This window comes from Lactuca serriola, chromosome 9 (genome assembly GCF_051521515.1).
Source record: "Lactuca serriola cultivar US96UC23 chromosome 9, Lser_US96UC23_V15, whole genome shotgun sequence".
NCBI lineage: Eukaryota > Viridiplantae > Streptophyta > Magnoliopsida > Asterales > Asteraceae > Lactuca > Lactuca serriola.
The window spans coordinates 120,764,341-121,052,698 of NC_136416.1; the positions used below are offsets into that span (position 1 = coordinate 120,764,341).

The 288,358-nt window shown below is 38.8% G+C and overlaps 1 protein-coding gene across 1 annotated transcript; it reads left to right on the plus strand.

The window, feature by feature from the left end:
* Positions 1–139,238: 139,238 nt before the first annotated feature.
* On the plus strand, positions 139,239–140,620 carry LOC145076066 (uncharacterized). The gene is made up of 2 exons (XM_079022075.1): positions 139,239–139,525; positions 139,768–140,620. Exons 1-2 carry the CDS (start codon positions 139,239–139,241, stop codon positions 140,618–140,620), a joined length of 1,140 nt encoding a protein of 379 aa, XP_078878201.1.
* The last annotated feature ends 147,738 nt before the right edge of the window (positions 140,621–288,358 follow it).

The following is a 288,358-nucleotide window of genomic DNA, read 5'->3' on the forward strand; positions in this document are numbered from 1 at the left end:
AAGTCATCACTCCCACCGAGGGTAAGGACCCAGTCCTTAGTCCTCCGTAGGTACTTAAGGATATTCTTTACCGCAGTCCAGCGTGACTTGCCAGGGTTCCCCTGATATCTGCTAACCATGCTCAAAGAAAAGGCTACATCAGGTCGAGTACACATCATAGCATACATGATCGATCCTACAACTGAAGCATAAGGTATTTGACTCATTTATGCTATCTCAGCCTCAGTACTAGGGCTTTGTGTCTTACTCAATCTGGCATTGCTCTGGATGGGTAACTCACCTTTCTTGGAGTTATGCATGTTGAACCTTTTCAACACTTTGTCCACATAGGTGCTTTAACTAAGTCCAGTTAGTCTTTTACTCGTGTTTCTCAAAATCCTTATCCCTAGGATATAGGCAGCTTCTCCAAGGTCCTTCATAATGAAACACTTCCTAAGCCAGGACTTTACTTCCTGCAGGGTTGGGATATCATTTCCTATGAATAGTATGTCATCCACATACAGTACCAAAAAGCTGACTATACTCCCACTAGCCTTGATATAGACACAAGATTCATCTTCACTCTTTGAAAAGCCAAATTCTTTGACTTTCTCATCAAAGCAAAGATTCCATCTTCGAGGTGCCTGTTTCAATCCATAAATGGATTTCTCGAGCTTACACACTCTACTGGGGTACTCTGTACTAACAAAACCCTCTGGCTGAATCATGTAAACATCTTCAGTCAACTTTCCATTAAGGAAAGCGGTTTTGAAATCCATTTCCCATATTTCATAGTCAAGAAATGCAGCAATGGCTAACAAAACCCTAATAGATTTAATCTTGGCCACTAGTGAAAAGGTCTCATCATAATCAACAACTGGAGTTTGAGAATAACCCTTAGCAACCAGTCTTGCCTTATTAGTGTGTACATTACCATCCATGTCGGTCTTTTTCTTGAAGATCCATTTGCACCAAACTATCTTACGATCAGGTACATTGTCAACCAAGTTCCAAACTTGATTGTCATACATGGACTGTATCTCGCTGTCCATAGCCTCTTTCCATTTAGCAGCCTCAGGGCCTGCCATGGGTTCTGTGTAGTTGTTAGGCTCATCCAGATTTACCAGTGTGTTATCACTGATAAGTGTCTCACCTTCTGTAGTAGTATGAAAACCATAACAATGCTGAGGTTCCTTCACCACTTGAATCTTGAATTTCCTCAATGTTAATTTGCCTCCTACTATCTCCTTGGCTCATGAATTCTCTCTCTCGAAAGAATCCTCTTCTTGCTACAAAGACCACATTATCACTGGGTTTGTAGAATATGTAACCAAAGGATTTTTGTGGGTAGCCGGTGAAAATACACCTTTCGCTTCGGGGTTCGAGCTTATCGTGAGTCTTGCGTCCCACGAAAGCCTCGCAACCCCAAATCTTGATGTGGTCTAGATTGGGAACTTTTCCAGTCCACACCTCATGAGGTGTTTTGGTAACCTTATTTGTAGGGACTAGATTAAGGATATGGGCGGCAGTCTCTAAGGCATACCCCCAAAATGCGATTCGTAGTGAAGCTCGACTTATCATGGAACAAACCATGTCCAACAAGGTCCGATTGCGCCTCTCAGCTACACCATTCAACTGTTATGTCCTAGGAGGTGTCAATTGTGAGACAATCCCACATTCCTTAAGATAGTCAAGGAACTTAGTACTAAGATACTCACCACCACGATCTGATCGAAGCATCTTAATGTTCCTGCCCAACTGATTTTCCACTTCTTGTTTAAACTCTTTGAATTTCTCAAAGGTTTCTGACTTATGCTTGATTAAGTAGACATATCCATATCTATTGAACTCATCAGTAAAAGTCACATAGAACCGATTAGCATCTCTTGTGGCGGTTCTGAAGGGTCCACACACATCCATATGTATAAGGTCCAACAAACCTTCACCCATTGCACAAGTTCCAGTAGAAGGTGACTTTGTCATTTTACCAAGCAAACAAGATTCACAACTATCATCCGACTTTAGGTCAAATGACCCCAAGATTCCATCCTTTTGGATTTGGCATATGCGTTTCTTTCTTACATGTCCAAAACGATAATGCCATAAAGATGCTTTGTCTAAGCTAGTGGAAGAGTCAATACACAATACATTATTTCCTAGATTATCTACAACAGATACAGTTTCATACACGCCATCACAAGATAATGCTTTAAAAAAAAGAACATTATTAAAGAAAGCGTCAATACTACCATTATTATTATCAAAATAAAAGGTAAAACCTTGCCTATACAATGCATGAAAGGAAATAATATTTCTTGCCATTTCTGGCGAATAATAACATTTATTCAAATCTAATGTAATCCCACTATTTAGCACTAAGGAATACATTCCTATCTTGGTGACAGGTGAAGCTTTCCTGTTTCCCATGATCAAGTTTATCTTGTCCTGCTCCACATTCTCACTTCTTTTTAGTCCCTGCAAATCACAACATATGTGAATACCACCTCCTGTATCAAGGACTCAAGACTTAGAATGAGGTGGGTTATTAGACAATATAGTGTATATACCTGCATGGTTGGGTTTTACTTTCCCATCCTTCAAATCTTGTTGGTACTTTGGGTAGTTTCGCTTCCAGTGCGACTTTTCATGGAAATAGAAGCAATTAGCCTCATTAAGGTTAGCAGAAGGAGTGACAAAACCTTTCTTGGTTTTGCTTGAAGAAGAGCCTTTAAGGGTCTTACCCTTGGTACCCTTAGAAAGGTTCTTTCTCTTCTTCCCATTGCCATGCTCGATTGCCAAGACATTGGTCGCAGTTGGAGTCGGAGTAGGAGTAGTAACAACCGACTTACCCTTTAGACCACTTTCGGCGGTCATTAAGAGTCCTTGAAGTTTGCTGAGGGTGACTTCTTCCTTGTTCATATGATATGTCATGCGGAATTGATCATAACACGATGGTAAGGAGTGCAAAATGATGTATATTGCTAACTCCTCAGGGAAGCTCACATTCAGCTTCAATAAACAGTCCACATACCTTTGCATTTTCTACATGTGGCCCGTGATGGGTTCACCATCCTTCATTCAAGTTGTTATCATGGAGGACATTATTTCATATCGCTCTTGACGAGCACTTTGATGGTAGCGGTCCATCAAGTCCTGGAGCATCTCAAAAGGATAATAGTCCTTATAGGACTTTTGGAGCTTGGCTGTCATGGTGGCCATCATGATGCATGCCACTTTTGTAGCATCTCTTTCATGAACCTCATATTCAGCAAGCTCTTCTGGAGTAGTAGTTGGCTCGGGTACCTTCAGTTCCTTGCCGAGAACATATTCTTTGTTCTCATACCGAGTGACCATCCTGATGTTTCTGATCCAATCTGTAAAGTTGGACCCATCAAAGATGACTCTCCCACAAAGATTCATGAGAGAGAACGAGGTAGTAGGGTTTGAGCCAGAAGCATTGTTATTGGAAGACATCTTAAAAGTAGAAGGAACAGATTAGATTAGATATAGAGATAGTCCTTAATAAAACATCCAAATGTAATATTAAGACTAGCACCCAACACAATATTTTATAACTTAGAAGAGGGATTCCGTAATCTAAGCTATAAGATATTTGAAGGTAGGTGTTTGACAACCCAAAATTTTCTTTTGTTTTAACTCCGCAAATCAAGCACTTCAAAAATTAGCCAAATTTATCCCAAAACATTTATGGCCGGATTTAAGCCCGTTTGAATATTTTTATTATAGTTTTTCATCAAACGAGCAATTAAATGGAAGTGTCCGTTAGGTCTGTTGTGTAACGAGTAAACAATAAACACCTTGGCTAGGTGTTTACGGCCAAACAAGGGTGTTTGGGCCATAAAATCCCTTTGGCATGGACTCATGCATATAGCATGAGTTTACACTCCATTCCCTCATTTTCCAACTTCCCACCTCAAGAACACTCAAGATTTTCTCTCAAGTATCATAATTTCATTCTTCCAAATCTGCCAAAAATGTAAGTGTTCATTCCTAGAATCGTTCATATAACACTTAATCTCGTGTTTTTACAACATTTCATCCATAAATTCTTGGTTTTTAACTAGATCTTCAAGTGTTCTTCAAAACACCAAGAACACACACTAGTGCTCTTGGGCTCCAATCACTCATTCGAGCATCCTATGTGTAAGTACACTCCCCCTAGCAAGTTATTCACTTAGAATACATGTTAAGCCCTTGAAGAACATCAAGATCCCCATGAAAACATGAGTTTACGGTTTGGGGAGGCCTCCCAAAACCGTAAACACCTTCTAAGGGTGTTTAAGTGCCCTTAAGACCATCCAATACTTGTATAAGTGACTAGAACCTTGCATGCATGAGATAGAACCACCAAAACTTGAAAGGAATGGACAAACATGGGTTTACGGCTATAAACCCATGTGTTTACGACCGTAAACTCCCAAGGGAGTGGTCCAAGGACCGTAAACTCCAAAAAGTGTCCATTTTGAGCCGTAATCACTTCCTTAGCCTTTGATTCGAGTCTAGCATAATTCCTTGAGTGATATAAGACCTTTGAACACCCAATGACACCACTTCCATGAGTTTACGGTCGTAAACTCATGGGGGAAGTGGTCTTGAAACCGTAAACACCCCTAAGGGCCACCATTTGAAGAGTAAACTCCAATGTGAGTCCATACTCTCCTTATATGCAACCCTTGGTACTCCTAGCAATTGTAGCAAAGTGTTTTCATGTATTAGGACATCCTTACTTGCTATTAAATGACTAATTAGATACTTAAATGTATCATTCCATGTTAAATAGGATTTGCGTATGTGTGCAAGTCCTCACTTGACACTTAGCATCCTATACCGTCCGTTCATCCGAATCACCCACGTCAGGTGAGTTCATACCCCTGAATTAACCTTTTAGATTATTTTAAATGCTTTTATGGGGGGATACAAGTTTAACTATAGAGTTATTATATCAATCACATGTGATTATTAACTGTATAGCAAATGGATTTTTACATGTCAAACTACTTCATCCAGCAAAAGGTTTTCCAATCTCGTTTTCAAATCTTGTTTAAAGTATGAATTTCTCTTTTAGATTATCAAAAGTATTTCAAAGGTTTTCCAAAGGTTCTCAAAGATTTTTTTATAAATTGACATCAAGTATTAAATTCTTATTTGTAAAGATATTCCAAAGGTTTTAACAAAGTTTTCTTCTATGTTGTATTATCGTTAAATGCATGCCTATATTTGTATAGTTATATAAATAATGTTTAAAGGACTTAGAACGGCTAGCTCGCCTTATTTCCTTTTCCACGTTGGGATGTGGTCTGGTGGGTATTAGTTATCCGTCCGAAGGTCGTTTAAATATTAGTTATATATCATGTATACATGTATAGACATAAAGGTTTCCATCAACCAGTTCATTTCCTTTGAGTAGCAAAGGCATCCGTCTATTCATCATTCATATACCTGAAACATTAGTAACTATTATAGGAATAGTTAGGAGATTCTATTTACTCTTTCTAGTATGAATAATTCCACAATAGTCGGTCCATTCGTGAGTCTATACTATTACTATAGTACTTTAAATAGAATGTGACGTTCTATTTCCCGATACGCCGCTTCCAAGCGCCATCGCCATGTAACCAGAGTCTCTTGGAGGGAGAGCGGGCATCATGTGTATAGATCTATGTAGGAAAAACACTCCCACACCTTGACTGCTAGCTACAGTCCGAGCCTGTAAGGCCCAATGGGTGACAGATGTCACTATACATCGCATGACCTGGAGGGTCATCAAGGATTCGATCATCAATCAACATGGTTACATACGAGTTCACATTCACCCTTTTATCCACCCTTTTATTTAGACTGATCCAGGCATATCATTCATTCAATACCCTCCTGGATTCTATGTTTTCCCCTATTTTAGACTTTGCTAGCTGGATCGTTCATTTGATACTATCTGGAGTCTGTGTCTCTTTGTTTTAGACCTTGCTAGCTGTATCATTCATTTCATACTGTCTGGGGTCTATGTGTCATTGTTTTTGACCTTGCTAGTTGTATCGTTCATTTGATACTGTTTGGGGTCTATGTTTCCTTGTTTTAGACTTTGCTAGCTATATCGTTCATTTGATACAGTCTGGAGTCTGTGCTTCCATGTTTTAGACTGAGTCAAGCGTATTGTTCATTCGATACCCTCCTGGAGTCTATGTTTTACTTATTTTTAGACTTTGCAAGGCGTCCTGCCTGAAGTCTATGATTTATTTACCTTTCAGTTTTTCGAGGCGTTCCGCCTGGAGTCTAGGTTTTATTTCCTTTTAGCCATCAGTGTTTCTGCTGAGGAAAGATATGATTTTCCCTTATTATTTTTACTTGAGGCTTTTCTCACAAGTCCTTTAAAGTAAAAACTATATTTTGATAATGATAGTACTTTTGGGGAAATTACTCCTAAAATATAAAACAATTGGGTCTTGGTAGAAGACTCCTTTTATTTAGAAAATATAGGATTTTCTGGAAAGAACCTTAATACTCTGTAGATTCTAAACCACCATCTTTCATGAGGTTATTTTGAATAAAAATGTGTATTTATCTTAATGTCATTAAATTCTTATGAACTCACCAGCATTGTAAAAATATTGATACTCACTTTCAAAATAACTTGTAATCTCAGGTATTTCGCCGTTCTCGGTTTTGGGGTGTGACAGATTGGTATCAGAGCATTGTTTATAGTGAGCTTAGTATATCTAATCATAAACGATATACAACTTATAAGTACATTGGGATAAAACACTCTGACCAAGAATTATACTTTAAAATATAACCATATTTACAAATGTATAAGAACATCCAGAATCTAAATACCCGAACAAAGTATCACAGGAGGAACAAGAATAAAAGTCTTCAGATGTTGAGAATTTCCATCAAACCTGGGCAGTTATGTAATCGTAAGCTGGAATAAATGTAACCTGATTAACTACATTTATTCGAGATGCGATTAACGTGTTCTTGGGAGTGATGGTGGTGCTGCAATGTATCTGAAACTTACCGAATAGGAATTCTAGAGCCAAACATAAAGTTTAAAATACTATAGGAGTATTTTATGATACTAAAAGATTTACAATAAACCTAGAAGCATATTCAGAAGTTAAGAATCAAACATGTAATTAAAATACCGTAGGGGTATTTTAGGAACCATAAATAACCTTGTGTGAAAAACTAAAAGAGATCCCTATTGATAGACCTATGAGTACAGAGTGTATACTTCCAAGGTTATATATAGTAAGGATCCCATAGGCTAAGAATGTGTGGTTTCGCTCTACTTCCTTTTCCTCGTTGGGATGTGGATATAGAGTAGTATCACATATTCGAAGGCATATCGGATCTAAGTTATATATGATTTGTGTACGCTATGTAATTGTAGCAGGACTCAATATGGATCACCCAGTGAAACGTTTAATAATCTCTTAGGATTCTTTAGACATTTCAATTCTCGCACGAACCCTTTAGAGAACCTTATCCACTTCATTGTTCGGCAGAAGAGTTGATTCCAACCCGGAAGGAGTTCATTGAGAAGGTTTCAGATTCAGAAATAAATGAACCGGGACGAGACTATTGAAACCACCAAGTGCCTATACCTTTTAGGAACATCGGTGGGAAATTTGCCTGAACTTCCGAGATCCCAGTCATCCATCCTGAAGTGATGACACTCAGAGTCAGAATCGGAAGTAAGAAGGAGTAGAAATTCAATATGTCTACAAGAGAAGAGAATCTTAGGTAAGTACCAGAAGAAAACCAACGCCGATTCCAGTCGAGGATAAGAGGTGGACAGAGGGAGCCAATACATGAAACCTGAGAAGTGTCCTCTTTCTCGTTATCGTCACCCTAATACATCCATAAAATAATACAATTTAGTGAGTTAGTGATTACACTACTCACACTATGTGTTAGGTAAGTCGTCCTTCCCGTCGCAAGTAATACGAATATATCGGATCTCGAAATCTCGTTTGAGAGTGTTTCGCCATAAGTCTTCCTGAGCGCTTTTCTTCTGTAATCTTCTTTCCGAACTGTCCTCAAATCTTCCCAAAGCCGGAGAGCGGATCTCTATAGTATAAAGATAACTTAGTAGGAACGACTCCAATCTTATGGCTTTCCGATACTCTTACTCCTACCTTGTTACCTGGACTGCATCATAGGGATGTAGGTCGACACTCAGATAACCATAACTCAAGGCGCGGGAAAATTTTGTGCCTATCATAGTAAAGGTAGATACGTCCAGGGTTAACCATCGTCTCTCATCAGCTTGTGTTCCTTTTTCGTGTAGGAAGAACCATGCCTCCGAAGAAACGTAACCAAACCGCTGGTAAGACACCGATTCTCCTAATCGATGAAGCTACTTTTCAAGCTGCAGTCTCAGCAGTTGTAGCAGCTGTCATGGCTCACCTGAATGCTAACAACACCAATGTTAGCAGGAGCCCTATCGAGATTTCCGATCCTAGCAATGGACAGCAGCAACCAACACCTGCGTACCCAGCCACCCAAAAACCCTAACCAACTCCATTGAAGAGAAAGTTCAAGAACGAGGAGGGAAGTACCTCGGTTCAAGGACCTTCCGAAGGAAAACAAGCTGAGGCAGTCAATACCCCTGTCAAGCCTTCCGTCCCGACTTCAGGAAGACCATACCTAGGAAACCTCCCCCGTTGCAGCAAGTGCATCTACCATAACCATGGTATCTGCCGAGAACTCTTTTGTGTTATGTGAAACATGAAGGGGCATATCGCTCGCATCTGTAGAACCCCGGTTGAGTTCACTACATCAACCACCAATGTGGGGACCAGTCCAGTGTGCCACCTATGTGGTGAAATTTGACACTTCAAGAGGGACTGCCCAACTGAAAGAAATGACAAGGGCGCGGGAGGAGTCTTACCCTAATGCCTAGGGAGAAGCATTAAGGAACCCGGTAGAAATATTGGTACGTCTCTCTCTATCCAGAGTAGTTAACCGAAAACATTAAATGATAAATTCTAATGGTAATTACTCTCTCGTTAAGGCGAAAGTCGTAGAATTGTTGTAAAATATCAAAAATCCATCAGTTAAAGCTATAATGGCTCGATATATACGTTAACGCCATGTATAATTAAGATTGATAGACCTCGAGTGAGTGATGCTGCCTTATTTCCTGTTCCTCGTTGGGTTATGGATTTAGGGCAGAGTTGCTCAGTCAACAGTCCTTTCAACCTTAATTATACATGACTAGTGTATACTAAGCAATTATAGAGAAGCCTCTTGAAAAATCGATTCATGAAAAGTACATTATTCTGAAACATCAGGACCCCCTATAGTTCTGCGTCGATTCTATCGGTCAAAGTATCCACGACAGTGATACCATGGATGAAACCCGAGACACTAACAACTTGTGTGCCCAGTACAACACATGGTCCTATCAATTTTCATTCACATCATGTCGATGTTTGTTAGATTCGACACTTCCGTCAATCATGGTCCGACTTTTTGCAACCATGTGAAAATTCCTAGTGTTGTGTAAAGAGAACTTTCACCATAGCCAATTTGTCAAATAAAGGTTCTTCCGAACCTAATAAGAAACCTAATGCGATCCGTGGGTCGTCTCTCTTATCTAAAACCTTCCGAAGTACCCAGGAGAAGGGTGTCGCGCGCTGTTAACGAACCCCTCCTTAGACAGATAGAACCAGAAGCGAAAGGAACCGCAGATTATCCGGAAGACAATCACCGCCCGAGGTCTACTCAGTGGATCCCCCAGAAAGACCAGTAGCACCACGCAACCAGGTTCGTGAATCAAGAGAAAGAACTCATGGGATTAACATCTGTTAATGGGTATATGCATTAGAGTGGTATATAATTCAGATCAATAAGATTTAAGATGTGTGCTTCCTCCTTACTCCCTGTTCCTCGTGGGGTTGTGGGTTTGGGGTGGGGTTGCTCAACCGAACATCCCGTTGATCTCAATTATAAATGGCTTGCATACACCAAGTATTAGTGATTAAGCCAAGTATGAGCTCTACTACGAACCTTATAGTAAAACCCTTCATCCTATCCCATAGAATAGGAACTGGAGTCATGAGAACCACTGCGGGTTGAGCTGCTAAAACGACCACAAATCCGAAATTTGTTGTCATCCTGGTTAAGCCAACATAGTAGCTAAGACCCTCAGTTGGAAAAGTAACTCAAGTTGTAAGAGTCAAGAACATTGACTGCGACCATCCATTCACGCTTGATCCCATGAATTAAGTATCTCAAAGGAGATCCCAGGAACCTGGAAGTGATGACAGGTTAAACTCTGAGAAGAGTGGACGAGGAAATTAGAAGTTCCGAGTGACGGAACCCTATGCTCTCTAGATTTGATCTAGATCGAGAAAACTCAGAAACACCGGAAGAGTAGTTACAAAAGATACTCTCACTACTCAGGCACTTCGTCCATCCCGTTACACACGAGTAGTGCCTAGGACACACCACCTTCCTCATGCGAGAAAGAAGTCATCGTCGCCCTGTAGACGATAGACTGCATTCTCCGAAGTGAACACTAGAATGCCAAGAACCATAGGATAAACTTCACAACCGATAATACTTGAATAAATTAAAATGGTATGTTGCGTTAAGCCTTATAACCCAGATCCCGAAGAGATCATAGACTCGACACCAGTCTAGGTATTAGTCGATGGGTTATACAAGAACACGCACTTTCTGCAAAAACTAGAATGAGCCTACACCTTGGAGAATAGGGCATGTCTTAGAGATTCGTTGGGCTACTCGGTGTTCCAAAGAATACTAACCCTAAAGAGATAGTAGAACCACCTCCTGAAATAGCCCAACACTTCAGAAAATCTCAACGGGCTAAGTTAGCTCTGATCAGAGACTGCTATCCATGAAACAACGAAGCGGGTAAGAGAATGATTCTTTCCAGTTAGGAATCATACTATGAAAGCATCAATTAGACGATGATGAAAATTTAAAACATTCTAAACATCCTCTGGTAAAACCCTATCTCACTGACTTTGGGAGTTTCAGATAGAAACACCTCGAGAGTAAGAAGTGCAGGTCCATTTTGCACTAAATCGATGTAGATGTCCCGTAACCAGTAGATGCCAGTGTGTAGCCAATACATCCGATGATCCAGAAAGCCTACGAAGGCCAATCAGTAGGGAATATGAATTTGAAGTTAACATGAGTCTTCTAAGAACTAACTCGGGAACTACACCCTCAGTAAGAGAGAACTTTCGGAACTTCAGAATGGCGATCACGCCAAGTGATGATATAACCATAGAAGTACATTATGTTCTAAGTACTGAAACATCCTATCTTCCCAAGAGCTTAGGACCATCCGAGATTCTTTATAAGAATTGGTCCAACCCTCGTCAGACCTTGGCTACTTTTGGAATTCCATAAATTCCACTGTAGTCTATTCGCGTCTCCAGCATGGACAAGATGTTTGTCCGACGTGACTTGTATGATCCCACTCGTCGTGCTAGAAATCATTGGGAACCCTAACTTCGTAGAAGAACCGGTAGAAATCATGGACCAAGAGGCCAAACGAACGAAACAAATCCACATCCTGTTAGTGAAGGTTCGCTGGAATGCCAAGCGAAGCCCAGAGTTCACTTGGGAGTGCGAGGACCAACCTAATAGGAAGTACCCTCATCTCCTTACTCGATTGTTCATGCCTACTTCCTTGCCTAAACCCTAATTTCGGGACGAAATTCCCTCTAACGGGGGATGATGTGACAACTCAAAATTTTCTTTTGTTTTTAACTCCGCAAATCAAGCACTTCAAAAATTAGCCAAATTTATCCCAAAACATTTTTGGCCGGATTTAAGCCCGTTTGAATATTTTAATTATAATTTTTCGTCAAACGAGCAATTAAATGGAAGTGTCCGTTAGGTGTGTTGTGTAACGAATAAACAATAAACACCTTGGCTAGGTGTTTACGGCCAAACAAGGGTGTTTGGGCCGTAAACTCCCTTTGGCATGGACTCATGCATATAGCATGAGTTTACACTCCATTCCCTCATTTTCCAACTTCCCACCTCAAGAACACTCAAGATTTTCTCTCAAGTATCATAATTTCATTCTTCCAAATCTGCCAAAAATGTAAGTGTTCATTCCTAGAATCATTCATATAACACTTAATCTCGTGTTTTTACAACATTTCATCCATAAATTTTTGGTTTTTAACTAGATCTTCAAGTGTTCTTCAAAACACCAAGAACACACACTAGTGTTCTTGGGCTCCAATCACTCATTTGAGCATCCTATGTGTAAGTACACTCCCCCTAGCAAGTTATTCACTTATAATACATGTTAAACCCTTGAAGAACATCAAGATCCCCATGAAAACATGAGTTTACGATTTGGGGAGGCCTCCCAAAACCGTAAACACCTTCTAAGGGTGTTTAAGTGCCCTTAAGACCATCCAATGCTTGTATAAGTGACTAGAACCTTGCATGCATGAGATAGAACCACCAAAACTTGAAAGGAATGGACAAACATGGGTTTACGGCTGTAAACCCATGTGTTTACGACCGTAAACTCCTAAGGGAGTGGTCCAAGGACCGTAAACTCCAAAAAGTGTCCATTTTGAGCCGTAATCACTTCCTTAGCCCTTGATTCGAGTCTAGCATAATTCCTTGAGTGATATAAGACCTTTGAACACCCAATGAAATCACTTCCATGAGTTTACGGACATAAACTCATGGGGGATGTGGTCTTGAAACCGTAAACACCCTAAGGGCCACCATTTGAAGAGTAAACTCCAATGTGTGTTCATACTCTCCTTATATGCAACCCTTGGTACTCCTAGCACTTGTAGCAAAGTGTTTTCATGTGTTAGGACATCCTTACTTGCTTGATTAGTTATTAAATGACTAATTAGATACTTAAATGTATCATTACATGTTAAATAGGATTCGCATGTGTGTCCAAGTCCTCACTTGATACTTAGCATCCTATACCGTCCGTTCATCTGAATCACCCACGTCAGGTGAGTTCATACCCCTGAATTAACCTTTTAAATGATTTTAAATACTTTTATGGGGGGATTACAAGTTTAACTATAAAGTTATTATATCAATCACCTGTGATTATTAACTGTATAGCAAATGGATTTTTACATGTTAAACTGCTTCATCCAGCAAAAGGTTTTCCAATCTCGTTTTCAAATCTTGTTTAAAGTATGAATTTCTCTTTTAGATTATCAAAAGTATTTCAAATGTTTTCAAAGCTTGTTTTATAAATTCACATTAAGTCGTAAATTCCTATTTGTAAAGATTTTCCAAAGGTTTTACCAAAATTTTCTTCTATGTTGTTATATCGTTAACTGCATGCCTATATTTGTATAGTTATATAAATAATGTTTAAAGGACTTAGAACGGCTAGCTCACCTTATTTCCTTTTCCTCGTTGGGATGTGGTCTGGTGGGTATCGGTTATCCGTCCGAAGGTCGTTTAAATATTAGTCATATATCATGTATACATGTATAGACATAAAGGTTTCCATCAACCAGTTCATTTCCTTTGAGTAGCAAAGGCATCCTTCAATTCATCATTCATATACCTGAAACATTAGTAACTATTATAGGAATACTTAGGAGATTCTATTTACTCTTTCTAGTATGAATAATTCCACTAGAGTCAGTTCATTCGTGAGTCTATACTATTACTATACTACTTTAAATAGAATGTGACGTTCTATTTCCCGATACGCCGCATCCAAGCGCCATCGCTGTGTAACCAGAGTCTCCTGGAGGGAGAGCGGGCATCACGTGTATAGATCTATGCACGACAGACACTCTGACACCTTAACTGCTAGCTACAGTCTGAGCCGGTAAGGCCCAATGGGTGACAGATGTCACTATACATCGCATGACCAGGAGGGTCATCAAGGATTCGATCATCAATCAACATGGTTACATACGAGTTCACATTCACCCTTTTATTTAGACTGAGCCAGGTGTATCATTCATTCGATACCCTCCTGGAGTCTATGTTTCCCCTGTTTTAGACTTTGCTAGCTGTATCGTTCATTTGATACTGTCTGGAGTCCGTGTCTCTTTGTTTTAGACCTTGCTAGCTGTATCGTTCATTTGATACTATCTGGGGTCTATGTGTCCTTGTTTTAGACCTTGCTAGTTGTATCATTCATTTGATACTGTCTGGGGTCTATGTTTCCTTGTTTTAGACTTTTCCTAGTTGTACCGTTCATTTGATACTGTCTGGAGTCTATGCTTCCTTGTCTTAGACTGAGCCAGACATATTGTTCATTTGATACCCTCCTAGAGTCTATGTTTTACTTATTTTTAGACTTTGCAAGGCGTCCCGCCTGAAGTCTGTGATTTATTTACCTTTAAGCTTTGCGAGGCGTTCCGCTTGGAGTCTAGGTTTTATTTACTTTTAGCCAGCAGTGTTTCTGCTAAGGAAAGATATGATTTTCCCTTATTATTTTTACTTGAGGCTTTTCTCACAAGTCCTTTAAAGTAAAAACTATATTTTGATAATGATAGTACTTTTGGGGAAATTACTCCTTAAATATAACACAACCGGGTGTTGGTAGAAGACTCCTTTTATTTAGAAAATGTAGGATTTTCTGGAAAGAACTCTAATACTCTGTACATTCTAAACCACCATCTTTCATGAGTGTAAGGTCAAACCTTGAAATATGATAATGTTTAAAACAGACCTCAGCATCAGCGCGTATCTCAGTATCAGCATCAGCGTTTCAGTAGCTCAGTTTGTAATAGTTTAATTTATTCAGTGCATTGTAACAGATCTTATATTTATCTTGTTTCCATAGTTAGCCTAATTAGTTAGCTGGCGTATCCCTAATTTGTAGGGATTGTCTAGAATAGCAGTATATAATCATTTGTATAGGTTTGTGAATTATTACGCCTTTCACAAACCCTAATCGCTGCTTTGTGCACACGATAATCTCTTTGTGAGATTATCTTTCTTAGTGAAAGTTTTTCTTCGTGAATTCCTCTTGTTCTTATTTACTGTCATTGTTTGATATATTGATTGATCTAAAGGCCTCTTCAATGAGGTTATTTTGAATAAAAATGTGTATTTATATTAATGTCATTAAATTCTTATAAACTCACCAGCATTGTAAAAATGTTGATACTCGCTTTCAAAATAACTTGTATTCTCAGGTCATTGATAGACAGGTACATCCCGGGAGCTTTTGTGAAGTCAGCCTAGTACCAAGCTGCATCTATATTATTCTCTGTATTTACTTTGATGTTGCTATGAAATGTAACCTATATAAAATTATTACTATTAATGCAATGGTTGTTGTACTTTGATTACTATACTGCATATGTTGTGATACTTGACATGACGTCCTGCACCCCAGAACGTATTCCGCCGTTCTAGGTTTTGGGGTGTGACAGATTGGTATCAGAACATTGTTTATAGTGAGCTCAGTATATCTAATCATAAAAGATATACAACCTATAAGTACATTGGGATAAAACACTCTGACCAAGAATTATACTTTAAAATATAACCATATTTACAAAAGTATAAGAACATCCATAATCTAAACACCCGAACAAAGTATCACAAGAGGAACAAGAATAAAAGTCTTCGGATGTTGAGCATTTCCGTGAAACCTGGACAATTATGTAATCGTAAGCTAGAATAAATGTAACCTGATCAACTACATTTATTCGAGATGCGACTAACGTGTGCTTGGGAGTGATGGTGGTGCTGCAATGTATCTGAAACTTACCAAATAGGAATTCTAGAGCCAAACATAAAGTTTAAAATACTATAGGAGTATTTTATGATACTAAAAGATTTACAATAAACCTAGAAGCATATTCAGAAGTTAAGAATCTAACATGTAATTAAAATACCATAGGGGTATTTTAGGAACCATAAATAACCTTGCGTGAAAAAATAAAAGAGATCCCTATTGATAGACCTATGAGTACAGAGTGTATACTTCCAAGGTTATATATAGTAAGGATCCCATAGGCTAAGAATGTGTGGTTTTGCTCTACTTCCTTTTCCTCGTTGGGATGTGGATATAGAGTACTATCACATATTCGAAAGCATATCGGATCTAAGTTATATATGATTTGTATACGCTATGTAATTGTAGCAGGACTCAATATGGATCACCCAGTGAAACGTTTAATAATCTCTTAGGATTCTTTAGACATTTCCATTCTCGCACGAACCCTTTAGAGAACCTTATCCACTTCAGTGTTCGGTAGAAGAGTTGATTCCGACCCGGAAGGAGTTCATTGAGAAGGTTTCAGATTCGGGAATAAATGAACCGAGACGAGACTATTGAAACCACCAGGTGCCTATACCTTTTCGGAACATCGGTGGGAAATTCGCCTGAACTTCCGAGATCCCAGTCATCCATCCTGAAGTGATGACACTCAGAGTCAGAATCGGAAGTAAGACAGAGTAGAAATTCAATATGTCTACAAGAGAAGAGAACCTTAGGTAAGTACCCGAAGAAAACCAACGTCGATTCCAGTCGAGGATAAGAGGTGGACAGAGGGAGCCAATACATGGAACCCGAGAAGTGTCCTCTTTCTCGTTATCGTCACGCTAATACATCCATAAAATAATACAATTTAGTGAGTTAGTGATTACACTACTCACACTATGTGTTAGGTAAGTCATCCTTCATGTCGCAAGTAATACGAATAGATCGGATCTCGAAATCTCGATTGACAGTGTTTAGCCATAACTCTTCATGAGCCCTTTTCTTCTATAATCTTCATTCCGAACTGTCCTCAAATATTCCCAAAGCCAGAGAGCGGATCTCTCCAATATAAAGATAACTTAGTAGGAATGACTCCCATCTTATAGCTTTCCGATACTCTTACTCCTACCTTGTTACCTGGACTGCATCATTGGGATGTAGGTCGACACTCAGATAACCATAACTCAAGGCGCAGGAAAATTTTGTGCCTATCATAGTAAAGGTAGATACGTCCAGGGTTAACCATCGTCTCTCATTAGCTTGTGTTCCTTTTTCGTGTAGGAAGAACCATGCCTCCGAAGAAACGTAACCAACCCACTGGTAAGACACCGACTCTCCTGTTCGATGAAGCTACGTTTCAAGTTGCAGTCTCAGCAGCTGTAGAAGCTGTCGTGGCTCACCTGAATCCTAACAACGCCAATGTTAGAAGGATCCCTATCGAGATTTCTGATCCTAGCAATGGATAGCAGCAACCAACACCTGCATACCCAGTGAAACATCCCAAAAATACCACACGGAAATTTCATTTTTAAATATAACAAAAATCATAAAACTGAGTATCACATAATAAAACCATGCATTGTGTATCCCAAAACCATAATAAAATATAGTGAGAAAAACTGTGTCACAACTGTATCAAAACATATCTAAGAAACTGAATCAACTCCCAGGACAAAAACTGAAGTTGTGGTGTGTGCGATGCCATCATCCCGAGCTCTTCCCTTTACTTGCGGAAGTACCTGAAACCAAAAACTGAAACCGTAAGCACGAAGCTTAGTGAGCTCCCCCAAACTACCACGTACCACACAATAACAAATAAAGCACATACTGGGCCTTGCCCACTGCATCGGACCGAAGTCCGGAACTGACTGCATCGGACCGAAGTCCGGAACTAACTGCATCGGACCGAAGTCCGGAACTAGCTGCATCGGACCGAAGTCCAGGAAACTGACTGGGACCTTGTCCCCTGCATCGGACCGGAGTCCGGAACTAACTTCATCGGACCGAAGTCCGAAACTGACCAGGACCTTGTCCCCTGCATCGGACCAGAGTCCGGAACTAACTGCATCGGACCGAAGTCCGGAACTGACTGGGACCTTGTCCCCTGCATCAGACTAGAGTCCGGAACTAACTGTATCGGACCGAAGTCCGGAACTGTCTGAACATAGCATAACATAAACACGTATTTGCTAACATAACACATATACTGCATCGGACTAAAGTCCAGAACACATAACACAAAACATGCTTGAATCACAAAGACATCAAGCACTCTAACTACTGCATCGGACTGAAGTCCGGAACTACTGCTAACTAAACGGGCCGGCATTGTGGCCGTAGACCCGTTCCTACTGGAAGGAAACTCACCTCGTGAACTGGCTGCTGAGTGTATGGCTCTGGAAGCTATCTGCTGCGGCTCCGGTAAAATGACTCTTTTACCCCTGGTCAAAGTCAACTCTCCCGGTCAAAGTCAACCTACAGTTGACCTGACTCGCCGAGTTGGGCCGCCAACTCGCCGAGTCTCTATTCTCACTTCTCAACCCTACTCGTGGCTACTCGTCGAGTATGGCATCAACTCGACGAGTTCCTTTTCGATTCTAAAACTCAGGCTATCTGCATCCGACTCACCGAGTCGTATGAACAACTCGACGAGTTGTTCTAGAGCTAAGAAGATTGCCTTGGACTCGCCGAGTTGTATGAACAACTCGTCGAGTCCCTCCATTACTGAGTCTGACCTCCAACTCACTGAGTCCACTCTACTACTCACTGTTCCCCACTCGGCATCACTCAAAAGGGGAAAAATCGGGGACTCGCGACTCGACTCGCCGAGTCGTTCTTCCGGCTTGCCGAGTCGCATGCATGCAGCTACTCTAAACTCGATTCTGCTTGAATCCAGCGTATAAAACTTATAGATCTGGGCTCCCTTAGCTCGATTAACATGTAAAGATTCTATCTTTACATGCCCATAAGCATCCATGAAGATTAGAAGGCTCAAAAAGCATAATAAAGGCTAGATCTAGGGTTCTCATGCAAAGCAACTACAAAAAGGCAATAGATTAGGGTTCTACAACTCCTAAATGAACATATCTAAGGATATCTCGACCCATCAAGGCATCCATACAACTATAAAGCTTGAAAAATACATTAAACTAGCCTTAAAGGTGTTCCAATGGAGGTTTTAAGCACAAAACAGAAGGATTCGTAGAAATACCTCAATGAACTCTGATTTTGACCTTGGATCTTTGCTCTACACCTCTTCTCTTTGGTCCTTTCATCTTTTTCTTCTTCAAGCCTTCACGAATTCACACAAAAACACTTTAATCAATCAAAGGATGGTTTAGGGTTTCCCACAGCTCTCTGAGGGTGAAGGAGGCGAGTTTGGGGCACATAACATTGCTTAAATAGTGAGCAAACCCGGGGATTTAGGGTTTCTTCCTGGCAGGGAGACTCGCCGAGTCCTGAATATGGACTCGCCGAGTCGCCGACTTACACGTGCTCGAAATCCCGTCCCTACTCGACGAGTCGGGCTATAGACTTGCCGAGTCCCTCTTGAAAACTTCTAAATAAATACCATGGAAGCAACATACAAAAGACGGGTCGTTACACCCAGCCACCCAAAAACCCCAACGAACTCCACTGAAGAGAAAGTTCAAGAACCAGGAGGGAAGTACCCCGGCTCAAGGACCTTCCGAAGGACAACAAGTTGAGGCAGTCAATACCCCTATCAACCCTTCCGTCCTGACTTCAGGAAGACCATATCTAGGAAACCTCCCCCGTTGCAGCAAGTGCAGCTACCATCACAATGGTATCTGCCGAGAACTCTTTTGTGTTAGGTGCAACATGAAGGGGCATATCGCTCGCGTCTGTAGAAACCCGGTTGAGTTCATTACATCAACCACCAATGTGGGGACCAGTCCAGTGTGCCACCTATGTGGTGAAATTGGACACTTCAAGAGGGACTGCCCAACTGAAAGAAATGAAAAGGGCGTAGGAGGAGTCTTACCCTAATGCCTAGGGAGAAGCATCAAGGAACGCGGTAGAATTTTTGGTACGTCTATCTCTCTCTATCCAGAGTAGTTAACCGAAAACATTAAATGATAAATTCTAATGGTAATTACTCTCTCGTTAAGGTGAAAGTCGCATCACTGTTGTAAAATATCAAAAATCCATCAGGTAAAGCATCAAGGACCCAACACAATATTTTATAACTTAGAAGAGGGATGCCTTAATCCAAGCTATAAAATATTTGAAGGTAGGTGAATGACGATTCACCAATTTCCACCAAGATAAACGAAATGTATTATTAGGTTTTATTTTGTTTTGAAACTCCTAGATTCTTTTGAGATTCATTGAACTTTTCAATGACATGTTTCAATCTCGAGTGTGCCCTTCAACTTTTGTGCCTCGGATGCCAAGAATCACAAAACAAGGTGTGAAGTAACCATGCAAATTACTTGGTACCCTTAATGTATTACCCCTCAATCGATGTGCCGGTTAACCACACACGCTCCATCGATACTATGATAAATGTTAAGTCACCCTTTACCTACCTTGTTAATTTCAAGTTAGTGTGTCGGCTAACCACAAACGCTCCACTAACGACTTAAACAAAGTGTAAAGTGTAATTTCATGTATTAGCACCTTATTCACATTTTCCTAAAATAACTAAGATTGGGAATTCAATAAAGTTTAGTTACTTTAGTATTATCATTATACTTTTAGTGAGAATTTATAAGTCCTTGTCCTACCCGTTGGGCTAACCACCCTCCACCGATCAAGGAAGCGGTGGGTGAGAGTGGACACCCATTAAGTTGTCATTTTATAGGCAACAACCTTATACCCCCTTATAGACCGGCTTCATGAATGACGCGTACTAGCGGTAAGACGACTTGATCTTATACATATATATATTATTAACTTATAATATTATAAAGTATAAGGGTTGAATTTTAACTTTTAAAATTCTAAGGGTTGGAACTAAAGTTTTAATCATGACTTTACTTGTTCCAAAACCTGAGGGCGAGTTTTGTAAACTTTCAAAACTTTTCATTTCTTATAACTTATGAATTTAATTGAGTATTTAAAATGAAGACTCTTCATTTTTCTAACTCTTGTGTTCTTTTAATGGATTTTATTAAAGCGTGACCTTTGGTTTTCCTTAACTTGAGGACAAGTTATGGACTCCATTAAAACACATAGCGATCAACAATTAAACTACTAAGTAGGTTACAAATAATTCCTATGATCATCTAATCATCATAAGTTCATGAACATGAATATGAACATTCCAAGAATCATAAATTACTCATAAAACTTGTAATTTGTGATAATAACCATTGTAAATGGATTAGCATAAACATTACACCATCTAAAACAAGTTTTATAACACCAAAACAGTTTAGGGTAATGTTTCTAGTCCATTTCCAGCAGCAAAACTCGAAAAATTGGACACTGCAGCCTCTACTCGTCGAGTGCATGAATAGACTCGACGAGTAGCATGCATTATTCATGGACTCGTCGAGTCCCCCCATGGACTCGGCGAGTTCATACAACAGTGAACAAAAAAATTCGATTTTTGAGCTATTTGCATAGTGTATCAAGTAAACAAAAACCAGTATCTGATACCACTGATGGGTTTTGAGCATTCTAACACTCCTATGGTGTATATGCAACCCTAAAAACCTTGGATCTATGTTTGACTAAGATACACGCAAATAATTATTTTTCCAAGGTTCTTATCCTATCTAGCATGGCATGGGGAACTTGAATCAAATAAAGCTAGTAGAATTACTTACCTTATAGTTGTAGTTGATTGCTTGGAGTTTTAGAGCCTAGCACCAATAGTGTGGATGACTCAAATGGAAATCACAAATCACCAAAAACTTTGGAACTTTGAGAGAATAGTAACACCCTTCTTGAAATCGGCCCTCTTAGTATATTCACTACAACTAGTGTGATTTCAAGAATCAAAGCCTCCTTTATATAGTGTGGTGGATTAGGGTTACATCCATGTAAACCCTAATACCCATGTCTTTTCATTTCCATGAGATCCATGGGTTAAAGCTCCATGGATTATCCATGGACTTTCCAAGAAAGCCTAGCTCATTCCAAATAAGCATTAGCCCACACTATATAAATACAAGAGCCCATATTTAATGAGTAATACTTTTGATCTCTAAATTAATTCTAGATTAATTATAGATCAATACTAATTAAATAACATGATTTTATATTAATATATTAGAACTTACAATATATTAATAAATCATAACTTATACCATTCTCAAAAGATTATCCATAAATTGTTCGGGTGAAGTGCAACCTAAATGGACCAAGACGGGTCGGGTCAAGTACATACCAAATATAGTTATGGACTTAGACACTATATCCAACAATATTCAATTTAACATTGACATTATTGAAAACCTGAATAACACTTTCATATATAAGTGTGAAAAGAAAATCTTTAAACATAAACAACCATCTTTAAAAACCAAAATATCACCTTTCTCATTATCAAATGAAAAACAAAATCCTTGTTTAAATAAAAATTAAATGAAATAATGTTTCTAGTCATCTCAAATGAGTAACAACAATAAAGTAAATCTATAATAAATCCATTACTAAGAATCAAATCAAAATCTCCAATCATTGAGACAGGTGACTTGCGTCTATTCCCCATAATTAGATTTAACTCCCCATGCTTAATATTGTTTCTTTCCTTTAGACCATGCAATACAGTGCATATGTGAGTACCATATTATGTATCAAGAAACCAAAAATTTGAAGTAATAGTATTATGGAGTTTGATCATATAAGTACCTAAAGTAGACCCAATCGCTTTGACATTACCATCCTTGAAATCTTTCTAGTATGTAGGATAACATCATTTCCAATGCTCCTTAACGCCATAGTAATAGAAGTTTGCTTCTTTTAGATCAATGACTGGTGGAATGGAGGATTCACCCTTTCCTTTATCCCCTTGAAAAAGTCCAGTTGGAGCCTTTCGTTTCAAATTAGGATTAGAACGTTTCCTCATCTTTCCACTACCATTTTGAATAGGAGTCGATTCGTACACAACAATTTTTCTATATACACAACAATTTGTGCTTTAAAATGTAATATTTTACAACTTTATAAAGCATAAATTATTGTATATGGAGAAAAACTGTTGTGTACGAATCACTTCCCTTTTAAACGAAAAGAATTGAGACTGAGAATTAATCGGAGTTGTCCTCGGTTCAACATATGCAATTTGGAGTAGGTTGTAGAGTTCCATTGATGTCTTATCCACACAGTTCAAATGATAAGTCATTATTAAGTTACCATATGAACTAGGGAGAGAACCAAGAGCATGATCCAGAACAAGGTTCTTGTAAAAAACAACATCGAGATTCTCAAGTTGGTCTATGTAGGTCTTCATTTGCTGAACATGAGCGCTCACAAAACCTCCTTCCTTCATCTTGAATCATATTAGGGATCTCACAACCCCAAACCATTCTTTCCTTGCCCATTGTTGAAACATTTCAACAAATTGCAAGTTCATCTTATATGCCCAAGTGTTCTCGAAAATCAGTTAGAGATCCGAGCACATAGAGGGGGTCATGATGCAAGAAATGTTGTTTGAGTCTTTAACGTGTTTGTGGCGAGCAACCTTTTCTTCATCAGTGGAGAACTCATCAATATCGACAACAGGATTATGAAGAATGTACGCAGAATCATTGTACCCTAGGGTTATCCGAAGGTTAAACATCTAATTGAGGTAGTTTTCCCCACCAGTGAGTTTTTTTTCCTTTGGAGAACAAAGAATATGGAAGTTTGAATTTGCAGGTGCGGGAGGAGGTGGAAGATGATTTCCATCAAGACCATACATCTAAATTAAGAAAGTTAGTTTCGTTTGTTGAGTCAATCCTTAAACAATTACTCAATTTATTTACAGGCTTGGATCCATATTTTAGATATGTTTTATGAAGAGGGATACTATGATAATATAGTCAATTTTTTTTGGTAGATAAACTATTTATCACTTTCAATCTCTATAAAATTCCTAGATATTTTGAGATACATTAAAACTATATAATGATATGTTAATCTCGCATTTGCACATCTTTTATTTATACCTAGGATATTCAGGTCTCTCAAATAAGATAGTCAACCAAAGATGCAAATACGCATGACACCTTGATTATTTTATGGTTCTCTAATAGATGTGTCAGTTAACCATACACGCTCCACCAACTAACCACAACCAGAAGTGCGACATCATCTTCTTCTTATATCTTAAGTTTATGTGTCGGTTAAATATACACACTCCATAAATAGACAATAAGGAATAATGTGCATTTTTGATGTGTTAGATACTATTCACATTTCCTAATATACCTAAGACTGGAGGTTTGTTTTACTACTTTATGTGTCATACTTTTAATGAGACATTGTCCTATCAAACTCTTTCATCCAATAACAATAAAAAACACAAAGAAGTGGTGAATGAAAAGGACACTCATTAAATAATCATTTTATTGGTCGTTTCCTTGTGTCTCTCTTATAAAATGGGTTCATTAATGAGACATACTATTGATTCGACTACCAATTTATTTTATCTTTTAGTTTTACCTATATTATATATAAATTATTATAATTATATGTAAGATGTATTTTAAACAATTTTAAAATACACGATTTAAGCATATTATCTTTAATTAAATTTTAATTAATTAATATTAAATCAAATATTCATAATTTCAAATTTCTTAGGAACATTTAATCTCCTAGTTTAACTATTTAGGTTTAAAAGATTAAAATAATATTTAAATACAAAGATAAATCATGCAATTCAAAATTATAGGCCAAAATCCGAAAAATGCACAAATCTGGTCGGGGGCATGGCACGTCCTACCTAGGGCAAGCCACATCCTGCGACAAAGAGGGTTTTCCAGGTTTTTTCAAAATTTTCAAGTAGCGATCATAACTAAAACCTAATGGCTATGATACCGCTGATAGGTTTTCCATTTATCTGTAGACTAATATTTGGCAATTGAAGTAATTAAAATAATTGTGAGTGTACATGTAACCTAGGATCTAGGTTTTACTAATTATAGTAACCTACTTTGAAACTACTAAATAATTCTACAAAGAGAGATAGGATTACCATCCTTTAAGCAAAATCGAATTTTCTTATTCAATCCTTATAGATCTCGAAAATCTCTAAAGGATCAGACCCAAACGAATAAACACCATAAAAATAAGAGAGTAGAGAAGATGTTTGGAAAACTCAAAATCTCATAGTGCAATGAATCTAGAATTAAAATTAATGAAGTCTAGGTGTATATATTTATAGTTGAGCAAACTTGTAGAGAAAACATATTTGAATTAATTAAGTAATTAGATTTAATTCCAATTCAAATTCATGCATTATCAATAGCTATGGACGAAAACCAATTTATCCCTTTCAAACTCATCTAAACCATCTATGGATTTAGAACACTCCACTTACTCAACTATTGGACAATTAACTCTAATTAATTCTATTTTTTTCAAACTAGTTTCTAGTTCTTTTTTCAAGCTAATATAAATTAATAAAGTGTCTATCTTACTCTCTTAAGTATTTTTCTAGCTATTTTAACTCTTGAAGACAACCATAAAAGGACATTGTTACTATTCTCAAAGTTATATCAATTAGTTGTGACATTGGACATCCATTTTTAACAAATACTTCAATATATGAGTTATTTAGAGATTATGACATAAATGTAAATGTTTAAGGAAGAAGGGATTCATTAGCTCATATTTATAATTTTTCCATTTTACTTGTTGTTTCAGTTGAGCTGCACTAACATGATTATTATGCTAACTATATATATGTATGTGAACATGATGCTATCTAGAAGAAGCCCTTTTGGAAACCTACACATGGAAAGTATAATGTAGTCTATGAGAAGCCTTTCGAGGAACATGTATAAGAAACATAATCTATCCTAGGAAAATCCCCACGGGGACCTTGGACAAGGAGCAAAATGTAGTTGGTACCAACTATATGTGTTAAGAATTTTTATACTATGTGATTTTTGAATGCACGTGCTTCGATAAGGTATATTACTAAATATAATAGGTAATAAATATGTATGCTCACTAATTGTTTTTGCTTACAGTTGTTTATTAATCTTTTTTACGATCCTCTAAGGTAGAAAAATGGAAGAACTTGGTGTGATTGCAGTCAACATTCGTCTTCTCAAGGATTTTTAGTTAAATTTTATTTATGACATTTAGTTATGTAATCATGGATACGAATTTTGCACATTAGTTCATGAAACTTTTTTAAATATCTGATTTTTTTATGAAATTTTAATGGGATGGTGTAAGGAATATTTTCTTTTACAAATGATTTTTATTTTGATTAAGTTTGAAAGCTATGATTTTGACTATATTCATTTCAAATGAGATGCTTTTATTACTGGTTTTTCCATATTGATTCTTTTAAAATAAAATTTTCAATTAAGACGTTACATCATTTGTGATTAAAATGTAAGTTTATCGGAAATGTTTTATATGAGTAGTTTGGGGATCTTTGACTTCACAAAAGTATAATTTTATTTCTACCATATAATGTCAAGTCGGACCCATTCATTAAACTCGACTTTCTTTTTTCTTCTAATTGTCACTAAATCACAGATGATCTGCAACATTTCCCTCTAACACGTAGAGCTTTGTGTGGGGCTACGTCATATGGTTGCTAGCACCATTGTCGAGATACCACACCTCCTATTCATCTCGACATTGTACCGATGCTAAAAGGATTACACAAATCTTCTTTTTTAGTAACATTTTTCTAGGTACATATGTTTGTGAGATTACCATCATCATAATACACTATTCTTTATTGGCTTGAGTGAGGTTTACATCCTCACTACGATTCTTCTCCATACATTCTATTGCATAATAACCAAACTTTTCAGACTCCAAACATTTAGCACATTGTGTAATTCCTCATTTGCATAGGGTGTTGTTGTTAACAAAGAGAGTGCTTCTAAGATCGTTCGGAGAAACTATTTCCTTTCGTAATCTTTATATTTTACATTGTCTTTTTTGGGTCATTCTAGTTGGCATTGGATTCACGGCCACCTCCACGGTCATGATAACAACCTCTACCTCGTCCATGGCCTTGACCTCAATGGGTTTATGTTTTCTTTAAGGTGTTTGACGATTTTCCAGTGTTGTTTTTCGTAGAACGTAATGCCCACTCAGAATATAAAAGCAACAAAGAAGGTTCATATCATTGTTTTCCATCTCCTCAGAAAAATTTTGACGACCCATAACCTCCTCCACCATGTTGTTATTTAAGTCTCTAAATTCTTCGAATAAATGTTACAGTTTTGAATAAATTATATTTGGACAGATCAAAGAATGTTCTTCACTATCGCAATCTCCTCAACTTTGTTTCACCTAGAAATAAAATACAAGTAGATATGATATTTAATTTCATTAAAAGGTCATCCATGGACTCACCGCCTTTTATTCAGATAGCCTCGAAATCACTTCTCAAGGCTTGTACTTTAGCCACATTTACCCGATCGACTCTTATGCGCATCGTCTTTATCGTTTCACTGCTTCTTTAGTTGTGCCCTTCTTAACTAACATTAGTATATGTTGATGTGGTGTTGATTATGATGGCATGTGCAGAATTAGAAAGATCTAGTGATTCATCATACAAATTCAAGAACACAAGGAGTAAATAAATCTTTGTAAGCTCATATTAGATCTAGAAAGGATATACAAATGGGTTTGTACAAGTTTCTCTCTCTAGTCTAACACTCCAAATGATTCCTTTACATAATGGGAGTCACTCACTTCCTATTTATAGGAAAGACTCAACCCATTTACACATACAAAGAGGAAAGCCTAAAACATTACATCCAAGCGTGACTTTGCACCCTAACATTCTCCCCCTCAAAGTTAGGATTGGATGTCCGACTTTAATCTCCAACGAGCTAGCGCGATCAAGACCAAACTCCCCCTCGAAGTAACACCGGTCTTCAAATCCGCAAATGAATATTCGACAAACCCGAGAAGCTTCGAATACCCATCATTCTCCCCATTTTTATAATCAAAAAATGATTATAAAACCCACTAAGGATGAGAAGCGCCCGAGGAATAGTCTTCACGATACTCCCCCTTGATGTGTACCAAAAATGAATCACCAAAAATCTTGCATGGAAAAACAATCACGAAAAAGCCACAAAAAAAATTCAATTTATGAAAAACTTTGACTTTTTGGGTGAAAGTTGCAAGATTTTTCAAAATCCGGGTAGAAATTGTCACTTTCTGAAACTTGCAGGGACCCGTTGCGTCCAAAACAGCCAAATATGCAAAACTCTCCCCCTTTTTCAAATCTGGGTAGAAAGCGTCAATTTGCACAAACTGCAGGGACCAGAAATGCACAATCTTCAATTTTCAGCAAAACATAGTCCTTTTTCGAATTTGGGTGAAAACAGCCAAAAATTCGAAGTTTCAGGGACTATCTTCGTAAATTCTGCCCTTGTGCACCAAACATACGAAGACCATGCCCAAAAAATGCGAAGTACCAAAACATTTTCAAGTTGGGCGAAAAGTGTCAAACATACGAAACATCCTTTAATTTTCGAAGTGTCACATATTCGAAGGTTCAGGGGCCGTTTTCGAAACTTTGTCATTTGCACATTTTCCGAAGCACGAAGATTTTATCATATGCAAAACTAAGGAAACACCAGGGACCATTTTCGAAACTTCATGTTTTCCTTATAAAATCATCAGCACCCTTCGTTAAATGCAAAGCAACCCTTCGTAAATTTTCGAAACTTCAGGGGCTGTTTTCGAAACTTTGTCATTTGCTCAATTCTTTCGAAGCACGAAGCATACGAAGACTCATTAATGAACAGTAAAAGTCTTCGTATAAATTTCCAAAATACCCCTTCGAAAATTCAGAATATACCCTTCCAATTCACAAACATACGAAGAGTCTCACTTTCTCTCTCCTCTTCGTAAATTCACACCCTTCGAAAAATACACCCAAAAATATAACCCTTTGCTTTTAGACCCTTCGTTCTTGCCTTTTTTTTATTGGTTTTCGTTCCAATTCCAGGAACCCTTCGTTTTTCCCAATTGTACCCAAAACACACGAATGCAAAGCATACGAAGACTCTGAATGTACAGTAACCTGTTAATCGTCCCTCTGAATCAGACTGTCGACAATTGAATCCCGATGCAAACAACATCAAAATCAAATTATCCAATTGTTCGATTTTTCGTCATCTGTTCCCAATCAATCATCGACAATACCAATATCAATAATTGATCCATTGATCATCGATCCAGACCTTCGAAGCTACATCATCAACTGTGACTCACCAACCCTTCGAAAATCGACTTCAAAATCGATCGTATGCCCCAATTCCAAAATCGTTGTCTAGACAAATCGATTCAATCCCAGTTCTTCAACATTTCGACTTTCCAGATCATTTGTTCACAATCAAAGTTTCATTTTTAATTCTATTTCACCTTTCGTTCACAATGACCTTTATACCCCTTCGATTCCTTCATCCAGATCTCGTGAAAAGAGAAAAAAAATCATATAAAGATCCAAAAATCTAGTCTTCGAGCCTTCTTTCTTCATTCCAAATATGTCGATCGAATGATCGATTGGCTCTAACCCATTCGAAATCTTGATCAACACAACCTTCGATCATCAAAATCAAATTAAGACTGTATGACCTTCGAAATCAGAATATGCGAACCCCGGAATCAGTCGATTACACCAACCATTTGCTTCGTTATTAACTTGAGCAACAAATCAACTCCAAATCTACCTTCCCTGTAGACGCGAACAAATACACATACACCATGAAAATCGAACCCCAAAATCTATTTCATTTATCAATCGACTTCTCAAAATCTTCAATCGTATTTATCTTGTTCATCAATCGACACCAAAACACCAACTCGATACCATTCAAAATTGACATTGTTCCCAAATCTTCACTTTTCAGTCAAGATCAACTCGACATCAGTGACTTTTGACTATCCAAGATCAACAATCGAAGGCTGTTTAACGTCACAGCCCTATACACACGAACAAGAACACATCAAATCTTCGAAATTAAATCCCAAATTAAGTATGATGTCGACATCGATAGCACATATTCATCTTGCAACAAACGATTTCAACCTTCAATTCAGCGATTCATAAATTGAAGATCGAGTTTGACTTTTCTTAGGTTTGACTTTTCATAATCAAAGATCAACAAACACTAAATTATGGATTCCAACACCAAATTGTGGATCAAAATACGTTCAAACATCTGTTCTAAACATGTTTTTCACAGAAATTTGAGATTTCTTTGAACAATTTCATGAACCTCAAATACTCAATTGTCGGCTTCACGGTTTGAACAAAATCGATTTCATACTCATATCTTGATCATTATCGATTTTGAAACATAGGAAACAAAATCGATTCACAAGATTAGGATAACACACAAGATTAATCAACTTGTAAGGATGACAAGAATAAACCGATACAAGAACATGGATACTGCGTATGTTGAACAGGTGCATCATATCAAGGCTTACGGAAGAATTAACTCAAGCAGATATATCAATTTGATTTTGGAGAATCTTTGGGCTTGTTTTATTAAGATATTGATCCATGGACTCAAATTTTGGATCGAATAAAATTGTGTAGAGACTTACAATGGGCTTCGAAAATTGTGAATGATGAATAGTGCTTGTTTGGGCTGGGTTTCAAAACATAATACCATTTCCAAAAAAAAATTATTTCAGATTTAAAAAGAAATTGTAAGAGTAGAAATTTGATTTTGTGTTTGATCAAAAAAAATAATTGGATCACACAATGTGATAAAACGGATTAGATCCAATGAAACAAATCGATCAAAATGAAAAACGCAAACTACGAATCGAAATCATGGACGTTTTGGAATCCATTTGAGAATTTGAGATACCTTTTTGACGAATCGAGTTCCGTTTTCAACAAACGAATCAAATTTGGAAGATCTTGGTTCTTTTGTCGGAATGAGAAAATCTCCAAATCGAACATTGTACCACCCACCATGCGAGATGTACAACTCGTTCTTCGTGTTCTTCAACGATCCAAGAACATCTTCAAAAGAACCACCAACACATTTGGCTTCACAAATTTGCTTCACGGATTTGCTTCACAAATTTGCTTCACGGAACCCAAATTTGCTTCACGGATTTTGGCTTCACAACATATGACGATTTTCGTGAGTAAACCCGCTTGTTTTTCCGATTCATCTTCTTTTTTTTTTCTTTCTCATCTTTTTGCATCTTGAAGACTTGACTTCATGAACAAACCCACTTTCAACAACATGAACATTTTGAGTTTGAATCAAATCTTTTGGAGTTTGATACTTGTGATTTTCTTGGATCACCGGCTTCCGATAAGGAATCATTCCTTCAAACGAATCACAAGAACACAAAATATCATCGGTTTGAACTCCAATTGAGCAAAAAACTTTTTCATCATGAGAATCAACTTGAACTCCTTTTTCTTGAACATCAAGAACATCACATTGAACTCCATTATCAAGAACTTCAAGAAATTTAAGAGCATGAAGATCATTTGGGTCTTCAATAAGAGAAACATATTTCTTATTGAACAAATCTCTTTCTTCTCCTTCCTTTTGATTTCTACTACGAACTAATATGGACAAGGCAATTTTATTCAACCATGCAATCTTACAAAGTGGTTGAAATACTAAGCTTCCATGATCATCCTTCAAACCTCCATAAGAAACCATATTCCCCCATGAAATCAATTTGCTTAACACCAACCCATAAAATTGATCTTCATTGACTTTGTATTTCACATCTTTAACGATCACAATCCAAGAATCATATGGCAAACCCACCATGATCACAAAAACTTGAAGAATTCTAGAGAGAGAAAGTGATTTTGAATGGGTTTTCTAGAAAGAGAAAGTGATACAAACAAGTATTCTAGAGAGAGAAAGTCGAATTATGGATCAAATCAAGGTAAAATTCGACTTCTAGAACACAAAAACACTCTCCAAACACGAAGATCAATGAACAATAAGAATCACCAAATCAAAATTGCCATCAAGGATCAATTCTTGATGAAAATCAAGAACACCCGCTCTGATACCAATTGATGTGGTGTTGATTATGATGGCATGTGCGGAATTAGAGAGATCTAGTGATTCATCATACAAATTCAAGAACACAAGGAGTAAATAAATCTTTATAAGCTCATATTAGATCTAGTGATTCATCATACAAATTCAAGAACACAAGGAGTAAATAAATCTTTATAAGCTCATATTAGATCTAGAAAGGATATACAAATGAGTTTGTACAAGTTTCTCTCTCTAGTCTAACACTTCAAATGATTCATTTACATAATGGGAGTCACTCACTTCCTATTTATAGGAAAGACTCAACCCATTTACACATACAAAGAGGAAAGCCTAAAACATTACATCTAAGCATGACTTTGCACCCTAACATATGTCCTCCATAATCACTTAATAAGTAGCTAGCTACAAGAGATATCTAATCTTTTCGTACTTCCACTTTTTAGCTTTGAATTACATCTCACTCTTTGTGCTTGCAAATTCAGTTACGTCTTTATATCCCACTACAAGTAATTTAACGTCGTAATAAATGGAAAATGTAATGTAACACTACCGTTCTCAGATTTTGGATCACTATCACCTTCAATAATTACCACTCTTTATGTACGAATTACCAAGCTCAAAAACCCCTTTCTATAGAGAAATAAATTGGATAAGTAATACTAATGTTTACTCCTCACTAAATGAAAGAAATTATTACAATTGAGATTTATTTCAATGCTTCGAAAACATTTCTATTTATAGCCTAACTTCGTTATTATTAAAATCCTAAAGTCACTATCCCTAAGCATACAATCATTATTATATACATACAAATCTAGAAAATGTCGGGAAACATAATATGACCAATATGTTTTTATTCAAAAGTAATCTATGAAAAATAAAGAGAGAATGATATGAATGTTTTCAAGAAAACATGAAAAGTATATATGGACACTGTCTAGTAAAATAAAGAGGTAATTATATGAATATTTTTTTCTTTAAAAATAAGCTATGGTTCCCTAAGCTATTATGCTTCATAAAGTGAGAAAACTATATATCATATAGAGAAAGCTATCTCCCCCACGTTTATATATTTGACAAACAAATCCTAATATTGTTTAATCAATGGAGATATATACGTTGATATATATAGACCAATATAACCGTAAAACTCGTATTAACCTATCCACACGCGCAGAGACAACACCATGGCCATCTATTTATCTCCGTCTTTATTCCTCCAACGATCCCTTGTTTTATGATATTATGATAACCTCAAAGAAAGATCTCTAACATAATCTTTTAGAATATCCCTAACATTCCGTTCATACATAACTTTGTCTCGTTTATATCACCAATAAGGATTGGATGAGGAAAGAAAGAACAGATCAATCTAGAAGAAGGTTGAGAGAGGTGGTGTACAATTCATTTTAACCATCAAACAATGGATCATTGTGGGCTGGACATTACCGTGATCTCCGCAAGTGCGTTGAAAAATGTTAACTTTTTCATGAAGATGGGTGTGTATGTCGTGGTTTCGATAGTCGCAGGTAATTCGGTAACTAAACAACAAACCCATGTATCTAAAGGTGGCAAAAACCCTATATGGAGCCATCGCATCCAGTTTTTTGTCGAGGAATCCGCTACTAGCACCATCATATTCAGCCTTATGAGCAGACGTGTATTAGGTGATAGAATTATTGGTGAGGTCTCGATCCCTGTGCGTGAACTCCGTGAATGCTTTTCTGGATCTGAAACCAAAGAACATGTGGTTGAATACCAGGTACGCTCCATTAGAGGAAAAGCCAGAGGTACCCTAACATTTTCTCATAAATTTAATGAAAGAAACTCCCAAACAAACAAAATTAATAATAACAACGCGACTAGTAAAGATTCGGTGAACACAAGTTATCCTCCATGTAACGCATACGTCCTGGCGCCGCAGCAAGGTCCACCGTCTTACTCACAGGTACAATACCCTCCTACTCAAGGATACAACTCCTACCATGGACATCATCATTATGGTGGTAGCTTGTATCCGCAACCCTATTCAAACCAACAAGGGTTACGTATATAATAATTCACACCCACCAGATAACTCCTTTTAAACCAACGGATAGGAAGGGCAAGTTTGGTTTTGGATTGGTATTTGGCAGGCGTGTTGATTGGAGGACTACTGGTTGAAAATATGGTGTCGGATGCAGTGGAGTAAGGGGATAATATTGGTTCGGCTTTTGATGCTTTAGAATTTGATCATATTTTCGTTTACGTTCATGCTCGTATAAGCATAACTATTGCGCGCAGATAATCCTCTTTAGAATTTTCCGTTATTTGTATCGATCTGTAATAATTTGGAATATATATATCCTCGCATCTATCTGTAACAATTTGTATATATAACCAGCTTCAGCTAGTCTCTTTTTGTTTACTTAAAGCCTTGCCATTACAAAAAAAAAAAAAAAAAAAAAAAAAAAACATTTATAAAAATTGTGTACAAAGATACAAATAACCTAAGACTCGTTGCTAATATTCGGGTTTACCAAATATTAATGACAACCACAAGTTTTGATTGTAGTGTCAGAAAGCAGGTATCCACGAAAGAGGGTTGTTTGATAATCAAGGAATTCTGAATAGCTCGAGCATTGTGCAAGTTTATTTTTAGTATTGATATTTTCTAGCTAAATGATAAATTATGTATTTGCTCGTCATTGATAATTGCCAACTACAACTACAAGTACATGGTAAAACCTATAATTAAGGGAAGAATATACACAGTATTATCTACATAATAATACAGTATTTTTATCTAAATAATACAATATATTTATAGATAATACGCTGCAGTTTGATGGGGAGGAGGATGTATACACAAGATGTTTTTGAATTTCAAAAAAGGTCGGTGAGGGAAACACTTGCTAAAGATGTATGCTTGCTAGTATGCCTAGGGTATGCGGAGACAAGGGCGGATGCAAGAATGTTTAGTAGCAGTGACATACCTTTTTTCTAATCAAATATAATAACATAGACCTAGAAAATGAGTTAAGTCAGGTTTGTGTCTGTTTGAGAAGTTAATTGGGTTGTGAGTGATCGACCTAAACATGTATATTTAATAAACAAGTTAAAAAAACACGACATACTCACAACACAGATAATCTCATGTCAACCCGACGCAACACGCGATACACATGAAGAGACCAAATTAATGAAACCCTTTAAACTAAAATGAATTTAAACTAAAATGAATTTAAACTAAAAAAAAGTTTTACTAAGATTTAGACTTTGTGCATTGCCTAAGGTTTCAGGTATTATTTGTTAGATAAAAAATTGACAAAATTTAAAGATTTATGCTACCACAGAGTAACTTATATAGGCCTTTTGTATTCATTAAGGTTATTTTGGATTATTATTTTTTAGATCGCATTATAAACCGAAGAGAATGACTGATTGGAATTGGAGTCTTGTCTTTCGGATTTCGGATGATCATTCAACATTTGATTCAATGGAGATTGATCTCTTAAAAAAAGACTAAATTTGACCCTAATGCATGTAAGGACTAATTTCAAGCAAAAAAACTACTAATTTCACCAAAATCAACTAATAAATTCAGAAAAAAATAATAATAATAAATTCAACAAAAAAACAACTAATTTCATATATCGTAAGCCTAATAAAAGATTAAACTTACTTGTTTCATCCTAGGGTTTGGAAAGATCTCTCAAAATCAGATTCAAGAAAGCGTAAATGATCAAAAACATTTTTGCTTGGCTACTTGTAGTTTGGAAGAGTCAAAAATTGGAGATATGAGTTCGATTTTTTCCATCCCTTTGAGCGATACATGTTCTTCTTCTGTTTCTTTTTCTACACTGCCTTTTGTTCTTTTCTCTTCCTGTTGTGCGTTTCCTCTAATAGAAAAAAGATTGGGCTTACTTCCTTTTTCTTATTCCACATAAAACAATTTGTTTTAAATAAAGATTAGGCTTATTTTAACTTGTATTATTTATAGACCATAACTTATGGTTTTGTTGCGCTAATTTTTTAAATTCCATTGACCTCATCTTTTACATGTTTAGGCTAATTTTTTACAAGTTGGTTCATCATATTTGTTAGATGTTGGACCTAATACTAGTTGCATAACTATTTAGTAGTTACACAATAATACAAAAAATACCCTTGGGTGATAAAATTGAGTAGTGGCTCCAGACCCTTGAGACCCATTGTAACATCCCAAAATTCAAAGCCAAAAATTTCATATTTAAAATAAGTTATAACATAAAACCATCGGTATAAAAACATTCATAAGATATCTCATGTCACAACCACTGTCTCAATAATCCAAAACATGTCCCCATAAAAACCATTTTGTCAAAAGTAAAATAAATCAGAGTACATTCCCAGGAAACTCCATGCAGAAAACGTGTGTGTGTGTGTGTGTGTGTGATGCGCTACTACACCGTCGGCTCTTTCCCCTTAGACAAAGAGGTACCTGAAACCAAAACTGAAAATGTAAGAACGAAGTTTAGTGAGTTCCCCCATCATACCCATAGCACATAATCATCGGTATCTTTCAACCGGTATCCGGGAGCTACCCTCCCCTTCAGTATCTTTCAACCGGTAGCCGGGAACTACCCTCCCCTTCGGTATCTTTCAACCGGTATCTGGGAGCTACTCTCCCATTCGGTATCTTTTGACCGGTACCCGGGGACTAACCACCCCTTCGGTATCTTTCAACCGGTATCTAGGGACTATTTCACCCATATCCCTATCACATAATACATGTCATAAACATATTGGTTTCATGATAACATACATAAGCATACTGAGTCAGCTAATGACATATCATATTCATACTACTATACATGCGTGGGTTTTGTTCACCCCTTCGGTAGCTTTCAACCGGTAATCGTTTTCAGTATCTTTCAACCGGTAACCAGGGCTAGCGCGCCCTACTACCACTAGCACGTACTCAGCACAGAAATAGAAACCAGACAATTATCACAAAGATAACCATCTCAACCATAATCACCTACTGGTGGGCCAACATTGGTGCCGTAGACCCACCCCTACTGGAAGGTAACTCACCTTGTAAGGTTGACTGCTGAAAAGCTGATAGACAGATGTCTGGCTGCTGCTCCAGTGATCCTCCGACTATAATTCCCATAAAACACTTAGTCAGACACTAATAACCTTTCTCAAGGGAAAATGACTACTTTACCCCTGACCGAGTCAAATTCAAAGTCAACCTCCAGTTGACTTGACTCGCCGAGTTGGGCCTCCAACTCGTCGAGTCCCTACCCTTCATTTGTCCTTCTTCACGCTTCTACTCGTCGAGTTTAGCAATGACTCAACGAGTTCCCCTTCTAAAACAACTTCGAATGAACCTTCATCCTACTCACCGACTTCTATGAACAACTCGTCGAGTTCACCCTTATCTTACAACCAAATCTTTTCCTTGACTCGCCGAGTTGCAAGAACAACTCGTCGAGTTCATCTTCAAAGTTGGGAGATTGCCTTGGACTCGCCGAGTCTACTCATGTACTCGTTGAGTCCCATGAAGTTCAGGTCTATGGCCAAGTCCAATGCGTTGGGTCACTCCCCCGGACTGTTCTAAGACCATACTAACACTCACTGGGTTACTTTGAACCCCTAACAGAAAAGGAAGTCAAGCCTCGGACTTGCCGAGTCCCAAGAACAACTCGCCGAGTCCAGGTTGTTCAAGTCTCATTTCTCGATTTATGATGTACAACACTTGTCCAAATGATAGATATAGGCCCCTTAGATCGATCTAGCACGTAAAGTTACGAAATTTACGTATGCGCATGGGATTAAGAGCTAAAAAGACCCTAAAAGAAGCTCTTAAAATGCATGGGGCTTTCTAAGGCCCTAAAGTCAGCAACTTTATGTCTTGTAGTCCCCTAAGGACCTTGGATCTGGAGTCTCAGCCTCAACCATGCTTGCATTCATAGTTGGTTACCAAAAATGGCCCCTTAAAACCCTAATTTACTCCAAAAAGGGATCTAGAACATGAATGAGCAAGGTATAAACGTTTTATCTCCAAAAAACTAAAGATGATGCACAACTTTGACTCCCCTGGCCAACTTCTTGATTCCTCAAGCTTCTCCTTCCTTCTTGCCACCACAAACCGGCAAGAATCACCAAAAAGGCCTTGGATCTTCACCAAGAACGATTTGGGTTTGATATGAGGGAGTTCTGAGAGCATAAGGGATGAGGGAGGCTGAATAAGACGTTTAAATAGGGTACAAACCCTTGGATTAGTAAATATCATTTGAGACCATGGCTTTTGTGACGTTGCTGAAAATAGTTTTTGTATCGATGTTGATATCTAAAATGAAAATCATTTTGAAAATAATTTCGGATTTGAGAAAAACTCTTTTGTGCATTGTTCCAAAAATGATTTTTTGAAAAGTTCCTTTGATCGTCTCTTGGGACATGATTTTGTGAAAAATTCTTTTGATCATCTCTTGGAACATAATGTTGTGAAAAAATCTTTTGAGCACTTCGTTGAACAAAATTTGAACCATTAGGTTTTTTTGTCTTTTTTGAATTTTGAACAACATTTTTATTTCGTGAAAAGCCATTTTGATTTTTGTTCACACCATCCTTATTTACAACTTTGGGAACTGTTTTCGAAAGATCTTTTGAAATATGAGTTTTGATGTTTGAGAAAACTTCTTTTCAGGAATTTGTGAAGATTTTTACTCTAATTTCTTTGCCTTTTGACTATCTTTTAGTTTTTTCTAATAATCTTCGTTATGTGCTTTCCTTATAGAAATTTCATCTTTCAAATAAGATGTCTTAACTTCTTTGTCATGATTTTCAATCTTTTCCTTTTGATTTTTGGAATGATTATAAATTGACTTATCACAACTCATCTTAGTTTTACCTTCAATTTTTCCTTTGACTTCAGGCTTTGTGGTTTTCGTAATCGAAATTTCATTTGTGTTCTTTTTATTTTCTTTGGAAAATTATTTTTGACACTTTTGACATTGAAAAACTTTGGACCTTTGATTCAAACCATTTTCATTAACATTTTGGCTAGAATAAAGTCCTTCATCAGTCACTTTTGAATTATCTTTTATTTACAATTAAGTTAATTCATGATTGACTTTATCCCCATTCCCTTTATTTTTGAAAACTTTTTGGAAGTCCTTTACGACTTATATGTTGGACAACGCATCTCCTCGTCATCGGAGCCACATGACCAAATTTGGTATGTCCCTTCATTTTCATCACCACCTTTCTCCATTATTGAAAGATTCTTATACTTTGTGCGAAGTTCTTGGATTTTCATCGTGTAGTAGGCCTCATCCTTTACTTTCTCCTTCTTCTCCTCCTTATTTCTCAACATTCAGTCATTTGCAAGATTATTGTATATGTTACAGTAATTATAGTTGTAACTGAATCACCCTTTAACTTTTTCTCAATCTTTCTTTCTTTTTCCTTCTTTGCGACTTTCTCACCACCTTTTTTACTAGAAAAAGTGTCCGTTATTGGCTTCTTTTCTGAATTGTTCTTGAAATTCCCACTTCCTGATGGTTTGGACGATTATGTGGTTTATTGTGACGCCTCTATATTGGGATTAGGAGTTGTTCTTCTATAGATGGGTCATGTGATTGCTTAAGCTTCGAGGCAACTGAAGCCTCATGAGGTGAACTGCCATACACATGATTTGGAGCTATGGGCCATGGTTTTTTCCCTCAATATTTGGAGACACTATATGTATGGTGTTTAATGTACTATTTACACTGACCACAAGAGTTTCATGTACTAGATGGACTAGCCGAATCTGAATATGCGGCAGCGGAGATGGATGGATGCGGTAAAGGATTATGCTTGTGAGATCTTGTACCCCTATGGGAAGGCCAATATGGTGCCCGATGCTTTGATCTGCAAGGCCATGTGTTCTTCTATCAGGAATATCTGCTTGAGGATTGTTGTCACTTCGCCTTTGTTGGATTTGATCATGGAGGATTAGGTGGAGGGGTTGAAAAAGGAGAATTGGAAGGCCGAGCAGATCAGAGGATAGATTCCCTAATTTTTTAGAGACAGCGGTGGGCTATTAACCTAGTGTTGTAGAGTTTAGGTTCTGAAAACCAGTGGGGTGAGGCAAATAGTTCTGGAGGACGTGCATAAGTCAAAAAAAATTATCCATCCGGTGGCCCACGGAGATGTATAGGGATCTGAGGTTGAGCTATTGGTGGCGATGTATAAAATGGAAATAGATTGGTTTGTTGAGTGGTGCCTGACTTACATGAAATTCAAGGCCATTCACCAGAGACCCCACGGAAGATGCAACCCTTACACATTCACATGTGGAATTAGGCAGAGATTACCATGAATTTCATCACAAAGCTACCAAGCACGACACTTGGAGTTGATTCTATCTGGGTCATTGTTGATACATTAACCAAGGGCATGCATTTCATACAGATTTTCCGAAGCATTTCTGCTGAGAAGTTAGCTGACATCTACGTTCGGGAGGTGGTAGTTCGACACGGGGTACCAGTTTTAATGGTTTCGGACCGAGATGTTCATTTCACCTCCAGGTTTTGGAGGAAGTTACATGAGGAATTGGGTACTCAATAGCATTATAGTACATCATACCACCCCAGACTGATGGCCAAAGTAAGCGGATGATTTAAGCACTCGAGGATATGCTCCAAGCATGGTTACTAGATTTTGGAGGGAGCTGGGATACTTACCTTCCACTGGCCGAGTTCTCCTACAACAACAATTATCATGCAAGTCTGCTTCTTATTTCCTTGTGTAATCATATCTTCAGTAGCTCCTATGTTACCAACAGCTTGAACCAATTTAGCACGATATGGTCCAGTTTCGATAGTTATCTAAAGATCCTCATTGACATCATCGAGATTATCATCCTTACAATCAACCCATTAATCATTGTAATCAGGGATCAATATCAGAACCTTGGTAGCAGATGCAAGTAAGTTCGTGAAATTCATCATGGTGTTAACGTTTAGATTTGCCATTAGATTGAGTTGAATTTGACATAACTGAGGATAAAGATAAAAAAATGAAATCAGGATCTAAACGATTGACAAAATAAACAGGGAATTGATCAATCATAGTGATTAATCAAACAATGATGCCTCTACTTTATGCAAATATTAAATTGGAACAATGAACACAACAATATGGATAAGCGAACGAAATTAATTAATACATATATGTTGATTTATGCTCTGATACCAATTGAAAAGCTTTTTTGATTTGTGTTTTGATCAATCGATATTAAATTAGAGTAAAGAACACGACGATCTAAATAAGATCTGGTTTCAACTCACTATAGTCTGGAATGAGTGCAGAGAAAGTTAGATTAAAAATGTGCTCCAGAAATTATGTGACGACCCAAAAATTTCTAGATTACATTCTTCAATTCTTATCAAAGTTAAACTCATTTTCTTGCTATTTTCTAGCACTATTTAGAGACAAATTGTGACAACCCGAAATTTCCATTCGGTCAAACCCTAAAAGTCAACCACTTCGTATCATAAATTAATGTCATTATTTCTTATTTTTAGGAAGTATAAAGTTTGTTTGATTATTTTAATATTATTTTTAAACGAACGGATGAATGAAAGTGTCGTCTCGGGTATTGAATTTCAAAAACCGCAAACACCTCGCGTCTTAGAAGTTCCCGAACGAACTATTTGGTTTGGGTCGAAAAATCACCCAAAAATCCGTAAACTCATGCATATGCATGAGTTTACTCCCCAAGTCTAAGCCATTTGTGTTTACTCCCCTAATATCAAAAGAGTAAACTCCAAAAAGGCTTTCAAGTATCATCCTAGATTTGATTCCAAATCTTCAAACTTGTAAGTGTTCTAACCATTTCAAGTTAGTAAAACACTTAATCTAGTGTTTGTGCATCTAATCATCCACTCATTTATGCATTTTGTCTAGATTTCCAAAACACCAAGAATATCAAGAACACCAAGAACACACACTAAGTGTTCTTGTCCTTTTAGCTCAAATCAAGCCTCCTAATAGTAAGTACTTCCATCCTTGAGTGTTATTAAGCTAGTATTACATTTAAACATCAAGAAATTATGCCAAGAACACAAGGTTAGAGGTGTTCACAGTCCAAGAATGCTCTTGGGCCGTAAACACCATAAAAGGCACCAAAGTGTGCCTAAGTCCCTAATCTAAGTCCTAGTTTGATGTATAAGCCATTCTTTACATGTTTAAACCTTCCCTTATTGTGTTTAAGCCATGAAAAACATCAAAGACCAACATTTATGGGTTTTTACGGTTTGGGGATCTCCCAAAACCGTAAACACCCTAAAGTGTGTTTAAGTGGGTCATTTTCCTTCCTTAGGCCTAAAAACTAGCTTATACATTTACCTAGTTGTGTTAAGGACTTGAAAACATGGCAATACCCTTTTCCATAAGGGTTTACGGTATTAAACCCAAAGGGAAATGTCCATGAGGCCGTAAACTCCTCCAAGGAGTGTTTTTGTTGCCCTAGTCCCTTCCAAAGGCCAAACCACCTAGTAGAAATGCTTCAAAAGGCTTGTTAATCCACAAAACAACACATAGTCAATAAGAAAAGAGTTTACGACCGTAAACTCTAGAGTTTGCTGCCGTAAACTCCCTAGGATATGACCATCAAAACCGTAAACTACAAGGGAGTTTACCCTTGAACTCCAAACACCCTAGCTTTGCCCTACCAACACTCGGATGCAATCCTTGTGATCCTTAACACTTGAAACAAAGTGTTTTCATGTTCTAGAGTGTCGTAACTTAATTTATTAGTTATAAATTGGCTAATTAGTTATATATATATATATATATATATATATATATATATATATATATATATATATATGTTCATTATATGATAACTAGGCTCGTGCGTGTGTACAAGTCTTCATTTGTCACCTAGCACCGTACCAGACACTTCAATCCAATCCACTCACCACAAGTGAGTTCATACCCCTTTAACTAACCTTTGAAATACCTTTAAATGTTTTAAATGCTTTAATGGGGGGGGGGATCAAAGTTGAATACTTATAGTTATTACATCAATCACATGTGATTAATAACTACAAAACCAATGATTTTATTACTGTTCAAACTGTTTATCAAACTGTTTTACTTCAAACTGCTTTACAAACTCTTTTACTTATCAATTACTTTTACTCAAACTCTTTTATACTTATTATAAATGTTGGGTTTTGAGCATTCTAACACTCCTAAGTGTACATGCAACCCTAAATACCTTGGATCTATGTTTTCTCTATTATACATGCAAATAAGAACTTTCCAAGGTATTATCCTAATCTGGCATACAAAACAATGAGAGTAACAAGATAGAATACATACCTCTTTGATGTAGAAAGCCTTCATGAAGCTTGAGTGCCTAGTGCCCCAAGTGTGACACCTCAAATGGTTCACACAACACCAAATACACTTGGAATAACTTGAGAGAAATCTACACTTCATGAAATCGGCTAGCCCTCTCTAGAATGATACTAGTCGCCGATTTTGTCAACAATAAGATCTTTATATAGTGTTACAATTAGGGTAAACCCTAATTGTCATGACTTTCCATTTCCTTGGATCCATGGGTTCAAATACACCATGGAGCATCCATGGACCATCCTATGGGTTTTAGCCCAACTTGATTACCCATGGAGCATTAGCCCACTATACAAGTATGGATGATTTACACAATCGACCCATATATTTAATTAGTCTTCTTTTGATCACTTAATTAATCCTAGATTAATTCTTGATCAATACTAATTAAATAATCTTATTATTCTTATTATTAATATACTAGAACTTATAATATATTAATAACCATATGTGTCTTATTTCTCTCATTATAGTCTATCCAAGTGCATGATGCCATGCAACCCAAATGGACCATGCCGGGTCGGGTCAAGTCTTACCAATTATAGTTATGGACTTAGACATTAATCCAACAGTCTCCCACTTGGATAAGTCTAAAACTATTATTGCGTATGACTTCAAGAACCGTCCGACAATCGTAGCTCTCAAAAGCTTCTGTCGAACTCTGACCTTGTAGATGAACTCTGACCTTTGTTAGTGACTTGTCCATTAGATAAGGGATCATATATTCCTCCATTCTAGATATCATATGGACTGAGACATGGATTATAATCATTCTCTCTGTCCATTTTTTGTTTCCCGATTTCCGATTTATGACGACTGACTAATTGAACAAATCAAATGAGTCCTGGCCTGGCCGAGCATTTCCATTTGTCATCATCAAATCATCGAGGGGCCCACATATATCGCTTTTATCCCGAAGGTAAAAGGAATGGATAAACTTTGACTCATATGGCTTGTTCTACTACTTGTTGAATCATACACAAACGCACGTTTTATAGCACCGAGTTACCAAATGCGTTTTCGTGCAATCAATGTACAACCAACTCATAGTAACAACTCATATCTCTAGGTTTGAAGAATATAAGATATTATCGTCTCATGATCACTCGTGATAAAATTCATGAAGTGATTCCAATGAGCGCGGGTTGAATCCAATACTCAGAACTTATGAGCACTCATGAGTGTTGTAGCCCTTAGTGCAACACCTTAGACCTCTACAAGCCAACCCATGACAGTCTTAATGCATATCTACTTCCAACATATGACCGACTGTGGATGGTTTGAATAACTTAGTCATTCCGGAAGAATAACCTAGTTTATTCTGGAAGTCAAAACATGCAAAATGAAACACAATAATAATTGAATCCAATATGGTATCAAAACCTATGAACATAAATAAAACACCTTTTATTTATCACCATATGATTACACATTATTCATTGTATACTGTTTCAGCTATCAACTTTATTCTTGACTTTAAAACAATAGTTGTCCCATGCTCCAAGCATGTACACTATGTTTTCTAAACACTAGTCATGCCACACACCAAGTATGCATACTATGTTTGTCTATGATCTTTACTTTGTGAACTAGATCCATTGAATATAACTTCAATGATTCTCTTTTCACACTCCCAAATCCTTACCGCAAATACAAGAATTCCAAATTCATGTCATTTACTGAAATCTGTTAGATTCTAAACTTATATGCATTGATCCTCTTGTAATGATTATGCACAAAGTCAGAAAGACTTGACAACAATCATTATAGAGTATTCCAAAGGAGATCAGCTCCTTGGAAACATCCTTCTTGCATTAAGTTTCCTAATCTTAAATAGATTGTAAAATTCTAACTTTGAAACATTTCCAGATTTCATTTTGACTATCACTTCTGAACAAGAGTTGTCTCCTTACAGATTATGTAAATACGGTCCTTCCAGAATTATCACTATACTTCCAACTGTCCTTGAGCAACCAATCTTTGGTAAACCTTAGATTGTCCTCGACAATTGTTTAATCCTTTTAGTCATATCCAGTTCTAAACCTTTTCCCTTCTTAATGCCCTATGCATTTGGAAAATTTTAGAAAGGATGAATATAGCACATGTAATCGATCCTATATCTGAAGCATATGGGAATCGATTCATGATGTCTCACATAAAGACTAAACCAGTCTTTTGCTATAACATTTCCATTTCAATTTGCTAAGTTCTCATAATTCAGATTATGAAAAGGGATGTCGTAATCATAATCGAATTTTAGGACGCAAATAATGGACTCATATACAAAATTTCCTTATGTTGAGCCATTCCAACATGAAATTCATATATATCCTTGACTAAATGATTAAAACCTCACGATCTAAGCTTATAGATTTGAGATGAAGTATAATTTTCTCTCCCTTAATTATAGCAAAACAACTCTTTCCCAATTGAAACTTTTGTTTTCTATAATTAACATCGCTAACTTGCAATACTTATCATAATTATCATGCTCCCACTAACATGATGATTATTAGCATAAGACTTATGCTCCCACTAGCTTTGAAATGTACTCAGAAATCAGTTGGACTTCTAGAAATCAATACTTCATTGACTTTCTTACCAAAGTTCAGATTTCTGATACTAGATTGTTTTGATAAGACTTTATCAAAATCATACACCTTCCCATAGATAGCACACTTGTGTGTCCAAACAATTATGAAGAGGGATGCCGTAATCATAATGGTTAGACCTTTTTGCCACTTCTCACAAGTCCAAGTTAGTGTGCCGGTAAACCACACACGCTCCACTAACGACTTTAAGAATGCAAATATCACAATTGCTATCTAGCTAAAATCTACTTAGTGAAAGTGTTTCCTCACCATCATTTTCATGAATCGGAGAGAAACCTTATGACCCTTAGATTTAATGGTGTATGTGTTCTTAGCCATGTGAGTTGTCAAAACCATAGACACAAGACAAGGATAATGACAAATTACACTCATATGGATTGAACTCAATCTTAATTTCTTGGCACCTGGCAGCTCAAGGGCCTGCCATTGCTTCCAAGTTGTTGTGCAACTAATTGAGAACTCTAACAACTCATATACAAAGACAACTTTAACTGGAATGGGCACATAATATGTCAACACGATAGGTTATACACCTCAAGTCGTGTGCTAGTGAAGAACTTTAGGTTTTATTCTTGATTAGTTCTTGAGACTTTCAAGACCTTTAAGACTCCTACTGTCCTCTTGACATATAAGACTTTCTTGTCAGATATTCAAGAAATAGTGTGGATTCTAATCAAGACAAACACTTCACACAATTAGCCTAAGTTGGTCTTTGTTTTATCCAAAACATCACAACTTACCAATTTCAAATGTACAAGAGTAGAAAACTTTTACTCTTACATTTGACAAGTGTTTTAAACCTTCTATGAGACATGTCACTAAAGTTACAATCTTGGAGTATGACTATAAGACTTGTATTGGAACGAAGTATGACTCATCTTCTTGATTTAACCACTTCAACAATTCAAGTTCCTCTTCTTAGTCATAAGAATGCACTAAGATTTCCTTAGCGAACTGATTGTGCTATGGTTTCTTAATCATTAAGATGATCACAAAAACTGATACTAAAGTACTCTCCCATCTTTTCAGATTTGAGAAACTTTTATCCTTCTGCCTAAGTTGATTCTTCTTATTCGCTCTGCCATACATTGGAACCTTTTCTAATGTCTCAGAGTTACACTTAAGCTTGTAAGTATAATCATGTTTACTGAGCTTTAGTAAACTATGACGAGTTTTGTGGTAGACTTAATCAGTGCACAAGAATGCGTACTCGATCTCTTAGTCCTTTACTTGACTCACACATACATGTGACCAAGTAATTAGTCTTAATTTTTCCAATACTTGAAAGTTCTCATTCATCATGCTATACAACTTGCATGATTCCAAGTTCCGGTCCAATTGAAACTTGGGTGATGATAATCTTTCCTTATTTGGTAATTTAGACATTACCACAAATGAAAGAATCAATTTCATATTTCCACTCTTGTTATTAATGGAATCATATAAGCAACAATTTTTCCTCAAATGCCATTGTAAGGATATTTTAAAATAAATAAAATCAAAAATTTTCTTTTATTTTAAAACTTTGTGGAAAAACTTATCCTTACAATCCATATGAAAACTTGTTGTTATCTATTCTTAAGCAATATCTCATAACTCCTAAGAAGTAGCTCAAGAATCCGATCTTCAAGCTACGCGATAGAAATCCATCTACGCGATCAGATTCAGCATATTCTTTCTTTAAGTTTCTTTACTTTTTCTTTGATTCTTAAAACATCAACATGTGACCCAGTCACATCATGTATCAAGAATCTCAAATTAGAAACTTAGCAGAGTTAGATAGTGGACTTTACCTGAAGTAGAGTCAAATTTATTGACTTCAACATCCTTAGGTAAATTTGTCAGATTCGTAACCAATGTCCCTTCCTGTGGCAATATAAACATATGGACCCTTTGATAATGGTACACGGGACTATCACAGACTTAGCTTTTCTCTTTACCATTTGGTCAACCGGGTTGACTATGGCCGATCCCTTTCCATTGGGAAGAGAATGCTTTTCTGGATTTCCTGTGTCACTATTGTCAATGTCCATCAAATTTTAAGGAAGTTGATCTTAAAAAATATATAAGATCATTAAGGGTCTTGTCATAGTCTATTTCATAGGTGTCCCAAAGGAACTCACTATGTGACTTAGAAAGTGATTGAACCACCAACTTTCTCAAGACTTTGACACCCAACTCTCCCGGCTTGTCAATATGTGACTACATCTCCAAGATGTAACCACACCTAGACCTTGCCTTACCAATAGGGCTTGAGTGACCTTGAACTTGTGGGTTAGGGAGAATAATTGGAGGAGGTGAAAGAAGTATGATTTCCATGGGACATCATCTTCATTTAGGAAAGCTTGTTTCAAGAGATTTGGGAAGATCATAAATGTCTAAACCAAACATGTTTTGGGAGATATTCAAGATAGTTGATCTAAAGTCCTTAAGATAACACCCAATATGAAATATTAAGGCTAGGACCCAACAAACTATTTTATAACTTCGAAGAGGTATGCCGTAATCCAAGCTATAAAATATTTGAAGGTAGGTGAATGACGATTCACCAATTTCCACCAAGATAAACGAAATGTATTATTAGGTTTTAATTGGTTTTTGAAACTCCTAGATCTTTGAGATTCATTGAACTGTTCAATGGCATGTTTCAATCTTGAGTGTGCCCTTCAGGTTTTGTGACTGGGATGCCGAGGATCACAAAACAAGGTGTGAAGTAACCATGCAAATTACTTGGTACCCTTAAGTGTTTACCCCTCAAGCGATGTGTCGGTTAACCACACACGCTCCATCGATACTATGATAAACATTAAGTTACCCTTTACCTACCTTGTTAAATACGAGTTAGTGTGCCGGTTAACCACACACACTCCACTAACCGGCTTAAACAAAGTGCAAAGTGTAATTTCATGGATTAGCACCTTATTCACATTTTCCTAAGTAACTAAGATTGGGTATTATTAAGAGTTTAGTTACTTGGTATTAATCATTAATACTTTTATTAAAGGGAGAATTATAGTCCTGTCAAACCCGTTCGGCTAACGACCCTCCACCAGTCAAGCAAGCGGTGGGTGAGAGTGGACACCCATTAAGTTGCCATTTTATAGGCAACAACCTTATACCCACCTTATAGACCGGCTTCGTGAATGAGGCGTACTAGCAGTAAGACTGACTTTACTCTTATACATATATATATATATATATATATATATATATATATATATATATTAACTTATAATATTATAAAGTATAAGGGTTGAATTTTAAATTTTAAAATTCTAAGGGCTAACTTGGAATTAAAGTATTCATAAGAGAAAACTTTACAAATTCCAAAACTTGAGGGCAAGTTTTGAAACTATTCAAAACTAATTAATTCCATAAATTATGTGTTTAAAGTAGTTTTAATCCAAAAACTCTTCAAGTTCCATAACTTGAGGACAAGTTATGGAAGACTTTAAACTAATAAAAGAATTAACTTTTTCTTTATTTTATAACTTATGGAATTAATTAAGGTTACACTTTTTGTTAAATTATTATTTAATGAAGAGACTCTTGGTCCTCCATAACTTGAGGACAAGTTATGAAGTCATAAACCCATTTAATTAGAACTAGACTCTTCATTTTTGTAACCTTTGCCAACTATTATGAGTTTTATGAAACTTAAATGTGACTTTTCATATAACTTGAGGACAAGTTACAAAAACACATTTTAGAATCAACTCTTAGATTAATTTGGATTGAAAACAACTATTTCATTCAACTTTCTATTAATCTAAGCAACTCATAAGAACAAGATAATTCAAATCAAACTTTTTCATGTAATCAGTCTAAACCTTAAACTAATACAAAACATGAATCTATTGACAATTAGCTTTGAAATTGGATTAGCATGAACATTACCACATCAAAAACAAGTTTATAAGTTCAAAAACATCTTACGGTAATGTTCCTAGTCCAATCCAGCCAAAAAAGTCGAATTTATGCTGTCTGGGGGTCCAACTCGTCGAGTGCATGAACCAACTCGGCGAGTTGGATCGATTTGATCACTTTTTAGGCATGGACTCGCCGAGTCTCCTGATGGACTCGCCGAGTCTGATGATCAGACAACAACAATTTCGATTTTTTAAGCAGTTTTGCAAGTATAACAAGAAAACAAGCCTAGTCTCTAATACCACTGTTGGGTGATGAGCATTCTAACACTCCTAAGTGTACATGCAACCCTAAATACCTTGGATCTATGTTTTCTCTATTATACATGCAAATAAGAACTTTCCAAGGTATTATCCTAATCTAGCATACAAAACAATGAGAGCAACAAGATAGAATACATACCTCTTTGATGTAGAAAGTCTTCATGAAGCTTGAGTGCCTAGTGCCCCAATTGTGACACCTCAAATGGTTCACACAACACCAAATACACTTGGAATAACTTGAGAGAAATCTACACTTCATGAAATCGGCTAGCCCTCTCTAGAATGATACTAGTCGCCGATTTTGTCAACAATAAGATCTTTATATAGTGTTACAATTAGGGTAAACCCTAATTGTCATGACTTTCCATTTCCTTGGATCCATGGGTTCAAATACACCATGGAGCATCCATGGACCATCCTATGGGTTTTATCCCAACTTGATTATCCATGGAGCATTAGCCCACTATACAAGTATGGATGATTTACACAATCGACCCATATATTTAATTAGTCTTCTTTTGATCACTTAATTAATCCTAGATTAATTCTTGATCAATACTAATTAAATAATCTTATTATTCTTATTATTAATATACTAGAACTTATAATATATTAATAACCATAAGTGTCTTATTTCTCTCATTATAGTCTATCCAAGTGCATGATGCCATGCAACCCAAATGGACCATGCCGGGTCGGGTCAAGTCTTACCAATTATAGTTATGGACTTAGACATTAATCCAAGAATAAATTGCATGCCTGTATATGTATAGTTATATAAGCAATGTTTAAAAGGCTTAGGAAGGCCGCCCGCCCTATTTTCTTTTCGCGCTTGAGATGTGGTTTGGTGGGATATTGGGTAGCCGTCTGAAGGTCGTTTCAATATTAATTATATATCATGTGTACATATATAGTCATAAAAGTTCTTCCATATTCATGCGTACTAGTTACATCATTAGTAAATTACCATCGGGGTAGCACAGGTTAATACTTATACTACTGCTAGATCAATGACTCAGTTCATTCATGAGTCAGTACTTATTACTATGAGTACATATACATTACATTACTATGAGAACATATACAACTATACTAGAAGAATAACATATAAAACTATACTAGAAGAAGAACATATACAATTATACTAGAAAGAGAACATATACAACAATACTAGAACGAGTAACAATACATTACATATACATGATTACCTTAATATTTGTGATCCACTGTATCGGACCATGCCTTCAATGTCATGGCTCGAGTTATAGCCAGAGTCTCTTGGAGGGAGAGCGTGAGTTTGACTATCCTACACCTTGCTGCTAGCTACAGCCGGACCTGCAGGTCTGCGGGTGCCAAATGTCATACCTTTTTACGACCTACATTTGTCGTTGTTACCTAGTCGATAGTATGGTACAATTAATCACATGATACCTTAATATAAATCCGGTTTAAGGTAGTTAGTACAACAGTAGTTCCTATAATACAACACTATAGTACTACAATAATTTACCCCTAACATACTATTAATGATCATTTCACTTAAACATTAATGTACAAACTATATTTTGTTAATGATAGTTACACTTGGGAAAATTACACACTTTTACGATAAACGAACATACAAAACAGTTACGCCTTGGTAGAAGGCTACTTTTAATAGAAAATATAGGTTTTTCTGAGAGAATCAAACGTTTTGATACAAAACACCGACACTAAAATACTTATGAACTCACCAGCTTAATGCTGATAAACTCTTTCAAAATAACTTGTATTCTTAAGTCGTCAGTAGACAGGTACCAAGGCCAACTTTTGAGAAGATGGAGCGCATCCAAGACTCATCTTATTATTTTGATCTACTTTTTGGTGTCTATAATTGTACGGAACACACTTGTATTAAAATTATATATTTAATGCAATGGATGATGTTGCTTGCTTATATACTGTTATACACTGTTGTGATACTTTACATGACGTCCTCCGCCCCAGAACGTTTCCGCCGTTCTTGGTTTTGGGGTGTGACAGATTAGTATCAGAGCATTGTTTATAGTGAATTGAGTATATCAACCCATAAAAGATATACTAACTATAAACCCATTTGGGATTAAAACACTCTGACCAAGAGTCTATACTTTAAATATTAAAATATTTAATTATGTATACTAGTCTGCATTCATACTAAAATCAGTGTTACAATGACAAGAACAAAAGTATTACGATTGTTAAATATCACAAGTGAGCTCGGGGATGTATGGTCAGTCCTGGGAATGGCATAGCCTGATCAACTATGTTGGTTCAAGGAATTATTAGCATATGCCCTAGAATGGTTGTGATATGTTAACAAGTCTAAAAACTTACCAACAATACCATAAGGAGAACAGTAGAACCTTAATATAAAATACTATAGGGGTATTTTGTGCTACTACAAGCTATTTATACACTAGAATCTTATACATCTCCTCGCGCGTAGATTTAAATGGCTGGATTCCATCATGGCGACCCGTACTTCCTAAATGAAGGCAATGCTGGGTGGATCGAAGAAGAGCCCGAAGATGAGCATCCAATCCCTTTGGATGATCACCTCGCAAAAGGCTTTTCTGATGGATCTGACTCTGAGCCTGAAGTCAACAACCTACCGCCAGTAGGTCAAGCCCCAAACAACAACCCCCGACCAGCTTTCCCAGGCCCTACACCCTTGTGGGCAACCAACTTGAATCGTTGGAGCGATGAACAGGGTCAACCCTTACCTTACTTTGGGGACCGAATATTTTACAACCTCAGCGAAGGTGGATCTGCGGATCGAGCTCTGCCCGTCATTATCCGCAAGATAGCTCGTAATAGTGAACAAGGTCGAGCAGCCATTGACTGAGTCATGGAGATTGATGCCAACTCTGGTGTCAACATAGTCCGCATCCGCCGTCTGGAAGAAGAAATGGAACGGACCAGGAGAACCAATGAAACACTGCAGCAACAGCTGGCTGCCTCCCAAGCCGAAGTCATGGAACTTCAAGCCCGTCAGAGGGCTCATGAGCGACACCTTCAAGAGGTGGTCCGTCAAGTGGCAGACCTCAGGGTTCGCCCGAGGAATTCCCATCGCCATTAGAAGATGTATAGTATATCTTTGTCTTTTGGTTAAGGAATAGCCTTTAGTATCTATGCTCTAAGTAGCACTTGTATGTAAAATATTCCTAACTTTCAGTACTCTAACTAGGAATCTAGGAAATGTCAAACTTTCCGTATGGTATGATGTAAGACCTACTGTTAGGTCGATTTTCCCTGAACTTATTACATCAGTAATACCAGTATTATTGACAACTACCTAATTTGTGGGAAAAATCTGTACACTTGTGTTTTTCCTACTAATCTTCCTTGTTTCGATCTTAAACACTCATTCAACTGTTGCGCTATGGTTAGTTAGTCCATGTGTCACTCTCACCCCACTTACAATTGATTCTTACCATTGTGTTTATCTTTATAAACTTATAGCTGAAAGATGCCTCCTCGCAAATCTCCCAGGAATAACCCTGCACCTCAACCACCTCCTCCTCTTCCGGTCATTGATACTGCAGCCCTGAATGTTGTCGTAGCTACAGCAGTGGCAACTGTCATGGCTCAGTATCACTCTACTGATGCCAGCAGAGGTGGAACCCCTGTTGACTCTATTCCTGCTGAAATCCTTGTGCGCTCGAGAGAGTGCTCCTACAAGGATTTCACCAACTGCAAGCCGAAGTCCTTTCAGGGAACCGGCGGAGTCATTGCCCTCTCGCAATGGTTCGAGAAGACTGAATCAGTCTTCGAAATTTGTTCGTGCCCTGCTGCGAGCAAAGTCAAATATGTTGCATGCATCTTTGAAGGAAAAGCCCTGACGTGGTGGAACGGCCACGTTAAAGCACTAACTATCGTAGTGGAGAATGACATGGGTTGGGAAACCATGAAGGACCTCATGATTGAGGAATACTGCCCCAGGGGCGAAATCCAGAAATTGGAGCAGGAGCTGTGGAGCCTAACCATGAAGGGCTCCGACGTAGGCTTGTATACCGCCAGATTCAGCGAACTAGTGGCCCTCTGCCCCAATATGGTTCCCACTAAAGGGAAAAAGATCGAGAGGTATATATCGGGGCTAGTGCCTCCGTATCAGGGGAATGTCCTATCATCAAACCATGCTACCTTCGACAGTGCGAAGCGACAGGCACAACGACTCATAGACCATGGAGTCAAAACCCCTACAGCAACAACAACCCTAACCATCTCGGAACCCTCCAAACCCGCTGACACTAAGCGGAAGTTCTGGGAGGAGAAGAAGAAACAGCGAGCTGCCAAAAAGCAGCAAATTGTGGCAGTGCATGCCGCAATAGCCCCTGCTGCTGCTACTGCTCCGGTGGGGCAATATGTTGGAAGTTTTCCTAAGTGCAACAAATGCAACTACCACCACAACGACCACTGCAGTGAAATGCAGTTCTCTAAACGCAATAGGAAAGGACACACAGTCCGTTTATGTAAATCTTTGGTGTGAGCCAGACCTGCTATGGATGTGGCGAGGTGGGCCACTATAAGAGGGACTGCCCCAAAGCAAAGAATGCTGGCGGAGCAGGGAGAGTACTAGCGATAGGACATGGGGAAGCAGTTGCTGATCCGACAGTGGTGACTGGTACGTTCCTCCTCGATAACTCCTATGCATGCATTTTGTTCGATAGTGGAGCGGAGCGAAGCTTCGTGAACCATAAATTTTCTCACATGCTTAAACAACAACCACACACACTTAAAGAACAATTCACAGTAGAAATGGCTAATGGAAAAACAGAGAGCACAAATAGCATATACTTAGGATGTACCCTAACTCTAGATAACCATTCATTTCCAATCGACCTTATGCCGGTCTCGATTAAAAGCTTCGACGTTATCTTCGGCATGGATTGGTTGAGTATTCATCGCGCCGACATCTTGTGCTTCGAGAAAGCAGTCCGTCTAAACCTCCCGACTAACAAAAATCTTGTCGTCTACGGCGACAAACCCGATACGAGTCTTCGTATTATATCAAGTATTCAAGCACAGAAGTATCTACGTAAAGAATGCCACGCATTCCTTGCTCACGTCGTCGATACGTGCCTCAAAATGAAAGAACTAAAGAACATTCCATTAGTGAGTGACTTTCCCGACATCTTCCCAGAAGAGCTACCAGGATTACCTCCGCAACGACAGGTTGAGTTCATAATCGACTTAGTCCCAGGAGCTACCCCAGTAGCCAAGTCGCCCTACTGATTAGCACTAGCAGAGATGCAGAAACTATCTGGTCAACTTAACGAACTGCTCAGCAAGGGCTTTATAAGACCAAGTTTCTCGCCTTGGGGAGCACCGGTCTTATTCGTTAAGAAGAAAGACGGATCATTCCGTATGTGTATCGACTACAGAGAACTCAAAAAACTGACGTTCAAGAATCGTTACCCTCTGCCTCGCATAGACAATCTATTTGACCAACTGCAAGGGGCGAACTACTTTTCAAAAATTGATCTAAGATCCGGATATCACCAGTTACGAGTTCTAGAGGAGGATGTTCCGAAGACAGCTTTCCGAACTCGTTACAGACTCTACGAGTTCGTGGTGATGTCGTTCGGATTGACCAATGCACCCGCGGTTTTCATGGATCTGATGAATAAAGTATGTCGACCTTACTTGGATCAGTTTGTCATTGTCTTCATCGATGACATCCTAATCTACTCCCGAAGTAAAGAAGAGCATGGCGATCAGCTGCGAAAAGTTCTAGGAACTTTACGAACGGAGAAGCTCTATGTGAAGTTCTCTAAATGTGAATTTTGGATCCGAAGAGTCGAATTCATAGGACACGTGGTAAGCGTAGAGGGAATCCACATGGACCCATCCAAAATTAAGGCCACTGAGAACTGGTCAGCACCGAAGACGCCTAAAGAAATTCGTCAATTTCTAGGTCTCGCTGGTTACTACCGCAGGTTCATACAAAACTTCTCCCGAATTGCGAAACCTCTTACAACACTGACCCAGAAAGGCGTGGCCTTTGACTGGGAAGAGAAACATGAGAGAGTGTTCCAAACGCTCAAGCGAGCTTTGTGCACCGCACTTATACTATCCCTCCCCGAAGGAATAGAAGACTTCGTAGTCTATTGCGATGCATCGAATCAAGGGCTCGGGTGTGTTCTGATGCAGCGAGGTAAGGTCATCACCTACGCCTCGAGACAGTTGAAGACACACGAAGTTAACTACATGACCCACGATCTTGAGCTAGGAGTAGTTGTGCTTGCTCTGAAGATCTGGAGACATTACTTGTACGGAACGAAAAGTACTATCTTTACCGACCACAAGAGTTTACAACACATATTCGATCAGAAGGAGCTCAACATGAGAACACGACGGTGGGTCGAGCTACTCAGTGACTACGAATGCGAAATTCGTTATCATCCGAGTAAAGCCAATGTAGTAGCAGGCGCCCTAAGCCGGAAGGAATATTTTGGTCGAAGAGTCAAGTCGTTGACAATGACTATCCATTCACACTTATCTAAGCAAATTCAGGCGGCCCAGCTTGAAGCCATGAAACCTGAAAACGTGACGAGTGAATCCCTTAGAGGAATGGATAAAAATTTAGAAGCCAAGGATAGCGGAGACTTATATTTCATGAACCGGATCTGGACACCGAAGCACGGTGGTTTCCGAGACGTGGTCATGACCGAGGCCCACAACACTCGATATTCCGTCCACCTGGGTTCAAAAAAGATGTATCTGGATCTTAAAAAGCTATACTGGTGGCCTAATATGAAAGCAGAGATTGCTACCTTCGTAAGTAAATGCCTTACTTGCGCAAAGGTTAAGGTCGAGTACCAGAAGCCCTCCGGTTTACTGCAACAACCAGAGATTCCAGAATGGAAGTGGGAGTGGATCACTATGGATTTCATAACCAAGTTGCCCAAGACAACGAGTGGACTTGATACCATATGGATCACCGTCGATAGATTGACCAAGTCTGCGCACTTCCTGCCTATCAAAGAAACTGACAAGATGGAGAAGCTTACGAGAACATACATTATGGAAATCGTACGAATGCATGGTGTTCCTATATCCATTATCTCCGATAGAGATAGTAGGTTCACCTCAAGATTCTGGAAATCGCTACAACATTCCCTGGGAACAAGGCTGGACATGAGCACAGCCTACCATCCACAGACCGACGAACAAAGTGAGAGGACCATCCAAACACTGGAAGATATGTTGAGAGCCTGTGTGATTGACTTTGGAAAGGCATGGGATACTCATTTACCCCTTGTCGAATTTTTCTACAATAACAGTTATCAGACGAGCATCAAGGCTGCTCCATTTGAAGCCCTCTAAGGCCGAAAGTGCAGATCCCCTCTGTGCTGGGCTGAAGTGGGTGATACCCAATTAGCTAGGGGGCAAGTCTCTAACAGTACTCTCACAGGCCCGGAAATCATTCAGGAAACGACAGAGAAGATCGTTCAGATCCGTGAATGATTGAAAGCCTCTAGAGACCGACAGAAAAGCTACGCTGACAAACGAAGGAAACCTTTGGAATTCCAGGTGGGAGACCAAGTCCTTCTTAAAGTCTCACCCTGGAAAGGCTTGATACGCTTCGGTAAGCGTGGGAAACTTAATCTGAGATATATAGGGCCCTTCGAGATTCTCGCAAGAATCGGCCCTGTAGCTTACAAACTCAATCTACCCGACGAACTTCGTAACGTACATTCTACATTCCACGTATCTAACTTGAAAAAGTGTCTGTCCGACGAGACTCTTGTAATCCCACTCGACGAGATCGAGATCAACAAGAGCCTCAATTTCGTGGAAGAACCGGTAGAGATCATGGACCGAGAAGTCAAGCAGACGAGCAAAGCCGTATCCCGATTGTGAAGGTTCGTTGGAACGCCAAGCGAGGACCTAAATCCACTTGGGAGCGTGAGGATCAGATGAAACTGAAATATCCTCATGTTTTTGCTTAGTTATATATAACTACTTTATTTGTTTAGACTTTAATTTCGGGACGAAATTCCCTTTAACAAGGGGATGATGTGACAACCTGAAATTTCCATTCGGTCAAACCCTAAAAGTCAACCACTTCGTATCATAAATTAATGTCATTATTTCTTATTTTTAGGAAATATAAATTTCGTTTGATTATTTTAATATTATTTTTAAACGAACGGATGAATAAAAGTGTCGTCTCGGGTATTGAATTTCAAAAACTGGAAACACCTCGCGTCTTAGAAGTTCCCGACCGAACTATTTGGTTTGGGTCGAAAAATCACCCAAAAATCCGTAAACTCATGCATATGCATGAGTTTACTCCCCAAGTCTAAGCCATTTGTGTTTACTCCCCTAATATCAAAAGAGTAAACTCCAAAAAGGCTTTCAAGTATCATCCTAGATTTGATTCCAAATCTTCAAACTTGTAAGTGTTCTAACCATTTCAAGTTAGTAAAACACTTAATCTAGTGTTTGTGCATCTAATCATCAACTCATTTATGCATTTTGTCTAGATTTCCAAAACACCAAGAACACACACTAAGTGTTCTTGGCCTTTTAGCTCAAATCAAGCCTCCTAATAGTAAGTACTTCCATCTTTGAGTGTTATTAATATAGTATTACATTTAAACATCAAGAAATTATGCCAAGAACACAAGGTTAGAGGTGTTCACGGTCCAAGAATGTTCTTGGGCCGTAAACACCATAAAAGGTACCAAAGTGTGCCTAAGTCCCTAATCTATGTCCTAGTTTGATGTATAAGCCATCCTTGACATGTTTAAACCTTCCCTTATTGTGTTTAAGCCTTTAAAAACATCAAAGACCAACATTTATAGGTGTTTACAGTTTGGGGATATCCCAAAACCGTAAACACCCTAAAGTGTGTTTAAGTGGGTCATTTTCCTTCCTTAGGCCTAAAAACTAGCTTATACGTTTACCTAGTTGTGTTAAGGACTTGAAAACATGGCAATACCCTTTTCTATAAGGGTTTACGGTAGTAAACCCAAAGGGCAAACCACCTAGTAGAAATGCTTCAAAAGGCTTCTTAATCCACAAAACAACACTTGTTCAATAGGAGAAGAGTTTACGACCATAAACTCTAGAGTTTACTGCAGTAAACTCCCTAGGATATGACCATCAAAACCGTAAACTCCAAGGGAGTTTACCCTTGAACTCCAAACACCCTAGCTTTGCCCTACCAACACTCGGATGCAATCCTTGTGACCCTTAACACTTGAAACAAAGTGTTTTCATGTTCTAGAGTGTCCCAACTTAATTTATTAGTTATAAATTGGCTAATTAGTTATATATATATATATATATATATATATATATATATATATATGTTCATTATATGATAACTAGGCTCGTGCGTGTGTACAAGTCTTCATTTGTCACCTAGCACCGTACCCAACACTTCAATCCAATCCACTCACAACAAGTGAGTTTATACCCCTTTAACTAACCTTTGAAATACTTTTAAATGTTTTAAATGCTTTAATGGGGGGATACAAGTTGAATACTTATAGTTATTACATTAATCACATGTGATTAATAACTACAAAACTAATGATTTTATTACTGTTCAAACTGTTTATCAAACTATTTTACTTCAAACTGCTTTACAAACTCTTTTACTTATCAATTACTTATACTTAAACTCTTTTATACTTATTATAAATTGCATGCCTGTATACGTATAGTTATATAAGAAATGTTTAAAAGGCTTGGGAAGGCCACCCGCCCTATTTCCTTTTCGCGCTTGAGATGTGGTCTGGTGGGATATCGGGTAGCCGTCTGAAGGTCGTTTCAATATTAATTATATATAATGTGTACATATATAGTCATAAAAGTTCTTCCATATTCATGCGTACTAGTTACATCATTAGTAAGTTACCATCGGGGTAGCACAGGTTAATACTTATACTACTGCTATAAGAACATATACATTACATTACTATAAGAACATATACAACTATACTAGAAGAAGAACATATACAACTATACTAGAAGAAGAACATATAAAGCTATACTAGAAAGAGAACATATACAACAATACTAGAACGAGTAACAACACATTCCATATACATGAATACATTAATATTTGTGATCCACTGTATCGGAGCATGCCTTCAATGTTATGGCCCGAATTGTAGCCAGATTCTCTTGGAGGGAGTGCGTGAGTTTGCGTATAGATCTATACTGGATTGTCTATCCTACACCTTGCTGCTAGCTACAGCCGGACCTGCAGGTCTGCGGGTGCCAAACGTCATACCTTTTTACGACCGACATTTGTCGTTGTTACCTAGTCGATAGTATGGTACAATTAATCACATGATACCATAATATAAATCCGGTTTAAGGTAGTTAGTACAGAAGTAGTTCCTATAATACAACACTACAGTACTACAAGAATTTACCCTTTACATACTTTTAGTGATCATTTCACTTAAACATTAATGTACAAACTATATTTTGTTAATGATAGTTACACTTGGGAAAATTACACACTTTTACGATAAACGAACATACAAAACAGTTACGCCTTGGTGAAGGCTACTTTTAATAGAAAATATAGGTTTTTCTGAGAGATTCAAACGTTTTGATACAAACACCGACACTAAAATACTTATGAATTCACCAGCTTAATGCCGATAAACTCTTTCAAAATAACTTGTACTCTCAGATCGTCAGTAGACAGGTACGGAGGCCAACTTTTGAGAAGATGGAGCGCATCCAAGACTCATCTTATTATTTTGATTTACTTTTTGGTGTCTATAATAGTATGGAACACACTTGTATTAAAATTATATATTTAATGCAATGGATGATATTGTTTGCTTATTTACTGTTATACTGTGTTGTGATACTTTACATGACGTCCTCCGCCCCAGAACGTTTCTGCCATTCTTGGTTTTGGGGTGTGACACAAATAGAGTGTTTAAAGCCTAGTATAAGCAAGGTACGAGTCGTGGGATAAGTATTATGGGTGTATCGCCTTACTTTTGAGCCATTCACACCAACACAAGGTGTGTGCGGCCGCACACAGGAGTGTGCGGCCACACACCCATCTCAACCGCACACATCCCTCTATATATTCAAGACTTAGTCATTTTTGAACACATTCTACACTTCTTCAAAGCTAGGACCCGAAATCTTCTCAAGTATCATCCAAATCTCCTTGAGGATCTTCAGAAATGGTAGCATCTTTAGCCAAGAACACCAAGAACACTATGTGTGTACGGCCTCACACACACACTGGCCGCACACACTGGCCGCACACGTCTCCTGGCCGTACACCCTGGCCGCACATACACTTATAGTGTGTGTATTGACCGTACACTCCCTTGTGTAGCCAAATACCCCTTTTATACAATCACGTATGGTTGTAACACTTCAAAATAAGTGTTTACTAGTCCCTAAGGTGGTCCCAATTCAATAATTAGTTGCTTTAAACACTAATTGTATTCATATATGTGTCATATATGTTAAATAGGATCCGTGTGTGTGTTCAAGTCTTCCCTTGACCCTTAGCATCCTATACAATCCGTTCATCCAAACAATTCACTACAAGTGATTTCATACCCCTTAATCAATTCTTTAAATGTTTTTAAATGCTTTTAGGCGGGGGGAATACAAGTTGAATACTTATAGTTATTATATCAATCACATGTGATTAATAATTACCAAACCAGTAGTTTGCTTACTGTTCAAGCTGTTTACCAAACTGTTTTACAAACTCTTTTACTTGTCAACTACTTTTACTTAAACTCTTTTATACTTCGTATCAAATGCATTCCTATGTATGTATAGTTATATAAGCAATGTTTAAAGGGCTTAGGAAGGCCAGCTCTCTTTATCTCCTTTTCCTCGTTGGGATGTGGCTTTAGGGCATCGGTTACCCGTCCAAAGGTCGTCTAAATATTAGTTATATAATATGTATACATATACAGACATAAAAGTTCTTTCAACCAGTTCCATACCTTTGGGTAGAAAGGGTTTCACAAACATGATCATACATTACTAGTAAGCTACCACAGGGGTAGTTTAGGAAGATACTAAAACTATTACTGGAACAATGAAACATACAATGAGTCAGTTCATTCATGAGTCAATACTTGGTAGATAGAGAGAGAGCACACTATACAACTAGTACACACAATACATTACTATACATGCTAGGTAGAGGGAGAACACACAATACAACTAGCACACGCAGAACATTACATTACATACAAGCTAGACAGAGAAATAACACACAATACAGCTAGCACATTTATTACATATACATTTATGCAGTTATGTGAGCCGTTAAACGGGGCATGGCACTACTTGTCATGACCGTTTTTGTATCCAGAATCTCCTTAATTGGGGAGCGTATGAGTTTGCGTATAGATCTATACTGGATTGACTATCCTACACCTTGCTGCTCGCTACAGTGGAACTTGCAAGTCTACGGGTGCCAAATGTCATTTCTTACGGCCTCTTACATCATCATTTTACTAGAGTCGGTAGCAGGATACAGGTCGATCACATGTTAATTTAAACGCCTTTTGTGCTAAGGTAGTTAGTACAGCTGTAGTCACTTATTACAAATACTACAGTACTATGATATTTTCCCATTACATTCACTTCGTGAATATTCACATGATGCACGGTAATGTAAAAACTATATTTTTGGTTAATGATAGTCAGAATTGGGAAAACACACACTCTTACATGAGACACACACACAGATACTAGATGCCTTGGTAGAAGGCTACAGTTAGTAGGAAACATAGGGTTTTTTAGGAGAGTACAAAACATCTTACAAAACATCTTCTAAAACATCTTACAAACATTTTACAAATGCTTTCATACAAACACAGACACTAATATACTTATGATCTCACCAACTTTAAGCTGATACTCGCTTTCAAAATAACTTGTATTCTCAGGGCACCAGACAGGTACATGTGCCATGTTTTAAGAAGATGGAGTTCGTTCAAGACTCATCTTTTATTTTGATATGTATATTTTGGTGTCTATACAACATGATAGAACACAACTGTATGAAATTATATTATTAATTCAATGGATGATGTTGTTGCTTGTTTACTACTATTTATTGTTGTGATATTGCACATGACATCCTCTGCCCCAGAACGTTTCCGTCGTTAATGGTTTTGGGGTGTGACAAATTAAGACTCTCTACAGTACTTACCCTTTTTATAGGGTATTCAAAAAATCAAAAAATAATAGGGCTTAACATTACAATCATATTCAATAAGATTCCTAGTAAATACATTATATGAAGAGTACATGAGACCGCTCGTTATTTACAGACTATTCAATAACCACATAACTACCTATTCAACATATCATAACTAATCCTGGCTCAACATGTCATACGGTTTCCATAGATATATAGAACGCCATAATCTAACATCATATGAGGAAGTTATGCTTCTTCAAAGTTGCGCGATTAAACCGACATGGCTATATGCATCGTAAAATAACAATTGGAGATAGATTACTTATTAACCTTAGTGATCTGAATGAAAGTCGTAGTAATCGTAAAACCGAGAGTGTGCATATAGAGTACTCTCAAATCTTACTTTATGAGAGGATTTTATGAATTTTCAAAGTTTCAGCATAGCATTATACGGCTCAGAAACTGAAATTGAAATCCGTCGATTGCTAGGGAAAACAATCTAAATGAGAGATGAAGATCTCATCAATACCTATACATCGATATAAAGACAGTTGAGAATGGATAACGTATGAAAAGTTATGATTTTTATGCGTAATTTAGCAGTCTAAACCCATTAAAAATATAACTTTAAAGCTAAAGTGAGAATTAGTCGATGCAGTCTAAATGAAAGTTGTAAATCTTATCTATTGTTATACGTGGATATAAAGAACGTCAAAAATGGAGCTCATATGAAGAAGTTACGAATTTTTGAGGTTTCCCGGCTGTACCTCATGAAATAGAGGCATCGTGCGCATGTTCTAGAAGCTACCACACAGGACCAATTAAAAGTTGCCACTTGTCACGCTCTGAGAAGAAGGAGTGTCGAACAAGCTTGGGCGCGGCGTACACTTGGTTGATTGTGGTGCTTGCATGTCTTATAAATACTTGTAGCTGCTCATTTGAGTTCTCACACTCTCCAATTCATCTCTCTTAAGTTTCTCTCCTTACAAACTGCATTTTCTTAATATTAGCGGAATTTTTGTTAGTTTTGAGGTCCCTAACAGCCCAACATCTAGTAGCTATCAGGTTGGAATTCTGCCAGCGCAATATTTGGACTTTTGTCAGGAAAATCTCTATAAGTTAAGCTACTTATGGGAGAGGTGTCTAGAATAGTTATGTTATGTTGGTTATTGGAGTTTATAAAGGCTATATACTAAAATGATCATGCCTCCCAACTGTCTTGCCTGGCTAATTCTTAGTTGATAGAACTCTCGTTATTCATTGGGATTATGAACGATATAGCTTTCATTAACAATTTTTCATAAAAAATGGTAAGCTATAGTATTCTACATTAATACTCATTAGATGTGTTACCCGTTACGCTGGAGGGATCGTTAGAAAGTTTTTAAACTTCTTAGAGACTATCCAGATGAGTTATCCTACTATACCATGTACTACATATATATATATATATATATATATATATATATATATATATATATATATATATATATATATATATATCCATATATATTAAGACATGGAACGTGTAGAGTAGAGCTAGCAATATAATGTTTTTGTACTTAAGTCTAAACTGGTAGAATAGAAAGTATAAAGATGGTTGTATTAGTAGAATCTAGAGTGCAGTCTCTATATGCATAATTGTTGTCATATTAGACTTAGGCAGTTTTTGATGATGGAACGGTTAAAGATGTCAGGAACCTATAGACCCACGTCCATTTAGTTAGGGAATGATCATGGAACGACTAAAGTGGTCGGTAACCTACATACCCATGTATTCCAAGATACACATCTCATTTGCAAATCGTGAGTTATTGTTTGTATTCAAGTATATGTATTGTGGTATACGGTATTTTGAGGAACTCACTAAGCCTAACACTTACCAAGTTGTTGTAAATGTTTTTTTCAGGTACTTCATGAGTAGGGAAATGTTCGACTGTACACACGCGTGTTTGAAACATGTTTTTGCACAATGTAATTATAACTACAATATATTTTAATAAGTAAAAATGTGAAACTTTTTCGATTAAAAATTAGGGACGTTACACAAAGAGGGGATTATGGTGATATTAGATGATCGCTTGGGGGCCTTTCACTCCGAGATCTCAGCGGGCCAGTTAGGGCAGAAACTCTGTCTTTTTCGGAGTTCAAGGTATGTGGAGCCCCAGAGTTATTCTAGAAGAAGGACCCGATTCCTATCCGACAATAGATCGTTGACATGGAGAATGCTAAGTGAACGAGTTTCTGTCGTAAAGGGATCGAAGGTAGGATTTGCATCTTGATTTCTGAGGGATGGAGCCTGTAGTTTATGGGAGGATGTAGGACACTCTGTTGGAGATAAGATCATGGGAACCGTGACCTAAGATGACTTTCTGAAGAGGTACATAATGGAGTCCACATCTGCTATTGAGGTGCAACAGTAGGTGAGGGAGTTTCAGGACATTCACCAGACAATAGAGACTATGGTAGAGATCACCGCCAAGTTCCGGGAAAGAGCATTGTTGTTTCCATAGTATGTCGTGGATGATAAGATGGGAAGAAGAAGTATCATGACTTGCTCATGGATGATATATGGGATTTTGTGAGTATGTCGAGCTGCAAGACTTTGGATGACTCGATAGGTAGAGCTCGAGAGCGGGAGATTGAGTTGCAACTTCAGACAAAGCGCAATCCAGAGCAGATGTAGATAGAAGTGGGCCACGCGAAGATTCACAAGGCTTGTGATTCGTGATCAAGAGAGCTTCAAGGTCAGGGTCGTTTTGTCAAGAGTCGGAGGACTCACGAGGGGAGATGATGTGAGACGGGAGGGGTTGCTTCAATTGTGGCCAGATTGGTCATTTAAGTAGGGATTGCACTTAGGGAGCACTCATATGATTCCATTGCAAATTGAAGGGAAACAAGAAGGTCGATTTATCAAGATTTTGTGGAGGAGCGGTGGAGACGCCTTCACTAGCCACCTTGAGGATTACTCATGGTCGCCAGGTTAATGTTGAGGCTCCTGTGGTGCCAAGAAACGCATTCTAGTTGATATCTGAGGACGCTCGAGTTGCACCATATGTGGTTAACTGTATGTATCTTTACCATGACTTTTACTACTTTCCTTGTTTATGCTTATGTTTTATCTGATTGTGTATATCGACGGTTTTAGTCAATGGTATGATTGCTTGTGTTTTGTTCGATTCGTGTGCTACCCAATCGTTTGTGTCTCTTGTGCTTAACAAGAAGTTTAGCGATGTCCCAGGGGACTTGGATGATCCGATGGAGGTGGAGATTGTTGAGGATCACTCAGTGAGTCCTTCGAGAATTCACCTGGGATCTATTTTGAATATGTTTATCGAGAGAGATTTGATTGAGTTGGTTCTGATTCCTCCTTAAGGGTTGAAGGTTATTATTGGTATGGACCAGTTGGGCCCCAACAAGTCCATAATTTTTTGTGAGCACCAGTTGGTGAGAGCTCGAACCTGAAGTACGGGAGAACTAGTTTTTCATGGCAAGGGTGCTAAGTGTGGACCGACAGTTTGTTCATCTACAATAGCTAGGTAGTATATTGAGCAAGGGGTGCTCTAGATTCCTAGCGTATGTGGTGGATACATGGGTGGAGGGTAAGAATACTGTGGATGACATGCCCATCATTTAGTTTTGTCGGGAGTGCCTCCTGAAAGGCAAGTTGAGTTTTTGATTGAACTGATTCTGGGTGCGGCGCAGAAAGCTAGGGCACCCTAACACTTAGTGCCTCCTGAGATGTATGACTTGTTTATGTTGCTACAGAAGCTATTAGAAAAGGATTCATTAGACCAAGTAGTTCACCTTGGGGAGCACCAATTTTATTCGTGAAAACAAAGGATGGTGTACACGGGACGTGTATTGACTATCGAGAGTTGAATAAGCTAATGGTGAAGTGTCATTATCTACTTTCGAGTATATATGATATGTTTGATCAGCTTTAAGGTATATCATGGTTCTCCAAGATTGAATTTATATTGTGTTATCATCGGATGAGGTTCAAAGATGAGGATGTGAAGAAGACGGCCTTCAGGACTCGTTATGATCATTATGAGTTTATGGTGATGTCATTTGGTTTCACTAATGCATAGACAGTATTCATGGATCTCATAAACTAGGTGTGCAGGCCAAAGTTGGGTCGGTTACTGATAGTATTCATTGCTAATATATTGTTCTATTATTTGACCAAGGAACAATATAGGGAGCATTTGAGTACCTTTTAAAGACCTTGGGGAGGGATAGGCTTGATGCCATGTTCTCCAAATGAATGTTCTAGTTGCTCGAGGTGCAGTTTTGTGGCATGTCGTTAACCAGAAGGGTATATTAGTCGATCTGGCCAAGATCGAGGTAGTGATGCAGTTGGAGATTCCAAGTGTATGGATGATTTTGTTTCTTTTTGCGATGTTTTGATTTTGGGATTAGAAGAAGTGCTTATGTAGATGGGTCATGTGATTGCATACGCTTCAAGGCAGTTAAAGAATCATTAGGCAAATTACCCTCCGCATGATTTGGAGCTAGGAGTTGTGGTTTTTTTTCTTCAGTATTTGGAGACATTATTTGTATGGGGTTAGGTAAACTATTTATATTGATCAAAAAAGTCTGAGGTATCTGATAGACCATCGGAACATGAACATGATGCAACGCAGATGATTGGATGTGGCGAAAGATTAAGACTTTGAGATTTTGTACCATCCTCGGAAGACCAATGTTATGGTTGATGCCTTGAGTCACAAGGTAGTGAGTTTACCATCATGGATCTGTTTTTGGGGATGGTTATCATTTCACCACTATAGGATTTGATCATGAATGCTCAAAGTAGAGGGGTTGAAAAGGAATAATTGGAAGGAAGAGAGGACCAGGGGTCAGATTCCGCTATTTATCAGGGATAGTCGTGGATTGTTAACCAACTTCGAAAGAGTGTGGGTCTCGGTTTCTAGTAGGGTTAGGTAGACGTAAATTTAGCAAGCTCCTAATTCAAAAAATTTGATCATCCAGGGGTTACGAAGATGTATATAGACTTAAGATTGAGCTACTGGTGGCCCTACATGAAGAGAGAGATAGCATGATTTACATACAGGTGCTTGACTTGTAAAAAAGTCAAGGTTGAACACTGGAGGCCCTATATTAAGATGCAGTCGTCACCCACTCCCATGTGGTAGTGGGAAAAGATCACCATGGATTTTACTGTGAAGTTGTCGAGGACCGCGCATCGGGTTGATTCTATAGGGGTCATTGTTGATAGATTGACCAAGAGTGCCATTTTATCTATATTAGTAAGAGCATTTCCAGTAAGAAATTGGTTGATGTGTACATCAAGGAGGTATTCATTTGGCATGGGGTTCTAGGTTTAGTGGTTTCTGATCGGGATGTTCGTTTCACTTCTAGATTTCGGAGAAAGTTCCACAAGGAGCTGAGTACTCAAAGACATTTCAATACTGTATACCACCCTTAGACTGATGGATAGAGCGAGTGGACTATTCATATGCTCGGGGATATGCTCAGTAAACGTGTGTTAAATTTGGAAGGAGTTGGGGTACTTATCTTCCTTTGGGCGAGTTCTCTTAGAACAACAGTTATCATGCAGGTATCAATCGACCTCCCTTCGAGAAGATTTATAGGAGTAAATGTCGGACCCCGTTTTGTTGGGGCATGGTCATGAATTGAGTTATGCGGAGTAGTGAGGTAGTACTTAAGAACATTGAGTTGATACAGCAGGTGCGTCATAGACTATAGACCACATAGAGTCTTTAGTAGAGTTATGTTGATCGGCGATGTAAGTACCTCGAATTTCAGGTCGGAGATTTGGTACTTTTGAAAGTGTCACATTGGAAAGGTGTTATCAGGTTTTAGAAGCGGGGAAAGTTCATGTGCATTGCTCCTTTAAGGATTGCCGAGTTGGGAAAGGTTGTGAATCGATTGGAGAGCCGCAGGGCGGAGAGCACACCACTGCGAGATGTATGTTTGAGGTTGACCGAGATAGCTCCGGTATTGGATGCCATTCATGGGGCACAGGCCGAGGCTGTGCAACCGGGGATGCAGAAGAGGGAACGGGTCGTTAGTTTGGTTTCAGAGTTCGTTATGGATGGTCGAGGGCTTATGACTTTTCAGGGTCGGATCTGGGTACCGTTTGTGGGCGGTATGCGTGCTACTTTGATTGAGGAGGCTCATCGGTCGAAATTTTCGATCCATCCGGGGGCCACGAAGATGTATTTGGATTTGAGGAAAGAGTATTGGTGGCCCTGTATGAAGAGGGACGTCGCCTGGTTTGTTGAGAGGTGCTTGACCTGCCGCAGGGTTAAGGCCGAGCATCAGAGACCGCATGGCAAGTTGCAGCCATTGGAGGTTCCCGAATGGAAGTGGGAGCAGATCACTATGGATTTCATCACCAAATTGCCGAGGACTGCCAGAGGAGTTGATGCAATTTGGGTGATTGTGGACAGGTTGACGAAGAGCGCTCACTTCCTTGCCATCAGTGAGAGTTCTTCAGCGGAGAAGTTGGCGGAGATATATGTGAGAGAAGTGGTATCTCGGCATGGGGTGCCGATCTCGATTGTTTCGGACCGTGATGTGCGTTTCTCTTCCAGATTCTGGAAGACTTCATGAGGAGTTGGGTACTAGATTGCATTTTAGTACCGCATATCATCCCTAGACAGACGGCCAGAGTGATCAGACGATTCAGACGCTTGAGGACATGCTTCGAGCATGTGTGTTAGATTTCGGGGGTAGCTGGGATGCGTATTTACCCTTGGCAGAGTTTTCCCACAACAACAGCCATCATTCGAGCATTGGTATGCCACCCTTTGAGCTGTTGTATGGTAGGAGGTGTCGGGCCTCCATTTGTTGGGGAGAGGTTGGGCAGAGAGTGATGGGCAGTACAGAGATCGTGCTTCAGACGACAGAGCAGATTCAGCAGGTCAGACAGAGGTTATTGACCGCCCAGAGCCAACAGAAGAGTTATGCAGACCGACGCCGGTCCGAGCTTGAGTTTCAGGTCGGCGACTTCGTTCTCCTGAAGGTCTCTCCTTGGAAAGGAGTGATTCGATTCAGGAAGAGGGGCAAGTTGGGACCCCGGTATATTGGGCCATTTCGTGTGATTGCGAGGGTAGGCCGGGTAGCCTATTGTTTGGAGTTGCCAGCAGAGTTGGGGCAGATCCGCGACACTTTTCATGTGTCGCAACCTCCTCTGCTGCTGCGAGGCCGCAAGGTGGTGATGCGTTGCTGTTCCGCGAGTTCAGCAACACGAAACCACCAGAGTTTGATGGGACTCAGGATCCGGTGGCAGCTATGAGGTGGATATCTGATATTGAGGGGTGTTTCTTCACTTGCTCGTCTCCTGAGCATTTGAAGGTTCGGTTCGCGCTGAACCAGCTTCGCTTGGGAGCGAAGGACTGGTGGAAGTTTGTGACGGCGAAGTATACGCCTGCTGAGCTTGCGGCAGTGACCTAGGAGAGGTTCACTGTCATGTTCCGAGATGAGTACGTTCCCCAGGTGGAGAGGGAACGTTTGGCACAGGAGTTTCTGACCCTCAAGCAGGGTACTGAGTCAGTTACAGCGATCACGAGGATGTTCCATGAGAGGGCGATGTTCTGCCCTGAGCACGTGTCCACTAAGCAGGCACGTATGAGCCGCTACTTGAGCATTTTGAGGCGGGATATTCGGGAGTTCCCTGCGAACTCCTCGTACCGGACATTTGCTGAGCTTCAGGCAAATGCCCGGAAGAGGGAGATTGAGCTTGAGACTCAGGCCAGGGAGGAGGCGGAGTCTCAGGGGAGGGATCGGCGACCGACACAGTCTCAGCCGGCAGCCAAGCGGGCCAAGCCCGCTGATCCCAAACCAGGGAGCCAGAAGGGCCGCACTTGCGAGAAGTGCGGCAAGGGTGATGATGGAGTCTGCCGAGCGGGATCTTGCTACAAATGTGGCAAGGAGGGGCATATGGCCAAGGACTGCCCCAAGGGGTTTGCAGTGTGTTTTCACTGCAACCAGACCGGACACCGGAAGGCCGAGTGTCCGCAGTTGCGCGGAGCATCTCAGGGATCTGCTCCTGCCGCCATCAGAGCTACAGAGAGTCGGCCTGTGAAGGTCGAAGCGCCGAGAGCTCGAGGGAGAGCTTTCCAGCTGACTGCGGAGGAGGTTCGCGCTGCGCCCGATGTTGTGGCTGGTATGTTTCCTTTCATGTAATTATTTTGATGTTGAGATATTATGCTTATATTATGTTATGCGTAGGTACTTTTCTTGTGAACTCTGTACCTACTTTAGTGTTATTTGACTCGGGTGCGAGTCGGTCTTTTGTATCTTTGGCCTTTAGTCAGCATATCAGTGTTAGCCGTGAGGCATTGAGTCGGCCTCTGAGAGTTTCCATAGCTGACGATAGAGTGATTTGTGCCACGGGGGTTCTCCAGGGAGGTGTATTAGAGATTTTCGGGGTTGAGTTTCCGATTGATCTGATTCCTATTGCGATGGGTGATGTCTGTGTCATTGTGGGCATGGACTGGTTGAGCCGATTCGGCGCGGTTACCGACTGTGAGCATCAGCTGGTGACCATACGAAACCCTAGTGGGGGAGTTCTTTCAGTGTACGGCGAGGGTACACGTTCAGGATCAGCTTTTTGTTTGGCCGCTAGGGCGAGGCAGTGTCTACAGCAGGGCTGTAAGGATTTTGTGGCGTATGTGATGGATACGTGGGTGGCTTCCGAGAAACCGAGTTTAGTTGAGGAGGTTCCGGTGGTGCGTGAGTTTCCAGATGTTTTTCCCGAGGAGTTACCGGGTGTGCCTCCTGTGAGGCAAGTGGAGTTCAGTATTGATTTGATTTCAGGGGCCACGCCTATCGCTAAGGTGCCTTATCGTCTTGCACCTCCAGAGATGCAAGAGTTATCCTCGCAGCTTCAGGAGCTGCTGGGGAAGGGGTTTATTCGGCCGAGCAGCTCATCGTGGGGAGCGCCTATCCTGTTCGTCAAGAAGAAGGATGGTTCACACCGGATGTGCATTGACTACCGGGAGTTGAACAAGCTGACGGTCAAGAACCGTTACCCGTTACCGAGGATCGACGATTTATTCGATCAGTTGCAGGGAGCATCTTGGTTCTCCAAGATAGATTTGAGGTCGGGATATCATCAGGTGAGAGTGCGGGATGAGGACGTCCAGAAGACAGCATTCAGGACGCGATATGGGCATTACGAGTTTGTGGTGATGCCTTTTGGGCTCACCAGTGCCCCGGCTGTGTTCATGGATCTCATGAACAGGGTATGCAGGCCGATGTTGGATCGGTCGGTGATTGTATTTACCGATGACATTCTGGTATATTCAAGATCTAGAGAGCAGCATGAAGAACATTTGAGGGAGGTCCTTGGGGTTTTGAGATCGGAGAAGCTTTATGCAAAGTTCTCCAAGTGTGATTTCTGGTTGCGGGAGGTCCAATTCCTTGGACATCTTGTTAACCAGGAAGGGATTCTGGTCGATCCGGCCAAGGTTGAGGCAGTGATGAGTTGGGAGGTGCCGAAGTCACCATCTGAGATCAGGAGTTTCCTTGGGTTGGCAGGGTATTATCGGAGATTTATCAAGGATTTCTCCAAGATCGCAGTGCCACTCACCAGATTGACCCGGAAGGGTGTTGCGTTCTCATGGGGTCCCAAGCAGCAGACCTCCTTTGAGACACTTCGCCAAAGGTTGTGCGAAACCCCGGTATTAGCTCTCCCGGAAGGGATGGAGGATTTTGTGGTATATTGTGATGCATCGATTTTGGGGCTGGGTGCGGTGTTGATGCAGAGGGGTCATGTGATAGCATATGCATCGAGGCAGTTGAAGCCTCATGAGACGAGATATCCCACGCATGATCTAGAATTGGGGGCAGTAGTGTTCGCTCTCAAGATTTGGCGTCACTACTTGTATGGGGTTCGGTGTACGATATACACGAACCATAAGAGTTTGAAGTACTTGATGGATCAGCCCAACCTAAATATGCGACAGAGGAGGTGGTTGGATGTGGTCACGGATTATGATTGTGAGATCCTATACCACCCAGGCAAGGCTAATGTGGTAGCCGATGCGTTGAGCCGCAGGGCGGAGAGCACACCACTGCGAGATGTATGTTTGAGGTTGACCGTGATAGCTCCGGTATTGGATGCCATTCGTGGGGCACAGGCCGAGGCTGTGCAACCGGGGATGCAGAAGAGGGAACGGGTCGTTAGTTTGGTTTCAGAGTTCGTTACGGATGGTCGAGGGCTTATGACTTTTCAGGGTCGGATTTGGGTACCGTTTGTGGGCGGTATGCGTCCTACTTTGATGGAGGAGGCTCATCGGTCGAAATTTTCGATCCATCCGGGGGCCACGAAGATGTATTTGGATTTGAGGAAAGAGTATTGGTGGCCCTGTATGAAGAGGGACGTCGCCTGGTTTGTTGAGAGGTGCTTGACCTGCCGCAGGGTTAAGGCCGAGCATCAGAGACCGCATGGCAAGTTGCAGCCATTGGAGGTTCCCGAATGGAAGTGGGAGCAGATCACTATGGATTTCATCACCAAATTGCCGAGGACTGCCAGAGGAGTTGATGCAATTTGGGTGATTGTGGACAGGTTGACGAAGAGCGCTCACTTCCTTGCCATCAGTGAGAGTTCTTCAGCGGAGAAGTTGGCGGAGATATATGTGAGAGAAGTGGTATCTCGGCATGGGGTGCCGATCTCGATCGTTTTGGACCGTGATGTGCGTTTCTCTTCCAGATTCTAGAAGAAATTTCATGAGGAGTTGGGTACTAGATTGCATTTTAGTACCGCATATCATCCCTAGACAGACGGCCAGAGTGAGCGGACGATTCAGACGCTTGAGGACATGCTTCGAGCATGTGTGTTGGATTTCGGGGGTAGCAGGGATGCGTATTTACCCTTGGCAGAGTTTTCCTACAACAACAACCATCATTCGAGCATTGGTATGCCACCCTTTGAGCTGTTGTATGGTAGGAGGTGTCGGACCCCTATTTGTTGGGGAGAGGTTGGGCAGAGAGTGATGGGCAGTACAGAGATCGTGCTTCAGACGACAGAGCAGATTCAGCAGGTCAGACAGAGGTTATTGACCGCCCAGAGCCGACATAAGAGTTATGCAGACCGACGCCGGTCCGAGCTTGAGTTTCAGGTCGGTGACTTCGTTCTCCTGAAGGTCTCTCCTTGGAAAGGAGTGATTCGATTCAGGAAGAGGGGCAAGTTGGGACCCCGGTATATTGGGCCATTTCGTGTGATTGCGAGGGTAGGCCGGGTAGCCTATTGTTTGGAGTTGCCAGCAGAGTTGGGGCAGATCCACGACACTTTTCATGTGTCGCAATTGAGGAAGTGTATAGCCGATGAGTCGGAAGTGGTTCCATTAGAGGATATTCAGGTGGATGCGAGCCTGAATTATGCCGAGAGGCCAGTGGCCATCAGAGATCGGAAGATCAAGGTTCTGAGGAACAAGGAGGTACCTCTGGTGTTGGTTCAGTGGCAACACCGGAAGGGATCAGAGATGACCTGGGAGCCGGAGCGCGAGATGCGTGAGCAGCATTCGGAGCTATTTTCAGAGCGAGACTTCGAGGGCGAAGTCTAGTTCTAGTGGGGGAGAATTGTAACAGCCCGGATTTCCAGGTATCTTTATTGTTTATGATTTTGATGTTTTGAGAGGGGACTCAGCGAGTTGGAGCTCAGACTCGCCGAGTAGGGACGCGATTCTGGACGCGGGATTCGCCTGGACTCGGCGAGTCCAGGATATGGACTCGGCGAGTCCGCGCTGTTTAATGAAACCCTAATTTCTCGGGTTTGGGACCTATTTAAAGGGCCTTATGGCTGTCATTTGTACCCAGCAGTCCATAGAGAGAAAACCTAGAGTGCTTTAGCGATTTGAGAGAGAGTGGAAGCATTTCTTAACCTTTGTGTGTTGTTTAGCAAAGAAGAGGGAGGTTCTAGCCATGAGGTAGCAAAGCAGGTTGCTATTCTGTGGATTTGAAGCTTAGATCATCGATCTAAAGGTATGATTTCGGCTCATCTTCTGTTTTGTGAAGTATATTTGGATTTAGGGTTTCTTGTGGCCTTTGTTGGGTTGATTTGATGGACAAATAGTCCCTTGCTAGTGATGAGGCTTTGGATCTGGATCCATAGAGGTCCAGAGAGCCTCATTCATCAAGCTTTATGAAGAACAACGGAGGTTATGACCTTGAGTTGTGATATTTGGTTATAATTCTTCATATATGGACATATAGAGGTTGTATGTACACCAAGTTTGGGGCTTTACGTGGTGAATCAGTCTAGGAAGGCCAGATCTATGAATTGATGGAACAGATCTGACCTTACAAGCGAGTTTGAGTGATTACATGGCATGGACTCGCCGAGTCCGATGAGCAGACTCGGCGAGTAGCTTGGAAATTGCCTTGGATCGGTCAGTGAGTGGTCCAGTCGAGTCATGGGTTGACTTAGTGAGTCAGGGCGAGTTAGGGAAGGGTGGTCAAGAGGACTGAGTCGAGCTGGGACTCGCCGAGTTGTTCTTGAGACTCGGCGAGTTGAGTCGGGGTGGCCCCGCGATTCTTCCAGGTGAAACTCGTCGAGTCAGGGGGAGTACTCGACATGTAAGAAGGGAATCCTAGAGAGTTAGTGAAAACGTCTAGACTCGCCGAGTTGCCCTCGTGCACTCGCCGAGTCCGGTCAAAGTTGACCGTTGACCGTTGACTGTTGACCAGAGTTGACCTGTGTTGACTTCTTAGGGAGAGTCAACCTTAGAGATAAAAAAATGTTAATTAGAGACATATGATGTTATAGGAGGATTATAGCTCGGAGGATCGGACACGAGGGATTTCAGGATTTGTGAGTCATCGAGATACGCGAGGTGAGTCTTCTCACTATACTTTACCTTGAGTAGGTAACCAGAGTTATGTGACAGAGTATTGTATGCTATATGTTGTACTGCATTATTTCTATGTGAATATGTTGTGCATGTTTACAGAGTTGGAACCGGAAGGTTCCTAGAGTTAGAACCTGAGGGTTCACAGAGTTTGGGTGCACGGACCCATAGAGTTATAGCCTCGAGTGGCTAATATGTGTTTTATGTGTGGTATTTTGGAGAACTCACTAAGCTTTGTGCTTACAGTGTTAGTGTTGTTGTTGTTGGATAAGGTGTCTAAGTCCATAACTATTTCTTGTTCTTATGATGTTTAGATGATCATAGGAATTGTTTGTAACCTATGTGGTAGTTTAATTCTTGATCATAATGTATTTTAATGGAGTCCATAACTTGTCCTCAAGTTATGGAAAAACCAAAAGTCTCTTGGATTAAAAACCATTAAAATAACACAAGAGTTAAGAAAAATGAAAGGTCCTCATTTTATTACTCTATTGAACTCATAAGTTACAAGAAATGAAAAGTTTTGAAAGTTTACAAAACTTGCCCTCAAGTTTTGGAACAAGTAAAGTTAAGTTAAAACTTTAGTTCCAACCCTTAGAATTTTAAAAGTTAAAATTCAACCCTTATACTTATATTATTATGATTTACTCATTATATATATATATATATATATATATATATATATATATATATGTATAAGAACAAAGTCGTCTTACCGCTAGTACGCCTCATTCACGAAGCCGGTCTATAAGGTGGGTATAAGGTTGTTGCCTATAAAATGGTGACTTAATGGGTGTCCACTCTCACCCACCGCTTGCTTGACCGGTGGAGGGTCGTTAGCCGAACGGGTAAGACAAGGACTTATAAATTCTCATTCTAAGTATGATGAATATTATAAAGTAACTTAATGTTTTATTAAATTCCCAATCTTAGTTACTCTAGGAAAAATGTGAATAAGGTGCTATTCCATGAAATTACACTTTACACTTTGATTAAGTCGTTGGTGGAGCGTGTGTGGTTAACAGGCACACTAACTTGGACTTAACAAGGTAGGTAAAGGGTGACTTAGGGTTTATTATAGTATCAATGGAGCGTGTGTGGTTTACCGGCACATCGATTGAGTGATAAACTTTAAGGGTACCAAGTGATTTGCATGGTTACTTCACACCTCGTTTTGTGATCCTCGGTATCCCAGTCACAAAACTTGGAGGGCACACTCGAGATTGAAACATGCCTTTGAAAAGTTCATTGAATCTCAAAGAATCTAGGAATTTCTAAGAACCATTCAAAAACCTAATACTTAAATATTGCGGTTTTCATGGTGGAAATTGGTGAATCGTCATTCACCTACGTTTCAAATATGATATAGCTTAGATTACGGCATACCTCTTCTAAGTTATATTATATTGTGATTGGATCCTAGCCTTAATATTACATTTGGGTGTTTTATTAAGGACTCTCTTATATCTAAACTAATCTTGTCCTTTTTTTTCCTTCAGATGTCTTTCAATAATGCTTCTGGCTCTAATCCTAATGGCTCCTTTACCCTTATGAACTTGTGTGGGAAAGTCACCTTTGATGGATCCAACTTCAATGAGTGGATCAGAAACATCAGAATGATTACCCGCTACGAGGACAAAGAATATGTCCTTGACAAGGAGCTTAAAGAGATTGATGAGACCACTGCAACTCCTCAGGAGATCGCTGACTTTCGGGCACATGAAAGGGATGCTACGAAAGTGGCTTGCATCATGATGGCCACGATGACAGCGGAACTCCAAAAGTCTTATGAGGATTTCTACCCTTATGAAATGCACCAAGATTTGATGGAAAGATACCATCAAAGTGCAAGACAAGAAAGGTATGAAATCATCTGCTCCATGATAACAACCATGATGAAGGACGGGGAACCCGTCACGAGCCACATGCAGAAAATGCAAAGGTATGTGGATCGTTTGCTGAAGCTTAATGTGAACTTCCTGGAGGATCTTGCAATAGATATCATTTTGCACTCCTTACCATCGTGCTATGATCAATTCCGCATGACATATCACATGAACAAGGAAGAAGTCACCCTCAGCAAACTTTAGGGACTTCTCAAGACCGCAGAAACAGGTCTTAAGGGGAAGTCAGTTGCTATCACTCCTACTCCAAACTCAACTCCGGTTTTGGCAATTGGGAAAAGTCGAGGGAGGAAAAGAAAGAGATCTTCGAAGGGTACCAAGGCTCGGACCCTTGATGGCTCTTCTTTAAGTGGAACCAAGAAAGGTTTCATTACTCCTTCTTCTGACCCAAAAGAGGCTGAATGCTTCTATTGCCATGAAAAGGCTCATTGGAAGCGGAACTGCCCAAAGTACCAGCAGGATGTGAAGGATGGGAAAGTTAAACCCAACCATGCAGGTATTTACACTATCATTTCTAATAACTCACCCCATTCTAATTCTTGGGTCCTTGATACCGGTTGTGGTATTCATATTTGTTGTGACTTGCAGGGACTAAGAAGAAGTGAGGATGTGGAGCAAGGAAGAATAAACTTGATCATGGGGAATAGGAAAGCTTTACCTGTCACCAAGATTGGAGTTTATACTTTATCGCTAAGTAGTGGGTTTAGTTTAGATTTGAATAAATGTTGTTACTCGCCAGGAATGGCAAGAAATATTATTTCCTTTCATGCATTGTATAAACAAGGTTTCACCTTTTCGTTTGATAATGAAGTTGGTTCGATTAATGCTTTCTTTAATAATGTTCTTTATTTTAAAGCATTACCTTGTAATGGTGTGTATGAAGCTGTGTCTGTTGTAGATAATTTAGGAAATAATGTTTTGTGTATTGATTCTACTAATAATAATAACTTGGATAAAGCATCATTATGGCATTGTCGTCTTGGACATATAAGCAAGAAGCGCATAGGCCAACTCCAAAAGGATGGAGTCTTGGAGTCGTTTGACCTAAAGTCAGATGATAGTTGCGAATCATGCTTACTTGGAAAAATGACAAAGTCACCCTTCACAGGCTCGTGTGAAAGGGGTGAAGGTTTGTTGGACCTTATACACATGGATGTGTGTGGACCATTCAAACATGCCACAAGGGATGCTAATCGTTATTATTTGACTTTTACTGATGATTATAGTAGATATGGATATGTCTACTTAATCAAGCATAAGTCAGAGACTTTCGAAAGGTTTAAGGAATTTAAATAGGAAGTCGAGAATCAATTGGGCAGGAACATTAAGATGCTTCGATCCGATCGAGGAGGTGAGTATCTTAGTTCAGAGTTCCTCGACTATCTTAGGGAATGTGGGATTGTCTCACAATTGACACCTCCCAGGACACCACAGTTAAATGGTGTGGCCGAGAGGCATAATCGAACCTTGTTAGATATGGTTCGTTCCATGATGAGTCGAGCTACGCTACCAATCTCATTCTGGGGGTATGCCTTAGAGACTGCCGCCCATATTCTTAATCTAGTCCCTACAAAGAAAGTTGCCAAAACTCCTCACGAGATGTGGACTGGTAAAGTACCTAAACTAGACCACATCAAGATTTGGGGTTGTGAGGCTTTCGTGAGACGTGAGACTCATGATAAGCTCGAACCTCGAAGCGAGAGGTGTATTTTCATCGGCTACCCACAACAATCCTTTGGTTACCTCTTTTACAGACCCAGTGACAATGTGGTCTTTGTAGCAAGAAGAGGAGTCTTTCGAGAAAGAGAGTTTATAAGCCAAGGAGACAGTGGGAGGCAAATTGATCTTGAAGAAATTCAAGAATCAAGCGGTGAAGGAACTTCAAACTCTAGCCCTCAACTTGAGGAGGAAACTCCTGTTGAGCCAATTGACAAATCTGTACCTCTGAGGCGTTCCACGAGAGTTAGGAGTGCACCTGAGCATTACTATGGATTCCATATTACTGCAGAAGGTGAGAAACCTATTAGTGATGGGATACTAGTAAGTCAAGATGACCCTAACAGCTACGAGGAAGCCATGGCAGGCCCCGAGTCTGCTAAATGGAAAAAGGCTATGGATAGCGAGATACAATCCATGTATGACAATCAAGTTTGGAACTTGGTTGAAAATGTACCAGGTCGTAAGACGGTAGGGTGCAAATGGGTCTTCAAGAAGAAGACCGACATGGATGGTAAAGTACACACTTATAAGGCTAGACTGGTTGCAAAGGGCTTCTCTCAAATTCCTGGAGTGGATTATGATGAGACCTTTTCTCCGGTAGGCAAGATTAAGTCTATTCTGGTTTTGTTAGCCATAGCTGCATTTCATGACTATGAGATATGGCATATGGATGTCAAAATCGCTTTCCTTAATGGAAAATTGGCTGAAGATGTTTACATGAGTCAGCCAGAAGGTTTTGTCAGCAGCAAGTACCCTAATAGAGTGTGTAAGCTTGAGAAATCCATCTATGGATTAAAGCAAGCACCTCGCAGATGGAATCTTTGCTTTGATGAGAAGGTCAAGGAATTTGGCTTTACTAGGAGTGAAGATGAATCTTGTGTGTATGTCAAGGCTAGTGGGAGTATAGTTAGCTTTTTTGTATTGTATGTGGATGACATACTACTCATAGGAAACGACATTCCAACCCTGCAGGAAGTAAAGTCCTGGCTTGGGAAGTGTTTCGCTATGAAGGACCTTAGTGAAGCTGCCTATATTTTAGGGATAAGGATCTTGAGAGACCGGAGTAAAAGACTAATTGGACTTAGTCAGAGTACCTACTTGGATAAGGTGCTGAAGAGATTCCGCATGCAGGATTCCAAGAAAGGAGAGTTACCCATCCAGAGTAACACCAGATTGAGTAAGACACAAAGCCCTAGCACTGAGGCTGAGATAGCAGAAATGAGTCGAACACCTTATGCTTCGGCTGTAGGATCGATCATGTATGCTATGACGTGTACTCGACCCGATGTAGCCTTTGCCCTGAGTATGGTTAGCAGGTATCAGGCGAACCCTGGCAAGGCACACTGGACTGCAGTAAAGAATATCCTCAAGTACCTACGGAGGACTAAGGACTTGGTCCTTACCCTCGGTGGGAGTGATGACTTGAGAGTAGTAGGGTATAGTGATGCTAGCTTCCAGACTGATAGGGATAATTTCCGCTCTCAGTCGGGCTGGGTCTTTACCCTAAACGGAGGAGCAATTTCTTGGAAGAGTTCCAAGCAAGAGACAGTGGCAGATTCTACTTGTGAATCAGAGTATATTGCAGCTAGCGAGGCAGCAAAGGAGGCGATGTGGCTGAAGAACTTCATTGGAGACCTTGGAGTTGTACCAGCTATTAAAGAGCCAATGGAAATTTTCTGTGATAGTGAAAGTGCTGTTGCCTTAGCCAAGGAACCAAGGGATCACGGGAGATCCAGACACATCAACAGAAAATACCATTTCATCAGACATCGGATCGAAGAAGGACTCCTCGTGGCAAAGAGGGTATCATCAGATGAGAATCCGGCAGATCCCCTCACCAAGGGACTGACTCGGGTTAAGCATCTTCAGCATGCTCGGAGCATAGGGCTGAAGGATGATATTAGATTTAGTAGTTAGATAACCTCGAAATTTGTAAAGTGTAATTGACATTTGATGATAAATAAAAATTGTTTTATTTATGAGTAAGGTGTTGCTATCTCTTGTCGATCGTTTACTATATTTCTTTTGCATGTTTTGACTTCCAGAATAATTTTTGTTTGGTATAACATATTATTCAAACCTCCACAGTCAGTCATATGTCGGAAGTAGGTATGAATCAAGACTGTCATGTTTGGTTGTAGAGGTCTTGGACAAGGCTACAACAATCATGAGTGCTCATAAGTTATGAGCATTGGACACAACCCACGCTCACTGGAATCACTTCATGGAATTCTATCTCGAGTGATCGTGAGACGGTAATATCGTATAAGTCTTCAAACCTAGAGATATGATTTGTTACTTACAAGTTGGTTATGCATTGATTGTACGAAAAAACGCATTGGTAACTCGATGTTATAAATCATGCTCTTGTGTGTAATTCAATGAGTGGTAGAACAAACATATGAGTCGAAGTTTATCTGTTCCTTTTTGGATTAGAAGCTGATATCTGGGCCCCTCGATGATTTTGTTTTGACCCATGTACCGGGCCCGGTCAGAACTAAGTTGATGTGTTCAATTAAGTTCTATGTCAAACAAATCAGAAATCGGGAAACAAATGCTGGACAATAAGCAAGACAGTGTTCCATGTATTTGTCCGGCTGATATCTAGAACAGAGGATTATATGATCACTTATCTTAAATGGCGTAGCATCATCTTCTCAGTTCCGAGAAACCTTGAAAAGAGCTACGATTGCCGATCGGTTTCTGAAGTCATACTTGTAGTAATAGTTATTAGACTTATCCAAGTGGGAGACTGTTGGATAAGGTGTCTAAGTCCATAACTATTTCTGGTATGTACTTGACCCGACCCGGCATGGTCCATTTGGGTTGCATGGCACCATGCAATTGGTTAGACTAAATGAGAGAAATAACATTTGGAGATTATTAATATATTATAAGTTCTAATATATTAATAATAATATTTGATTAGTTTGATCAATAATTAATTTAGAATTAATTAAGTGGTCAAAAGAGAACTAATTAAATATATGGGTTGATTATGTAAATCATCCATATCTTGTATAGTGGGCTAAGAGGCTCCATGGATTATCAAGTTGGGTTCTACCCATAGGATGCTCCATGGATGCTCCATGGGAGTTACAAACCCATGGGTCATGGAAATGAAGAGTCATTACACATTAGGGTTTACATGGTGTAACCCTAGATGTGTCAACACTATATAAGAATCATATTCTCCACCAAAATCGGCTACACTAAGAAACTAGAGGGCTTGGCCGATTTTAAGAAGTGTGTATTCTCTCATAAGTTTTTCCAAGAGCATTTGGTGTTGTGTGAAGCATTTGAGGCATCACACTTGGGGTGCTAGGCTCACAAGGTTTCAAGGAATATAAGCAACAACAAGGTAAGTTATTCTATCTTTCATTCTAGTTAAAATTGTTCCCCATGTATGCTAGATAGGAATATAACCTTGGAAATCCAACTTTGCATGATAATTAGACAAACATAGATCCAAGGTTATTAGGGTTGCATGTACACTTAGGAAGTGTTAGAATGCTCAAAACCCATCAGTTGTTTCAGGTACTAGCGATGACCGTGGGAAGGCGCCGGCTTGATTTGTACACACGCATGGGATTTTGTTATACTTGTGATCTTGGGATTTTGTATAATGTAAATTGGGATTTAAACTTGATGATTTTATGAAAAGTTAATGGGAAATGTTTTTATAAATTGTGAAAAATTATTTTGTAATTTACGGTGTTACAATTATGTAGAGAGACCGATTTCCATTCTCGACAAAAAGATGAAGACCTTCTGCAGCAAGGTAATGTGTATGGTGAAGGTGCAATGGCAACACCGGGAGGATTCTGAGTGGACCTGGAAACCCAAGAGTAGAGGTGGCAAAAATTGACACGACACGAAACCCGACACGAACCCGACACGAAATAAACGGGTTTGGGTAAGATATATCAACCCATTTAAATAAACGAGTTGACACGACACGACACGAAAATTAAATGGGCAAGGTTAGGGTTGAGAATTTCAACTCGAATATGACTCAAAAATGACTCGTTTATTTATATGAAAGTATTTTGAATTCTTTAAATAAACTAGAGAGATACAAAATCAAAACCATATGTAAAAGAAAGCCTTCAAATTAAATTGTTTTGTAATGTTGAAATTGTTGGGTTTTGAGCATTCTAACACTTCCTAAGTGTACATGCAACCCTAATAAACCTTGGATCTATGTTTGTCTAAGATACATGCAAATAATTATTTTTCCAAGGTTCATATCCTAACTAGCATGGCATGGGGAACATGAATCAAATAAAGCTAGTAGAATTACTTACCTTGTAATTGTAGTTGATTGCTTGGAGTTTTAGAGCCTAGCACCAATAATGTGGATGCCTCAAATGAAAGTCACAAATCACCACAAACTTGGAACTTTGAGAGAATAGTCACACTTCTCTTGAAATCGGCCCTCACCTCAACATAAGTCAACTAGTGTTCACTAGATACAACTAGACACAACTAGTGTGATTTCAAGAGCCAAAGCCTCCTTTATATAGTGTGGTTGATTAGGGTTACATCCATGTAAACCCTAATACCCATGTCTCTTCATTTCCATGAGATCCATGGGTTAAAGCTCCATGGAGTATCCATGGACTTCTCCATCCAAGCCTAGCCCATTCCAAACAAGCATAAGCCCACACTATATAAATATAGAAGCCCATATTTAATTAGTAATATCTTTGATCACTAAATTAATCCTAGATTAATTATAGATCACTACTAATTAAATAATATGATCTTATATTAATATATTAGAACTTATAATATATTAATAAATCATAACTTGTACTATTCTCAAATATTATCCATAAATTGTTCGGGTGAAGTGCAACCCAAATGGACCATGCCGGGTCGGGTCAAGTACATACCAAATATAGTTATGGACTTAGACACTACATCCAACAGTCTCCCACTTGGATAAGTCTAGCAACTATATTTGCAAGTATAACTTCAGGAACCGATCAGCACTCGTAGCTCTTTAAACTCTGTAGAACTTGAACGCGCCATTTAGATAAGTGATCATATAATCCTCTGTTCTAGATATCAGCCGGACAAACACATGGAACATTGTCTTACTTATTGTCCAGCATTTGTTTCCCGATTTCCGATTTGTTTGACAAAGAACTTAATTGAACACATCAACTTAGTTCTGACCGGGCCCGGTACATAGGTCAAAACAAAATCATCGAGGGGCCCAGATATCAGCTTCTAATCCAAGAAGGAACAGATAAACTTCGACTCATATGTTTGTTCTACCACTCATTGAATTACACACAAAGGCACGTTTTATAACATCGAGTTACCAATGCGTTTACGTACAATCAATGCATAACCAACTCGTAAGTAACAAATCATATCTCTAGGTTTGAAGACTTATATGATATTACCGTCTCACGATCACTCGAGATAAAATTCCATGAAGTGATTCCAGTGAGCGTGGGTTGAGTCCAATGCTCAGAACTTATGGGCACTCATGATTGTTGTAGCCTTGTCCAACACCTTAGACCTCTACAACCCATCGTGACAGTCTTGATTCATACCTACTTCCGACATATGACCGACTGTGGAGGTTTGAATAATATGTTATACCAAACAAAAATTATTCTGGAAGTCAAAACATGCAAAAGAAATATAGTAAAAGATCGACAAGAGATAGTAACACTTTACTCATAAATAAAACACCTTTTATTCATCATCAAATGTCAATTACACTTTACAAATTTCTGGGTTATCTAACTACTAAAACTTATATCATCATTCAGCCCTATGCTCCGAGCATGCTGGAGATGCTTAACCCTACTCAGTCCCTTCGTGAGGTGATCTGCCGGGTTCTCATCCGATGATACCCTCTTCGCCACGAGGAGTCCTTCTTCAATTCGATGTCTGATAAAATGGTATTTTCTGTCGATGTGCCTGGATCTCCCGTGATCCCTTGGTGCCTTGGCTAAGGCAACCGCACTATTGCTGTCACAGAAAATCTCCATTGGCTCTTTTATAGCTGGTACAACTCCAAGGTCTCCGATGAAGTTCTTTAGCCATATCGCCTCCTTTGCTGCCTCGCTTGCCGCTATATACTCTGATTCACAAGTGGAATCAGCCACTGTCTCCTGCTTGGAACTCTTCCAAGAGATTGCTCCTCCGTTTAAGGTAAAGACCCAGCCTGACTGAGAGCGGAAATTATCCCTATCAGTCTGGAAGCTAGCATCACTATACCCTACAACTCTCAAGTCATCACTCCCACCGAAGGTAAGGACCCAGTCCTTAGTCCTTCGCAGGTACTTGAGGATATTCTTTACCGTTGTCTAGTGTTCCTAGCCAGGGTTTGCCTGATACCTGCTAACCATGCTCAAAGCAAAGGCTACATCAGGTCGAGTGCACGTCATAACATACATGATCGATCCTACAGCTGAAGCATAAGGAAATCGACTCATTTCTGCTATCTCAGCCTCAGTACTAGGGCTTTGTGTCTTACTCAATCTGGCGTTACACTGAATGGGTAATTCACCTTTCTTAGAGTTATGCATGTTGAATCTTTTCAACACTTTGTCCAAGTAGGTACTTTGGCTAAGTCCAATTAGCCTTTTACTCCTGTTTCTCAAAATCTTTATCCCTAGGATATAGGCAGCTTCACCAAGGTCCTTCATAGCGAAACACTTCCCAAGCCAGGACTTTACTTCCTGCAGGGTTGGAATGTCATTTCCTATGAGTAGTATGTCATCCACATACAGTACCAAAAAACTGACTATGCTCCCACTAGCCTTGATATAGAAACAAGATTCATCTTCACTCCTTGAAAAGCCAAATTCCTTGACTTTCTCATCAAAGCAAAGATTCCACCTGCGAGGTGCCTGTTTCAATCCATAAATGGATTTCTCGAGCTTACACACTCTATTAGGGTACTCTTTGCTGACAAAACCCTCTGGCTGACTCATGTAAACATCTTCAGCCAACTTTCCATTAAGGAAAGCGGTTTTGACAATCATTTGCCATATTTCATAATCATGAAATGCAGCTATGGCCAATAGAACCCGAATAGACTTAATCTTGGCTACTGGAGAAAAGGTCTCATCATAGTCCACTCCAGGAATTTGAGAGAAGCCCTTTGCAACCAGTCTAGCCTTATAAGTGTGTACTTTACCATCCATGTCGGTCTTCTTCTTGAAGACCCATTTGCACCCTACAGTCTTACGACCAGGTACATTCTCAACCAAGTTCCAAACTTGATTGTCATACATGGATTGTATCTCGCTATCCATGGCCTCTTTCCATTTAGCAGCCTCAGGGCCTACCATGGCTTCCGTGTAGCTGTTAGGTTCATCCAGACCTACTAGTGTCTCATCATTAATAAGTGTCTCACCTTCCGCAGTAATATGGAAACCATAGTAATGCTCAGGTGCATTCCTAACTCTCGTGGAACGCCTCAGAGGTACAGGCTCATCAACTGGCTCAACAGGAGTTTCCTCCTCAAGTTGAGGGCTAGTGTTTGAAGTTCCTTCACCGCTTGACTCTTGAATTTCTTCAAGATCAATTTGCCTCCCACTGTCTCCTTGGCTTATAAATTCTCTCTCTCGAAAGACTCCTCTTCTTGCTGTGGGTAGCCGATGAAAATACACCTCTCGCTTCGAGGTTCGAGCTTATCATGAGTCTCATGTCTCACGAAAGCCTCACAACCCCAAATCTTGATGTGGTCTAGTTTAGGTACTTTACCAGTCCACATCTCGTGAGGAGTTTTGGCAACTTTCTTTGTAGGGACTAGATTAAGAATATGGGCGGCAGTCTCTAAGGCATACCCCCAGAATGAGATTGGTAGCGTAGCTCGACTCATCATGGAATGAACCATATCCAACAAGGTTCGATTACGCCTCTCAGCTACACCATTCAACTGTGGTGTCCTGGGATGTGTCAATTGTGAGATAATCCCACATTCCCTAAGATAGTCGAGGAACTCTGAACTAAGATACTCACCTCCTCGATCGGATCGTAGCATCTTAATGTTCCTGCCCAATTGATTCTCGACTTCCTGTTTAAATTCCTTAAACTTCTTGAAAGTCTCTGACTTATGCTTGATTAAGTAGACATATCCATATCTACTGTAATCATCAGTGAAAGTCAAATAATAACGATTAGCATCCCTTGTGGCATGTTTGAATGGTCCACACACATCCGTGTGTATAAGGTCCAACAAACCTTCACCCCTCTCACACGAGCCTGTGAAGGGTGACTTTGTCATTTTTCCAAATAAGCATGATTCGCAACTATCATCTGACTTTAGGTCAAACGACTCCAAGACTCCATCCTTTTGGAGTTGGCCTATGCGTTTCTTGCTTATATGTCCAAGACGACAATGCCATAATGATGCTTTATCCAAGTTATTATTATCAGTAGAATCAATACACAAAACATTATTTCCCAAGTTATCTACAACAGATACAGCTTCATACACACCATCACAAGGTAATGCTTTAAAATAAAAGACATTATTATAGAAAACATCTATAGAACCAACTTCATTATTAAATGAAAAGGTAAACCCTTGTTTGTACAAAGCATGAAAGGAAATAATATTTCTTGCCATTCCTGGCGAATAACAACACTTACTCAAATCTAAATTAAACCCACTACTTAGCGATAAAGTATAAACTCCAATCTTGGTAACAGGTAAAGCTTTCCTATTCCCCATGATCAAGTTTATTCTTCCTTGCTCCACATTCTCACTTCTTCTTAGTCCCTGCAAGTCACAACAAATATGAATACCACAACCAGTATCAAGGACCCAAGACTTAGAATGGGGTGAGTTATTAGAAATGATAGTGTAAATACCTGCATGGTTGGGTTTAACTTTCCCATCCTTCACATCCTGCTGGTACTTTGGGCAGTTCCGCTTCCAATGAGATTTTTCATGACAATAGAAGCATTCAGCCTCTTTTGGGTCAAAAGAAGGAGTGACGAAACCTTTCTTGGTTCCACTTGAAGAAGAGCCATCAAGGGTCCGAGCCTTGGTACCCTTCGAGGACCTCTTTCTCTTCCTCCATCGATTTTTCCCAATTGCCAAAATCGGAGTTGAGTTTGGAGTAGGAGTGATAGCAACCGACTTCCCCTTAAGACCTGATTCTGCGGTCTTGAGAAGTCCCTGAAGTTTGCTGAGTGTGACCTCTTCCTTATTCATGTGATATGTCATGCGGAATTGATCATAGCACGATGGTAAGGAGTGCAAAATGATATCTATTGCAAGATCCTCAGGGAAGTTCACATTAAGCTTCAGCAAACGATCCACATACCTTTGCATTTTCTGCATGTGGTTCGTGACGGATTCCCCGTCCTTCATCATGGTTGTTATCATGGAGCAGATGATTTCATACCTCTCTTGTCTTGCACTTTGATGGTATCTTTCCATCAAATCTTGGTGCATTTCATAAGGGTAGAAATCCTCATAAGACTTTTGGAGTTCCGCTGTCATCGTGGCCATCATGATGCAAGCCACTTTCGTAGCATCCCTTTCATGTGCCCGAAATTCAGCGATCTCCTGAGGAGTTGCAGTGGTCTCATCAATCTCCTTAAGCTCCTTGTCAAGGACATATTCTTTGTCCTCGTAGCGGATAATCATCCTGATGTTTTTGATCCACTCATTGAAGTTGGATCCATCAAAGGTGACTTTCCCACACAAGTTCATAAGGGTAAAGGAGCCATTAGGATTAGAGCCAGAAGCATTGTTGGAAGACATCTGAAGAGTAGAGAACAAGATTAGTTTAGATATAAGAGAGTCCTTAATAAAACACCCAAATGTAATATTAAGGCTAGGATCCAATCACAATATAATATAACTTAGAAGAGGTATGCCGTAATCTAAGCTATACCATATTTGAAAGGTAGGTGAATGACGATTCACCAATTTCCACCATGAAAACCGCAATATTTAAGTATTAGGTTTTTGATTAGAAATTCCTAGATTCTTTGAGATTCAATGAACTTTTTCAAAGGCATGTTTCAATCTCGAGTGTGCCCTCCAGGTTTTGTGACTGGGATGCCAAGGATCACAAAACGAGGTGTGAAGTAACCATGCAAATCACTTGGTACCCTTTAAAGTTTATCACTCAATCGATGTGCCGGTAAACCACACACGCTCCATCGATACTATAATAAACCTGTAAGTTACCCTTTACCTACCTTGTTAAGTCCAAGTTAGTGTGCCGGTTAACCACACACGCTCCACCAACGACTCAAACAAAGTGTAAAGTGTAATTTCATGGATTAGCACCTTATTCACATTTTTCCTAAAGTAACTAAGATTGGGAATTTAATAAAACATTTAGTTAATTTATAATATTCATCATACTTTGAATGAGAATTTATAAGTCCTTGTCTTACCCGTTCGGCTAACGACCCTCCACCAGTCAAGCAAGCGGTGGGTGAGAATAGACACCCATTAAGTCACCATTTTATAGGCAACAACCTTATACCCACCTTATAGACCGGCTTCGTGAATGAGGCGTACTAGCGGTAAGACGACTTTGTTCTTATACATATATATAACTATTAAATCATCATAATATAAGTATAAGGGTTGAATTTTAACTTTTAAAATTCTAGGGGTTGGAACTAAAGTTTAACTTAACTTTACTTGTTCCAAAACTTGAGGGCAAGTTTTGTAAACTTTCAAAACTTTTCATTTCTTGTAACTTATGAGTTTAATAGAGTAATAAAATGAGGACTTTTCATTTTTCTAACTCTTGTGTTCTTTTAATGGTTTTTTTAATCCAAGAGACTTTTGGTTTTCCATAACTTGAGGACAAGTTATGGACTCCATCAAAACACATTATGATCAAGAATTAAACTACCACATAGGATACAAATAATTCCTATGATCATCTAAACTTCATAAGAACAAGAACATGAATATGAACACTTTCAAGAATCAAAATCACATTAAACTTTGTAATTTTGATAACTAGTTGTTGTAAATGAATTAGCAAAAACATTACACCAGCTAAAACAAGTTTTCAAGTACCAAAACAGTTTAGGGTAATGTTTCCAATCCATTTCCAGCAACTAATGTCGAAAATTTGCACTCTGTCGACCCTACTCGCCGAGTTTCATGAACCTACTCGTCGAGTAGGTTGAAGATACACATGAACTCGCCGAGTCCCCCCCATGGACTCGCCGAGTCCATTCGTCAGACAGCAAGTTTTCGACTTTTTTTTTCAACTTTTAATTACAAGTATCAAACAAACAGACCTAGGCTCTGATACCACTGTTGGGTTTTGAGCATTCTAACACTTCCTAAGTGTACATGCAACCCTAATAAACCTTGGATCTATGTTTGTCTAAGATACATGCACATAATTATTTTTCCAAGGTTCATATCCTAACTAGCATGGCATGGGGAACATGAATCAAATAAAGCTAGTAGAAATACTTACCTTGTAATTGTAGTTGATTGCTTGGAGTTTTAGAGCCTAGCAAAAATAATGTGGATGCCTCAAATGAAAGTCACAAATCACCACAAACTTGGAACTTTGAGAGAATAGTCACACTTCTCTTGAAATCGGCCCTCACCTCAACATAAGTCAACTAGTGTTCACTAGATACAACTAGACACAACTAGTGTGATTTCAAGAGCCAAAGCCTCCTTTATATAGTGTGGTTGATTAGGGTTACATCCATGTAAACCCTAATACCCATGTCTCTTCATTTCCATGAGATCCATGGGTTAAAGCTCCATGGAGTATCCATGGAATTCTCCATCCAAGCCTAGCCCATTCCAAACAAGCATAAGCCCACACTATATAAATATAGAAGCCCATATTTAATTAGTAATATCTTTGATCACTAAATTAATCCTAGATTAATTATAGATCACTACTAATTAAATAATATGATCTTATATTAATATATTAGAACTTATAATATATTAATAAATCATAACTTGTACTATTCTCAAATATTATCCATAAATTGTTCGGGTGAAGTGCAACCCAAATGGACCATGCCGGGTCGGGTCAAGTACATACCAAATATAGGTATGGACTTAGACACTATATCCAATAGAAATGACTTAGCCATCTAGATCAATACTTCATTTCAATTTTTCATTCTCTCCCAAACTACCCAGTCTCTTTCACCACTCTCGCATCCTCATGACCTTTGTCATCCACCTCCCCAATTCCCACTCTTTTAATTTTGTCATATGAACTTGCTATGACTTCAACTATTCTACCTCCAAAGTATCAGCTTTTCCTTTCTGCCTGCCTAACTCCTACTCTTTCAACATGCTCACATGACACGACATATTTCGAGCTATAGCCCTAACCCGAAACCCGACACGAACTCGACACGAAAATAAAAGGGTTGACACGAAACGACACGTTAATTAAATGGGTCGGGTTAGAGTCAAGCACTTTCAACCCGTTTAGTGTTTCGACACGACACGAACCCGACACGACACGATACGATTGCCACCTCTACCCAAGAGGAGATAAGGGAGCATTATCCTAAGTTGTTTGTAGCAACATATTTCAAGGATAAAGTTTGATTCAAGTGGGGCAAATATGTAACATCTGATTCCTTGAGGTATGAAATCTGAAGTAAATTAAGATTTTTAGTTAGGTCACAACATGAAGGAAGCACTGTCACGTCGTGACATGGCCATGATAAACTTGAAAGATCATTTATGTGTCAGGACGTGACACTATGTTGGTCACGACATGGCACCAGATCAGGGGCGAAACTAGATTTTGGGACTTACACCCTATTTAAGGATGTGAAGGGCTAGTGTATGCTTCAAACTAAAACTCCATCACCTCCTAAACCCTCTGAAGAAACTCTTATCCATATCCTCCATTATTAGCTCATTTTGGTGCTTTGGATTGTTTTCAAAGGAACAAGAAGGCCTTCGAAGTGATGTGTGTAGTAGTGATTTAATCGACTAATGAAACGAGATCAGAATTGAAATGAATTAAGAACACCGAGAGTAAATATAATCTTGTTTCAGCTCATATAATGCGTTCACGATACAAAGAGTTTTTAGACAAAAGAGTAGCAAAAGTTCTAACTATTGTATCCATCTCTATTTATAGGAGAATAGAAAGCACAAAGAAATACAAAGGACTAAACATTACAGTTTCGAAATCACAATGCCTTTGTAATAAGATTACATCCAATCTCCCCCATTGTAAGCAGTGTCGAAATCAGGTTATCAAAACTTGAGGAGCCATATGCGATGTTCTTTTTATCTCTGCATAGTAGTTCATTACTTTCTTTAATTCTGCTTTATCCCCGTCATTATTCTTCTTACAACTATTCATACGCACAATTAAGTTTGTATATTGAGCAATTATATATCTTTCAACATCACATGATTGGAATAAGAACTTTGTTTTGTTTTCCCTTCTTGCTTTTTCCAACGAAAACGATCCCCAATGGCTTCAGGCATATCTCCCCATCAACATACATCTTTAAATCATCTTGACTCTTTAACACTGACTGAGGAAACATGATTTCTTTTCCCATTGACAATGCTAATTCAACATCAGTCAATGTTAGACAATCATAGTAATTGTCTATGAAAAGCTTGATATGACCTAACCCCAAATGTAGCACTTCTTTACTTGTTCCTTGAAGTTTCGAAGCATCCATGTCTTTGAGAATGTTCACAACTTGAATAAGTTCATTCAAATTCATCAAAGGAAAATCATCGATTGAGAACTCGAAAACAACATTATACGCCCGCACAACACGGTATCAAAAATTTTGCAGCATATTCTCAAACAACACATCCTGAGTTATGCTCAACACTCGAAAAATCTTCACGGGTGACTAAACTTCTTCTTGTTCCTTTCCCAACAAAGCATGGAACCTTGGCTTCATGTGAATAAAATCATCTTTATCCTTAAATTGATCAACAATTTTATACTGAGCTGTAAGAGACATCATCTCATTGATTGGAAAATCAAGCTGATTCATGTCAGAATTCTCGACGACATAACTCTTTCTTGGCTTCTTATCGAACTCATACATTTCATTGTAAGCTACTCTTTCTTTGATATTCTCATAACAGTGTAGTTTTCTTGGATCACCTTTGTTCAAAGTAGGAGGATCATTTTGACGAAGCCTCAAGATACTTTGTAAAACATCCCAAAAATATAAGCCAAAAATTTCGTTTGAAAACATTACTAAAACCATAATATCCAAATATCATATAAGAAAACCATAAGTTGTGTGTCTCAAAATGTCATAAAATATGTCTCATATCAAAACTTATGTCAAGATCATGTCAAAAAGATCAGAGTCTAACTCCTAAGCTAAAACTATGGTGTGTTCCATGCCATCATCCCTAGCCCTTCCCCTTGCTTGCTGAAGTACCTGAAACCAAAACTGAAACTGTAAGCATGAAGCTGAGTGAGCTTCCCCAAACTACCACATACCATGCAATAACATATAAAGCACATACTGGGCCTTGCCCACTGCATCGGACCGAAGTACGAAACTGACTAGGGCCTTGCACACTACATCGGACCGAAGTCTGGAACTAACTAGGGCATTGCCCACTGCATCAGACCAAAGTCTGGAACTAACTAGGGCCTTGCCCACTACATTGGACCGAAGTCCGGAACTAACTAGGGCCTCGCTCTCTGCATCGAACCGGAGTCCGGAACTGACTAAACATAGCATAACATAATCATAACATATAACAATAACACATATACTACACACTGCATCGGACCGCAACCCAGAACACATAACACATAAACATGCCTGAATCACAAAGACATCAAGAATACTGAACTACTACTATCTAAACGGGTCGGCATTGTGGCCGTAGACCCGTTCTTACTGGAAGGAAACTCACCTCGTACTGCTGAAACTGTTGATAACCCTCTGGCTGCTATCCAACAACTCTCCGAACCCTTACTCCTCTAGCTCCCCGAGCTACCAATACCAAATAATAGCAACACTTAGCCTAACTTTCCTCAAGAAGTCAACTAAGTCAACTCTGGTCAAAGTCCTTCTCAAGGTCAAAGTCCTGGTCAAAGTCAACCTTCTGGTTGACTCGACTCGTCGAGTTGTTCTGCCAACTCACCGAGTCCATGCTCCTCAAATCCCAAAACAACACCGACTCCACTTGACGACTCTAGCGAGAACTCAACGAGTTCTCCTTTATCTAACACTTCGGGACTATCTTTAACCGACTCGCTGAGTTCATCCTTGAACTTGTCGAGTTCATTATCATCGCATGAATATCTAGGCCATGACTCGCCGAGTTGTATGAAGAACTCGGCGAGTTCATCTTCATAACTAAGAAGATCGCCTTGGAATCGTCGAGTTCCTCTTCGAACTCATCGAGTACTATGATCTTCATGACCAACACGGACCTAGTCTGGCTGAATCCTTTACTAAATCTACTCACTGATCCGAATCATAAACATAAGGGTTTGGGTTTGCGACCCGACTTGCCGAGTCCATGAACTGACTCACCGAGTCCACCTTGTGACATCTCTACTCTGTCGATTACAGTACATTCTAGTACCTTCAACCCATAGATCTGGACTTCTAATGCTAGCATTGCACATAAAAGTTTCTAACTTTACGTGCATGCAAGGTGTTATGAGGCTAGAACACTTAATCCAAGCTTCAAAGAAGGCCTAGGTCATGAAACAAAGCCATTGTTGGGTAGAGTTGCACCCCTCAGAGTTTCTAAAGCTCAGAAATGCTTAGATCTTAAGTCCCTTTCGTCCTCAATGGCTCAATGTTCGGATTGGCCTTGGAAATGGTCCAAATGTGAAAAAATCTATGCTAGAAAGGGGATCTAAATGATTATTAGTCAAGGTATAAGCTTTTTACCTCTAAGTGGTCTGAAATGCTACCCCACCTCTGGATATATAGCTTCTTCTTGCTCCCCCAAGGCCCTTATTCCTTCTCTAAGCTTCAATTCACTCTCAAGGCAAGAACTAGCTCAACAATGGAGTTGGGTGGATAGGGTTTTGAGTTATGGACAATATGGGCCGCAAATGAGGCCTAAAAAGTGAATAAGATGCTTAAATAGGATACCAAGTCCCCAAATTAGGGGTTCCTAACCCAGACCTGACTCGCCGAGTCAACTTGCTAACTCGTCGAGTCGGTCACTTAATCTTGCACACAGATCCCGCTCCAACTCGTCGAGTTCTTCCCTAGACTCGACGAGTTGACCCCTTTTGACTTAGGCTTTTCTTTTCTTTCTTGGTCTTTCTGATTTTGGGTGTTAGAAGTCTCCCCCACTTAAATTAGACTTCGTCCTCAATGTCCGTTATGGCCAACTGTCCTGAAATCTGCTTTCAACCTTCCTGCCTGATGAATCTAACTCCTGCTGACCACTTCCATTGACCTTCCGCCCAGTCATTCAGACTAACACTAGTCCTTGCAAATAACAATCCTCAAGTGCAATCTGATCCTGTTTATCCTGAGAACACAAATTACTCAACTGACAATCCTTCCGGTACTCCCTGAGTACTTATGCTGGACATCGTAGGGGTTCACCTCCTTTTTCCTTGCGTGTTTACTGGCCTTTCCAAGGCAACATTCCACAACTAACCACCTCCTCTACCACTGTAAAGGACATATCCTTTAGGGTATCCATTATTCCAGCCACTCCCAGTGCTGGTCACTACTGCCGATACTCACTAAATACTTCTTGCTATTATAACTTAGTGTTGAGCACCCAACCCAGCGAATGGATCAGGTAGTCCTTCGAGTAAAAGATTCATCCCTATAATGGTTAGACTCATACAAGAGCTACTCAACAGGGCCAAACCCTTCCCTATGAGATTATTTAACCCGGTTGTGAGAGGCGTAGCACTCCTAGGTCAACTAGCTGTCTCACACCAAACTCCTCTTATCATTACTCCCTCTGACTGAGAACCCTGCTATCTTTTTATCCTCCTTCCGAATAAACTGAGACCACCCTAGTCCCAACTAATCTGCCGGTAACTAGGTTACCGGACTCCCACCGGTTACTACACCCAACACAAATCTCTTAGTCGCTCCCAACGACTTCCGAGGATACTTCGGCTCTCTGAACTGCTCCATCTACTCTGCCACTCTGGCGCTACAAGTCCTGGGATCCTTGATCCCCCATATTAACCCTAAGGTCCCTACCAGGTCCTACCTACGTTGCTATAATCCCACGGGTCTCACCCAAACCATACTATTGAGCAATCTTGCTCCTAGGTCTCACCCATACTGCTACTAACATACGGGCCTCACCCATGGGTCTGACCCAACTGCATCCTGGAGTGGTCTCTCCTAAGGTCTCACCTCTCTAGGGCTATGCAGGCCAACTCCATACTAAACCTCAATGACTTGACTTTTGATGATCCCTACCTTGCTAACTAGGAGATACGGGCCTCCGCCCACACTCCGCTAACTAAACTACTAATGAATGTTACGGCTTACCCGCAGTCTTACATCACTCCCCTCACTAACGTGTTGCTGGGGAAAGTTGCGCCTATCCCGCAGTCCTACTACACTCTCCATGATGTCTCTACCATTGACTACTATTCTGAGGGCATCCTGACTCACCCTAGTCCTGCTAGCGATCCTCCAACCTGATTTCCAAAACCAACCCTCACTCATCCAATGTAACAACGACCTTGTAGTCTTACATCCTTGCTATACTCGCGTCCTGTCGAGAAAATCTTCAGCTTGGTTTCCCCAAACCAATCGTCTAATAATCCCAAATGCATGAACCCGACGTTGGGAAGTTTTCCAAAATTTCCAACTCCTGAACCCACTCACCCCTCGGACTATTTTCGCTTCCTTCTCGGAGGTCCCTAATCCTTCTAAGTCTAGCATGCTACCGACCCTGAATACTTGAAGCGTTCTCCCCCACTTTGATCCTGCTAATACCTTACGGCTCAGTGCTTGAAAAGGATTCTCAATTCTTCCTATCATCCACTGATTGATCTACTGAACACCCCAAGCTTACCACAGCTAGGGATCTAACCGATCTATCCCCAAACGACACCTTCCAGAAAATAGCGAGACACTACCGAGTCTTGCGCGTACATGCTACAGTTACTGCATCCGAAGTAGCCTGTTCTAAAGGGGACGTCCTCAACTATCAATCTAAAATCCAAGGTATGTAGATGGCATATAACTCAATCACAAGGAGGACACAAAATTCTAAAATATCATTATCCTTACAGATGCAGAACCATAACAATATAATCATGAGTAAAAGTTAACTAGGAAATAAAAGATACACACTTGCAACGTCCGGTGCTGCTCACGTCTCCACGGTAGACAACTGAAAAGCCCTGCCTCCTACCGTAGGCGCCTCTGCTCGGCCCTGATGGCCGTCGGTGATCCTCAAAGTCGTAGGGGAAGGTGTTATCATCCGTCCTGCCAGAACCATACTCGAACAGTGGGCCTTCTTGTGGCCCCGCTGACTGCAACGAAAACATATCAGATCTGATCCCTGAGTGGTGGCAGCAGTACAATCTCTGGTAAAATTGTCACACCCCGCTAAAGCGGAAACGCAAGATATGACAGCGATAAAGGTTTCATTGCAAAAGATAAAGATACATCACCATAGCAATATTTGAAAGTTTACAACCCATAGCTTAAACAAAACAAAATACAAGTTTTCCAAAATGACATTGTTCAAAATATAACTTCATAAAATAACTTCCACACGATGCAGTGTGCTCTATGATGATGAATCTTTATATCCAGTTACTAATTATTTCCTGAAAAAGCATGTAAAACGAGCGTCAACTATGAAAATAGTTGGTGGGTTCACAAGTTTATAAAATCAAGATTTGGTATAAGACTTTTCATAAATACAAGTACATTGCTTTAATAAAAAATCAAGTTCATTGCTATAATGAGAAACAAAGTTGATTGCTATAATTGATAAACGAGTTTATTGGCATAATAAATAACAAGTTTGTATGTGTATGAGCAAACAATGAGTTCTCAACCAAACCTATGACTGAAGCCCTATCAAGATCTATGCTTATCATTCCATAGATTATATCGTATCATGCACTCCAGCAATCAGGCGAGTGATGAGTTGTCAATTCCTAATAGCGCTATCCATAATGACCATTGGCTCAAAGAGTTAATGGTTAGAGATAAGGGAAGGGCCTTAATACGATAAGTTCTCATGTTCTGTGTTGCATAGACATACATAGAGAGATATAGCAATAAAATAGCAATCATGTTTGATACAAATCAATTTAAATACAACATTCAAATAATAGTTTTTCGGGACACGCTTTTCCACCCCAAAACATAAAAACTACAAATAAGGGAGTGCGTGAATACTCACAATGTTTCAAGTAGGTACAAGTGGTGCCTCGGAATACACCAATGCCTTACTACCGGGATCCTACGACATCAAACACACATTAGTGAGTTTCCATGTTGAAATCTAAAGCTAATATACTAAACTCTACATATAGAGAAATGCCAAATTTATGTTCTAATATTGGTTTTATATTAATTGGTTACAATTTTTATGAAATGATGAAATTCTATAAGTCATGTGATTAAGACAATTTTGGATATTAATTTTCATGATTTAATTTGAGGGCATTTCAACACATTTAAAGGTGTTTTAAACTCCTAAAAATGTAAAATATTATCAAACAGTTTCCAAAATTTTTCAAATCTTGTATTTTCATTCTAAATACAGTAGAGGTCTTCCAGAAAATTTCCCTTGAATTTTGATATGGTTAACTATTTTTCCAAAATTTTTAAGCCTTCATAGCAATATAAATTCATGAAATACAGCATCCAAAGGATAAAAATTCTCAAACTCTTTAAATTACTGAAAGTAGACATACGTAAGCTGGGAAAAATATAAAAATGGATTTCTAAACTGTTTAACACAATTTTATGATTTTTGAGCATTTATTCTAATAAAAACTAAAATAAATAGAAAACAGTTTCCAAAATTACCCAAAATTTTTGTAACACTGTTACTAGACATATAGAAGCTGTAAAAAATATAAAAGATATTTTTCAATTGCACTTTCTATTTTTATTTGTTTTATCCTTTTAAATAATCATTAATTGGAGAATAAATAAAAAAAAGTTAAAGTAAATTACCAAAAAAAAATTTAACTTTGTTTACAGAGTAAATAATCTGGGAAAAATACCAAAGGTGGTTTTCATATTGTGTAATCCGTGTTTGTGTATTTAAGTGTATTTAATTTTAGAAAATAGGAGAAAAATAGTATACAGAATAGAAAAATCATCAAAAATTTTAGGTAGCCTCCTAATGTAATACAAGGTGTTCTGGTAAATTTTCTTGAATTTTGGATGATCCGAACTACTTCTTCTATTTTTAGGCCATTATAAATACAAAAATTGGGGAAAATAGAAATGCATTATGAAAAATTCTGAAATTACGTTTCTGAGTGTTGCACCTTTGGTAAGTGATGCAAAAATTGTTTGATACCATTTTCACACTATCTAAAGTGGTTTTATGATTTATTGGAACCAAACAAAAAGAAAATCAAAAATCATAATAAACAGCAACATAAATCGATGAAACTTAATGAGGTGTCATTATTTACTTTCGGGGTCATCCATGAACTCATCTAGGATTTATAGACCTAAGAATGTATTTTATGTGATTTATTCCCTTGTTTTCTTGTAACAATTTTAATAAATCAAGGAAATGATAAAAAACTCTTGGGATTTTCCAGATATTCATATCATCTTACTGGAAATCTGGAAATCCGGGGAAGTTTTATTTCGAAATGAAAAGAATTTTTAGATTTTTTTTATAAATAAAATCATTTACATGCACTATTAACAATGTACTTTGATCATGAAGTTCTTTACCTTAGTGTTCATCACATGCATCACTGTTTGAAGACCATGCATGGACATATGTTGGTCGTAGTGATGTTTTCAAAGGAAATACTTGAAAGCATAAGGTATATGAACCTTTAAAACTTGTAAAAATCCGTATTTTAGTGTTTGACATAGGTTTTGGTCCTTGCATTTCACCATTAAACAACATGCATGTTGTTCTTGGGTAAAACCCTACCACCATCATCATCAAACTCGACATTCATGGATATGTTCATGAATGTTCATAAAGAATGGTGTAGAAGAATGAGAAGTGCAAGAAAACTCTTTAAAACAAGAAAGAAAAGTGAGGGAAGATGAAGGATTTTCGTGAATACCTTGAAGAACAACCTTAGAAGATGAAGATTTGAGTGCTCAGAGGTATTCTTGGCTGGAGAATTTCGTGGGTTTGGAGAGAGAAAGAGAGACTTTGATTGTTGTAAAGAGTGGAGTGTGAGAGAGAATGAAGGGGGAAGATGAATTGTAAGAAAGGAATTAATGATTGAAAGTTTTAGGGAAAAGAGAGCATGGGAGAGAGGGTGTAACATCCCGAATTCCCAGGTATTATTTATTATGGTATTTTTGGTGATTTGTGAGGAGACTCGGCGAGTTGGAGCCCAAACTCGCCGAGTATGATCGCGGTTATGGGTGCGGGTTCGCGTCTGGACTCGGCGAGTCCAAAAGTGGACTCGGTGAGTCCACGCTGTTTAATGAAACCCTAATTCCCCAGGTTTGGAGCCTATTTAAGGGAACTTATAGCCTCCCATTGCGGCTACCAGTCCCTTGAGAGAACCCTAAGAGAGCTAAATCGCTTTGAGAGAGAAGAAGTCACTTTTGGATCTTTGTATCCTTTGTTTAGCAAGAAGAGGGTGACAAGAGCAAGGAGGAGGTGAGATTCAAGCAGATCCAGAGTCCAGAGGCTTCCTTTTGAGGTAATAGTTCAAACCTCCTTCAGTTTTAGGGTTGATATTTAGAGTTAGGGTTTTCTAACCCCTTTGGAGAGTGATTATGTGAAGCAAATGGTCCCTCTTCGAGTTTGTGCCTTGGATTTGGACTCAAAGAGGTCCAGAGACCTTAACCCTTGGAGCTTTGGGGGTTAGTATGGAGTTATTGGACTTGGGTTGTCATTTTTGGGACCAAATCTCCTTTTGTTGCCTTGTGGTTATACAAGCATCAAGTTTCGAACTTTACGTGACATTCATGCTTGGGAAGGCCAGATCTATGGTTTGGGGAAACAGATCTGACCTCAGGAGGTCAATAGAGTTTGTACATGGCATGAACTCGCCGAGTTGTTCTTGAGACTCGGCGAGTAGGGTTTGGGTTTCACGTAAACTGTTCAGCAAGTAGACTCGCCGGGTTGGGGGATGACCCAGTGAGTCAGGGAGAGTCAAAGGGGGGCTGAGTCAAGCCGGAACTCGCCGATTTGTTCTTGAGACTCGGCGAGTTGAGTCGTGGTGGCCCCGCGATTCATGCCAGGTGGAACTCGTCGAGTTAGGGAAGTACTCGACGTGTCAAGAGAGGATCCGAGGGAGTCAGTAAACACGTATAGACTCGCCGAGTCGCTCTAGTGCACTCGTCGAGTCTGGTCAAAGTTGACTGTTGACCATTGACCAGAGTTGACCAGTGTTGACTTGATAGGGTTAGTCAACCATAGTTGTGAAAGTGTTAATTAGAGATATATTGTGTTATAGGAGGACTATAGCTTGGGAGATCGAGCGCTAGTGATTTTAGGGATTTGCGAGTTATCGAGATATGTGAGGTGAGTCTTCTCACAATACTTTACCTTTAGTAGGTAATCAGAGTTATGTGACAGAGTATTTGTATGTTATGTGTTGTACTGCATTATTTCTATGTGATTTATGTTATGCATGCTTATAGAGTTGGAACCGGAAGGTTCACAGAGTTAGAACCAAAGGGTTCACAGAGTAGGGTCCACAGACCCACAGAGTTATAGCCTCGAGTGGCTAATATGTGCTATGTGTGATATTTTGGGGAACTCACTAAGCTTTGTGCTTACAGTGTTTGGTCTTATTTGTTTCAGGTACTAGTGATGACCGTGGGAAGGCGTCGGCTTGATCAGTACACACATGGGACTTTTATGTTATGAGATATTGGGATTTTTATATGTCATGGATTGAGTTTCAAACATTGATGTTTTTATGAATATTAAATGAATTATGTTTTAACAAAATGCGAAAAATTGTTTTGAAATTTACGGTGTTATAGAGGGTGGCAGAGTTTATGAGTGTAAGAGAGGCCCTCTCTATCCTAATTCAAACTAAATAAATTTTCCTTGAATTTTTATAAAAATGCATCTTTATGTAATTCTTGATTTATTTAAAAATCTTTGTTTTTAACTAATAAATTATGATTAATGTTTGATAATTTAAATTTTTATGTCTTTGATTATATCCCATAATTTGATTATTAAAATTTGATATTAGGAAGTTCATAGCAAATCTTATAGAGTTTTTAGGTTTTAAAGTCTATAAATTTGGATTTTTGGGCTCTTTAGAGTGTTTTGAACATTGTTTGATATTCACCATCATATTGGAATGAAATTAGAATACTTTAATATATTTTTAGGGTTTTATACCCTTTTTCAATTGTAACAAAGTTTCAAGTTTTATTCTAATTTGGGTATTGGCATTTCCTACAGTAGTTAAACAACTTACTACAATCGTAAGTGTAACGACCAAGAATTTCAACCAATTTAAAATTTTCGTAAACAATCCGATTCCATTAAAGTTATTACAAAAACGTTTTCAATACAATTTATTTTAAGTATTCCCAGAATCTCATCACAATATAAACACGAGGAGCGGTACGATCACGCATTCTCCTTGCCACGGTCTCCTGAAGAACCTAAAAAACATTAAACCACAACTGTAAGCCCGAAAGCTTAGTGAGATATCCCCAAAATACCAACCACATATACCATACATGCATAACATGCCATAACATATCCGATCACAGAACAGCCATGCACTTCGGGTCTACTGTGGGACTGGTCCGCCGCATCGGCCAACAGTCCACCTGGTCCACCCTCTGAGTCTAGCCATATACCTCGACTCTACAGTGTGATTGGTCCGCTCGCACCGGGCCTTCAATCCACCTGGTCCACTCTCCGAATCTAACCACATACATCGAGTCTGCAGTGTGATTGGTCCGCCCGCACCGGGCCTTCAATCCACCTGGTCCACTCTCTGAGTCTACAATATGACTGGTCTGCCCGCACCGGGCCTTCAGTCGGCCTTGTCCACTCTCCGAGCCTCGGCACGTCTGGTCCGCCCTCTTGGGGCCTACAGCCTATCCGGACCGCTCGCTGGGCCTTCGGAACAACCGGTCTACCCTGGGTATCTTGGCCTACAGCACAAAGCAGGACCCGCCTCAACCCAACTCCAGTCCAAACAACCATGTGCACATAAACATACAATCATATAGCAATTTACAGTCAACAAGCCGATCAAACAAATCACATAACATATCATCATCCTAACCAAGATACCGACCTAACCGGTCACTAGCATAGCATCACCCTACATTTCGGGATACCTATCTCAACCAAGTCTCTAACATATACCATCCTAGCTACCAGGATGCAAGCATATCAAAGCAATAACATAACAAAAAATACCTGGATCTCAATCCGATAAGGGCCGGCCTTGGTGCCTTTGACCCTATTGATAAAGTGAGGATAACTCACCTCGAAACTACCGACTGAACAGATAACCCAAGCTGCTCCGATTACTGATATGACCTCCACCACTGGACAACCACCAAGGGACTAAACTCAAGACAATATCCAACAATTACCAAAATGCCCCTGGAAACCACTAGTCAACCCTTAGTCAAAGTCAACCCCTGAATGACTCCACTCGCCGAGTCAACCCGATGACTCGCCGAGTCCCCATGCTCAGAAATTCCCCAAACCGTGACTCAACTTGCCGAGTCACCCCGAGACTCGCTGAGTTCAATAACTATGAGTCCACTCACACACAACTCACCGAGTCATCCCTTTGACTCACCGATTCACGGCTCAACCAGAAAAGAATGGGACTCTTCGACAAGACTCGCCGAGTCCAAGAACAGACTCGTCGAGTCTAAGGCTATCTTCAACCTACTCGCCGAGTTGTTCTTCCAACTCGTCGAGTTCCAGGTCATGTTTATCCAACTCGCCGAGTTGTTCTTCCAACTTGTTGAGTTCCAACCTATCTTCAAGCAACTCGCCGAGTCCACCCATGTGACTCGCCGAGTACCACCGGGTCTAAATCCATACAGAGGCTTTCCAAGCCATGCAGATGATCCAAACCATAGATCTACCCTTCCTAAGGCCATCCATCACGTAATGTGTCAAACTTTACATGAATCCAAGGAGATCTAGGCACTTAACACTCTAGGGCTAGGGTTTGGGACAAGATAGCTCCTTCAATCACTCATAAATAGGGACTTTATGACATATAGGACCATCACAAGCTCAGATCTGAAGTAGCATCCTCATATCCAAGCTTCTATCTCACTTTAGATGCTATACCAACCACCACACATGAACCCATGAATAAAATAGCTTAAGGAAATGGTTCCTTACCCTTGGAATGAGCCCAACCAACTGTAGATTGTTGTTTCCCCCAAGCTTCCTGATACAAGACTTCAATCTTCAAGCTTAAAGCACCATATACCCTTCTCCAAGCTCTAATTCACTCAACAATGGTGTTTTCTCACGAAATCAGGGCTTCTGGAACTCAAGGGGTGATAAGGAGGCTGGGGAGGAGACATAATGTTCTTTATATAGGGCTCAACCTCTGGATTTAGGGTTTTCTCCACTCAGCACCAACTCGCCGAGTCCACCCATGCTACTCGCCGAGTTGGTCATTTAACACGCGACTAGAGTCGTGACCCTACTCGCCGAGTCCACTCGTGGACTCGCCGAGTCCACTCGTGGACTCGCCGAGTCGCTCCTTCCCATTTTACTCTTTTAGCCCTTCAACTTTACTCTTGCTATTCCGAGATGTTACAGTATGAGTCAAGTATATTAGTCCTAGATTTTAGTTGGATCCTAGTTTATGCAAGATTTTGACCTAATTTATACTACTAGGCCATGGCATGTTGTGCATGTATGGTTTTTATAAAAAGATGAATGAGTCCGAGATTGACCTGAATTGACAGTTGTCACAGTATCCCCCACTCAAAAAGAATTTCGTCCCGAAATTCATTCTATGTCATCGTTTGTCATCGCGTAGGAAAAGTTGTGGATACTTTTCCTTCATGAAGTCCTCACGCTCCCAGGTGTACTCCGGCCCGCGTTTTGAGTTCCATCGGACTTTCACAATCGGAATCTTACTCCGCTTAAGTTGTTTCACCTCCCTGTCAAGGATTTCTATCGGTTCCTCAACAATGTTTAGCTTATCATTGATCTTAATTTCCTCCAGAGGTACAATTAATGCTTCGTCGGCTAAACATTTCTTAAGATTGGAGACGTGGAATGTGTCGTGAATGGTGCTTAACTCTTGGGGTAATCGGAGTTTATATGCCACCAGACCAATCCTTTCAATGATCTCAAAGGGTCCCACATATCTTTGGGCTTAGTTTTCCTTTCTTACCAAAATGTACAAGCCCTTTCCAAGGCGACACCTTTATCCGCATAACTTTTCTGACGATCTCTGGCAACTTTAAGCCTATCTTTGATGATAGAAATCTTGTCAGTTGTTTCCTGGATAAGGTCGAGTCTAGTCAATAGTCTCTCTCCGATTTTTGTCCAGCATAAGGGCGAATGACACTTGCGTCCGTACAATGCTTCATATGGAGCACATTGGATACTCGTGTGGTGACTGTTAATGTAGGAAAACTCAATTAGAGGAAAATGAGTATCCTAATTTCCTTTGAACTCGATGACACAAGCCCGTAGCATGTCTTCCAATGTTTTTATTGTTCTCTCTGTCTACCCATCTGTCTGAGGGTGGTAAGCTGTGCTCAAATCTATCTTGGTTCCTAGTGCCTTCTGTAACATCCACCAAAATCGTGATGTAAAACAACTATCTCTATCAGAAATGATAGATAGGGGTACACCATGCAAAGAAACAATTTTGTCGATGTAGATTTGGGCCAATTTTTCCATCTAGAAGTCTTCCCGAATGGGGAGAAACTGAGCAGATTTCGTCAGTCAATCCACTATGACCGAAATTGAGTCGTGACCTTTAGAAGTTCTAAGAAGTTTGGAAACGAAATCCATGGACATCTACTCCCATTTCCATTGGGGAATTTCAGGTTGTTTTAATAAGCCGGATGGTTTTTGATGTTCAGCTTTGACTATTGAGCAAGTTAAACACTTCCCAACATATAAGGTAATATCCCTTTTCATTCCAGGTCACCAATAGTACTCTTTAAGATCCTTGTATATCTTATCCGCTCCAGGGTGGATTGAGTTTTTAGATCGATGAGACTCCTCTAGTACTATGTCTCTCAGATTGTTAACCCTTGGAATCCAGACCCTATCCTTAAAATAACGAACTCCATCAGGTTTGGTTTCAAATCTCACTTCTAAACCATGTAAGGTTTCACCTGGAAGATTTTCCTTGAATAAAGCTTTCTCCTAGGCATCAATGATTTGAGATTTCAAGTTTGTCTGAATTACCATTCCCAAAGCTCTCACATGGGAAGGTTTCACTCTTTCTTCTCTACTAAGAGCGTCGGCTACTACGTTAGCCTTCCCTGGTTAAAGTCGTATCTCACAGTCATAATCACTAAACATCTCTACCCATCTCCTTTGCCGCATGTTAAACATTTTTTGATCTAGGATATGTTGTAGGCTTTTGTGATCGGTATAAATGATGCACTTGGTTCTGTACAAATAATGCCTCCAAATCATAAGATCATGGGTTGTATAATTCTTCTCATGCGGTTTGATTTGTCGGGAAGCATACGCAATGACCTTATCTTTTTGCATTAACACACATCCTAATCCTTGATGAGACGCATCACAATACACTACAAAGTTCTCTGATCCCTTTGGTAAGGCCAGAATTGGTGCATTGCACAGCTTGTTTTTCAGGATTTGAGATGCTTCTTCGTGTTTCCCTTCCCAGAGAAATTTTCTATCCTTTTGGGTCAAAGATGTTAATGGTTGAGAAATCCTAGAGAAATTCTCAATGAAGCGTCTGTAGTACCCAGCTAATCCTAGGAACTGTCGTATTTATGTCGGGGTTTTGGGGGCTTCCTATTTCCTGATTGCCTCGATCTTAGCTGGATCTACATGAATTCCTCTTTCGCCGATCACATGACCAAGGAATACGTCCCTTTATCCAAAATTCACACTTAGTGAACTTGGCATACAATTTCTGCTCCTTCAACAGCTCCAACACTAGCTTCAGATGTCTCTCATGATCTTCTTTGGTTTGCGATTAAACAAGTATGTCATCGATAAATACAATTACAAACTTGTCTAGGTATGGTCTACAGACCCTATTCATCAAATCCATAAAAACAATGGGTGCGTTCGTTAGTCCAAAAGGCATGACTAAGAACTCATAATGGCCATAACGAGTTCTAAATGTTGTTTTGTGAATGTCTCCTTCGTGAACTCTTAGTTGATGATATCCTGATCGGAGGTCGATCTTTGAAAAGTATGAGGGGCCCTGCAACTGATCGAACAAGTCATTTATTCGAGGGAGAGGATGTCGATTCTTGATTGTCAACTTGTTCAGTTCTCTGTAATCAATACACATTCGGAATGACCCGTCTTTCTTTTTGACGAATAACACTGGGGCTCCCCAAGGTGAAGTACTTGGTCATATAAACCCTTTTCCTAGAAGTTCTTGAAGTTGTCCGGATAGTTCTTGCATCTTGGATGACGCGAGGCGATATGGTGCTTTTGCTACCGGTGCTGCTCCGGGAATTAAGTCGATCCGAAATTCGACCTGCCTGTGAGGGGGTAGACCGGGTAATTCCTCCGGAAACACTTCGGGATAGTTTTGAACCACCGGGATCTCCTTGAGTTGCATAGCTTCAGCTTCTCTTTCAAGCACGTGGGCCATGAATGCAATACAATCCTTCTTCAGGTACTTGTGAATCTTCATGCTTGATACAATGTTTAAACTTCTTCTTGGCTTCTCACCGTGTATGATAAGGGTTTCTTCATTAGGGAGAGGTACCCTAATGACTTTCTCGTAACAACCAATGTCAGCTCTATTTTTGGATAACCAATCCATTCCTACTGTTACATCAAAACTACCTAGCTCTATAGGAATTAGGTCAATGCTAAAGAGTTTATCAGCTAAATTCTAAGTACAGCCAGGAATTATTTCATTAGCCCTAATTTCATACCCATCAGCAAGTTCAATAGTATAAGTATTCCTCATCTTTATTGATTTCAAGTCAATTAACGGTCTAAATGCTAAAGAAACAAAACTCCTATCTGCTCCCGCATCGAATATTACTGAAGAAAAATGATTTTTCAGGAGAAACGTACCTGTTATCACTTCAGGGTTCTGATGAGCTTCTTCTACACCAATCACAAAGGCTACACCTCTTGGCTGCCCACCTTGATTTCCTTGGAAATTTTGCCTAGCTTGGCCTTGTCCATTGTTACCAGGTCCCTTGTTCAGTTTGGGACAAGCACTACGGGGATGATCAGTACTCCCACACTCGTAACATGCCCTTTTTACATCCTTATTCAACTTACAATACTTTGGGTAATGGCCTGTCTGTTTACAGTTTTTGTCACACCCCAAAACCAAGAACGGTGGAAAAGTTCCGGGGTGGAGGACGTGATGCGAAGTATCATAACCGTGTAAAGTGGTAAACAAGCAACAACATCATCCATTTGCATTAAAAGTAAATTTTTAATACATGTGTGTTCTTTCATAATGTACAACAATAAAATGAATAATCAAAATAAGACGAGTCTTGTCTGTGCTCCGTCTTCTCAAAACCTGTCCATCGTACCTGTCTAACCGGTGACCTGAGAATACAAGTTATTTTGAAAGCGAGTATCAGCCTAAAGCTAGTGAATTCATAAGTATTTAAGTGTCATTGACGTGTTTTGGAAAGCTGTTATGAATGCCATGTAAATCTTTAAATGAAACAGTTGATACAAGTATGAAAAACCCTAGAAAATCCCATGTTTCCTACTAGTATGAAATGTAGTCTTCTACCAAGACCCGAATGTTTTGTTATGACAATGTAGTCTTCTACCAAGACCCGAATGTTTTGTTATGACAATGTAGTCTTTACCAAGACCCGAATGTTTTGTTATGACAATGTAGTCTTCTACCAAGACCAGAATGTTTTGTTATGACAATGTAGTCTTCTACCGAGACCCGAATGTTTTGCTATGATAATGATAGTTTTTCCTTTTTTTTTACTATTACAAACAGTACTTAGTCTAACTCATCGTTTATGTGAATGTATCAAAAAATAAAGTAAATAGGAAAAGAATATAATAGTCTTCTACCAAGACTCGAATGTTTTGCTATGATATTGATAGTTTTTCCTTCTTTTTGACTATTACAAACAGTACTTAGTCTAACTCGTCGTTTATGTGAATGTGTCACAAAATAAAGTAATAGGAATAATATAATCATGTAAGTGTTATCCTTTGGTACTAGGACTAACACGACATCGCGATTAGCGAAATGTATAACCTTTGAACATCCGTAGATTGTTCAATTATCCTCTATAGCTACAGTAGGGGGAAGGAAGGGTTAGTCTCGTAATTGATTTCCTAATATAAGTATTAACCGTAGGCATCCGTAGATGTTCATCAACCTCTGTAGCGAACAGTAGGCCCGAGGAATGGTTAGTCCCGTAATCGTATTCTAATGTAAAAATCAACTGTAGGCATCCGTAGATGTTCATCATGATGGGTTTTGAGCATTCTAACACTTCTTAAGTGTACATGCAACCCTAATAACCTTGGATCTATGTTTGTCTAATTATCATGCAAAGTTGAATTCCAAGGTTATATTCCTATCTAGCATACATGGGGAACAATTTCTAACTTGAATGAAAGATAGAATAACTTACATTGTTGTTGCTTATGTTCCTTGAAACCTTGTGAGCCTAGCACCCCAAGTGTGATGCCTCAAATGCTTCACACAACACCAAATGCTCTTGGAAATACTTTTTGAGAGAATACACACTTCTTGAAATCGGCCTAGCCCTCTAGTTTCTTATGTGTAGCCGATTTTGGTGGAGAATGGGATCCTTATATGGTGTTGACACATCTAGGGTTACACCATGTAAACCCTAATGTGTCATGACTCTTCATTTCCATGAACCATGGGTTTGTAACTCCCATGGAGCATCCATGGAGCATCCTATGGGTAGAACCCAACTTGATAATCCACGGGGCCTCTTAGCCCACTATACAAGATACGAATGATTTACATAATCAACCCATATATTTAATTAGTTATCTTTTGAACACTTAATTAATTCCAAATTAATTCTTTGATCAAACTAATCAAATAATATTATTAATATATTAGAACTTATAATATATTAATAATCTCCAAGTGTTATTCCTCTCATTTAGTCTATCCAATTTCATGGTTCCATGCAACCCCAAATGGACCATGCCGGGTCGGGTCAAGTACTGACCAGAAATAGTTATGGACTTAGACACCTTATCCAACAGTCTCCCACTTGGATAAGTCTAATAACTATAACTCCAGTACTTCAGGAACCGACCGACAATCGTAGCTCTTTCAAGGTCTCTCGGAACTGAGAAGATGTTGATACGCCTTTTAAGATAAGGGATCATATAATCCTCTGTTCTGGATATTAGCCGGACAAATACATGGAACAATGTCTTACTTCTTGTCCAGCAGTTTGTTTCCCGATTTCCGATTTGTTTGACAAAGAACTTAATTGAACACATCAACTTAGTTCTGACCGGGCCCGGTACATAGGTCAAAACAAAATCATCGAGGGGACCAGATATCAGCTTCTAATCCAAGAAGGAACAGATAAACTTCGACTCATATGTTTGTTCTACCACTCATTGAATTATACACAAAAGCACGTTTTATAACATCGAGTTACCAATGCGTTTTCGTACAATCAATGCATAACCAACTTGTAAGTAACAAATCATATCTCTAGGTTTGAAGACTTATATGATATTACCGTCTCACGACCACTCGAGATAGAATTCCATAAAGTGATTCCAATGAGCGTGGGTTGAGTCCAATGCTCAGAACTTATGAGCACTCATGATTGTTGTAGCCTTGTCCAACACCTTAGACCTCTACAACTAATCATGACAGTCTTGATTCATACCTACTTCCGACATATGACCGACTGTGGAGGTTTGAATAATATGTTATACCAAAAAAAATTATTCTGGAAGTCAAAACATGCAAAAGAAATATAGTAAACGATCGACAAGAGATAGCAACACTTTACTCATAAATAAAACACCTTTTATTCATCATTTAATGTCAATTACAGTTTATAAATTTCGAGGTTATCTAACTAATAAATCTAATATCATCCTTCAGCCCTATGCTCCGAGCATGCTGGAGATGCTTAACCCGAGTCAGTCCCTTCGTGAGGGGATCTGCTGTGTTCTCATCCGATGATACCCTCTTTGCCACGAGGAGTCCTTCTTCTATTCGATGTCTGATAAAATGGTATTTTCTGTCGATGTGTCTGGATCTCCCGTGATCCCTTGGTTCCTTGGCTAAGGCAACAACACTTTCACTATCACAGAAAATTTCCATTGGCTCTTTAATAGCTGGTACAACTCCAAGGTCTCCAATGAAGTTCTTCAGCCATATCGCCTCCTTTGCCGCCTCGCTAGCTGCAATATACTCTGATTCACAAGTTCAATTAGCCACTGTCTCTTGCTTGGAACTCTTCCAAGATATTGCTCCTCCATTTAGGGTAAAGACCCAGCCCGACTGAGAGCGGAAATTATCCCTATCAGTTTGAAAGCTAGCATCACTATACCCTACAACTCTCAAGTTATCACTCCCACCGAGGGTAAGGACCCAGTCCTTAGTCCTCCGTAGGTACTTGAGGATATTCTTTACCGCAGTCCAGTGTGCCTTGCCAGGGTTCGCCTGATACCTGCTAACCATGCTCAGGGCAAAGGCTACATCAGGTCGAGTACACGTCATAGCATACATGATCGATCCTACTGCCAAAGCATAAGGTATTCGACTCATTTCTGATATCTCAGCCTCAGTGCTAGGGCTTTGTGTCTTACTCAATCTGGCGTTACTCTGAATGGGTAACTCTCCTTTCTTGGAGTCCTGCATGTTGAATCTCTTCAGCACCTTATCCAAGTAGGTACTCTGACTAAGTGCAATTAGTCTTTTACTCCGATCTCTCAAGATCCTTATCCCTGGAATATAGGCTGCTTCTCCTAGGTCCTTCATAGAGAAACACTTCCCAAGCCAGGACTTAACTTCATGCAGAGTTGGGATGTCATTTCCTATGAGTAGTATGTCATCCACATACAACACCAAAAAGCTAACTATACTCCCACTAGACTTGACATACACGCAAGACTCATCTTCACTCCTAGAAAAGCCAAATTCCTTGACCTTTTCATCAAAGCAAAGATTCTATCTGCGAGGTGCTTGTTTCAAACCATAAATGGATTTCTCAAGCTTACACACTCTATTAGGGTACTCGTTGCTGACAAAACCCTCTGGCTGACTCATGTAAACATCTTCAGCCAACTTTCCATTAAGGAAAGCGGTTTTGACATCCATTTGCCATATTTCATAGTCATGAAATGCAGCTATGGCCAACAGGACCTGAATAGACTTAATCTTGGCTACTGGAGAAAAGGTCTCATCATAGTTCACTCCAGGAATTTGAGAGAAGCCCTTTGCAACCAGTCTAGCCTTATAAGTGTGTACTTTACCATCCATGTCGGTCTTCTTCTTGAAGACCCATTTGCACCCCACTGTCTTACGACCTGGTACATTCTCAACCAAGTTCCAAACTTGATTGTCATACATCGACTGTATTTCGTTGTCCATTGCCTCTTTCCATTTGGCTGACTCAGGGCCTGCCATGGCTTCCGCGTAACTGTTAGGTTCATCCAGACCTATCAGTGTCTCATCACTGATAAGTGTATCTCCTTCTGCAGTAATATGGAATCCATAGTAATGCTCAGGAGCATTCCTAACCCTTGTGGAACGCCTCTGAGGTACAGACTTGTCAATTGGCTCAACAGGAGTTTCCTCCTCAAGTTGAGTGCTAGGGTTTGAAGTTCCTTCACCGCTTGACTCTTGAATTTCCTCAAGATCAACTTGCCTCCCACTATTTCCTTGGCTTATGAACTCTCTCTCTCTCTCTCTCTCTCTCTCTCTCTCTCTAAAGAAAGCCCTCCTAGCTACAAAGACCACATTTTCACTAGGTCTGTAGAAGAGGTAACCAAAGGATTGCTGTGGGTAGCCGATGAAAATACACCTCTCGCTTCGGGGTTCGAGCTTATCATGAGTCTCGCGTCTCACGAAAGCCTCACAACCCCAAATCTTGATGTGGTCTAGTTTGGGTAATTTACCAGTCCACATCTCGTGAGGAGTTTTGGCAACTTTCTTTGTAGGGACTAGATTAAGGATATGGGCGGCAGTCTCTAAGGCATACCCCCAGAATGAGATTGGTAGCGAAGCTCGACTCATCATGGAACGAACCATATCGAACAAGGTTTTATTACGCCTCTCAGCCACACCATTCAAATGTGGTGTCCTGGGAGGTGTCAATTGTGAGACTATCACACATTCCCTTAGATAGTCAAGGAACTCTGAAGTAAGATACTCACCACCACGATCGGATCGAAGCATCTTAATGTTCCTGCCCAATTGATTCTCGACTTCCTGTTTAAATTCCTTAAACCTTTCGAAAGTCTCTGACTTATGCTTGATCAAGTAGACATATCCATATCTATTGTAATCATCAATAAAAGTCAAATAATAACGATTAGCATCCCTTGTGGCATGTTTGAATGGTCCACACACATCTGTGTGTACAAGGTCCAACAAACCTTCACCCCTCTCACACGAGCCTGTGAAGGGTGACTTTGTCATTTTTCCAAGTAAGCATGATTCGCAACTGTCATCTGACTTTAGGTCAAATGACTCCAAGACTCCATCCTTTTGGAGTTGGCCTATGCGTTTCTTGCTTATATGACCAAGACGACAATGCCATAATGACGCTTTATCCAAGTTATTATTATTTACAGAATCAATACACAATACATTATTTCCTAAGTTATCAACCACATATACTGTTTCATACACGCCATCACAAGGTAATGCTTTAAAATAAAGAACATTATTAAAGAAAGCATTAATCAAACTAACTTCATTATCAAACGAAAAGGTGAAACCTTGTTTATACAATGCATGAAAGGAAATAATATTTCTTGCCATTTCTGGCGAATAACAACACTTATTCAAATCTAAACTAAACCCACTACTTAGCGATAAAGTATAAACTCCAATCTTGGTGACAGGTAAAGCTTTCCTATTCCCCATGATTAAGTTTATTCTTCCTTGCTCCACATTCTCACTTCTTCTTAGTCCCTGCAAGTCACAACAAATATGAATACCACAATCGGTATCAAGGACCCAAGATTTAGAATGGGGTGAGTTATTAGAAATGATAGTGTAAATACCTGCATGGTTGGGTTTAACTTTCCCATCCTTCACATCTTGCTGGTATTTTGGGCAGTTCTGCTTCCAATGTGATTTTTTCATGGCAATAGAAGCATTCAGCCTCTTTTGGGTCAGAAGAAGGAGTGACGAAACCTTTATTGGTTCCACTTGAAGAAGAGCCATCAAGGGTCCGAGCCTTGGTACCCTTAGAAGAGCTCTTTCTCTTCTTCCCTCGACTTTTCCCGATTGCCAAAACCGGAGTAGAATTTGGAGTAGGAGTGTTAACAACCGACTTCCCCTTAAGACCTGTTTCTGCGGTCTTGAGAAGTCCCTGAAGTTTGCTGAGTGTGACCTCTTCCTTATTCATGTGATATGTCATACAGAATTGATCATAGCACGATGGTAAGGAGTGCAAAATGATATCTATTGCAAGCTCCTCAGGGAAGTTCACATTAAGCTTCAACAATCGATCCACATACCTTTGCATTTTCTGCATGTGGCTCGTGACGGATTCCCCGTCCTTCATCATGGTTGTTATCATGGAGCAGATGATTTCATATCTCTCTTGTCGTGCACTTTGATGGTATCTTTCGATCAGATCTTGGTGCATTTCATAAGGGTAGAAATCCTCGTAAGACTTTTGGAGTTCCGCTGTCATCGTGGCCATCATGATGCATGCCACTTTCGTAGCATCCCTTTCATGTGCCTGAAAGTCAGCGATCTCCTGAGGAGTTGCAGTGGTCTCATCAATCTCCTTAAGCTCCTTGTCAAGGACATATTATTTGTCGTCGTAGCGGGTAATCATCCTGATGTTTCTGATCCACTCACTGAAGTTGGATCCATCAAAGGTGACTTTCCCACACAGGTTCATAAGGGTAAAGGAGCCCTTAGGGTTAGAGACAGAAGCAGCATTGTTTGAAGACATCTGAAGGAAAAGGACAAGATTAGTTTAGATATTTACAGAGTCCTTAATAAAACACCCAAATGTAATATTAAGGCTAGGATCCAATCATAATATATTATAACTTAGAAGAGGTATGTCGTAATCCAAGCTATAACATATTTGAAAGGTAGGTGAATGACGATTCACCAATTTCCACCGTGAAAACCGAAATATTAAATATTAGGTTTTTGATTGGTTCTTAGAAATTCCTAGATTCTTTGAGATTCAATGAACTTTTCAAAGGCATGTTTCAATCTCGAGTGTGCCCTCCAAGTTTTGTGACTGGGATACCGAGGATCACAAAACGAGGTATGAAGTAACCATGCAAATCACTTGGTACCCTTAAATTTTATCACTCAATCGATGTGCTGGTAAACCACACACGCTCCACCGATACTATAATAAACCTTAAGTCACCCTATACCTACCTTGTTAAGTCCAAGTTAGTGTGCCGGTTAACCACACACGCTCCACCAACGACTTAAACAAAGTGTAAAGTGTAATTTCATGGATTAGCACCTTATTCACATTTTTCCTAAAGTAACTAGGATTGGGAATTTAATAAAACATTTAGTTACTTTATAATATTCATCATACTTTTAATGAGAATTTATAAGTCCTTGTCTTACCCGTTCGGCTAACGACCCTCCACCGGTCAAGCAAGCGGTGGGTGAGAGTGGACACCCATTAAGTTGCCATTTTATAGGCAACAACCTTATACCCACCTTATAGACCGGCTTTGTGAATGAGGCGTACTAGCGGTAATACGACTTTGTTCTTATACATATATATATACATATATATATATATATATATATATATATATATATTAAATCATAATAATATAAGTATAAGGGTTGAATTTTAACTTTTAAAATTCTAAGGGTTGGAACTAAAGTTTTTTTTAACATGACTTTACTTGTTCCAAAACTTGAGGGCAAGTTTTGTAAGCTTTCAAAACTTTTCATTTCTTTTAACTTATGAGTTTATTAGAGTAATAAAATGAAGACTCTTCATTTTTCTAACTCTTGTGTTCTTTTAATGGTTTTTAACTCAAGTGACTTTTGGTTTTCCATAACTTGAGGACAAGTTATGGACTCCATTAAAACACATTATGATCAAGAATTAAACTACCACATAGGTTACAAATAATTCCTATGATCATCTAAACATGATAAGATCAAGAACATGAACATGAACACTTTCATAAATCAAAAGTACACTTAAAACTTTGTAATTTTGATAACTAGTTGTTGTAAATGGAATAGCAAAGACATTACACCATCTAAAACAAGTTTTCAAGTACCAAAACAGTTTAGGGTAATGTTTCTAGTCCATTTCCAGCAACTAAAGTCGAAAATCTGCACTCTGTGGCTCCTACTCGCCGAGTGCATGAACCTACTCGGCGAGTAGGTTTAAGATACTAGTGAACTCGGCGAGTCTCCCCATGGACTCGGCGAGCTCATCAGGCAGACAGCAAGTTTTTCGACTTTTTTCAACTTTTAAGCATAAATAACAAACAAACAAGCGCATGCTCTGATACCACTAATGGGTTTTGAGCATTCTAACACTTCCTAAGTGTACATGCAACCCTAATAACCTTGGATCTATGTTTGTCTAATTATCATGCAAAGTTGAATTCCAAGGTTATATTCCTATCTAGCATACATGGGGAACAATTTCTAACTTGAATGAAAGATAGAATAACTTACCTTGTTGTTGCTTATGGTCCTTGAAACCTTGTGAGCCTAGCACCCCAAGTGTGATGCCTCAAATGCTTCACACAACACCAAATGCTCTTGGAAAGACTTTTTGAGAGAATACACACTTCTTGAAATCAGCCTAGCCCTCTAGTTTCTTATGTGTAGCCGATTTTGGTGGAGAATGGGATCCTTATATAGTGTTGACACATCTAGGGTTACACCATGTAAACCCTAATGTGTCATGACTCTTCATTTCCATGACCCATGGGTTTGTAACTCCCATGGAGCATCCATGGAGCATCCTATGGGTAGAACCCAACTTGATAATCCATGGGGCCTCTTAGCCCACTATACAAGATATGAGTGATTTACATAAACAACCCATATATTTAATTAGTTATCTTTTGATCACTTAATTAATTCTAAATTAATTCTTTGATCAAACTAATCAAATAATATTATTAATATATTAGAACTTATAATATATTAATAATCTCCAAGTGTTATTCCTCTCATTTAGTCTATCCAATTGCATGGTGCCATGCAACCCAAATGGACCATGCCGGGTCGGGTCAAGTACTGACAAGATATAGTTATGGACTTAGACACCTTATCCAACACATCAACCACTGGTGCTAATCAGCTGGGCTTCGGAATGGTTAGTCCCATCTAGATATCCCGTTGAACTAGGATAGGCAGGACAATTTACACAGAAGGTACTAATAAATCAACATAATGAATCGAGGTACAAGTATCCGTGTAAATGTATACAGGAAAATGTATCTATGTAAAGGTACCCATGTAATGTATTCATGTAAGGTACTCATGTAATGTATTCATGTAAGGTACTCATGTAATGTATTCATGTAGGGTACTCATGTAATGTATTCATGTAAGGTACTCATGTAATGTATTCATGTAAGGTACTCATGTAATGTATAGTGTAGACTCATGAATGAACTGAATCTGATGTAATTCCTTTTAATAGGAATAATGTTATGTATCTCCTAAATATCCCTATAATAGTTAACTGGAAGGTAATTGATTGTCCAAACAGGTTTACACACCCTTGCGACACAAGAGTGTCGGAAACTGAATGAAGGATGAAAACTATAACATCGATACATATAAAAGAACATAAGTATAAAGATATAGTTTTGTTCAAGAAGGTAAAAATGGTTTTGTAAGATATCTAAGAGTTTTGAACAATAATTAACAATGACTTGATGTCATTTTAATAAACATTTCAAACGTAATACTTTTGCTATCAAGGTATTTTTAAGATATAAACCATTTCATGCATCACATTTTGTAGTATGTGAAATCTGCTGAATGAAAACACAGTTATAAATACATATGATTGATTTAATAACATGTTGTTTTCTACCTGTATCCCCCCCCCATTTAAAGCATTTAAAATCATTTAAAACATTGATTAAGGGGTATGAACTCACCTATTGTGGGTGACACGGATGAACTGAAGAGGTAGGATTGCTAGGTGTCAAGTGAAGTCTTGAAAACACTCTATGATCCTAGTTAATATATAATATCACATATATGTAACAAATTAGTCTATAAACAACTAATAAATAAGACAAGACACCCTAGGACATGCTAAACACCTTTATCAAGTGTTATTAGCCTCTAGGATTGCATCTAAGTATTTGTAGGGGAAGCCATTGTATGTAGGTCTCAAGGAAAACTCCACCATGAAGTTCACGGCCCTAATGACACTACCAAAGGATTTTACTGTCGTAAACTCATGAGTTTACAGCCGTAAGCTCACACTTATGTGTCCATTTTGTGTTTAATGCTCTACAAGACCCTAAGAAACATTTCTACTTAATGGATTGGTCTATGCAAGAGTTTAGGGCATTATATAACTCCTTTTAGGAGTTTACGGCCCTGGGACCAAATCCCCTGGAGATTACGGCCGTAATCTCCCTTGGATGGGTGTTTTTGGTGTTTTCAAGTTCCTAATTCAACTAGGAACTAAACTAGGCTAGTGTACAAGGCTTTAGAAGAGTTTATAGCACCATTTGGCACTATTGTTTGGAGTTCACGGCCCTGGAACTTCTTGGGCTGTGAACACCTTACTCTTGGTGTTCTAATGGTGTTTGCTAGTCCTAAACACATTAGGGTAAAGTGCTATGCTAGTCTCTTGGCTTAAGGAAGACATTTGGGGCATTTTGACACCTTAAAATGGAGTTCACGGCCCAAGAACATCCTTGGCCGTGAACTCACTTTCAACCCTTGATTCTTAATGTTTTGGATGTCTAAACAAGCTATGGGTAGTCTCAAGGTTCACTTTCAACCCTTATAAAAGAGTTTACTCTCCAAGTGTTCTTGGGTGGTAAACTCTCAAATCTTGGGGTTTTGATCCGATTTTGATGTTATTAAGCACAATCTAAGCTATATAATACAACTAGATGGAAGTACTCATGATTTGGGATGAAAACCCGAAGATCCGTGAGAGAGAATTTGGCTTTTCTCTAGTTGGAAATGTAACTAATGAATGAATATGGTTCAGATTTCTATATATAGTCCAGGGATTTTTGGCAGAAAATATTTTATTCTCGGAATGAACTCTAATATCATAGAGTTTTGGAATAATAGTGTTGCAAAAACCCTAGTGCATCCACTCTCCTGATATCTCCTTAAGTGTAAATCCTGAAATACTCCAACTTATACCCAAAAGTCTGGAATTTCACTATAACTGTTCTAACTTCTATTGAATTGATATGGTTTGTTCAGAATGGAAATTTTTGGTTGTCACAGTTTTGGCACACTGGGCAAGCTCCCTTGTGATGGAAGTTACACTTATTGCACTTCGGATGGGTCCTAAGTACTGCTTTCGCTCCTGCACCTCCATGACTTTCTGTTCCTGAGTTTTCACTGGTTCTTGCTCCTGGGCTCTTACCATAAAGTTTCTTGAGACTTTCTACTTCCTCCCCGACTTGCATCCATACTTCTTCTCTCCCTGATCTGCTGGCTTCCTCTTGCTACTAGAGTTTTCCTTTGTCGATGCTCCCGTCCTTATCATATCTTTGGTTAGTTGATTTGCTAGACTTACTGCACTTTGAATGGTAGTTGGGTTTGCTGAAGTAACCATTCCCCGAATCTCTGGTGCCAGACCCTAGATGTAACGATCTATCCGTTTCTCCTCAGGAGTAACCATGTGAGGTACCAATTTTGCTAGTTTATGAAATCGGACTGTGTACTTCTCTATTTGTGTTCCAACCATAGAATGGTTCCAGAACTCAGATTCAAGCTTCTGAATTTCATCCTTGGGACAATACTGCACTATCAGTAGCTTCTTCAGGTCTTCCCAAGTTAGCTGATATGCCGATGCACGGCCTCGGGTTTATACTAGAGTATTCCACCAGGTCAATGCCCTATCCTGGAGCAGACAAGTTGCATACTCCACTTTGTTGCGTTCGATACATTTGCTAATGTGAAGGACCGACTCTATACTGTCAATCCATTTCAGCAACCCGACCGCACCTTCCTTTCCATGGAATTCCTTAGGTTTATAGGCCATAAAGGACTTGTAGTTTCATTCTCTTTCATTGCTTCCCTGATTTGTTCCTCTAGTTCCTTGGTTAGCATTAAGACCCATAGTTACTTGAGTAACAATGTTTGGGATTGCTGTCGTGAGTTGTTGTGCTACAACTTGAGCAACATCGGGTGTTTCGTTCTGTGGGCGCCCGCGATTATGACTTCCTGACATGATTCTAAGACACAAGAGAAGAAATATGTATAAATACATAAAATAATGTATAATATTTAGTTCACTACTATTTTGAAAACCATAAGTGTTGTCAAATTAATGGGTTGCATTAATACTATGCATACAGATTTGAGAAAGGAAGGACAAAGAAAAATCTTTTTATTCAACCATTGACTAAATAAATTCTAGGGTTTGACTTCTCTTACCATTTGAAATAATCTTAAAACCAAAACAATACATCAATCCCAAAATAAAGTTTTAATGTTTCTCCCAAAAGACACTCAACATGGGTTTTCATTTCATGACAAAATAAAATAAAATACTGAAATCAGAACCAAATACTAATCGCTATCCAAACAAGAAACATCAACACCACAATCAGTAACAGCCCTCCAAACACATAATAGGCGGCCATCGCACTACCTGCCACTCGTGTAGCAGAACTAGCAGTATCAGTAGCCTCCATTGAATGTTGGAACAGGATGTCCATCCCTGTCAACACTTCATCCAAAACCTCCTGATGCCCAACCATCATAGCGAGACTGTGACGTAGGTTCGCTGCCATCCGCTACATTCTTCAGGACTCCTCCGGGGTCATACCTGGCTGCCTGACAGGTATCCCTATAACTTGTTGTGGTGGGGGTGCTCTTGGTCCTGCCAAGTTGGGTCCTACCCTACTGGGTCCTGTTGTGCCAAGTCCTGCTGTACTGGTTGCTATCCTTCCCGGGATAGGAACACTCTTGCTTGCCGTCCTCCGAATACGAAGCCCATAAAGTGGTGGTTGTGGTAACACCGATGCGGGCGATGCCTCGCATTGCCGACTCGGTGCGTTGTCGCTGCTGATCTCCGTCGAATCTCCCGCTTCTTCCGTGTCTTCCGAGGGGTCTTCGTCCATCGAGGTGGGGGGATCACGTCGAGGTATAACGGTGACATAGCCGGACTCATTAGCCGAGGGGATAGCGCAAGAGGATGACGATGTCGACATAGTGGACTGAGAGATAGTTTCAATGAGATATGAAATAAATAACAATGAATGCCTATAATATTCAATGCTTACACACACCAAAATTTACTCCTTTTTCTTTTGAATTTTTGAAATAAAGTTTTCTCAAAAATTTGGTTGAACATATTCCCATTATAATTAGTTCAAGCTTTGTATAAATCTTTCCTTAATTAAACATAGGTGATCAGGCTATGTTTAATTGAGGTCCAACTATACAACTCCTGACCTAATTATATTAGTAATATGTTTGATGTAAAAAGAATATTTGTAAGTTTTTGTTATAGGTTGTGTTTTCTTAAAAGAAAACTGATGTTCTCTATAACTTTAGCTCTAATACCATTTCTGTCACACCCCGCTAAAGCGGAAACGCAAGATATGACAGCGATAAAGGTATCATTGCAAAAGATAAAGATACATCACCATAGCAATATTTAAAAGTTTACAACCCATAGCTTAAACAAAATAAAGTACAAGTTTTCCAAAATGACATTGTTCAAAATATAACTTCATAAAATAACTTCCACACGATGCAGCATGCTCTATGATGATGAATCTTTATATCCACTTACTAATTATTTCCTGAAAAAGCATGTAAAACGAGCGTCAACTATGAAAATAGTTGGTGAGTTCGCAAGTTTATAAAATCAAGATTTGGTATAAGACTTTTCATAAATACAAGTACATTGCTTTAATGAGAAGCCAAGTTCATTGCTATAATGAGAAACAAAGTTGATTGCTATAATTGATAAACGAGTTTATCGCCATAATAAATAACAAGTTTGTATGTGTATGAGCAAACAATGAGTTCTCAACCAAACCTATGACTGAAATCCTATCAAGATCTATGCTTACTGTTCCATAGATTATATGGTATCATGCACTCCAGCAATCGAGCGAGTGAGGAGTTGTCAATTCCTAATAGCACTATCCATAATGACCATTGGCTCAAAGAGTTAATGGTTAGAGATAAGGGAAGGGCCTTAATACGATAAGTTCTCATGTTCCGTGTTGCATAGACATACATAGAGAGATATAGCAATAAAATAGCAATCATGTTTGATACAAAATCAATTTAAATACAACATTCAAATAATAGTTTTTCGGGACATGCTTTTCCACCCCAAAACATAAAAACTAAAAATAGTGGAGTGCGTGAATACTCACAATGTTTCAAGTAGGTACAAGTGGTGCCTCGGAATACACCAACGCCTTACTACCGGGATCCAACGTCATCAAACACACACTAGTGAGTTTCCATGTCGAAATCTAATGCTAATATACTAAACTCTACATATAGAGAAATGCCGAATTTATGTTCTAATATTGGTTTTATATTAATTGCTTACAATTTTTCTGAAATGATGAAATTTTCTATAAGTCATGTGATTAAGAGAATTTTGGATATTAATTTTCCAGATTTAGTAATATAAATTGAGGGCATTTCAACACATTTAAAGGTGTTTTAAACTCCTAAAAATGTAAAATATTATCAAACAGTTTCCAAAAATTTTCAAACCTTGTATTTTCATTCTAAATAAAGTAGAGGTCTTCCAAAAAATTTCCCTTGAATTTTGGATATGGTTAACTATTTTTCCAAAAATTTTAAGCCTTCATAACAATATAAATTCATGAAAAATAGCATCCGAAGGATAAAACTTCTCAAACTCTTTATATTACTGAAATTACACATACTTAAGCTGGGAAAAATATAAAAATGGATTTCTAAACTGTTTAACCCAATTTTATGATTTTTGAGTATTTATTCTAATAAAAACTGAAAATAAATAGAAAACAGTTTCCAAAATTACCCAAAATTTATGTAACACTGTTATTAGACATATAGAAGCTGTTAAAAATATAAAAGATATTTTTCATTTGGTCTTTCTATTTTTCTTTTTTTTTTATCCTTTTAAATAATCATTAATTGGAGAATAAATAATAAACAGTTAAAGTAAATTACCAAAAAAAAATTGAACTTTCATTTAAAGTGTAAATAATCTGGAAAAAATACCAAAGGTGGTTTTCATATTGTGTAATCCGTTTTTGTGTATTTAAGTGTATTTAATTTTAGAAAATAGGAGAAAAATAGTATACACAATAGAAAAATCATCAAAATTTTTATGTAGCCTCCTAATGTACTAAAAGGTGTTCTGGTAAATGTTCATGAATTTTGGATGATCAGAACTATTTTTTCTATTTTTAGGCCATTGTAAATACAAAAATCGGGGAAAAATAGAAATGCACTATGAAAAATTCTGAAATTACGTTTCTGAGTGTTGCACCTCTGGTAAGAGATGTGAAAATTGTTTGATACCATTTTCACACTATCTAAAGTGGTTTTGTGATTTCTTGGAACCAAACAAAAAGAAAATCAAAAATCATAATAAACAGCAACATAAATCAATGAAACTTAATGACGTGTCATCATTTATGTTCGGGGTCATCCATGAATTTATCTAGGATTTATAGACCTAAGAAAGTATTTTATGTGATTTATTCCCTTGTTTTCTTGTAACAATTTTAATAAATCAAGGAAATGATAAAAAAAAAAACTCTTGGGATTTTCCAGATATTCATATCAACTTACTGGGAATCTAGGGAAGTTTTTATTTCGACCTGAAAAGAATTTTTAGATTTTTTTATAAATAAAATCATTTACATGCCCTATTAACAATGTACTTTGATCATCAAGCTCTTTACCTTGGTGTTCATCACATGCATCACCGTTTGAAGACCATGCATGGACATATGTTGGTCATAGTGATGTTTTCAAAGGAAATACTTGGAAGCATAAGGTATATGAACCTTTAAAACTTGTAAAAATCCGTATTTTAGTGTTTGATATAGGTTTTGGTCCTTGGATTTCACCATTAAACAACATGCATGTTGTTCTTGGTTAAAACCCTACCACCATCATCATCAAACTCGACATTCATGGATATGTTCATGAATGTTCATAAAGAATGGTGTAGAAGAATGAGAAGTGCAAGAAAACTCTTTAAAACAAGAAAGAAAAGTGAGGGAAGATGAAGGATTTTCGGGAATACCTTGAAGAACATCCTTAGAAGATGAAGATTTGAGTGTTGAGAGGTGTTCTTGGCTGGAGAATTTCTTGGGTTTGGAGAGAGAAAGAGAGAGTTTGAGTGTTGTAAAGAGTGGAGTGTGAGAGAGAGTGAATGGGGAAGATGATGTGTAAGAAAGGAATTAATGATTGAAAGTTTTAGGGAAAAGAGAGCATGCGAGAGAGGGTGGCGGATTTTATGTGTGTAAGAGAGGCCCTCTCTCTCCTAATTCAAACTAAATAATTTTTCCTTCAATTTTTATAAAACCCAAATTTTTATAAAAATGCATCTTTATGTAATTCTTGATTTATTTAAAAATCTTTGTTTTTAACTAATAAATTATGATTAATGTTTGATAATTTAAATTTTTATGTCTTTGATTATATCCCATAATTTGGTTATTAAAATTTGATATTAGGAAGTTCATAGCAAATCTTATAGAGTTTTTAGGTTTTAAAGTTTATAAATTTGGATTTTTGGGCTCTTTAGAGTTTTTGGAACATTGTTTGATATTCACCATCATATTGGAATGAAATTAGAATATTTTAATTTATTGTTAGGGTTTTATACCCTATTTCAATTGTAACAAAGTTTGAAGTTTTATTATAATTCGGGTATTGGCATTTCGTACAGTAGTTAAACAACTTTCTACAATCGTAACAGTCAAGTATATTAGTCTTAGATTTTAGTTGGATCCTAGTTTATGCAAGATTTTGACCTAATTTATACTACTAGGCCATGGCATATTGTGCATGTATGGTTTTTATAAAAAGATGCATGAGTCTGAGAATGACCTGAATTGAAAGTTGTCACAAAAATGACCAGTTCGGCCGCGCTTGAAGCAGCCAGAATCCCCACCACTACCACTCACTCCTACACGCACCCTCGTGCGTCCTGCCACACTTCCTGCATCATTTGTGGCTCTGATAATCCGTCGATCTCGAATCTGACCCTTTGGGCCTTTTCCCGAACTTGTGGCTAATTGAATCTCATCCGACTTCCTCTTCCTGATCTGCTCTAGATCAATCTCCCTCTCTCTGGCCCGAGAAATCATGTCCTCCAGCGTCTTGCAGCTAGACCTGCTCACAAACTCCCTGATGTCACTCCTCAGCATCTCGTGATATCGGGCCTTCTTCATCTCCTCATCCACGATATACTGTGGAACAAGAAGAGCCCTCTCTCTGAACTTGGCGGTGATCTCTGCTATAGTCTCAGTTGTCTGCTGAAGATCCTGGAACTCCCGTGCCAACTGCTGCACCTTAATAACTGGTGCCAACTCAGCCCCGAACCTGGCTGAGAAATCACTCCATGTCATCACGTCCAACATGGCATCATCACCAATGACATGTCCAACCTCCTCCCACCAATCTCGTGCTCTGTCCTTTAGAAGACAGGAGGCAAGTCGGACCTTGTCCCCCTCGGGACACCAGCTCATACGAAAATCGTTGGCAACTTCGGCCAACCATCTGCTGCTAGCAATGGGGTCCCTAGCCCCATGATAATCTAAAGCTCCACATGCTCTGAACTCCTGTAATATCAAGGTACGCGCTCCCATCAAAGCCATTATCTCTGCGCGAAAGGCTCCCAGCCTCTCGTCCAAAATCTCTAGTATACCCTCGTTGACCGTGCCAAAGATCACAGGACTCTGGTCCAAGATATTGTGTGTGATCTCAGCTGATATAAACTCTCTCATCCGCTCCTTGAGCTGCTCGGTCCCTGAACCCGAGCCCGATCCCTCTCCGGCACCTGATCCGCCCACTGGTCTCTCGCGCAATGTCACCATGCTGAAAACATGGCACAATAACTATCAAAATACACATCACTGCTATAGGATCACACATACACACACTACAAGTTTCCCGGTTTCATCTCGGCCTTTCTTGAATCGAGTACGGATCCTCTGCTTTCAGTAGCACAGGCCCATACTAGCTTCCACATCTATCCATATTCAAGAACTGCTTTGACTCCACCATGTCCCTTCTACTGCTACTGCTCTCTGCTACTCTCATCCTAGGCTTGCCCTAGCGTAATCACCAACTCACTCTTCGCCATCAGTTGCATAAGAAGTCCCCGCTTTCTTCCCCTAACTAGCTCGCGAATACTATTACATATTACTCAGACTAGATAATTCTTCGAAAGAGAGATCCTACCCTACAACGGTTGGACTCAAACAAGAGTTGGGAAATAGAGCTAGACCTAACCTTCTGAAATTATTTAGTCCTTGCAATATGTAACTTAACATATTCATTTACTAGTTAGTGAAAGACAACTAGAACTACTAGAAGCAAAAAAGCAAGCAACATTCGGGCATTGAGTATACATAATCAAGCATATACTACTCAAACTATCATCCTGACTAATTTGTACTAGCATGCAGTTCTCATAAAGCTGAATCACATATAACAAGCACATAAGGCATCCTTCCTAGATCCTTAGTCCTTATTTAGCATGTTGTTCTAATAAAGCTGATAATCATAACATAGCACAAACTTGTATGGGTAATTTGGGAGTACTTACTTGAGCTCGGTTGATTGCATGCACCACACCCTTATCTCTTTTCAAAGATCTTTTCTTTCTAAAATTCCTTTCACTTTTTCTAAAAATCTTTTTCTTTTCTCAAAAATTCATTTTTATGAAAATTGATTTTCTTTTGAAAATTCCTATACCAATTCCTCAGTTTGATTCCAGACACACCCGAAAGTATGTCTGAATCCCTCAAACGAAGGCCCAAATACCAACTAGAAACATCCCAAAAATACAAGCCAAAAATTTCATTTGAAAACATTACTAAAACCATAATATCCAAATATGATATAAGAAAACCATAAGTCGTGTGTCTCAAAATGTCATAAAATATGTCTCATATCAAAACTGATGTCAAGATCATTTCAAAAATATCAAAGTCTAACTCCCAGGATAAAACTATGGTGTGTGCCATGCCATCATCCTGAGCTCTTACCCTTGCTAGCTGGAGTACCTGAAACCAAAAATGAAACTGTAAGCACGAAGCTTAGTGAGCTCCCCCAAACTACCATATACCATGCAATAACAAATAAAGAACATATTGGGCCTTGCCCACTGCATCGGATCGAAGTCCGGAACTGACTAGGGCCTTGCCCACTACATCGAACCGAAGTCCGAAACTAACTAGGGCCTTGCCCACTGCATCGGACCGAAGTCTGAAACTAACTAGGGCCTTGCCCACTACAACGGACTAAAGTCCAAAACTAACTAGGGCCTCGCCCTCTGCATTGGACAGGAGTCCAGAACTGACTGACCATAGCATAACATAATCATAACATATAACAATAATACATATACTGCATACTGCATCGAATCGCAGCCCGAAACACATAACACATAAACATGCCTGAATCACAAAGACATCAAGCATACTGAACTACTGTTATTTAAACGGGCCAACATTGTGGCCGTAGACTTGTTCATACTGGAAGGAAACTCACCTTGTACTGCTGAAACTGTTGATAACCCTCTGGCTGCTATCCAACAAATCTCTGAACCGCTGCTCCTCTAGCTCCCTGAGCTATCAATACCAAATAATAGCAACACTTAGCCTAACTGTCCTCAAGAAGTCAACTAAGTCAACTCTGGTCAAAGTCCTTCTCAAGGTCAAAGTGAACCTTCTAGTTGACTTGACTCGTCGAGTTGTTCTGCTAACTCACCGAGTCCATGCTCCTCAAATCCCAAAACAACCCTGACTCCACTCGTCGAGTCTAGCGAGAACTCGACGAGTTCTCCTTCATCTAGCACTTTGGGACTATCTTCAACTGACTCGTCGGGTTCATCCTTGAACTTTTCGAGTTCATTATCATCGCCTGAATATCTACGCCATGACTCACCGAGTTGTATGAACAACTCGTCGAGTTCATTTTCATAACTAAGAAGATAGCCTTGGACTCGTCGAGTTCCTCTTCGAACTTGTCGAGTATTATGATCTTCATGAACAACACGGACCTAGTCTGGTTGAATCCTTTACTAACTCCACTCACTGATCCGAATCATAAACAGAAGGGTTTAGGTTTGTGACCCGACTTGCCGAGTCCATGAACTGACTCGCCGAGTCCACCTTGTGACATCTCTACTCTGTCGATTATAGTCCATTCCAGCACCTTCAACCCATAGATCTGGAATTCTAATGCTAGCATTAGACATATAGTTGCTAACTTTACGTGCATGCAAGGTGTTATGAGGCTAGAACACTTAATCCAAGCTTCAAAGAAGGCCTAGGTCATGAAACAAAGCCATGGTTGGGTAAAGCTGCACCCTCAGAGCTTCTAATGCTCATAAATTCTTAGATCTTAAGTCCCTTTCGTCCTCAATGGCTCAATGTTTGGATTGAACTTGGAAATGATCCAAATGTGACAAAATTTATGCTAGAAAGGGGATCTAAATGATTATCAGTCAAGGTATAAGCTTTTCACCTCTAAGTGGTCTGAAATGCTACCCCAACTCTAGATCTACAACTTCTTCTTTCACCCCCAAGGCCCTTCTTCCTTCTCCAAGTTTCATTTCACTCTCAATGCAAAGAAGTAGCTCAACAATGGAGTTGGGTGGCTAGGGTTTCGAGTTATGGCCAATAGGGGCCGCAAATGAGCCCTGGGGAATTGAATAAGATGCTTAAATAGGGTACCAAGTCCCAGAATTAGGGTTTCCTAACCCAGACCTGACTCACCGAGTCCACCTGCCGACTCGTTGAGTCGGTCACTTAATCTTGCACACGGATGCCGATCTGACTCGTCGAGTTCTTCCCTAGACTCGACGAGTTGACCCCTTTTGACTTAGGGTTTCCTACTTTCTTGGTTTTTCTGATCCTGGGTGTTACACTTTGAATTTGGCGTTGTTTCTCTATTTCTACATCAATCTCAGCTTTTCTTTCTTCCTTTGATTTCTCTACAAAAACCCCTTTTCATCTATCTTGATTTGTTGTAGTTTGCTTAGATTTTGAGGAACTCCCTTAACCTGTTGTCCCAATTACAATGCCTTTAGCAATCAACCTTGTAGTTGTTACATTTGCTATCACTGGATCAGCTTTCGAGATTATAGGTTTTGGTGTAGGAATATGAGTTGTAAAAACTTTACCAACAACCTTTGCTTCTTTGTTAGTTTTCCCAGAGGCACCTTCTCCTTTAACAACATTCCTCCTTTCTCCCCCTTGCACCCCTATGAATAAGATGCTTAAATAGGGTACCAAGTTCCAGAATTAGGGTTTTCTAACCCAGACCTGACTCGTTGAGTCCACTTGCCGACTCGTCGAGTCGGTCACTTAATCTTGCACACGGATCCCGATCTGACTCGTTGAGTTCTTCCCTAGACTCGACGAGTTGACCCCTTTTGACTTAGGGTTTCCTTTCCTTTCTTGGTTTTTCTGATTCTGGGTGTTACACTTTGAATTTGGCGTTGTTTCTCTATTTCTACATCAATCTCAGCTTTTCTTTCTTCCTTTGATTTCTCTACAAAAACCCCTTTTCATCTATCTTGATTTGTTTTAGTTTGCTTAGATTTTGAGGAACTCCCTTCACCTGTTGTCCCAATTACAATGCCTTTAGCAATCAACCTTGTAGTTGTTACATTTGCTATCACTGGATCAGCTTTCGAGATTATAGGTTTTGGTGTAGGAATATGAGTTGTAAAAACTTTACCAACAACCTTTGCTTCTTTGTTAGTTTTCCCAGAGGCACCTTCTCCTTTACCAACATTCCTCCTTTCTCCCCCTTGCACCCCTATGAGAACAGGCGGGGAATTTCTTGGTAAGAGATTAATCAGCTGGGATAATGGGGATAATTCCTTTTGAATTGTAGTTTCGAATAAACGAAACTTATTAGTTAAAAACTTACGAGTTAAGAGAGATGAAGACCCAAACTTCGAAATCATCTCTTTTAATTCACAAAGCATAGTATCATGCTTCCCAAAACTAGTAATATGACCAGTTGCTTTGTCCTCAAACTTGCGAAGAAGAGATTGATACCACTCTACTACTTTTGTTACAGCCCCTGCAACAATATATACTTTCAAAAGTAGAGAAGAGTAATTTGTATTCAACTCATTTAGCTCTTTCGCCACATCAACCTTCAATTCTTTAAGCTTGCGATTTACATATTCTTTTACATTCTTCACATCCTTAAAGAAAAGAACATGTCGTTCCTTCACAACCGTTCTCACCTCCTTAATTCTAGATCAGCAAATGATCCTTCAAACCCTCCATCATCAATATCATCATCATTCATTGTTTTGGGTGGGTCAATGGATTGAGAAGGAAAAAGAGAAGTGATAGGTTGATTCATGACTAGATCAAAAGTTGGGGAATGTGTGGATGTAGAAACTGTTGTGAAAAATTGTGGTAGAAAAGTACTGGTATAAATACCTTGAGTAGAAACTAGGTTTTATTTGCTCGGAACTCCTTCACCAATGTTGACATGTGCATCCGTATCAGATACGTGTGCAGGGATTGATGAGGTTCGAACCTCCTCATTAGATGACTTGGTTAACGAAACCTCGGGTGGTATGACCGAAGTCTTCTCCGGAGTCGATAATTTTGTTGAGTCACCGAGAATAGTAGATGTGTACACTGTAGAAGTTTGCACTTAGCTACATGAAATTCCTATCTCCTCAAAATTCGATTTGATAGGAGATTTCTTCTTAGATGAAACATCACCCACTAGTGTTTCAGGAACTTCTTCATCTTCCATGGAATTTTCCTGAATAATCAACTTTCTTTTCTTTCTCTTCTTTGAAATATGCTTAGCAACATCCTCAGCCCTTCACTTCTTAGAGGATGAAGAAACAAGTACAGGGACTTCACGAATTATAAGACCTTTCCGAGTGACATGAGGCTTTAGAACCATTGAAGGAGAAAAGCTTGATGTCCTTTTAGGAGAATTTCATGACCGATGAGCTATCTTTTTTAGGCGCTTGAACACACCATTTTTCGAAGGGATAATCTCCTGTGAAGGCTCAATTGTTTCAGTCTCAATTGGCTTTTCAGATTTCTTCGAAACTTTGATTACCTCTTCATAATTTTTCTTTGGTGACTTAGTTACCTTCTTCTCTTGAATAGGTTTTGAAGGACTAGTTTCATCAACCTTCTTTGGCTTTTGTGATTTCTTCGAAGAACCTTCATCAGACCTTGGTAGTAAAACTCCAGTTTCTTCATTAGGACTAATAGTCTGTAAATATGCCATTAACACTGGATTCGACGGATCATCCTTTTTGAGCATTCCATCTGGAATTCGAGCAACTGAAGGAAACACATTGACATCATCTTTAGTAGCTTTTGGATAGTGATAATTTAAAAACTCAACCTTTGGTTCATCAGCAGGGACCTAAACACCTTCCTTCTCATATGCATATCGAAGAATCAAACTCCAATACCTAGAACAAGAGACCCCATCCACAACATTAGAATTCTAAACACTTTTCAACAACTCCGTCTACATCTGTGTAGCATAATCCATGGATACATCATAGTATATCCCCGCCAACATAGCATACACCTCGAGTCTTGCTTTATCCAAGCCAACACTTCAATTAGTTAGACATCAAAAAAAATTCCAAAAAGAAAATTCCAGATACTAGGAAGGTCTGAGTTCTTAAACTCGCTTATCTTGGTAAGAGTGGGTTGACAACCCATCTCATTGAACATATGAAGCACTTGTTCACTAATGAACTATAGAAAGGTGGAGACTTAGGGATTTCGAGAATCTTCACAAAAAGCTTCTTGGACAAATGAAACTTCTTGTCATTCACTAGATCGAATGTAACTATGTCCATTGTCTTGCTGTATGAGGTTGTGGAACCAGCAATTGAGAGCCAAGACATAGGAACTTCAAATGAACTAAACATTGCAGTAGACAAAACTAAATGTCTCAGAGCAACAATTAGCATCTTGAGTTCTTCTAGATACACTGAAACATCACCATTAACTTGATAATTCGTACTTTGTATCTTCGTAATGGGTTGAGAAGATACGTCGTCAGTACTGTTGGATTGAAGAGCAGCCATTACTTGGGTTTTCTTGAAATCTTAAAGAACAGAGGGAAAAGAGGGCAGTAATCGTGTTTGAGTATGTTTGGAAAGTGTAAAATTGGAATGAAAACCCAATTGCCCTTTTTATATGTATCCCTAATTTGAATTTAAAAGGTTACCATTAATGAACAGGACACGTTGCCCTTAAAAATCGCACCATTAGCAAATAAAGACGCCATTTCAGATAAAGTGATTAGTACAGTACCCTAGAAATGCGCACAGTTATCAAAACATCACATCAAAAGTCTCTTTGTGAGTACCCAGTAGATAAGGATCAAAAACCTTCGGAATGGTGGTTGGGCTCTTTTGCTTTTGGGAATGAAAATGAAGTCATATGCCAGACTTTCGAAATCATCATCCTAAGTTGGTAATACTCAGAACCTCAAGGATTTCGTGAGTGTTGTGTGCCAAGGAAAAAGATAAGAAGAAAAGTAAGAAAAATTTGGATCTGTGATGTCGAAAATATAATTTCGACATAAAGCAGATTAATCCCGGGAAAAGATTGCTTCGCTAATCATCAAGAAAGAAAATTAACGGCTTGTGTGGTTTCCTATGAATTACAATCAAATAGTTGTTAAGAAGTATCGAAGGGCTTCTTTTAGCATGGCTTCAAAGGTGGCTTAAAATTTTCGTTACAATGCACAACTAAACATAAGTATGACAAGTTGTAAACGAAACTACCTATTTGACTAGTGTTGTCAGTGACAAGTAAACTTTAAAAATTTATCAAGTAATGATGATTGAGAAAGATACTCAGACAGAAATCATATTCTTAAAACCAAGATATGTCTTAAATCCTGTTGGGTAACAAATGTGGTGGGTTTCAAACATTTGATCAAGATTACTCCAAAGAAAGAAATATGATTTTGAGTATCGAAAACAGGTACTAAAACAAAAGTTTCGTTAATTCGGAAACAAATTTCCCCATTAATTCGTTAATTTGGTTCGACACATAGGGTTTCACTATCATCACGGTCTCATGATGTTAGATCATAAACACAAAATTTTGATATGTCTAGATCCTGATTGGTTTTTACCAAACATCTCTTGGACATATGTCTTTGTGTGTGAATGTGTAAGAATTTTGGGATGAAAAAGATTTGATAATAGAAACGAATGTACCTCTGCTATGATTGAACCAAGCAGTAAAATCTTAACTAATTTGAGAAGGGTAAGGTAGCTCATGAATGAATGAGAAGATAGCCTTTTCTGGAAGGAATTCTCAGAATGAGAAAACCATTAAGGCTTCAAAGCTCATAGCATTATCGAGGATCGGGTCAACATGTTGCAGCATGCTTCTAGGGACATCTTAGCTAGTACATAGTTTTCAAAAATATATTTCCCCTCAAAGCTGCAAGCATGTACCAAGAAAACTTCTTCATCCGCTTTGATTTTGGGTAAAAGCTTCACTACATCTACACAACAAGTGTAAAAATATACAAGGAAAATATTTTTGGATTTTTGTTTGATAAAATGAAAATAACACAAATAAGAAAATCTTTTTTGATATTTTTGAATTTTTCAAAATAAAAAATAAAACAAAAATATTTTGGGTATTTTGGATTTTTTGACATAAAAGTAACAAAAGATAAAACACAAGTATTTTTGTTGTTTTTGATTTTTCTACATAAAAGTAATGAAAAAAAATTAGTACCAAACTAACGAAAATTTGTGGTTAAGCGGAGTGTACCTGATGTCGAAATCAAAGCATGTCAAAGCGCTGAATGTGAATAGTAACCTCTGAATGATGAACCGTCTCCTTCGAATGAACACTCAACACCTCTGAATCAACACATTTGCAACATTTTCCTTTGTCATTCTGTTGAAATACATCCAGGGACAGAATTAGCTTCTATCAATCCCAGTCCATTTATAATTCTTACAAACGACTTTTCATCCAATGGCTTTGTAAAAATATCAGCAAGCTGATCGGTTGTTTTTCCAAAGTGAACTTCGATATTTCCATCTTCCACATGATTCTTGATAAAATAATAACGAAGTGCAATATGCTTTGTTTTCAAATGTTGCACCGGATTGTAACAAATGCATATAGCACTTTGTGAATCACAATCAATGGAATGTTTTTCATGCTTATAGCATAATCATGTAATTGGCTTTGAACCCAAATGAATTTTGAAGTGCAAGTTGCAGCAGCAACATATTCTGCCTCAGCTGTGGAAATCAAAACACATGTTTATTTCTTCGATTTCCAGCTTACAAGCTTCCCATCTAAGACTTGACATCTGCCACTTGTATTTTTTCGATCAAGACTACAACCACCCAAATCAGCATCAGAAAATGCTTGTATAAAAAGCCAGTTTTTGAAGGATACCATAATCCTAATGAAATTGTTCCTTTAAGACATCTAAAATATTCTTCACTACTATTAAATGTGGTTCTTTGGGATTCGATTGATACCTGGCACAATTACAAATAGAAAACATATATCAGGTTGACTTACCGTAAGGTAAAGTAACAAAGTAAGATCAACAGTAGGTTTATCTAACGAAGGGTTGAGCCTTGTTCCAACCTGTTGGATTAGTGTCTAAGCCCGTAACTATATTTGGTATGTACTTGACCTGATTGTGCATGGTCCTTTTGGGTTGCCTTCTCCAAAGCAACTTGACAAGGTAATTTAAGGAGAGAGAGAATATTGTGCTTTATTAATATATTATAATAATAATATATTAAAGGAGAAATCATATTTATTTAATTAATATTGGTCATAAATTAATTAGGAATTAATTTGGTGACTAAAAGAGATTTATTAAATAAAGGGGTATAAACTGTCAAATGCATGATAGTTGAGTTTTGAGTTGGGGAACCTAATGGATTAAGGGGGAACGAAATCATGATGGGGATCCATCATATTTTCATCCAAAGGCCCTAATCTAGAAGGTTCTATGCGCTGCTTGGTGATTAAGCTGTCCATTAGGGTTTAGACTGAAACCCTATCAGCCTGCAAGTATAAATAAGACCCCAGGCTATGGAAATCGGCTACACCTGCTTCTAAGAGAGCCCTAGGGCCAATTTCTAGCATCTCTCACCCTCTCTCATATTGCCTTCTTGCTTGTGGGGTTTGTGAACCATTAGCGGAGTTACAATTGTGACTCTAAGCTCAAGATCAAGAAGATTACAAGGATTCAAGCTACTTGAAAGAGGTAAATCAGTTAGATCTTTTTTCTTTATGATAATTTTGAATTATATATGATAGATCTAGGTTTTTAAGTCTTGGATTCAAAGTATGTACAATAGAGAAACCTAGATCCAAGCATTAGGGTTTGTATGAGCACATATGATTGTTCTTATGCTTAAAACCCATCAGTGGTATCAGAGCCATGATTGGTTTCAATTGTATGTGATGCTTTAACTGTTTGCTTGCTGAAATTCGAATTTTTGTGCTTACTGTTTGATGAACTCGACGAGTTCCATGAGGAACTCGACGAGTTCCAAAGTGGACTCGACGAGTTTTGATGTCAGACAGAAAGATTTTCGGGATTTCTTGTTGTTTTGCATAAGGATAATTACCTAAATTGTTTTAGTCTAATAAAATCCGAATTTTATTACCTTTTTATCAATATCCTCATCAAAACAAAAGATAATTACCAATTGTTTAAATAATAATTTCCTTATTTGATAATACTTGATTATTTGAATTAATTGTTGAATTATCTTGCTAGAAATATTGACTAGGTCAAATATAGATAATTATGAAATTAAATGTTTAATTTAAATTATTTGTTGTTTGATCCCTTATGTTTTGAAAAGTTCAAAACTTGCCCTCAAGTTTTGAAATTTAAATTTTGTGATTAAAAGTTTAATTTGGAATAATTTAAATTTCAAACTTTATATATATATATATATATATATATATATATATATATATATATATGTATATGTATAATTTAAATGCTAGTCTTACCGTTACTAGGCCTCATTCATAAAGCCGGTCTATATTGTGGGTATAAGGTAGCCTATAAAAATGCGCTTAATGGGTGTACACTCACACCCACTGTTTGCTTGACTGTGATGGGTTTTGAGCATTCTAACACTTCCTAAGTGTACATGCAACCCTAATAACCTTGGTTCTATGTTTGTCTAATTATCATGCAAAGTTGATTTCCAAGGCTATGATCCTATCTAGCATACATGGGAACAATTTTAAATTGAATAAAAGATAGAACTACATACCTTGTTGTTGATTTTGACCCTTGAAACCTTGTGAGCCTAGCACCCCAAGTGTGATGCATCAAATGCTTCACACAACACGAAATGCTATGGAGTAAACTTGGAGAGAAAGTATAAAACTCTAAAAAATCGGCTCTAGCCCTCAAGCATGCATGTGTAGTCGATTTTGGGAGAAACATGAACTTTATAATGTGTTGACACATCTAGGGTTACACCATGTAAACCCTAATGTGTCATGACTGTTCATTTCCATGACCCATGGGTTTGTAGAGTTTTTTTGCAAAAATGGGTTGAAAATAAGAACCCTTTGCAAAAATGGGTTGATTCTTATTTCATTTGCAAAAATGGGTTCTTTTTTGTGGCCCCACATAAAAATCAAACGTATTAATATATACTTTTACATTTTGGCCCCTTCAACTCTCATAATAACCGCATAACTTATCTATTATTTACTTTTTATATCTTTAATTTTTTAAGTGTATATTTTAATCTTTATTACATATAATATATAAGTTTATTATTCAAATTACATAATCGGAATTTATGTAAATATCAAATATTTCTTTTTAATCTAATATATATATATATATATATATATATATATATATATAATTTTTATGTCAAATTATTTGTAGAAAAAAACAAAAGCCATTGAATTGTCATTCTTTATCTGCAAAGTAGATGTTTCAGTTGTCACTATCCATATGCAAAAGTAGATGTCTTAATTGTCACTATCCACATCCAAAAGTAAAACTATGAATTGTCATTTTCATCTGAAAATATGTAAGTAAAGTTAAAAAAATAATTATCACTTTGTTCACGTTCAATTCATTTTCTGATGTATATATTGAATTCACCATTTTAGTTTCCATCATCATTTTCATAAACCATAGTTCTCACAAATTTGAAATCCCAACTTTTCTTCTTTAATTCTTCATTCATGTTTGTAACTTCATATACGAATCCTCCTTTGCAACTAAATTGTAAGGTACATACTCTTGTCGAAATTTCAAATATCTAACGTGAAACATTATGTAAAATATGATAATTTATATATTTTATCTTATTGTTTATTTTGCAGTTACAAAAAATGTGGCCTGCAAATACTAGTCTTGTAGATCTTCTTAACAATTATGGAGTATCACAGCCAGTTCAGCCTATTGATTTTGTCACCAACCCCTCTGAGGTACAATTTCCTTTACCTAATGGTGCTAGATGTGAGACAGATAATGACTTTGGGTTTGATGAACCCAACTCCTAATTTAGTGAAGATAGTGTTAGTGAATCATTAAGTGATGTTGGGGATGAGTCTGACGATAATGTGAATGAAACCGATTGTGAGTAAAAGTCCAATTATGAACTTTATGAACGATATTGGAGACGAAGGCGACGATGACATAGTAGATATCCAAGACAAAATTCATTTAGATTTTTGGAACGAATCTGAAAACAAAATAAGGTTAGGAATGTTGTTTGAAAATAAGGATCAGGTAAAAAAGGCAGTAAGAGTTTGGTCGATCAAGCAAAATAGAGAGTTTAAGGTTTGTGAAAGTAAAAGTAGTTTTTGGATAGCAAAGTGTAAAACTCTTGGCGGTGAAAAAGGAAGTTCTAATACTGACCCATATACACTGCATTGTGCATGGTATGTTCGTGCAATGAAAAAGAAAAACCATCATATGTGGAAGATCACACGTTGGGTGGATGCACACAATTGTTTTGGATCTTGTAGAGGCAATGACAACGGAAGTCTAAACTCTGCAACTATAGCCTTCTATGTCATCCACTCAATTGAAAAAGATATTGCTTATCCAGTGAGACATATACAAGAAGATATTAAAATATTCTAAATGTTGATGTCTCTTATTGGAAGGCATGACATGGTAGGAGAAAAGCCATAGAGAACATTTATGGAACTTGGGAAAGTAACTTTGCAGAGTTACCAAAGTACATTGCAACTTTGCAAACTTCAAATCCTAATACCGTCGTGAAATGGTTTCATAATCCAAATGGCTCATCACATGTGGCAACATTTAAGTATATTTTTTGGGCTTTTGGACCTGGAATTAATGCATTTCATCTATATCGACCTGTTATTTCCATTGACGCTTGTCATTTGAGAGGTTCGTACAAGGGTAAAATGCTTATTGCTATTACAAAAGATGCCAACAATAATATATTACCAGTTTCTTATGCCATTGTTGATGAGGAAACTACACACAGTTGGAGTTGGTTTTTGTATCAGTTCAGACATTTTGTTGCTCAAGACAGACAATTGTGTGTTATTTCAGACCGACATCAAGCAATAATTCATGCAATGGAAAATCTAGAGGAATGGAATGAACCATTAGGATGCCATCGATTTTGTCTTCGACACATGAGAAGCAATCTCATGAAAAAGTACAAGAACGTGAGGCTTAAATCATTTTGTTGGGATATTGGAAGCACCACACAAAAAAGAAAGTTTGTGAAGTATAAGAAACAAATCAAAGCAATCAATCTTGAAGCTTGGCAGTATTTAGATCAAATCGATAAAGGTCAATGGTGTCTATTTTATGATGAAAATCGTCGACGGGGGTCGTTAACGACAAATATATCTGAGAGTATGAATAATGCGCTACGAGGAGCAAGACAACTACCTATTAGGGCGTGTATTGATCTTACATTCAATAGAACTGTACAACTTTTTAGAAAACATAGTGATGCTGCAATGAATTGCAATACACCTCTACCATCATGAATGTGGCGTCTCTTTCGTAAACGTGACACTTCTGCACAAAGTCATACTTTAACTGAGTTCAACTATAATGAAGGTGTCTATAGAATTGTCACCAAGTTACGAATAAATGAAAACGGAGGAAATACCCACACTGTCAGTTATTATCAACATACATGCACATGTGGTAAGTGGAAGATGGAAAGATTCCCTTGTTCACATGATCTTGCAGTTTGTCGTTTTAGAGGGGATAACCCTTCTTCCATTATCAATCAGGTTTACACAACTGTGACGTACAAGCAACAATATAATGACGGGTTTTCACCACTTCCTCATGTTGATTATTGGTTAGAGGTTGATTGGAGTATTCAAGCAGATAACTCAAAATGTGCAGTCGGCCGAGGTCAGAGGCGTACACATCGATTTCGTAACGAGATGGATGTTCGCCATCGTGATGAACCTCGTAAATGTGGACTATGCCATCAACCTGGTCATAACAGGAGAAATTGTTCAAATTCTCAACCAAGATTCAATGTGATGTGAACCATGTAACTTTTATTATTCTTGTAATTTTATGTTTAATTTAGTTTTTAGTTCATGTTTAATTTCTTTTGTAGTTGTGTCTTTAATTATCTTGTAATTTCATAACATGTAATATATTCGATATTGGTATCAATTAGAATGTGTTTATTAAAATTTTCTAATGATGTAAATCGCAATAACATAATAGACATATTTCAGTTATATGTTTTTTATATATACAAATTTACATTTGTTGTAAAAAAGCTAAAAAAATAATTCTTTTATAAAAAAAGATATAAAATAAATATAACATATAAGTTGTAGGCTTATTATGAAAGTTGAAGGGGTCAAAATGTAAAATTATATATAAATACGTTGATTTTTATGTGGGGACACAAAAAAACAACCCATTTTTGCAAATGAAATAAAAATCAACCCATTTTTGCAAAAGGTTCCTATTTTCAACCCATTTTTGCAAAAAACTTTGGGTTTGTAACTCCTATGGAGCCTCCATGGAGCATCCAATGGGTTTAACCCAACTTGATTATCCATGGAGCCTCTTAGCCCACTATACAAGATATGGATGATTTACATAATCAACCCATATATTTAATTAGTTATCTTTGGATCACTTAATTAGTTCTAAATTAATTCTTGATCAAACTAATTAAATAATATTATAAATATATTCGAACTTATAATATATTAATGAACCACAAGTGTTATTTCTCTCATTTAGTCTATCCAATTGCATGGTGCCATGCAACCCAAATGGACCATGCCGGGTCGGGTCAAGTACATACCAGAAATAGTTATGGACTTAGATACCTTATCCAACAGTCTCCCACTTGGATAAGTCTAATAACTATAACTGCAAGTATGACTTCTGGAACCGATCGGCAATCGTAGCTCTTTTCAAGGTTTCTCGGAACTGAGAAGATGATGGTACGCTATTTTAGATAAGGGATCATATAATCCTCTGTTCTTAGATATCAGCTGGACAAACACATGGAACATGGTCTTTCTTATTGTCCTGCAGTTTGTTTCCCGATTTCCGATTTGTTTGACATAGAACTTAATTGAACACATCAACTTAGTTCTGACCGGGCCCGGTACATAGGTCAAAACAAAATCAACGAGGGGCCCAGATATCAGCTTCTAATCCAAGAAGGAACAGATAAACTTCGACTCATATGCTTGTTTAACTACTTGTTAAATTACACACAAACGCACATTTTATAACATCGAGTTACCAATGCGGTTTCGCACGTTCAATACATAACTAACTCATAGTTAACAAGTCATATCTCTAGGTTTGAAGACTTATATGATATTACCGTCTCACAATCACTCGAGATAAATTCCATGAAGTGATACCAGCGAGCGTGGGTTGAATCCAATACTCAGAACTTATGAGCACTCATGAGTGTTGAGGCCATGTCCAACATCTTAGACCTCTACAACCAACTCATGACAGTCTTACTTCATATCTACTTCCAACATATGACTGACTGTGGATAATTTGAATAATATGTAAAACAACATAAATATTCTGGAAGTCAAAACATGCAAAAGAAATAATAGTAAACGATTGACAAGGGATAGCAACACTTAACTCATAAATAAACACAACTTTTATTCATCATCAAATGTCAATTACATTTTACAGATTTCAAAATTATCTAACTACTAAGACTAATATCATCCTTCAGCCCTATGCTCCTAGCATGCTGGAGATGCATAACCCTACCCAGTCCCTTCGTGAGGGGATCTGCCAGGTTCTCATCCGATGATACCCGCTTTTCCACGAGGAGTTCTTCTTCTATACGATGTCTGATGAAATGATATTTTCTGTCAATGTGTCTGGATCTCTCATGATCCCTTGGTTCCTTTTCTAAGGCAACTGCACTTTCACTATCACAGAAAGTCTCTATGGGTTTCGATATAGCTGGTACAACTCCAAGGTCTCCAATGAAGTTCTTTAGCCACATAGCCTATTTTCCTACCTCGCTTGCCGCTATATAATCTGATTCGCTAGTTGAATCAGCCACTGTCTCCTGCTTGGAACTTTTCCAAGATATTGCTCCTTCGTTTAAGGTAAAGACCCAGCCCGACTAAGAGCGGAAGTTATCCCTATCATTCTGGAAGCTAGCATCACTATACCCTACAACTCTCAAGTCATCACTCCCACCAAGGGTAAGGACCTAATCCTTAGTCCTCCACAGGTACTTGAGAATGTTCTTTACCGCTGTCCAGTGAGCCTTACCAGGGTTCCCTTGATACCTGCTAACTGCTCAAAGCAAAGGCAACATCAGGACAAGTACAGGTCATAGCATACATGATCGAGCCTACTATTGAAGCATAAGGTACCCGACTCATTTCTGCTATCTCATCCTCAGTACTCGGGCTCTGAGTCTTACTCAATCTAGTGTTACTCTGGATAGGTAACACGCCTTTCTTGGAATCTTGCATGTTGAATCTCTTCAGCACCTTATCCAAGTATGTACTCTGACTAAGTCCAATTAGTCTTTTACTCCGGTCTCTCAAGATCCTTATCCCTAGAATATAGGCAACTTCTCCTAGGTCCTTCATAGCGAAACACTTCCCAAGCCAGGACTTAACTTCCTGCAGAGTTGGGATGTCATTTCCTATGAGTAGTATGTCATCCACGTATAGTACCAAAAAGCTAACTATACTCCCACTGGCCTTGACATATACACAAGATTCATCTTCATTCCTTGAAAAACCAAACTCTTTGACCTTCTCATCAAAGCAAAGATTCCATCTGCGAGGTGCTTGCTTTAATCCATAGATGGATTTCTCAAGCTTACACACTCTATTAGGGTACTCTTTGCTGGCAAAACCCTTTGGTTGATTCATGTAAACATCCTTAGTCAACTTTCCATTAAGGAAAGCGGTTTTGACATCCATTTGCCATATTTCATAGTCATGAAATGCAACTATCGCTAACAATACCCTAATAGAATTAATCTTGGCTACTGGTGAAAAGGTCTCATCATAATCAACTCCTGGAGTTTGAGAAAAGCCCTTTGCAACCAATCGTGCCTTATAAGTGTGTACATTACCATCCATATCGGTCTTCTTCTTGAAGATCCATTTGCACCCAACTGTCTTACGACCTGGCACATTGTCAACCAAGTCCCAGACCTGATTGTCATACATGGATTGAATCTCGCTATCCATTTCCTCTTTCCATTTAGCAGACTCGGGGCCTGCCGTGGCTTCCGCATAGCTGTTAGGTTCATCTAGACTTACCAGTGTCCCATCACTGATAAGGGTCTCACCTTCCGCAGTAATATGGAAACCATAGTAATGCTCAGGTACATTCCTAACCCTTGTAGAACGCCTCAGAGGTACAATTGGAGGTATAATTGGATCAACAGGAGGTTCCCCCTCAAGTTGATTGCCAGGGTTTGAGGTTCCTTCACCACTTGACTCTTGAAGTTCTTCAAGGTCAATTAGCCTCCCACTGTCTCCTTGGCTTATGAACTCTCTCTCTCTCTCTCTCTCTCTCTCTCTCTGTCTCTCTCTCTCTCTCTCAAGACAGCCCTCCTTGCTACAAAGACCACATTTTCACTAGGTCTGTAGAAGATGTAACCAAAGGATTTTTGTGGGTAGCCGATGAAAATACGCCTCTCACTTCGAGGTTCGAGCTTGTCATGAGTCTCGCGTCTCACGAAAGCCTCGCAACCCCAAACCTTGATGTGGGCTAGACTAGGAACTTTTCCAGTCCACATCTCATGAGGTGTTTTGGAAACCTTCTTTGTAGGGACCAGATTAAGGATATGGGTGGCAGTCTCTAAGGCATACCCCCAAAATGAGATTGGTAGTGTAGCTCGACTCATCATGGAATGAACCATGTCCAACAAGGTTCGATTACGCCTCTCATCTACACCATTCAACTGTGGTGTTCTGGGAGGTGTCAATTGTGAGACAACCCCAAATTCCCTTAGATAGTCGAGGAACTAAGTACTAAGATACTCACCACCACGATCGGATCGAAGCATCTTAATGTTCCTGCCCAATTGATTCTCGACTTCCGGTTTAAACTCTTTAAACCTTTCAAAAGTCTCTGACTTATGCTTGATTAAGTAGACATATCCATATCAACTATAATCATCTGTAAAAGTCACATAATAACGATTAGCATCCCTTGTGGCAGTTTTGAAGGGTCCACATACATCTGTGTGTACAAGATCCAACAAACCTTCACCCCTCTCACAAGAACCAGTGAAGGGTGACTTTGTCATTTTTCCAAGTAAGCATGATTCACAACTATCATCTCACTTTAGGTCAAATGATTCCAAAACTGCATCCTTTTGGAGTTGGCCTATGCGTTTCTTGCTTATATGTCCAAGACGACAATGCCATAATGATGCTTTATCCAAGTTATTATCATTAGTAGAATCAATACACAATACATTATTTCCAAAATTATCTACAACAGACACAGCTTCATACACACCATCACAAGGTAATGCTTTAAAATAAAGCACATTATTAAAGAAAACATTTATTCCACCAATTTCATTATCAAATGAAAAGGTAAAACCTTGTTTATACAAAGCATGAAAGGGAATAACATTTCTTGCCATTTCTGGAGAAAAACAACATTTATTCAAATCTAAAGTAAATCCACTACTAAGCAAAAAAGTATAAACTCCAATCTTGGTGACAGGTGAAACTTTCGTATTCCCCATGATCAAGTTTGTCTTTCCATGCTCCACATTCTCACTTTTTCTTAGTCTCTACAATTCAGAACAAATATGAATACCGCAACCGGTATCAAGGACCCAAGAGTTAGAATAGAGTGAATTATTAGATGAGATAGTGTAAATACCTACATGGTTGGGTTTAACTTTCCCATCCTTCAAATCTTGCTGGTACTTTGGACAGTTACGCTTCTAGTGTGACTTTTCGTGGCAGTAGAAGCATTCAACCTCTTTGGGATCAGAAGAAGGTGTAACGAAAGCTTTCTTGGTTCCACTAGAAGAGGAGCCATCAAGGGTCTTACCCTTGGTACCCTTCGGAGGGTTCTTTCTTTTCTTCCCTCTACCTTTCTCGATTGCCAGGACAGGTGCTGAGTTTGGAGTAGTAGTAGGAGTGGTCACAACGGACTTACCTTTAAGACTTGATTCTGCGGTCTTTAGGAGTCCCTAAAGTTTGCTAAGTGTAACTTCCTCCTTATTCATGTGGTATGTCATGCGGAATTGATCATAACATGAAGGTAAGGAGTGAAAAATAATATCTATTGCTAACTCCTGAGGGAAGTTCACATTCAACTTCATCAATCGATCCACATACCTTTGCATTTTCTGCATGTGGCTTGTGATGGGTTCACCATCTTTCATTCGGGTTGTGATCATAGAGGAGATGATTTCATATCGCTCTTGACGAGCACTCTGATGGTAGCGGTCTATCAAATCCTGATGCATCTCAAAAGGGTAGTAGTCCTCATAGGACTTTTGGAGCTCGGCTGACATGGTGGCCATCATCATGCATGCCACTTTTGTAGCATCTCTTTCATGAACCTCATATTCAGCAAGCTCCTTAGGAGTAGCAGTTGTCTCAGGCACCTTGAGCTCCTTGTCAAGAACATATTCCTTGTTCTCGTAACGAGTGACCATCTTGATGTTTCTGATCCAGTCAGTAAAGTTGGATCAATCAAAGATGACTCTCCCACAAAGGTTCATGAGAGAGAAGGAGCCAGTGGGGTTTGAGCCAGGAGTAGCATTGTTGCAAGACATCTGAAAAGAAGAAAATAAGTTTAGTTTAGATATAGGGATAGTCCTTAATACAACACCCAAATGTAATATAAGGCTAGGATCCAATCACAATATATTATAACCTAGAAGAGGGATGTCGTAATCCAAGTTATAACATATTTGAAAGGTATGTGAATGACGATTCACCAATTTCCACCATGAAAACGAAACATAAATTATTAGGTTTTATTTGGCTTTAAGAAATTCCTAGATTCTTTGAGATTCATTGAACTTTTCAATGACATGTTTCAATCTCGAGTGTGCCCTTCATGTTTTGTGAGTGGGATACCGAGGATCACAAAACAAGGTGTGAAGTAACCATGCAAATTACTTGGTACCCATAATGTTTTTCACTTAATCGTTGTGCCGGTAAACCACACGCGCTCCTTCCAACCTCATGAAAAACCTTAAGTCATCCTTTGCCTTCCTTGTTAAGTCTAAGTTAGTGTGCCGGTAAACCACACACACTCCACCAACAACTTAAACAAGGTGCAAAGTGTAATTTCATGGATTAGCACCTTATTCACATTTTCCTAATGTAACATCCCGGAATAGCAAAGAGTATAGTTGAAGGGCTAAAAGAGTAAAATTGGAAGGGGAACTCGGCGAGTTCATGGGTGGACTCGGCGAGTAGAGTCGCGACTTGGTCGCTTGTTAAGTGGCCGACTTGGCGAGTCAGTAAGGTGGACCCGGCGAGTAGGCGCTGAGTGGAGAAAACCCTAATTCTCGGGGTTGAGCCCTATATAAAGAACATAACATTCATTCCCCCAGCCTCTTTACTCATCCTCAAGTCCAGAAACCCTTAGCCTTCATGTGTGAGTGATCATATGGCATTGGGAAGCTTGGAGAAGCAATTGTTGAGGAAATCTTGAAGGGTAGGAGGCTTGGAGCAAGGGGCTTTGCTTGGATTCGAGTTCCATTGCAGTTGGGGCGTTCTTTTGAGTGGAGGAGTTCGTGTCGGAGTTTGGAGTAGTGGGATTTTATCCTTTCAGCCGGCAGTTTCGAGGTGAGTTATCCTCACTATATCAACAGGGTCTAAGGCACCAAGGCCAGCCCTTATCAGATTGAGATCTGGGTAGTTGTTGTTATGTTACTGCTTTGATACGTTTGCATCCTGAGAGCTAGGATGGTATATGTTAGAGACCTGATTGAGTTCGGTATCTTGAGAGATAGGGATATGCTATGCTAGTGACCTGTTAGGTCGGTATCCTGGTTAGGATGATGATATGTTATGTGATCTGTTTGATCTTCTTGTTGACTGTGAATTGATATATGATTGTATGTATATGTGCACATGGTTGTTTGGACTGGAGTTGGGTTGAGGCGGGTCCTGCTTTGTGTTGTAGGCCAAGATACCCAAGGCGGACCGGTTGTTCCGAAGGCCCAGCGAGCGGTCCGGATAGGCTGTAGGCCCCAAGAGGGCGGACCAGACGTGCTGAGGCTCGGAGAGTGGACTAGGCCGACTGAAGGCCCGGTGTGGGCGGACCAGTCATATTGTAGACTCAGAGAGTGGACGAGGTGGATTGAAGGCCCGGTGCGGCCGGACCAATCACACTGCAGACTCGATGTATGTGGTTAGATTCGGAGAGTGGACAAGGTGGAATGAAGGCCCGATGCGGGCGGACCAATCACACTGCAGACTTGATGTATGTGGTTAGATTCGGAGAGTGGACCAGGTGGATTCAAGGCCCGGTGCGGGCGGACCAATCACACTGTAGACTCAAGGTTTATGGCTAGACTCAGAGGGTGGACCAGGTGGACTGTAGGCCGGTGCGGCGGACCAGTCACACAGTAGACCCGAAGTGCATGGCTGTTCTTTGATCAGATATGTTGTGGCATGTATGCGTATATGGTATAAGTGGTTGGTATTTTGGGGATATCTCACTAAGCTTTCGGGCTTACAGTTGTGGTTTTATGTATTTCAGGTTCTTTAGGAGACCGTGGCAAGGCGAAGGCGTGATCGTACTGCTCCTCATGATTTTGTAGTAATGTGATTCTGGGAATATGTTAAATGTTTTGTATTGAAAACCTTTTTGTAAAGATTTAATGGAATCGAGTTGTTTTTTGAAAAATTTAAAATTTGTTGTATTTTTTGGTCGTTACAAGTTGGTATCAGAGCCTTGGTTCGAGTGAATTGGAGAAACACTCGTGTGACTCCAGTCTCAAATCGAGGAGAGTTTTCAAAAGAGAGTTTAAAATGGTTTTCAAAATGAGTAAAGGAGGACGCGGAGGTACGATCAGCCGGAGCCAGTAAGTAACCCCAAAATACCATGCATGTTATTTGTTTTTGAGCTTTGATAGAACAACATGCTAGTGTTAGGCTACGGATCTTCAGGATTTCTTGATAATGTTGCCTGATTTGTGATGCCTGTAGCCTAGGGTTTCCTTGTGGGAGATTTTCAGAGTTCCTCTAGTGGTGAGGGTTGAGAGTTATTATGCATGTTTTCACTAGGGTGTTGTGGTAGTACTGTTGGGTTTTGAGCAATCTAACACTTCCTAAGTGTGCATGCAACCCTAATAAATCTTGGATCTATGTTTGTCTAAATACATGCAAAATAATAATTTTCCAAGGTTCATAACCTATCTAACATGGCATGGGGTACTTTTAAACATAAAAGAATTAGATGAGATTACATACCTTTTGATGATGAGTTCAATTCCTAAGGAGTTTGAGGGCCAAGCACCAATAGTGTGAATGCCTCAAATGGAATCACAAATCACCACAAACTCATGGAAAACTTTGAGAGAGTATACACACTTGTATTTTCGACCACACACAAGCACACACACACACACTAGTTCACTAGTTCCTCACTAGTGGCCATTTCGTGCAACATAAGCATGCTTATATAGTGTACATGATTAGGGTGAAACCCTAATAACCCATGACCTTTCCTTTCCAAGGATCCATGGGTTAAAAGCTCCATGGATCATCCATGGACTTCCATCCAAGCCTAGCCCATTAACAAATGAGTGTTAGCCCACACCATATAAAACCAATAGCCCATAATCTAATTAGTCTTCCTTTTAATCTCTAAATTAATTCATAATTAATTTAAGACTAATACTAATTAAATAACATAACTTCATATTAATATATTATAACTTACAATATATTAATAAACATATGTGTATAACTCTCATAAAATTATCCATAAATAGTTTGGATGAAATGCAACCCAAATGGACCATGCCGGGTCAGGTCAAGTATATACCAAATAAGTTATGGACTTAGACACCTTATCCAACAGACTCCCACTTTGATAAGTCTAATAACTATATTTGCATATGTTACTTCACGAACCAACCAGCAATCGTAGCTCTCGAAAACTCTGTTGAACTATGAAGCGCCATTTTAGATAAGTGATCATATAATCCTCTGTTCTCATGATATCAGCCGGACAAATACATGGAACAACGTTGTACTTATTGTCCAGCAGTTTGTTTCCCGATTTCTGATTTGTTTGACAAAGAACTTAATTGAACACATCAATTTAGTTCTGACCGGCCGATACATAGGTCACAACAAAATCATCGAGGGTCCCAGATATCGCTTCTATTTCTAGAAGGAACAGATAAACTTCGACTCATATGCTTGTTCTACTACTTGTTGAATTGTAAACAAAGGCACGTTTTATAACATCAAGTTACTGATGCGTTTACGTGCAATCAATGCACAACCAAATCATAGGTAACAACTCATATCTCTAGGTTTGAAGATTTATATGATATTACCGTCTCACGATCACTCGAGATAAATTCCATGAAGTGATACAAGTGAGCGTGGGTTTATTCCAATACTCATAACTTATGAGCACTCATGAATGTTGTAGCAACCATTGCTATGACTAAACCCATTTAGCCATCTACAAACTCGATTCATGACAGTCTTGATTCATACCTACTTCTAACATATGAACGACTGTGGAGTGTTTAAATAACTTAGTCATTTGGAAAGAATAACCTAGCTATTTTGGAAGTCAAAACATGCAAAGTGAAACACAATAATAATCGAATCCAATATGGTCTCAGAACCCTTTTGAATATAAATAGAACCACCTTTTATTTATCACCATATTGATTACACATTATTCATTGTATAATGTTTCAAACAATCAACTTAAGACTTGAATAAAAAACAACAGTCGTCCCATGCTCCTAGCATGTACACTTTGTTTTTCTAAACAATAATTATGCCATACTCCAAGTATGCACATTATGTTTGTCTATGATCCTTACATTGTGATGTAGATCAATTGAACATGATTCCATTGATACTCATTTCACAATCCCAAATCCAAATCCTTATTGTAAATGTGAGAATCCCCGATTCCTATCATTTACCAAAAAATCTGTTAGATTTTAAACTTTTATGCAATGTTCCTCTTGTAATGATTATGCACAAAGTCACCAAAACCTTGTCACCAGTCATTACAGAGTATTCCAAAGAAGGTCAACTTCTACGGAACGGAATTCTCATATTCAAAGTACATTTCTTTGAACATCCTTCTTGCATTAAGGTTTTCTAATCTTACATAGATTGAATAACTTCCACCTATGGAGACATTTCCATAGTCCCATTTTGACTATCACTTCCGAACAAGAGTTACTTCTTTGCAGAATATGTCAATATGGTCCTTTCCGACAACTTACATCATACTTCCAACTGTCCCTGAGCAACCAATCTTTGGCGAACCTCAAATTGTCCTCGACAATTGATTAATCACTTTCGTCATATCCAGTTCTAGACTTTTCCCTTCTCAATGCCTTAAGCATTTGGAAAATTTAGAAAAGATGAATATTATAGCACATGCAATCGATCCTATATCCGAAGCATATGGGACACGATTCATGATGTTTGACATAAAGACATGATACTAGACCAGTCTTTTGCTACAATATTTTTTATTTGCCATGTTTTCAAAATTTAACTATGAAGAGGGATGCCATAATCATAATCAAATTTTGAAAACGCAATATATATAGAATTTCCTTAAGTCGAACCATTCAGACATAAAATTCATATATATGTCCTTGACTAAAGATGATTAAAATCTCAATCTAAGCTTTAGAATTGAAACGAAGTATAATTTCCTCTCCCTTAATTATAGCAAAACAACTTTTTAACCCCTGCAACTTCATGAATTGAAACTTTGTTTTGTATAATTAACATTGCTAACTTGCAACACTAAACCTAATAATCATGCTCCCACTAACATGATGATTATAAGCATAACACTTATGCTCCCACTAGCTCTGACATATTTCCAGAAATCTGCTGGACTTCTGAAATTTAGATTCATACACCCTTTCTTTGATAGCGCACATGTGTGTCTAAACAATTTTCAGGACTATGAAAAGGGATACCGTAATCATAGTCTTAATTGTTTAGACCGTTGCCATTTCTCACAAGTCCATGTTAGTGTGCCGGTTAACCACACGGGCTCCACTAACGACTTTTGAAAAAACAAATAACACAATTGATATCTACGTAAAATCTACTTAGTGAAAGCGTTTCCTCACCATCATTTTCATGAATCGGAGAGAAACCTTATGACACTTAGATTTTATAGTGTATGAGTTCCTATCCATGCGAATTTGTCAAAACCATAATCACAAGATAAGGTTAGTGACAAATTCAGCCTTACATGGATTAAACTTGTTCAGTCTTAGTTTCTTGTCACCTTGGTAGCACAAGGCCCACCAATGCTTCCAAGTTGAACTCTGATAACTCACATGAAAATTCAATTATTTGAAGTAGGTACAGAAACAAGAATTATGTCAACACGATAGGTTGCAAACCTTAAGTTGTGTGCTAGTGATAAATTACAGGTTTTACTCTTGATTAAATCTTGAAACTCTTTCAGGATCTTTAAGGCTCCCACTGTCCCCTTGACATATAAGTTTCCCCAGTCAAGAACCATTCCTTGACAAAACAAATATTCAAGGGATAGTGCGGATTCTTATCAAGACTAATACTTCACACAATTGGTCTTAGTAGGTCTTTGTCTCATCCAAGACATCACAACTTACCAATCTCAAATGTACAAGGGTAGAAAACATTTTACTCTTACATTTGACTAGTGTTAATAAACCTTACTTTATGTCACTCAAGGTTACAATCTTGGAGTATGACTCTAAGAATTATTTTGGAACGAAGTATGACTCATCTTCTTGATCTTAACCAATCCAACAATTCATGACCTCTCTTCTTAGCCATAACAATGCACTAAGACGTCCTTAGAGTATGAATCTGTGACATGGTTTCATAATCATTAAGATGATCATGAAATACGATACTAAAGTACTCTCCCATCCTTTCAGATTTGAGAAACTTTTATCTTTCTGCCTAATTTGATTCTTCTCATTTGTTTTGTCATACATTGTAACCTTTCCAATGTTACAGAATTATACTTAACCTTATAAGTATAATCATATTTACTAATCTTTAGTAAATCATGACAAATCAATCTTTGTGGTGGACCTTGACCAGCGCACAACCAGTGTACCTAATTCCTTAGTCCTTCAACTGACTCACATATACATGTGATCAAAGAATTAGTCTTAATTTTCAAAGATGAAAATTCTCATTCATCATACAATACAACTTGTATGATTCCAAGTTTCTGTCCAATTGAAACTTGGATGATGAAAAACTTTCTTCATTTGGTAAATTCAGACACTACCACAAATGAAAGAATCAAATCCACTTTCCAATATTGCTATTACTGGAAACATATAAGCATCAATTTTTCCACAGATGCCATTGTAAGGATATTTTTTTTTAAATAAATAAAATTAAAACCCTTTTTTTTTCTTTTTTTTTAAAACTTTGCGGAAAAACTTATCCTTACAATCCACATGAAAACCTTGTTGTTATCTATTCATAAGCAATATATTATAACTCTTAAGCAACAGCTCAAAATTCTGATTGCCGAACCACGTGATCGAAACCCACCTTCGCAATCAGAATTAACATATACTTACTTTAAGCTTCCTATTTGATTCTTAAAACATCAGCATGTGATCCATTCACATTATGTAATAAAAATCTCCAAATAGAAACTTAATAGAGTTAGACAGTGGACTTTACCCGAAGTAGAGTCAAACCTCTTGACTTGATCAACCTTATGACCTTTCAGGTGAACAGGGCAGCTTCGCAACCAATGCCCCTTCCTTTGGCAACAAAACACATGGACCCTTTGGTAATGGTACATGAGACCATCTCAGACTTAGTCTTTCTCTTTACCATTTGGTCAACCGAGTTGACTATAGCCGATCCCTTTCCATTGGGAAGAGAAATCCTTTTCTAGATATCCAATGCTACCATTGTCAATGTCCATTTAAGACTTGGGAAGTTGTTCTTTCAATCAAATTTGCTTTACTGGTGTTCCAAATCATTGCTGATTCCACAACACCAAGCAAATAGATAACATCATTAAGGGTCATATCATAGTCTGTCTCATAGTAGTCCCAAAGAGACTCACTATGTTACTAAGAAAGTGATTGAACATCCAACTTTCACGGGACTTTGACACCCAACTCTCCCGGCTTGTCAATATGTGACTTTATCTCCAAGATGTGAGCACACATAGACTATGCTTGCCAATAGGGATTGAGTGACTTTAAACTTTTCAAGAACTTGTGGGTGAGGGAGAATAATTGGAGGAGGTGGAGGAAGTGAAGCATGATGTTGAGGGACACCATCTTCAAGAGATTGGGGAAGATCATAGTTGTCTGAACCAGACATCTATAATGGGAGAAAATCAAGTTAGTTGATTCAAAGTCCTTAATATAACACCCAATATGAAATATTAAGGCTAGGACCCAACACAATATTTTATAATTTGGAAGAGGGATGCCGTAATCCAAGCTATAAAATATTTGAAGGTAGGCGAATGACGATTCACCAATTTCCACCATGAAAAACGAAATAATTTATTAGGTTTTAATTAGATTTGAAATTCCTAGATCTTTTGAGATTCATTGAACTTTTCAATGGCATGTTTCAATCTCGAGTGTGCCCTCTCAAATTTTGTGACTGGGATGCCGAGGATCACAAAACAAGGTGTGAATAACCTTACCAATTCACTTGGTACCCTTAATATTATCACCTAATCAATGTGCCGGTTAACCACACACGCTCCATTGATCTATGACAAACATTAAGTCACCCTTCATGATCCTTACTAGTCCAAGTTAGTGTGCCGGTTAACCACACACGCTCCACCAACGACTTGGTAAGGTACAAAGTGTGAATTCCATGGGCTAGCACCAAATTCACATTTTTCCTAAAGTAACTAAGATTGGGAATTAAATAAAACATTTAGTTACTTTATAATAATCATTATACTTTTAATGAGAATTTAAAGTCATTGTCCTACCCGTTCGGCTAACGACCCTCCACCAATCAAGCAAGCGGTGGGTGAGAGTGGACACCCATTAAGTCGCCATTTTATAGGCAACAACCTTATACCCACTAACGGTAAAACGACTTGTTCTTATACATATATATAATTAACCATTAATGTTATAAATAGTATAAGTGTTGAATTTTAACTTTTAAAATTCTAAGTGTTGGAATTAAAGTTTATTAAAGTGTGTGAAACTTTTCCAAATTCCAAAACTTGAGGGCAAGTTTTGAAACTATTCAAAACTAATTAATTCCATGATTTATGTGCTTAAAGTAGTTTTAATCCAAAAACTCTTCAAGTTCCATAACTTGAGGACAAGTTATGGAAGACTTTAAACTAATAAAAGAATTACTTTTCTTTATTTTATAACTTATGGAATTAATTAAGGTTACACTTTATTTATATATTTATTAATGAAGTGACTCTTGAACCTCCATAACTTAAGGACAAGACTCTTCATCTTTTGTAACCATCCAAGACTTTTCATTTCATAACTTATGAATTAAAGGTTCATAAAAATGAAGACTCTTCATTTTCATGTAACTTATGTGCTTTAAGTGTGTGTTAAATAAAAGTGACCTTTGGATATCCATAACTTGAGGACAAATTATGGACTCCATTAAAACACATAAATGATCAAGAATTAATTCTAAACAATTCAACAAATAATTCCTATCATCTTCTAAATTCATAAGAACATGAACATGATCATCAAAATTTCAAGAATTATATGAACACATAAAATCATGGAATTTTGATATATGCTATTGTAAATGGATTAGAAAAACCATTACACCAACTAAAACAAGTTTTAAAACACCAAAACAGTTTAGGGTAATGTTTCTAGTCCATTTCCAGCAGCAAAAGTCGAAATTCTGCATTCTGATCATTCTACTCGCCGAGTGCACAAACCTACTCGCCGAGTAGGATGAATTCTGCCTTGAACTCGGCGAGTCCCCTCATGGACTCGATGAGTCCATCAGCCAGACAGCAACAATTTCAACTTTTTTCACTAATTTGCATCAAGTATCAAACAAGCAAGCTTAGGCTATGATACCACTGTTGGGTTTTGAGCAATCTAACACTTCCTAAGTGTGCATGCAACCCTAATAAACCTTGGATCTATGTTTGTCTAAATACATGCAAAATAATAATTTTCCAAGGTTCATAACCTATCTAACATGGCATGGGGTACTTTTAAACATAAAAGAATTAGATGAGATTACATACCTTTTGATGATGAGTTTAATTCCTAAGGAGTTTGAGGGCCAAGCACCAATAGTGTGAATGCCTCAAATGGAATCACAAATCACCACAAACTCATGGAAAACTTTGAGAGAGTATACACACTTGTATTTTCGACCACACACAAGCACACACACACACACACACTAGTTCACTAGTTACTCACTAGTGGCCATTTCATGCAACATAAGCATGCTTATATAGTGTACATGATTAGGGTGAAACCCTAATCACCCATGACCTTTCCTTTCCAAGGATCCATGGGTTAAAAGCTCCATGGATCATCCATGGACTTCCATCCAAGCCTAGCCCATTAACAAATGAGTGTTAGCCCACACCATATAAAACCAATAGCCCATAATCTAATTAGTCTTCCTTTTAATCTCTAAATTAATTCATAATTAATTTAAGACTAATACTAATTAAATAACATAACTTCATATTAATATATTATAACTTACAATATATTAATAAACATATGTGTATAACTCTCATAAAATTATCCATAAATAGTTTGGATGAAATGCAACCCAAATGGACCATGCCGGGTCGGGTCAAGTATATACCAAATAAGTTATGGACTTAGACACCTTATCCAAAAAGTACTTCATACAAATATGGGTAGGTGTGGAAGGTAGTATGGGCCCGTACTACTGAAAGCACAAGACCCATACGCATATTAGGGAAACCATGACCTCTAGGGTTGGGTTGAGAGAATTGGATCCCAGGATAATGGGAAGAGTCTGAGATTTTGTGTGGTGTTTTTCAGTATGGAGATTCCTAGGCATGATGAGAGTGGATCCAGATCAGGATCGGGAGCAGGAGAGGGAGTTCCGGGCGGGTCAGTACTGCCCAAGGTTATCGGTCAGATGAGCACGTGTGAGTTGGATGCGAGGATTCGTGAGATCCTGCGTGATGAGATTGCTGAGTTGTTCCGGGCTGAGTTGTCGGAGCTGTTTGGGTCGATCAAGACCGCCATGGTTGAGTATTTTGATGAGCGTTATGCAGCTCTCACAGAGACGGCTGCCGCGGCGGCTACAGTAGCTGTAGCAGCGGCAGGGGGAGGAGCTGGTCGGGGCTTTCAGTATCGGGACTTCGACAATACGAAGCCTCCCACCTTTGATGGAGTTCAGGACCCGATTGTTGTTATGAGGTGGTTATCGGACGTGGAGGGGTGTTTCTTCACGTGTTCATGCCCTGCTGATCAGAGGGTGAGGTGTTCTCTGACCCTGTTGAGGCTCGGGGCGAAGGATTGGTGGAGATTGACCACGGGGTCATATTCGGATGCGCAGAGGGCTGCGGTTTCATGGAATCAGTTCAGGGAGATGTTCAGTACTCGTTATGTTCCGCAAGTTGAGAGGGAGAGATTGGCTCAGGAGTTCCTTGAGCTGAAGCAGGGTTCGGAGTCGGTGACTGAGATCACCAGGATGTTCACTGAGAGGGCAATGTTTTGCCCAGAGTTCGCTTCGGAGCAGGCTCAGATGTCTCGATATCTGAGCATGCTCAAGAGTGATATCAGACAGTTTCTGTCTACCCAGAGGTGCGAGACCTTGTTGTAGTTGCAGGAGGCCGCTAGGCGGCGTGAGTTAGAGATTGAGTTGCAGTTGCGTGAGATGTGGCAGGCTCCGGTGCAGTCGCAGCCGGCGCCGAAACGGTCCAAGACCGTTGATGTTAGAGTGGGGGATCTGAGCAGCCACACTTGTGGGAAGTGTGGGAGGGGTCACACCGGACTTTGTAGGTCCGGTGGTGCATGCCGCAAGTGCAGAAAGGAGGGGCACTATGCGAGGGATTGTCGGCAGTCAGCTCCGGTTCGGGATTTGAGGATTTGTTATCATTGTCATCAGGTTGGACATTTGAGGGTCAACTGTCCGCAGCTTGCTGCGGGACCGGTGCAGGCTCTAGCACCGGCCACTTTGAGGATTGCAGGTGGACGTTAGGGTGGAGCGGAGCCCCTAAGGGCTCAGGGTCGTGCTTATCAGCTTGCGGCAGAGGAGGTCAGAGCAGTGCCGGATGCAGCTGCGGGTATGTTTCTTTCTTGATATCTTGTTATCTTGTGATTATTTGTAGTGTATTGTTTATGTATTGGTATCTTTGTGTGGTTTTCGATGCGGTATTCGTTGTTTTGAGGGTTGTGGTTTGGTTATGGGTTATTGTATTGGGAATTTCATTGGTTATCATTCATGAGGGTTGTTAGTGGAAACCTGGCATTGGTTTGAAGGCCGGGTAGCATCTGCTTTCTGAGGAGTAGTTAGATGCAGATTGAATTTCTTTCGAGCGGGTTAATCAGTGTTGATGTGGGATCTTGTTAAGGTTGTTTATGCCTGTGTAAATCAGTCTGCATGTAAGTGTTGGTCTTGTGCTGAGCTGTTCTGGGAGGTTGGTGATGGCGACCGGTGGGTGTTAATCAGTGCTACAAGTGGGAGAGAATTGGAAAATTCTTCGAGAGATCGATGAGTATTTGAGGGTGCTTAGCTGCTTGGGTTTCAGCAGTGGTTCTGTCAGTCAAGAGTATAGGCTGGTGCGAGTAAGTGGCAGACATGCGGGGCGGGATACAGACCTAGGGCATTCGATTGTGGAGGGCCTGGGAACAGGCCGGGATCAAGCATGTACGATTGAGACAGAGTTCGGAACCCTTAAAGGGTTAGAACAATATGCATGGGAGGATTTTCGGGAGAGATAGCTTGGAATGATGAATGCTAGTTGAGCGGTCCGGATAGACTGAAGGCCGGTAGGCATACCAGTCAGGCCGAAGGCTCGGAGAACGGTCTAGCCAAACTGAAGGCACTGAGAGCGGTCCAGATTGGCTGAAGGTTCTTAGAGTGGTCTAGATTGGCTGAAGGCCTGGTGAGGCGGTCCAGTCATGCTGAAGACTCTGCGGGTATTGCTAGTCCGGTTGAGGAGATGGATTGAGTATGTTGCGATTTGTTAGCATCAGGAGGTCTGGCCCCGGGTATTGATCTTGATTAGTGGAGATGGTGCATGGACTCGAGAGTCCTTGCGAGCAGATTCAGAGCATGTGTGTTGCATGGATAGCGGTTACGGTATAAAGGGGTGGTGCAGCGTTGGGTGAGCACCATGGCACTTGTTGTGGTGACAAGGCAGCCAAGTGGATTTACTTGGTAAGGAATGAGAGAGGAGTGTAATTCTGAGATGGGTGCAATTTCACGGAAGTGAAAACGGCAGAGCAAAGTTATGATTAAAGTGATCTGAGTACGGTTATTGAGCAGCATGTTTGCGGCAGTGGAATGGAGTCACATCCGGATTGGGATGTCTGCTGAGGTCGCGGAGGGAATTCCGTGGGTGTAGAGCCAAGAGGCTCGGAAGGGATGCAGGGAGAGAGTCTTGGGCTCTCAGTGTGATTCTGACCAAGGGTTGAGTGCATAGTAGTGGTTCATCCTGGGGGATGTTTGGAGATATCATCAGTGTACCGGGTTTTCCCAACCTGAGGGTGCTACAGCTAGTTCAGCATGTGTATGTGATTGAAAGAGGAGAACTCATGGGAGTTGCTCTGAAGAATGTGTCTTTCTGTCAGCAGAATGATTAGAGTTGGACTCGGATCGGGAATCCGGTGGTGCATGGTTATCTTCTAACTCATATGGGTCGAGTGATGGTTGTGTTTTGGAGCAGTGATGCATCTTGGGTAATTCTCGATTGTTGAGTGTGATTATCAAAGGGTACAGCCGGTGCCCGGTTTGAGACAGTGGTCAGGACACCGCAAGGAAAGAGGAAATGATTTCGAGTTTCGATGGTTATGCCTTGAGGAACCTGGTCCGGTTAGGGCCAGGTGGCGCGTTGTGGGGGTATTTTGGAGTTGAGTTGCCGTAGGCTTCGAGGACGAAGCCTAATTTAAGTGGGGGAGAATTGTAACATCCCAGAATAGCAAAGAGTATAGTTGAAGGGCTAAAAGAGTAAAATTGGAAGGGGAACTCGGCGAGTCCATGGGTGGACTCGGCGAGTAGAGTCGCGACTTGGTCGCGTGTTAAGTGGCCGACTCGGCGAGTAAGTAAGGTGGACTCGGTGAGTAGGCGCTGAGTGGAGAAAACCCTAATTCTCGGGGTTGAGCCCTATATAAAGAACATAACATTCATTCCCCCAGCCTCTTTACTCATCCTCAAGTCCAGAAACCCTTAGCCTTCGTGTGTGAGTGATCATATGGCATTGGGAAGCTTGGAGAAGCAATTGTTGAGGAAATCTTGAAGGGTAGGAGGCTTGGAGCAAGGGGCTTTTCTTGGATTCGAGTTCCATTGCAGTTGGGGCGTTCTTTTGAGTGGAGGAGTTCGTGTCGGAGTTTGGAGCAGCGGGATCTTATCCTTTCAGCCGGCAGTTTCGAGGTGAGTTATCCTCACTATATCAACAGAGTCTAAGGCACTAAGGCCGGCCCTTATCGGATTGAGATCCGGGTAGTTGTTGTTATGTTACTGCTTTGATATGTTTACATCCTGAGAGCTAGGATGGTATATGTTAGAGACCTGATTGAGATCGGTATCTTGAGAGATAGGGAGATGCTATGCTAGTGACCTGTTAGGTCGGCATCCTGGTTAGGATGATGATATGTTATGTGATCTGTGTTATCTGCTTGTTGACTGTGAATTGCTATATGATTGTATGTATATGTGCACATGGTTGTTTGGACTGGAGTTGGGTTGAGGCGGGTCCTGCTTTGTGCTGTAGGCCAAGATACCCAGGGCGGACCGGTTGTTCTGAAGGCCCGGTGTGGGCGGACCAGTCATACTGTAGACTCAGAGAGTGGACCAGGTGGATTGAAGGCCCGGTGCGGGCGGACCAATCACACTGCAGACTCGATGTATGTGGTTAGATTCGGAGAGTGGACCAGGTGGAATGAAGGCCCAGTGCGGGCGGACCAATCACACTGTAGACTCGAGGTTTATGGCTAGACTCAGAGGGTGGACCAGGTGGACTGTAGGCCGGTGCGGCAGACCAGTCACACAGTAGACCCGAAGTGCATGGTTGTTCTGTGATCAGATATATTGTGGCATGTTATGCGTGTATGGTATAAGTGGTTGGTATTTTGGGGATATCTCACTAAGCTTTCGGGCTTACAGCTGTGGTTTTATGTATTTCAGGTTGCTCAGGAGACCGTGGCAAGGCGCAGGCGTGATCGTACCGCTCCTCATGATTTTGTAGTAATGTGATTCTGGGAATACGTTAAATGTTTTGTATTGAAAACCTTTTTGTAAAGATTTAATGGAATTGAGTTGTTTTTTGAAAAATTTAAAATTTGTTGTATTTTTCGGTCGTTACACCTAAAGTAACTAAGATTGAGAATTTATAAAACATTTAGTTACTTTATAATAATCATTATACTTTTAATGAGAATTTTTAAGTCATTGTCCTACCCGTTCGGCTAAAGACCCTCCACCAGTCAAGGAAGCGGTGGGGGAGAGTGGACACCCATTAAGCTGCCATTTTATAGGCAACAACCTTATACCCCCCTTATAGACCGGCTTCGTGAATGAGGAGTACTAGCGGTAAGACAACTTTGATCTTATATATATATATATATATATATATATATATATATATATATATATATTATTAACTTATAATATTACAAGTATAAGGGTTGAATTTTAACTTTTAAAATTCTAAGGGTTGGAACTAAAGTTTTAATCAAGACTTTACTTGTTCCAAAACTTGAGGGCAAGTTTTGTAAACTTTCAAAACTTTTCATTTCTTGTAACTTATGAGTTAATAGAGTATTAAAAATGAAGACTCTTCATTTTTATAACTCATGTGTTATTTTAATGGTTTTTAACAAAGTGACTTTTGGTTTTCCATAACTTGAGGACAAGTTATGGACTCCATTAAAACACATAATGATCATGAACTAATCTACCACATAGGTTACAAACAATTCCTATGATCATCTAAACATCATAAGAACAAGAACATGAATATGAACACTTTCAAGAATCAAAAATTACACTTAAAAACTTGTAATTTAGAAAATTGTTATTTTAAATGGATTGGCATAAACATTACACCATCTAAAACATGTTTACAAGTACCAAAACAATTTAGGGTAATGTTTCTAGTCTATTTCCAGCAACAAAAGTTGAAATTCTGAAAACTGCAGCCTCTACTCGTCAAGTGCAAGAACAGACTCGACAAGTAGCTTGCATTTGTTCAATGACTCATCGAGTCCCCCCCATGGACTCAGCGAGTTTATACGAGCAGAAAATAGACAAATCGATTTTTTCAACAGTTTGCACAAAAAACAACAAGCCTAGGCTCTGATACCACTGAAGGGTTTTGAGCATTCTAACACTTCTTAAGTGTACATGGAACCCTAATAACCTTGGATCTATGTTTGTCTAATTATCATGCAAAGTTTATTTCCAAGGCTATGATCCTATCTAGCATACATGGGAACAATTTTAAATTGAATAAAAGATAGAACTACACACCTTGTTGTTGATTTTGATCCTTGAAACCTTCTGAGCCTAGCACCCCAAGAGTGATGCCTAAAATGCTTCACACAACACCTAATGCTATGGAGTAAACTTGGAGAGAAAGTATAACACTCTAAAAAATTGGCTCTAGCCCTCAAGCATGCATGTGTAGCCGATTTTGGGAGAAACATGAACTTTATATAGTCTTGACACATCTAGGGTTACACCATGTAAACCCTAATGTGTCATGACTCTTCATTTGCATGACCCATGGGTTTGTAACTCCCATGGAGCCTCCATGGAGAATCCAATGGGTTTAACCCAACTTGATTATCCATGGAGCCTCTTAGCCCACTAAACAAGATATGGATGATTTACATAATCAACCCATATATTTAATTAGTTATCTTTTGATCACTTAATTAATTCTAAATTAATTCTTTATCAAACTAATTAAATAATATTATTAATATATTAGAACTTATAATATATTAATAAACCACAAGTGTTATTTCTCTCATTTAGTCTATCCAATTGCATGGTGCCATGCAACCCAAATGGACCATGCCGGGTCAGGTTAAGTACATACCAGAAATAGTTATGGACTTAGACACCTTATCCAACAGACTAGTGGAGGGTCGTTAGCCGAACGGGTAGGATAGGGCAATCCTCTCCTCATTAATAAGTGTAATGAATCTATATAAAGCAACTAAATGTTTTTACAAAATTCCCAATCTTAGTTACTTTAGGCAAAGTGAATTGATGCAATCCCATGAAATTACACTTTGTACCCTTGCTAAGAACTTAGTGGAGCATGTGTGGTTAACCGGCACACTAATTGGTTCCAAGAAAAAGTGGCAAAGGGTGACTCATTTTCTGTCATAGTTCGATGGACCATGTGTGGTTAACCGGAACATCGAATAGGTGGTTGTAACAATGAGGGCACCATGTATATTTGCATTGTTATTCATACCCGCTTTGTGATCCTCGGCATCCCAGTCACGAACTAGAGGGGCATATCGAGATTTAAACATGCCATTGAAAAGTTCAATGGATTTCAAATGAATCCAGGAGTTTTTCAATACATTTAAAACTTAATTTCTTTTATGTTTTTCATGGTGAAGAATTAGTGAATCGTCATTCACTTACCTTCAAATTATTTGCGTGTTAGATTACGACATCCCTTTTCTAATGTGTAAATAATGTTGTTGGATCCTAGCCCTAATTTCTCTTTTTGGGTGTTTAATTAGGGATTCATTTCTAATAAAACTTTGTTCTTTTCTGTTTCAGATGTCGAGCTCAAACAACAACAATACTTCCGGCCCGAACTCCTCCGGCTCGTTCTCACTCATGAATTTGTGTGGGAGAGTGATATTCGATGGATCTAATTTCAATGATTGGATCCGCAACATCCGAATGGTCACTCGTTACGAGGACAAAGAGTTTGTCCTCGATAAGGAGCTGAAGGAGGTGAACATCAACACTGCTACTCCCGAAGAGATCGCTGCCTTTGAGGCCCATGAGCGTGATGCTACGAAAGTCCATTGCATCATGCTAGCGACCATGACTGCTGAACTTCAAAAGTCCTATGAGGACTACTATCCCTATGAGATGCATCAATACTTGGTGGACCGTTACCATCAAAGTGCGAGGCAAGAGAGGTATGAGATCATCACTTCGATGATCACTGCCAAATGGGCAGTGAAGAGTCCCTTACCGCTCATCTGCAAAAGCTGCAGAGATATGTCGATCGTCTGCTGAAGTTGAATATTAACTTTGATGAAGACCTGGCAATTTACATTATCCTTCAGTCCTTGCCTCCCTGCTACAACCAATTCCGCATGTCCTATCACATGAATAAGGAAGAGGTCACCTTGAGCAAGCTCTAAGGACTGTTGAGAACTGCTGAGAGAAATCTCAAAGACAAGTCTGTTGCATCGACTCCCACTTCAACCGCTACTCCTGTTTTGGCCATAGGGCAAGGGAGGGGCAAGAAGAGGAAGGCTCCCTCCAAGAGCCACCACAAGGGTAAACCCTAAGATGGTACCTCTTCTAATGGAACCAAAGTTGGTTCTGCTAAGCCCAACTCAAACCATAACGAGGCAGAGTGCCACCACTGCAACAAAATAGGTCATTGGAAAAGAAGCTGCCCGGAATATCTGCAAGCCATCAAGGATGGGAAGATCAAGCCGTCTTTCGCATGTATTTACACAATTAAATCTAATGATTCATCACATGCTATTTCTTGGGTTCTTGATACAGGATGTGGTTTTCACATATGTTCTGATTTGCACGGACTAAAAAGAGATAGGGATGTGGAGTGTGGAACGTGGAAGAATAAATCTAATCATGGGGAACAGAAGATCGTCGCCTGTCACCAAGATTGGAGTGTATTCTTTAGCGCTGAGTAATGGATTAGGTTTACATTTAAATAATTGTTGCTATTCGCTAGATATGGCAAGAAACATCAGTTCATTTCATGCTTTGTTTAGACAAGGATTTAGATATTTGTTTGATAATGAGAAAGGTTCAATTTATGCTTATCTATATGGTGTTTTATATTTTGAAGCATTGCCTTGTAATGGAATTTATGAAACTGTTATGGTTGTAGATAACCTAGTAAATGATGTATTGTGTGTAGATTCTTTCAATAGTATAGATAAAGCATGATTGTTGCATTGTCGTCTTGGACATGTCAACAAGAAACGCATAGCCCAACTCCAAAAGGATGGAGTGTTGGAGTCATTCGACCATAGGGATGATGACGTGTGCGTGTCTTGTTTACTTGGAAAGATGACCAAGTCACCCTTCACTGGCACTTGTGCTAGGGGTGAGGGTCTATTGGATCTCATACACACCAATGTGTGTGGGCCCTTTAGATCCACCACAAGGGATGTGAACCGCTTCTATGTGACTTTCACCGATGATTATAGTAGATATGGGTATATCTATTTAATCAAGCACAAGTCAGAAACCTTTGAAAAGTTCAAAGAGTTTAAACAAGAAGTGTTGAATTCCACGGCTACCTCAAGGAATGCGGAATAGTTTCGCAATTGACGCCACCTAGGACACCGAAATTAAACGGTGTGGCTGAGAGGCGCAACCAAACTGTGACAACCCGATATTTCAACTCTATGTAATGACCTAAAAAGTCAAGTATTGTAACCACTTTTGATATAATGAAATTAACTTCGAAAATAAAAAATCCAAAAAGTCTCTAAATAATTATCTACTATGTTTGATGTCATTAAACCGTGATCGTACGTAAAAAGAACTCCCAAATCTGACTTCTTATAATGAAGTTATGATTTTTCCAAGTTCGACTTAGCGACAGACAGCTAAAAACTCGAATCGGAGATCGAGCGACTTTTGGCCGGAATGACCTAAACGAGAATCGAAGGTCTCGACAATGGTATTTCAATGGTAAAAAGTCTGGCAAAAACAGACGTCGGATAAAGAAGTTATGAATTTCTAACGAAATTTTCTTACCGCGACCTTTTAAAAATAAATAATAAAAATAATTTCAAAATTTGCCGAATGAATCTAAACGAAAGTTGTAGAACGTAGTCTCACCTACGCGTGGATATAAAGAACGTCGAAAACGGAGTTCGTATGAAGAAGATATGAATTTTTGAAGTTTATTAAATATTAAAAATATAATTTTTAATAGAAATTTTGGTATTATCTAAAGGCTGAGTCGCACACGAGTACACCCAGCGTACTCAAGGCCTAGGCCTCGGATCATCCACATCGCGCCCTATGCGAGCCTATGTTCAGTCCCATCCGGAGTTTGAAGCAGTCGAGGATGCGCTCATGCGTGACGCACGAGTACGCCCAGCGTACTCGAGTACGCCCCGCATACGGAGGCGGTTCCCACCCCCTATAAAAGGGATGCGAGGGTTCCGAAGAGAAGAGCCATTTCCTCTCATCTTTCTTGCGTTTTTGCCTCGTTTTCCGTGCATGAACTATCCCGAAGCCCCGGTTTCCTTGCTCAAGTCCCGAAGGTCGTTTGTGCTCTTGAGATTCCCGAGAATCTCGAGAAGATCTGCTTTCTCGAGTCGAAGTTCTGCTCGGTTTTCATCTCGCCTTTTCCGATCTTTCAAGTGAGTTCATACCCTTATAATCCAAACTTTTAAATGTTTTATAAATTCTTTCAAGGGGGTAAATACAAGTAAAACAAACGATTATTATCGTGTGTTATATAAAGTTTCATTATACATTTTATCAACGGAATCATACGTGATTTATGACTATTATAGGGAAACTTTCATATGCAAAATATATCACGATAACATTATATCTTTTGAAATGAAAAAATCTTGATATATATGTATAAATCAAACACTCTGCTTAGACTGTATGTATATGTGTCCATCTTAGACATTATAAAAATTTATACTTTCATAACAAGTGATTCATTTTTCTAGGGATTTCTAAACAAACGAGACACACTTTTAGAAAACTATAATAGGTACAGTGTTACGAGAACATCACGAACTGTTACATACTAGAAATACTATTTCAAGAAGTTTACTTTCACCCACAAGAACAAACGAACATTTTCACAAGTAAATCTGTTTTATACTAAGTTTTGTGAGACATTAACTTCACATACGTTCAAGTACACATTTCAAGTCCTGTATTATATACCAGAATCCCTTGGAGGGGGAGCATGGTGTTTGTGTATTGATCTATACGGGCTTGACAACCCCGCACCCTTACTGTTAGCTACAGTACACCATTTGAGGTGACAAACGTCAGAACATTCCAATGCCTGAAGAACGTTGTGTATAGGCATTTCTAGTCAATAGCATGGTTATAAAACTCACATGGAGTATTAAAAACACATTGATTTACGGGGTTTTTCAGACGTATTGGAAATTTTATACGTACATACATTTTCTAGAAACAAACATTGGTTTTAATAGAAGGCTACATTTATGCTAGTAGAAAATACGGGATTTTCTAGGAACAAACAAACAAAACATTTCATTTCATACAAACATTGTCATTTAATACTTATGAAACTCACCAGCTTAAATGTTGATCTACTCTTTCAAAACTACTTGTATGTCCCATGGATTCAGTAATTACAGGTAACAAACAACTTTTGAAGAAGGAGCGCTGCGGCGCCAGTTTAAATTCATACTTTGGCATCATATTGTAATTGGTTTTTGAACATGTACCTTTTAACAATGTACACTTTCAATTATATATATGATGGTTGTATTGCTTTCTTTACTATGTATTCATTTGTTACGTTACCACATGAAGTCATCCGCCCCCGAACGTTTCCGCCGTTCCGGTTTGGGGGTGTGGCAGATTGGTATCAGAGCAATGTTTATAATGAACTAAGTATATTGAACCACATAAGATATACAAACTATAAATGCTTAAGGGACTAATACTCTCTGACAAAACATTTTTTTGTTTTACTCCTAAGCCGCATTTCGTTAAACATAAAATGTTAGTTCGTTTAAGTACAAATACATGCATACAACAACTTATTTTCATGATTATAGCTTTACAACAAGTATTTAGACAAGTTGGACACTACGATTAAGACTCGATATATGTAATCAGATTTGGGACAAATATAGCATGATCAACTATATTTGCCCGAGATCGGACCAATGTATATCAAGGAATACTCGTAGTGAGCAACAAGTCAAAACTTACCAAAACATCACAAGGATCAAACACACAAATTTAAATACTATAGGAGTATTTGCTACATAAATAGCTTAACTTACATGTTTAGTCTTACATGTTCCAAATTTTATTCAAATCTTGTAACCCTATTCTCGTACAGTCAAATGGCTGGATTTCATCACCCCGGCGACCCCTACTATCCCAACCAAGGCAACGGGGGTTGGATCGAAAAGGATCCCGAGGAGGACGAAGAACCCATATAATTAGACGAAGAGGATGAATCCGGTACCGACTCAGAGCCGGAAGTGATCAACACACCACCCGCACAACCTCCCGCCTATGTAAGGAACTTTCAAGGACCGACTCCCGTTTGGGGAAGTCACCTCCACCATTGGAGCCAACAACAAAGTCTACGCACTCCCTACGGCATGTGCCGAGACTTCTACGATGTCCGCGGCGGAGGTTCAGCTAATCGGGCACTCCCAGTCATGGTGGGAAAACTAGCCAACCATTCCTACCAATCCAGAGTTCAAGCTAGCCGGATTTGGGAAGTCAACGTGGAAGTACAGGTTCACATTTCCGACATCCGTAGGCTGGACAGAGCTCAGGACAATGCCCAACTCCAAACTGAGGCATTCTAAGTGCAAATGATTGCAGCCCTCGCCGAATTGAGGGAACAACAAGCAGCCTTCGATAGGCGTCTTATGGAATCGAAGCAATCGGATGCGAAGTCAAGCTCCAAGCGCAACCTACGTCGCAAGTAGTGCTTGCCAAAATCCCAAATTTTGTTATAAGTTAGGACCTCGACTAAAAGTTTTTATTTTTCTTAAACTTTGTAACTGGAGACCCTTATAGGGGTCAAATTTTCGTGATCGTTGTATCAACTATTATACTAATATAAGTGGCACTATTATTACTACGTTGAGTATTTCGTTCAATCCTTAAAATTTTATGGAGAAACCATATGCTTGTTTCGTATTTCAGTCTTACAAATAACTTTCATTCTTCTATCTTTGAGACTCATACTATCATCTGTTGTTGAACTATAGCAATTTAGTTCATGAGACACATTCATTTTCTATGCTATGGAATTCTTATCTTTATCTTTTCAACCTATAGTTGAAGGATGCCTCCGCGTAGAAACCCGAGACGAAACAACGGTGGGGAAGCACCTATACCACCACCACCTCCACATTCTCAATTTGATGTTGCCATGTTCCAAGCAGTAGTCACAGCAGCTGTGGTGGCTGCCATGTCACAACTCAATACCCCTGTTACTACTGGCTCGGGGATTCGCACGCTTCCTTCCAACCATGGCAAGAGTCATGGACAACCCCGAGAATGCACCTATAAAGACTTTATGAATGCCAAACCCCGGATGTTTAATGGGACAGGTGGTGTGATGATTTTGAGGCAGTGGATAGAAAGGATAGAGTCAGTCTTTGAAATCTGCTCCTGTCCCGAGCACAACAAAGTTAAGTTTGCCACCTTCACACTTACTGATAGAGCTTTAACTTGGTGGAATGGCCACATTAAGGTACTTACTCTGATAGCGGCGAATTTCATAAGCTGGGAGAGCTTAAAAATCATGATGATGAGAGAATACTATCCACGAGGAGAGATTCAAAAACTCGAACACGAACTCTGGACTCTTGGAATGATTGGTACCGACATAGTAACTTATACCAATAGGTTCTGCAATCTCGCAATCCTTTGCCCATATATGATTGCTCCTGAGAGCAAGAAAATAGAGAGATACATTTGGGGACTGTCGCCCCAAATTTAGTCAAGCATGTTAGCTTAAAAACCTGACACTTTTGAGTGTGCCAAGGAACTGGCACAATCTCTAGTTGATCACGGAAGTCATCAGAACTCAACAATTTCTACACCAGAACCACAAAAAGGAAATAACAACAACAATAACAGGAAGAGGGAATGGAATAAAGGGAAGGGTGGATCTTTCCAAGAATCCTCGAAGAAACAACAACTGGTTTCAGTAAATGCTGCTACTGCACCTACTACCGTCCGTACAAATCCCTACCCAACAAAGCCTTATGTGGGTAACCTTCCAAAGGGTTCCAAATGCACTTACCACCATCATGGACCTTGTCGGGAAATGCAGTGCTCCAACTGCAAAAGGAAAGGGACACACTGTCCGTTTCTGCAAGGCCCCCGTAAAGCCGATCACTCAAGTTCCCAACGTTGGTGTGGGCCAAGCTTGCTACGGTTGTGGCGAGGTGGGCCACTACAAGAGAAACTGCCCAAAGGCAGCAAATACCGGCGGGGTGGGACGAGTTTTGGCTATCGGCCACGAAGAAGCCGTAGCTGATCCTACAGTAGTTGCTGGTACGTTTCTTCTCGATAATTCATATGCATGCATACTATTCGATAGTGGAGCGGAGAGAAGCTTCGTGAGTCAAAACTTTATTCACTTACTTAAACATAAACCTAGCAAGTTAGAAAAATCATTCACTATAGAAATGGAAAAAGGAAAAACGGAGAACACTAATTGCATATTCATGGGTTGTACATTAACTTTAGATGGTCATTCTTTCCCAATCAACCTCATGCCGGTCCAAATTAAAAGTTTTGACGTCATAGTCGGCATGGATTGGTTATGTCATCTTCGCGCCGATATCATGTGCTTTGAGAAATCAGTTCATCTTAATCTCCCTGACGACGAAACATTAGTGATTTACGGCGACAAATCAAGTACAAACCTTCGCATCATTTCGTGCATCCAAGCTCGAAAGTGTTTGCGGAAGGATTGTTTCTTGCACACATCGTCGATACAAGTCAGGGATTAAAGGACATCAAGAGCATTCCAGAAGTACGCAACTTTCCCGATATCTTTCCAGAAGAGCTACTGGGATTACCACCACAACGCCAAGTCGAGTTCAAAATCGACTTAGTTCCAGGGGCTACCCCAGTAGCGAAATCGCCTTATCGCCTGGCACCAGCAGAGATGCAAGAACTTTCCAGTCAGCTTAACGAACTCCATCAAAAAGGATTCATTAGAACAACTTTCTCACCTTGGGGAGCACCGGTCCTGTTTGTAAAGAAAAAAGACGGATCGTTCCGCATGTGCATCGACTACAGAGAATTGAACAAACTTACTGTCAAAAATCGTTATCCTCTTCCCCGCATTGACGATCTATTTGATCAACTTCAAGGATCAAACTACTTCTTGAAGATAGATCTACGATCCGGATATCACCAATTACGAGTACTAGAGGAGGATATTCCTAAGACAGCCTTCCGATCCCGTTATGGACACTACGAATTTGTAGTGATGCCGTTCGGATTAACCAACGCACCAGCAGTATTCATGGACCTAATGAATAGGGTGTGCCATCCTTACTTGGATCAGTTCGTCATTGTCTTCATCGATGAGATACTTATCTACTCCCAAAGTAAGGAAGAGCATTGTCAGCACCTACGAAAAGTCTTAGAAACATTACGATCGGAGAAGCTTTATGAGAAGTTCTCTAAATGTGAATTTTGGATTCGAAGAGTCGAATTTTTGGGCCACGTTGTTAGCGAGAAGGGGATACACGTGGACCCCTCCAAAATTAAGGCCATTGAGAACGGGTGGGCACCAAAGACACCTACAGAGATTCATCAATTTCTAGGTCTCGCTGGCTATTATCGCAGGTTCAAAAAGAACTTCTCTAGCATTGCGAAACCTCTTACTACATTGACCCAGAAAGGCATGGCCTTTGACTAGGAAGCAAAACAAGAGAAGGCGTTCCAAACACTGAAGCCAGCTTTGTGCACCGCACCGATGCTATCCCTCCCCGAAGGGATAGAAGATTTTGTAGTGTATTACAATGCATCAAACCAAGGACTTGGTTGTGTTCTTATGCAAAGAGGGAAGGTTATTCCTCATGCCTCCCGTCAGCTTAAGACATTCGAAGTAAACTATACAACACACGATCTTGAATTAGGAGCCATAGTATTTCCTTTAAAGATATGGAGACACTACTTGTACAGAACAAAGAGTACCATTTTCACCGATCACAACAGCCTTCAACACATTTTCGATCAGAAGGAGCTCAACATGCGACAACGACGATGGGTTGAGTTACTCAATGACTACGAATGTGAAATTGGTTATCATCCTGGCAAGGCCAATGTGGTAGCTGACGCCCTCAGTCGAAAAGAATACACTGGTCAGAGAGTCAAATCTCTGACTATGACTATCCATACCCACTTATCCACCCAAATTAAGGAGGCTCAACTAGAAGCTTTGCAACCTGAAAATGTGGCAGGTGAATCCCTGAGAGGAATGGAAAAGAATCTAGAAATCAACGGTGGGGGAGCATATTATCTCATGGACCGTATCTGGACACCGAAACATGGTGGTTTCAGAGACGTAGTCATGGCCGAAGCACACAACACGAGATATTCCGTTCACCCAGGTTCAGATAAAATGTATCTGGATCTTAAGAAACTGTACTGATGGCCTAACCTGAAAGCAGAAATTCCTAAGGTTAAGGTTAAGGTCGAGTATCAGAAAGCGTCAGGATTAGTACAACAGCTGGAGATACCGGAATGGAAATGGGAATAGATTACTATGGACTTCATAACCAAGTTGCCCAAGACGACGGGTGGACTCGATACCATATGGGTCATCGTCGACAGATTGACCAAATCCGCGCATTTCCTACCAATCAAGGAGACTGATAAAATGGAAAGGCTTACAAGAACTTACATAAGGGAATAGATTACTATGGACTTCATAACCAAGTTGCCCAAGACGACGGGTGGACTCGATACCATATGGGTCATCGTCGACAGATTGACCAAATCCGCGCATTTCCTACCAATCAAGGAGACTGATAAAATGGAAAGCCTTCAACACATTTTTGATCAGAAGGAGCTCAACATGCGACAACGACGATGGGTTGAGTTACTCAACGACTACGAATGTGAAATTGGTTATCATCCTGGCAAGGCCAATGTGGTAGCTGACGCCCTCAGTCGAAAAGAATACACTGGTTAGAGAGTCAAATCTCTGACTATGACTATCCATACCCACTTATCCACCCAAATTAAGGAGGCTCAACTGGAAGCTTTACAACCTGAAAATGTGGCAGGTGAATCCCTGAGAGGAATGGAAAAGAATCTAGAAATCAAGGGTGGCGGAGCATATTATCTCATGGACCATATCTGGACACCAAAACATGGTGGTTTCAGAGACGTAGTCATGGCCGAAGCACACAACACGAGATATTCCATTTACCCAGGTTCAGATAAAATGTATCTGGATCTTAAGAAACTGTACTGATGGCCTAACATGAAAGCAGAAATTGCTAAGGTTAAGGTTAAGGTCGAGTATCAGAAAGCGTCAGGATTAGTACAACAGCTGGAGATACCGGAATGGAAATGGGAATAGATTACTATGGACTTCATAACCAATTTGTCCAAGACGACGGGTGGACTCGATACCATATGGGTCATCATCGACAGATTGACCAAATCCGCGCATTTCCTACCAATCAAGGAGACTGATAAAATGGAAAGGCTTACAAGAACTTACATAAGGGAAATAGTGCGACTGCATGGTGTTCCGATATCCATTATCTCCGATAGAGATAGTAGATTCACTTCAAGGTTCTGGCAGTCACTACAAAGTTCCCTGGGGACTAGGCTAGACATGAGTATAGCCTACCATCCACAAAAAGATGGGAAAAATGTGAGAGAACGATACAAACTTTGGATGACATGCTGAGAGCCTGTGTGATTGACTTTGGAAAGGCATGGGATATCCATTTACCCCTTTTCGAATTTTCATACAACAATAATTATCATATGAGCATAAAGGCTGCTCCATTTGAAGCCCTATATGGACGTCAGTGCAGGTCCCCTCTGTGCTGGACTGAAGTTGGCGACACCCAGTTAGCTAAAGGACGAGTTCCTGAAAGCACTCTCACCGGTCTGGAAATCATACGGTAAATGACAGAGAAGATCGTTCAGATTCGGGAACGATTGAAAGCCTCTAGAGACCGACAGAAAAGCTATGCTGACCAAAGGAGGAAATCTTTGGAATTCCAGGTAGGAGACCGCGTTCTATTGAAGGTCTCACCGTTGAAGGGCTTAATACTCTTTGGAAAGCGTAGAAAGCTAAATCCAAGATACGTAGGGCCTTTCGAGATTCTCGCCAGAATCGGCCCTGTAGCTTACAAGCTTAATCTACCACGTGAACTTAGTAACATACATCCAACCTTCCATGTCTTGAACTTGAAAAAGTGTCTGTCCGAGGAGACTCTTTTTATTCCACTCGACGAGATCGAGATAAACAAGAGCCTCAACTTTGTGGAAGAACCGGTAGAAATCATGGACCGAGAGGTCAAACAAACGAAACAAAGTTGCATACCCATCGTGAAGGTTCGCTGGAACGCCAAGCGAGGACCTGAATTCACATGGGAATGCGAAGACCAGATGAAAAAAAAGTACCCTCATTTTTTCTCTGATTCACAAGTATCTTTCTTAATTTAAATTTTGGGACGAAATTCCCTCTAACGGGGGGATGATGTGACAACCCGATATTTCAACTCTATGTAATGACCTAAAAAGTCAAGTATTGTAACCACTTTTTATATAATGAAATTAACTTCGAAAATAAAAAGGTCAAAAAGTCTCTAAATAATTACCTACTATGTTTGATGACATTAAATCGTGATCGTACGTAAAAAGAATGCCCAAATCTGACTTCTTATAATGAAGTTATGATTTTTCCAAGTTCGGCTTAGCGAGAGACAGCTAAAAACTCGAATCGAAGATCGAGCGACTTTTGGCCGGAATGACCTAAACGAGAATCGAAGGTCTCGAGAATGGTATTTCAACGGTAAAAAGTCTGGCAAAAACAGACGTTAGATAAAGAAGTTAAGAATTTCTTACGAAATTTTCTTACCGCGACCTTTTAAAAATAAATAATAATAATATAATTTTTAATAGAAATATAAAAAATATAATTTTTAATAGAAATTTCGGTATTATCAGAAGGCTGAGTCGCACACGAGTACGCCCAGCATACACGCGTACGCCCAGCGTACTCAAGGCCTAGGCCTCGGATCATCCACGCTGCGCCCTATGCGAGCCTATGTCCAGTCCCATCCAGAGCCCGAAGCAGTCGAGGATGCGCTCTTGCGTGACGCACGAGTACGCCCCGCGTACGGAGGCGGTTCCCACCCCTATAAAAAGGATGCGAGGGTTCCGAAGAGAAGAGCCATTTCCTCTCATCTTTCTTGCGTTTTTCCCTCGTTTTCCGTGCACGAACTATCCCGAAGCCCCGGTTTTCCTTTCTCAAGTCCCGAAGGTCGTTTGTGCTCCCGAGATTCCCGAGAATCCCGAGAAAATCCGCTTTCTCGAGTCGAAGTTCTGCTCGGTTTTCATCTCGCCTTTTCAGATCATTCAAGTGAGTTCATACCCTTATAATCCACACTTCTAAATGTTTTATAAATGCTTTTATATGCTTTAAAAGGGGGAAATACAAGTAAAACACACGATTATTATCATGTGTTATATAAAGTTTCATTATACATTTTATCAACGGAATCATATGTGATTTATGACTATTATAGGGAAACTTTCGTATGCAAAATATATCATGAGAACATCATATCTTTTGAAATGAAAAAAATGTTGTTATATATGTGTATAAATCAAACACTCTACTTAGACTGTATGTATATGTGTCCATCTTAGACACTATAAAAATTTATACTTTCATAACAAGTGATTCATTTTTCTAGGGATTTCTAAACAAACGAGACACACTTTTAGAAAACTATAATAGGTATAGTTTTACGACAACATCACGAACTGTTACATACTAGAAATACTATTTCAAGAAGTTTACTTTCATCTACAAGAAAAAACGAACATTTTCACAAGTAAATCTGTTTTATACTAAGTTTTGTGAGACATTAACTTCATATACGTTTGAGTACACATTTCAAGTCCTGTATTATATACCAGAATCCCTTGGAGGGGGAGCATGGCGTTTGTGTATAGATCTATACGAGCTTGACAACCCCGTACCCTTACTGTTAGCTACAGTACACCATTTGGGGTGAAAAACGTCAGAACATTCCAACGCCTGAAGAACATTGTGTATAGGCATTTCTAGTCAATAGCATGGTTATAAAACTCACATGGAGTATTAAAAACACATTGATTTACGGGGTTTTTCAGACGTATTGGAAATTTTATACGTACATACATTTTCTAGAAACAAACATTGGTTTTAATAGAAGGCTACATTTATGGTAGTAGGAAATATGGGATTTTCTAGGAACAAACAAACAAAACATTTCATTTCATACAAACATTTTCATTTAATACTTATGAAACTCATCAGCTTAAATGCTAATCTACTCTTTCAAAACTACTTGTATGTCCTAGGGATTCAGTAATTACAGGTAACAAACAGCTTTTGAAGAAGGAACACTGCGGCGCCAGTTTAAATTCATACTTTGGCATCATATTGTAATTGGTTTTTGAACATGTACCTTTTAACAATGTAAACTTTCAATTATATATATGATGGTTGTATTGCTTTCTTTACTATGTATTCATTTGTTACGTTACCACATGAAGTCATCCGCCCCCGAACGTTTCCACCGTTCCGGTTTGGGGGTGTGACACAAACCTTGTTGGACATGGTTCGTTCCATGATGAGTCATGCTTCACTACCTATCTCATTTTGGGGGGTATGCCTTAGAGACTGCCGCTCATATCTTTAACTTAGTCCCTACAAAGAAGGTTGCCAAAACACCTCACGATATGTGGACAGGGAAAGCTCCCTCGTTGGCACATATCAAGGTTTGGGGGTTGCGAGGATTTCGTAAGACGAGAGACTCACAACAAGCTTGAACCTCGTAGTTAGAGGGGTGTTTTTGTCGGCTACCCGCAAAAATTCGTTGGATATATCTTCTATAGACTGAGTGAAAATGTTGTCTTCGTTGTGAGGAGAGGAGTTTTCCAAGAGCTAGAATTCATAAGCCAAGGGGAGAGTGGGAGGCAAATCGATCTTGAAGAGATTCAAGAGTTGAGCGATGAAGGAACCACTAACGCTAGCGCTCAACCTGAGGAGGAAACTCCGGTTGAACCGATTGACGAGTCCTTACCTCTTAGGCATTCCGAAAGAGTTAGAGTTCAACCCCAGTTATATGGTTTTCATATTACTATAGAAGGGGACACATATATTAGTGATAGTACACTAATAAATTTAGATGAACCTAACAACTATAAGGAAGCCATGGCTGGCCCGGAGTCTACAAAATGGAAAGAGGCGATGGACAGTGAGATTCAGTCCATGTATGACAACCAAGTTTGGAATTTGGTTGACCATGTGCCCGGACGTAAGACGGTTGGGTGTAAGTGGATCTTCAAGAAGAAGACCGACATGGATGGGAAGGTGCACATGAATAAGGCGCGACTAGTCGCGAAGGGCTTTACTCAAACTCCTGGAGCTGACTATGATGAGACCTTCTCGCCAGTTGCCAAAATAAAGTCTATTAGGGTGATGTTGGCCATTTCTGCATTTCATGATTATGAAATATGGCAAATGGATGTCAAAACAGCTCTCCTTAATGGGAAGTTGGCTGAGGATGTTTACATGGCTCAGCCAGAGGGTTTTGTCAATGCGAAGCATCCTAATAGGGTGTGCAAGCTTCAGAAGTACATTTATGGACTTAAGCAAGCGCCTCGCAGATGGAATCTTTGCGTCGATGAGAAAGTCAAAGAGTTTGGGTTTGTACGAAGCGAAGATGAATCATGTGTATATGTCAAAGCCAGTGGGAGTATTGTTAGCTTCCTCGTATTTTATGTCGATGACATACTGCTCATAGGAAACGACATCTTGACACTACAAGAAGTTAAGTCCTAGCTCGGGAAGTGCTTCACTATGAAGGACCTCAGAGAGGCTTCCTATATTCTGGGAATAAGTATAGTGAGAGACCGAAGTAAGAGACTAATAGGACTTAGTCAGAATACTTACTTGGAGAAAGTACTAAAATGTTTTAGTATGGAAAACTCAAAGAAGGGAGAGTTACCAATCCAAAGTAATGCCAAGTTGAGTAAGACTCAATGCCCAAGTACCGAAGTCGAGATAGCAAAAATTAGCCGAGTACCATACGCTTCCACAGTTGGCTCGATTATGTATGCTATGACTTGTACTCGCCTTGATGTGGCCTTTGATTTGAGCAGGGTTAGTAGATATCAAGGGAACCATGGCAAAGCACATGGACCGCAGTCAAGAACATTCTAAAGTACCTTCAGAGGACCAAGGAATGGTTTCTAGTCCTCGGTGGGAGTGATGACTTAAAGGTGCGAGGGTATAGTGACGCTAGCTTTCAGACCGACTGGGACAACTACCGTTCGCAGTCGGGTTGGGGCTTTACCCTTAATGGAGGAGCAGTGACTTGGAAAAGTTCCAAGTTAGAAACCATAGTTGATTCAACGTGCGAATCAGAGTACATTGCAGCGACCGAAGCGTCAAAAGAGGCGGTATGGTTGAAGAACTTCATTGGAGACCTTGTAGTTATACCTGCCATAAAGGAGCCTATGAAAATTTTCTATGATAATGAAGGAGCGGTTGCCTTGACCAAGGAACCGAGGGATCATGGTAGATCTCGACATATTGGATGAAAATATCATTTTATTCGACATCGGGTAGAAGAAGGACACCTCGTAGTAAAGAGGGTATTGTCAGAGGATAACCCAGCAGATCCACTTATGAAGGGACTGAGTTGGGTTATGCACTTGTAGCATGCTAGGAGCATTGGGCTGAAGGACAATATTAGTTTATATTAGATAGTTTAGAAACATGTAATAGACAAATGTACTTGACATTTGATGATTAAATAAAGGAGTATTATTTATAAGTAAAGCTATTGTCTTATGTTAATTATTTAACTATTGTTTCACTTTGCATGTTTTGTCTTCCTGAATAATTGAGTTATTAAGAATAATCGAGTTATTCGAACGGTCCACATTCGTTCATATGTTGGCAGTAGGTATGAATGAAGACTGTCATGAATAGGTGTGCAGATTGTCTAAAAGGTATTAGACATAGCAAAGGTTTGCTACAACGTTCATGAGTACTTATGAACAAGTTTTGAGCATTGGAACGAACCTGCGCTTGCTGGAATCACTTCATGGAATTTATCACTTATGAGAATTGTTATCGAGATTATGAAAGCAATTATGATTGAATTATTGAAAAGTAAGAACACAACGAGTAAATATTAATCAGATCTTATATTGATGAAGACTGATTACAATGCTTTCAGCAGAAAGAATACTCGAGTTCAAAAAGTCCTTTCTACTTCTACCCTCAATCCCTATTTATAGAAAACCTGAGTGTACAGAAAATATACTAAGTCTATTACAATATGCTTCATATAAAACTGTGACTTAGTAAAATAACTAATATGCGAAACTAAAAGAAACAACCACTTTGACTTTTTACAATACATAGACTCTACAATCTCCCCCTTTGTAAACAGTCGAAGCTATTCAGTCCATAAGCCTCTGAACAACTGAGTGAATTGTCTTTCGCACTTCACCATACCAAGAAATCACCTTCTTAAGCTCCCTCTTGTCTCCTTCGTTACTCTTCTTGCAGTTATTCATATGAACAATAAAATTTGTATATTGCGAAGAAGTATATCTTTCAACTTCCCAGACCTTGAACAAAAATTTCTTGGGCTTCCCCTTCGTATCTCTCCCTGAAAATACCATGCCAAAAGGTTTCAGGCATATTTCACCGACAACATACTTAGATAATGCTGACTGGGTGAAGGTATCTTCCCGAGGGACATTCACTTCTCTTCCCAAAGTCGTTGCGAGTTCTTCATCGGTTAATGCCAAACAGTCAAAGTAGTTATCAATAAAAGTCTTGGCATGTGCGAAACCGATTCTAAACACTTCAGTTTCAGATCCTTTAAGCTTGTTGTCATCCATATGTTTCAAAATAAGAGCCACTTGGATAAGATCATTGCAGTTCATCAGAGGGAAGTCAGCTATTGTGAAGTCATATTGTTTGTTATCTGCTCGAATGACAAAATAGCGAAAATTCTGAAGCATGTCTTCAAACATCGTATCCTTCTTAATCGTCAACACCTTTTTAATCTTCATTAAGGACCATAATTCATCTGGATTCTTTCCCAATACAGCATGAAATCTGATTTTCATGTGTATGTAGTCATCAACATTATCAAACTTCTCGCTAATCTTGTACTGAGCCGTTATGAAAAGCATTTCATTAATCGGAAAATCCAACTGGCATTTGTCCGAATTCGCAATGTCGTAGCTCCTCTTTGGCTTTTTCTCAAATTCATACATCTCTCTCCCCACCACTTTCGACTCTATATTTTCATAAGAATATAGCTTCGCAAGATCTCCTTTATTCATTGTGGGAGGATCACTTGCCCTTTGCCTCATTATGCTCTGAACTTGCCTCAGCGTTTCTAATTCAGCCTCTGCTTTAGCTTTCTTCTCCTCCTTCGACTTTTCATACATAATCCCTTTCCCTTTTCCCACATCATCAGTTGGAGGTTTCGCACTAGAACTTCCTTCTTTTGACCCAATAGATATTCCTTTGGCTATTGGTCTTGTGGTCATTGTTGTTGAGGAAATCGACATAGTGAATATTAGAAGAGTAGTTTTGAGCTGAGTGGATATCACTTTCCCCACAGTCTTCGCATCATCCTCTTTACTTGTATTTTTCTCTCCTCCTTGCACCCCTGTGAAAGCAGGTGGGGCATTCTTCGGTAGTAAAGAGGTAAAGTTCGCAATAGGAGCAAGTGCCTTCTGAATTGCTTGTTCCAAAGTATTGACTTTGAGAGACAAGAATTCAGGAGCGAGAATGGACTGAGATGAAGATTCCGAAACCAAGGTTTTCAACTCAGTCACCAGCTGAATCAACTGATCAAACTTCTCCTTGTTTTCTTTGTGGTTTGCTTCAAAGATAGGAGCAACAATAACTTTATTTATGTCTGTGGAAACCACATCAACCCTCTTCTGTACTTCAATATGTTGAGAAGTAATATCTCGAAGTTCCTTCACAAGTTCAGTCTTTAATTATTCAACCTTGAAGTTCACATCCTCCCTAACCTTCTTTACATCCTGCACAAACAGAACATGGTGTTCTTTTGCAACAATTTGTAAATCCTTGACAACTCCATTGAATGAACTCCCTTGAGATTTAATGCAAAGCTCATTGTTCTTGTCTGACTGATCAAATTTATCAAGTATTCTCTTTTTAGCAGCTTTGATCATAACATCAACCTCCAATCCTGATATAGATGACGTTCTACCAGAATCAGCTTATGACTGAATAATGGCATTCAACTTTTGATTCAACATTTTGAACTGCTTTCCTGTCATAAGCATATGATCAGGTATCTCCTCCTCCTCTGAATCAAAATGTAAGTCCTCAAATATTCCTCCAAAACCTCCTCCTTCGGTTTCATCATCGGAGATGGGATGCGAAGGTTAAGGAGTTTCAGGTGATTGTGATGGAAATAAGGTTGTAAATGGATTTTGTAGAGGATGGTCAAAAATGGATGAGGTCGAAAGTGTAGAAGTTGGAAGTGAAACCGGTGGTAATGAAATAGGTAATGTAGCAGGTAGGCTTATGGACAGAGTGGTTGCAACACTTGTGATAGGTGCCCCCATATCAGATACGTTGACAACCGTATCAAAAATAGGTACCTCCTCAGAAATTGATTTGGTAGTGACTATTTCAAGTGGAATGGATAGTGGGGTTGTGGTAGAAATTTGCGAAGTAGGTGTTATTGAAACGAGTTGAAGAGAAACAGTTACCGGTGTAGAAACAGGTGGAGTCTCTGGAACCACCTCTTCATCAGAAGACTCGCTGCGAACGATCAACTTTCGCTTCTTCAGAAGTATTTGTTGCATCTGTTTCGCAACATCCTGAGCCCTTTTTCTTTTGGACCCTGGAGAAACAGGAGCTGGAACACTTCTAAACATTACCCCCTTACTGCTGACTTCTGTCTTGCGAATAGGAGAGGATTTGAAAATCTTCATCAGTACCCCAGATTTTGAAGGTATAGTTTCCTTCTTCGATTTTGAAGACGTCTCCTCTATCTAAACCTCTTCTTCTTGACTTTGTTTCGAAGATTGAACATTTTCATCCTTCTTAGTGGTCTTCTTCTTCTTTAAAGTTTTGGCAGTGACTCCCAATAAGATCCCAGTCTGCACAGCTGGATCAAGCGTCTTCATGTATCGTATCAAAACTTTGTGAGTGGATGATACCTTACGAAGCATTGCATCCGGAATGCGAGAAACATGTGTAAAGATATTTTCATCATCTTCCACCTCCTTTGGAAATTGATACAACGAGAATTATGCAACCTCAGCACCCTCTGGAACTTGAATTCATTCTTTTTCATATGTCTTTTCAAGAATAAGGCTCCAATACCTTGCACAAGAGATACCTTTCTCAGAATTCGTGTTTTCCAAACTTTTTACGAACTCCTTCCCCAACTGAGTTCTGTAATCTACACTGATATCGTAGTATAAGCCCATCACCATCGCATAGACTTACATACACCCCCTGTCAAGACCTACTGTTCTTCCTGTCAAACATCTGAGAAAAATTCCAAATAGAAAATTCCACATACAGGGTAATCCAGATTTTCGGAAATCACTAATCTTCTCAAGTGCTGGCTGATGACCCATCTCATTGAACATAAAGATGATTTGGGAATTGAGGGGTTTGAAAAATTGAGGGTTGTTGGGAATGTTCAAGAACTCAATGAACATTTTCTTCGTAAGTCGAACCCTTTTGTTGTTCATCAAGTGGAATGTAATCACGTCAGTGGCATAGTTATAGGAAGGCGATGATGCTGCCAGTGACAACCATGTCATCGGAACTGAGAAAGAACTGAACATGGCAGCGGATAGTGGAGATCTTTTCAGTGCAACTATTAACATCTTCAGTCCTTCTGGGTAAGAAGAGACATTCGGATCAACTTGATAGTTGGTGCTTTGAATCTTCATGAGTGATTGTGAGAGAACTTCATCAGTGTTGGATTGAGTTCCAGCAATTTTTAGGGTTTGAACAAGATGAATATGAAGAAGATGAAGAAATTTAGGACTGTGAGAGTTTGTTCGCGTAACCGTATATAATGATCTTGAACCCCCTTTTATAGGTAACCCAAATTCATTTGAAATTAAAGCGGGATGCATTTAATGTTATCCGATGTGGCACCTTGATAATCGGACCATGACAGCAAAAGGTAGCCATGCTGCAAAAAGTAGCTGTCACATCTCCTAGAAAACTGACAGAATACCAACCATCTTGAGTGCACAGCCTGTCAATTTTCCCGTTATAGAATTGGTACCGTTAGAACCCTTCGCATGGAGGCAAGGCTCTTTCACTTTTGGGTTATAAAGTGAAGTCATATGCCAGTTTTGTGAAATCATCAGCCTGAGTTGGTATTACTCAGAACCTCAAGGATTTCGTGAGTGCAGTGTTCCAAAGAAATAAGATAAGAAATAATTGTTGGGTTTTGAGCATTCTAACACTTCCTAAGTGTACATGCAACCCTAATAAACCTTGGATCTATGTTTGTCTAAGATACATGCAAATAATTATTTTTCCAAGGTTCATATCCTAACTAGCATGGCATGGGGAACATGAATCAAATAAAGCTAGTAGAAATACTTACCTTGTAATTGTAGTTGATTGCTTGGAGTTTTAGAGCCTAGCACCAATAATGTGGATGCCTCAAATGAAAGTCACAAATCACCACAAACTTGGAACTTTGAGAGAATAGTCACACTTCTCTTGAAATCGGCCCTCACCTCAACATAAGTCAACTAGTGTTCACTAGATACAACTAGACACAACTAGTGTGATTTCAAGAGCCAAAGCCTCCTTTATATAGTGTGGTTGATTAGGGTTACATCCATGTAAACCCTAATACCCATGTCTCTTCATTTCCATGAGATCCATGGGTTAAAGCTCCATGGAGTATCCATGGACTTCTCTATCCAAGCCTAGCCCATTCCAAACAAGCATAAGCCCACACTATATAAATATAGAAGCCCATATTTAATTAGTAATATCTTTGATCACTAAATTAATCCTAGATTAATTATAAATCACTACTAATTAAATAATATGATCTTATATTAATATATTAGAACTTATAATATATTAATAAATCATAACTTGTACTATTCTCAAATATTATCCATAAATTGTTCGGGTGAAGTGCAACCCAAATGGACCATGCCGGGTCGGGTCAAGTACATACCAAATATAGTTATGGACTTAGACACTATATCCAACAGTCTCCCACTTGGATAAGTCTAGCAACTATATTTGCAAGTATAACTTCAGGAACCGATCAGCACTCGTAGCTCTTTAAACTCTGTAGAACGTGAACGCACCATTTAGATAAGTGATCATATAATCCTCTATTCTAGATATCAGTCGGACAAACACATGGAACATTTTCTTACTTATTGTCCAACATTTGTTTCCCGATTTCCGATTTGTTTGACAAAGAACTTAATTGAACACATCAACTTAGTTCTGACCGGGCCCGGTACATAGGTCAAAACAAAATCATCGAGGGGCCCAGATATCAGCTTCTAATCCAAGAAGGAACAGATAAACTTCGACTCATATGTTTGTTCTACCACTCATTGAATTACACACAAAGGCACGTTTTATAACATCGAGTTACCAATGCGTTTACGTACAATCAATGCATAACCAACTCGTAAGTAAGAAATCATATCTCTAGGTTTGAAGACTTATATGATATTACCGTCTCACGATCACTCGAGATAAAATTCCATGAAGTGATTCCAGTGAGCGTGGGTTGAGTCCAATGCTCAGAACTTATGAGCACTCATGATTGTTGTAGCCTTGTCCAACACCTTAGACCTCTACAACCCATCATGACAGTCTTGATTCATACCTACTTCCGACATATGACCGACTGTGGAGGTTTGAATAATATGTTATACCAAACAAAAATTATTCTGGAAGTCAAAACATGCAAAAGAAATATAGTAAAAGATCGACAAGAGATAGTAACACTTTACTCATAAATAAAACACCTTTTATTCATCATCAAATGTCAATTACACTTTACAAATTTCCGGGTTATCTAACTACTAAAACTTATATCATCATTCAGCCCTATGCTCCGAGCATGCTGGAGATGCTTAACCCTACTCAGTCCCTTCGTGAGGGGATCTGCCGGGTTCTCATCCGATGATACCCTCTTCGCCACGAGGAGTCCTTCTTCAATTCGATGTCTGATAAAATGGTATTTTCTGTCGATGTGCCTGGATCTCCCGTGATCCCTTGGTTCCTTGGCTAAGGCAACCACACTATTGCTGTCACAGAAAATCTCCATTGGCTCTTTTATAGCTGGTACAACTCCAAGGTCTCCGATGAAGTTCTTTAGCCATATCGCCTCCTTTGCTGCCTCGCTTGCCGCTATATACTCTGATTCACAAGTGGAATCAGCCACTGTCTCCTACTTGGAACTCTTGCAAGAGATTGCTCCTCCGTTTAAGGTAAAGACCCAGCCTGACTGAGAGCGGAAATTATCCCTATCAGTCTGGAAGCTAGCATCACTATACCCTACAACTCTCAAGTCATCACTCCCACCGAAGGTAAGGACCCAGTCCTTAGTCCTTCGCAGGTACTTGAGGATATTCTTTACCGCTGTCCAGTGTTCCTTGCCAGGGTTTGCCTGATACCTGCTAACCATGCTCAAAGCAAAGGCTACATCAGGTCGAGTGCACTTCATAGCATACATGATCGATCCTACAGCTGAAGCATAAGGAAATCGACTCATTTCTGCTATCTCAGCCTCAGTACTAGGGCTTTGTGTCTTACTCAATCTGGCGTTACACTGAATGGGTAATTCACCTTTCTTGGAGTTATGCATGTTGAATCTTTTCAACACTTTGTCCAAGTAGGTACTTTGGCTAAGTCCAATTAGCCTTTTACTCCTGTTTCTCAAAATCTTTATCCCTAGGATATAGGCAGCTTCACCAAGGTCCTTCATAGCGAAACACTTCCCAAGCCAGGACTTTACTTCCTGCAGGGTTGGAATGTCATTTCCTATGAGTAGTATTTCATCCACATACAGTACCAAAAAACTAACTATGCTCCCACTAGCCTTGATATAGACGCAAGATTCATCTTCACTCCTTGAAAAGCCAAATTCCTTGACTTTCTCATCAAAGCAAAGATTCCACCTGCGAGGTGCCTGTTTCAATCCATAAATGGATTTCTAAAGCTTACACACTCTATTAGGGTACTCGTTGCTGACAAAACCCTCTGGCTGACTCATGTAAACATCTTCAGCCAACTTTCCATTAAGGAAAGCGGTTTTGACATCCATTTGCCATATTTCATAATCATGAAATGCAGCTATGGCCAACAGAACCCGAATAGACTTAATCTTGGCTACTGGAGAAAAGGTCTCATCATAGTCCACTCCAGGAATTTGAGAGAAGCCCTTTGCAACCAGTCTAGCCTTATAAGTGTGTACTTTACCATCCATGTCGGTCTTCTTCTTGAAGACCCATTTGCACCCTACAGTCTTACGACCAGGTACATTCTCAACCAAGTTCCAAACTTGATTGTCATACATGGATTGTATCTCGCTATCCATGGCCTCTTTCCATTTAGCAGCCTCAGGGCCTGCCATGGCTTCCGTGTAGCTGTTAGGTTCATCCAGACCTACTAGTGTCTCATCACTAATAAGTGTCTCACCTTCCGCAGTAATATGGAAACCATAGTAATGCTCAGGTGCATTCCTAACTCTCGTGGAACGCCTCAGAGGTACAGGCTCATCAACTGGCTCAACAGGAGTTTCCTCCTCAAGTTGAGGGCTAGTGTTTGAAGTTCCTTCACCGCTTGACTCTTGAATTTCTTCAAGATCAATTTGCCTCCCACTGTCTCCTTGGCTTATAAATTCTCTCTCTCGAAAGACTCCTCTTCTTGCTACAAAGACCACATTGTCACTAGGTCTGTAGAAGAGGTAACCAAAGGATTGCTGTGGGTAGCCGATGAAAATACACCTCTCGCTTCGAGGTTCGAGCTTATCATGAGTCTCACGTCTCACGAAAGCCTCACAACCCCAAATCTTGATGTGGTCTAGTTTAGGTACTTTACCAGTCCACATCTCGTGAGGAGTTTTGGCAACTTTCTTTGTAGGGACTAGATTAAGAATATGGGCGGCAGTCTCTAAGGCATACCCCCAGAATGAGATTGGTAGCGTAGCTCGATTCATCATGGAACGAACCATATCCAACAAGGTTCGATTACGCCTCTCAGCTACACCATTCAACTGTGGTGTCCTGGGAGGTGTCAATTGTGAGATAATCCCACATTCCCTAAGATAGTCGAGGAACTCTGAACTAAGATACTCACCTCCTCGATCGGATCGAAGCATCTTAATGTTCCTGCCCAATTGATTCTCGACTTCCTGTTTAAATTCCTTAAACTTCTCGAAAGTCTCTGACTTATGCTTGATTAAGTAGACATATCCATATCTACTGTAATCATCAGTGAAAGTCAAATAATAACGATTAGCATCCCTTGTGGCATGTTTGAATGGTCCACACACATCCGTGTGTATAAGGTCCAACAAACCTTCACCCCTCTCACACGAGCCTGTGAAGGGTGACTTTGTCATTTTTCCAAATAAGCATGATTCGCAACTATCATCTGACTTTAGGTCAAACGACTCCAAGACTCCATCCTTTTGGAGTTGGCCTATGCGTTTCTTGCTTATATGTCCAAGACGACAATGCCATAATGATGCTTTATCCAAGTTATTATTATCAGTAGAATCAATACACAAAACATTATTTCCCAAGTTATCTACAACAGATACAGCTTCATACACACCATCACAAGGTAATGCTTTAAAATAAAAGACATTATTATAGAAAACATCTATAGAACCAACTTCATTATTAAATGAAAAGGTAAACCCTTGTTTGTACAAAGCATGAAAGGAAATAATATTTCTTGCCATTCCTGGCGAATAACAACACTTATTCAAATCTAAATTAAACCCACTACTTAGCGATAAAGTATAAACTCCAATCTTGGTAACAAGTAAAGCTTTCCTATTCCCCATGATCAAGTTTATTCTTCCTTGCTCCACATTCTCACTTCTTCTTAGTCCCTGCAAGTCACAACAAATATGAATACCACAACCGGTATCAAGGACCCAAGACTTAGAATGGGGTGAGTTATTAGAAATGATAGTGTAAGTACCTGCATGGTTGGGCTTAACTTTCCCATCCTTCACATCCTGCTGGTACTTTGGGCAGTTCCGCTTCCAATGAGATTTTTCATGACAATAGAAGCATTCAGCCTCTTTTGGGTCAAAAGAAGGAGTGACGAAACCTTTCTTGGTTCCACTTGAAGAAGAGCCATCAAGGTTCCGAGCCTTGGTACCCTTCGAGGACCTCTTTCTCTTCCTCCATCGATTTTTCCCAATTGCCAAAATCGGAGTTGAGTTTGGAGTAGGAGTGATAGCAACCGACTTCCCCTTAAGACCTGATTCTGCGGTCTTGAGAAGTCCCTGAAGTTTGCTGAGTGTGACCTCTTCCTTATTCATGTGATATGTCATGCGGAATTGATCATAGCACGATGGTAAGGAGTGCAAAATGATATCTATTGCAAGATCCTCAGGGAAGTTCACATTAAGCTTCAGCAAACGATCCACATACCTTTGCATTTTCTGCATGTGGTTCGTGACGGATTCCCCGTCCTTCATCATGGTTGTTATCATGGAGCAGATGATTTCATACCTCTCTTGTCTTGCACTTTGATGGTATCTTTCCATCAAATCTTGGTGCATTTCATAAGGGTAGAAATCCTCATAAGACTTTTGGAGTTCCGCTGTCATCGTGGCCATCATGATGCAAGCCACTTTCGTAGCATCCCTTTCATGTGCCCGAAATTCAGCGATCTCCTGAGGAGTTGCAGTGGTCTCATCAATCTCCTTAAGCTCCTTGTCAAGGACATATTCTTTGTCCTCGTAGCGGGTAATCATCCTGATGTTTCTGATCCACTCATTGAAGTTGGATCCATCAAAGGTGACTTTCCCACACAAGTTCATAAGGGTAAAGGAGCCATTAGGATTAGAGCCAGAAGCATTGTTGGAAGACATCTGAAGAGTAGAGAACAAGATTAGTTTAGATATAAGAGAGTCCTTAATAAAACACCCAAATGTAATATTAAGGCTAGGATCCAATCACAATATAATATAACTTAGAAGAGGTATGTCGTAATCTAAGCTATACCATATTTGAAAGGTAGGTGAATGACGATTCACCAATTTCCACCATGAAAACCGCAATATTTAAGTATTTGGTTTTTGATTAGATTTTCCTAGATTCTTTGAGATTCAATGAACTTTTTCAAAGGCATGTTTCAATCTCGAGTGTGCCCTCCAGGTTTTGTGACTGGGATGCCGAGGATCACAAAACGAGGTGTGAAGTAACCATGCAAATCACTTGGTACCCTTTAAAGTTTATCACTCAATCGATGTGCCGGTAAACCACACACGCTCCATCGATACTATAATAAACCTTTAAGTTACCCTTTACCTACCTTGTTAAGTCCAAGTTAGTGTGCCGGTTAACCACACACGCTCCACCAACGACTCAAGCAAAGTGTAAAGTGTAATTTCAAGGATTAGCACCTTATTCACATTTTTCCTAAAGTAACTAAGATTGGGAATTTAATAAAACATTTAGTTACTTTATAATATTCATCATACTTTGAATGAGAATTTATAAGTCCTTGTCTTACCCGTTCGGCTAACGACCCTCCACCAGTCAAGCAAGCGGTGGGTGAGAATAGACACCCATTAAGTCACCATTTTATAGGCAACAACCTTATACCCACCTTATAGACCGGCTTCGTGAATGAGGCGTACTAGCGGTAAGACGACTTTGTTCTTATACATATATATAATTATTAAATCATCATAATATAAGTATAAGGGTTGAATTTTAACTTTTAAAATTCTAGGGGTTGGAACTAAAGTTTAACTTAACTTTACTTGTTCCAAAACTTGAGGGCAAGTTTTGTAAACTTTCAAAACTTTTCATTTCTTGTAACTTATGAGTTTAATAGAGTAATAAAATGAGGACTTTTCATTTTTCTAACTCTTGTGTTCTTTTAATGGTTTTTTAATCCAAGAGACTTTTGGTTTTCCATAACTTGAGGACAAGTTATGGACTCCATCAAAACACATTATGATCAAGAATTAAACTACCACATAGGTTACAAATAATTCCTATGATCATCTAAACTTCATAAGAACAAGAACATGAATATGAACACTTTCAAGAATCAAAATCACATTAAACTTTGTAATTTTGATAACTAGTTGTTGTAAATGAATTAGCAAAAACATTACACCAGCTAAAACAAGTTTTCAAGTACCAAAATAGTTTAGGGTAATGTTTCCAATCCATTTCCAGCAACTAAAGTCGAAAATCTGCACTCTGTCGACCCTACTCGCCGAGTTTCATGAACCTACTCGCCGAGTAGGTTGAAGATACACATGAACTCGCCGAGTCCACCCCATGGACTCGCATTCTAACACTTCCTAAGTGTACATGCAACCCTAATAAACCTTGGATCTATGTTTGTCTAAGATACATGCAAATAATTATTTTTCCAAGGTTCATATCCTAACTAGCATGGCATGGGGAACATGAATCAAATAAAGCTAGTAGAAATACTTACCTTGTAATTGTAGTTGATTGCTTGGAGTTTTAGAGCCTAGCACCAATAATGTGGATGCCTCAAATGAAAGTCACAAATCACCACAAACTTGGAACTTTGAGAGAATAGTCACACTTCTCTTGAAATCGGCCCTCACCTCAACATAAGTCAACTAGTGTTCACTAGATACAACTAGACACAACTAGTGTGATTTCAAGAGCCAAAGCCTCCTTTATATAGTGTGGTTGATTAGGGTTACATCCATGTAAACCCTAATACCCATGTCTCTTCATTTCCATGAGATCCATGGGTTAAAGATCCATGGAGTATCCATGGACTTCTCCATCCAAGCCTAGCCCATTCCAAACAAGCATAAGCCCACACTATATAAATATAGAAGCCCATATTTAATTAGTAATATCTTTGATCACTAAATTAATCCTAGATTAATTATAGATCACTACTAATTAAATAATATGATCTTATATTAATATATTAGAACTTATAATATATTAATAAATCATAACTTGTACTATTCTCAAATATTATCCATAAATTGTTCGGGTGAAGTGCAACCCAAATGGACCATGCCGGGTCGGGTCAAGTACATACCAAATATAGTTATGGACTTAGACACTATATCCAACAGAAATGACTTAGCCATCTAGATCAATACTTCATTTCAATTTTTCATTCTCTCCCAAACTACCCAGTCTCTTTCACCACTCTCGCATCCTCATGACCTTTGTCATCCACCTCCCCAATTCCCACTCTTTTAATTTTGTCATATGAACTTGCTATGACTTCAACTATTCTACCTCCAAAGTATTAGCTTTTCCTTTCTGCCTGCCTAACTCCTACTCTTTCAACATGCTCACATGACACGACATATTTCGAGCTATAGCCCTAACCCGAAACCCGACACGAACTCGACACGAAAATAAAAGGGTTGACACGAAACGAACAAAACTCAAAACACACAATACTTAAAGAACAAAAAAAAATATTTTTGTGATTTTTAAATTTTTCAAAAATAAAAACATAACAAAATAAAATCTTTTTGGATTTTTGATTTTTCGAAAATGAAAATGAATCAAAAGAAAATAATTTTGATTTTTCAAGTTTTTTTTTTAAAAAAAATTTAAAACACAAAATGAACCATAAACCTAACCTTAGTTATCATGTGTGCAAATGCGAAGAAATGTGGATGCAAAGCCATGCGAAGCCTCTGGATGAACAGTAACTTCTGAACGATTCTGACTCATAAGTGCTGAATGGACCTTTCATTCTTGATATTTTAAAATTGAATTCGCATCAATCATCCCCAAACCTGCTAAAATTCTTACAAATGATTTTTCATCAAGAGGTTTAGTAAAAATATCAGCAAGTTGTTCAGTGGTTTTAACAAAATGAATTTCAATATTCCCATCTTCCACATGATCTTTGATAAAATGATATCGAAGAGCAATGTGTTTTGTCTTTGAATGTTGTACTGGATTATGACAAATGCGAATTGCACTTTGCCAATCACAATACAAGGGAATCTTTTTCATGTTTATCGCATAGTCACGAAGTTGACTCTGAATCCAAATAATTTGCGAAGTGCAAGCAGCAGCTGCAATGTATTCAGCCTCAGCAGTTGATATAGCAACATAAGTTTGCTTCTTCGATTGCCAACTCACCAACTTCCCATCCAATAGTTGACATCCACCACTTGTACTTTTCCTATCTAAAGTACATCCTCCTAGATCAGAATCTGAAAAAGCTTGAATGAAAAATCCCGATTTCGAAGGATACCAAAGTCCTAACGAAACTGTCCCCTTAAGATAGCGAAAAATATTTTTCACTGCAGTCAAATGAGGTTCTTTGGGATTAGCTTGAAATCTAGCACAATTACATACCGAAAACATAATATCAGGTCTACTTGCAGTTAAGTACAGTAAAGACCCTATCATGCTTCGATAAAGTGTTAAGTCAACAGCAGGAGCATCTAACGAAGGCGTTAGTCTTGTTCCCACTGCCATTGGTACTCTCAGTTTCGTGTTGTTGGTCATTCCAAACTTCTCAAGCAAGTTCTTTGTGTATTTTTCTTGATTGATTAAAATTCCATCCCTGTTCTGTCTTATATTCAATCCAAGAAAATTATTAATTTTTCTCATCATACTCATTTCAAATTGACTCTTCATTAGATTTTCAAATTCAATTGTCAATGTTGGGTCAGTTGAGCCAAAAATAATATCATCAACATAAATTTGAACAATCATAAGATGATCCCCAACTTTCTTGCGAAACAAAGTGGGGTCAACTGATCCTTGTTTAAATTTAGATTGTTTCAAGAAATTTGTAAGTGTTGCGTACCAAGCCCTTGGTGCTTGTTTTAACCCATACACTCCTTTGTCTAGAATGTAGACATGATCAGGATGTTCATCATTTATAAATCATGGTGGTTGTTCAACATAGACTGTTTCTTCAAGTTCTCCATTTAAGAATGCACACTTAACATCCATTTGAAAAACATCAAAGTCTTTGTGAGCTGCATAAGCTAAAAATATGCGAACTGCTTCGAGTCTTGCAACAGGAGCAAATGTTTCTTCATAGTCTATTTCTTCTTGTTGCGAATAACCTTTAACAACTAGTCTAGCTTTATTGCGAATAATATTATCATCTTTGTCATTTTTATTTTTAAAAATCCATTTTAATCTGACAATTGAAACATCAGAAGGTTTAGGAATTAATCTCCAAACCTTGTTTCGTTCAAATTCAGCCAGTTCAGATTGCATAGCAACAACCCAATCTGAGTGTTCCATAGCATCCGTTACTGTCTTTGGCTCTATTTTCGAAATAAAGACATTAAACATACATAGTTCTTGGTTCGCATTCAGTACCTCATTTTTCGCACGAATTTGAGCTCTTGTCAACACACCATCTTGTGGATTCCCGATTAGTTGTTCTTTGGGATGATTTCTTGTCCATTTCTCAAGTAGTGGAAAATCAGGATTAAATGCCACTGGTGCATCTTCATACATATCTTCATTTTCAGATCCTGTAATAGAAAAATTATCATTTAATTCATGAAACTCATCATTTTCATCAAGATTAATTGTCTCTGTTTCATCATGCTCCCCCTCAACACGATGTTCATCTTGATGCTCCCCCTCAAAATGATGATCCTGTTGAATTTGCGAATGCTCCCCCTCAAATTGATTATTCATATTTTCATTCTCCCGCTCAAAAGTTTGTTGTCTGTGTTCATTGTTAATCGTATGCTCCCCCTCCATACGAACTTCAGGCACACTTTCGCAATATCTTGAAGTTGTAGTGATTGTTGAATCATCAGTATGTTTTGAGGATTCTGATGTTTGATTATCAGGAGCATTAGTTTCCGCATTAATTGCCCTGTCAGGAATTCCAAAAATTAAGTCATAATCTAAATCATTTATTTCAGAATTATCAATTTGTGTATCTGAATCAACAAGAATTGATTTATTTTCAAATTTACTATCCATTTGTTTAATATAGTAATCATCGAAAGTTAAGTTGAAAGTTTCTTCAACTTTTCTTGTTCGCTTGTTTAGCACCCCATATGCAACTGAATTTTGCGAATATCCTAAGAATATGCCTTCATCAGCTTTAGCTTCGAACTTGGTCAGATTATCTTTTAGATTCATTATAAAACAACTACATCCAAAAACATGAAAAAATTTGACATTAGGTTTTCGATTGTTGAGTATTTCATATGGAGTGACATTGAATCTGCGATGAATGAATGATCGATTCTGAGTAAAGCATGCAGTAGAAACTGCTTCAGCCCAAAGATATTGAGGTAGATTCGCATATGTTAACATGGTTCTGGCTGCTTCACATAGAGATCGATTTCTTCTTCCAACAACACCGTTTTGTTTTGGAGTATATGGTGATGAGAAATTATGCGAAATTCCTTTGCCTATGAGAAATGAATCAAGTGTTTGATTTTTAAACTCAGAACCATTATCACTTTTAATTTTGCGAACATTCTTTTTAAGGCTAATCTCAATCTTTTTGATAAAATCAATCATCGTCTGAGCAACTTCAGATTTTAACCTGAGAAAAAATACCCATGTGAATCGAGAAAAATCATCAACAATAACTAAAATGTACCGCTTTTTATTGATTGTAGCAACAGTCGACGGTCCACATAAGTCAATGTGAAGAAGTTCCAATGGTTCTACGGTTTTTGAGTCTATCACAATCGGATGACCATTTCTATGTTGTTTTCCTTGTTCGCAAGCTACACACAGAGAATCATTGTAAAATTTTAGTATAGGTAAACCTCGAACTAAATCTTTAGTGACAAGTTTGTTAATATTGCGAAAGTTCAAATGTGACAATCTTCTATGCCAAAGCCAGCTGACATCATTAGATGCCTTTGATATAAAACACACAGTAGGTTTGCCCACGATTGGTTTGATGTCCAGTGTAAACATATCACCATATCTTTTAGATTTGAGAAGTACTTCATTTGTCTTCGCATTTGAAATGATACTTCCTTCTTCATTAAACACAACCTGGTTTCCAGTACCCACAACAAGTTATGAAACACTAATCAAGTTATGTAGAAGGCCTTCAACATAAGCAACCCTGTTAACAATGAATTTTCCATTTGGTACTTTCCCATAGCCTTTCACTTGACATTTGTGATTATTTCTGAATTTGACTACTCCTGCATTTTCAAAGCTTCGATAATCTCGCAAGTTATCCTTTCTTCCAGTCATGTGACAAGAGCAACCACTATCAATATACCATTTCGCATCATATTGCTCGTCACACATCACCTGCATTTATTGAAAAAATTTATGAACCCAAAACTTATTGGGTCCTCCATTAGTATTTTTGAACAAATGCTTAGAATTTAAAAACCATGTTTTCAATTTGTCTGTGACACTATCAATTATATCAACATCATCAGATCGAGATATTGAAATATAGTTGTTCAATAGTTTTAGATTTTCATTGAGTGTCATCTCATCTTTCAAAACATTCGCAACTTTGATATCTGGTTTCCATTTATGTACCGGAACTTGCGAATTATAAGATGATGAACTACCAGTGGATGGGTTATTTGCGAACTTGTCAAATGCATTCTTTATTTGTTGCTCTAAAAACTTCCCATTTTAATATTGTCTTCCTTTCCCTTCAAGCCAATGATTGATCATACATACATCAGATTTTCCTTTTGTGTACGAAACTTTGGTCGGTTTTGAGACTGAAGGATTTGGAAAATTTGGTTGTTTAGGAGAAAACTTCATTTTTGTTTGAGTCATGACATTCAACGATGATGAATCATTCGTGAATTTGCCAACTTTATGAAACTTTTTATTTTTCACAAATTTTTGCGAAGTCTCAAATTTTCGATTGTTGTCATATTTGCAAACAAGTTTATCATTATGTTTCATTGGAATTTTGTCAACAGAATTTATTTGTTTTTGAAAACTTGTATCCTTTTGTTTATTTATGCTTTGAAATTTTGATGATTTTGACTTTGAAATTTGTTCTTTTTTAACTTTTGATTTATCATTGGACATAACTTGCCAAAAGATTGCTTTTCTTGCTTTTCTTTTTGAAACGTTATTTTCTATTGAATAATTTCCAACAATCAATTTGAATTCATGAGAATTTAATTTCACTAAAACCTTTGATTTTTCAACTTTTTTAAAAACTTTGTTTGCTTTTTCACCTTTAACCACCCATTTTTGTGATGATTTTTTTCTTTGAAAAACATAAGAATTTTGAGTTAAATTGTTTTCTTCTGTGTTTTGATTTGCGAATAAACCTTCAGTAGTTGACCTTTGATTATCTTTTTCAACCATTTTGTTGAATTCAGGGTTAATTTTCTCAGCATTCCCAGTAGTGACAAAATTTTGATTTGGAAAAATGGTGTTATCAGTGCATATAAAATTTGGATATACCACGGTGTTAGTTTCCAAATAATGTGCACCTTTGTCACTTAGAATTTTGTCAAATTCTTTTGTATCTCCAAAAACTTGATCAACCACAACTCGTGGAGTTATTTCATGTGAATCCTTCACATCTTCTTTGTTTTCATCAGTGTCATCAGATTTCCAGCTTTCAACTTCCACATTATCAAAATTACAATGTTGCGAAGTAGAGGGTTTTTCAATGTCATCTTTGACAATCGAATCAACTATAATTTCTTTACCTTTGATCGTAGATGTGATATTAATGATTGACAATTTAGAACAATCAACCTCTTCCTCTTCAATCTCACTGATTTCACTCACATTATCTGAATTGTCATCGATATCAGCATAATTGAGTTGAGAATCAAGAGTTGAGGTTTTAGTTTTCTTTAAGATTTTCACTTGTTCATTCTTTGTCAAACTTTCATTGAAAATACTAACCAACTCATCAGCATTCAAAAATTCATCAATTTTGACAATACCATATGCGAATCTATCATCAGATATTTTGTCAAATTGAGCAATTGTGTTTTCGCAATCATAAGACACAACATCAACTTTTTCACGATCATATTCAAGAAAAGGTAAAAGTTTCCTACGTTGTTCTATGCTACTGTCAGATGAATGATGTAAAGCAGTTAATTTTGCATACAAACGCTTAGCATAGTTACAATATATATTTCTTTGTGCTAGCAACAACCTAACTTCATTTCCAAGATTGTCCCTATCACAATTTACATTTTTGATTTGCAATTCAAGTTTGTCTACTCTGCTTCGTTTTATTTCTAACTCTCTTCGTGTCTCAACTAGTTCCATATTTAAATTTTGAGCTTCAGTACTAGCAGACACAATAACAGAATCAAAATAAGCAACAGTATCATCAAAAGAAGTAATTTCAGTATCATAAGCAGATAAAGGATTATTAAAAGGTTCAAGAATAGCACGTACCTTGGTGGTCATTGGTGATTTTTCTGTTGATTTGGATACGAAGCACCGACCTGAAACATCCTCGTCGTAATTTTCTTCAAAGCTTGCGAACATAGCTCCATGATTTGGATGCCTCATTTCTTCGTCATCGGATCCTAAAGACCAGATCTGATATGTTCCACTTTCTTCCTCATCAGACTCACCCTTCACAACTAGTGACATTCCTTTTGTCTTTGCACGCAACTCTTCAATCTTTTCCGAATAGTAAGCTTCATCTTTCACTTTGTTCTTTTTCTCCTCTTTCTTTCGCAACATGCAATCAGTTGCGAAGTGATTCGCACCATTGTAGTAGTGACAATAGATTCCAGAATCACCTTTCAGTTTCTTCACATCTTTATCATCTTTTTGCTTTTCATCAACTTTTTCCATTTTCTTCTTCTCCTTTCCTCCAGCTTTTGAGACTCCACTCTTCGCATCATTTTCCTTTCCTTTTGGATTAAAAGGCTTTTTGAAAAATTTCTTAACTTTGTTGTTTGAGTAGAATGCCACAGCTTCATCATCAGAGTTCATTAAGAAGCCTTCATTGTATGAACCATCTATTTCATTAATTTCGACTTCTGATACCTTTGAAACAAGAGCCAAAGGTCCTCCTATACTTTGTTTTTATTCCACATACATTTCTGAAACGTCACTTTTGTGTGTTTTCAGCTGATTGTAGAGATCATTCAAGCTAGTTGTATCAAAACTCTGTTGATTCTTAATCATCATACTCACACTTCGCCATTCCTTGTGAAGGCCCATGATGAATGTTAAATTGAACTCCATGAGAGACCTAGTGATTCCATACCTATTGCAGCGATACACAAGCTCATTCAGACGATCATAGTAACTTTCAAGAGTTTCAGCATCCTTTTGTCTGAATTCCTTCAGTTCAACAAGACATTGCTTCACAAAGTTGTTCTTCGTCTTTTTGCTACCTTGATACTTCTCTTTTAGAGTGATCCAGATCTCCTTGGCTTTTTTACAACTACGGATGTAATTGTAAACCACAGGAGGTAGATCACCTCTTAGTTCCCTCATGCATCTCTTTTTATTCTTCTGCAAACGGTTTTGTTGTTCAGCAACTTCAGCATAAGTAGTAGACGGTCCAATTGATTGAACATTAGTAGGAGCTTGAACTGTTCCATTGATACAATTCCAAAGTTCTTCATCAATTCCATTTAAGTAATCCTCCATTCTATCAGCCCACTGATCATAGTATTCAGGGATTAACATCGGAATTTTGGTTGAAGAACCAAGCAAGTGGGAGAAAGAAGTCATTGTATTCATGTTGAAGTTCGCCATTGATGAACACGTAAATTTCAGAAAGCTTGATAAACTTGATGAATTTGAGAATTGATCAACTGACATGATCACAAATTGTTAATCGATCACTCGACTAAAAAAATCAAAAGCAGAATCAATTCAAATCTGAAGAACAGATGTGATTTTCAAAACCAAAATGTGTGGAAAATTTTGAGTAAAGTTACTACTCAAAAAACAAATGATTCTAACACGAAAATCAAATCGATGCAGTTTGAATCCTACTCTGATACCAATTGATGAGAATTGTTATCGAGATTATGAAAGCAATTATGATTGAATGATTGAAAAGTAAGAACACAACGAGTAAATATTAATCAGATCTTATATTGATGAAGACTGATTACAATCCTTTAAGTAGAAAGAATACTCGAGTTCAAAAAGTCCTTTCTAGTTCTATCCTCAGTCCCTATTTATAGGAAACCTGAGTGTACAAAAAATATACTAAGTCTATTACAATATGCTTCGCATAAAACTGTGACTTAGTAAAATAACTAATATGCGAAACTAAAAGAAACAACCACTTCGACTTTTTACAATACATAGACTCTACAATCACGAGTGATCGCAAGATGATAATATCATATGGTCTTAAAACCTAGATATATGGTTTATTGGTTGCTGATTGGTTGTACATTGATAATGCGAAAACGCATCAGTAAGTTGATGTTATAAAACGCATTGTTGTGTATGATTTGATTAGTGAATAGTAAATGCATATAAGTCGAAGTTTATGTTTTTTCTTTTATCCTAAGAGGGTATAAGCGATATCAGGGCCCCTTGATGATTTGATTTGACTTATGTGTCGGGCCCGGTCAGGACTAAACTGGTGTGTTCAATTAAGTTCTATGTCAAATGAATCTGAGATCGAGAAAAACAGACTGCTGGACAATAAGTATGACTATGTTCCATGTGATTGTCCACACGATATCTAGAACAGAGGACTATACGATCCCTTATCTAAAGGACAGGTTACTGATAAGATCAGATTTCGACAGCGTCTTTAAGAGCTACGATTGCTAATCGGAATATACTTACATTATAGTTACTAGACTTATCCAAGTGGGAGACTGTTGGATTAGTGTCTAAGCCCGTAACTATATTTTGTATGTACTTGATTCGGTTGTGCATGATCCGTTTGGGTTGCCTTCTCCAAAGCAACTTGACAAGGTAATTTAAGTAGAGAGAGAGAGAGAGAATATTGTGGTTTATTAATATATTATAAGAATAATATATTAAAGGAGAAATCATATTTATTTAACTAATATTGGTCATAAATTAATTAGGAATTAATTAGGTGAGTAAAATAGATTATTTAAATAAAGGGGTATAAAGTGTCAAATGCATGATAGTTGAGTTTTGGGCTGGGGAACCTAATGGATTAAGGGGGAACGAAATTATGATGGGGATCCATCATATTTTCGTCCAAAGGCCCTAATCTAGAAGGTTCTATGGGTTGCTTGGTGATTAAGCTGTCCATTAGGGTTTAGACTGAAACCTTAGCAGCCTGCATGTATAAATAAGACCCCAGGCTATGGAAATCGGCTACACCTACTTCTAAGAGAACCCTGGGGCTGATTTCTAGCATCTCTCACCCTCTCTCATATTGCCTTCTTGCTTGTGGGGTTTGTGAATCATTAGAGGAGTTACAATTGTGACTCTAAGCTCCATATCAAGAAGATTACAAGGATTCAAGCTACTTGAAAGAGGTAAATCACTTAGATCTGTTTTCTTTATGATAATTTTCAATTATATATGATAGATGTAGGTTTGTAAGTCTTGGATTCAGAGCATGTACAATAGAGAAACTTAGATCAAAGCATTAGGGTTTGTATAAGCACATAGGATTGTTCTTATGCTTAAAACCCATCACAACCACCATTGGTACTCATAATTTCGTGCTATTTGTCATCCCAAAATTTTTCAAAATAGATTCTTTGTGTATTTTTCTTGATTAATAAAAATTCATTCTCTGCTTTGATGAATATTCAATCCCAGAAAGTTTTTTATTTTTTCCATCATGCTCATCTCAAATTGACATTTCATCAGATTTTCGAATTCACTAGACAAAGCAAGGTCAGTAGAGCCAAAAATAATATCATCGACATAAATTTGAACAAGCATAAGATGATTTCTAACTTTCTTTTGAAATAAAGTGGTATCAACTAACCCTTGTTTAAATTTCGATTGGTTTAAGAAATTGGTAAGTGTTGCATACCAGTCTCTTGGTGCTTGTTTTAACATAAATAGCTTTATCTAACACATAACAATGATCAGGAAATTGTGAATTGATAAAACCCGGTGGCTGTTCAACGTAAACCGTTTCTTCGAGAACTCCATGACGAAATGCACACTTTACATCCATTTGATAAACATCAAAATCCTTTTTTGTTGCATAGGCTAAAAAGATTTGAACAGCCTCGAGTCATGCGACAGGGGAAAAGGTTTCCTCATAGTCGATACCTTCTTGTTGCGAATATCCTTTAACTACAAGCCTAGCCTTATTTCAAATAATATTGCCTTCTTTATCACTTTTATTTGTGAACATCCATTTTAATCCAATCAAAGATACAACATCTGGTTTCGGAACTAAACGCCAAACTTTATTTCTATCAAATTTAGCCAATTCATATTGCATAGAAACAATCCAATCAGGATCATCCATAGTAATCTAGATTGTTTTTGGTTCAATCTTCGAAATAAAAACATTGAACACGCAAAATTCTTGAGGGGTATTGAGTACCTCATTATTAGCATGAAGTTGAGCTCTTGTAAGAACTCCATCTTGAGGATCACCAAGAACTTGTTCCTTTGGATGATTTCTTGTCTGTTTTTCCAATGGTTGATATGTTGGATCAAAATCCAATGGAGCATCTTCGAGCATTTCATCATTCTCTGAACCTGCAACAGAAAAATTATCATTTAAATCATGAAAAGTTTCATTTTGATTATTATTCGACATATTAAGCTCCCCCTCGAAAGTTTCATTTTCAGGTTGCTCCCCTTCAAAAGAATCATTCATTCTCCTATTCTCCCTCTCGAAAGAATGCTCCCCTCAACATGAGAATTCGAATTCAAGTGATCCCCCTCCACTTGATCATTTGGCATACCTCTGCGAATTTCAGAAGAATGAGATGTCGAGTTTACGTCAACAGCGTCATGAGTAAGTGTCAAAAATTCAGAATGTTTAGATGATTCCGGATGTAGATTATCCTCAGCATTGATTTCAGCATTAGCAACCCTATCCGGAACACCAAAAATTAAATCATAATCATAATCAAACGAATTAATACTTTCAGATTCATCTTTTGATTCATTGATAAGTGGTTTCTGTTCAAAACACTTGTCAACTCATTTGATATAATAATCATCGAAAGTTAGATTGAATGTTTCTTCAATTTTCTGAGTTCGTCTATTTAATACTCGATATGCAACCGAATTATGAGAATATCCTAAGAAAATTCCTTCGTCAGCCTTGGATTGAAATTTCGAAAGATTATCCTTGAGATTCATGATAAAACACCTGCAACCAAAAACATGAAAGAATTTGACATTAGGTTTTCGGTTATTGATAATTTCATAAGGAGTAATATTGAATTTTCGATGAATAAATGATTTATTATGTGTAAAACATGCAGTAGAGAGTGCTTCAACCCAGAGACATTGAGGAAGATTCACATGTGTGAGCAACCTTCTTGCTGCTGCACAAAGAGAATGATTTCGCCTTTCAACAACACCATTTTGTTGAGGTATGTAGGGTGAAGAAAAATTATGCGAAATTCCTTTTTCAGTTAAAACTGAATCAAGAACATTGTTCTTAAATTCAGAACCATTATCACTCTTGATTTTTCGAACTTTCTTCTTCAAACTTGTTTCAATTTTCTTGATAAAATCAATCATTGCTTGAGAAACTTCAAATTTTAACCTGAGAAAATAAACCCAAGTGAATCAAGAAAAATCATCAACAATAACTAAAATGTACCCTTTCTCTTAAGAGTTTCAACAGTCAATGGTCCACAAAGATCAATATGAAGAAGTTCCAATGGTTCAACAATTTTCAAATTGATAACAATTGGATGTCCTTGACAATGCTATTTCCCTTGTTCACAAGCTACTCACAAAGTATCGTTATCAAATTTTAAAACAGGTAAGCCTCGGACAAGATCATTTACCACTAGTTTATTAAGATTTCAAAAGTTCAGATGTGAAATTCGATGATACCAGAGCCAGCTAATATCAGATGAAGCTTTCGATAGTAAGCACACCGAGGGAATTCCAACTATTGGTTTGATGTCGAGAGTTAACATATCTCAATGTCGTTTGGATTTAAGTAAAACTTCGTTTGTGTTGACATTCAAAAATATACTTCCTTTTTCATTAAACACCAATTATTTTCTGGTGCCCACAACAAGTTGTGAAACACTTATCAAGTTATGTTGAAGACCTTCGACGTAAGCAACACGATTAACAGTGAAATTCCCATTTGTCACCTTACCATATCCTTTAACTTGACACTTTTGATTGTTGCCAAACTTTACAACTCCTGCATTCTCCAAACTTCGAAAATCATGCAAATTTTCTTTCCTTCCAGTCATGTGACGAGAACAACCACTATCGATATACCATTTTTCATCATATTGCTCGTCACATAAAACCTGCAATTAGTGAAAGAAATTAGTTACCAAAGGTTTTTTAGGTTCTTTATGATTAGTTTGAAACACATTATGAAATGAAGAACCTAAAATCCAATTACGAACTTTAGATTTGACACTACCAATTAGGTCCACTTCATTTGGTAAAGGCTCAAAAATATAACATTTCGAAAGTTTTGGACTTTCATTGACTTTCACCTTTTTCTTCTCGGTTTGTGGCTTTGTTGCCTTTTCTTTCGAAACAGGGCGCCATTCCTTGACTGAAGATGTCGAATCTTTTGATGATGAACTGACGTTTGACATTTCATTCAAATATGTCTCATAAGCATTTTTGAATTCTTGTTGAGAGAATTTTCCTGTTTGATAAGATTTCCCTTTTCCTTCAAGCAAATGATCTATGTTTCGCACATTTTATCGACCCTTGGTATACAAAACTTTGAAAGCTTGTTTCGCAGAAGGATTAGGAAAATTCGGTTTTTGAGGTGTGTATTTAACATTCCGTTTTGAATGAAATTGTTCAAGCTTTTTATTGTCAACCTCTGAATCAAAACGTTGTTATGTAAGATTTCGATGTTGAAAATATGGTGGTTCGGTCTGTGAACGATATGATTTTGAAAAATCATATTTGAAAACCCTTGTTTGATTAGTAGAATGAAACTTCTTCAACGATTGTGATTTAGAAAACTCCTTTTCACTCAATTTTTTATTATTATTTTGTGACAAAAACTCTGTTTCGTGAATTTTGGTTTTCGAAAAATCATTTTGTGAAGTTCATTGAGACAAATTCTTTTTAGATAAAGCGGGATTTTTCTTATTATCTGAAGTTGATGAAGACATTGTCTTAACCTTTACAGACACAGTCTTTTTAGTTGTTTTCTTTTTCAAATTGTTTTGTTTCTTTCGAGACTCAACAATTTGCCAAAAAACTTTCTTTCGTGCTTGTCTCTTTGAAATTCCATTTTCTTTTGAAACTTGTCAATTTGCTCTTTAAACTCTTGTGAATTTATTTTATAATTTGAAAGCACAATTTCAACATCAACTTGTTTCTTTGAAATTTATGTTTTTGTAACCCATTTTCATTGTGGTTTTTATCATTGAAACGTGTATGAATTCTTGGTAAGATTGTTTTCGACATTGCTTTGGTTAGAAAATAAACCTTCATTCGATGTTTGCTTATTATCTTCCTCGACTAAGTTTTTTAATTCAGGTTTGATGTGATCGACATTGCCAGTTGTGAAAAACACTTGGTTTGGAAAGATAACATCATCTATACAATTGAAATTTGGATACACAACTGAATGCATTTCTACGTAATGAGCACCTTTTTCTTTCATCACTTTGTCGAAATTTTCTATTTCACCATACACCTGATCAACAGCTCTTGGTATTTCATGTACTTTAACCATACACCTTTTCATCATCACTACTGTCTGTTTGACTATCTCTGATACTTACATGATCGTCATCACAAACTTTTGAAGTTGAGGGTTGGTCAGTGTCAGTCTTAACCAACGAATCATTATACCTTTAGTCAAAGATGTGACATTAATGACAGACAACTGAGAACAATCGATAGATTCTTCCTCCTTAATTTTACTAATTTCGCTAACATTATCAAAATTATCTTTAATATTAGCGAAATTAGAATGAGAGTCAGATTTCGAATTTGCAGTTCTTTTCAAAATCTTTATTTGTTCATTCTTGGTTAAGGTTTCATTCACAATGTCAACTAATTCACGAGCATCCAAATATTCATCTATTTTCACAATTCCATAAGCAAACCTATTATCAGGAACTTTATCATACTCGGATATTGTCTATTCACAATCATAGGACACACAATCAATCTTTTCTCTTTCGAAACTTAAGAATGGTAATAACTTCCTATGTTGTTCTTTGCTTATGTCAGAAGAGTGATGTAAGGAAGTTAATTTTGCATACAACCTTATCGCAGAGTTACAATAAATGTTTCTCTGAGCAAGTAACATCCTAACTTCATTATTCAAATTATCTCTATCACACAAGAGATTTGTTATTTGCAATTCAAGATATTCTACTCTGATTTTCTTCGAATCCACCTGCTTCTGTGTCTCTAGTAATTGAGTACTAGATTTCTTAGCCTCATTACTAGTAGAGATAACCAAATTATCAAAATAAGAAACAGTTTCATCAAAAGCAGTCAATTCATAATCATAAACATTCAAATATTAAAAGTTTGAAGTATAGAACGTACCTTCGTGGTCATTGGTGACTTGTCTCCACTTTTTGTCATAAAACAACGACCAGATACATTCTCTTCATCTTCTTCCTCAAATTTCACAAACATCACTCCATGCGTAGGATTATGCATCTCTCCATCCTCTTGCCACCAATGACAGACCTTTTGCTTTTTCTCTCACCTCTTCTAGTCGTTCGACATAGTAAGCTTCGTCTTTGATCTTATTCTTCTTTTCCTCTTTCTTTTGAAGCATACAATCATTGGCCATGTGATTTACACCATGACAATAGTGACAGTCAACACCAGAATCACCTTTGAGCTTCTTTTCGACTTTCGAATCTTCAGACTTTGATTCTTTCTTTTCGAACTTCTTCTCCTCATTCACTTTTCTAGCAAAACACACTTTCGCTTCACTAGTCCTTACTTTCGAACCAAATGGATTTTTATAAAATTTCTTCACTTTGTTGTTGGAGTAAAAAGGCAATGGCTTCGTCATCTGAGTTAACAATCAATCCTTCGTCATCAGAATTCTCTTTTTCAGTAGCTTCTTTCTCAGATACTTTCAAGACTAAAGCAAGTGGCCCTCCCAAGCTTATCTTCAATTCTTCAGCCATTTCGATAACTTCTGGCTCATTAGTTTTTAGCAAATTGTAAAGATCATTCAGTGTTGAGGTATCGAAGCTCAGTTGAGTTTTCACCACTAGACTAACATTTCGCCATTCTTTTCATAGTCCCATAACAAAAGTGAGATGAAACTCCATAGTTGACCTGGTTATTCCATAGCGATTGCATTTGTATATGAGTTCATTCAAGCGATCGTAATAAAGTTCGATAGATTCACCTTCCTTTTGCTTGAACTCTTTCAATTCCACCAAACAATGCTTCCAAGAATTGATTTTCGTCTTTTCACTTCCTTGAAACTTCTCTTTGAGAGTATTCCAGATCTATTTTGCAGATTTACGACTACGTACATAGCTATAAATAACCGGAGGAAGAGCACCATGAAGCTCTCTCATACACCTCTTCCCACTGTTCTTTAGCCTTGTTGATAGATCGGTAACACTTTGAGTTGAAGTAGATGTACCAATGTTTTGAACATTCGCTGGAGGAAGACCATTTTCATCAATACAATTCCAAATCTCTTCATCCAGTCTATTCAAGTAGTCTTCCATGCGATCAGCCCATTGATCATAATACTCTAGAATAAGCATAGGAATCATTGTTGAACATCCTAGCAAATGAGAAAAAGACGTCATCGTGTTTATATTGAAACTATCCATTGATGTACGGATGAATTCTCAGAAAAACTTCAGAAATTTGAGAATTAATGGATGAATAGATCAGAAAAAGAAACCACAACACTCGATTAAACAAACTAGTTGCATAATTGAATCACAACTGAAGCTCAAAGATGATTTTCAGTATCAAAAGTGCGGAAACTTTTGAATCCAATACGAGACTCAAAATATTATTGATACAAGATGAAAATTACATCATTGCAGTCTGATTCCTTCTCTGATACCAATTGTAGTAGCGATTTAATCGAGTAATGAAATGAGATCATAATTGAAAAGAATTAAGAACATGAAGAGTAAATATAATCTTGTTTCAACTCATATTATGCTTTCACAATACATAGAGTTTTTAGACAGAAGAGTAGCAAAAGTTCTATTTAACTATTGTATCCATCCCTATTTATAGGAGAATAGAAAGCACACAAAAATAAAAAGGACTAAACATTATAGTTTCGAAATCACAATGCATTTGTAATAACATTACATCACTTTAAAGAATACAACATAACCTTCGCACCTTACAACATACTTTGACTCTTACAATGTGAGCATCTTGGAAAGTTTGAGAAAGGATGAGTAAGTTGAAGATCCAAAACTTTATGCTTCTATGTTGCTAGATCTAACCCCTTGTCCCTTTATCTTTAAGTTTCAGCAAGTTGAAGTGAGGGTATTCCATAACGCTAGCAACTTTATGGATCCTTGAAGCCATTTGAGTGGTATATGGTTTAGATCTAGAACTTTATTGTGTATTGGACCCATTCATGAGATCATTGGTGATATTTCTCCACGTTTCACCTAGTATGTGCCTTAGACTCACAATGAGCATGCATGGCTAAATAGCATCGATCATTAGTTAATATTCGACCTTAGGAAGCCTTCTGGGAAGATTGGGTGGATGGGTTAATGGATTGAGAACTGAAACCTTTAAGTTAAAAAAGCTTGTCCTCACAACATGACTGCTCCCTTGTCACAATGTGAGAATTGGAGATTTCCAAATATTTTGGATTGTTTATGTCACGACGTGATTGCTTGGTCATGACGATATGACGGTACCCTAGATCGAGACTGAGTTGGTGAGTTTTATGATTGAATTAGGACCTGGATAAGTGTGTTTCTCACAATGTGACCACAAGTTGGTTACGATGTGAGGGTCGGCTAATGGAGATGTTGAACATTGAATTTGACCTTGCCCATTGACTTATTGACCTGTGTTGACTTTTGGTCAAGATTGTTGGATTTAGAGTATAAAATAAGGTTAGACCTTGTTTGATTCATTAGCTATGTAGTAGCATATGTCGCAGGACATTGAGTTGTAGTTTATCTGATTTCATGAGACTGCTCATTCTTCTTACTATACTATGTAGGATGGTAGTTGTCTTTGTGATTCTTGCATTGTTATATTGAGTTGGGTCCATTTGTATGATAGGTTGGCCCTGTTTGCATGTTGGGCTAGGCCCGTTTTTATGTGGGATAGGGCCCGTTTTTATATTGAGTTGTGCCCGTTTGTATTTTCGGTTGGGCCTATTTGTGTAATGGGAAGGGCCAAATATGTAACACCTTGTTTCTGATCATTTCTTAATTCAAGATTTTGGACCGAAGGTTGATCATGTAAAGGCTTTGGTCCTTAAATAATTAAACTTTAGATCTTTTGGGAGGTCATGATTTTGGTTGTGAGATCTAACCCCTGAATTGTGTATTGTACTGAAGGGTGGAAATGGAGAAGTTATACACTAGGTTTTTTGCATGAATTAAGGATTTTAGTTTGAGAAGTTTTTAGTCCAAAGTAACTAGATAAAATTATGGGACTCTTCAATACCTTTTCGTGCACATATAGAATGCCAAAAACAGAGTTGAAATGAATAAGTTATAGCCGTTTGAAGTAGAAGTGAAATTTGGAGATTTTGATTTATGTTGGGCGTACATATTGTGTATGTAGGGCACAAATCATTAAATGCAAGGGGAGCTTCGTCGAGTACGTTGAGCATATGTAATAGTACACTAGACGTACTCATGCTATTTCCAAATCCCTAATTTTTAGGGTTTAAGCCCAATATAATATCATTATTTGCCTTGAGACCCTCCCACCTTTAGAAGCTATTCTATATTCGACTACTTGCAAACCCTAACCATCATTTGTGAATTGTTGAGCTCATTTTGGTGTTTAGTGTTGATATTTGAAGGAAGAAAGCTTTTAGAAAGCTATTGAGAAGTTTCAACCCTTGTGGATCTTGATTTTTTGTGCATTTTGGTCCTATAATCTTGATATATATGACTATGGCCTATAATGGACCAAATGAGCTGCCCTTTAAGATGTTTTTTTTTCAGTATTTGTAGTCATAAAAATGTGATCCCGGTCCCTTTCTCCAATCCATGAAGCCATAAATGTGTACCGAAAGTACCTGAAGCCATAAATGTGAACCAATAAGCACAAAGCTTAGTAAGTTCCCTAAAATATCACATACCATACTTACAATAAAGATTGCTATGTGCCAACCATAGTAAATGGGGCCGAAACCCTGGGTCTTACAGACAAGTTCTAAGAGCCACCTCATGGTCTTTCATCAAGTATCACAGAGACAACAAGCATACTACATATATCTGCGAGGGTCCAGTCTCTCGTCTTGCATACAATTTTATAGGAGCCACCTCTAGGTCTTTTATACAAATTCCAAGGGGCATCCCCTTGTCTTCTTATATAACATAACCCAATGCTCCGAAATTGGTGCCTTTGACCCCCTAATATAGTGAGGAGACTCACCTGAATCATAAATCCGAATAATACTCAGCTCAAAATCTGTCGACCACACTGAACTATTCTCCCGCCGAATGATGGGTGCTTACCACCTCCTATAAATCCACAAAAGGTAAACCCTAAGTCTACCTTCTAAAAATAAAATTTGACCAAAATTAAATGGTCAAAGTTGAAGTTAACAGCCCATAATGTGAACTATCCATCCTCACATCGTGACCAGCCCTTGGTCACGACGTGAGATCCCACTCGGTCCGATTCTAACTCATCATGACTCAACCTAGCCAACCCATTCATGGAATGACACTTGATCTGAACTCACGATGTGGGCAGCCTTTCCTCATGTCGTGTGCCCTAAGAAGTTCATCAAAAATGAGATCAACCACTTCTCACGTCGTGAGACCTTATGTATTACGTCGTGAGAATAGTCTGAGGCTAAAAATCCAACTTTTAAGTCCTTAATCCATTAAGCCTTGAACTCTAACTTGCTAGAAGGTCTTATAACTCCATAATACACCAGGAAGTCGATGCTTTTAAGATAGAAAGACCATTCTGAATCACTACAAATTCAACTCCACTTCGCAATCCAAACTGAGGATAACCCTTCCATCCCTAGATTATCTTGTTATTTCCAAAGGGAAACATAATTCCTTACCTTTCATCGCTGCCGAAAACCTTTCACTTGATAACAAGGCGACTCTTAATACAAGGCTCATTCATTGGTACCATCTTAGACTCACCTTATTGTCCCATAATTACATTCCCGATGCAACCGATACCTCCCTGGTCTCTTACTTGCCTACCAATCAACCAATATACCGGATTTCAAACAGGTTGTTGAGTTTGATAGCCTCACATTATTGTACCATCCCGCTCCTAAATGAGGTTCTATCTCGCAAGAGCTATCCTAGATTGCTTGCTAAAATGGCTCCAACAGCCCTCCTAATCCAACCAATGATAGCATAACCAAGCATTACACCAATGCAATAAAATCCACTTGGCCATCAATGAATGCTACATGACCAACTGTAGTCTTATATCACAACCGACCTCATAAAACCCACAACCTTCCTTAATTTCATAAATGATGTGGCCCTCCCATGGTCTCACGACCGATCCTGCCATGGTCTAATCTCTCCTAGAGGAACTAGGATCCAAATAATAGTTCCACCACACTCTCACAACTACTCATGGACCAGGTGAATGCTACGGGCCACCCCAAAGTCTTACAACACTACAACACTACCTGTAAACCTATTGAATGCCACGACCACCCCCACAGTCTTACAACACTTATATAATACTTGTCAACCTAGTGAATGCTACATCCACCCCCTCAGTCTGACACCACTTCTACCATTATCTACGAATCTAGTGAATGTTATGGCCACCATGTAGCCTTACAACACCTCTATACTACCTGCCAACCATAATCATCATGATTTGAACCCACATCTGACTATACCACAACCATGTGTTTGGTTCATGCTTCGAACCCCAAAGCCTTAATCAGACAAGAACATGCAGAGATGCTCTAACATAACCCTTAACCTGTTCCCGATCATGTACCCACCATGCGTCACTACTGATGCGTAATGTAACCTAAATATCCATTCGTGTGCAACCCTTAGTCCAAATGATTCTCCCCTACTTGGATTCGAGTACGCTCTTCCAATCCAAAAAAATGATAGATTTCCTATCCATCCCGCAACCTTACTAACCAAAGTTGGTGACAACCTGATATTATAGGGACTATAATTACATGACCAACCAATCCTAGAAAACACACACACTACAAGATTAGATGAAAACAACCTAGTATCTCAGTAAACTAAACATCCCGATGCACCTTCCACTAAATCCACTACAAGTCCTCGGCGATTTAACGAATGACGAAGAACAATATCATAAATATCAAAACAGATACCTAACCAAATCCACAACCTACTTCCACTTTGCACAATGTCACACCCCAAAACCAAGAATGGCGGAAACGTTCTGGGGCGGAGGACGTCATGTACAGTATCACAACAATTAAAAGTAGTCAACAAGCAACAACATCATCCATTGCATTAATAATATAATTATTATACAAGTGTTCTGTCAAATTTTGATAAACACTAAAGCATAAATCAAAATGAAAGATGAGTCTTGTACAAGCTCCATCTTCCTTTCTCCTTGCATCGGTACCTGTCTATGATGACCTGAGGATACAAGTAATTTTGAATGCGAGTATCAGCTTTAAAGCTGGTGAGATCATAAGTATTTTAGTGTCTTAATTTGCATGTAAGAATTTGTAAGTTTATGAACTGTAAGTATGTAAATGAACTGTAAACGTTTGAAAAACTCTAGAAATCCCTATGATTCCTACTATTATATAAGGGTGTCTTCTACGAAGACCTAACTGTTCTCAATGTAGTCTTCTACCAAGACTTAACTGTTCTAAATGTTCGTGTCATGTAAAAGTGTGTAATTTTCCCAAGTGTAACTATTATTAACAAAATATAGTTTTTACATTTATAGTTTAAGTGAAAATATCACTAAATATGTGTATAGGGAAAATTAACTTCGTACTAAAACGTAGTGCTATAAGAACTACTGCTGTACTATTTACCTTAAACCGGATTTATATTACGGTATCATGTGATAAATTGCACCATACTATAGACTGGTAACAACGACAACGTATAGTCGAAAAATAAGATATGACGTTTGGCACCCGCAGACCTGCCGGTCCGGCTGTAGCTAGCAGCAAGGTGTAGGATAGTCAATCCAGTATAGATCTATACGCAAACTCACGCTCTCCCTTCAAGAGACTCTGGCTACAACTCGGGTCATGACATTTAAGGCATGCTACCATACAGTGGATCACAATTGTCAACGTATTAATGTAAGTGTAATGTACGGAAATGTTCTACGTGTGCTAGCTGTAATGTGTGTTCTTTCTCTATCTAGCAAGTATAGTAATGTAATTGTTCTAGTATTGTTGTATATGTTCTTCTAGTAGTAAGTATTGACTCATGAATGAACTGACTCATAGTATGATATCGCGTTCTAGTAATAGTCCTAGTATCTTCCTAAACTACCCATATGGTAGTTTACTAGTAATCTAACTGGTACGTATGGACATGGATGTATACCCTTGCTACCCAAGGGCATGGGATGAACTGGAAGGACCTTTATGACTATATATGTCCATATGTTATATAACTAATATTTAAACGACCTTCGGACGAGTAACCGATATCCCACCAGACCACATCTCAAGCGCGAAAAGGAAATAGGGTGGATAGCCTTCCTAAGTCTTTTAAACATTTCTTATATAACTATACATATAGAGGCATGCAATTTATAAAAGCATAAATAATTTTTGTAAAACATTTGAACATAATTATTGTTTTCAGAAAAGATCGACTTGATGTCAACCAATAAAACAGTTTGAAGGCATAGGTTTGATAAAACAGTTTAAGTATAAGGAAACATTTGTTTGGAACACAATTGTAAATAAGTTTGAAATGTGATATACAGAGTAAAATGTACAGTGTAATAAGGAGTTTAAAACATACAAAATGTTTATAAAAATCATTTGAAGGAAACTGTATGGTAAAACGGCTAATATGTAGTAAATCATTTGAATGCTGCATATTAATTACATGTGATTGATATAATAACTAGCGTAATTCTACTTATTAATCACATGTGATTGATATAATAACTAGCATAATTCTACTTGTATCCCCCCCATAAAACATTTAAAAATAGTTTAAAACATTATTTAAGGGGTATGAACTCACATGCAGTAAGTGACTGGAACTGAACGGACTGTTATCGTAAGGAAGGATGGGACAAGTGCTTGGTGTCAAGTGAAGACTTTAGACACACACAATGATCCTAATTACATATGAAGACATATGTATATAAATAATTAGTGATTAAAACACTAATTATACAAGTATAAACATTTAAATGCGAGGAAAACACTTTTGGTCAAGTACTAGGAGGCTAATGTTTTGCAACAAAGGAGTGCAATGCCCCTAATGGGAGTTTAAGGTCTAATGACCATATGTTTTTGAGTTTACGGCCCAGGGGAGTAAACTCCTGGCTGTAAACTCTCAATAAGGTCTCTAAATTGAGCTTAGAATTAATACAACTCTAGTGGTGAATTGTTTCAAGGCTAAATCAAGTGTTTGGGCTTCCTATTAACTCCTTTGAGGAGTTTACGGCCCTGGGACCATATTCCCTTGGAGTTTACGGCCGTAAACGCCTTTGGGAGGGTGTTTATGGTGTTTTCAAGTCTCAAACATTTCAAGGTTATGATCAATGTTGGGTTCTAGGCATAAGGAAGGAGTTAGGGTGTCATTTGACCCCTTTATAGGTGTTTACGGCCCAAGAACTTGTCTTGGCCGTAAACTCCTTAATACTTGTGATTCCTTATGTTTTCTAGGCTTTAAGCACTTTAGGGTACTTGTCCTAATTTAAGTCTAAGCCTTAGGAAGTGTTTCAAAGCATTTTGGCACTTAAACATGGAGTTCACGGCCCAAGAAGCTCCTTGGCCGTGAACTCACTTTCATCATTGTTTCTAAATGATTTTGGTGTCCTAAATATGAAATGAAGGCTTCTAGTTTGAGTTCTAAGGCATTGAGGGTCATTCAAACCCTTTAGGACCTTAAAATGGAGTTTACTCCCCAAGTGTTCTTGGGCGGTAAACTCCCAAATCTTGGGGTCTTAATCCGATTTTGATGTTTTCTAGTCATATACACACTAGCATACAAGTCTAAGGTAGTTACAAAAAAGTGGGAAAGGACTAAGTAGCATTTAAGCCACATATTGGAGTTTACTCCCCAAGAACGTTCTTGGGCGGTAAACTCCCGAGTCTAGTTGTTTTGTTATGAAATTGATGTTTCTAAACACAATCTAAGCTATATAACATAACAAGATCCAAGTACTCACAATTTGGGATAAAAACCCGAAGATCCGTGAGAGAGAATTTTGACTTTTCTCTAAATGGAATTCAATAAATGAACCAATTTGGTTCAGAATTCTATTTATAGTCTTGAGATATTTTGGCAGAAAATATTTTTATTCCTGGAACGAACTCTAATGTCCTAGAGTATTGGAATAACAGTGTTGCACAAAACCCTAGTGCATCCACTCTCCTAATATCTCCTTAAGTGTAATATCCTGAAAACTGCCAAACTTATACTCGAAATCTGAGTTTTCACTGTAACTGTTCTACATCTATTGGCTTGATATGGTTTGTTCAGAATAGAAATTTCGGGTTGTCACATCATCCCCCTGTTGAAGGGAATTTCATCCCGAAATTAGAATTTAGGCAAGGAAGTATGCACGAATGATCGAGTCGTGAGGAGGAAACTTCCTAATCGATTAGTTCTAGCACACCTAAGTGAAATCGGGTTTTCGGTTGGCATTCCAACGAACCTTCACTAACTGGCGAGGGCGTTGCTTCGTCCGCTTGACCTCTCGGTCGAGGGTCACTACGGTTCTAGTACGAAGGCGAGGATCTCAACGAGTGGACTTACAAGAGTCCTGACGGAAAGGTATGGTTTCACGATCGAGACGCGAAGAGTAGGATGTACGTTACTGAGTTCGCGGAGTAGGCCTAGTTTGTGCGAGGCACAGGACTGATTCTGATAAGAATCTCGGAGGTCTTGTCTATCTTGGATTTAGCTTTCCACGCTCTGCGAAGCGTATTAAGCCGTTCCCGAGTGAGACTTCCTAAAGAATTTGGTCACTCACTTGGAGTCTCCAAGGTTTCTTTTTCTTGTTTAACTTCCCAGACAAAGGCCACCCCTTGCTGGGTCAAAGTCGTACGGGTTTTCTGTAGCTTGCGAGGATTTTTGAATGAACTATGATAGTAGGTCGGTAAGACCTAGAATTTGGTGAAAGACTGTCAGCGTCTCTGGTGTCGATAAATGCTCAACGGTTTTGACAAATTGAAAGAGTACTCATAATTTCCCACATTACTAACAGTGTGTCATAGAAATTTGACTTTTCAATTTCAAAACTCGTGCCTAGAGAACTTCGCTAAAGTTCCTCTGAAGGTAATGTTTCCATGGGTTTTCTTCTTACTACGAGGGTAGATAAGTAAGTCATTACATGGAGATATGACAAACTGATCCAAGTAAGAAAGACGTAACCTACTCATTTAGCTCATGAAAGCTATGGGCGTATTGGTCCTATCTGAAGGGTATCACTACGGACTCAAAGTGCCCGCATCGAATTCGGAAGATAGTCTTCCTGACATCCTTCCCTAACACTCGAATTGGTGATATTTGGATCTCAGATCCATTTCTGAAAGAAATTCTTTCCTTGCGTTTGCTCAACCATTTCATTTACGCGAGGCAGAGATAATGATTCCTAATGAAAAATCTTGACGGAGTCATCGATAACCGAGGTACATACAATGCGATCCGTCGATCTCTGGAAGAATATGACCGGGGTTCTCTAGGGTGAGAAGCCTAGTCTTCTAAATCTATTTCTGTGTAGTCCGCTAAGTTGTCCGGACTATTCTTGTATCTTCGTAGGTGTTTAAACTATAGGGCGATCCGTTTACACGAGTCGTACTGGGTTCTAAGTTTGTTCACATGACGATGCGATTACTCGTAGGTTTAGGCAGTTCTCTGTCCTGAAGTTCATATTAGGATTCATACCTAGTTTCACAATCACATTTTCGTGTATACGAGTCGTATATAATTAAGATTGAAAAGGTAGTCGAATAACTGATTCTTCTTTAAGCTCACATCCCATCAGGTAAAAAGAAATTAAAGTGGAATCATCAATTCTAAACCTGTAGAACCTTGATTATATATCACTCTTATGCATACATTTCTCAGTGATAGATCAATCGTATAAATCCTTGGATTGAACTTGACGTACTGCACGAGTGGTACTTCGGGGGTTTCTTCGAAAAAGAAAAGAACTATGAGGTACTCTATGCATGAGTACTTCAGTGTTTTGATATAACAGCTTCGCTGGAAAAGCGATCTAGAAGAAAGAGATGTATGTATGAAGCTGTTTTCGTGAAGAACAAATTGAATCGAGTCGTATGATAATGTCGGAATCATACTGAAACTTAAAGACAGTAGATTCGAACATAAGACATTTACAGACAAAACACAACCGTGCAACCATGAACAGAGTTACAGTACTTCAGATTTACCACAAGACTATTGCTGCGAATAAGATATACTACAAAATACAAGTATATGCAACACGAGAATCCCTATACAGACAAGATCTCGCAAAAAGTAAGACTCTAGTTGCACTAGTTCTGGATAGTTTATAAGTCTGTTACAAAAACACGCCTAAGTTACATTAACGAGGGTTCCGGAGTAGGCTCTCCTGCAGCTGTGATCCTGAGAATTTTCCCGTCTTCGCCAGAGTTCTGCGTTATCGGGCAATCCTTCTTGAGGTGTCCAATTTCACCGCATTGGTGACATATCTGGACAGCACCCACATTGGTGGTGGAAGTGAAGTGTTTAGTAGGAGTTATGGGGATGCGGGTTCTTTCCTTTTTCGGGCAAACTCTTTTATAGTGCCCAAACTCACCACAATGATAGCAACCCTGGCTGGCTCTAGTGGCGGTGGTCGGTAGTAAGATTCCGTTTGTACCAGCCTTTGCTGCCTCCGGGCAGTTCCTTTTGTAGTGCCCTAGCATGCCACAACTATAGAAAGTCTGATTCCCATCGGCATTGGGCGAATTGTTGATCGGTCTTGTTAGGCTCTTGCAGTAACGTTTGGTGTGCCCCTTTTTGTTGCAGTTTGAGCACTGGATCTCCCGACAAGGTCCATGGTGGTGATAATTACATTTGATGCAATTTGGGAGATTTCCAGCATATTGTCGGGCTGGGTTAGGGACAACTGGTATATCCGAAGGGATGGTAGTAGGAGGTACATATGTCGTAGTTATGAAGGTCGTTACTGGTGGTTCTTTCTTGTTCGTCCCTCTAAGCGATTTGTCCTTCTTTCTAGCCCAAAACTTCCGTTTGTTACTCTTCGTCTCGGAATTCGGGGTGTCGTGGTAGTTTGTTGCTCGTTGCGGTGTTTGATTGTTACTCGGATTGGAATAGTTGTTAACAATCCCGTTAACATTCGCGTTGTTAGCGTTAAAGTGGGTCAGAATAGCTGACACGACAACCGAGACTACAGCTTGAAAGGTAGCTGCATCAATCTGAAGAGTTGGTGTTTGGTTGAGGGGTTGATCATTTTTCTTGGGCGACATGATTCTGTTTCATGGAAAGAAAATGAATTTGTGAGCGAGCATGGTTGAACCTAGATGTACTTAGATTGTTCAAGTAAAGAGTACGACTATGTTCTCGAAAGTTTGACCTACATCCCTATGATGCAGTCCTAGTACAGGATGGAAGTATGTTCACGAAGGCTTGACCTACATCCCTATGATGTAGTCCTGGTAATGAGTAGAAGTAAGTTCGTAGAATGGTCTCAAAACGTTTGTCGTTCAAGCCGAGGTATCGTGGGTTGGTGAATAACAAGATCCAACCATTGAAAGAGACTTGGAAATGTCTCCGGATCTAACTTGCTATAATCCAACGACTTGACTAAGGCAGGTTTTAGATAGACTCTAATGAAAGTATGATAAGAGTACTTGAATGAAGAATGACACAGAAGTTAGCCGGCAGTCAATATCTTTGATATTCACGATGTAAAGGTTCGGGAAAATGACCTTGTGAAGGTCTTACATCATAACCACAGAGAAGATAGTTCTTGACAGCATAAAGACCTAACTAAAGTACTTATGGTACAAGATAATTTCGTAGAAAATGCCACATCGGGCATAGACAGAAAAACATGATTCCTTTTTATAAGGAAAATAAAGTAAAGCGTCTACTACCGGCGACGGTCATCCTTCTGGTGAACTCTCAGTTCAGCCAGTTGACGTTCCACGTCAAGTAGGTGTCTTTCGTACACCCTCTGGCGTACTCGGAGCTCTATGACTTCGGCTCGTGATTCAGCCAGCGCTTGCAGCAGGGTTTCATGGTTTCTCTCTGATCTCCCGTGAGCATCTTCTAGATGAATAGTGCGGAGGGTATGCATTCTCGCATCGGCGACAACTTCGGTAATCTGATGTAAGGCTGTCCTGCCTTGAATCTCATTTCGGGCCACTCTGCGGACCAAGATTGGCAAAATTCTGCATGCTGAGCCCCCATTGTTCAGGTTGTAAAAGCTTCGGTCGCCATTAAATGGCATGGGCTGATCTTGTCCTTGGCTCCATGTTTCCAAGCATTCCACTCACTTAGGGTCGGGCCATGAAAAGCCGGACGAGGGTTAGGAATTGGAAAGGGAGCTGCTTGGGGTAGGTTCTCAACCTTTGGTTCGGAGCTAGCATCGTCCGAAAGGTTTTCATCATGGTGATCATTCAAGGGGATATGATGATCATTCTCTGGTTCTTCTCCAAACCAACCAGCTATGACTTCGTTCAGAAGATACTGGTTGACGTGGGGATGGAGTCCAGCTATGTTTTCTATGTGAGAATTTAGGGTAAGAAAATAATTATTAGACGAACTATCTAGATAATTATTTAGAAAACCTTCACTAGTTACATCGCTATTTGTGAAGTGCATACCAGCTATGTGTAATCTAAACATGATAGACCTTCGAATAACTGACCTTAACTCTGTATTCACACAGAATAGGGGTGAAGTAAAATTTCCACAGATTCTAAGTCTATAACATCCTAATTACATATAGCCTTAGTGTATCCACTTAGCCACTATCAACTTAGTAATGAAGATACGATTTTAGTTCTCAAGTATAAAGTACTTATAGTAACACCAAATACTCCTATAGTATTTTAAATTTTAAAGTTATGTTCTATTGTTCTCATTGTGGTAGGGTTGGTAAGATTTTAGCATTGTTGCAACCACACAATTAAACTTAGGCACATGCTAGTCAACCCTTGGATAATATAGGTGATCAGGCTATATCTTCCCAGTTTTGACCATATGTCTCTAAGCCCACTTGTGTTGCCCAACAATCATAATTCTTTTGTACTGTCCTAGTGACACTGATTTTAGTATGAATGCGGGCACGTATACTTACTTAAATATTTTATTATTTAAAGTATAAACTCTTGGTCAGAGTATTTTTAATCCCTTATGTATTTATAGTTAGTATATCTTTTATGGGTTGATATACTTAATTCACTATAAACAATGCTCTGATACCAATCTGTCACACCCCAAAACCAAGAATGGCGGAAACGTTCTGGGGCGGAGGACGTCATGTACAGTATCACAACAATGAAAAGTAGTAAACAAGAAACAACATCATCCATTGCATTAATAATATAATTATTATACAAGTGTTCTGTCAAATTTTGATAAATACTAAAGCATAAATCAAAATGAAAGATGAGTCTTGAACAAGCTCCATCTTCCTTTCTCCTTGCATCGGTACCTGTCTATGATGACCTGAGGATACAAGTAATTTTGAAAGCGAGTATCAACTTTAAAGCTGGTGAGATCATAAGTATTTTAGTGTCTTAATTTGTATGTAAGAATTTGTAAGTTTATGAACTGTAAGTATGGAAAATGTAAATGAACTGTAAGTATAAAAATGTTTGTAAATGAACTGTAAACGTTTGAAAAACTCTAGAAATCCCTATGATTCCTACTATTATATAAGGGTGTCTTATACCAAGACCTAACTATTCTCAATGTAGTCTTCTACCAAGACTTAACTGTTCTAAATGTTCGTGTCATGCAAAAGTGTGTAATATTCCCAAGTGTAACTATTATTAACAAAATATAGTTTTTACATTTATAGTTTAAGTGAAAAGATCACTAAATATGTGTACAGGGAAAATTAATGTAGTACTAAAACGTAGCGCTATAAGAACTACTGTTGTACTATTTACCTTAAACCGGATTTATATTAAGGTATCATGTGATAAATTGCACCATACTATAGACTGGTAACAACGACAACGTATAGTCGAAAAATAAGATATGACGTTTGGCACCCGCAAACCTGCCGGTCCGGCTGTAGCTAGCAGCAAGGTGTAGGATAGTCAATCCAGTATAGATCTATACGCAAACTCACGCTCTCCCTTCAAGAGACTCTGGCTACAACTCGGGTCATGACATTTAAGGCATGCTACCATACAGTGGATCACAATTGTCAACATATTAATGTAAGTGTAATGTACGGAAATGTTCTACGTGTGCTAGCTGTAATGTGTGTTCTTTCTCTATCTAGCAAGTATAGTAATGTAATCGTTCTAATATTGTTGTATATGTTCTTCTAGTAGTAAGTATTGACTCATGAATGAACTGACTCATAGTATGATATCGCGTTCTAGTAATAGTCCTAGTATCTTCCTAAACTACCCATATGGTAGTTTACTAGTAATCTAACTGGTACGTATGGACATGGATGTATACCCTTGCTACCCAAGGGCATGGGATGAACTGGAAGGACCTTTATGACTATATATGTACATATGTTATATAACTAATATTTAAACGACCTTCGGACGAGTAACCGATATCCCACCAGACCACATCTCAAGCGCGAAAAGGAAATAGGGTGGATAGCCTTGCTAAGTCTTTTAAACATTTCTTATATAACTATACATATAGAGGCATGCAATTTATAAAAGCATAAATAAGTTTTGTAAAACATTTGAACATAATTATTGTTTTCAGAAAAGATCGACTTGATGTCAACCAATAAAACAGTTTGAAGGCATAGGTTTGATAAAACAGTTTAAGTATATGGAAACATTTGTTTGGAACACAATTGTAAATAAGTTTGAAATGTGATATACAGAGTAAAATGTACAGTGTAATAAGGAGTTTAAATCATATAAAATGTTTATAAAAATCATTTGAAGGAAACTGTTTGGTAAAACGGCTAATGTGTAGTAAATCATTTGAATGCTGCATATTAATCACATGTAATTGATATAATAACTAGCGTAATTCTACTTATTAATCACATGTGATTGATATAATAACTAGCATAATTCTACTTGTATCCCCCCCATAAAACATTTAAAAATAGTTTAAAACATTATTTAAGGGGTATGAACTCACCTGCAGTAAGTGACTGGAACTGAACGGACTGTTATCGTCAGGAAGGATCGGACAAGTGTTTGGTGTCAAGTGAAGACTTTAGACACACACAATGATCCTAATTACATATGAAGACATATGTATATAAATAATTAGTGATTAAAACACTAATTATACAAGTATAAACATTTAAATGCGAGGAAAACACTTTTGGTCAAGTGCTAGGAGGCTAATGGTTTGTAACAAAGGAGTGCAATGCCCCTAATGGGAGTTTAAGGTCTAATGACCATATGTTTTGGAGTTTACGGCCCAGGGGAGTAAACTCCTGGCCGTAAACTCTCAATAAGTTCTCTAAATGGAGCTTAGAATTAATACAACTCTAGTGGTGAATTGTTTCAAGGCTAAATCAAGTGTTTGGGCTTCCTATTAACTCCTTTGAGGAGTTTACGGCCCTGGGACCATATTCCCTTGGAGTTTACGGCCGTAAAATCCCTTGGGAGGGGGTTTATGGTGTTTTCAAGTCTCAAACATTTCAAGGTTATGATCTATGTTGGGTTCTAGGCATAAGGAAGGAATTAGGGTGTCATTTGACCCCTTTATAGGTGTTTACGGCCCAAGAACTTGTCTTGGCCATAAAATCCTTAATACTTGTGATTCCTTATGTTTTCTAGGCTTTAAACACTTTAGGGTACTTGTCCTAATTTAAGTCTAAGCCTTAGGAAGTGTTTCAAAGAATTTTCGCACTTAAACATGGAGTTCACAGCCCAAGAAGCTCCTTGGTCGTGAACTCACTTTCATCATTGTTTCTAATTGATTTTGGTGTCCTAAATATGAAATTAAGGCTTCTAGTTTTAGTTCTAAGGCTTTGAGGGTCATTGGAACCCTTTAGGACCTTAAAATGGAGTTTACTCCCCAAGTGTTCTTGGGCGGTAAACTCCCAAATCTTGGGGTCTTAATCCGATTTTGATGTTTTCTAGTCATATACACACTAGCATACAAGTCTAAGGTAGTTACAAAAAAGTGGGAAAGGACTAAGTAGCATTTAAGCCACATATTGGAGTTTACTCCCCAAGAACGTTCTTTGGCGGTAAACTCCCGAGTCTAGTTGTTTTGTTATGAAATTGATGTTTCTAAACACAATCTAAGCTATATAACATAACTAGATCGAAGTACTCACAATTTGGGATAAAAACCCGAAGATCCGTGAGAGAGAATTTTGACTTTTCTCTAAATGGAATTCAATAAATGAACCAATTTGGTTCAGAATTCTATTTATAGTCCTGAGATATTTTGGCAGGAAATATTTTTATTCCTGGAACGAACTCTAATGTCCTAGAGTATTGGAATAACAGTGTTGCACAAAACCCTAGTGCATCCACTCTCCTAATATCTCCTTAAGTGTAATATCCTGAAAACTGCCAAACTTATACTCGAAATCTGAGTTTTCATTGTAACTGTTCTACATCTATTGGCTTGATATGGTTTGTTCAGAATAGAAATTACGGGTTGTCAAACACAATTCCCATGTGAACCTGCAACTGACGACAATACGAAGGTATGATCTTGACAACTACCAATCTTACACCCACAATCAAACTAATTCCTCATTGCCTCAAAACCACAAAGAACCCCTACATATCCTTCATTAAAACCCGGCATGCCCACCCCACGGATTCCTTGAATTGTTTATAATACCACCAAAGAACAAATAAAATGTAGATCTTTTCTCACTTTAAGCTTGTTTAGATGATGGCTGATGTCTCCTACATCAAAATCCAAAACTGACTCACCCAAATATCCCCTAAACACGACGCTCAGTATGCAACATAGCGTATGAAGATTATCAAGATAAAATGTCAATACCATCATGAAGAAAACTCTAATTTTTAGGTGGAGACTTACATAAAGCACACATAGCGTCTCACCCACAAACATACAATCATAAACACAATTAATAAGAGCATGAAGGAAGTGAATACAACGTATACTTGCAACATCAACTGATGGAACTCGAGTCCCTTGAGCCTGTGACTGCAATGCTCATCCTTTCACCACAGGAACCTCTAATCTGCCCATGCGACCATAAATAATCCTCAGAGTGGCTAGAGCAGGTTCCCTCACCGCTCCTCTCATCAAATCAGGACAGTTAACCTTCTGGTGGCCCAATTGTTTGTAGTGAAAACATAACGGGCTAATCCCTTGGCGACACTCTCTGTTGGCCTGATCAATCCTACCACACTTGTAGCAACCCTTACCCCTGGATCGACAAACCCCATCGTACTCCTTCCCGCATATGTTGCACTGACCTCGGCCCTATTGGCCCCTCAACCATTGATCTGAAGTCTTGGGTCTTTTTGCAAGACCCCCAGCTGTCTACGCCTGCTCTGGATTCCTCTTCCCCAAGTGCTTCAAATTCATATCCTACTCTCGGGATCTAACAATCATGTCCACCAAATTCAAATAGGATGAAAATCTTACAAACTCCATGATATCATGTCGTAATATATCATGGCACCTTGTCTTCTACATCTCCTCATATTGGGGATATTGTGGAATAAAAGAGACCTCTCCCTAAAGTTAGCGGTTATCTCCGCCATAGTCTCAGTCATCTGGCGAAGGTCCTGAAACTCCCTAGCCAACCGTTGCACCTCAATTGATGGTGCAAACTCTGCCCTAAATCGGGTCATAAACTCATCCCAAGTCATTCTCTCAATGTCATGACCTCCCAAAGCAAATTCTACCTCCTCCCAGCAATCTCAAGCTTTGTATTTCAGAAGACAGTGTGCAAATCTGACGTTCGACCCCTCAAGGAAGAAACTCGCCTGGAAAGCATTTACCATATCTGCTAACCACCCCTATTAGCAATGGGGTCCTTCTCCTCAAAGAACTCGGGAGCTCCACAAGAATGGAAATCACAGAAGGAATGAGTGCAAGCTCCCACAATAGTCGTAATATCACTCCAGAACGTGCCCATATGCTCATCTAAAATCACCATAATCCCTTTCTTGACCGTTTCGAAGATCACAGGAGTCTGCTCCAAAATACCACAGGTGATCTCAAACGAGATGAACTACCGCATCGGCTCATCAATCGTCCCGGTACCTACACCTGAGCTTGAACCAGAACTTGAACCTCCTCCATGCGTGCTCATCACCATTTTGAAAGTCAATCATACAAATGATCAGAACATACCCAAGAATCCTCAACCCATAGGCTTCCTAGATTCTCCATGACTCTCCTCGATTCGAGTATGGATCCTATAATTTCCATTGTACGAGCCCAATACTACCTTCCACACCTATCCATACTCTCCTCAAGAATTATCCCGAATCCTCCAGGTCACCTTCTCCATTTGGTACTCCAAGTACACGCTAAAAAGTGTGAATAAACCCACTAAAACACTTCCTAAGCTCTCCTAGGTTCCCGGCCTCACCCTGCCATCAGCTGCTAAAAAAACTCCCAATAATGTTATTACTTGAGTTCAGACACCCTGGAAGTTTTTCAGCAGAGTAATATCAATACTTTCCATTACGGAAAACTCTGGGGGATGTTGTGTAGTCACGTCGTGCCATTCCCTTTCGAGCCGAAAGTACCTTAAACTATAAACGTGAAATTGTAAGCACAAAGCTTAGTGAGTTACCCAAAATACCACATACCATACATATAATAAATATTACTATGTGCCAACCATAGTCTTGCCATTATACCAAGAGCCGTATCAAGGTCTTTCCTTGCCAGGCCGGGGGCCAAAACCTTGGGTCTTACAGACAAGTGTCAAGAGTCACCTCCTAGTCTTCCATGCAAGTATCACAAAGACAAAGAGCATACTACGTATATCTGCCAGGGTCTAGTCTCTGGTCTTGCATATAGTTTGTCGGGAGCCACCTCCAGTTCTTTCATACAAATACCAAGGGCCACCCCCTAGTCCTCCTATATAACATAAGCCAATGTGTCGGCATTGGTGTCTTTGACCCCCTAGTATAGTGAGGAGACTCACCTAAATCAAAAATTCAACTAACACTCAGCTCAAAACTGTGCTGATCACAACTAACTTCTTTCCAAGCGAATGATGGGTGCTTAACACCTCCTATCAATCCACATAAAGTAAACCCTAAGTCTATCTTCAAAAAAACTAGAATTTGACCAAAAGTGAACCTAAGCCAAAACTCAACGGTCAAAGTAAGATTCAGCAACCTATATTCTCAACTGTCCATCCTCATGTCGTGACAAGCCCTTGGTCAAGTTTTGAGAGCCCACTCAGTCCAATTCCTACTCATCACAACTCAACCTAGCCAACTCAGTCCATAAATGGCACCTGAGCTGACCTCATGATGTGGGCAGTCTTTCCTGATGTCGTGAACCCTAACAAGCTTGTTAACAGGATCAACCACTCCTCATGTTGTGAGACCTTATGTCCCACATCGTGAGAATAGTTTGAATCTAAAAATCCAAATTTTAGGTTCTTAATCCATTAAGCCTTGAACTCTTACTTTCCCTAAAGGTCTTATAACTCTATAATACACTAGAAAGTTGATGCGTTTAATACATAGATGTCTAATACATGTCTAGATCTCATTTGGGTGAAAAGTTGAAGAAAAGATATCCAACTTTCATGTAATGTTCCAAAACCCAGCCATTCACTAGATTTGAACTCCATAACACTCTTAAGGCCCTTATAACCCATAAAATTGCCAACTTTATGGTTTCCGTCCATTCAAACTTTTTCAACCAATGAGGAAAGTGAGACAAAAATTAGATATATCCTCAAATAACAATAAAGGAGGAAGCTTGGACACTTACAAGGGTCCATAAACAATGTAAGGTGATGATGATGATGATGATGATTCCTAGCAAGCATGTATAAAAGATCACTCTCATCTTCTTTTTTCTTCTTCTTGAAACCAAGAAAGGCTCAAAAACAATAAAATATCAAGGGATGACGGCAAGGGTTTTCTAAGGTGAAAGAGGGTTTGGAGGCTGATAATAAACCCTAAAATGGGTTTAGAGGTGTTTAAATACGAATGAAACCCAAAAAGTGATGGTAATTAAGAATTACATCATTCCTATGGTGTACATGCAAACCCTAATTGTTGGATAAGGTGTCTAAGTCCATAACTTATTTGGTACATACTTGATCCAGCCCGGCATGATCCATTTGGGTTGCACTTCACCCAAACAATTTATGGATAATTTTATGAGAATTGTATACTTACGGTTTATTAATATATTATAAGTTATAATATATTAATATGAAGGCATGTTATTTAATTAGTTTTAGTCTTAAATTAATTATGAATTAATTTAGAGATTAAAAAGAAGACTGATTAAATTATGGGCTATTATATTTTATATAATGTGGGCTAATACTCATTTGTTAATAGGCTAAGCTAATATGAAAGTCCATGGATGATCCATGGAGCTTTTAACCCATGGATCCATGGAAAGGAAAAGACATGGGTTATTAGGGCTTCACCCTAACCATGCACACTATATAAAGAAGCATATGATGCAAGAAATATGACACTAGTAGTGTGAGACTTAGTGGTGGCCGATTCCACAAGAAAGTATAGTACTCTCTCAAAGTTTTACAAGTGTTTGTGGTGATTTGTGAATCCATTTGAGGCATTCACACTATTGGTGCTTGGCTCTCAAACTCCAAACAATCAACCATCATCAAAAGGTATGTATTTCTACTAGTACTTTTATGATTCATAATCCTTATGCTATGCTAGTTAGGTTGAAACCTTGGAAGTTATTATTTGCATGTATTTTAGAAGAAAACATAGATCCAAGGTTTATTAGGGTTGCATGCACACTTAGGAAGTGTTAGATTGCTCAAAACCCAACAGTGGTATCAGAGCCTAGGCTTGTTTTCTTGAATACTTGATGCAGATTGCTGAAAATCGAAGTTTATGTGCTGTCTGCACAGCAGACTCGCCGAGTCCGTGAAGGGACTCGACGAGTCCAAGACAAAATTCATCTAACTCGGCGAGTTGGTTCATGCACTCGACGAGTTGGAACCCCAGACAACATATCTTCAAGTTTTGGTGCTGGAATTGGTCTAGAATCATTACCTTAAACTGTTTTGGACTCATAAAACCTGTTTTTGATGTGGTAATGATGATGGTGGACCAATTTCCAAGTTATAATCAAAATTTCAAGTTTATATGTGTTCATATGATTCTTGAAATTGTTGATGTGGATGTTCATGTTCATATGAGTTTTGTTAGATCATAGGAATTATTTGCAAATTGTTTGTTAGTTAATTCTTGATCTTAATGTGCTTTAATGGAATTCTTAATTTGTCCTCAAGTTATGGAATTCCAAAAGTTTTTTCTTTTAAATGTTTTTTAAGAAGTCATAAGTTACACTTTAGAAGAGTTTTTCTAATAAATGCTTTTATGGACTTCATAACTTGTCCTCAAGTTATGGATTTCCAAGAGACTCTTCATTAAAAGTATTAAACACTTAATTAAAACTCATAAGTTATGAATATCCAAAAGTTTATGAATTGTTCAAAACTTGCCCTCAAGTTTTGGAATTTGTAAAGTCTCACACAAACTTTAATTCCATACCCTAGAAGTTTTAAAAGTTAAAATTCTACCCTTATACTATTATAAGATTAATGGTTAATTATTATATATATGTATAAGAACAAGTCATTTTACCGTTAGTAAGCCTCATTCACGAAGCCGGTCTATAAGGTGGGTATAAGGTTGTTGCCTATAAAATGGCAACTTAATGGGTGTCCACTCTCACCCACCGCTTGCTTGACTGGTGGAGGGTCGTTAGCCGAACGGGTAGGACAATGACTTTAAATTCTCATTAAAAGTATAATGATTATTATAAAGTAACTAAATGTTTTATTTAATTCCCAATCTTAGTTACTTTAGGAAAAATGTGAATTTGGTGCTAGCCCATGGAATTCACACTTTGTACCTTACCAAGTCGTTGGTGGAGCGTGTGTGGTTAACCGGCACACTAAATTGGAATAGTAAGGATCACGAAGGGTGACTTAATGTTTGTCATAGATCAATGGAGCATGTGTGGTTAACCGGCACATTGATTGGGTGATAATATTAAGGGTACCAAGTGAATTGGTATGGTTATTCACACCTTGTTTTGTGATCCTCGGCATCCCAGTCACAAAATTTGTGAGGGCCCACTCGAGATTGAAACATGCCATTGAAAAGTTCAATGAATCTCAAAAGATCTAGGAATTTCAAATCCAATTAAAACCTAATAAATTATTTCATTTTTCATGGTGGAAATTGGTGAATCGTCATTTGCCTACCTTCAAATATTTTATAGCTTGGATTACGGCATCCCTCTTCCAAATTATAAAATATTGTGTTGGGTCCTAGCCTTAATATTTCATATTGGGTGTTATATTAAGGACTTTGAATCAACTAACTTGATTTTCTCCCATTATAGATGTCTGGTTCAGACAACTATGATCTTCCCAAATCTCTTGAAGATGGTGTCCCTCAACTCATGCTTCACTTCCTCCACCTCCTCCAATTATTCACCCTCACCCACAAGTTCTTGAAAAGTTTAAAGTCACTCAATCCCTATTGGCAAGCATAGTCTATGTGTGCTCACATCTTGGAGATAAAGTCACATATTGACAAGTCGGGAGAGTTGGGTGTCAAAGTCTCGTGAAAGTTGGATGTTCAATCACTTTCTTAGTAACATAGTGAGTCTCTTTGGGACTACTATGAGGCAGACTATGACATGACCCTTAATGATGTTATCTTTTTGCTTGGTTTTGTGGAATCAACAATGATTCGGAACACCAGTAAAGCAAATTTGATTAAAAGAACAACTTCCCAAGTCTACATGGACATTGACAATGGTAGCATTGGATATCTAGAAAAGGATTTCTCTTCCTAATGGAAAGGGATCGGCTATAGTCAACTCGGTTGACCAAATAGTAAAGAGAAAGGCAAATTTTGAGATAGTCTCATGTGCCATTACCAAGGGGTCCATGTGTTTTATTGCCAAAGGAAGGGACACTGATTGCGAAGCTGCCATATTTACCTGAAAGATCATAAGATTGATCAAGTCAAAAAGTTTAACTCTACTTCAGTTAAAGTCCACTGACTAACTCTATTAAGTTTCTATTTTGAGATTCTTATTACATAATGTGAATGGGTCACATGTTGATGTTTTAAGAATCAAAGAAAACATTGGAAGCTTAAAGTAAGTATATGTTGATTCTGATTGCAAAGGTGGGTTTTCGATCGCATGGTTCGGCAATCAGAATTTTGAGTTGTTGCTTAAGAGTTATAATATATTGCTTATGAATAGATAACAACAAGGTTTTCATGTGGATTGTAAGGATAAGTTTTTCCGCAAAGTTTTAAAATAAACAAAAAAGAGTTTTAATTTTATTTTTTTTTTTAAATATCCTTACAATGGCATCTGTGGAAAATTGTTGCTTATATGTTTCCAGTAATAGCAATATTGGAAAATGGATTTGATTCTTCCATTTGTGGTAGTGTCTGAATTTACCAAATGAAGAAAGTTTTTCATCACCCAAGTTTCAATTGGATAGAAACTTGGAATCATACAAGTTGTATTGTATGATGAATGAGAATTTTCATCTTTGAAAATTAAGACTAATTCTTTGATCACATGTATATGTGAGTCAATTGAAGGACTAAGGAATTAGGTACACTGGGTGTGCGCTGGTCAAGGTCCACCACAAAGATTGATTTGTCATGATTTGCTAAAGATTAGTAAATATGATTATACTTATGAGGTTAAGTATAATTCTGTAACAATGGAAAGGTTACAATGTATGACAAAACAAATGAGAAGAATCAAATTAGGCAGAAAGATAAAAGTTTCTCAAATCTGAAAGGATAGGAGAGTACTTTAGTATCGTATTTGATGATCATCTTAATGATTATGAAACCATATCACAAATTCATACTCTAAGGACGTCTTAGTGCATTGTTATGGCTAAGAAGAGAGGTCATGAATTGTTGGATTGGTTAAGATCGAGAAGATGAGTCATACTTCGTTCCAAAACAATTCTTAGAGTCATACTCCAAGATTGTAACATTGAGTGACATAAAGTAAGGTTTAAAACACTTATCAAATGTAGTGTAGAATGTTTCTACCCATGTACATTTGAGATTGGTAAGTTGTGATGTCTTGGATGAGACAAAGACCAACTAAGACCAATTGTGTGAAGTGATAGTCTTGATAAGAATCCGCATTATCCGTTGAATATTTGTTTTGTCAAGGAATGGTTCTTGACTGGGGAAAATTATATGTCAAGGGGACAGTGGGAGCCTTAAAGATCCTGAAAGAGTTTCAAGAGTTAATCAAGAGTAAGACCTGTAATTTATCACTAGCACACAACTTAAGGTTTGCAACCTATCATGTTCACATAATTCTTATTTCTGTATCAGAGTTCAACTTGGAAGCATTGGTGGGCCTTGTGCTACCAAGGTGACAAGAAACTAAGATTGAACAAATTTAATCCATGTAAGGCTGAATTTGTCACTAACCTTATCTTGTGATGATGGTTTTGACAAATTCACATGGATAGCAACTCATACACTATAAAATCTAAGTGTCATAAGGTTTCTCTCCGATTCATGAAAATGATGGTGAGGAAACACTTTCACTAAGTAGATTTTACGTAGATATCAATTGTGTTATTTGCATTTTCAAAAGTCGTTAGTGGAGCGTGTGTGGTTAACCGGCACACTAACATGGACTTGTGAGAAATGGCAAAGGTCTAAGAAATTGAGACTATGATTACGGCATCCCTTTTCATAGTTTTGAAAATTGTTTAGACACACATGTGAGCTATCTAACAAAGGGTGTATGAATCTAAATTTCAAAAGTCCAGCAGATTTTTGGAAATATGTCAGAGCTAGTGGGAGCATAAGTGTTATGCTGATAATCATCATGTTAGTGGGAGCATGATTATTACGTTTAGTGTTGCAAGTTAGCAATGTTAATTATAGAAAACAAAGTTTCAATTCGTGAAGTTGCAGAGGTTGAAAAGTTGTTTTGCTATAATTCAGGGAGAGGAAATTATACTTCGTTTCAATTCTAAAGCTTAGATTGAGATTTTAATCATCTTTAGTCAAGAATATATATATATATATATATATATATATATATATATATATATATATATATATGAATTTTATGTTGGAATGGTTCAACTTGAAGAAATTCTATATATATATATATATATATATATATATATATATATATATATATATTGCGTTTTCAAAATTCGATTATGATTACGGCATCCCTCTTCATAGTTAAATTTTGAAAACACGGGAAATAAAAAATGTTGTAGCAAAAGACTGGTCTAGTATCATGTCTTTATGTCAAACATCATGAATCGTGTCCCATATGCTTTGGATATAGGATCGATCGCATGTGCTATAATATTCATCTTTTCTAAATTTTCCAAATGCTTAAGGCATTGAGAAGGGAAAAGTCTAGAACTGGATATGACTAAAGTGATTAAGCAATTGTCGAGGACAAATCTGAGGTTCGCCAAAGATTGGTTGCTCAGGGACAGTTGGAAGTATGATGTAAGTTGTCGGAAAGGACCATATTGACATATTCTGAAAAGAAGTAACTCTTGTTCGGAAGTGATAGTTAAAATGGGACTATGGAAATGTCTCCATAGGTGGAAGTTATTCAATCTATGTAAGATTAGAAAACCTTAATGCAAGAAGGATGTTCAAAGCAATGTACTTTGAATATAAGACTTCCGTTCCATAGAGGTTGACCTTCCTTGGAATACTCTGTAATGACTGGTGACAAGGTTTTGGTGACTTTGCGCATAATCATTACAAGAGGAACATTGCATAAAAGTTTAAAATCTAACAGACTTTTTGGTAAATGATAGGAATCGGGGATTCTCACATTTACAATAAGGATTTGGGATTGTGAAATGGGTATCACTGGAATCATGTTCAATTGATCTACATCACAATGTAAGGATCATAGACAAACATAGTGTGCATACTTGGAGTATGGCATAACTATTGTTTAGAAAAACAAAGTGTACATGCTAGGAGCATGGGACGACTGTTGTTATTCAAGTCTTAAGTTGATTGTTTGAAACATTATACAATGAATAATGTGTAATCAATATGGTGATAAATAAAAGGTGGTTCTATTTATATTCAAAAGGGTTCTGAGACCATATTAGATTCGATTATTATTATGTTTCACTTTGCATGTTTTGACTTCCAGAATAGCTAGGTTATTCTTTCCGAATGACTAAGTTATTTAAACACTCCACAGTCGTTCATATGTTGGAAGTAGGTATGAATCAAGACTGTCATGAATCAAGTTTCTAGATGGCTAAATGGGTTTAGTCATAACAATGGTTGCTACAACATTCATGAGTGCTCATAAGTTATGAGTATTGGAATAAACCCACGCTCACTTGCATCACTTCATGGAATTTATCTCGAGTGATCGTGAGACGGTAATATCATATAAATCTTCAAACCTAGAGATATGAGTTGTTACCTATGACTTGGTTGTGCATTGATTGCACATAAACGCATCAGTAACTTGATGTTATAAAACGTGCCTTTGTGTACAATTCAACAAGTAGTAGAACAAGCATATGAGTCGAAGTTTATCTGTTCCTTCTAGAAATAGAAGCGATATTTGGGCCCCTCGATGATTTTGTTGTGACCTATGTACCGGCCGGTCAGAACTAAATTGATGTGTTCGATTAAGTTCTTTGTCAAACAAATCGGAAATCGGGGAACAAACTGCTGGACAATAAGTACGACGTTGTTCCATGTATTTGTCCGTCTGATATCATGAGAACAGAGGATTATATGATCACTTATCTAAAATGGCGCTTCATAGTTCAACAGAGTTTTTGAGAGCTACCATTGCTGGTTGGTTCCTGAAGTAACATACGCAAATATAGTTATTAGACTTATCCAAGTGGGAGTCTGTTGTATAAGGTGTCTAAGTCCATAACTTATTTGGTACATACTTGATCCGGCCCGGCATGGTCCATTTGGGTTGCACTTCACCCAAACGATTTATGGATAATTTTATGAGAATTGTATACTTACGGTTTATTAATATATTATAAGTTATAATATATTAATATGAAGTCATGTTATTTAATTAGTTTTTGTCTTAAATTAATTATGAATTAATTTAGAGATTAAAAAGAAGACTGATTAAATTATGGGCTATTATATTTTATATAATGTGGGCTAAAACTCATTTGTTAATGGGCTAAGCTAATATGAAAGTCCATGGAGCTTTTAACCCATGGATCCTTGGAAAGGAAAAGACATGGGTTATTAGGGTTTCACCCTAACCATGCACACTATATAAAGAAGCATATGATGCAAGAAATGTGACACTAGTAGTGTGAGACTTAGTGGTGGCCGATTCCACAAGAAAGTATACTACTCTCTCAAAGTTTTCCAAGTGTTTGTGGTGATTTGTGATTCCATTTGAGGCATTCACACTATTGTTGCTTGGCTCTCAAACTCCAAACAATCAACCATCATCAAAAGGTATGTATTTCTACTAGTACTTTTATGATTCATAATCCTTATGCTATGCTAGTTAGGAAGAAACCTTGGAAGTTAATATTTGCATGTATTTTAGAAGAAAACATAGATCCAAGGTTTATTAGGGTTGCATGCACACTTAGGAAGTGTTAGATTGCTCAAAACCCAACACTAATAACTTTGGATCTAGTTTTTCTAATGAACATGCAATTGAATATCCAAAGCTATAAACCCTAGATCTATCATATAAGAACTGAAATAAGGGTTTAGTAATTACCTTTGATTTTTATATAGTAATAACAATTAATTCGTTGCTTTGATTGGCTTCAGAAAGCTGAGTGCCTCAAGTGTTGCACCTCTAATGGAGTCACAAACACCACTAAGAAACAAGGATGAAGAGGGAGGAGAGAGGAGGCACCAAAAACGGTTGGAAACCATAAAGTAAGTATTCACCACGTTTTTGGGGTAATAAGGGTTCCTTATATATGCTGGATATTAGGGTTTACAGCTAGGAAACCCTAATCTGACTGCTTAAGCCCTAGGCAGCCCATTGACTCCCTCTTTAGAAGCCTTGGACGATTTCTAATGGGTTTCCCCATAGATTTCGTCCACTCCAACTTCTATGGAGTCCATTAGCCCATCTATGTAATTATCTTATAATTACACAACAAGTCCCTTAAGTTTAATTAATCTCTTTTAGCCACAAAATTAATTCTTACTTAATTCTTGACTAATATTAATTAAACAATATGATTTCTCCTTTAATATATTATTCTTATAATATATTAATAAATCATAATTAAACCTTTCTCTCCTTAATTCATCCTACATATTTCTATGGTGAAAGCAACCCAAAAGGTCCATGATTATAATCGGGTCAAGTACATACCAAAATAGTTATGGACATAGACACTAATCCAACAGTCTACCACTTGGATAAGTCTAATAACTCTCTTTCATGACTTCAGAACCTAATCAGCAATCGTAGCTTTCAAAAGCCGTTGTCAACTCTGATCTTATCAGATACGGATGTCCTTTAGATAAGGGATTATGTATTCCTCCATTATCAAGATATCGTATAGACACAAGACATGAATTTTAAGCATTCTCTCTATACTGTTTCCCGACTTCAGATTTATGACGACTAACAACAAACTACAATTGAACACATCAACTTAGTCCCGACTTGGCTAAGCACTTAGGGTGTCATCACTAAGTCATCGAGAGGCCCACAGATATCGCTTTTATCCCACTTTGGGAAAAAGGAATGAATAAACTTCGACTCAAATGCTCGCTTGCTCCTACCGATCGAATTACACACAACAATAAGTTTTGTAACACCAAGTTACTTGTGCGTTTACTTACTATCAATGTGCAACGGATCAACAAATAATAACTCACACATCTTGGTTTCAAGAATATACAATATTATCATCTCACAATCACTCGTGATAAAATCCATGAAGTGATTCTCATGAGCATGGGTTTAATCCAATACTCTAAGCTTATCAAAGCACTCATGAACTCTGCAGCAAACTTGTGCTATGTCTAAACACTTCAGACAATCTACAGATAGATTCATGACAATCTTGCTTCATACCTACTTCCAATGTATGACCGACTGTGGAGGTTCGAATAACCCAGTTATTCTGGAAGTCAAAACATCCAAACTGAAACACAATAATAATACTTAATCTTATATGGCCTCAAAACTTTTGAGAATAAATAAAAAACTTATTATTTAATCACCATATTGATTACTCATTATTCATTTTTTAATGTTTCAGATAATCCACTTGACACTTGAATTATAACAATAGATGTCCCATGCACTAGGCATGCACACTATGTTTCCTATGGTCCATGCTTTGTGAAATAGATCAATTGAAAAACTTTTCCAATGATGCTCATTTCACAATTCCTTATCCTCATAGTTAGTGTAAGAATACAAGGTTCTTGTCACTATTAGAAAATGTTAGATTCTAACATTTTATGCAATGATCCATTCATAAAGTCATAGCGCAAAAGTCACCAAGAATTAGCTAGTTAAATTACAAAGTACTCTATCAGAAATTGTTACAAAACAATTCTATAGATGCGATGTCTCTCACTCAAAGTACATTCCTTTTAACATCCCTTTTGGCATGAAAGTTTCTAATCTACATAGATTCTGAATATCCAACTCCCATTTATGGAAACATTTCCATATTTGCTATATGACAACTCATTCTTAATAGAATCTTATCTATTTGTAATAATGTCGATATAGTCCATGCAATACTATACCTCCAACTACTCACAAGCAACAAATCCTTAGTGAACCTCAGATCGTCCTTTGATAGTTGTTTAATTATTTTATTCAAACTTGGTTCTAGTCCTTTTCCCTCTTAATGCCCTAGGCACTTGGAAAATTAGAACGATCAAATATTATGCATATGCAATCGATCCTATACCCAAAGGCGTATAGAACACCATTGATAATGTCTCACATGAAGACGTGATACTTTACCAGTCTTCTACTATCATATTTCTATTTGCCATGTTCTCACAATTTTGATTATGAAAAGGGATGTCGTATTCGTAACCAAATTTTTGAGAATGCAATTATCCTTTCCATATATAGAATTTCCTCATGTTGAACCATTCCAACACAACATTCATATATATTTCACTGAATTTGATTAAAATTCCACAATCTAAGCCTTTAGATTTGAGATGAAGTATAATATTCTCTCCCTTAATTATAGCAAACCAAATTTTCAACCCCTGCAACTTTGCAAAGTGAATATTTGTTTTCTATAATTAATATTGCTAACTTGAAAGAATTAAAATAATAATCATCCTCCCACTAACACAATGATTATTTCCATACAACCATAACACTTATCTCCACTAGCTTTGATGTGTATTCAAAAAACATATGAACTTCCAGAAAACAATGCTTATTGAATTCCTTAAGTTCATGTTTCTAAATAGCTAATGCTTTGATAAGTCATTATCTAAGCTTCTTAACCTCATACACCTTTGCCTTAGAAAGCTCACATGTGTGTCTAAAGAAATTCAGAACTTATGTTACCGAGTCCCAAATGTTCAGACCAATTGCCAAATCTCATAATTTGAATTATGAAAAGGGATGCCGTAATCATAATCGAATTTGAGAATACAATCTTCACAATTGAAATCTTCTTAAAATCTCTCTTAGTGAAGGCATTGCCTCACAATCATTTTCATGATGGAGAGAAATCTTATGACACTTAGATTTTAAAGTGTATGTGCTCCAATCCATGTGAATTTTTCATAAGAACAATCATAAGACAATGTTTGTGACAAATCCAACTCATATGGATTGAACTTGTTCAATCATGATCTTTTGCCTTATAGTAGCATGAATGCCCACAATTGCTTCCAGGTTGTTAAGAAGCTCAACCTTACCTTTCTAATGTACTTTCCATTGATCAGGGTGCCTTGCCTTTATGCAATCCGATTGAGAACTCATAGAACTCTTATTGCATAGTTGACTTAATATGGAATGCAATAGAAACAAAATTATTTCAACATGATAGGCCTCCAACCTCAAGTCGTGTGCTAGTGATTGACTATTGGTTTATTCTTGATTAGCTCTTGAACTTTTCAAAACATTTGAGACTCCCACTGACTTCTTGACATATATGATTCTCTTGTCAAGGAACTTTCCTTGACAAAACAAATATTCAAGAGTTAGTTTGAAATCTTATCAAGATTAACACTTCACATAACTAGTCCTAGTTGGTCTTTTTCTTATCCAAGACAACACAACTTACCAATTTCAAATGTGCAAGAATAAGAAAACTTTTCCCAATTCCACATTTGTTGAGTGTTATGAACCTACTAAAGACGTGTCACTCAATGTCACAATCTTGGATTATGACTCTAAGACTTGATATTGGAATGAAGTATGATTGGCTTCTTGATTTAACCATTTCCATAATTCTCGATTCCTCTTCTTAGCCATACAAATGCACTAAGACTCACTTATAGGATCAATTAAGATATAGTTCTTAATCATTAAGACTTATCATAAAACACAATAAAAGGTACTCTCCCTTCTTCTTAGAATAGAGAAACTTGTATCTTTCTGTCTCTTGATTCTTCTTATTCGTTCTGCCATTTACTGAAACCTTTTTAATCAACTAAGAATTGCACTTAATCTTATAAGTATAATCATATTTACTAAACTTTAGTGAATCATGACGAATATATTTACCACTCTTGTGGTGGACTTGATCGACTCACAACCTAGTGTACATGATCTCTTAGTCCTTCACTTGACACTTTGTCAAAGAATAAGTCTAATCTCCAAATATAAAGTTTCTCATTCATCATACAACCATGTTGTATGATTCCAAGTTTCTGTCCACTTGAAACTTGGGCAATGAGAATCTTTCCTTATTTGGAAAATTCTTGACATTTCCACAAATAACCTAATTAAGAATCAAATCCATCATTGCAAATAATAGAAATATTCAAACACCAATTTTTCATACACGCCATTGCAAGGATAAATAAACAAGATAAAATAAAATTTCATTTTATTGAGGAAAAATGTGTCCTTACAATGCAATTCAACTGAAAACTATGTTATTACATATTTCTTAGCAATCTATTCTAACTCTAAGTACTAGCTCAAGAATCCAGTCTTCAAGCAATGTGATCGAAATCCATTTCTTCACGATCAGACTCAGCTCACTTCTTCCCTTAAGCTTCCTTTCTTTTCTTCGATGCTAAAAAAACATCAAAATGTAATCTTAATACATCATGTATTAAGAATCTAGAATAGGAACTTAAAAGAGCTAGATAGTGGATTTCATACCTGAAGAAGAGTCATAACACTAGACTCTCCCATATCTTAGATCTCTCAGGTAGACAGGGCAACTTCGTTTCCAATGCCCCTTCTCTTGGCAATAAAAGCAAATGGACTCCTTTGGCAAAGCACATGGGACAATCTCATACTTAGTCCTTTCTGGACTTCCAATGTTGCCAGTGTCGATTGAAGTTTGGGAGTTTAATTCACCAGACAAATTTGCTTGATCAGCACACCAAATCATTGTTGATTCAGCAGCTATAAGCAAATAGGTGAAATCAATGAGGGTCACGTCGTGGTCCATCATATAGTACTCTCTAACGAACTCACTATATGATTCAGGAATTGACTGAAGAACCTAGTCTACAACCAACTTACCAGAAATTTCGACACCCAACATCCTTAACCTGTCAATATGTAACTTCATCTCTAAGACGTGTGCACACATAGGTTTCCCATCTTCATGTTTACATGCCAAAAGGGCTTGAGTGAGCTTGAACTTTTCAAGCCTTCGAACTTGTGGGTCAGGGAGAATAATTCGAGGAGGTGGAGGAAGTGAAGCATGATTTCTTGTTCCTCGGTCATATCGTGGAATATCATCTTCGTTTGGAAAGCTTGTTCCAAGGGATTTAGGAAAACCATAGTTGTTTGACATCTACAAAACGGGATAAAAATTCAAGTTAAGTTGACTGAGTCCTTAATAAAACACCCAAATGAGTTATTAAGGCTATGATCCAACACAATATTCTACAACCTAGAAAAGGGATGTCGTAATCTAGTCGCAGAATATTTGAAGGTAGGTAAATGACGATGTACCAATTTTTCACCATGAAAAACGAAAATGCAAATTTGGTTTTAAATGTATTGAAAACTCCTAGATATTTTGATACTCATTGAACTATTCAATGGCATGTTTAAATCTCGTTTATTCCCTTCTATTTGTGACTGGGATGCCCAAGATCACAAATAATGTGTGAATAACCATACGAATCTACGTGGTGCACTTAATCCTACTATCACCTAATCAATGTGTCGGTTAGCCACATACGCTCCATTGATTTATGATAAACATCGAGCCACCGTTCGCAACCAATGTCATCCCCAAATTAGTGTGCCATTTAACCACACACGCTCCACTAACATTTGACAAGGGTACGAAGTGTAATTCCATGGATTAGCATACAATTTCTCATTTTGCCGACAGTAACTAGAATTTGGGAATTTGTAAAAGCATGTAGTTACTTTGTACTTCATTATAATTTTAATGGAATGTTTCGTCCTATCCTACCCGTTAGGCTAACTACCCTCCACTAGTCGAGAGTGCGGTGGGTAAGAGTGGATACCCATTCAATCGTCATTTTATAGGCAATTTCCTTAAACACCCCTTATAGACCAGCTTCGTGAATGAGGCCTACTAACTGTAAGACTGACTCTTTACTCATATATATATATATATATATATATATATATATATATATATATATATAATATTACACTTTTAGTGTTACGCATATAAAGTATAGGATGTATTTTACACTTTTAAAATACTAGGTGGTCTAATTTAATAAATTATACTTTTAATTTAATTAAATTTAAACCAAAACTTTATGGAATTACTAACTCTATTTTACTTATACACTTTAATTAATTAATAAAACCATAAGGGTGCAATTTGAACTTTTTCAAAGTACTAGGGTTCTAGAATTCAATATTTCAAAATTAAACTTTTAATTAAATTTTAAATTCCAAAACTTGAGGGCATGTTTTTGAACTTTTCAAAACATTTTGGATCAACTATTTAAATTTCAAAAACTAAAACTATTAAGCTCAAATTTAAACTATGAAACCTAAAGGGTTAATTCGAAACTTTTTCAAACTTTATCAAGAACGTTCTAGATCAAAAAATTCAAATAAGGCAATTAACAATTAAATGGTGGTTATCTAATTTTGACTTTGTCCAATTTCTTGCAAGATAATTCACCAAATAATTCAAATAATTAAATTTAATTATATAATGAAATAATTATTCAATTAATATGAAGTTATCTTTTATTTTGGCAAGGATAATCACCCCATGTCATAAAAATCCGATTTTTATCAATCAAAAACGTTTTGGTAATTATCCCATAGCAAAAAGGCAAGAAAATCGCGAAATTTGCTCCATTTGCGACTCTGACTCGTTGAATATGGCTTAGACTCGTCGAGTTCACTATGGACTCGGCGAGTTCAATCATGGACTCGGCGAGTTCAATCATGGACTCGGCGAGTCCAGCCCCCAGAAGCCAAAAAAATTCGATTTTAAGCATGAATAATCAACTATAGCATCAAATACATCAAACAAATAGCCCTAGGCTCTGATACCACTGATGGGAATTGAATACTACATCATTCCTACGGTGTGCATGCAAACCCAAATAGATTTGCATCTAGTTTGTCTAATGAACATGCAATTGAATATCCAAAGCTATAAACACTAGATCTATCATATAAGAACTGAAATAAGGGTTTATTAATTACCTTTGATTCTTATATAGCAATAACAACCAATTCCTTGCTTTGATTGGGTTCAGAAGCTTAGTGCCTCAAGTGTACCTCTAATGGAGTCACAAACACTACTAAGCAACTAGGATGAAGAGGGAGGAGAGAGGAGGCACCAAAAACGGCTAGAAACCCTAAAGGAAGTATTCATCACGTTTTTGGGGCCATAAGGGTTCCTTATATATGCTGGCTATTAGGGTTTACAACTAGAAAACCCTAATCTGACTGCTTAAGCCCTAAGCAGCCCATGGACTCCCTCTTTAGAAGCCTTGGACGATTTCTAATGGGTTGCCCCATAGAATTCATCCACTCCAACTTCTATGGAGTCCATTAGCCCATCTATGTAATTATCTTATAATTACACAATAAGTCCCTTAAGTTTAATTAATCTCTTTTAGCCACAAAATTAATTCTTAATTAATTATTGACTAATATTAATTAAACATTATGATTTCTCCTTTAATATATTATTCTTATAATATATTAATAAATCATAATTAAACCTTTCTCTCCTTAATTCATCCTACATATTGCTATGGTGAAGGCAACCCAAAAGGACCATGCTCATAATCGAGTCAAGTACGTACCAAAATAGTTATGGACTTAGACACTAATCCAACAAAAAGATCATGGCCTGGACTGCATCATCTCTAATGTCGTGAGCCTGTATCTCTCACGTCATGAGAATAATCCTAAACAAAAAATTTCATCTTGGCACGTCTCACGTTTTCAGCCTCTATGTCTCACATCGTCAGGCTCCATTTCTTCCCAAATCCAACCTTTTGACTCCTTGAAACCCTAATTCAATTCATCCTGCAAAATGGGTGTTACACGTACGCTGAGCATGGGGATGGAGTACGTACGGCGTACCCAGCTTAGCTTGGACTTTGACTCTCTTTGACCTCCATTGACCGTTGACTTTTTTACAAAGTTAGATTCATTAAGATTCTACCTGGTTTTGGTATTAGTGGAATTTTGGGAGCAAGCAATGCTGAAAAGGGAGCATGCCGTAGTGTTTATGCGTTCTTCATTTCTGGTGAGTCTTCCTCACTGTACCAGTGAGTCGAAAGCACCAATGTCGGCCCACTAGTTTTGGTTATCATTTATTAGAGGGATGCCCTAGGGATTGTATGTAGTCATGTTGTGAGGTCCAGAAGGTGTTGCGTCTTGGGCTCGATATTTAGTCCATTTAATCTCCGGTATGGGCCTGTCCATCCGTGGGTTATTTTGTAGGGTTTTATATTTATAGATGCTTGCATGCATCCTAGAATGTAAGATTTTGAGAGATAATTTAATAGCGTTCATTGTTCTTATCTTTTGTAACCCTAACATCCTTTACAGCGGAAGTTCTTCATCGAGCTCTGCTGAGGATTCATTTATTTTGAATCATTAGACACATTCAGATTCATTATTGAGTTTTACATTACTGTTTTTGCTTTCGTGATTTACCTGTTATAAGATCTAAACGATCTAAGAGTTTGATAAATCATCAATTGGTATCAGAGCAGGAGGCTGTGTAATTCATAACATCTCTTCTGTAAAAGAAGCGATTAGGGTTTATTCCGCATTAACTGATATTTATTGAGCCGTCACTCCATAATTGACGTATCTCATTATTTATTCGTTTTGCACTAATATTACATATTACAAGTCTGATCTTGCAACAGGTTAAACGATCAAGCATGGAGGATTCTCAATCCAATCCTATCAACATCTCAAACAGTATTGGATCTACAACGAAGATTCCAATTCTTTACACTCAAGATTACAAGGATTGGGCGCATCATTTTGAAGACTACGTCATTGGATCTGAAGATAATGGGTATCTAATATGGGAAGCTATTGTGTCTGGACCATTTGCTCATTCAGGAACATCCAGAATCATTAAAACTCAAAAGGAGTATAATGATTTGTTAAAAGATGTAAAAGACGTCGCTTAGGATGAAAAGGAGAAATTTCAGTGCAACATCAAAGCATTGAGGCTGATTCGATTTGCTCTTCAATCTGACACGTTTAGATTGGTGAGCTCATGCAGTACTGCTAAAGAAATCTTGGATCGGCTGCGAGAGATGTATTCCACAGATGAAGATTTGGAGCAGTCAATTTAGACCTTGCTTTTGTCTGAGTTTGGAGAGTTCAAGCAAAATCCTGATGAGTCTGCTACACAGACGTTTGATCGCTTCAATCATCTTCTCAGCAAGATGATCAAACATGATATCGAAAGGAGGCTTATTGAACAGAAGGTTACTTTTCTGAATGGCTTAACATCCGAATGGAGAGCTGTTGTGTCTACAGTTAAAGCACACGAGCAATTCAAATCATATTCACTGGCGAAACTGGTGGGAATTCCGAAATCCCAAGAAAAGATAGTGATGCAAGAGAAGAGTGTGGTCTCAAACTTGGGGTCCTTGGCCCTCCTGTCTAAAAGTAAGAATGCAGTAGAAGACGAAGATCTGAACCTAGAGGACTATGATCTAACTTCGGAAGATTATGCTATGCTGGTGTCCAATCCCAAAGGTTCATCAAGAAGAAGTTTCCTACCAATAAGAACCGAAATTGGCAGGGAAGCTACAGTTCTGAAAAAGTAAGGGAGGAGCTGAAGACTGAAGAACCAAAGAAAGAGGTGAAGGTTGAAGCGGATTCTGGTGTCAGCTGTTATTACTGTGGAGGAAAGAATCATTACGCCAAAGATTGTGTTTTGAAGAAAATGACAGAGAAAGATGAGGAGAAAGATGAAGAGGCAATCCTGATGAAAAAGCTAGAAGAGATTAAAAGGAAGAAAGCTGCTACTAATCCTTCTATGAATGCTCTTATTCTACAAGGTTCGGCAGAGGATGATGAGTTCGGTGGCATACAGGTTTGGTCGACCGACTCAGAAGATTATGAGGTGAGAAAGCCTTCTCATGGAAAGGCTTATGTCGCAAAAGGTGGTGAAAGCAGTGGAAACGGTCTGATGGTGACTGACGTATCTCACATGAGGGGATATAATACTGATGGTGGAAATGAAGACGCCAAGGAGCGAGAGGACTTATGCTTCACAACAAAACCTCTCAGAATGCAGATCAGTGAACTTGATGAACTGATCAAGAAGGTACAATCTCTTTTTATTTCATTCAAAAATCCACATAAATCATATGAAAAGGAATTAAATAACTTGAATTCAAGAATCTCAAATCTAGATAGTTGTTTAACTCAAACACGGGTCACAAATTCTAACCTGACTGACCAAATAAGCAGGGTGTCATCCAAGAGTGAGGAGCGAAGGATGTGGACTGAGCTGAAGGAGTTGGAGATCATTAAGACTAGAGATGAAAACATTTATTTGCAAAGAGACAATTTAAAATTGTTAAAACAAAGGAATGTTTTTTGTTTAATCGCTAAAAGGCTTTATGCTAACATTACTCAACTGCATCTGAATTGTGAAATAAGACAGAAGATACATCGCATGATTTTACCCTTCCTTGAGTTTAAGGAAGATGAAATCGATGCTGAAGCATACAACTGTGAAAGTGTTGTATCTTCCGATGATGTGAATCCTACTTATATGTATGGTCTAGACAAAATAGAATCTTTTATGAAGTCCAAAGACCATAAGGACATGCTTAAAGATCTTCTGGATGAAAATGATAAGCTGAAAGTCAAGACCGAAACTATACAAAAATTCGACTCATTAAGTGCCAACTTAAGTTCAGAAAACAAAATTGATGTTGAAAACGCATCTGAACTTAATGAGGACAATGATATGAGTGAAATTTTTGTAGAGGATGAAGTCGACTGTTCAGAATTTGTCAAGAGCGAATCTGAAAACCACAAAAACCTGATTTCTGAAAATTCTGTAGAATTCGCTCGCTTGTCCAAATCTAAGTCCCCAGTCCTTAGAGAAAAAGTTGTTGTGTTTCAGAAGGTTAGAAATATTCCAAATCAGGTATATAAAGTCACAGGAGTAACCGAACATCAAACAGCTGAACTCATCGCCATGGTGAATGAAGACAATGCTGATGGTTGTGATGAGTTTTTCTGGTCAGCTCCTATAGACAAATGCAGACGAAACAGTTGGTCTGTCAGAGCGAACATCATGGAAAACCAAAGGAAGATATGTGTCAGAGCCGCTGAATAAGCCTGCTAACTTTGACGTACCAAGTACAAGTGGCACTAAAGAAATTCCTGTAGAAGAAGTCACCTCCACAAACAAAACCTCATCTATGAAGGGCGAAACGACTGCCAAGAAGCTGAAACAAAAAGCTAATATCCACAGGCAACCGAAATAGGTGAACAATCAAAAGCAGCAGAGAAACCTGAGATACAAAAAGAATCTCTCAGAGCGAAAGCTGTTTTGGCGCTCTCAAAATACTCGTTTCTCTTATCCTGATAAAAATTCAAAGTCAGGGAAAAAGACTTTCGGGCCACATGAGGAACACAACCGAAAGGATAGGTTCGGTTCCGAAAGCACCAGCAACCGAAAGGATAGGTTCGGTCCCGAAAGCACCAGCAACCGAAAGGATAGGTTCGGTCCCGAAAGCACCAACAACCAAAAGGATAGGTTCGGTCCGACCAACAACAATCAAAAATCCAACTTCCGCTCATCAGCTAACGGCTACCGAAGATCCAGGTTCGGTCCCTCCAATGACCATAAACAAAAGGGTCATTTCGAACCTCAAGTCAGGAAAAACTCTCATTCTAAATTATCTCTTTCTGATTCTTCTCATTCTCAATCCTTTTCTAAACCCAATTCTGTTCCTGCACAAAATTCAAAATCATCAACGAACTTGAAAGGAAAATCGAAGATTTCCTCAGTCAAGGATGACCGAAAGCAGACTAATGCCCATACACCAGAACCTGAAACCAAAACGACTGTAGCTAACCCTAACAAAATCAAAGTCTTTACTATTAAAAGAAAAGATGAAACAACATTAATAAAAAGAACATATCTTGTTGATGTTTCTCTTACTATCCCTGTTCCTGTGAAAGGCTCACGTGAACCCAAGAAACTTTGGGTTCCTAAATCTGCTTAATTTTTGCAGGTTATAAGTGACGAGCAGTTCGACGAAGAATGGTACATTGACAGTGGCTGCTCACGTCACATGACATGAAGGAAGGAAGAGCTAAGGGAGTTTCGATCTCTTCAAAATGGTGGCAATGTCAAGTTCGGTAACAATCCTATGGAACTATAAAGGGTTATGGAATGATAACTAATGGAGATTTCACAATAAGAAAGGTGGCATACGTTGAAGGGTTGCAGCATAATCTCTTCAATGTATCTCAACTGGTGGGAGTTACCGGTCTCAAAGTTTCATTCGACGACGAAGGTTTAGAGATTATAGAGAAGAAATCCAACAAGGTCATCCTCAAATCCGACCGAAAAGGCAAAATATTTCCTTTAAATCTCAATCCAATCAAAGGAAATCCAGCTATATGTCTTTTGTCCAAAGCTCATTCTGACGAAAGCTGGTTATGGCACCGAAGGCTCTCACATCTCAACTTCAAAGACATCAACAAGCTTGTCACCAGAGGTCATGTTCGGGGTCTTCCCTTACTCAAGTTTGATCGAGAACACTTGTGCGCTGCATGCGAAATGAGGAAACAAAGTCGTCAAAGTCACCCATCTATTATAAACACAAAAGTTGTTGAACCACTTGAGTTGCTTCACATCGACTTGTGTGGTCTATCATCAATCGAAAGCATTGGCAGTAGCAAGTATATTCTTGTTATTGTTGATGATTTCTCACGTTTTACATGGGTGTTCTTTCTGAAGCACAAATCTGAAGCCACTCCTAAGCTAAAGATGTTCATCAAGCAGGTTGAATTGCAACTGAGAAAAGTCGTTCGAAACATTAGGAGCGACAATGGACTGGAATTCAAGAACAAAGAATTTGAAGACTTTTTGGCAGAAAAAGGAACCAGTCACAACTTCTTAGCCCCCTACACGCCTCAATAGAACGGTATTGTCGAAAGGCGAAACCGATCCTTGTGTGAGGCGGCCCGAACCATGCTAAGTTTCACTTCTCTTACCTTATATTTATGGGCTGATGCTATTGCTGCAGCATGCTTTACGCAGAATAGGTCTTATCTCAACAAGCGTTTCTCTCTTACTCCTTATGAGATCATCAATAACAGGAAGCCGAACGTAAAATTCTTCCATGTGTTCGGTTCACGATGTTTCATCTTCAACTCCAAAGAACATCGTAACAAGTTTGACGTTAAAGCAAATGAAGGAATTTTTCTGGGATACTCTCTTACTTCAAAAGCATACCGGGTTTTAAATAAGCGTTCTAGAAAGATTGAAGAAACATATTATGTGACTTTCGATGATAGCTATGTCAAGAAGCTAAAGACTATTGACGGAGCAATTGGAGAGATTTTCTCTCAAACAGGTCAAGTCACAGCCATGATTGCTAATTTGTTCGATCAGTTTGTGGACTTATTCGATGAACCTGAGAAAGCCACTCTCTCGGAAGCCAAGGCAGCAGACAACAAAATCGATCATCTGAAGCAAATTGTCGAAGATGCAGCCAAACAAATGGGTTAAGGAGAACAAGTTCCAAACGAACCTCCTCAACACAGCACTTCAGCTGAGGGGGAGAATATATTTTCTTCAAATCAACCGAACTCACACTTTCAGGGGGGAGAATTCTATTCCTGTAGCACCCGAAAGCTCAGCTACACCCGAAAGTCCTGTAGCACCTGAAAAACCAAATGATTCATCGTCTGTCGAGGGGGAGAATTCCGATATATTCTTTGATGACGATAGTCAATCTGAATTGGAAGAAATGGTGAATGCCGAATTGGATCCATCCTATGATCCAAACTATCCTCCCCTCATTAAATGGACCAGAGATCATCCTGTATCTCAAATAGTGGGTAATGTATCTGAAAAGGTCCTGACCCGATCTCAAGTGAAAGCAAAGCAATCCTCCCTATTTTCCAATGTAGAGTTCTGCATGTATAATTCTTTCGTATCCAAAGTTGAACCGAAAACAGTCAATACTGCTCTTGATCATTCTGACTGGGTTCATGCTATGCAAGATGAACTCAATGAGTTTGAAAGAAACAAGGTATGGCGCCTCATTCCAACACCTAAAGATGCCTCTGTCGTTGGTCTCAAATGGGTATTCAGAAACAAAATGGACAAGGAGGAAAATGTGATTCGAAATAAAGCTCGTCTAGTGTTGAAAGGATACTGCCAGGAAGAAGGAATTGATTACGAAGAAACTTTTGCTCCGGTAGCAAGGCTGGAATCTGTTCGAATATTTCTTGCCTATGCTGCACACAAGAACTTCGAGGTCTACCAAATGGATGTAAAATGTGCTTTTCTGAATGGAGAACTTGAAGAAACGGTTTACGTGGAGCAACCTCCTGGTTTTGTGAATGAAAAGCACCCAAATCACTGTTATATTCTAGACAAGGCAGTTTATGGTCTGAAACAAGCGCCTAGGGCATGGTATGAAACGCTAACTAAGTTCATAAAGATGTCTAAATTCAAACAAGGTTTGGTTGACCCAACCTTCTTTCGAAAGAAGGAAGGTAACCACCTTATGATAGTTCAAATCGATGTCGATGATATCATCTTTGGCTCAATGAATCCTAGCTTAACAGCTGAATTCAGAAAGCTGATGGAGACTAAATTTGAATTGAGCTCAATGGGTCTGATTAACTTTTTCCTTGGTTTAAACATTAGATAGGGACCCGAAGGCATCTTTATCAACTAGGAAGCATACACTAAGACTCTTCTTGCTAAATTCGGCATGATGGTAGACTCAAAGGTCAAAGTTCCAATGGCGTTTGGCACCAAGCTCACACCATCCTTGGAAAAACCAGCAGTCGATATAACGTTATATCGCCAGATGATTGGTTCCTTGATGTACCTCACAGCTAGCAGGCCCGATATAATGTTTTCTGTGTGTTATTGTGCTAGGTTTCAGGCGAATCCTCGTGAACCACATATGCTAGCAGTGAAAAACATACTCCGGTATCTGAAACGAACCACCTCCCTTGGTCTATGGTATCCTTCAAACTCAGTTTTCTTTGTTCAAGCCTACTCAGATGCAGACCTTGGAGGATGTGGTTTAGACAGGAAAAGCACTACAGGAGGTTGTCCATTCCTCGACGGGAAGTTGGTGAGCTGGCAATCTAAGAAACAAACATGTGTTTCATTGTCTACAGCCGAAGCAGAATACACTGCAGCCGCTTCTTGCACATCTCAAGTGATTTGGATCCAAAGTCAACTCCGTGATTATGGACTCAATATGAAAAAGATCCCGCTATATTGCGATTTAGAAAGTGCAATTAGGAGCTGTCATAACCCAGTGCAACACTCCAAGACCAAGCATATAGCACTGAGGTATCACTTTATTAAGGATCATGTGGAAGATGGAAACGTCGAAATTCACTTTGCTCGAACCACTGATCAACTAGCCGATATCTTCACCAAAGCTCTTCCTGAAGCAAGTTTCAATAAAATTCTACAAGGGCTAGGTATGATGGAATCAAAGTCAGTACCAAAAATTACTTCTCCAATCTAAAAGTTAGAAGCGAAATGAACCGAACGTTCGGGTTCGTTTCACGTGTGTGCCGAAATGAACCGAGCGCTCGGGTTCGGTCCTATTCTCTTGTCTTCGCTTATCACTTAAAGGTAGTCTCTTTGGTTGTAAACTTTATGTATACTTTTTCTCGATTTCATCTCTCTTATTTTTCAAATTTATTTTTTTTTCTCAACCGAAATAGACCGAATGCTCGGGTTCAGTTCCAAATTTAATTTTTCTTTTTGTTTTTGTTTGTTTGTTTCCAAAATATGTTATTTTTCTTTCTTTAAATCAAAAACTCCAAAAATATTTTTTTGTTTGCGTTCGCTAATTTCTATGTGTGGACATTTGTGGGCGAATTCTTTTATTAGTTAAGTGTCCCTAGAAGCATGATGTTGTATGTGTCCAAAGTCTCACCTAATTCTGAATAATAGCCTTATTGACTTGGTATATACAAACCTTGTCTTCCCAATTAGGCTTTTATATTTCTTCTAATCATGAGCTACCTTACTCTCTTCTCACATGAGATAAGAGTTTTCTGCTTGGTCCTTATTTTAACAACAGAGGTACTTTGGTTTCCTTACACCATCTCAAATATTTTTCTCCATCATATTTCGATCTCATACACGTAACCCTTGAGACTCTCAGAAATTACCACTGAGGTTTATGGTTACACAATTTCTGTGTTCATGATCTTAGCTTCGTGCCACTACGTGCTAAGTGAAACCCAAAATTCACTACCTTCTATGCATTGACGGTGAACAATTAAATTTGCTCTAGTTTTCACTACAGAATTGACGAATTCACCCTTGAGGTTGTACCTTGAAATCTCTGAATTTTCTCTTTGTGTGATTCCTATGAAATTGTTAAATCCCATAACATTTCTTCCCCTGAAATCCAGTTTTAATTTTTTTTGAGATTTCACCTACAAATATTTTCACCATGCCACTTAAATTCTCTTCACACCTACTTGTTCAACAGACTGCATTGGTCTCACAAGTACTTCAGTCGATTTCTGTCTTATGTCAAGATCAGGAATTCTGAACTGAAGCAAAAGCCACCCAAATTAGCCTGATTAAAAGATGCCTTTCAACACTTCTCAACAAGTGTCTGATCGTAATTCAACGGAAAACCAAACAAACACTTTAAGGTCTCTCATGACCTTAAAGGAAGAGATTCGTGCCTGGGATCCATTGTTTCGTGTCTTTACTGACATCACAATTTCCCACCTATGTGTTGCTTTATTTCTTTTTCTTTTACACACTAAGCACGAAAATCTTTTTTGATTTTCAACAATTCTGGTTTCATTCCTTCCAAGGCATTTTTTTTCGCAATGGAATTTGAAGTAATAAAAGTGTTGTGGCTCACAATCTTACACGTGGTTATTCTACTTTATGATGACAACTCACACTAAAGGGATAAGTTGTTGACTCAGCCGAAAATCCAATCGGTTTGATATTTCAAACGGCGCTTGAAAGACAGGCGTGTAAAGTGGAACCGTTTGTCTCAACCGCCTCCCACTTCTACAGCAACAAAAACAACTGAACCTCCTTCAACAGGTCAAGCCTCAGGTTCGGGTGTCAAAGACAAAGGGAAGAAAATTGTTGAAGATAGTGATGATGACAAAGAGACGATTGTAGATCTCTTAAAGAAGCAAGGTCGTGATAAAGATGCTGACATGAGCGCTCGCGTTGCCAGAGAGGCTGAGGCAACTGAAAGAAAAATGAAAGAGGCTCATGACCTTCTTGAGAATAGGAAAACCCTTTTTCCTCCGTGGACTCTTGAGAAGCTGTTGAAAGAAGCGATTGAAACTCCCAGCATTTTGTGGCTTGAACCGATGATTTCATTGGATCGCATCAACTCGGTCGATTCACAGTTTGACATGCCACTGACCCGAAAGGCCTTCATCTTCCATGCCTTTGATAACGTTGCTGATATCCCTCATCCTCATCCAAAGGTTGATAGGGATCTCTTCGAATTCTATCTGAAGTCTGCCCAACCACAGTATCAAACTTGGAGCGCTCAGAAGATTGTCAACGTTCGGGTCCTCAAGCCGTTTCGAGAGGGGAACTTCACGAACGTTCGGTTCAAGGTGCTGAGGGCTTCTGCTAAGACCGAACATGCCATATCGCTTGCTGATCTTCCCAACCTAAATCCACATGATTGGATTATTTTGCACAACATCCTCCTTACAAATGAAGCGGAGTATGGTCTGATTATTGATCACTTCAAAAGGATGCTTGTATGCTACATTATGGAAGTTGCCAAGATGGATCAGGAGATCGCTAGCATTTTCAAGAAAAAGCCCACTATCTCACCTGTTGGCTCAGCTTGTGATTTGAACATGATGCAGATGGGAAAGATTGACCCAAAACGAAATTTTGTCATGTTTACAAGGAACGAAGGCCAAAAATGCCTGTGCGCTTTGGCAGACAAACATCTATACACCACTACATGCCTGGAACATGTTCTGGGAATCATTCATCGTTGCAAGTAGAATTCAACAGACGACAAGAAGTACTTCGATGACATGATCCAGTGGTACATTTGCTTCAGACAGACAATCCTTGCTCTCATCCCACGTCTGTTTGAAACTACTAAGAAAGTTCCAGCAAGAAGAAGCGATAGTCTCGCTCCAATTAACGCAAAGGGGGAGATTGTTAGGTCCAGAAGGTGTTGCGTCTTGGGCTCGATATTTAGTCCATTTAATCTCCGGTATGGGCCTGTCCATCCGTGAGTTGTTTTGTAGGGTTTTATATTTATAGATGCTTGCATGCATCCTAGAACGTAAGATTTTGAGAGATAATTTAATAGCGTTCATTGTTCTTATCTTTTGTAACCCTAATATCCTCTACAATGGAAGTTCTTCATCGAGCTCTGCTGAGGATTGATTTATTTTGAATCATTCGACATATTCAGATTCATTCTTGAGTTTTACATTACTGTTTTTGCTTTCGTGATTTACCTGTTATAAGATCTAAACGATCTAAGAGTTTGATAAACTCATCACATGTAGGATAGAATTAGAACTCTTGATCTAGGTTTTCTGTAACGATCAACCCTAGAGGTATTAATTAATTTAATTTATTGATTTTTATTTGGGCTATGATTAGAATTTTTCATCTTTAATTGAACCTTCTTGACTTTGGGCCGAGATGTAGGCTACCCATAATGCGTACGCAGGGCATAACCGATCGTACGCGGGGCGTAGTGTCGCTTGATGCATGGGTTATGAGAGGCATACGCGCATCGTACCATAAGGTACGCCCAGCGTACGCGACCAGATAGCAAAACCCTAATTTTGGGGTTTGAGTCGTATATAAACCCCATTACAACCTCCCATTTGGCCTCCTCACATATCATTCACTCTCAGAAAACCGTAGTTCATCCTTTACTCCTTTTTTGGTGTGTGGTTGATCTTTTTGGCTCATTTTTGTGAAGAAAAGCTTGGAAGAAGAAAAGAGAAGTGGAAGAAGGAGAACTTGAGTACCTTGAGCTCAAGGATCTGGGATCATTCTTTCATTTGGCATCCAAAAGAGGTATAAAGCTTCCAACTTTCCTCTTGTAAGCTTAGATCTAGGAGTTTTTTGGAAGTTTGAACCTTTTAGGTCCAAAGTAAGGAGCTTCGTCATGCGACTTCATTTTGGAGCTTGGGATTGCTATCCTTGAAGCTCAAAGTGTCCCTATGGCAGTAAAGTTTTAATCTTTGAGGCTTTCATGAAGCCATGCATGAGATCTAGACATCTCCTTGGAAATAGATGGGTGTTTTTAGAAGTTTGAGCTTATGTGAGTCTTGTAATGTCACACCACGCTAAAGCGGAAACACGAGGCGTGGCAGTATAAAGGGTTTCATAGCAAAAGTTAAAAGACAACACCAACCGTAGTATTAAAAATCATTACAATTTTACAATGGGTTTGAATAACTTTTAAAAGAAATTACAATGTAAATTGAAATACAACACATGCGAATGCTCCTAAAAGTGAAGTGTCCCTAAGTGCCACTTACTCGATGATTCCTGAAAAAGCATGTAAAACGAGCGTCAACTATAAAAATAGTTGGTGAGTACTCACAAATAAACAAAATAATATTGGTTCCATGAATTGAAATCAAAGTTTTGATAAAAGTTTCCAATAATAAAATTATATTGTTAAAATGAGTAAATAAGTTTGTAAAAACAAAGTTCTTTGTCATCATGAGAGATAAAGTATGTTGCCCAAATAAGATGCAACATTCATATTCTCAGGGAAGATAAAGTTCGTTAGTCAAACGAGTAAACAAGTTTCATTGCTAAAATGAGCAATCAATTTCGTTGCTACAAGGAGCAAACAATTTCATTGCTAAAACAAGTATATAAGTTTTCAGTAATAAAAGTTCGTTGCTATAATGAGAAACAAAGTCCGTTGCTATAATAAGCATAAAAGTTTCGTTGCTAAAATAAGTATACAAGTTTCATTGCTAAAATAAGTATACAAGTGTCGTTGCTAACATGAGAATACAAGTTTCACGTGTGCATAAAGATTCTTATGTGCATCAAGTTTCCATACATGAGTTCACAACCCAAGCCTAATGACCGAATCGTGCCCTATTGTGACATCCCCAAAATATCGGCCAGAAAAGACCGATTTTCATTTATGCTTTTAAATAATTTCAGAGTAAATCCTTTTGATTTGAAAGAGTTGCGGAATTTGTTCCCAAAACAAAACATGATAAAATAATATTTATCAAAGCATTTCATCAAGAGATGCATTTTCATTATATAATCAAAATTCGGGATGTCATGTTCCGATACAGACCATAAAGCATAAACAATAACATTACAAGTCATTCAACAAATATATAAATATACAGACTTGTAAACAAAACAACAAGATGATCCAACCATCTTATGCCCTCGCGCCACTACCTGTAATACAAATAAAACTGAGTGGGTCAGGCTTGGGAGCCTGGTGAGCATATAGGGTTTTCAACCCACAATAAATAAGTTATATTTAATTTCACCAACCAATCACTATCCCGATTACCCATTCCCGTTATCCTCACTTTACATCCCTAAAATAACATCTATCTCAAGGGACCTAATCTAGGATTTTCATCGGAACGGACATCACTGCGAGGGGGTTTCCTCAACAATAGATATCCTAAAGGCAACCATGAGGGGGATAGAGTACACCGGTGAACACATCGTTCACAACACCTACAGGTTATGAACCTGCTAGCGTTCCACTGGACTGTCTAGAAAGAGTCCGTGGTCGTTATCCATACTCCGCTGAATAACTAGATCAACAACAACAACAACAACATCGAGGCCTCTCATCTGTTTATTACACACCAACTATCTACCCATGTTCTACCCAACATATTAGTAGATAAAATATATATTTTCATACATAGTTTAAAACCTGTATATCATTTTCATTCAATATATATTCCACATAAGATATGAGGCATACCCACATAACACGTATTTCATAGAAAGCAATTCAGATCTATGAGATGGAAGAGGGTGAACTTACATTCACACACATAACAACAAATTCTACTCACAACACGGATTTCGTATAAAATACTTCATAATCATGCGTTAGAAGAGAGTAACTACACACTCACACATATAACAACAATATACCTAATACACTCGAACCATACTTGTATTATTATTGTGTTTATGAAAGATAGTATACACTCACATGATCAGAAGATGATCAGACAGCACTACGGCTTGCAGAAGTAGTAATCCACAGCAGATCTAGAAGATCTCCACAAAAATCGAACTTCTCGCGGGCAGAGCTTCGGCTCGGGAACCGCACTTCTCGGGATCTTCGGGATCTCGGGACTTGCCTCGGGGCTCGAGAATAATATCGGGGCGTCGGGGTATTTCTGGCATGCAAAACGATGCAAAAATGGGAGAGAGAAGAGAAGAATTGGCAAAAGACTCGGCTGCCTTCGGATTCCTTTTATAGAGGCTGGAGCCTCGGAGTACGCGGGGCGTACTGGCCTCCGAAATCGTCACTGCATGCGTCATCCGAAGTTTCGACACTCTTCGGAGTACGCGGGGCGTAAGTCGGATCGGACCGCTGACTCCTCTTCGGATAATGTCGGATTTTCCAATTAAAAATAAATACAATTTGTTTAATAAACTTCGGAAATTCATATCTTCTTCATACGAACTCTGTTTTCGACGTTCTTTATATCCACGCGAAGGTGAGACTACGCTCTACAACTTTTGTTTAGACTCCGTTGGCTAATTTTAACTTTATTTTTATTATTTATTTTTAATAGGCCGCGACAGAAACTTTCGTTATAAATTCATAACTTCTTCGTTTGACGTCCGTTCTCGCCTAACTTTTTATCGCTTCGATACCAACAACGAGACCTTCGATCCTCGTTTAGAATGCTTCGGCTAAAAACCGCTTGATCTCAAATCGAGTATTTCAGGCTGCATACCGCTAAGTCGAAACTTCGATAAATCATAACTTCCTCATACGAAGTCAGATTTGGGCGTTCTATATATATTCGGAAACCTCGTTTCAACTACTACCACATTAACCAAAGATATTAAGTTCATTTTATACTTAAATTTTGACGCTTATTTTTATTCTTAATTAATCAAACCACATAATTAAGCAATTAAGCACAAAACACATAGTACTCAAATAATACATTCTTATTATTTCAAAACGGGTTACAAAGGTTAACCTAGACTATTACTTTGCTAAAAATGGCAAGCCCGAAAACACAGGCGTTACAATTCTCTCCACCTTAGAATGATTCCGTCCCCGGAATCACACATCAACAAATAACTGCGGATAGCGACCCATCATGTCACTCTCCGTCTCCCAAGTGAGATTCGGCCCATTCGTGTGTTTCCATCGGACAAGCACTAACCCAACCATCTTGCGTCGCAATTTCTTAGTCTTTCGGTCAACAATTGCCTCTGGTTCCTCAATCAACCTTTTGTTCTCATCGATTCTCAACTCAGAAATCGGAATTATGTCGGGAACTTCTCCCGTGAACTTCCTCAAATAACACACATGAAAAGTGTTATGAATTCCATTCAGTTCTTCTGGTAGTTCGAGCTTGTAAGCTTGGTTCCCAATCCTCTGAAGAACTTTAAACGGTCCAATAAACCTTGGACTCAACTTTCCCCTTTTACCAAACCTTATAAGTCCCTTCCACGGCAAGACTTTAAGCAAAACCGAATCCCCAACTTCAAAAGTCATCGGTCTTCGCTTCTTGTCAGCATAGCTCTTTTGACGATCTTGAGCTGCTAACATTCTTTCCCTAATTATTTTCAACTTTTCAGCAGTTTGATGAACCAACTCCGATCCTATAAACTGCTTTTCCCCAGCCTCAAGCCAACAAGACGGCGTACGACACTTCTGTCCATATGAAGCTTGGTAAGGTGCCATCTTAATGCTCGAGTGGAAACTATTATTATAGGAAAATTCTACCAAAGGTAAATGTTCATCCCAATTACCTAGGAATTCCAAGGTACATGCTCTCAGCATATCTTCAAGTGTTTGTATCGTTCTTTCGCTCTGACCATCAGTCTGCGGATGGTAAGCTGTACTTAAACATAACTTTGTACTCAGTTCTTCTTGTAGACTTTTCCAAAATCGTGAGGTGAAACGGCTATCACGATCTGATACAATCGTTAACGGAACACTGTGAAGCCTCACAATTTCCTTCACGTAAGAATTTGCAAGCTTCTCCATAGACCATTTCTCCTTGGCTACTATGAAATGCGCACTCTTAGTGAATCGATCAACGACCACCCAAATCATGTCGTGACCATTCTTTGTTCTGGGCAGTTTAGTGACAAAATCCATAGCAATCTCTTCCCACTTACCCATTGGCACAGGCAAAGGTTCTAAACTCCTGTACGGTTTCTGATGTTGTGTTTTTACTCTCGCACAAGTCACACACTCAGCCACATACTTTGCAACATCAAGCTTCATCGTCGGCCACCAGTAGTAGGGTTTCAGGTCCCTATACATTTTAGTGCTACCCGGATGAATCGAGTACATGGTCTTGTGAGCTTCTTCCATCAGAAGATCTCTGACTCCTCCTGTCTTAGGTATCCAAATCCGATCTTGGAACACCTTCAGTCTGTGACTGTTTACACTGAACACCAACGTTTTGCCTAAACGTTCCTCCTTTCGGTCATTCTTCTCAGAAGCTTCGCTTTGAGCTTTCTTTATACTTTCCAAAATGGTCGATACAACTTCAATTTTCAACACTCTTGGCCTTTTCCTTTCAAGATTGATTTTCCGACTGAGAGCATCAGCAACAACATTAGCTTTATCGGGGTGGTAAAGTATCTCACAGTCATAGTCTTTAAGTAATTCCAGCCAGCGTCGTTGCCTCATATTCAATTCCTTCTGATTAAAGAGATATTGGAGACTCTTATGATCAGTGAAAAGTTTGCACTTCGTGCCATAGAGATAATGCCTCCATATTTTCAGAGCGAAAACTACCGCTGCCAACTCCAAATCATGAGTCGGGTAATTCTTCCCATGCTCTTCAGCTGTCGAGACGCATATGCTATCACCTTTTCTCTTTGGGTCAAACCATAACCCAATCCAACCCCAGACGCATCGCTATAAACGACGAAGTCTTCAACTCCATCGGGTAGAGAAAGTATCGGTGCCTCGCATAGCTTCTTCTTTAGCTTCTCGAATGCTTCTTTATGCTTATCACTCCAAGCATAAGTAGCTCCTTTGTGGGTCAAAGCTGACAATGGACTAGCAATCGAAGAAAAGCCTTGGATAAACCTTCGGTAATATCCAGCTAATCCTAAAAAGCTTCGAATCTTCGTGGGACTTTTCGGTTGTTCCCACTTCATCACAGCTTCAATCTTTGCTGGATCAACCATTATCCCTTCTTGGTTGACCACGTGACCCAAGAATTGGACTTCACGAATCCAAAAATCACATTTGGATAACTTAGCATACAGCTTCTCCTTCTTCAAGACTTCTAACACTTCTCGCAAGTGTCTGCCATGCTCCTCCTGGCTTTTCGAGTAAATCAGAATGTCGTCTATGAACACTATCACGGATTTATCAAGGAAAGGATTACAAACCCTATTCATTAAATCCATGAATGTTGCAGGAGCATTGGTTAGTCCAAACGACATAACCAAGAACTCGTAGTGTCCATATCTAGTTCTGAATGCAGTCTTCTCAATATCCTGCTCCCTTACTTTCAGCTGATGATATCCTGACCTTGGATCGATCTTCGAGAAATAGCTCGAACCTTGCAATTGATCAAACAGGTCATCAATCCTTGGCAACGGATATCTATTCTTCATTGTTGCCTTGTTCAGCTCTCTATAATCAATGCACATTCTCATGCTTCCATCTTTCTTCTTTACGAATAACACCGGAGCTCCCCAGGGTGATGAACTAGGTCTAATGAAACCTTTGTCCAATAACTCCTGAAGTTGCATCATTAGCTCCTTCATCTCCGTCGGTGCTAATCGATAAGGTGCTTTCGCAATTGGCGTTGTTCCTGGCAACAAGTCAATACGGAATTCCACTTGTCGATCAGGCGGTAATCCAGGAAGATCTTCGGGAAATACTTCCGGATAATCACACACAACTAGAATATTCTGCATCACCTTCTTTTCCTTCTTAGCATCAATCACGAATGCTAGATATGATTTACACCCCTTGGTCAAACATTTTCTGGCTTTCATCAATGAAATGATTCCAGAATTCACTCTGCGTTTGTCCCCATACACCATAAACAAATCTTTCCCAGGCGGGTTTACTTTGACTATTTTCTTCTTGCATAAAATTTCGGCATCATTGGCGCCGAGCCAATCCATTCCAAGCACGATGAAACCATTAAGTTCTATAGGCAATAATTCCTTGTGGAACTTATTCCCATTCAGATCAATTAAGATGTTTTTCATGCGATAGCTAACAGGTACAAACTTGCCACTAGCAACTTCGACTAATAAGGCATCATCTAGTCTAACAACAGGCAAAGCTAGCTTTCTACCAAATTCATGCGATATAAAGGAGTAGTTGGCTCCAGAATCAAATAAAATTTGGGCAGGCAATTCGTTAACGAGAAAGGTACCTGAAGCGACATCAGCTTCATCTTTAGCAGCTTCCAGTGTCATCTGGAATGCTCTCGCCTTTGGCTTTGGTGGAATGTTGGGTCTAGCTGCCTCCTTCTTCTTCGGGCAGTCCCTCGACATGTGTCCCTCCTCACCACAACCATAGCAAACTTTCTTAGTGAGGGTACATTCATTGGCATAGTGCCCTGGCTTTCCACACTTGTAGCATGTGTTCGCCACCTCACATCTTCCATGATGCTTCTTCTTACATTTGTCGCACCACTTCGCTTCACCTCCACTTCCCCTCGAACCAGACTTCGAGAACTTGTTTTTCTTGTTGGACCCTGAAGTTCCATCGAACTTCCTCTTTTCTCCAACATCTATTCTTTCCAGACCCTTTTCCTTCTGCTGGGCCTCCACATTCTTAGCTGCACGAACAGCCGTTTTCAGAGTAGTTGCCATCTTGACTGTCGGACCAAAGTCGGCAGGCAGTCCATTAGCAAACCTCTCTATCTTGGAGAGTTCCGTTGGCACAAGGTACGAAAACAACTTCATTTTCTCAGTAAATGCAGTAGCATAGTCGTCTATGCTCATCTTCCCCTTCTTCAAGTTTTGGAACTCATTGTTCAGATCAATCAGATCTATTTCTGAACAATATTGCACCCTTAGTTGCTCCAAGAACTCCTCCCATGACATTTTCAGGGCTTCTCCTCGTGGCATAGTATCTGCCAACAACTTCCACCAACTCAAGACTCCAGTCTTCAGTTGTCTAACCGCAAAGACGGTCTTCTGTTTGTTGCTACAGTCGCAACTTTCAAATACCATCTCCATTTCGGAGATCCAATCCATTATCTCAACAGGCTTTGGGCTTCCAGAAAGACTTGGCGGCTTGGCGCCCAAGAAGTTCTTGTACATTCGCCCATCCTTGTTGTTTCTCCTTTCCGGATCGTTCCTTCGTTCTCCTTGAGTCCCAACTTGACTCATAATGCGACTATTGTTCCCTTCCTCCGATTGCTCGAGGATCAATTCGGGTTCCTCAATAGGTATGATAGGTTCATCCCTATTATCATGCAACATCTATCGCATCTCCTCCCTTTGTTCGGCTAGCATAGCCCGAATCATGGCTTGCACCGCAGCCATTGTTATTGGTTCTGGTGCTGCTGCTACAATGGGTATTTGCTCAATCACTGGCGGTTGATTCCTGTTTTCATCCGCGTTTCCAACGCCACTCCTTGTTCTCACCATTTTTTGATCTACACACCGAATAAGGTGAAATTAGATCCTTATTCACGATAGATATTCAAATCATCCTTATTACTCCGAAACGTTTACATGCTAGTTCTAATACCGTAAACATACGCTTAGAATCCTACACACATAAGGTTTCCAGATCCGGTCGGCAACAGACCGTAGATCCGAACAAATAATATCATATATGGCAACATATAACATTTAGCACATAAAAGCATTTTAGGCAACCTTCCTAAAATAACTAGTGCTCGTGTCTAAAATTCAACAGACACACAACTCACAATTCCACTTAGCATTCTAAGTTTAAGTCTAGAAATACCACAAATTCCTAGTTCGCTTAAACTAATGCTCTGATACCAACTGTGACATCCCCAAAATCTCGGCCAGAAAAGACCGATTTTCATTTATGCTTTTAAATAATTTCAGAGTAAATACCTTTGATTTGAAAGAGTTGCGGAATTTGTTCCCAAAACAAAACATGATAAAATAATATTTATCAAAGCATTTCATCAAGAGATGCATTTTCATTATATAATCAAAACTCGGGATGTCATGTTCCGATACAGACCATAAAGCATAAACAATAACATTACAAGTCATTCAAAAAATATATACATATATAGACTTGTAAACAAAACAACAAGATGATCCAACCATCTTATGCCCTCATGCCACTACCTGTAATACAAATAAAACTGAGTGGGTCAGGCTTGGGAGCCTGGTAAGCATATAGGGTTTTCAACCCACAATAAATAAGTTATATTTAATTTCACCAACCAATCACTATCCCGATTACCCATTCCCGTTATCCTCACTTTACGTCCCTAAAATAACATCTATCTCAAGGGACCTAATCTAGGATTTTCATTGGGACGGACATCACTGCGAAGGGGTTTCCTCAACAATAGATATCCTAAAGGAAACCATGAGGGGGATAGAGTACACCGGTGAACACATCGTTCACAACACCTACAGGTTATGAACCTGCTAGCGTTCCACTGGACTGTCTAGAAAGAGTCAGTGGTCGTTATCCATACTCTGCTGAATAACTAGATCAACAACAACAACAACAACATCGAGGCCTCTCATCTGTTTATTACACACCAACTATCTACCCATGTTCTACCCAACATATTAGTAGATAAAATATATATTTTCATACATAGTTTAAAACCTGTATATCATTTTCATTCAATATATATTCCACATAACAGATGAGGCATACCCACATAACACGTATTTCATAGAAAGTAATTCAGATCTATGAGATGGAAGAGGGTGAACTTACATTCACACACATAACAACAAATTCTACACACAACATGTATTTCGTATAAAATACTTCATAATCATGCGTTAAAAGAGAGTAACTACACACTCACACATATAACAACAATTACCTAATACACTCGAACCATACTTGTATTATTATCGTGTTTATGAAAGGTAGTATACACTCACATGATCAGAAGATGATCAGACAGCACTACGGCTTGCAGAAGTAGTAATCCACAGCAGATCTGGAAGATCTCTACAAAAATCGAACTTCTCGCGGGCAGAGCTTCGGCTCGGGAACCGCACTTCTCGGGATCTTCGGGATCCCGGGACTTGCCTCGGGGCTCGAGAATAATACCGGGGCGTCGGGGTATTTCTGGCACGCAAAACCATGCAAAACGGGAGAGAGAAGAGAAGAAATTGGCAAAAGACTCGACTGCCTTCGGATTCCTTTTATAGAGGCTGGAGCCTCGAAGTACGCGGGGCGTACTGGCCTCCGAAATCGTCACTGCATGCGTCATCCAAAGTGTCGACACTCTTCGGAGTACGCGGGGCGTACGTCGGATCGGACCGCTGACTCCTCTTCGGATAATGCCGGATTTTCCAATTAAAAATAAATACAATTTATTTAATAAACTTCGGAAATTCATATCTTCTTCATACGAACTCCGTTTTCGACGTTCTTTATATCCACGCGAAGGTGAGAGTACGTTCTACAACTTTCGTTTAGACTCCGTCGGCTAATTTTAGCTTTATTTTTATTATTTATTTTTAATAGGCCGCGACACAAACTTTCGTTATAAATTCATAACTTCTTCGTTTGACGTCCGTTCTCGCCTAACTTTTTATCGCTTCGATACCAACAACGAGACCTTCGATCCTCGTTTAGAATGCTTCAGCTAAAAACCGCTCGATCTCAAATCGAGTATTTCAGGCTACATACCGCTAAGTCGAAACTTCGATAAATCATAACTTCCTCATACGAAGTCAGATTTGGGCGTTCTATATATATTCGGAAACCTCGTTTCAACTACTACCACATTAACCAAAGATATTAAGTTCATTTTACACTTAAATTTTGACGCTTATTTTTATTCTTAATTAATCAAACCACATAATTAAGCAATTAAGCACAAAACACATAGTACTCAAATAATACATTCTTATTATTTCAAAACAGGTTACAAAGGTTAACCTAGACTATTACATTGCTAAAAATGGCTAGCCCGGAAACACAGGCGTTACACCTATTGACTACTATGTGTATCGCAATCATAGTGTATAACATGGTAAAATGCACTCAAGCGAATCGTGCGAGTGAGGAGTTGTCTACCTCCTGATAGTGCTATCCATAATAACCATAGGCTCAAAAGAGTTACTGAGTTGTGTCTAGAGATTCCAGGGACTTAACCGCGATACAGTCCTCATGAATTAAAGTAACATACACATACATACGAAATATAGCAACCAAGTTTCATACGAGTCAAAATAAATACAACGAACATAAAAATTTTAGGACATGCTTTTCCGCTCCAAAACATTTAAAAACCGAAAATAAGGCAGTGGTGAACACTCACAATATGCAAAATATAGCAACCAAGTTTATACGAGTCAATTAAATGCAACGAACATAAATGGTTTAGGACATGCTTTTCCACCCCAAAACATTTAAAAACCGAAAATAGCGGAAGGCGTGAATATTCACAATGCATTGAGATGATGCAAATGGTACCATGATCTACGCTCCACTCGTACCACTATCATTTTTTTTCCTACAACGACGTTACACACTAATGAGTCCCTAATTGAAATCTAATACTAGTATACTTACTAGTACAATAGAATTATGCCAATAATGTGTCAAAATTTAATATTAATAAGTTACAAACATTTTTCTATGCAAATTAAATTTCAAAGAATCAGTTGTTATATAACAATTTAAGGGGAAAATTCCCATTACTGAAATGTTAATATTTAACATTTTAAGAGGCGTTCCAATGATTAAATATTCAAAAACTAAATCAATTTAGTTCTAAAATTTCCCAAACTTTGCATTTCAGCTTTAATTCAAGTCAAAGACCTTAAGTTGAATTTTCTTGAATTTTTCATTTGTCTAACTATTTTTCACCATTTAATACCTTGAATAATCATAAAATCATGGAAAAATAGTAAAAAGTTAATAAAAATTACCAAACTTCAGATTTCGGTTCTAACTACATTAAAAGACTTCGAGATAAATTTTCATGGTTTATAGATATGTATAACCAATTTTCTTATATTTAATTCTCAAAATAGCTAAAAATTCATGAAAAAAAGCAATCAGTTAGGAAAATTCCCCAAACTTCTTATATTATTGCCATTAAACATACTTAAGTTGGGACAAATATAAAAATGGATTTATAAACTGTTTAACCCAATTTTATGATTTTTGTGCATGTATTCTAATAAAAATCAAGATAAATAGAAAACAGTTTCCAAAATTATCCAAAATTTTTGTAACACTGTTATTACATATATAGAAGCTGTGAAAAATATAAACGATATTTTTCAATTAATGTTGCTGTTTTTCCTTGTTTAATCCTCTTAAATAATCATTAATTGAATAATAATTATTAAACAGTTAAAGTAAATTACCAAAAAAAAATTACAATTCATTTACAGAGTAAATAATCTGGGAAAAATACCATATGTGGTTTTTTATATACTGAAATCCGATTTTGTGTATGTAAGTGTATTTAATCTTAGAAAATACGAGAAAAATAACATACAGAAAAGCAAAATCATCAAAATTTTTATGTAGGCTCCTAATGTATCACAAGGTGTTCTGGAAAATTCTCATGAATTTTGGATGAGCAGAACGATTTTTTCTCTTTTTAGGCCATTATAAATACAAAAATCCGGGAAAAACAGGAATACATTATGAAAAATTCTGAAAACATTCTTCTGAGTCTTATACATCTGGTACCAATTGCGAAAATTGTTATATATCATTTTAAGATTTGCTAAAGTGATTTTATGATTTATTGGAACCAAACAAAATGAAAATTCAAAACCATATTAAACAGTCACAAAAATTGATGAAACTTAATGAGATGTCATTATTTAGCATAAGGGTCATCCACGAATGTAACTAGGATTTATAGACCCCAAAAAGTTTTTTATATGATTTATTGCCCGATTTTCTTGCATTAATTATAATAATTCAACAAAAACGAATTATTTTCTGAAAATTTACAGATCATCTTATTGTAACAGCCCGGATTCCTAGGTATTAGCTATTCTTATAATTTTTGGTGATTTGTGAGGAGACTCGGCGAGTTGGAGCTCAGACTCGCCGAGTATGATCGCGATTTGGGCGCGGGTTCGCGTCCGGACTCGGCGAGTCCAAGAGTGGACTCGGCGAGTCAATGTTGTTTAATGAAACCCTAATTTCTCGGGTTTGAGGCATATTTAAAGGGCCTTATGGCCGTCATTTGTGCTCATCAGTCCCCAGACTGAAACCCTAGAGCATTTGAGCGATTCAAGTGAGGGAAGGAGCCATTATTGATCTTGGAGCTATTGCTTAGCAAGGAAAGAGGAGATATATCCAAGAGGAAGCAATAGAGGGGTGGATTCCTGAAGAAATGAGGTCCAGGACATCACAACTGAGGTACCATTCCGAATCATTCTCTGTTATTGTGATGTTCATGTAGATTTAGGGCTTTTGAACCCATTTGTGGCTAGATCTAGTGTCCTCATGGTCCCTTAGCGAGTTAAGGTCCTGGATCTGGACCCATAGAGGTCCAGAGCACCTCTTTACCAAAGTTTATATGCATCCATGGAGGTTTTGGCTTGGGATCAATGTATTTGAGGCTAAAACACCATTCATGAGCTATTCGGTGCTTAATGAGCACCAAGACTTGCACTTTACGTGGTCAATAAGCTTAAGGAGACTGGATCTATGAGTTAGCGAAGCGGATCTGACCTCAGAAGGTCGTTTGGGGTTGTGCATGGAATGCACTCGCCGAGTCCATTTCCAGACTCGGTGAGTTGGTGTGGGTTGTTCAGTGATTACGAACCAGGGGTTGAGTAAACGAGTCAGGTGAGTGACTCGGTGAGTCGGAAGAGACTCAGAGGGATCGGGTTCCCGTAAGGACTCGGCGAGTCCACGCCAGACTCGGCGAGTCGGGCCAACCGTTGACCAGAGTTGACCAGTGTTGACTTGATAGGGGTAGTCAACCTTAGTTGAGAAAGTGTTAATTAGAGATCTATGGTGTTATAGGAGAATTATAACTCGGAGGATCGAGCGCGAGTGATTTCCGGGATTTGCGAGTTATCGAGATACGCAAGGTGAGTCTTCTCACTATACGTTACCTTGAGTGGTAGTTATGTGTGACCGGAGGGTCGTATGTGCTTACATTGAGTATTATGTTATCCTATTATATGTGACATGCTATGCGTTATGTCTTTGTGATTTATGCTATGCTGAGTTTACAGACCGGACCGGAGGGTCCAACGATTCATGAGCCGGAAGGATCAAGCAGACCGGACCAGAGGGTCCAACGAGCTTAGTGTTGGATTAATGTCTAAGTCCATAACTATATTTGGTAAGACTTGACCCGACCCGGCATGGTCCATTTGGGTTGCATACCATCATGCACTTGAATGAGAGAAATAAGACACTTATGGTTATTAATATATTATAAGTTCTAGTATATTAATAATAAGAATAATAAGATTATTTAATTAGTATTGATCAAGAATTAATCTAGGATTAATTAAGTGATCAAAAGAAGACTAATTAAATATATGGGTTGATAGTGTAAATCATCCATACTTGTATAGTGGGCTAATGCTCCATGGATAATCAAGTTGGGCTAAAACCCATAGGATGGTCCATGGATGCTCCATGGTGTATTTGTACCCATGGATCCAAGGAAATGGAAAGCCATGACAATTAAGAGTTTACCCTAATTGTGTAACTATATAAGCATCTTATTATTGAGGAAAAATTGGCCACTAGTAGTATTCAAGAAAGGGCTAGCCGATTTTGGTGAGTGTAGAATTCTCTCAAGTCATTCTAAGTGTTTTGATGATTGTGATTCCATTTGAGGTGTCACACTTGGGGCACTAGGCACTCAAACTTCATGAAGACATTCTACACCAAAGAGGTATGTATTCTATCTTGCTATAGTCATTGTTATGTATGCTAGATTAGGATAATACCTTGGAAGTTCTTATTTGTATGTATAATAGAGAAAACATAGATCCAAGGTATTTAGGGTTGCATGTACACTTAGGAAGTGTTAGAATGCTCAAAACCCATCAGTGGTATCAGAGCCACGGGTTGTTTTCTGTTATATTGATGCAAATATTTTATTTTCAAAGTTGAAAAAAAAATGAAAAAAAAAACATGAAGTTTGTCAAATTTTAAGATAATTACTTGTTCTTGTGAAAAACTAATTATTTGTAAAATTTGAATAATGTGCTTTATGAGTTGAATTAGGTCAAATTTAATAAAAGATAAAATAATATGATTATTTTATTAGTTTTAAAAGTTTGATCTAAAGAGTTTTATTTTTTTTTGAAACCTCCATAAGTTATGGATATGAAAAGGTTTTTAAAAAAAATTGATTCAAAGTTTTATGGAGTTACAAAAAATTTGGTGTTAATGTTTTAAAGGATTCCATAACTTAAGAATAAGTTATGGATCACCAAAAGTTTTTTGTGTTACCTTATTTTATGAGTGAATTTAGATTAATGAATAAAATTATGTGATAGTTGGTTTTAATCCAAATTAATCTAAAAGAAGTTCATAAAATGTGTTTATGTAACTTATAAGTCACATTTATGAATCTTAAAACTCATAAAAGTTGGCAAAGGTTACAAAAATGAAGAGTCTAGTTCTAATTAAATGGCTTTATGACTCCATAACTTGTCCTCAAGTTATGGAGGACCAAGAGTCTCTTCATTTAATAAAATAAAATAAAAAAGTGTAACCTTAATTAATTCCATAAGTTATAAAATAAAGAAAAGTTAATTCTTTTATTAGTTTAAAGTCTTCCATAACTTGTCCTCAAGTTATGGAACTTGAAGAGTTTTTGGATTAAAACTACTTTAAACACATAAGTTATGGAATTAATTAGTTTTGAATAGTTTCAAAACTTGCCCTCAAGTTTTGGAATTTGTAAAGTTTTCACTTATGAATACTTTAATTCCAAGTTAGCCCTTAGAATTTTAAAAGTTAAAATTCAACCCTTATACTTTATAATATTATAAGTTAATAATATATATATGTATAAGAGTAAAGTCAGTCTTACCGCTAGTACGCCTTATTCACGAAGCCGGTCTATAAGGTGGGTATAAGGTTGTTGCCTATAAAATGGCAACTTAATGGGTGTCCACTCTCACCCACCGCTTGCTTGACTGGTGGAGGGTCGTTAGCCGAACGGGTTTGACAGGACTAGAATTCTCCCTTCATTAAAAGTATTAATGATAATACTAAGTAACTAAACTCTTAATAATACCCAATCTTAGTTACTTAGGAAAAATGTGAATAAGGTGCTAATCCATGAAATTACACTTTACACTTTGTCTAAGTCGTTAGTGGAGCGTGTGTGGTTAACCGGCACACTAACTTGGACTTAACAAGGTAGGTAAAGGGTGACTTAATATTTATCATAGTATCGATGGAGTGTGTGTGGTTAACCGGCACATCGATTGAGGGGTAATTTATTAAGGGTACCAAGTGATTTGCATGGTTACTTCACACCTTGTTTTGTGATCCTCGGCATCCCAGTCACAAAACCTGAAGGGCACACTCGAGATTGAAACATGCCTTTGAAAAGTTCAATGAATCTCAAAGATCTAGGAGTTTCAAAACCAATTAAAACCTAATAATACATTTCGTTTATCTTGGTGGAAATTGGTGAATCGTCATTCACCTACCTTCAAATATTTTATAGCTTGGATTACGGCATACCTCTTCTAAGTTATAAAATAGTTTGTTGGGTCCTAGCCTTAATATTTCATATTGGGTGTCATATTAAGGACTTTAAATCAACTATCTTGAATATCTCCCAAAAGATGTCTGGTTTAGACACCTATGATCTTCCCAAATCTCTTGAAACAAGGTTTCCTAATGAAGATGATGTCCCATGGATATCATACTTCTTCACCTCTTCAAATTATTCTCCCTAACCCACAAGTTCTTGAAAAGTTTAAGGTCACTCAGGCCCTATTAGGCAAGGCAAGGTCTAGGTGTGGTCACATCTTGGAGATGTAGTCACATATTGACAAGCCGGGATAGTTGGGTGTCAAAGTCTTGAGAAAGTTGGTGGTTCAACTACTTTCTAAGTCACATAGTGAGTTCTTTTGGAACACCTATGAAAAAAACTATGACAAGACCCTTAATGATCTTATCTATTTGTTAAGATCAACTTCCTAAAACTTTATGGACATTGACAATGATGACACTGGATATCCAGTAAAGCATTCTCTACCCAATGGAAAGGGATCGGCTATAGTCAACTCGGTTGACCAAATGGTAAAGAGAAAAGCTAAGTCTGTGATAGTCCTGTGTACCATTATCAAAGGGTCCATATGTTTGTATTGCCAAAGAAAGGGCATTGGTTGCGAAGCTGCCAAATTTACCTAAGGATGTTAAAGTCAATAAGTTTGACTCTACTTCAGGTAAATTCCACGATCTAACTCTGTTAAGTTTCTATTCTGAGATTCTTGATACATGATGTGACTGGGTCACATGGAGATGTTTTAAGAATCAAAGGAAAAAAAGTGAAGAAACTTAAAGAAAGAATATGCTGAATCTGATCGCGTAGATGGATTTCTATCGCATAGTTTGAAAGATCGGATTCTTGAGCTACTTCTTAGGAGTTATGAGATATTGCCTAGGAATAGATAACAACAAGTTCTCATATGGATTGTAAGGATAAGTTTTTTCCGCAAAGTTTTAAAATAAAAGAGAATTTTTTGATTTTATTTATTTTAAAATATCCTTACGATGGCATTTGAGGAAAAATTGTTGCTTATATAATTCCGTTAAGAGCAAGAGTGGAAATATGAAATTGATTCTTTCATTTGTGGTAATGTCTAAATTTACCAAATAAGGAAAGATTCTCATCATCCAAGGTTCAATTGGACCGGAACTTGGAATCATGCAAGTTGTATAGCATGATGAATGAGAACTTTCAAGTTTTGGAAAATTAAGACTAATTACTTGTTCACATGGATGTGTGAATCAAGTAAAGGACTAAGGGATCGAGTACACATTCTTGTGAACTGGTCAAGTCCACCACAAAAAGTTTGATAAGACTATTCGTCATGATTTACTTAAGTTCAGTAAATATGATTATACTTACAAGCTTAAGTGTAACTCTGAGACATTGGAAAAGGTTCCAATGTAAGGCAGAGCGAATAAGAAGAATCAATTTAGGCAGAAGGATAAAAGTTTCTCAAATCTGAAAAGATGGGAGAGTACTTTAGTATCAGTTTTTGTGATCATCTTAATGATTAAGAAACCATAGCACAATTAGTTCTCTAAGGAAATCTTAGTGCATTCTTATGACTAAGAAGAGGGATCTTGAATTGTTGAAGTGGTTAAATCAAGAAGATGAGTCATACTTCGTTCCAATACAAGTCTTAGAGTCATACTCCAAGATTGTAATTTGAGTGACATGTCTCAAAAGAAGGTTAAAACACTTGTCAAATGTAAGAGTAAAAGTTTTTCTACTCTTGTACATTTGAAATTGGTAAGTTGTGATGTTTTGGATAAAAACAAAGACCAACTTAGGCCAATTGGGTAAAGTGTTTTTCTTGATTAGAATCCGCACTATCTCTTGGATGTTTGACAAGGGAGTCTTATATGTCAAGAGGACAGTGGGAGTCTTAAAGGTCTTGAAAGTCTCAAGAAATAATCAAGAATAAAACCTGAAGTTCTTCGCTAGCACACGACTTGAGGTTTATAACCTATCGTGTTGACATATCTGTGCCCATTCCAGTTAAAGTTGGCTTTGCATATGAGTTCTTAGAGTTCTCAGTTTGTTGCATAACAACTTGGAAGCAATGGCAGGCCCTTGAGCTGCCAGGTGGCAAGAAGTTAAGATTGAGTTCAATCCATATGGTTTTGGATTTGTCATTATCTTTGTCTTGTGATTATGGTTTGACAAATTCATATGGGTAGGAACTCATACACCATATAAATCTAAGTGTCATAAGGTTTCTCTCCGATTCATGAAAATGATGGTGAGGAAACACTTTCACTAAGTAGATTTTATCTAGATAGCAATTGTGATATTTGCATTCTCAAAGTCGTTAGTGGAGCGCGTGTGGTTAACCGGCACACTAACCTGGACTTGTGAGAAGTGGCAAAAAGGTCTAAACATTATGATTACGGCATCCCTCTTCATAATTGTTTAGATACACAAGTGTGCTATCTAAGGGAAGGTGTATGATTTTGATAAAGACTTATCAAAACAATCTAGTATCAGAAATCTGAACTTTGGTAAGAAAGTCAGCTGATTTCTGAGTACATGTCAAAGCTAGTGGGAGCATAAGTGTTATGCTAATAATCATCATGTTAGTGGGAGCATGATAATTATGATAAGTATTGCAAGTTAGCAATGTTAATTATAGAAAACAAAAATTTTAATTGGGAAAAAGTTGTTTTGCTATAATTAAGGGAGAGGAAATTATACTTCATATCAAATCTATAAGGTTTAGATCTGAGGTTTTAATCATTTAGTCAAGGATATATATGAATTTCATGTTGGAATGGCTCAACATAAGGAAATTCTGTATATGGGTCCATTATTTGCGTTCTAAAATTCGATTATGATTACGGCATCCCTTTTCATAATCTGAATTATGAGAACTTGGCAAATTGAAATGGAAATATTATAGCAAAAGACTGGTTTAGTCTTTATGTAAGACATCATGAATCGTGTCCCATATGCTTCGGATATAGGATCGATTACATGTGCTATAATCATCCGTTCTAAAATTTTCCAAATGCCTGGGGCATTAAGAAGGGAAAAGGTTCAGAACTGGAAATGACTAAAAGGATTAAACAATTGTCGAGGACAATCTAAGGTTTACCAAAGATTGGTTGCTCAAGGACAGTTGGAAGTATAGTGATAACTCTGGAAGGACCATATTGACATAATCTGTAAGGAGGCAACTCTTGTTCAGAAGTGATAGTCAAAATGGAATCTGGAAATGTTTCAAAGTTAGAATTTTCACTCTGTGTAAGATTAAGGAAACTTAATGCAAGAAGGATGGTTCCAAGGAGTTGATCTCCTTTGGAATGATCTGTAATGTTTGTTGTCAAGTCTTTATGACTTTGTGCATAATCATTACAAGAGGATCAATGCACATAAGTTTAGAATCTGACAGATTCCAGTAAATGGCATGAATTTGGAATTCTTGCATTTGCAGTAAGGATTTGGGAGTGTGAAAAAGAGAATCATTGAAGTTATGTTCAATGGATCTAGTTCACAAAGTAAAGATCATAGACAAACATAGTATGCATACTTAGTGTGTGGCATGACTAGTGTTTTGAAAAAAAACATAGTGTACATGCTTGGAGCATGGGACAACTATTGTTTTAAATTCAAGAATAAAGTTGATAGCTGAAACAGTATACAATGAATAATGTGTAATCATATGGTGATAAATAAAAGGTGTTTATTTATGTTCAAAGAGTTGATACCATATTGGATTCAATTATTATTGTGTTTCACTTTGCATGTTTTGACTTCCCGAATAAACTGGGTTATTCTTTCGGAATGACTAAGTTATTCAAACTATCCACAGTCGGTCATATGTTGGAAGTAGATATGAATTAAGACTGTCATGATGGGTTGTAGAGGTCTAAGGTGTTGGACAAGGCTACAACAATCATGAGTGCTCATAAGTTCTGAGTATTGGATTCAACCCGCGCTCATTGGAATCACTTCATGGATTTTATCACGAGTGATCATGAGACGATAATATCTTATATTCTTCAAACCTAGAGATATGAGTTGTTACTATGAGTTGATAGTACATTGATAGCACGAAAACGCATTTGGTAACTCGGTGCTGTAAAACGTGCCTTTGTGTATGATTCAACAAGTAGTAGAACAAGCCATATGAGTCGAAGTTTATCCGTTCCTTTTACCTTCGGGATAAAAGCGATATCTGTGGGCCCCTCGATGATTTGATGATGACAAATGGAAGTGCTCGGCCGGGCCAGGACTGATTTGATTTGTTCAATTAGTCAGTTGTCATAAATCGGAAATCGGGAAACAACAAATGGACAGAGAGAATGATTATAATCCATGTCTCAGTCCATATGATATCTAGAATGGAGGAATATATGATCCCTTATCTAATGGACAAGTCACTGACAAAGGTCAGAGTTCATCTACAAGGTCAGAGTTCGACAGAAGCTTTTGAGAGCTACGATTGCCGGTTGGTTCCTGAAGTCATACGCAATAATAGTTTAGACTTATCCAAGTGGGAGACTGTTGGATTAATGTCTAAGTCCATAACTATATTTGGTAAGACTTGACCCGACCCGGCATGGTCCATTTGGGTTGCATACCATCATGCACTTGAATGAGAGAAATAAGACACTTATGGTTATTAATATATTATAAGTTCTAGTATATTAATAATAAGAATAATAAGATTATTTAATTAGTATTGATCAAGAATTAATCTAGGATTAATTAAGTGATCAAAAGAAGACTAATTAAATATATGGGTTGATAGTGTAAATCATCCATACTTGTATAGTGGGCTAATGCTCCATGGATAATCAAGTTGGGCTAAAACCCATAGGATGGTCCATGGATGCTCCATGGTGTATTTGTACCCATGGATCCAAGGAAATGGAAAGCCATGACAATTAAGAGTTTACCCTAATTGTGTAACTATATAAGCATCTTATTATTGAGGAAAAATTGGCCACTAGTAGTATTCAAGAAAGGGCTAGCCGATTTTGGTGAGTGTAGAATTCTCTCAAGTCATTCTAAGTGTTTTGATGATTGTGATTCCATTTGAGGTGTCACACTTGGGGCACTAGGCACTCAAACTTCATGAAGACATTCTACACCAAAGAGGTATGTATTCTATCTTGCTATAGTCATTGTTATGTATGCTAGATTAGGATAATACCTTGGAAGTTCTTATTTGCATGTATAATAGAGAAAACATAGATCCAAGGTATTTAGGGTTGCATGTACACTTAGGAAGTGTTAGAATGCTCAAAACCCATCACTTAGGACCAGAGGGTCCACAGAGTTGTGGGACTGGAGGGTCCCACTGAGACACATTGACCAGAGGGTCAAACCAAGTTATAGCCTCGAGTGGCTAATGTGTGTTGTACGTGGTATTTTGGGGAACTCACTAAGCTTCGTGCTTACAGTGTTTTGTATTATGTGTTTCAGGTTTCTCTCAGGATCACGGGACGGCACCGGCTCGATTGTACACACCAGAGAAAGAGTCATGTTTGAGGATCCTGGTTTATTATGCAAGTGAAAATGGAGTTATGTTTTGTAATTTGATTATGAATGAGATTTTAAGCAAAGTGTTTTAAGAATTAAACGATTATTTTTAAATGAAAAATTGTTTTGAAATTTTCGGTGTTACAAGTTGGTATCAGAGCCTTGGTTTGAGGGATTCGGATGTGCCTTCGGGTAAATCTGGACTCAAACTGAGGAAGCAAGAAAAGTTTTCAAAGAAATAAATTTTCTAAAGCGAATAAGTGTTCAAAGAGAAAGCGAGAAAGAGCAGTGTGTACAATCAGCCAGAGCCCGAACGGTGATTTCCCAAAATACCCATACTTTTGTGACATGAGATATTTATGATGCACTTTATGAGATATTATTGCATGCTAGAGACAGGCTAGGTATTTCATATATTAGGACTAGAGTGGCCTGATTTGTGATGCCTTAGCCTAGGGATTGTTGTTATATGCGATGTGCTTTTGAGTATGTGATGAGTGAGAATATTTAGTTGGAATCCTTTAGGGGATTTGAGTAGAGGAGTAATCTAGGGGAGATACCTAGATAAGTACCGTGGTACATAGAGAAAGAATAGTTAGAACCCGCGAGGGGAAAAGTTGCAGAGTTTAGTGGTACTTTCGAGGATGAGCAGAGCAAGCGGAGTTATCACCCAGAGTGAGTCATATATATTCTTCGATGCTCGAATGTTGCTTGCTTTGTGCTTTGTGGAACTATCGATGATGGGAGTCAGCTACCAAGCGAATATGACGATATTCAGGAGGTAGATGGTTGGCATCATTAGGAGCTCTTCAACAGCTGATGGCAGAGAAGTGTGGGAATCTAGGAAGAGTCTAGGGAGTAACCTTAGCCAGATGAGTGTGCTGGCAGAGTAGAGAATTTCGCTGGGGAGCGAGCGCGCGACGGAATTGGTGAACAAGAAGGTCGAGCAGCTACTTAGGAGCTCTGGGATTGTCGTGTGGAAAGTATGGGTAGATGTGGCAGGTAGTATGGGCCCGTACTACTGAAAGTAGAGGACCCATACTTGATACATGGAGTATTCTAAAGGTTCTAATGAGCGGATTAAGGAGTGATGTTATGGTTCGAGTACCATACATCGGAGCAGATTGAGGAGTGATGTTATGGTTCGAGTACCATACATCGGAGCAGACTGAGGAGTGATGTTGTGGTTCGAGTACCATACATCGGAGCGGATTGAGAAGTGATGTTATGGTTCGAGTACCATACATCGGAGCGGATTGAGAAGTGATGTTATGGTTCGAGTACCATACATTGGAGCAGAACGAGGAGTGATGTTTTGGTTCGAGTACCATACGTCGGAGCGGATTGAGGAGTGATGTTATGGTTCGAGTACCATACATCGGAGCGGATTGAGGAGTGATGTTATGGTTCGAGTACCATACATCGGAGCGGATCGATGAGTGAAGTTATGGTTCGAGTACCATAAATCGGAGTGGATGAAGGAATGATGTTATGGTTCGAGTACCATACATCGGAGCAGATGGAGGAGTGATGCTATGGTTCGGGTACCATACACCGGAGCATATTGAGAAGAGATGTCATGGGGTGAGTACCATTGTTCGTAGTGAATGATGCTTGTGGTTCTCCGGTTATCCAGTCACGATTGATGAGGTAGAGATTGGACGCTAGGGGTTTTAGGCATGTGGGCCATGATTGAGTTCGAAGAGGCGTCCCTTGAGAGGGAGGTCGAGAGCACATCAGAGTATTTTGGTAAGGAGTGAGAGGGAGGGGAGAATTTCGGTATGACTTGAGCAATCAGTCGATAGAGGAGATGTCACCTTCTACGTCCTGAGTGGTGCTATTTATGTTCGTGTGCGGAACACGAGAGGCCGGATGTTTATGTTTCGGGTTTGGGGGTAAAACCCTGCAGGTTGTCATTGATGATGATTTTCCATCAGAGTATCAGGTAGCATGTGTGCCGCGAGGCAGTGATTTACCATGAGCAGATAGTCAGTTGGGACTGAGATAGTCGAGGATCACGTTGCACCTATTTGAGTATAGTAGGGCATATTGTAGAGGTATCAGTGGGGAGTCCAGTCAAGTTAATCAGTGCAGTGGTTTTTCTATCTATGTTGGGTATTGAATATGGGAGTGGGTCCCTGTTCTTGGGATGATCCATGTGTTGGAATGTCGGTTGATGAGTCGAGGTGGGGAGTATGATGATTTCATGGTCCAGTCTATGAGTCAGTGATGTTATTCGACAGTTGAGTTGTTTATGGGATTGGTACGAGACTTGGAACGACTAGAGGCAGTTGTGATGAGAAGTTCTTGAGGATTTCATCCGAGGTTCAGAGTTATGAGATCGATTGATTTCCTTAAAGGGGATTATCGGGCGTTGCGTAGCACTTTCCAGGGGCAGGTGCGTTATTGCTGGTGAAAATAGTTCATAAGGTTGTTGATGTGTCAGATACTGATGGTTCGAACCCTAAGTGGGGGAGAACCGGGTGATTTATTGAGAGAACCAGAGATTTGTGCAAGAGCGGTTAGGGGTTGGATGCAGAAACCTGCGGCTTGAATTCATGAGATCAGGGTCATTGGTGACCAAGGAAAGGTGCAGGGCGAGATAATGCATGTGGTATATGTCTGGGAGAAGGATGGGTGTCTCCACGGCGGGTGGTCAATGGTTAGGAATCTGGTGGTGGTTAGAGTCGTTTCAAGTGGAAGACTCGTAATGATGGTATGGGCAGTTGAGAACTTCTGGGTTGAAACATGGGTAGAAGATTGTCGAGTAGCCAACTCCCGGGCTGGGATGTGTATTCTTGCTTAGATTTTGAGCAGTAGTGGAAAAGGGTTTCGGAGGATCATTAGTGTGTTCTGAAGGCTTAGCGCCTTCCTTGTATTCCAATTGAGTGTTTGGATGCACTGAAGTCGCGCATTGAGTGAAATAGGAAATTATTATGGGATTTAGAGGAAATGTATTGGTGTATGTGTATGGCGTTGGGAGTAAGGGAATCAGTGGTAGAGGCAGGATATCATGATGCTCTGTTAGGGTGTTCCGAGGTTTCCGCATATAGCGTCTCGATTTCAGAGTTATTTAGAGTCTTGGGTTTAAGATGACTAGTGATGTATCATGTATCCACGGTTCCAGTGGGAGCCCTTCGTGTATTGTCATAAAGAGGGATTATTTAAGGAAGTGGATCTCTGCAAAGGTAGGTTATGTGTTATGGTGGTTGCCGCCAGAGTCTGTAATGCATATCGGGGCAAGTGTGTGTGTAACTATCTATGATAGTCTTCGGTGCATGAGTTAGTGAACATAGTGTGGCGTTGTAATGAGAATGAGAGTATAGGGTGATGCTACGGGGAGCCGTAGTACTCACAATTTAGAGAGAGAGAAAGAAAGAGAGTCATGATTCTACGGGGAGCCGTAGTATTCACTAGTTAGAGGGTGTTGTGATGCTACGGGGAGCCGTAGTACTCACAAGTCAGAGAGAGAGAGAGAGAGAGAGAGTCGTGATGCTACGGGGAGCCGTAGTATTCACCAGTCAGAGGGTGTTGTGATGCTACGGGGAGCCGTAGTACTCACAAGTCAGAGGGAGGGAGTCGTGGTACTACGGGGAGCCGTAGTACTCACTAAGTAGTTGGCGTTGTGATACTACGGGGAGCCGTAGTACTCACTAGTCAGAGGTTGTCGTAATGTTGTGGGAAGCTATAGTACCCATTAGATGGAAAGAGAGTGTGATGATGGATTGTTCTCCGGTAAGTGCATGATGCAGAAGAGTTTTAGGCTTGAGTAGCCCTAGTGTCGAGTTTTTTGAGCCTGGTGGTTAAGACTGGGGCGAGACTGGGGTTTCCGTCTCTGTCGGGAGGGTCAGCGAGGCGCACGGGAGAATACGTGTAGCAGACGCCAGAGGTTAGAGCTGAGTCAATCTTCGATTGGATTGTATTTCTTTATGATGAATAGGGAATTTTGTGACATGCGTGTCACTGGGCCGTGATATTGGTCACGGGGAGGAAATTAGTGAGATGTTTTGGATCATGTTATGTGTGACCTTTGGGGGTTCAGCTGTGGGGCCAAAAGATGACCTGGTGCTCGGTATCGAAGATGAATATGAGAAATGAGCTAGAGTTTACCATGGTGATGTCTGCGGACACTTCAGAGCGAGCGAACGATTCAGATGCTCGAGGATATGTTTCGAGCATGTGTATTAGATTTCGGGGGGAAATTATGGCCCATATTTGCCCTTGGCAGAGTTTTCCTACAACAACAGCCATCTTTAGTGCATCAGTATGCCGCCTTTTGAGTTGTTGTAGGGAAGGGGGTATTGGACCCCATTTGCTGGGGAGAGGTAGAGCAACGTGTGATGGGAAGTATAGAGATTGTGCTTCAGACATCAGAGCAGATACAGCAGGTCAGGCAGAGGTTGTTGACCGCTCAGAGTCGCCAGAAGAGTTATGCGGACAGGCGCTGGTCCGAGCTCGAATTTTTAGTCGTGACCTTGTACTCCTGAAGGTCTCTCCTTGGAAATGAGTGATTCGATTCAAGAAGAGGGGCAACTTAGGGCCCCGATATATTGGTCCATTCCGAGTGATCGCGAGGGTAGGCCGGGTGGCCTATCGTTTGGATTTGCCAGCAGAGTTGGGGCAGATTCACGACACTTTTCATGTGTCGCAACTGAGGAAATGTATAGCCGATGAGTCGGCAAGTGGTTCCATTAGAGGATATTCAGGTGGATGCGAGCCTGAATTATGCTGAGAGACCAGTGGAAATCAGAGATCAAAAAATCCAGGTTCTGAGGAAAAAGGAGATACCCTAGGTTTTGGTTTAGTGGCGGCGTCGTAAAGGGTCCGAGATGACTTGGGAGCCGGAGCGAGAGATGCGTGAGCAGCATCCGGAGTTATCTGCAGAGCGAGACTTCGAGGGCGAAGTCTAGTTCTAGTGGGGGAGAATTGTAACAGCCCGGATTCCCAGGTATTAGCTATTCTTATAATTCTTGGTGATTTGTGAGGAAACTCGGCGAGTTGGAGCTCAGACTCGCCGAGTATGATCGCGATTTGGGCGCGGGTTGGCGTTCGGACTCGGCGAGTCCAAGAGTGGACTCGGCGAGTCCATGCTGTTTAATGAAACCCTAATTTCTCGGTTTTGAGGCATATTTAAAGGGCCTTATGGCCGTCATTTGCGCTCATCAGTCCCCAGAGTGAAACCCTAGAGCATTTGAGCGATTCAAGTGAGGGAAGGAGCCATTATTGATCTTGGAGCTATTGCTTAGCAAGGAAAGAAGAGATCTAGCCAAGAGGAAGCAAGAGTGGGGTGGATTCCTGAAGAACTAAGGTCCAGGACATCACAACTGAGGTACCATTCCGAATCATTCTCTGTTATTGTGATGTTCATGTAGATTTAGGGCTTTTGAACCCATTTGTGGCTAGATCTAGTGTCCTCATGGTCCCTTAGCGAGTTAAGGTCCTGGATCTGGACCCATAGAGGTCCAGAGCACCTCTTTACCAAAGCTTTATATGCATCCATGGAGGTTTTGGCTTGGGATCAATGTATTTGAGGCTAAAACACCATTCATGAGCTATTCGGTGCTTAATGAGCACCAAGACTTGAACTTTACGTGGTCAATAAGCTTAAGGAGACTGGATCTATGAGTTAGTGAAGCGGATCTGACCTCAGAAGGTCGTTTGGGGTTGTGCATGGAATGCACTCGCCGAGTCGATTCCCAGACTCGGCGAGTTGGTGCGGGTTGTTCAGTGATTACGAACCAGGGGTTGAGTAACCGAGTCGGGTGAGTGACTCGATGAGTCGGAAGAGATTCAGAGGGATCGGGTTCCCGTAGGGACTCGGCGAGTCCACGCCAGACTTGGCGAGTCGGGTCAACCGTTGACTGTTAACCGTTGACTGTTGGCCGTTGACCTGAGTTGACTAGTGTTGACTTGATAGGGGTAGTCAACCTTAGTTGAGAAAGTGTTAATTAGAGATCTATGGTGTTATAGGAGGATTATTTCTCGGAGGATCGAGCGCGAGTGATTTCCGGGATTTGCGAGTTATCGAGATACGCGAGGTGAGTCTTCTCACTATACGTCACCTTGAGTGGTAGTTATGTGTGACCGGAGGGTCGTATGTGCTTACATTGAGTATTATGTTATCCTATTGTATATGACATGATATGCATTATGTCTTTGTGATTTATGCTATGCTGAGTTTACAGACCGGACCGGAGGGTCCAACGATTCATGAGCCGGAAGGCTCAAGCAGACCGGACTGGAGGGTCCAACGAGCTTAGGACCAGAGGGTCCACAGAGTTGTGGGACTGGAGGGTCCCATTGAGACACATTGACCAGAGGGTCAAACCGAGTTATAGCCTCGAGTGGCTAATGTGTGTTGTATGTGGTATTTTGGGGAACTCACTAAGCTTCGTGCTTACAGTGTTTTGTGTTATGTGTTTCAGGTTTCTCTCAGGATCACGGGACGGCACCGGCTCGATCGTACACACCAGAGAAAGAGTCATGTTTGAGGATCCTTGTTTATTATGCAAGTGAAAATGGAGTTATGTTTTGTAATTTGATTATGAATGAGATTTTAAGCAAAGGGTTTTAAGAATTAAACGATTATTTTTAAATGAAAAATTGTTTTGAAATTTTCGGTGTTACACTTATCTTGTTGATGGGAATCTGGGAAAAATCGGATTTGGTCAGAAAAGAAGTTTTAGATATTTATTTCGAAATAAATCCTTCATGAACATATTATGATAAATTTTCATTCACATTTTACTTGAAAATTACATAGACGTAGCGGGTAAACGAGCAACAAGTTGTGCATGTTTGTTTGAAGTTCATTCATGAGTTTGAAATGATTAAAAAAAAATTTTGAAAGAAAACTTTGGATGCATGTGGTGATTTTCCACCAAAACGTGTAGAAAAGTGCATTTCAATGGTTTTGACTTAGGTTTAGGTCATGGATCTTCACCATTTTGTAACATGCAAGATGTTTTTGGAGAAAATCTACCACCATAATCATCAAAACTGAAGTGAATGAACATTCACACAAATTTTCTAAGAGAATGGTGTAGAAGAACAATGAAATACAAGCACAACTTTTAAAACTAGAAAGAAAAGTGAAGGAGATTGAAGGATTTTCGTGATTACCATGAAAAACAACCCTAGAAGATGAAGATTAGAAGGTTAAGAGATGTTCTTGGCCGGATAATTTCATGGTTTTAGAGAGGGAAAGAGAGATTTTGAGTGTGGTAAATGGTGGAGTGTGAGAGAGAGTGTAGAAAGAGAGAGAAGTGTAGGAGATGGAGTGTGAGAGAGGAGTGATTATGTGTTTTGGGAAGAGCGGAAGTATCTTGGGAAGAGTGCGGACAATTTTGAGTGTAAAATGCCCTCCCTCTCTTTTAATTTTATAAAAAAAGTTCAATTCTTTTATAAAAATATCAATCTTTTTATAAAATATACACCCTAACCAAGTTTTTGCTCATAAAACCTTGATTTTTGACTTATAAATTTAGGGTAATTTTTAATGACTTAAATTTTATTTTCCTTAAATGAATTTTCATAATTTTAATTATTATAAGATCATATTATAAGTTTCATAATTATTTTTATAGAATTTTTAAGGTTAAAGTTTATAAATATGAGTTTTTATGGCTTTTAGGGTCTTTGAGATTTTGTAAATCTTTGGATATCAAAATAAATAGAATATTTGAGAATTTAAATTATCTTATGGTATTATAACTCTTTTATAGTTATAAATAATGTTTGTAATTTATTTTTATCGGTTTATTGGCATTCTATGTAGTGATTCCGAGATTCAAGCGAAATTGAGGTATCAAGTATACTAGTCCTAGCCTTCAACTTTGACTTAAGTTTCTATGAGACTTTGACCTAATTTCTACTACTAGGTCAAGTGCATGATGTGTGTATATGTTTCATGAAATGTTGTTCGAGTCAAAGAGTGACCCAAATATGGATAGTCACTACAGCTCAGTAGATGTAGAATTCACATATCAATGTGAAATCTACGTACACTATCCATTGATTCTAATTGTTTCCACGTTTCTAGTAGGTTATAACTTAGCTTCTAGTTACTAAGTCAAGTATGTGTAGTGCCTATATGTGCAACTAAGTCTAGTCAAATCTAGAACCGACTCGAATTTTGACGGTTGTCACATGTAATCCATCAAGTAAGCAACTTTATGGTTTAAGACATGGAATAAGACCTGGATCTAAGATGGTAGCTTCTGACTCAGAATATTAACCACTTAATAGAGAAAGAGCTTCTTAGGGTATTACACTGAGCGTACGTGTAGGTACACCTAGCGTGCTCGCCATCAAGCGGTTACGCTAAGCTTACCCTGGAGTACGCCCCGCACAACACAGTTAGTTTGGACCTTGAGAATTGGGCCTCAGTGTGGGCTGTATTTTGGGACCTAGGGCCTTAGTGGGCCAGCAAGAGTCAGATTATGGGCCAAGGGCAGTTTGGGCTTAGGAAGGGCCATATGTGAAGTAGGCCCAATTTAGTATAACTGGACCATTGGTGGGCCTTTAGTGGGCCAGCGGAGCACTTAGAAAGAATTAAAGGGTTTGGGCCATGATTATGACCCACACCATAGTAGGGGTAAAATAGTCATTTTACCCATTGAAAGATTCCCCTTTTGCTTTAGTGTTTTGTCATGATAGCCGGAGAGCAGCCGGGACAACAGTCGGGGATCTTTCACTCGAGTTTTCAGCAGTCAGCATTTCGAGGTGAGTTTCCTTCCAGTTGGAACGGGTCTAAGGCCACAATGCCGGCCCGTTTAAGTTAGAAAGAAACTTAAAAAGAAAAGAGTTTTGAAACCGTAAAAGGGTGTGGTGCATGCGATCAACCAAGCTCAAGTAAGTACTCCCAAATTACCCATACAAGATTATGTTATGATTATCAGTTTTAGTTTCAGTAGAACATCATGCTAGAACATGACTAAGGATCTAGGAGGATGCCTTATGTGCCTGCTTTATGTGTTTCAGCTTTATGAGAATTTCATGTTAGTATTGAGTAGACAGCAGTAGGATAGCCTGTTTAGGTTATGCCTGACAGTACGAGCTTAACATTGTATCCTAGTACAGTTCTTGTTATGAGAATAGAGTTTCTTGATTAGTTCCTGTGTCTGAATGCTGCTTGCTTTGTGCTTCGTGGGACTCCGAGTGATGGGAGTTAGTTATTAGGTGAATACGACACATCACATGAGATAAGGGTTGAATAATCTCATAGTGCTGGATTTGGCCATACTGCACAACTCTTGTTTGAGTCCAACCGTTGTGAGGATGAGTCTTTTACTCGAAGGATTATCTGAGCCTCGTCACATGTAATGGTATTCAGGTGATGACTAATTGGCATTACAAGGAGGCCTTCAACAGATGAGGACTGGTTTTGTTGAGTCAGAGATTCCCCCTAGGGCAAGCCTAGGATAAGATTAGTAGAGATCAGTAGCAGTAGTAGTGACTTGGCAGAGTCGAGGCGGTTCTTGAGGAAAGTACGGATAGATGTGGGAGGTAGTAGGCGCCCATACTACTGGAAGTAGAGGATCCGTACTTGAATCAAGGAAGGCCGAGGCGAGACCAGGAAACCTGTAGTAGTAGCAATCCCACGAGATATATCAGTGTTTCTGATGTTTATCATGATGTGTTTCAGAATGGTGGTTTTATGCCCTAGGCCAGCAGTCGGCAGCTCAGGTGCTGGGGAGGGATCAGGATCAGGCTCGAGGGGCGAGCAGTTGGATGAGCAGACTAGGGAGTTTTTCACTTCAGAGGTTACCCATATCATACTTGATCAGACTCATGTGATCTTGGGTTCGATCAAGGAGGGTATCTTGGAGTTGATGGATGAGAAGTTGAGCACATTTCGTGCTGAGATGGCGGTCGTGATGGGGTCGCGCACACTCACCTTCAGGGAGTTCCGGGCTTGTGGAGCTCTAGACTACCATGGAGGCGGGACCCCATTGCAAGTACTAGGTGGTTGGCAGATGTTGCCAATGCATTCCGCACTAGCAGATGTCCTGAGGGGGACAATGTCAGATTAGCATCCTGTCTCCTGAAAGACAAGGCACGTCACTGGTGGGAAGAGGTTGGGCACGGTATTGGGGATGACTCATCACTTGATCGTATGACTTGGGCTGATTTTACCACAAGGTTCAGAGCCGAGTTCGCACCGGTTATGGAGGTGCAACAGTTAGGCAGAGAGTTCCAGGACCTTACTCAGACTACATAGACAGTGGCGGAGATTGCCGCCAAGTATAGGGAGAGGGCTCTTCTTGTTCCTTAGTATGTAGCTGACGAGGAGATGAAGCAGGCCTGTTATCATGATATGTTGTGGAGTGATATCCGCCAGTTTGTGTGCCAATACAACTGCAAGACGCTAGATGATATGATTGCGAGGGCGAGAGAGAGAGAGAGAGAGAGAGAGAGAGAGAGAGAGAGGGAGAGAGAGAAAGAGAGAGATTGATCTTGAGATGGAAAAGAAAAGGAAGTCGGAGTTCGGGCAACAAGCCCAAGGTTTCAGATCATAGGTCCAGAGGTCAGCAGAGCTACAGTCGGTGTGGCAAATGTGGGAGATTGCACGACGGGGCGTGCAAGGCAGGGAGTTTCGGCTGCTACAAGTGCGGTCGGACTTCGCATATGAGCAGAGATTGTACAGCTTCTACCACCGCCACCAAAGCATCAGATCAGATTTGCTTCCATTGCAATAAGAGGGGACATGAAAAGTCCCAGTACCCGAGCTTAGCAGTAGCAGGGAAGGTGTCAGCACCTGCCCCTGCTACATTGAGGATTACGAACGGTCGTCAAGGCCGGGCTGAGGTGCCAGTGACGAAGAGTAGAGCTTTTCAGATGGCATCATAGGAGGCGCGAGCGACTCCTGACGTGGTGACGGGTATGTATTTTCTTTTTTATCTCTGCATTTATTATTAATTGTTTCTAAGGTTATATGTTTGTGTATAGGGTCATTCTTAGTGAACGACATTTCAGCTACAGTGTTATTTGATTCGGGGGCTACCCAATCGTTTGTCTCCCTTACGCCTAGCAAGAGGTTTAACAGAGATCCTGGGGAGCTGGATTGTCCACTCGAGGTGGAGATAGCTGATGATAGGACTGTCAGGGTCGCGAGGGTGCATAAGGCATGCTCGCTACAGTTATTCGATGAGCAGTTTTTGGTGGATCTGGTCCCTATTCCTTTGCGAGGGAATAAGATCATAGTAGGCATGGATTGGCTGAGCCCCAATGGGGCGATGATTGATTGTGAGCTATAGCTAGTAAGGGTTCGCACTCCCAGTGGGGGAGAGTTGGTGATTCAGGGTGAGAGGCCACATCGCGGAACAGTTCCTTGTTCAACAGCAAGAGCGAGGCGCTACTTCCAGCAGGGTTGCGTCGGTTACATTTCCTTTGTTTTGGATGCCTGGGAGAAGGGCAAGACGACAGTTGACGATGTTCCGGTAGTGCGAGACTACCCTGATGTAGTTCCAGAGGATTTCCCCGGAATACCTCCCGAGAGACAGGTCGAGTTTAGGATTGATCTGATTCCTGGTGCGACTCCGATAGCCAAAGCACCCTATCGGTTGGCTCCCCCCCAGAGATGCAGGAGTTGTCTATGCAGCTGCAAGAGCTGCTAGACAAATGTTTTATCAGGCCGAGCAGTTCGCCTTGGGGAGCACCGATTTTGTTCATGAAGAAGAAGGATGTGTCACACCTTATGTGTATAGATTACCGGGAGTTGAATAAGGTAATGGTGAAGAATCGTTACTCACTCCCGAGGATAGATGACTTGTTTGATCAGCTTCAGGGAGCATCTTGGTTCTCCAAGATTGATTTGCGCTCAGGGTATCATCAGATGCGGGTCATGGATGAGGATGTGCAGAAGACTGCTTTCAGGACCTGCTATGGTCATTATGAGTTTGTGATGATGTCGTTTGGGCTCACCAACGCTCCAGCCGCATTCATGGACCTCATGAACCGCATGTGCAGGCCGATGTTGGATCGGTGTGTGATAGTATTCATAGATGACATCTTGGTTTATTCCAAGACTCAGGAGCAGCATGAGGAGCACCCGAGGGAGGTGCTAGAGACCTTGAGGAGGGAGAGACTTTTCGCGAAGTTCTCCAAGTGCGAGTTCTGGTTACGCGAGGTGCAGTTCCTTGGGCATCTCGTCAACCAGAAGGGTATACTAGTAGATCCGGCTAAGATAGAGGTCGTGATGCAGTGGGAGGTCCCGAGGTCT

What these genes read in the sequence shown, in the direction of transcription:
- LOC145076066 (XM_079022075.1), top strand. Translation starts at nt 139,239, where the DNA reads ATGAACTTTATGAACGATATTGGAGACGAAGGCGACGATGACATAGTA. An exon ending in TATACACTGCATTGTGCATG is followed by an intron (nt 139,526 to 139,767) that starts GTATGTTCGTGC and finishes ATGACATGGTAG; the next exon opens with GAGAAAAGCCATAGAGAACA.